This window comes from Mirounga angustirostris, unplaced genomic scaffold (assembly GCF_029215605.1).
Source record: "Mirounga angustirostris isolate CCGP_5_RB_7025 unplaced genomic scaffold, mMirAng1.0.hap1 SCAF_3, whole genome shotgun sequence".
Lineage (NCBI taxonomy): Eukaryota > Metazoa > Chordata > Mammalia > Carnivora > Phocidae > Mirounga > Mirounga angustirostris.
Window position 1 is genome coordinate 130,736,795 of NW_026991711.1, and position 247,391 is coordinate 130,984,185.

General features: G+C 36.7%; 1 protein-coding gene across 3 annotated transcripts; it reads right to left on the reverse strand.

Annotated features, from left to right (window-relative positions):
• Positions 1–30,928: 30,928 nt before the first annotated feature.
• SCN9A (sodium voltage-gated channel alpha subunit 9) lies at positions 30,929–208,407 on the reverse strand. 3 transcript variants are annotated; one of them, XM_064586642.1, is made up of 27 exons: positions 208,110–208,407; positions 133,445–133,752; positions 129,994–130,112; positions 129,355–129,444; positions 128,661–128,789; positions 127,106–127,197; positions 125,902–126,111; positions 120,084–120,147; positions 118,290–118,431; positions 116,011–116,217; positions 114,148–114,435; positions 111,783–112,154; positions 108,924–109,053; positions 107,563–107,801; positions 99,001–99,174; positions 97,784–98,140; positions 92,419–92,895; positions 68,331–68,451; positions 60,988–61,142; positions 56,774–56,947; positions 52,566–52,688; positions 48,384–48,665; positions 47,674–47,727; positions 46,627–46,764; positions 40,346–40,450; positions 38,326–38,596; positions 30,929–35,440 (listed from the first exon to the last, which is right to left on the reverse strand). In XM_064586642.1, exons 2-27 carry the CDS (start codon positions 133,700–133,702, stop codon positions 34,248–34,250), a joined length of 5,964 nt encoding a protein of 1,987 aa, XP_064442712.1. In that variant the 5' UTR covers positions 133,703–133,752; positions 208,110–208,407; the 3' UTR covers positions 30,929–34,247. The 3 variants fall into 3 exon arrangements, with proteins under 3 accessions (XP_064442712.1, XP_064442711.1, XP_054362130.2); XM_064586641.1 differs by lacking the exons at positions 129,994–130,112; positions 133,445–133,752; positions 208,110–208,407 and having other exon boundaries at positions 111,816–112,154; positions 129,355–129,463; XM_054506155.2 differs by lacking the exons at positions 129,994–130,112; positions 133,445–133,752; positions 208,110–208,407 and having other exon boundaries at positions 129,355–129,463.
• Between the last annotated feature and the right edge of the window lie 38,984 nt (positions 208,408–247,391).

Here is a 247,391-nt window from a genome sequence, read left to right on the forward strand (position 1 = left end):
TATTCATATTTTAGACCCTTGTCAGAAACTGTAACACCAAACTCTGCTTTTGGACTCATCAAAATTTAGAGAAGTAGAGCTCAAAGAGGATACTTTGATGGCACGCAGCTCAGTCTTAGCAGTTTTTCTAGACCTCATTATTGCATAAGCAGAGAGCTTTATCCTGGAACCATACTGTTGTTTTGTTTTGTTTTGTTTTTAATCAAGTACAGAAACTAGCAGCATACAATGTTCAAATTCTAGAGCGGTCCACTGCAGGTTTCATTTGATTATAATCCCAACATTTTCACTAATGTAGAACCATGAGCGGCTGTGGTTGAACCACTGCAGCGTCTGTTAATAGTCTGACCAAATAGTTTCAGTTTAAAACCAAAGATCATCTAAATATGTATCTTTTGGACAGAAGAAAAAAATTCAGTGAAAATTGGCTTCCAACTCAAGTTTAGAAAGGATTCTAAACAAGATTATGTAAGTCAAACTAAAAATGCATGCAAATCACTACCTAATTTGTATGAAACTTAGCACATTCATTGCTAAATTAGAAAGTAGTTGGACAATTCTTTGCTCTCTGGGGAGTGTGAAAACCTCTAGGCCCACGGCCAATAGACTGAATGCCTAGTTAACTTCAGGCTGCCTGGATACTCACTGTTGTTACTGAAACCTTATCACATGGCTCAGATCTAGCTCTGGCAGGTGAGATCTAGGGAAAAGGGAAGATCACGTGGCCCAGTTTGTCCATCTCAAAGGGCTTCTCTACCTTTGCCAAAACAGAGTGCATCCTTGTCTCTGGGAGGAAAAGAAAATTGTTTTAAGAATTGCTTATTAAAGGAAAAAAATTAAACTCTTTACAGATTTTTTTTAAGGTTTTTACCCATTTATTTGAGAGAGAGAGAGAGAGAGCACAAGTGGGGTGAGGGGCAGAGGGAGAAGCAGACTCCCTGCCAAGCAGGGATCCTGACGCGGGACTCGATCCCAGGACCCCGGGATCATGACCTGAGCCGAAGGCAGACGCTTCACCAACTGAGCCACCCAGGCATGCCAAACTTTTTACAGATTTTTAAGAATACGTGTGTGTGCCTGTGTGTATACATACACACACACACAAACATATATATATATGTTTTTGTTTAAAGTCTAGTTAACATACAGGGTAATATTATTTCCAGGTATACAATATCATGATTTAACAATTCCATATATCAGCCCGTGCTCATCACCACAAGTTCACTCCTTACTCCCCACCACCTATTGGCCCCAGCCCCTCGGCCCTCTCCCCTCTGGTAATCAGCAGTTTGTTCTCTAACCTTAAGGGTCTGTTTCTTAGTCTGCCTCACTTTTTTTCTTTTTCCCTTTGCTAATTTGTTTTGTTTCTTAAATTCCACATTTAAAGCAATTTTGTGCTTGGAGATTAAACACTTAGCTTTTGCATAAAATATCCAAGTTGATGCCAAGAGAACACAAGAGATCTTTAGATTTTTATCCAGACAAAGCCAAAAGTAGATTGGTTACGGGGCTACATTGCAGGACTCTGATATTCCCCCCACACCCTCTTGGCTACACAGGCCATGAAACCTCTGCTACTTTGTATCTCCTCTGCACAGGCCAGCTCTGCCTATTTGGGTGAAGGCAGCTACAGCTGGTCTCAGGGTGGTCACAGAACATTGGGGCCACCTTAAAGAGTCTCTCTCTGTGTTCTCCGCGTCTGAAGCATTGTGCTACAGGGGCCGGCAGGGTATTAAATCTCCATGGGACGAACACTGACCAGGGGCAGACAGCAGAGAGGAAGGAACCAGCAAGTCGATTGTGTGTCTTTTCCTTCCTCTTAAGGACAGTCCCAAAGCATGGTGTTGTGACAGGGCCTGTGCAGAGGCTTCCCACATGGCTAAGTGACCAGTTGTGTGTCTTGGTGAAGTAGACCAGCTCCAAAATGCACCACCTGCAGATTGCACCACCTGAACTGACTTCCCGCTTCTTGCTTCTTTCCCTCTGTTTGCTCCTCTGTGATGGCCTCAGGCTGTTTGCTAGTCAGCCTTGGCTAGGACTAGAACAGAATCCCTTAATGACTGCTTGATGAAATAATTATGAACCACTAAATGTCAACCATGTAACAACATTTCCAAACCCCAGCTTAATACTTCTTTTCAGGTTTTATTGTCATTAAGAAAACAGTAGCTAAACACAAGAGAAAAATGAGGAAGGCTTAAATGAGAAGTGGTAAGAGTGGTTTTCATTGGTAAGTTTACTAGAGGTACCTAGTTTGTTTGTTTCTTTCTTTCTTTCTATGGCATATTCTTACTTTTAATTTTTACCTAAAGTGCAGGTGTTTATGCATTTAAAGGATTACTAAAAGAATATGTAAAATAATTTTATATTTTATCTTAAAATGTCATAGCTATTGTTATTTTTTTCTAATCTACTTTGAAGTATTATTCTATGAAGTATTTTGTTTCCCTTACTATATCTCAAGTACCAAGATGGAATTTAGTAGGTGCTCAAAAACTGTTTGAATGAATAAGGGAATGTATTGAAGGAAGCTTATGAAATACGTATTTCATTTCCAAAAGATCGTTTTGCCTCTCCACATCTCTACCATAGGACATCCGCCCTCCTCCATTTTTACCACCTGATTCAAGTCCCCATCGTCTCTTGCCTAAACTATTGCAAAAGCTTCCTAATTATAATCCCTGCTGGTTTCCTTGCCCTTGCCCTGTTTAGTCCAGGAAGCATCCAATTAAAGGGACCTTTAAAAAGTGAAAATCAAAGTATGTCATTCCACTGCTTAATGCATCTAGAAGACAACCCAAAGCCCTTATCAAGTCACACAAAGCCCTCCATGATGTGGCCCCAGCCTGTCACTGGTCTTGTTTCCTACACCATCCTTCTCCTCCAAGAATTGCGCTCATTCCCACCTTAGCAGATTTGCCCATACTGTTCCCTTTGTCAGGAATGCTCTGCCTCTGGATCTTTATCTAACCTATTGTCTAGTCATCTCAGCCTTACATTATATACCACCTCCTCAGTGAGGTGTTTCCCTAGTGAACCAATCCACTGTTGCCCCTCTGCTGCCCCCTTCCCCATAGTCATTGCCTCTCACAGCACCCCAACTTCCTTTCATTCTAGATCTTGCCACTCCCAGAAATTAGCTTGTTCATTTATTTGTTTAGCTTTTTTTTTTCTCGTGCCTCTTCCTCACTCAGCACACACGCACTAAAACGTAGGCTCCAAGTGGACTTACGCACACTTGTTCAGCACCTGGTTCACACCAGACACAGAGGATTTATCTCCACTGTTAATTTTGGCACTAGAATTCTATATATAGCTTTTAAAGTTCTTTCATGTTAGAAATGTTATTGTGAAACCGCAAGCAGCTTTAACTTGAATCCAGTAAAGGAATAACGAACAAATGAAATACTTCTTTGATGACAGTGGCCCACAAAGATGTGAATTATATCCAGCTACTTATTTTGAAAAATTGGATGAGGGGATACGAAGATCGTTAGGGAAAACTACTTGTTCACTCCTTTAAACTCTCATATTTTGTTACTACTTTTATTCTTTTTTAACAAGCATGTTATAATCTTTCTGGAATTTTAAAATACATTCGTGTCTCCACATTTTTGTGGTTGATGTTTTCCTAGGTCTAATAGGGTAACTCTTTGTGTTAAGGTGATCTTAGTTTTGCTTTTCTTGCAGGAAAATACTGGAAGTAATTTCCCTGCAGAATTTAAGACTGAGATTACCCAAAGCAATTTCATCTAGTTAATTGTTCCACTGTGACCTAAGAGATCTTTCTTTCCCATTGCTGTTATCAGAAACTTGACATCATCAGATAGTGAAACAAGAGGTGCTGACAACTGAGGCCTCAGCCTAATCTTGGCATCTTTGCATGAAACAGACTCACTACCAGCTGAAGGCTGACCAAGAAGTCAGCAAGACTGCGGCAAAAATCCCTTCCTGCAGTTAAGAACTCAGATCAGCAGTCCCTAAGAGCTTTGGAAGCAACATCAAGATTTTAGTTTCTTCTACACTTATTTTCTCACCCTGCAACACACACATTTTTATGTACTCCCAAAAGTAATATGAAACAGAAGTATGTGTGTGTGTGTGTAGTTCATTGCTCTGGGGATATGGAATAAGAACGTTTTTCTTAAAAGAAAGGACTTTAATTGTAAAAGACATCCCCACAGAAATTCTTTACTTTATAACATGCCTCCTTTATTTTCCCGGGGGAGAAAGAGCTCTATGGAGGGTTAGTAAAGTTGCTAGCTTCCACATTGGTTTAATGTCTGCAGATAGAATTAAGGACAGTGTAATGTGCCCATCCTCCAATATTACCACTTTCTGGCCAGATTTAAATTGGATTTGAGGCCTTCAGTGCCTACCAATGGCAATATCCATGCTAACAGTGATTGGGGGGCACGTTAAACGTTTCACCAGTGGTTTTGTCTGGAGTCTCTGATGCTATCTTTGTAGAGGGAAACTAAGTACATGATATTGGATATTATCTGTGGGCAACGGACAAAATATTTAAATGTAGTGATTGCCGAGAAGGTGTAACATTCAGATGTCTTAACTGCTCTGTATTTTTACTTCTCTTTTAGTTGTACACTGACTATGACAAGCTTCATTTTGCAGTGGACCACATCTCTTAAATTTCCTTTTATTCCATGACTAGTTGGTAGAAAGGAAAGTGCAGATATGAATCCATCTCTGTACCTAAGCCTTGAAGCTCCATTAAAATGAAAACTTCTTTGTCTTACTTTGTAGCCCCTTTGATCCAATGAGTAAAATAATTTCATACATGTTAAATCATTTCCCAGCAAGAGTGTAACAGGTATAACTATCATTTTTAGAAACTGAGCTCTAAATCATTAATAATGGATTCAAAGATTTCTCATCAGTTTAGTGAGGCCTTTCTCTAACTGAAATACCATATTTGCTATGGAAATGGCACTGATTCATTGTCTTCTTGTTTCTTGTGTTTATCAAAAATATTGAGCAACTACTTATTGGTGCTTGATTCGGTTCTGTGTACTAAGAAATTAAAATGTTGGGGCGCCTGGGTGGCTCAGTCGGTTAAGCGACTGCCTTCGGCTCAGGTCATGATCCTGGAGTCCCGGGATCGAGTCCCGCATCGGGCTCCCTGCTCGGCAGGGAGCCTGCTTCTGCCTCTGACCCTCCCCCTCTCATGTGCTCTCTCTCTCTCAAATAAATAAATAAATCTTAAAAAAAAAAAAAAGAAAGAAAGAAAGAAAGAAAAGAAAAGTAACTGCCTCCCGGGTGACTGGGTGGCTCAGTTGGTTAGGCGACTGCCTTCGGCTCAGGTCGTGATCCCGGAGTCCCGGGATCGAGTCCCGCATCGGGCTCCCTGCTCGGCGGGGAGCCTGCTTCTCCCTCTGACCCTCCCCCCTCTCGTGTGCTCTCTCTCATTCTGTCTCTCTCAAATAAATAAATAAATAAATAAAAGAAATTAAAATGTTGATTTTTCTCGTCCCTTCTTAATGTTCTACCTAGGTATACTATATTCACTAGTAGGATAAAATATCTTGCTCAGTTCTGAACAGCATGTGCAACCAGAATTATTCTTTAAAACATGTTCGTACTGAGACTAGTTCTCATCACTAAAAAGGAATCTTATTTTCTCAATAATTTTCTTCCGTTCCCAAGAAGACATGAGAGGCCTACTGCTGCGAGCAGAATAATTAGAATCTTCTTACAGAGTGAGCTTTGTACTTACTCTTCTTTAAGATAATATAAGCAGTTAAAAGTAACACAAACATGAGAAACACATACTGTCGGTAAATTATTCTTTTTTGAAAGTACATACAGTCAACTTGTAGTTTATTCTCGGGCTTAGGGTATTATTCTTTTCCCAAAGTAAAATTAGTTGGTAAATGTTTTGTAGATTTATAAGTATATCCAGGTACTGAATAAAAAAGAAGCATTTCTAAGACCTTTGTGTTCTTTTGGAGATGCCTGCTGAATAACGAGGCACCTATTACCTTCTGCCTGTGTTCTTGAATATAATTCTGTACAATCTAGATACCACTTGGGCACTAGGGATCCACGTTAGGTACAGCCTTGCTAAATTTGGTTAATTGATCCCTCTTCCCCTTCACTGTGAAGCAATGAACTGTCACCCACAAAGCCCCCACCCAATGTGAACCAGGTAGAATCATTAGCAACATGACCTTAAAGGAATATCCAAGTAGATAGTGGATCTGTCTGGATCCTGAGAGCATCTTCATCTGGCAACCTGCCTGCTCTCTGCATTTAAGATTGACCTGATTGTGCTTCCTGCCCAAAAGCTCATTCTCTCACACTACGGGGCCAAGTCTGCCTCAAGGTTAAAGCCTCAGTATAGTATTCCAATTTAAACAGCCCCTTTGCCCTATGCTCATTCTACCTGCTATATGCCTAAACGGATTGTAGAATTCATTCACCATAATGAACCTTGATCTACGAAACCTCACCGTTACATTCATTGAACTATAATGTATACCAGTTTTTCCAGTTATATTTTATTTGGAAACTGCTTTCCATTATTCTTCTTTTGGTAAGAATGCCAGGATTTACTTTGGGCAAATTACCTCTCCTCATTTTTGTGCAGTTAAGGTATTTTACTTTCTGCTAGTCAAGAGGAACAGCAAATGACTCAGGTTGGGCCAGCTGGATTTTCTCTCTCCCCAGGCTTAGAACTTTCAGCAGAGGGAACACAAGGATAGAAAAAGTGCTCAGAGCCTGTTCATTTTGGGAGTGGCACTCTGATAAGTCTACTACTTTGGATCTTCAGAGCCTGTTTCATTGTTCTTATCTTTTTTTCCCCAAGGCCTCTTCTTCAACCTTTTCATGAATCTTGAACTATAAACTATCCTCACAATACATTGTTTTCTCCTTAAGTCAGCCAGAGTTGATTTTGTTGCTTGTCACCCAAGAATTCTAGCTGAAATATTTTGCTTTCTTGAGTGTCAGTCTGAACTGTATCTATATTCCTTATGGATTTAATCAACATAGTTATTTTTGAATGTGCACTTTGGGGTAAATTTTGACAGTTTTAGAAATGGTTTCAGTGAGGGACCTGTTACCAGCTTGCATTTCAGGCTTAGTTAAAAAGAAGATTAAGTTAATATACCATTTCCCTGGTTGTGCATTAAATACTTCTTTGGGTGCCTAGAAAGAGTATATTTCTATGTCAAATTAAGAGGGAGATATAAAATAATAAAAGATCCATATTTCCATATGAAAGGAAGTTTCAATTTATACTCTAATAAGATTATATTAACCTGTTTATAAACCTATTATATTTAACCACAGAAAGTTAAACAAAAATGTAGGTCTTAAGTAAAAAACAAACAAAAACCCCCAAAAAACAAAACTCGCCATACAAAAGAGGTCACAAGGCAATCATGTGGTTCATTGCCAAACGAGGGAAGGGTTAACAAGGGCCACAGCGTCAGAGGAAGGTGAGATACGTAGTGTTGGAGTGATCTAAGGAAGTTTCACAGAGGCTTGCTGGAGGTTGGATGAACAGGGTCAAGAAGGATGGGGTGTCCAGTAGAGTAGTGTTGTTAATTTAAGGATGTCCCCCAACTCTGCAAAGCATGCCAAACCACAAAAGAGAACAGCTGTGGAGGATACATTACAATAACATTCTCGAACTGGCCTCTGGCACATGGACACCTCACTCCTACATCCTCCGATTCAACTCTCATGTTAGCTTTCTTTCTCTTGCTCACATTGTCTGACTTGGCAACTCATTGGATCAAATCTCAGAGCTCCTGATCATCCCACTTTACTTGCAGGTTGCAAATTGCCTCTTTCCGCCAGTATTGATTTTGGAGTGTCCTCTTGGTAATGCCCTTCTTCCAAATGGCTCCTCTGCTGACATAAAACTGCCCTTTCGAGCAGCACCTCCTGGGTACATGACAAGCTTCTCTTCTTTAAAGTTCCCAAAGGCTGTAGTCCTATAACTGGGAGAGCCTGGATAGACTGAGGGAAAGAGTGATAAAGTACAGGCAAGACAGCAAGAGGCCAAGGGCAGATGCAGAAGAGTGTATGAGATATTCGGGGGAGCAGCACTGACTAACTGGGATGACAGGATTCAATGGGGGACTAGTGAAGGATTAAAATTGCTAAAGCAGGGTGGAGTTGATGAGTGATCAGAATGGATTTTGTACTACAGGTGATAGCACATGATTGGGTTTTTTTTTTTTTTTTAAGATTTTATTTATTTATTTGACAGAGAGAGAGAGAGAGCAGAAGCATGTGGAGCGGCAGCCAGAGGGAGAAGGAGAAGCAGACTCCCCGCTGAGCAGGGAGCCTGACGAGGGCCTCGATCCCAGGACCCCGGGATCATGACCTGAGCTGAAGGCAGATGCTTAGCTGACTGAGCCACCCAGGCGCCCCCACATGATTGTTTTTAAGCAGCACCATCTATATGATGCTATAGGAACATCGACTGGATTTTAGAAAGATTAATTTGGGAAGGTTATGGTCAATAGATTGAAAACAGGAGACTCTTGCAAGAGCCTAGAGGTGGAGAGATGAAATTATTGGCTAGATGGTGACACCATCTTTCACTTATATGGAAATAAGTGACTGAGGAGAGAGGCATATTAATGTTCCTAAGACGCAACATGGTTTTAATTATGCTGGGCTTATGCAGAATAAATTACCATTGATTGTTCTATAGATTTCAGAGCAAGCCAAGATAATAATAAAAAATGATTCTTACCATTTTATCCAGATTGGTTGTCAAAAGTAGTTTGATTCTTTGAAATTCTTCTACTTGAGATGTGCAGGCATAGAATATGCAGTACTGTTACCAATATAGGAAACCCCAGCCCCTGTCCTCCTACAAAGATTGATAATCGGGCAGCTGCCCATGAACAGAAACAGCTCCAGGGCAGTTCAGGAGTCCACATAAGAAATTTTAGCAACACAGTGAACAAAAATCCTGAGAAGAGAATACAAGAAGGGTAGAAAGAACAGCTGCATTTTGCCTGCATCATCCCAAGCCCCAAGCTGGCACTGAGCAGAGCGAAGAGGGAACTCCCCAGATAGAAAGAGTTTCTCTCCCAAGGAAAGGGACAGTGAGGTGAGTCACTGGCTTCCCTAGTCTTTTGTGGCAACAAATAAAGGGTCTGATTCGGTTTCACTGAAGGCCAGCAAAGCTGAGACTTACAGAAATGGCTAGAGATAGGGGCGCCTGGGTGGCTCAGTTGGTTAAGCGACTGCCTTCGGCTCAGGTCATGATCCTGGAGTCCCAGGATCGAGTCCCGCATCGGGCTCCCTGCTTGGCAGGGAGTCTGCTTCTCCCTCGGACCCTCCCCCCTCTCATGTGCTCTCTTTCTCATTCTCTCTGTCTCAAATAAATAAATAAAATCTTTAAAAAGAAAAAAAGAAATGGCTAGAGATAAAGGGTAAAGGACGCCAATGTCAGGCACATAGTGAGAGCAACTTCGGTTCCCAGTGACATGCCTTGCAGAAGACCCCTGTAGCTTTCACCACTGAAGAAACCAATGGATAGCACAGCTGCCTTGGGCGCCCTGCAGATTTCACCAGTTTTTACCCCTTCGTATTAGCATCCACAGGTGCCAGTTACTGGAGTCTTTTCCTGTTGCCTCCTCCCTGTCCCTGTTAGAGCCCAGGATCCTCGCCAGCATCCATTCCAGGCCTCTGTGGCTGTGAGTGCAAGATGCCAGGCTACATTCCCCGGACTGAGCCCCACCACTCTGGCTGAGCTGGGGGCTAGCCTCTCCAGCTATGCCCCTGCACACTGCGGGCCTGGTGCCCATTCACGGGCTTCCACTGCTGTGTTTGTGACCATGATCAGACACTGTGCATGGAAGCACACACTGACAGGCAAGGCCCCCATAGCTGTACGTGCACACAGATTCAGCCCTATCTCCTATCACTGGCCTCTGCCGCTAGGCTTACCTGTAGCTAGCCGATGCAGCTACGCATCTACATGTTCCCAGCCCAACTCCTGAGACCAGCCTCCACTGAAATGCATGCATCTGTGGTCAGCCGCTATAGTCATAGGAGTGCACATTGACAGCCAGTGTCCCCACAGCTGCCAGTAAGCCCAAACGTGACCCTGGCCCTTGCCGCTGACCCTGGCCTCTGCACCATGAGTGTGTCTGCCATCGGCCCTACTACTAACCAGGCACTGGCAGCTGACTCCTGCAGCTGAGGAGGTACACACCCCCTGCTCCAGCCACCACCACTGCCCACCATAGTCCCTAGCTGCTGGATCTATAGGTGCTCCTGAGGACTCCATCAACCCTTGCATCCACTGTGGATGCCCCACAGTGCTCACCATGGCAATAAAAGGCACAGCACAGGAAATATAGTCAATGGTATTGTAATAGCATCATATGGTAACAGATGATAGCTACACCCGTGGTGAGCGTAGCATAACATATAGAGTTGTTAAATCACTGTGTCATAGACCTGAAATTAAGTGTGTTGACTATACTCAAATAAAAAAATTAAAAATTGAAAAAATAAACTCCCAACAAAAAAGCTTAGAATCCCTGGTGAATGCTACCAAATCCTTAAGGAAGACTTAATTCACACTGATTCCTCTCAAACTCTTTCAAAAATTGAAGAGGGAGGAATACTCCCAAACTCATTTTACAAGGCCAACATACCCCCTAATACCAAAGCCAGATAAGGGTACTATAAGAATGGAAAACTACACGTCATTTACCCTAATAAATATAGATATACAAATTCTCAACAAAATACTAGCAAATTGAGGTCAGCAGAACATTAAAAGGATCATTCGCCATGATCAAGCCAGACTTATCCCTACAATGAAAGAATGGCTCAACATCCAATACATGTGAATATATCACATTAACAGAATTAAAGGCAAAAATCATATAATCATCTCTGTAGATGCAGAAAAAGCATTTGAAAAATTCAACAGTTGACAAAAGCTCAACAAACTGGGTATAGAAAGGACATCCCACAACAGAATAAAGGCCATACATGACAAATCCATAGGTACCACCATACTTAATTGTGAAAGGTTTAAATATTTTCCTCTAATCTCAAGAATGAGACATGCGTGCCCATTTTTCATCACTCCTATTCAACACAGTAAAAGAAGTCCTAGCTAGAGCAATTAGGAAAAAAAAAAAAAGACATCTAAATCAGAAAGGAAGAAGTAAACTTGTTCTATTTGCTAATGACATGATTTTGTATGTAGAAAATTCTAAAGACTCCAGCAAAAATCTGTTAGAACTTACAAATTCAGTAAAGTTATAGGACACAAAATCAACATACAAAAATCAGCTGTATTTCTATACATTAACAATAAACTATTTGAAAAAGAAATAAAGAAAACCAACCCCATTTACAATAGCATCAAAAATGATAAAACATTTAGGAATAAATTTAACCAAGGAAGTTAAATATCTATACATCAAAAACTATAAGACATTGATAAAAGAAATTGAAGACACAAATAAATGGAACGATATCCCATGTTTATGGATTGGAAGAGTTAATATTGTTAAAATGTCCTTACTTCCCAAAGCCATCTATAGATTTGATACAATCCCTATAAAAATTTCAATAGCATTTTTCACAAAAATAGAAAAAGCAATCCTAAATTCCTACAGAACCACAAAGGACAAATCTGGAGGCCTCACTATATTACAAAACTATTGTCATCAAAACAACATGGATTTCATATAAAAATGGACACATAGACTGGTGAAACAGAATCGAGAGCCCAGAATGCATAAATGGTCAACCTATACTTGACAATGGAGCCAAGAATATTCAAAGGGGAAAGGACAGTCTCCTCAGTAAATGATACTGAGAAAACTTGATATTCACATGCAAATGAATAAAATTGGATCTCTATCTTATACCACTCACATAATGCAAAATAAGGACTTCAACATAACAAACCATTAAAAAACTTTAAAAGCCCATAAAACTCTTAACAGAAAACATAGGTGGTAAGCTCCTTGACATAGATCTTGGCAATGATTTTTTTGCATATGGCACCAAAAGCACAAGCAACAAACGTGTAAGTCAGCAAGAAGGAGTACATCAAACTAAAAAAGTTTCTGCCAGCAAAAGAAACAATCAACAAAATTCAAAGACAACCTATGGAATGGGAGAGAATGTATAAGAAATACATAATTCAATAGCAAAAATACACAATCTGATTAAAAAAATGGGCTTGAACAGACATTTTTCCAAAGAAGAAATATAATGGCCAAACAAGTACATGAAAAGGTGCTTGACATCACTAATCATCAAGGAAACACAAATCAAAACCACAAGATACCACCTCACATCTATTAAAATGGCTACTACCAAAAAGAGAAAAAGTAGCAAATTCTGACAAGGTTATGGAGACAAGGGAACCCTCATGCACTGTTGATGGGAATGCAAACTGGTGCAGCCACTATGGAAAAGTGCATGGAGGTTCGTCAAAAAGTTAAAAATAGAACTACCATATGATCCAGCCATCCCACTTCTGAGTATAGATCCACAGGAAATAAAATCACTGTCCCTAAGAGATCTGCACTACCATGTTCATTGCAGCATTATTCACAATAGCCAAAACATGGAAACAGCCTAAGTACCCATCAACGAATGAATAGATAAAAAAAATGTAGCATATGTGTGTGTGTGTATACATACATACATGCATACATACATAATACACACACAATGGAGTATTAGTCAGCCATAAAAGAAGGAAATCCTGCCATTTGCAACGATATGAACGGATCTTGAGCTTTGAGGGTATTATGCTAAGTGAAATAAGTCAGAGAAAGACAGATGCTATGTGATCTCACTTATATTTGAAATCTGAAAGCATGGAACTTATAGAAACAGAGTTTGGAATGATGGTGGCTGAGGGGTAGGGGTAATGGGGAGATGTTGGTCAGAGAGTAGAAACTTTCAGTTAAAAGACGAGTAAGTTCTGGGAATCCAATGTACAGAATGGCAACTCTAGTTAATGGTACTGTATTTTATAGTTAGAAGTTGTTTTGAGAGTAGAGTTTTAATGTTCTCACCATAACAACAACAAAATGGTAATTATGTAAGATGAAGGATGTGTTTACTAACCTTATGTGGTAAACACCTCACAATATCTACATGTATCAAATCATCACTTTGGATGCCTACATTTGTACATTTTTATATGTCAATTAATATACCAGGGGAAAAATCAGTTCTCTAATATTGCAGTAACTCGTATTCCAAAGTTTACTTGCTGAAGGTTTTTTCCAGACAGGAATATTTTCTCCAATTTTAATATAGCTTTAAGCATTTTACTGTTAGCATTGGCCTCTGTAGAGGGCAGTATGCTATCATTTTTTAATAATTAAGAACACATAGTCTTCAAGAATCTTCAAGAACATGATCTGACTCAGGTCGGATGCTCTTTATCTAATCACTTTGTAGTTTTGATTAAAGGTTTTCCAGATTCGTTGACTAAGGCAAGGAAGACACATAAGTCTCTAAAGTGAAAATTAGATATTATTCCTGTTGCTGCCGTATTCAGAAGATAGTGCTATATCACTTTCTATGTGTCACTTCAATTGCTCCAAGCAAAGGACACTTGGCAAGCAAGCCTTGCCCAATAGGGGAAGCCTGTGTTTGCTCCCCTCCACCCCCCAAACTGGCATCACCGTCCTCTACTTCCCACTCACTGGTGCGGATACAAACAGGGCCAGGGCCAGTGCTTTGCTGAACTTCATCATTTAAAGGTTTTTGTTATTTATAAAATTCAACACCCAAAAACTAAATAATCCAGTTAAAAAATAGAAGACATGAGTAGACATTTTCCCAAAGAAGACATACAGATCGCTAACAGACACATGAAAAGATGCTCAACATCACTCAGCATCGGGGAAATACAAAACAGAACTACAATGAGATATCATCTCACACCTGTCAGAATGGCTAAAATTAACAAGACAGGAAACAACAGGTGTTGGCGAGGATGCAGAGAAGGGGGAACCCTCATGCACTGTTGGTGGGGATGCAAGCTGGTGCAGCCGCTCTGGAAAACAGTATGGAGGTTCCTCAAGAAGTTAAAAATAGAACTACCCTATGACAGCAATTGCACTACTGGGAATTTACCCCAAAGATACAAAAATACTGATTTGAAGGGCTACATGCACCCCAATGTTTATAGTAGCATTATCTACAATAGCCAAACTAGGGAGAGAGCTTAAATGCCCATCAGCTGATGAGTGGATAAAGAACAACATGGCTGGAGCTACAGTGTATTATGCTAAGTGAAATAAGTCAGTCAGAGAAAAATACCATACGATTTCACTCATATGTGGCATTTAGGAAACAAAACAGATGAACATAGCAGGGGTGGGGGGAAGAGCGAGGCAAACCATAAAACAGACTCTTAATGATAGAGAACAAACTGAGGGTTGCTGGAGGGTATGTGGGTGGGAGGATGGGGTAGATGGGTGATGGGGATTAAGGAGGGCACTTGTGGGGGCACCCGGGTGGCTCAGTCATTAAGCGTCTGCCTTCGGCTCAGGTCGTGATCCCAGGGTCCTGGGATCGAGCCCCACATCGGGCTCCCTGCTAGGCAGGAAGCCTGCTTCTCCCTCTCCCCCTGCTTGTGTTCCCTCTCTCACTGTGTCTCTCTCTGTCAAATAAATAAATAAAATCTTTAAAAAAAAAAAAAAAAGGAGGGCACTTGTGATGAGCAATTGGGTGTTGTACGTAAGTGATCTAAATTCTACACCTGAAACTAACATTACACTGTATGTTAACTGGAATTTAAAGAAAAACTTGAAACTACCAAAATTTTTTTAAAAAATTTAAAAATTTAAAAATAAAATAAATTGGACACTATCTCTTTTCCTAATGATAAAAGTAATTCATACTTAGCTTTAAAAAAAAATCCAGACAAAAGACGAAATTCTTAAAAGCACAAGAAATTAAGAAGACACACCCAAATACTATCACCTAGAGACATTAGTGTATGATATATATGATTCTACATATTTTTTTATGACTTTGTATACATATGAACTAATAAGAGTTTCAGGGAGTTGAAAAATGGTTAAAATAAGTAGAAATATTTTCAAACATACTCCCTCTTTTTGGGAAATATTTTCAAGTTCATATATATACTCCCATTCTATTTGTGATTACAGGAATAATACATGAACAGATATGTGAGATTGCTTATGATGGAACTTTGAATCTTATGAGGGCCTGCTCCCAGGACCAGAGGAGTAACATGGACTGGCTGATGATTTTTATCTTTGCTACCACTAAGAAGAAACACACAAAATTCAGCTTCATTCCCCTGTCCACTGCAGTCAAGTAAATTAAATTGGATAGCCTCTATATGTGGCCCTGGGGAGTGGGGACATTTATCAGCCTCCCTGATGAGACAGAGAGGCATGAAGAAAGACAGAGACAGAGACACAGAGAGAAAGAAAGACCAAGAGAGAAAATGAGAGAAAGCTTTGTAAGATGAACCAAACATAGCACTGAGCTGACAGCTGACAATTTTAAGAAACAAATGCTCTTAGGTTACTGTATAATATTATGACCCTATGCAGACCACATGGAAACACAAAAATCAACTTTACCTATGTAAAAATAAAAATGACTAGGAGGAAATGTATCAAAATGCAATGATTGTTTATCTCAAAGGAATATGACTTTATTTTGTTTTTCTTCTTTTTGGGTTTCTGTGTTTTTCAAATTTCTACAAAGAACACATGTTACTTTTGCAATCTGAGGACTTAATACTAGATTTTAAGGAAATTATAAATGTTTCTGTAGTGCATTGTGTTCTCCCAAATACAGCAGGCAGTGCAGACCCCTTTGAAAGGACCAGTGTGATATGTCTGGCCTGGTGAAATGTGTGTGAGAAGCCTACCTGAGCTGGCCAGATTGCAGAGGACTGGTCTGTGATCAGTAAGTGGTAATTGGGCACTGAGATTTGGTTCAAGGTTGCTTTCACTTTCTTTAGTTTATACCAAACCAGCAAAAAGAGGTGCAAAGATTAAAAACCAGATACACCAATGACAATGAGTGGGTGGATGCAGCCCGCCAGAGCCCTCATTCCTTTCTGAGGAGCACCCAAAGTGAGCTATCTTCAAGCACAATGAGCAAGCTGTAAGGGCATGGGAATCCGGAGCTGAGGGCTGGTTGCCTTTTATTTCTTTGGAGGCCAAGTCACAATTTAAGACTTACCTACTACCATTTAGGGTATGCCTTGCTGTCCACAAATGCATATTCTAGATCCATTTCTTACCATCAAATCCTGCAAGAGGCCTTTTACAGTGAAATCTATGCAACTTATACGAAGGTGTCCCTGACCTGGCTTCCCTTACTGCTCTCGCTTGCTTACTGTTACCCATTTAGTTCTCTTGACCCTTCAGGCCATCTAAGTGGGATCATGGTACCAGGCCTCTTTTAAGTGCAGCTCTCAGGACTGTGTATGCACTGAGTAAAGAGGAAGCTAAACCCCAGAGAGCCGAGTACTCGGGGCTGTCCTATTAACTTGAAGTGAGGAGAACTGAGACGCATGGGATTTATAACAGAACTGTGCTAATCATTAGCACACTCTCCTCCACCCCAAAGCTCCTTTCTGCTAGACCACTTAAGATGAACTTGAATGGTGACTATTCTTACTGCAAATGAGGGGCGTGAAGGACGACAAAGAAAAGAAAGGGACAAAGAAGAATTTGTTATGAATGTTAATTGAGGAATAAATTAGATGAACAGATCACTCAGAATCTGGTGTAATGATGCCCTACTGTTAGCTGCTCTATTGTTGTCAATAATAGTAAAGACTGGGAGTTTTCTCTGCTTTGTTCATGGCTTTCCCCCCTCCCCCCAGTACCTATAACAGTACTTAACACAGGAATCAGTCAATTCATATCTATTGAATATCTACTGAATTTATTCCACAAAACAATCATTGGTTATCATTTCTTTTCCTTTTACATTTCATATTAGAGAATGTAAGACTTTGTTAGTAAGTTGGCGAAAATATTGCGTCCACTGGCGATTCAAAAGTGGCTCAATGATCATCGTGATATTGGAGCATTTAATATCCTATTCCTTCATTCTTTTTTAGCTTCTTGACTACAGTTTGAGGTAATTTTCTGTCCTTTCATTTCAATAAAACTATTTGAAATATCTCAACACTTAAATATTGGAAGAGACTGTTTTTCACTCTCATATGTACAGCATAAAACAGTAGCAGACGTTTTATATTTCTTATAGAGAAGTTGCAGAGAAAGAAGTATGATATTTCTTCCTAGAGTTAGTTAGCTAACTGCTTGCATAGGCTTTATCCCAAGAGACATATTAGTAGACTCAACATGTCTTGGTATGAATAATGTCCTTTATTGTGGCCCAGAACATTCTAACAAAAATAAATCACAATTTCCATAAATAAATATAAAGAGTAAATACATAACTTCTATTTAAGTATGTCTCTGTCTCCCCATTCCAAGCAAAACAACAGCTAAAATGACAATAAGGCTCAAACTGGATTTCCAAAATCCTAACCTAGCTGTATATATTAATATTCAGTTGTATTGAACCAGTAAATTATATTTGCTAAGTCTCAGAAAGATGTTGAAATACAGTTTAAAATGGTCTCCTATTTTACTGTATTTTGTGAACTAAAGAATATGGATAAATTATGTTAAATTTCCCAAAGGAATGTTAAATAGACTGAGGACAGGGAGAGTAAAACATTTCCATTGGAAATTTATGTCCAAACATAAAGTAGTTTCATGGTCATTTTTTTTTTTTTTGCATTCAAGTACACATCTTTTCTAGTCATTTAAAATTAACTTCACTTTTCAATACGTCTTCAAGATTCCTTCTAAGCTAAGCCCATAAACCCCCAAAGATCTCAGACTTATTGGATCTAGATCTACTATTGGTAGTCTTCCTTTCTGCAGGACATTCCGTCTCTAGGAGCCAAACTTTGTTCGTGGGTCAGTGCAGCTACCCATAATTTCTCATCCTGGTTTTAGCATAAATTTTGTAAAAATTTCTTCCAAATTAGGGTGAAAAGTTGGGTACAGAGCATAAGATATCACGTTCACATGAAGTCTCAGGAGTAGGATCAGGACTCTAAGTTTCCAGGGGAAGAAGTACCAAGAGGGAAGGTGAAGAAACCAGAGAGAGAACCAGAGAGAAAGAGACAAATACAGCACCGTCTGCTTTGATAGGCAGCATTGGAGGGAGACCCTGGGGGCAATTTAAACAAGAAAGTAAGTACAATTCACAAGGAAGAAATTCATGAAGTTTGTGAAACTTTTTTGAATAAAAAGTCACCTTATTTTTTTTCTGACTTACACCTAGACTAGTTTAACTATTTGTGGAGCCTGGAACCTAACTACATTTTGGAGTCTGGAAACTCTTTACTTCATTGACCAGAAGATGGAGCCATTATATAAAGAATTTTAAAAACTTGCAGGCCAAAATGGAACCACAATTTCTTTTACTATATTATTATTTTAAACATTTTATAGAATCTGAGTAATCTCAGTGTCATTTTGCTTTTACCAGTGGAAAGGAGGTAATGTTTTAACCTCACATATGCAGTGAAATAGCATATTATTAGGTGATTGGCACTTAAAGAAGCACATACATGGAAGACTCATAGCTTCTATCTTCAATAGCTATAAAAATATATACCGTAGAACTATAAGCACATTGGTTACCTTGGACCAAGGCAGATTTCAACAAGCAGGTAACATGTGAGCTGCTACTCTAACATTCTCATTTGGGATTCTCATACAGCTGATAATCTGGGAAAATATATTTAAACTAGGAGCTGCACTAATATTTTTTTTATCTATAATATTTAAACTAGGAGCTGCACTTATATTTTTTTATCCATAAACCATCTATAAGCACCACTGTCATTATATCCACTCATAATAATTCTTCTCTATAGTATTTTAAACTTTTCTAAGCATTTTCCAAAAAATTTTTAAAGATTTTATTTATTTGAGAGAGTGGGGGAAGGGCAGAGGGAGAGGGAGAAGCAGGCTCCTCACTGAGCAGGGAGTCTACGACGACGCAGGGCTGGATCCTGGAACTCTGGGATCATGACCTGAACCAAAGGCAGATGCTTAACCAACTGAGCCACCCAGGCGCCCCTCTAAGTTTTGTTTTTTTTTTAAAGATTTTATTTATTTATTTGACAGAGAGAGCGAGAGCGAGAACAGGAACACAAGCGGGGGAGTGGGAGAGGGAGAAGCAGGCTTCCTGCCGAGCAGGGAGCCCGATGTGGGACTCGATCCCAGGACCCTGGGATCATGACCTGAGCCGAAGGCAGACGCTTAATGACTGAGCCACCCAGGCGCCCCTGAATAGTATTTTTTTGAGAAAGATTTTATTTATTTATTTGAGAGAGAGAGAGATAGCGAGAGCAGGAACACAAGCAGGGGGAGTGGGAGAGGGAGAAGCAGGCTTCCCACGGAGCAGGGAGCCCGATGTGGGTCTCGATCCCAGGACCCTGGGATCATGACCTGAGCCGAAGGCAGACGCTTAACGACTGAGCCACCCAGGCGCCCTCCCCTCTAAGTTTTTAATATACTGCTCATTCTTAACCAGAACAGAAGACAAAACCAAGAAGTTAAACGTCATAGTCAACTAAGAAAGTAATCCAGCAAATAGAAGAGGCTGGGACCCAAAGACGAGCTTCCCATCTCACCGCTTCAGCACGGTCTATTTCTGGATCTTTCAACTGGCATTCAAACTTCTACTGTTCAACACACGCTTGAAACAAACTAGGAAATTGAGGGAATGAGTACCTTTTCGATAGGTCAGTTTCAGGAGAGGCGCTGAGAGTTGTGTGTAAAAAATATAGTGAGGGAGACAGGCCATAAGAGACTCTTAATCACAGGAAACAAACTGAGGGTTGCTGGAGGGGAGGAGGGAGGGGGGATGGGGTAACTGGGTGATGGACATTAAGGAGGGCACATGATGTGATGAGCACTGGGTATTATATAAGACTGATGAATCACTGACCTCCACCGCTGAGACTAATAATACATTATATGTTAATTGAATTTAAATAAAAAATTATAAAAAAATTAAAAAAATATAGTGCCTATGTATTAAGATCCAGGGCAACTTCTACTGGTTTTCAAACTTAGCTGTGCAATGGAATTACCTGGGGACTTTCTAAAATCTCAATACCCAGGCTCAACACAGACCAATTAAAGCAGAATATTGAGGTGGGATCCAGGCATTGGGTTTCAGTCCAAGGGTGAGTCCAATAAGCAGTAAAGTTTGAGAACAGGGTTCTTGACCACTGCTCTTCCCGCTGTAATGTTCATACAAATTATTTGGCGTCTGGAGCCTCCCTACTTCAAGTGTGGTCACTGGACAAAAAGCCTCAGCATCCTCTGGGAAGTTGTTAGAAATGCACATTTGGAGCCCCAGCCTGGACCTACTGGATCGGAGACTGGCAGTGCAGCCCAGCACCTGGAGTGATTCTGAGAACCACAGGTCCATCTTGGGACCCATGTCCTCTTTTTGTCCTTGGCTGGTGGTGATTCCATCTTCACCGCCTCACTGACAGTTTTGTCCTGGAAACTGACCCATTTTTGGTTTTTCTACCAGATTTGCTAAATAAGTAGGCACATTCTGTTTGATACTGACTCACTTTTTCTTTCAATGCCTGCTCCCCTTGATGTCTAGAATGTTAATGTTTAGAGGGCCGGGTGGGGGGGGGTCAAAAAAAAAAAACTAGCAAAGAAAGTAAGAAAGAGGAGAGAGAGGGTTCCAAGATTTTGGTGGTGCACAGAACTCTGATTAATCTACTTTTAGGAGTCCCAATCCACCTAATTTAATCTCCACATATAATTGATGCTAGCAATAAAATTGGATCATCTGAAAAACATCCAGGATATTCAGAAAATAGCCATGATCTTAAGAAGTAGCTTGACATTTAAGCAAAGTCTGTTTTGTTTGTTGCTGGGTTTTGTTTGTTTGTTTTTGTGTGTGTGGCTTTTTTGGCTACCAGTCCCTGAAACAAATGAAAGATGTGGTCCCCGGAGTCAGACTGATCTGGATTTGAACTCTGGGTTCAGCCCTTTCAGGATGGGCATCGTTGGGCAAGTTATCTAAGCTTATTTCCTCATCTCTGACATAGAACTAACAAATCAGTTTCATGGGCTCTAAGATAGAAGAGACAGAATAGAAAATGTTCCATACTATTCTTGGCACGTGGACGATAACAGCAGTATGCTGGAGACTGCTTGGAACGGTGGAGAGGACCAGAGGTGCCCATCTCCTCCCAAGTCCAGTTTCAGTAAATTCAGGTTATTTGCTTGGAATTGGCTGTGGCGGGAGTATTGACACCATGGAAATCGACAAAGGGTACATAGAAACAAGAGCTTTTTTCTCCAGGAGAGACAGTTAATTATTAAACATTTACCAGCACCTGATCTGCTTTCCTTTTGTGGTTGTTTATTTCCCGATGGGCTGATTTTGGAGGTAATTTGCTTTTCTCTTATGAAGCAAACAAAAATAGCCAAACATAGCCCAAACAGGTGATATGAAAGGAAAGGTTCCAGAAAACCCTTCCCTGCCATCCCTCTCCCAACATACATTCCCAAGATTTCCCTGTTAAATTCACAGACCGTGGAAAAGGTAAGACAAAACTATGAGCAGACACTGACCTCTCTGTGGTATTAGTCCATCAGGGCTTTTCCTCTTCAAGCCGAACTAATGGAGTTCAGGACTCCGAAATAATCTATTTAACTAATACTGAGCATCTGTTGGATGTCAGGCCTTCTAGGAATGGAGATAGCTAAAATGAATAAGGTCTTTACCTCCTGTAATTATATTTATCAGTTGAGAGGAGATGAGTAAACAAATAGATAAAATCATAATAATTTTAGATATTAGTAAATAATAAGATGAAAAAAATAGTTTAGCGTGGTAGAGAATGGCTAGGGCAGTGGGGTTGCTCTGAGTAGCCTTATTAGGGAAGGCCCATGTGAGGAGGAGACACCGGAGCTGAGATCTGAGAAGACACAGCTGTGTTCGGAACAAGAGGAGCATTCCAGGCAGAGAAGGGCAAGAGCAAAGGCCTGGGGTAAGAGGAGACTTAGTGGACCAAAAAACAGAAAGAAAGTCAGCGGAACTACAGCTTGTGAGTTTTAGAAAAGGGTGTGTGATGTGGGGCAGTTAAGAGGCCAGATCACGTAAGGCCCTTTGGAGTGCTAAGAAGTCTGCCTTTCCCGCTAAAGAATTGCGAGAGGAATCCAGAAGCCAGAAAGAAGAGCTCGATGGAAATTAGAGTTTCAATGGATCACTTTGCTCTGTGGAGAACAGATTGTAGGGAATCAAAAGTGGATCCAAAAGACTAGTTCAGTAGCTACTGTAAAGGCCTAGGCAAAAGATGAAGGTGGTTAGGACTAGGGTGAAGGTGGTAGAGATGTAGAGAACTGGGCCAATTTGAGATACAGTGTCCAGGTTAAGCCAACAGTACTTGCTCATTGCTGGATTTCTTCATCCGTCAGCTAATCTCTAGCCTGAGTAGGTTGTAAAGAGACATGACTTGTCTAGGAAATGAAAAAAAGAAAAACCTTCAGACTTGTTGTGAGTTGGAGAAAAGAGAGCTGTCCATATCGCATTCTTGATTTCAAGCCATTCCTCCAAAGAGAAATGATTAAGGCATTTACAGTACATCCAGCTTCTCAGAGAGCTTCGTGTTGTTAGCGAAATGCAGTTACAGGGTCGCAGGAAAATGAGGCTGCAATTAGATCACCAAATAATTACTCTCATGAAAAGAATTACAACATTTTCTAAATTTACAAACTTAAGGGAGGAATGGGTGGTGCAGTCGGTGAACCGTCCGCTCTCGGTTTCGGCTCAGGTCGTGATCTCAGGGTCCTGAGAGGGAGCCCTGGCCTGGGACTCCCTCCTCCTGCTCCCTGCTCCGAGCTCAGCCCTCACTAGGGAGTCTGCTTGAGATTCTCTCTGCCTCTCTCTCTCTCTACCTCTCCTGCTGCTCATATGCTCCCTTTCTCTCAAATAAATAAATGAATTAAAATTTCAAATTTACAAACTTAAGTCTCAGTCTTAATGAGTCTCCTTGAACACATTACTTTTTTTTTATTTCCCTACCTTTTTTTTTTTTTTAAAGCTATTTCCAGGTTTGCTCTGGGAGGCTTTAAAAATGGAGAGAAAATGATTTTGGAAGCTCAAGTTTCCTTAGAATGACCTTAGGTTTTATACTTGCCAGACAAAGTTCCAGGAGATTCCTAGACAGGAAATCACTTTGCGTCCATTTAGTGTTCAGCAATTAGATAATTAGATATCCTGAAAAAAAAATCCTAATATAAAATGTCTGTTGGGTGAAATTTCATAAATATCTTTTTGAATGCAAAGCAAAGCTTGCAAGAAATTAGAGGAAGCTCGCAAGAACCCAAAGCAAAGAAACAGCAGGAAACCAGTAAGATAACTGCAGCTGAGGCCCTGGAGGTGGTGGCTGATCTCAGTAACGCAGTCTTGTTGTTACTTCTTACTTTACTGAGGTATAATAAATATACAGTACAGGGAAAAAGTTATACAGCTCGAATGTATGTACTTGTACTTCTATGTAAACACCGCCTAGGGTAAGATACAAAACATTTCTGGTACCCCAGCATTCTCCCTTATGCCTCTCTAAGTCAATAACCCCCCAAAAGTTTCTACTCCTCTGACTTCTATTATCGGAAATAAGACTTGCCTCTGAGTAAGATTCACAAATTAATTCATTTGCTATGTAATCCTTGGTGTCTAGCTTCTTTAGTTGGTGAGATTTTCCATGATCTTGCAAGTATCAGTAAGTCGTCCTTTCTTGCTGTGCATAGTATTTTGTTGCAGACCTATACTCCAATATTTATCCTTTCTAATTTTGATGCATTTTTACATTGCTTCCTGTTTGTTCCAGGCAATTATGAATATAGTATCTCTGAACAATCATATAAATGTCTTTGAATGGTTATAAATGCTCATTTCTCTGTATATATGCCTAGTATAAGATTTTTGATCATAGAATACGTTTAGCATTGATAGATACTGACAAACATATTTTTATTTTTTTTTAATTTTTTTTTAAGATTTATTTATTTATTTATTTGAGAGAGAGAATGAGATAGAGCGAGCATGAGAGGGGGGAGGGTCAGAGGGAGAAGCAGACTCCCTGCTGAGCAGGGAGCCCGATGCGGGACTCGATCCCAGGACTCCAGGATCATGACCTGAGCCAAAGGCAGTCGCTTAACCAACTGAGCCACCCAGGCGCCCCTGACAAACATATTTTTAAAGTAACTGTACAAATTTATGTTCTTGCTAGAAAGGTATGAGAATTTCTTTTGCTCCATATATTTGACAATACTTGCTCTTGTCAGTCTTTTTAAAAATGTAGCCATTCCTGGGGCGCCTGGGGTGCCTTTGGCTCGGGTCATGGTCCCGGGGTCCTGGGATCGAGCCCCGCATTGGGCTCCCTACTCAACGGGAGGCCTACTTCTCTCTCTCCCACTCCCCCTGCTTGTGTTCCCTCTCTCGCTGTGTCTCTCTCTGTCAAATAAATGAAATCTTAAGAAAAAAAAAAAAGTAGCCATTCCGATGGTGGTCTAGTGATATTTCATTGCTGTTTTAATTTTCATTTCTCTAATGAATAGCTTAAAAAAAACAAAACATAAGACTGATATTCCAGTATATTGATAAGGTAGCATTTCGGTTTGCCACTTTATTATTACCTATATGCCATGGTTTTTTTTCCCCTCTATCTCTCCCTTACTGCTTTCTTTTGTGTTAAATACACATTTTCTAGTGTTCTATTTTAATTCCCTTGTCATTTCTTATATTTTTGTGGTTGTCCTGATGATTACAATTAATATTTTAACCTATAACAATCTAGTTTGGGTTAATACCAATTTAATTTCAATAGTATACAAAACATTTGCTCCTAACTATCTCCTTCCCTCCTCCATTCTTTGTGCTATTAAGTCATACAAATTACATCCTGACACTTCGTATGCCATCAACACAGACCTAAAATTACGGCTTTACACAGTTATTGTTTACATCCCATAGGAGAAAAGGAGGAATTACAAATAAAAAATACATTCATGCTGTCTTTTATATATAACTTCCTGATTTGGTGACCTTTCTTGGTGCTCTTTTTTCCTGTAAATTTGAGTTACTGGCTAGTGTCCTGTCATTTCAGCCTAAGCGCTCTCTTTAGTACTTCTTGTGGGGCAGATGTGCTCACAACATATTCTTTCAGTTTTTGTTCACCTGAGAATGTCTTAATCTCTCCACTTCTGAAGGTTAGTTTTTCTGGGTAAAGAATTCCTAGTTCAGTGTTTCTTTAAGTACCTTGAATATGTCATCTCACTGCCTCTGCCCTCCATGGTTTCTAACAAGAAATCACCTGCTAATCTTAGGGTCAGATTTCCCCTTCCCCCTTGGTTTGTCCTTGGTGGTGGTGGTGGTGGTGGTGGTGGGTGCTTGTCTGTTTAGTGGCTTACCTGGGCTAAATCAGTAAAGTCTGTCTTCTTTCTCATGTGTGGACACTGAAGTCTCTTCTCAATTAACTAGTGCTCAGCCAATGATTGGACGGAAATTTCTTTAGATGCCTCGGATCATTACATCTCCCAGCCTTTGCTGAGGCCCTTTGTTTTCTTGTTGAGACATGCTTTACGACTCAGGCCGGCAGTTTGCCACTCTACCTTAGCTGTCATTTCCTGCTTCTATAGAGCATCAAGGTCAGCCAGAGGTGAGAACTCAGCACACGTGCACGGCCCTGGCATGCACGTGGCCCTGTACCTGCGGGCGGCTTGTGGGTTCGCAGAAATATGTTGGGGTTTTACAAAGTCCATGATGGAGGTGTCTTTCCCTGGCCTTTCCTTTTAAATTTTTCGGTAATCTTGTTTACCACATTATCACTGCCCCAGGCAGCTGCAATGTTAGATAATTGCGAACAACCCCAGGGAAAAGGCTGTTTGCATTCGGTAACTTTGAGTCAGGCAAAATAAAGGGTGCATTTTTCAGGCAGTTGCCAGACAATTCTCTGGACACAGGGCTTTGGGGGAGCTCCAAACCTGTTCTGCCTCCTCCACTGGCTTTTAGGCTTCAGGTTTTCACTGAGATTATGAGACAACTGGTTTTTGAAACAATTATAAAGCTTGCTGTACTTACTGAGATTCAGCCATTTTTCTTGAATAAAAGCTCCTTTGGTTAAATTCAAGAGATATGAAAAAGTTGGTTTTGACAATTTTGCCAGTCCTCTTCCTTTATGGAGAAGGAGATTTTGAGAAGCCCCTACTTTGTCATTTCCACTGATGTCCTGAAATCCCAATTTAAAAATGGGCAGAAAATGCAAACACACACACTTCACAAGAAAGGATATTCAGTTTGATTCCTTAAGTTTTGATTTTTTTAATACCTACCTTGCTGTGTGCTGGAAAGGTGAATTTCATGGGAGGTGGGTAATGATCATATTAAGGCTTAACATATTTCTCACTGCCTGATGTACTGTGACTTTTGCATCTACAATTCCACCAAAAACACTGTCCTCAACAAGTGACGTCTTTAGTGTTTAGTTGTGTGACAACTCTGAAGCAGTTTGTAAAGCTGATCGCTTTCTCTTTCTTCATATTCTGTTCACTCTCCTTAAAACTCTGTTTTGAGCTTCTACTTGTGTCTATTCTTCCTGGTTGACTTGGCGTGTCTTTGGATTCACCCACCCCTGGGAAGCAATGACTCCTGGATATGTGTCTCTAATCCTGACTGAACTTCATTTAACTTCATATTTTTATATTCTTTATTATTCAGAGCTTATATTCAATTGCCTTTAGGACTTTTACTTTGACTCACAGTACCTCAAACTCCAACACATTCAAAACTGTTACTCCGATCTTAATACTCAGCTCCGGGCTGCCCCGGCTATATAAAGCTCCTCTCACGTTCACAGGCTGCAATTCGGAAAAATAGCGTAGTGCTATGATCGTTGACTCTCCCACCACCCAGGAGATGCTCAATATCATTTTATCGAATTTATGACTGAATCCTAGATTGAGAGGTACTTCAGAAAATGCATAATAAATTGCTGCCCTTTAAAGTTCCTACCATGTACTTATGTACTTGAAGACCACTGAGTGCCAGTCTCTCATAGATGAACTTGAGGCTCAGAAAATATAGCGCATGGTTCAAGTTCACAGTCACGTTGTTAGTAAGTGACAGGTTTAAATTCATGATATGACTGCTGCTGTGTATATATTCATATATTTACATTTTTTGACAATTCTTAAAGGCATAAGATGGTATTGCAGTGCTAACAACAGAGCTTAGATCTCTTTAAGTGCTTTCAATGTCATGTCTAATTTGCTTTATTGATCTTACAAAGAGGAAGAGATTAGTTTTGTTGGTTTTAGCTCCCAAGGTGACAGAAACAGGGGAGGAAAAAAGAGTTCTCTTACTCTGGGAAGAAATAACTGGACAGGAAGAAATGACAATAGGGAAAAGATGCCAAAGGCTGTCATTTTAAGCTGCCAGAATGACTCCTCAGCTTTTGTACAGTTCCAAGGGCTCCGTTTTTCTGTACCAGCACTGGCTTCTTCAGAGCAAGCTATCCTTGCCCCTTCTTGCTCTAGGCATAAGAGTTAAGTTGAAGTTTTAACTTTATTTCAAAGAAACAAATTAAGAGATGCTTGTCTAAAACCGTTCACTTCTTGACTGCAGTCGTTCTTCAGATTTCTGATCTAGGCTGTGGCCTGTGGTACAAAGCTAAAGGAGATTGCATCTCTTGTTCTCCCTGGCTCCCTCCCAGATCCCTTTCTGCCCATAACTCGGCTCTAAGTGGTATTCTGGCTGAGGTTCGTAGGAGGCAGACCCATTTATCTCTAAAATAAATGGACAATATGTGACTCTTTAGAGATAAACATAACTTTTCTTTTAGTTGCAAGTGCCAAGGCCAAATCAGGTAACTCTAAACCAGTCATCAATCTTTGTTCTGAATTTAGGGTCTAAATGAGATGGTTAGGGTAAGGTGAATGTAAGAGGAAATAAATAAGGCAGGAAAATGAAGCATGAACGAATGCTTTTCCCACGTCTGTTTCTTCCCAGTCCTCTCTTATCAGAGCTGATTCAATTGAGGGCATCAACTAGAACCAATACATCAAAATGCACTAAGTTGTTCAGGAGATTGCAAGAGAATTCTATCTTTACTATTTTCTTAAAGGGAGTCGGAATAAGAGTTTGATCTTTAGAAGTTTGGTAGTTGAGAACTTCACTGATTTTTTTTTAAAGATTTTATTTATTTATTTGACAGAGAGCACAAGCAGGGGGAGCAGAAGGCGGAGGGAGAGGGAGAAGCAGGCTCCCCGCTGAGCAGGGAGCCCAATTTGGGACTCGATCCCAGGACCCTGGGATCATGACCTGAGCCGAAGGCAGACGCTTAACAACTGAGCCACCCAGGTGCCCCTTCACTGATTTTTTTTAAGAAAAAATATTTTCATGTTCACATATTCTGTTACTCTTCCCTTCGAGAAGTGGTTTCATGCCCCTCCTTTGAGCATGTGCTTGACTTGCATCTCATGAATAGAATGTGGTGAAAATGATGGATTGTGACTTCTGAGGGTAGGTCACAAAAGGCAGTGAAGTTTCTTCCTTGCTCTCTGGGGAAAGCCAGAACACTCAAGCAAACCCTGTGGAAAGATACAGGTGGAGGGGAAAGTGAGGCCTCCTTAAACAGCCGGTGAGGATCTGAGGCCTGCTAATGGCCATGTGAGTGAGCTATCTTGATAACAGATCTTTTAGCCTTCCTCAAGCCTCCAGAAGACTGCAGCCCCAGGTGACAACTTCACTCTCCAGACAAACTACTCCCAAAGTCCTGGACCACAGAAATCGTGAGATAATAAATGTTATTTTAAGTTACTAAAATATATATAGGTTTTCTTTGGTAGTGCTCGTTTCAACTTTGCTAGGGGTCTAATGTCATTAAAATCAACTCTTATTTAAAATTCCCAATGATTATGAAACTTCAGTGTGTTCTGACTGCCCTGAAATATTCCCACTGGAGCCACCTGCTTGTTTGTATGGTATGTAGCCTTTTCAGATGGACTTCTTTCACTTTGTAATATGATTTGTCTTCGCTTTTCATTATTCTGATCGGCTCCTAAAAACATTCTAAGCTGTTGCTAGTAGAAGTTAACTAAATGGAAGATGTTTTGTCCTCTATGAAATAAAACCAAAAACAGGACATACCAGCAAATATTACATCTGGAGCGAGAATAATTTTTGCTCAGTTCAGCTAGATTTTAAAATTGTTAAGAAGACCTAAATCTTTTCTATATACCTCTGTCCATTGTTTTATCTATTCCTTTGTTGCATTTCAATTGTTTTTGAAAAATTTGAAAATGAGATTCAAGCTAAAACACATGACAAAACATTAAACATCCCTCCTAAATCGCTTAAAATTGGCTTTTTTCTTAGATCAATTGTTAATGTACCTATCTAGTTACACTGCTCGGAATAATAGGGAGTAAAGTATAGCATGTTTGCTCTACTGCTTGTTTAGAGCTATCAATTATTCATGTTACTTTTCCTCTGTGCATCAAATGCTATTGCAGGAAAGGTCTGGCCAGTATGCAATCCTCCCCTCCCTTGAGAGAGATTACCATGTACTCTGCAGCTTATTTTGCTTGGGTTATGGCACAGTGTTATCTATAGCAAGGAAGAAGTTAATTCTTTTGTTGTAGGAACTTCCTGTGATTGCCAATCAGTTATGTTAAGATGCATAATGATGCTGTGCGGGGACTATAATTTTATGTTGCAGTGATTATCACAACTGCCAGTACAGAGGTCCCTAAGAAGATTTTCTATCTTTCTACATGCCATTATAATAGCACATAAGCTTGAAATAATGGCCGAGTGCAGCAGCAATTATTCTTAGTGTATCTTATTTAAAAATCAAAAGCAGGACTGGATGCTCACAGCTAAAGCAAAATAGAGGTTTGGATTGACTACTTAGCTAAATATGGGAATGACCTCCTCCAAATTTTTCTTGCAGTAAGCTAAACCTTTGTAAATATGCATGTTTCCTCATTTAGCATGTTGTTTGAATTCACAAATCTCAAAAACAGCTCAATTTTGAAATATTTTTGTGTATATATCATATCGCTCAACGTTTTTTACATGCCAGTAAGATGTGTAAGACTCTTTAGGGTACCATATTTACACAAAGTCATGTCAAATAGAGGAAATATTGTCATCATTTAGTGTTTATGAAGAATGCATTGTGCTCCGATGAGCACAGGGGTAGCCTGGGCTCTTATATGTTTAGTGGCAAATTTGTTGCCACACTACTACTACTACTAATGTAAATGATTGATTTTGTCTTGTCAGACATTGCTCTGATTGCTACACATGGATTTTCTCATTCTCTTTTATGACCATAAATAGTGAAGTAGTACAATTACCCTCATTTTATAGATGAGAACGCTGAGTCACACATAAGTTAAATAATGTATTCAGGAAGCTCAGAGAGTCATAGCTTAACTGGGATCCAAACACAGTTTTGGGTCTGGAACCCAAGCCCTTGGCCATGATGTGTGTTAAACTCTCAATGACACAATTACGCTATTATATGAAAAAGATACCTGCTGTCACTGTGTGGCTAAATGTTAGCGTATCTTCACTTCTTGTCTCAGTTTTTTCCTTCTGCACAAACTCTGTTGTGAATGTCAATGAATTGCTTTAGAACTCTATACTCTTTGTCCCCATCGTTCTTATCCTGGAAGACTTCTTATGGAGGACATTTGAAACTATCTTTCCATTTAAAGAAAAAAGCTACTAGTAGCTTCAATGTAAGCCTGCACTGAACTTACCTCCTTAAAGATTATTCTCACAGAAACAGAAAATACATGCAAACATGACTTTATTTTGTTAATGATTTTTATTTTTACATTCTATGTGTAAGGCTCAAGTATAACTACAATATAATTTATGACAAACTCAACATTTTGAGCATCCACAGATGTATGAAAATTGTACAGAATTCTATGTAAACAGCATTATTATATGCATGGCTATTCATTTATTTTTATGAAGCAATTCTTGATTATTTTTCTCAAGAATATTACATCATAACCACAGATACTTAAAAAAATGTGTAGTCTCTATACATAGGTCCTAAACCCAGGCCGATTACTTGGCCATTCTAATTTAGCTGGCCCTCCCTTCATTACTTCCAGTAACATTTCTCCAAAATTGCTATTTAAAACTGCTTTATTTACATGTGCATTTTATCTTAAATCTTTTTAATAAAGCTATCAAAAATCTTTAAAATCATGCTGAACATTTTGGGTTGAGGTTTTCAACAAGCAGCATTTAGAAAGAACCCACAAGTCACTTATATCTTTTGCAAACTATGTTACAGTCAAAAAAGCAAAATGAGATTCTCCCACTTTTCTCCAAATTGCATGTATGCATTTGTGTTCAAATCTTTGCTTCCATTTGTGTTTCCTTCCATTTTATTCTAACTTAAATTTTACAGTGTAACTGCCATTCTACCTCATCAGGTGAAATGAATCCAGTGATTATATAACTGAAAGATTAGCATGACAGTGCCTTCTGGAGGCATTTCATTATCAGTACTGAACAGTAACCTACATGAAAAGCAAAGGCTAATTTTACTTCAAGCTTACACAGTACAAAATAAGCTCTCAATTCCATATATTGTTTTTAATTGATAAAAAGTCACAACTAGACATTCCTGGGAAAACATATATATACAAAACCTAACTATGTTATTTTAAAAAAAAAGTATTGTTCAGCATGAAATTGGTTTGGCATGAAATAAAAGAGCAAATTTGTAAATTTTTTTTTTTGAAATGCTAAGAAGAAACTGTTGAGGAACCAGTTGCCAGTATTTTTTATTTTACATAAAAATAAGGCAATGTAAAAACATTAATAGTAAATCACACATAAACCTGTCCACCATACGTCTTTTCATAATATATAAATACGCAAAATGCAGTTATAGTTATATGGGTTTAAAATAATAACGATAGACTGAATTTAAATCTAAGGTGATATTAATTTCTTAATTTAATGTATTAAAAATATTACAAATGTAATATATTTAGACGGTTCCCTAATTGTCAAAACCTATTTTCAACAGGCTTAGCAGGCATGCAGTGCAATGCTCTACATAGTCTAGGGAAACACTGCATGGTATCTTTCATATTAAATAAAACAGGGGCTCAAATAACCTAAGATGAATGATTGACTGTAGGTGCAAAGAATCTTTGGCCCTAGATTTAGTTTCATATGTACCTTAGGACAAATGTCTAGAAGTGATAATCTCCCTCACAGATGTTGTAAAATATGTCACAATTTAAAAACTTTCAAGATACGAAGTTCTGTGGAAATGTCTCTGTTTTTTTTCTGTTGATCTCATATCTGTGTTTCTTAGTCTGTCCCTCTTTCTGTCTGTCATTTTCTACCCATACTCTTCATTTCTGTAGGTTTTCTTAAAATCTCCTTTATTTTTAGCTAGCCTGAACAACAAAAAATATGTTGTATTTATTATAGAAATATAATTTATGTTCTTTTTTAATTTAGAAAAGCAAATGAATGATATATATACTTGCTTTGAAAACTCCTACAAAATCTTCTAAATAAAATTACTTTCTACTTATGTAACTCAATTTTTGCCTATGCATAAGTAACTTGATAGAAGAAAGAGCTCATATTCCTGAAATAAACTCATGAAAAAAATGCATCATGGCCATTTCTTTTCAAGCCATCATCAACGAGGATTTTTTAAAACTAGATTTATAATCCTTGGTAGGCAGACAGCAGCTAAAACAAAATGAAATGTGCTTGGTGAACTATAAGCTCAGGGTACTTATTGATTGATATCAAATATACCTCATAGTCCTAGAATTGTAAGTCAAAGTAACATTGTCCTCATTTTTATAGATGAAAGAGAAGGGTCCAAAAGGATTAATAGCACAAATTAGGGAAGTAAGTTAGTGGCAAGAAAGCAGGGTGGCAAGAATCCCTGTTGAATGATCTTTCACTCATGCTCAACACAAGTCTGTGTTGAAAGACCGTCATGTATCGTGACTTGAAAGTTTGCCATACACATTTCGGATGGCATGCAGGTGATGCAGTCCAGACTTTGCCCAAGCCACTATCTGCTCATACATGAACCACATTATCAAATAGATATCTGCACATCAGGAAGCACTTCACTGAAGAAAAATATTAACTTTGCTTTGTGCTAAAGAATGACTAGACAGTACTGCCCGAGAAAGCAGAAATTTGTGACCAAACAGATGAAGAGTAGGGTTATCATTGGTGTTTTAGGGCAGCACAGCCAAGTGTTAGATTGTATAAATAAAAGTGAATAAAGCTTTCTTCCATTCCTTCTTTTCTTAAGCATCTTCAGTTTTTTTCTTCTTTTGAGGAATGTGATATGTACTTAAAATAATTTCTCATGTTGTATGGTTATCATATGAACAAAGAAGGATATTTTAAAAGGCAGGCTATGAAGCACGATACTCTAAAGGTAAATCTTATCCTGGTTGGTCTATGAGTCAAGATGAATGAAAAATATTTGTTGAAGTGAATAGCCTACATACGTTTTTATTCGCATGGCATTGTCTAGGCACATAAAAATCTGTTCTGATGCAGTATAGAATAAATGTAAGCACCTCAAAATATAGAACGTCCTCTGTACATGGAGAAGAGTCTTGCTCCCTAAAAACAGATGTGTTAACTAAACATTCGTTACTAATGGCCATTCCTTCTATCAGGACATTTCATTGCAAAGCCAAGGTAAACTACTTTTATAGATATCCAAATGATAGATGCGTGTGTGTTTGTATTTGCATGGGAAACAGGAATGTTCAGAATCCCGTGAAAAGATGACAAGGCAAATGTGAACACTTTCTACATGGTCATCTGATTTATGAAAAGCAAATAAAATTAAACAGCTTTGTTTGCTGTAATCGACTCCTTATAGAGACTCTCAAAATTCGTACAGAATCATTTACCAATGCAAATGTAGCCATCTGCTAATGCTGCCCACCTATTTAAGGGAATCAGAGCTAGTCACTGCACTGACTTTGAGAATATTTTGATAAAAAGTTTTGGCATAGACTTCCTTAAAAGAGTCTTATTAACACAAATATATCACCTTCAGAGGCTGTAAACAATATATCAAAAACAAAGCTCTATTTTTTGCTTTCCTTGCTATCTTTCCCTTTGTCTTCCTTTTCTGTTTTGTCTGTTTCATATTTCTCTTTGTCTGGCTTTGTTACACTGTCATATGAAGGTGGAGAGACAGTGGACGGGGTTGCATCTGTTTTTTCTGGACTCGAGTTCTCATTAATGTTATCAAACACCATATCTTCTTTATTGGGCGAACCATCATCTCGGTCTCCATCTTTTATGTATATGCTGGATATATTTTTGACATTTTGCCGTAAGCGGTAACGTCTGTAAGCACGCTGAATGACAGTAGCAGACACATCCTCTTGTTTTCGTTTTAGTGTAGTTGTTATGGGTTCATAGGACACTTTAGAAGGATTTGCTGACATGAACCTTTCCTCCATCTGTGAACGTAGAGAGTCCATCTCTCCACTTTCACCCAAAACACGCTTTGTAAAAGCAAATAAGATGTCAAGACAATGGATCCGGTCCCCACTGACCATGGGCAGGTCCATGGCGATGAGCTGGACTTTGTTTGGTTTGGCTATGAGGAGAGGAGGATCCAGGGCAGCTGCAAAATCAGAGAGCTTGGCGAACTCTATAAACTGGGTGGCATCGGGATCAAACTTCTCCCAAACCTCGTAGAACATCTCAAAGTCATCCTCACTTAGGGGTTCAGTACTTTCTTCAGTAGCAACACTGAAGTTCTCCAGGATGACAGCAATGTACATGTTCACCACAACCAGAAATGATATGATGATGTAACTGACAAAATAGAATATCCCAACAGATGGGTTCCCGCAGTCTCCTTCAACTGAACTTCCAGGATGAACTTTTTTTGGATCACAGTCAGGTGGTGCACTGTTGAGAATAGGTGCTAGCAATCCGTCCCAGCCAGCAGAGGTGGTAATTTGGAACAGGCAGATCATGCTGTTGCCAAAGGTCTCAAAGTTGAACATGTCATTAATTCCAGCTTCCTTTTTAACATAGGCAAAGTTGGACATTCCAAAGATGGCGTAGATGAACATGACCAGGAAGAGCAGGAGGCCGATGTTAAACAAGGCAGGAAGGGACATCATCAGGGCAAAGAGCAGAGTGCGGATCCCCTTGGCCCCTTTGATCAGACGCAAGATTCGACCAATCCTGGCGAGCCGGATCACTCGGAACAGGGTAGGGGACACAAAGTATTTTTCTATCAGCTCAGCCAGAAACATACCTGGGGAGGGGGAGGGGATGGAAATAGTTAAATATCCATGCTACAGAAAATCACGACTTTTAAGTAATTTTATCTGCCATCTTCTCTCTTACCATTTCAGGACTGTCATTTTATATTGAAAGCAATTTCCTAACAATCAAAAGATTGAGCAATCCCAAAGGAAAATGACTGATACTGCCATTGTGACATTTTCTCTCCCTTTATTAAGTTTGTGGACATTTTTTTTTTCATCCATAATAATTTTTGATTATATGGGTGATACCTACTCATGTAGAAAATTCAAGCAATACAGTGAAGCACTTAAAAGGAAATCTAAATCACCTGAAATACCATCAATTATAATAACTGTTACTATTTTGTTGAGTATCACTTTAGACATTTTTCTGTGCAAGCATACACACACATTGTCACATGAATGTAATTATGTTACATAGGCATTTTTTATAATCTGAGTCACTTTATCATGTCATGGAAATATTTCCATTCAAATGGCAACAAAGTAATTTCTCATAGTTCCATAATGTTCTGTCCAAATAACCACATATTGAAGAATTTTATGTTGTTTTCAATATTTTTGGCTGAGGTAAATATTCAAGTAGGTATATTTTTTTCTAGTTATGTGAGCATCATTTGATAATATGTTAATAAATGATCAGTGTATTTAAGATTTTCTTATATATCACCAAACCTATCTCCAGAAAGTCTGTATACCTCTTCACAATGATGTATGAAAGTGCTCATCCTCCACATGCTCAACCAGTATTGTGGTTCTTTAAATTTTTATCAGAAAATCTTTATGATGTTTCAAAACACCTCATTATAAATTTTTTGTTGGAAAAAAAAAATCCACATTTTTTTCTTGTTTATTGGACGTTTTGTGTGCTTGTTGTCTATTTTCAACTTTCTCTTTTTGGCCGTGTCAAATCCTTTGCCCATTTTTCTAATGAGATATTTACTATTTTCTTATTGATTTAGGAAGACTATTTTTCTACTGAAAGTGCTAATCCTTTGTTGGTCTTACATGCTACATACAATTTTTCCCTGTTTTGTCTTTCAATCTTTTTGACTGGGGAGAGGTGGTGGTGAGGTTTTCTCCATAGAATATTTTGATTTTTATATAATCTGTTATTTTTTTCTTCATAGACTCAAATTTGTGTCATAAATAGGAAGGACTATTCAGGTTCATTGTTATAAATTTATTTCTTCTTGAATCTATTTTTAACACTTTAATTTTTGATTCACGTAATCTTTCTACTGAGCAAATTAGTAATTCTCTATATAGTGAAGTTAAATTTTGAATTATCTATATGAATCCATTGAGAACACTGTTTTACTTCATCAATGTTATAATAGTCTAAGTATCTAGCAATGTCACTCCTCATTACTTTAATTTTTCTTCCAGATAAATTTTAGAATCATTTAGACTTATATTGCCAATATATTATTTCCACCAGGCAAAAAGACATTGATATTCTCACTGGGATAACACTGCATTTACAAATTAATTTATTTCAAACAGGGTCATGATTACAGTGATAGCCTTCTTATCCAAGTATAAGAAAAGCCTTTCAATTATATAAGACTTCTTTTATGTCTGTTAGCTTTCCTCATAGAAGTCTTACGCATTAAGAAATGCATAAGTTGTTACTGGATATTTTACTTTATTTTTATTGCAAATGCAAATGAGATTTTTCTTTAGGTATACTTTCTAAATTTTTTGTCCACATATAAAACACTTATGAATATCGATACACGTGATTTAAAGTTTGTAACTTCTTAATTCTAATTGAATCCATTTTTTTTGGTTGATTCTCTTTCATTTTTAAAGAATGTCATAATATGATCTGACAATGAAGATCATTTGCTCCATGTATCCCTCTGTTTTCTTATTTAATTGCATCAGCCAACACTGTTAAAAATAGAGGTGATTGAGGAACACTCTTTTTTTCTTCCTAACTTGAAGGGAATGCTTCCACTATTTTGCTTGTTATTACTCTGAGATTCCTATCTAAATTTTAATTTGTTTTCTGATATCTTAATACTTTCTTAATACTCTTCTTTCAAAAATTGATTTTGAATGCCTCTTCTAAGTGACATGGTACTCTATATTGAGGTGTTAGGTTATGTGACCTTTAACCTTTCTGGGTCTGCCTGTTTCATCATCTGTAAGTTGAATGTGTATTAAATAATCTCCACAATCTCTTTCTGTCTAAAATTTGTAATTCTAAAAATAAATGCAACCCTAAAATATGGGGCAAGGCATGTGCAGATAGTGAGAAAACAAGAGGACAGAGAAACAGCTATGCTAATGAAAGGGGAAGAAGTATAAAATCATGTACTGTGATTCATGGCCATGACTGGGGTTGGTTGAGAAATGATTCTATTTTATAGACTTGCCAAGTATGAGGCCATAAGAAATGAAAATGGCATTTCTTGAGACCTTACCTTCACTTCGAATTCAGAAAGAATGTTTACAAAGAGTCAGGGTATTCTGGCTATTAATGATCATTAATCAAGGGACAGTTCTCATGATGTGCTAAAACTAGAGGTGATTTCAGATTCTCCTTTGGTCTTTCTACCCCCATACAGGTCTTTCTACTACTTACCTACATATAGACACAGTTGCTACTTCTTTGAAGGGTAATCTTGGAAATCAAATATCAGGGAGTATTACATGCTGCTAACAAATAGAAAAGTTGTGGCTTCGAGACCTGGAGCATGAACCCAGGAATTCTGACACAGAGGTGTTTGTTTTATTTAGTTTTGCCTTTAAGGCTCCTTCATTCTTTCCTTTTACTTATGTACTCAAAAGTAAATTTACATTCAAGAATTCAGAAGCTTCTCTGAGCATAAGTGAAGTTTAGTTTGATTCAAAATGGTCTTACCTACAATGGAGAGAATCACAACCACAAAGTCAAAAATGTTCCATCCTACAGTGAAGTAGTAGTGTCTGAGGGAGATCAGTTTCAGCACACATTCTCCAGTGAAAAGGATAATAAAAACCACATTTATCCAGTATAAAACATCAGTCATGTATTTACTTTGTCCCTCTTTTTCTACCATCATGGTTACCATGTTGAGGCAGATAAGAACCATGATGGTGATATCAAAAACTTGGTTTGTTACGAGGTCAAATATACATCCTTGGAATTTGTTCTGTAACGAAACAAGAATAATATGGAATGTAGAGTAGGTTTTGCAAGTATCCATTCATCATTACATTAATAAAAAATATTTTAAAAAGGTATGTCTTTAAAAGTTGCATAAATTATCCTTGGTCATAGGTTCTTAATTTTTAGAAGATATATTATTAATGAGTTAAATCTAACTCAGAGCGAATGAAACCTTTTTGTTGTTGTTGTTGACTTCTGGTATATACCAGACCAGCCAGGTTTCTGTTGGTCGTGTATACTAACATTTGCTTTTAAACTCATCCACCCTATTATGTTATATATGAATTGCCATGGTCACAGGTAATTTTTTACTAAGAAAACCTCAGCTCCACTACCTGGAGTATTTAAAGTTAATAAAATAACATGTCTCTAAATTTCTACTTTGTCATATTATTTTAGCTAATGTGTTACATGGTCTTGCACTGATATGACTGTTATGGTATGAGGCCTATAATTTCCTATCTCTTTCATGTACAGAACATATTTCCATACATACCCACACTTATATATCACCTTTCCTTTTAATCTCACTGCTAGCATTATGCTTTCCGGGAAACACGAGCTTTTTCAAAATCCTTTTTATAGTTACATTAGAAAGTTTTAAGGCATTTTACCAAGATCAAGTGGGGCAAGCAAAAAATTAAATACCAGGGCTGTGATTCAGTAGGTCTGGTTGAGACCTGGCAATGAGTCCATTTGAAAAGTGCCGGGTGATCCTCATGTAGGCAGCTGGGTACTAACTGACTTTGTCTTCAGCTATGACTCTTTGGCAAGGTATGTTATGTTGAATATAAATTGAAATGCATATAATGCATTTACACTTTTGTGACCCCCCCCCCCCCCCCCCGCCAGTTGTTAGAGGAATACAAACTATCCTTTGACGGCTAAGACTCACTATTTCCATCTAAGCCCGCTCTGGTCTTTGACCTCACAGTAGAAAAAAAGTTTAGATTCATGATCAGTCCAACTGCTTCTCTTGCTATTTGTCACAATATCAAAAATCTGCAAGTTAGTTTTACCCTAATGATAGATAGCAATCACTACATCATAAAATCGTCATTTAGATAAATACATTTCAGTCAAAATTAAATTTTATTTGTATCCTCTACAGACCATTGTACTCGTAGTAAGTTGTATAGCTAATATAAAAGTAAAACCATATATAATTACTTTTCATTTTTATAGAAAAATTAAAAATAAGAATATTAAGAACTGCGGTAATGTTCAAAACACATATATTTAGTTTTATAAGGACTTTTGTTCAAATATTAGCATTTATGTTTAAGAACTACTTGTACATTAAAGATGAATTAAAAATAATTTGAAAATTTATATGCTAGAGATATATATGTATACATATATATGTATACCTTGAACAACACAGATTTGAACTGCATGGGTCCACTAATACATGAACTTTTTTTTAGATAAATATGGTACTGTAAATGTATTTAGTCTTCTTAATGATTCTCTTAATAACATTTTCTTTTCTCTAGCTTACCTTATGTAAGAATGTATGTATGTACATACATATGTATATAATACATATATATAAACTATGTGTTCATCAACTGTTCAGTTTACCAGTAAGATTTCTGGTCAACAGTAGGCTCTTAGTAGTTAAGAATTGGGGAAATCAAAAGTTGATACACATATCTTCAACTGTGTGGAGGGTTGGTGCCCCTAACCCCTGTGTTGTTTAAGGATGAACTGTTTTGTTTTTTTTTTTTACCCCTGGCCGAGGTATTGGCTTTTGTGGTTTCTTAGATCCCAGCTTTTTCATTGCATTATAGTATTTCTTCTGTTCTTCTGTCATAAAGATGTCTTGACCTCCAAGGTAAAGAAACAAAAAATAAACCTAGTTAAAACCGAAATCATTATCTAGATCTTTTCTCAGATCATTAAGACAGGTTAAAAATGTTTTATATAGAAATAAAATGCATTTTATTATGTGCCACATAGCTATAAATAAAATGTCTTAAATAATTACTTAGATATAGGCCCATGACTCTCCATAAGTAATGTAATGTGCATATATAAAATATATATATTGCATATCATAATTATTGGCTCAATTTTCTTTTGGTGAGGTAACCTGTGTTATTTTAAACTATGTGCTGATATTTCATTTTATCTGCTACTTGTCTCATCTGGCATTTTATTGCTAGATAACTAATATATTAGGAAGGGTTATAAGAAATAAGAATACTGAATATCTTTTTTGATGATTTGTCTAATATTTGGGACTCTAATGAAAAGTAGGGGCCAAAACAATAACAAAAATAGTTTTATATTTGTTTGTATTCATTTACAAATGCCATATTCCTTTAGCACAGAAAAGGAATAAACAGTAGTGCCCTCTTTTTTTTTTTTTTTTTTAAAGATTTTATTTATTCATTTGACACAGACACAGCAAGAACAGGAACACAAGCAGGGCGAGTGGGAGAGGGAGAAGCAGGCTCCCCGCTGAGCAGGGAGCCCGATGCGGGGCTCGATCCCAGGATCCTGGGATCATGACCTGAGCTGAAGGCAGACGCTTAACGACTGAGCCACCCAGGCGCCCCCAGTAGTGCCCTCTTATCCATGGTATCCCTTTCCGTGGTTTCTGTTACCCATGGTCAACTGTGGTCTGGAAGCAGGTGATCCTCCTTCTGGCATACTGTCAGAAGGTCAATAGTAGCCCAAGCTACATCACAATGCCTAGGTTATTCACCTCACTTCATCTCATTATGTAGGCCTTTTATCTCACATCATTATAAGAAGGATGAGTACCGCACAATAAGATATTTTGAGGGAGGCCATATTCACGTAACTTGTATTACAGTATATTTTCTATTTTATTATTAGTTATTGTTGTTAATCTCTTACTGTGCCTAATTTATAAATTAAACTTTACCATAGGTATGTATGTAGAAGCCAAAACATGTGTTTTGTTTGTTTGTTTTTTTATTTTATTGTGTTTGTTTGTTTTTTAAGGTTTGGTATATCTGTGGTTTAAGGCATCCACTGGGGGTGTTGGAACATCCCCTGCAGATAAGGGGTTGGGGAGACTTTGTACAACGAACATGTAACATATATATCTGTGCGTGTGTTTCAAGAAACTGGTGAGCTACTTTTTTCATTCCAATAAAGGAATTTCAATAAACATTATAAGTGTCAATATTGTACATAATAGCTTCCTAAGTATTGAGGAAATTACCAAGGATCCAGGATCCTTGACCTGAAGGACTTCTTAATTGTTGAAACCCTAAGTTTCAACAGTAAAAATAACTAACATCTAAATGAAGTTTTTTGGTCTTTTCAACACTGTAAGTGTCCAAATCTCACAAAGAATGCCTATGTGTTCTTTTAGGATATGCTAATTTTATTAAAATTATCTGTAATTTTTACATATTCATGTATTTTCTACATTGATCTATAATATCAATTTTTTAGTTATGGGATAAATTAGTATGATCCACGTAATTAGGAATTTATCTTGGGGAATTTACAGTTCTCAAATCCTTACTTAACTTGTAGGGTCCTGGAGTTAAAGATAATCTGGTTATGGTTTCCCTTTAGTTTTCTTGGATTAGGCAATATTCAGTTTCCTATTATATTGCATTTTTAAAAAATTTATCAAATACCTAATGGTAACCAGATTCCCCTTTCTTTCTTAATATGTTTTAATTTACCTTTATTCTGGTTGATATACAGTCTTTGGTGTTTATCTTTCATACTGATGTTAGGCATCAGGGAGAGCCTTCAGGCCAATGTTAAGAGAACTACTCATTGGCAAGGGCTGAGTACCATAACACGTCAGGAACTTACCAGAAGAAGCTAGGAAAACACTGGGAAGAGAACTATGAATTCGAGGTAAAAATCAAAGTAGCAAATTTTAACTTCTCTTAATGACACCCTGGTTGCCAAAATAATAAAAGGTGGGATGAAACTAGGAGGAGATTACAAGATGCTCCAATGGGGAGCTTGTGTTGTTTAATTTGGTTTTACTGTAGCTTTAGAGACCTTATACAAAATGCATCCCTTTAAAAGCTAGATGGAAGATACTGTATAGACCAGGCTGGTCTTTTTCAATATTACACACTATGTCAAAGCTGTGTTACATAGTACTTAAGAATTTAGTTCTAGTGTCAGATCATCTTTGTTCAAATCCTCTGTTGTCCTTGGGCAAGTTTCTTAATGTCTTTAAGAAGACCGTTTAAGTCATGTTATCGTTACAAGAGTAGCTACACCTCGATGGTTTGTTGGGAGGATCAATTGAGATAATGCATTCAAAACACTCAACAGAATGCCAGATACACAAGCCCTCAATAATTGTTAGTTGCTGTTACTGTCGTTGTTATTAGCCTTCCTAATAAGGTTATAGTTACCGAAAGGGGTTGCTTTACTTAGAATTTACCCATATGTACCCAGGTCTATACTAGGTCTTTCTGTAAATAGACTACATACTTTTTCCTTTTATAACTTGAGCCTATTAATAATTTGTGTTCTAATTTTCCAAAGTATGTTTTCTGATGAATTAAACCCTAAATCTCATGAAATTATTAAATGAAAACATTACTTGTAAAAGTGATGGGTATTTGGAAAAACTAGTAAAGTGGGGTTGATTATTAGAAGAGGTATGGGTAGTTGGTAGAGCCATGAGCTGAGACCAATGTGCCGAAGTTAAAAAGCCTTAAGAGGCAAGAATACACTATGAAAAGAATATGGGCTTTGAAGTCAAACAGACCTTTGGGTTCTGACTGCCAATGGACCTGTTACTTGATTTGAAACAAGCTACTTATCCTGACTAGGCCAGTGTATACACTTTTGTGTAAAGATGCCACTTCCATTAGTCTGGGCTATGGATTAGATGAATTCATAGACACACAGTATCTAGCTGAGAGGCTCCAATGCAGTAGGTTAATTGAAGTGTTAGTCCTGTCTCTTAGTAGGGTGAAAAGAAACCTGAAGCCATTCAGAAAAGGTTAGAAAATAAAAGGTATGCTTAAATTGCAAATGAAATACTGGAAGGAAGGTAGGGCATAGTGGTAGTTGTCAGTGCTTCTAAATTAGTAACTTTTGCCTGAGAGTAATGGCAATGGTGTCAGCCCAGCCTCCAGTGGCAATTCTTGTTGCAAGGATAATACTTAAAAGCAAGGAGGTTAAAGCAATGAGGACTGTGGCTGTCCTGTTCATGGTCACATGGCTTTATCTAGATACATGTCTAATTCATCCTATTCAGGGAATACTGGGGAATCATATGTATGTGCTTATATATCATATATACACATCTATAATGACTAAAATTGAAAAAAATAATTAAATTGAAAATAAGAGTATACTTTGTAAAATTATTTTCAAGATTCTCAATTTTTAAGGATTCTCTGTCTAAAGGCATGAATGTATGATAATGTTAGCTAAGTATAACTCTCAGATATTAAATGTAAGAATAGAAGATGGAATTTTAAAAGATCTTTGAAAGAAAAAACCCTGTATTGGAAAATGTAAGCATAAATAACATTCAACATTTACTAAATTTTCTTCCAATTTTGAATATCAATCATGTACAATAATGATATTTCATTGCACATACATCCGTCTTTTCTGAGATGCTAAGTCAATATCTAAAATCACTCTTTGAAGTCTACCCCTTATCTTTGAAAAATATCTTTTCCTGTGGATGATGCTACAGCCACAGTACGTCAGTCAACTTTGACAGGAAAATGAGACTTCTTAGATGCTTTATCTCTTACAAATCACAGACAATACTGTAGACTCTACCTCCTACAATCTCTTCTTTGAACATATTGCATATTCTCCATTGCTGCAGATGACTAATTTGAAGACTTAAGTGTGGTCGAGGTGGCAGGTAATGCAGAGTCTGACCTAGTCTTTGGTCTCTCTCCAATCATTCTATACATCATTACTGGATTCATTTTTTATTTTTATTTTTTAATAATTTTAATAATTTTTAAATAATTTTAATAATTTTTTATTATTATGTTCAGTTAGCCAGCATATAGAACATCATTAGTTTTTGATGTAATGTTCAACAATTCATTAGTTGCCTATAACACCATCTTTTAAATCAGAACTGAGTTTTCATGGTCTCTGGAAGACAAGACTCCAGTTGGATCTGTGATGAAGCTACTTTCTAGCTGTCAAATGACATGCAAGTAACACAACCTCTCTGAGGGGAAGTGAGGATACAACGTCTTTTAGATTTGTTGTAAAACCTAAGATTACACATGTGGAGTACAGAATTAGACACATCATTAAATCTGAATAAGTGCCAATGTCTTGATTATATGTACTCCGTTGCTCAAAATACTTCAGTGACACATCAGCTCCTACTGAAAAAGAAAGATCTGCTCTCAAGCAAGACCTCATTCATCTTTTACTATTTCTCTTCTTAAAACTCCATTGTTACCAGAGGGGAGGTGGGTGGGGAGACTGGTTAAATAGGGCATGGGGATTAAGGAGGGTACCTGTGATGAGCAGTGGGTATTGGACGGAAGTGTTGAATCACTATGTTGTACCCGTCATACTGATATTACACTGTAAACGAATTGGAACTTAAATAAAAACTTAAAAAGAAAAACTCCATCTCAAAACTCCACTCAAACTGGATGAAGGCTATTCCTCCTGGATTATTGTCTCGTTTGTCAGCACTATGCATGTGCTCACACATTTCTCTACCCTTCCCTGTGGATTATTCATCTTTTTGCCTCTCAGTTGCTACAGGTCTTATTCATCTTCCAGGGCCTACCAATTGTCACGTAAATCATACAACTTTCTATAGCTCTTTTTTCTATTTGTAACTATTTTTTCCTCTGACTGCCCACTTATTTTTTTGTTGTCATTGCTTTGTTAACTTTCCTTATTAAACTTATCACTATTTCATATTGTAGTATTGGGGGATATAGAATAGTAGAGGACCTAAAAAATATATGAGGTATATGGGATTAACTGCTGACTCTATCAAAACTATCACTTACTTACTAGATGCATGATCTTGGGTAAATCACTTAACCTCTCTGTGGCTGCCCACACTTTTAAGACAAAGTCTATAATAATATTATATTTTATGGTGGATGTTTTAGGTTGAATTGTGTCCCCCGCCCCCAAAATATATTTTAAAGTCCTTACTCCTGGTACCTCAGAGTTACCTTATTTGGAAATATTGTCATTGTAGATGTAATTAAAGTAAGGTGAGGTCATACCAGAGTAGGATGGGCCCTTAATCCAATATGACCAGTGCCCTTATAAGAAAAGGAAAGAGACACAGAGAGGGAGCATGCCATGTGACCACGGAGGCAGAGACTAAAGATATGCTCCGTAAGCCACAAGCTCCGTGAGCTACAAAACACTGCAAGATGCAAGGAAGGATCCTCCCCTGCCAACACTTTGATTTTGGACTTGTAGCCTCCATAACTGAGAAAGAATAAATTTCTGTTGTTGGAAGCCACCAGTTTGTGGTAGTTGGTTCCAGGAGCCCTAAGAAATTAACACAGTTGACGTGAAGGGTAATGAAACTAATCTCAGGAGAGTATCTCATTTGCAACATTTAACAAATCTTAATTTCCATTACAGGTATCATTTCTTCTGCTGTAATATAAACTCCCTGAGCTCAGGAACCATGTCTGGTGTTGTTGTCCATCAAGGGCCAGCCCAATACATATCCCACAGAACAGTGGCTCAGATAATGAATGAAATGTGTCTTGAATAAATAACTAATTAGTGCACTAATTTTAATGATAAATTTTTAGTCTTTTATAGGGAACATTAAAAAAACTGAATACTTGTCATATTGCTTAAAAATAGTCAGGACTTAGGGGATTATTATTTTCTATGCAGAGATGAGTGATATTAAGCATATCTGTACTGGATCCTGGTCAATTATTTGAAAAATAAATGAAGTTCTAATGAAGCTAATTACTAACTGATATCAAACTAAATTTCCACATTATATTTTTGGAAAAATAATTGTTCATATTTTTCAGTGCAGTATAAAAACCTTAAAATACTTATCTTCTTTTTCTGTTGGTTGAAATTATCTATGATGACACCAATGAATAAGTTCAAAGTGAAGAACGACCCAAAGATGATAAAGATGACAAAATAAATATACATGTAGAGGCTGTATTCATATATGGGCTGCTTGTCTACCTATAAAATTAACAAAAGTTAGCAGTATGTCGACAATAACATTAATCGTTTTCTTTTTCACATGGTTTGACAAGTTAATCCAGATAGTTCTATCCTAGGTGAACTTGGCTTTTCAGAAGCCATAACATTTTAAGGATCGGCATAAACATTCTTAAAAATTTATTCAACATTAAGTAAATATTTATTACATGCTTACTATGTATATGAATATAATCTTCAGATGACTACAAAGGACTTAACCATACATAGTACTTGTTCTCAGATTGGCAGGACAATTTAGTAACTAAGTGACCTAATGTATGTTTTCTATTTCCAGAAAAAAACTGTAAAAGAGGAGATAACCATATTTATAGAAATTTTGCTGATTTTTGTTTCTTCATTTGATGACAGAAATGTCTTCACTGGATTTAACTTTCTTAGCATGGAACTCATTTCACATAAACTCTTCCACAGCATTTTAAGTATAAAAACAATAAAAACTTGAATAAAATTTTTTAAACCCATGAATAGCATTTGTTATTGAATTTTTATTTTGATAAACATATTCACTGAGCACTTGTCATTGCTAGGCTGTACAAAGTGCTCTACTTACATTTTCTTTTTGGATCCTCAGAACAATGCCATGAAGTGGGCATTGAATTTTTTTGTTTTTTTCAGTCAATAAACAGGCTGAGAGAGGCAAAGTAATTTGTTCAAAGTCAGTTGCAGAGCTCATATGAGAGAGCCAGAATTTGAGCAAGCTCAGTCACCAAATGCTGCACACATAATTGCTAGTCTATTATTAGGTGGAAGTGCTTCATTTTGTGTGTACATACCAAAGGCTCCTTGGAGCTACTATTTGAAAATGGCCAAACTAAACTAAGGAGCTTTAAAAATTGTAAGTTTAGTGTAATAATGACCAATACTTACATTAACAGAATCAACAGCTGCATACATAATATCCATCCATCCCTTAAATGTTGCCTATAACAATAAAATCTGAATGTGAGGCTCATACTCTAAAATAGCCATACGTGAGTTTAGTCCATTTATTGTTACATTTAGTGACATCAAATCACTATGTTTTACTGTATTTCAAAGTATCAATTTAATATAAAGATGCTATGTCAAGAACAAAAAGGACATGGTCCCAAGTCACATCTAAATCTTAGTCCTGGTTAATTATTTACAGGTTGTTACAATTCCAGCAAAGTTTGCACATGAACTTTTATTTTTCCAGAGGTAGAGGAGAATTTTATGAACGAGGCAGGAAACATTTTTTTTTCTCCATTTTTTTAAGGACCCTCTATGATAGTGGGAAGTTCTTCTCATTCCCATGCAGTGTAAAACTGGCAGTCCCAAAACTATTTATTTTTGCAGCAACATTCAGATGGTGTAAATGGTGAGGAGCCACATGACACCGAAAGTCTATTATGAATTAGTGATTCTCAAATGCAACAGAACCTTTGCTTCTTAACTCATGTTTTATAGGCACATGTTCTAAGAAAGACCAAGTCTCCTTTTTAAAGTCACAAAGTACCTTATCTTTAATTTCTAGGTAATAGATTATTTAAAGAATGACTTCTACCCTCATCTAGTGTCTACCAAAACATCAAGCATTCATGACAGGGCTCACTTACAACTTGAAGCAGAGACAGGTAACCAAGTCCAACATTATCAAAGTTCACCTTCAGGTTCTTCCATCGTACATTTTGACTAACATTCATCAGTGCGGAACAATCAGAACGATTTTGAACTAGATTTGTTGGAAAGCGTGACCCGTCTGTGGTGTTAACACACTCATAGAACTTCCCAGCAAACAAATTTACTCCCATGATGCTAAATATTAGCCAGAATATAAGACACACCAGTAGCACATTCATGATGGAAGGAATTGCACCTATGAGTGCATTCACGACCACCTAGTATTCAAAAGAAAGAGAGGGATGATTAGGAGTAGTAAAAGTGTTAAATGGTCGACATTAACGAAACACAATACAGAATTAAAGAAATTAGAAAAGCCACCGTTACATGTTTAAGACATCAAATCATCAACCAACATGTATTAACTGAATGTCTATGCTCAGTAGTTATGCCAAGCAAGACAGAATGAGACAGGAGCCCTGTGAACAACAAGTTTACTAAAATACATGATGAACACACATTGAAACTATTAGCCACAGTGCAAAACAAAGTAACTAAAATGATACCACAACTTACATAAATGAAAAAATAAAAATAATAAACCAAAAACCTGATGTATGTAAGGTGAAGTCCTAAATCTGCATACTCTAGGGAAAAAAAAAAGAAATTTCTAAGTATGAATGATAACAAATAAAATGTACATTTAAAGGTTCATAGTCCTAGAATGACCAGTGCTAAAATTCTCCCATATACAGAAACTATTGATGTATATAAGCTGGAGTTGAGGTTAGGAGTCTTTTATTGTATGAGCCCTTTCTATTTAGTTGGTTCTGCTAATAATGTGATACGTGAATTCAGTTAAGACCTTGGGACCTCTGTTTCTTCATCTGCTAAATGAGAGACACCTTTTCAAATTTATTATTCTAAGTCTAAATATACTTTATATATAAGTCCTTGGCTAAATATAGAAAATGCTTGCCTCGGTTAAAATAAAAATGAGGTAGTTATCTTTAATACTTCCTTTATTTCTGCTTATTGGCATTTCCACTGCTATTAATGACCAGTGCCTCTTGCCACTCCAATTTTCCTGCATGCAGACTATCATAGCATTTATCACTCTCCAGATTTTCCTAATTACCCCACCTTTCAAAACCTACCTGTCTTTTTATACTTCAGCTCTAGTCTGAATTTGAGTCCAAATGTGTTAAAGACTAATTTGTTGAGTAAGAGCACTGTGTTCCCTCTTTTTTCCAGATGGTGAAACATTAAGCATCTCTGACTACTTTTCAGATTGTCTACAGCAGGAGGTGGAAAACACTTGCTTAAATATTTGTAGGCTTTGAGGGTTAGATGGTCTCTGTTGCAACTATTCAATTCTGCCACTGTGGCAATAAATCATATATAAATGGATATGGCTGAGAAGCAGTAAAATTTCCTTTACAAAACAGACAAGCAGCCTGTGGGCTTTAGTTTGTTGACCTCTGGTCTAGAACAGTAGTTATTACCCTAGGGTCTATGGGCCTGTCGAGGTTCTATGCGAGCATGAAATTGTATGAAAAACATCACAGGTGTACTTTTTTAATGAAGAGATGATTCGCATTTTTATGAGATTCCGATAGTGTACATGACACTGAAAGGATTGGGAAGAACAGGAGTAGAGAAGAAAGTTCAAAGTGGCCAACTCCTGTTCAAGTCTATGCTTTCATCCTCACTTCCTACTGGCCTCCCCATTGTGCTTGTCAGTTAGGCACATTGATCTTCTAGTCATTGCTCAAACATGCCTTGCACACTCAATCCTGTGCTTCTCCCCCAGGTAGCGTCTCTGCCTGGAATGCCTACATGCCTGGGATTTGGACCCACTCTCTCAGTCATGGCTCCAATGTCAACTCCTTGTGAGGCCTTCCTAGACTTCCCCTGGCAGCCACTCCAACCGCCCCCATGTTTCTGCAGTGCTGCATGCTTACTACTTTATAGCTGATGTCCTAGAATAACTACTGTTCCCCTGTCTGTCTCTCCATGATTTTTGTCCCTATTCAATGTTGGGGGACTGGGTCTCTTCACCATTGTACTCTTTTTATAGCATAATAACTGACACATAGTTGGTGTTTAAAATGTTTGCTGGAAGAATGTGAGCAACGGTGCATCTCTGAGGGAGATAGGTACATATCGGTCTGATAAGAAGCCATTTGGGAAAGTCAATAAGCTTAAGAGCCTCAAGATTCAAAGGAAGCTAACTACAAAAATGCCTCAAATCATTGTTTCATTTATTCTTCAGAATCATCCTGCAGTGTGAAGAAGGAACATACCCTTTTTGCGTGGTTAATAAATGCTAAAGAGACATATATGGTCCTCCAAATACATTAAACCATTCTCCTGCATCAGCTCTATTATAGATAAAGAACAAAGAGAAAAGAGGATAAAATAATGCGCTGGCTTAATTGCTGAGGGAAGTAATTTTGTAAGGGAAAGCATATTCTTCATTCATGAAAATGCAGTATACTGATACTGTCTGAGTCCAGAAATCAGTCATAAGTTCTAGATAGATTGTAACATTCTACCAGTGCTCAAAAAATGAAGTTAATGCCAATGGATTCCAATCCCACCTTTCTGTATAATAACATAAATTTAAATTTTTCAATTCTTACATGATAGAAAGGGTTGACTTATACCTATGATTTTTTTGTGTAATTATGAGATCTCATATACATGGGTACACTGGATGCATTAAACAGTCATAGTTTAGCAGAGATAACACTGAAGATCTGCTAGACTAAAAGGTCTCGGATATTCACCTGAGGTATCAGATTTCCAAGGCCCATCCCAGAGTTTATAATCCAGTATGTCTGGAGCAGGACCTGGGCATTTGCATTTCTAATAAGTTCTCAGATGACGCTGATGGCTGGTCTGTGGATCGCACTTAGAGAAGCAGTGAGATAGACTAATCTACATGTTTAGTTATTCAGGGACTACAGGTAGAGAGGCAGTCATATAAATAAGTAAAAAACAGTATAATGATTTTGTATGCCTGAACATAGAGGGAGGATGCCCACCTACGCCCCATGGTGAAGAGACAAAGCAAATTTAAATTGAGGCTTACTGGCTGGGTAGGTATCTGTCTGCTATATTGATGAGTCAGGGTTGGGACAGGGTAGGGAGAAGCATTCCCAGCCAAGAGAACAACAGAAGCATGAGAAAGCAAGTATAAAGCTGATGAAAAGGAAATTTGAGGAAAGCAGCAATAAATGAGGATATGGGCTAATTGGAGAGAGTAAGGTCATTGTCCTCCATGTATTTTATGAAGTTGCTGGTTTAATACAGCTCTTAAAGCTAAGTTGCTACTAGTCATTATTTATCTCACCTTGTTTGTCTCTACAAAATGATCTCTTTTCAGGCACCATGCAGCCTAGTACAAATTATGTAATTTCTCAGAGCTTTAGTTTTGTCAAATGTAATTTGGAGATAATTCTACTTTCATTGAAACATTTATTTTAAGGATGAAATTAAGTGTGGCTGATGCCGCTTCAATTCCATTTTTTTCTTATGATTCCTACCCAGGTTAGCTCTTAAAAAAAATTTTTTTTAAAGATTTTATTTATTTATTTATTTATTTATTTATTTATTTATTTATTTATTTATTTATTTATTTATTTGACAGAGAGAGCACACAAGCAGGGGGAGCAGCAGGCAAAGGGAGAAGCAGGCTCCCCACTGAGCAGGGAGGCTGATGCGGGGCTCGATCCCAGGACCCTAGGACCATGACCCGAACTGAAGGCAGACACTCAACTGACTGAGCCACCCAGGCACCCTATAAAATCTGAGCATTGGATACAGGCAAGTCCTTGATAACTTGTATATGGGAGATGTTATCAGAATGAATAGTGTTTCCTAGGATAGAGATTTTCATTTAAAAAAAAAGTCACTTATTTGGATTACTGCCTAACAAAATTATGTGAAGGAGGCATTACTGTATTTGATTTACTCTTTGTTAAACAATATGCACTGAATACTATGTATATACATATGCACACACACACATATAAACAGTCCATCTATATGTATATATGTAGATATATGTACATATTAATATAAACAGCCCATAATTTCTACATACTTATTTTTTTTATATTTTATACTCCATTTAGAAAATAAGGATATTAGAAAGTTTAGCATTTTCTTACCCTCATTCCTTCAAATCTAGATAAAGCTCTTAGAGGTCTTAAAGCTCTAAGTGTCCGAAGGGATTTAATGGGGCCAAGGTCTGAGTAGCCAAGAGTGTTTGCAACTAAAGTAACCAAAGAAACCTACAAAAAATAAAATTTTCATTAATCATTTCAATAAAATAATAAAGCACAAAGAGGAAAAGTCAATTTCAAAGATCACTAAGAGCAGATCAACAAGAATAATATTTTATATATCAAGTTGTCTCATCACTGCCTAAAAATAGATAAGATGAATGAATGCTTTTATAAGGAAATAGCTATAAAGGAAGGCTAATGAAAATAAAAAGAAATAGTAGAAGGAAAGTAGGTTATTTCTTATATCTGAATAAAGCTTTTCACACTTTTTGTCATCAATGATTATGTACTTGCTTATTAATTCTGAACTTATGCTTGATATATTTAATTAGATATGCTATACATTTAATGCTTATGAACAACATGTTATACACTTATGCTATACATTTAATTAGAGCAACTATCAAAATTTCAATTATAATAAAACCTAGGTCATAACAAAGTGTGTGATTCTGAAGCTAAGTCATGAGAGTGTGGCATTGACTCAACCAAATCTAAGTCTAGTATAGACCTTATTCAAAAGCATTTTGAAGACTCATGATTTTGAGATGGAGCTAATTCCCCACAAATTGTTCTGCCTTGCAATTTCTCAGTACTGGTACCAAAGATTTACCTAGGAATAGTGGGAGAAAATCTCAATTGTATGGAAGAGAGCACAGGAGTATGTGATCTCACTGGCTTTACAATCAACACAGACATATGGAACTTTATCATGTTAGACCTGCCACAATGACCATAACCAGCGTCCAACAGAAATTTGTGTTCTTGTCATAAACTATCTTAGAAGAAAGAACATGGACAGAAATAAAATCAATACACATTTTCGTAATCAGAGTAATGAGCTCCTCAATGACCTTACATCTGGATCTGCAAATGCATTCAGTCTCTGAGTAAGTTCCATTTAAAATATTCATTTGTTTTCACACTGTGAGTAGCAGGAAGCAATGTCTAAGAACAATGTCCGGAATGCAGCTCTTCATTATGAATTAACTACTGACTAAAAGATTAAAATTTTCCAGGGAAGACTAGGAAAACCTGAGAGTCAACCTCCTTATATTTAACTATTGATAGAGTAGAAAAATTCATTGCTCACAAGCTCACTGCTCCTGCTATCAGAGACAAGTAAACTGATTTATGAATCAAGATGTGTTGAAGTGTGTGTTCTTTCTCATGCAGTTGCTTCCAAATATCTTAATGTAACATTGTTTCTTTTTAAGTCTTTATGCTACATATCCAGCAGAACTAATCCTCCCTCATATCATTCTGAAATTCACCCAAGTCATTCAGGTCCATTATTTTCTTAAATTAAGTACACTTAAGAAAATATGCTCTTTAATAAGAATAGCAAGTATTCCTTTTACTCAGGAAAAAAAAAGTTTTTAAATGTCTATTATAATGGGAATAGCCCCTACAGAAATGGCAGACCTAATTTCCAAACCACTGTTAGGTGTCATGATATTGAATATAATAGATACATATTACTGAGAAAACTAGAGATTACTCTGTAACTGAGAAGATATACACACATCTATTTATCTATGCATACATATGTATATATACAATATATGCCAATACTGATGACTAATGCTCAGGCAAATAAATTTCAATTAAAGAACCCTGTGGAAATCCAACAATCCATCCTGTGAATATCAAATCAGATCAGTGGTTCTGAAACCTCAGTATGCACCAGAATTATCTGGAAGGCTTATAACAATAGTGTTCTGGGTCCCAACACTTGAGATTCTGATTGAGTAGATCTTGGGTAGGTCCTGAGAACTGGATTACTAACAAGTTCCCACCAACGCTGTTGGTTCAATGAGAACCAACTTTGAGAACAATTCCTCTAGATAATTGGCTCAATTTTTGAGAAATAAAATTTCAGTTCCTCCTCCAAATCTGCATCACTAAATTTGCATCTCTACCAGCAAGAATATTGTGTACAGCTTCACTCTCCATGTTGCATTTTAAAAATATTATATATAGAATATTATATATAATAGGTAATGTATATTTTTTATTTACATGTATATTTACTTACTTTTTCTCAAAATATTAAATAACATTTCAAATTGAAGCTATATACCTGAGTTCTGTATATTACATACTCTTAAGATTCACCAGCTCAGATTTTCAAATACAACACAAAATAATTTCTGCTATGAAATGGCTTTATCTCTTTCTTAACCTAAAATAAATTCAATTCTACGTATAAACTTTTATTTCACAGACTGAGTGATGAAAATAACTATGTTTGTGATAATATTTTTAAAGGTTTTTGAATATCTTAAATATTTTATAATAACTTTTAAAAGACCCTATCATATTTAATGGTTAAGAGAAAAGAAAAGAAATAACCAACATTCCTTCTATCATTTCTTCTTATTTAGGTTAGCCTTTCTTTAAATCTATTATGTTACAAAAGCATCTATCTTACCATTTATTTTTCTAGCCAGTAACTAGGTAACATATATATAAAAGTAAATTAAAGAACAAACAATATGGAATCACTAATATAAGGTCTCAAAAATTAGAGATCTCACAGAGAAGGCCTAAGAGAAGATATGAGATGTAATGTATAGCTATACCTCAAAAAATTGTTTTTGTACATCACTGATATAGAAAACAAAAGTGTTATTGTTTGCAATATTTTATACATTGAGCTGTTAAAAAAGAGTTTACTGAGCTTTGGATAATAGTTGAGAAATTGAACTTTTGAGTAGATATGATGAGTTTTGGTTTAATTTTGCAGTCAGATTTGGCTATTTATAATGCTTATTTGTAATTTTGATATCTATTAATGATGCTATATTTATCTTTTCTGAAAAGTTTGATGATGCAAACTCTTGGTTAAATGTTAGAGCACTTGTTAACACTATAAAAATTTGCATGTTGCCCTCTAATTCCACATCAGATGGGAAAAAAATCTCTAAGAAGTGTAAATGATTATAAGTTGTCCCTTCCCTAGCCACAAAGACTAGATTTTGGAAAATCTAGGAGAATTAGTAGAAGGTAGAAAAAAATAAATCATTCTGAGAAAAATTAGATTGGGAAATTGAGGTCATGAAGTAATTTAAGAAAGCCTTTTAAAATAATATAAAACATAATAATGTAATTATTATATGTGATATATTATTAAATTATATCATTAGACATAAAATAAAATTGAATACACTAAATAAGAATAAATTGATAAAATTGGCCATTGCACCATTTCTATTTGAGATGCCTTAATCTCACAGCTATTTTAGGATTTCTTTCCCATTTCAACAAGATTCCTAAAAAATAGTTTTGCTTTGTTAAAAATAATGCATAAGCTGAGGCATTCTTATATATTTTCCATCATCCAAGTATTGAATAGTTCTCTGAATTTATTACTTGAAATTGCCAATGCTTATTTTTCTGCTTCACTGGCACTCTAGAGATGAAGGGTAAGTTGGATGTTTCAGGCGGAGATAAGAGTTGTGACTAATTTTGGTTTTCCCTCTCATTGTGACAGAGATAAATATTTTGAAATTCCATACCTCCCCAACTCTTTAACTTAGCTTTAGCACTACCATTTTACATAACTTTCAGCTAACATATCAGACAACTTGATATATCCCTTATCCTCTTTTATTTTCTCATTTTATATTGTAAAAAAAAAATCAGTATTTTATCTTTTTAATCTGTGCCTCTGCCCTTTTCCATTCCCACCCCCCACCACCAAGTTTTCATTTTTTCTTCTTCCCAACAGGGATGATATTCAAATCATGTATATATATGTGTGTGTGTGTGTGTGTGTGTGTGTGTGTGTGTGTGATATATGTCTATGTGTATATATATATATAATCACATTTTCTGATTGCAGAAAACATATGCACAAGTAAATTATAAATGTTAGAATGGTACAGGAAAGAATTCACACTCATTGCAGAATTTCTCTTTTAATATTCCTTACAGATATATTTCTATTGGCTATATTAATATTTCAATAATACCTATAAGACTATAGTCTGAAAGTATAAGAAGCTAACCAAGATTAAAATATGATAACAAACAACATTAGTGAAAGTTCCTCAGAACGCTTATTTGTAAGAATAAATCCAACCTACATCAACAATTAAGAAATCCAGCCAACACCAGGCATTGGTGAAATATGTTTTATAACCATATGCTACCCATTTTAGAAGCATTTCCAGAATGAAGACATAAGTGAATATCTTGTCAGCATAATCCAGGATAATCTTAATGGTCTTTTTCTTTTCAATATATATATCTTCAAAAGCCTGTGAAAATAGTATTCAAATTTCAATTCACGTCCACCTTAAAGCTTACGATTCATAACAAAGCAGGAAATAAAATTCTGATGGATGATTTTATACTGAAAGATATATACCATTATGGGCTAGCTGACTTTCTTCTGGTTTACAGCTCCTATGTAACACTTAGTTCTAGACTTCTTACCAGTATGTGCCACTGGTCGCCAGAGGTTAAGAGAAATGGTGCAAAGAATAAATTAATTTATAATCCTCTAAAAGAACCACGATCTCTGATAACTGCAGCGATTTCTACTTCATCTGATTTCCCTTTATCTCTCTTCAAATTGGATGAATCCTGATAATTTAAGACACGATTCCCAGATCGTCCGATCATATATATCTTTCTCACCCTGTACTCTCCTTCACTCTCACCAGTAGGATTTGGAGATCTCCTTCAGTTCTTATATGCTTGTGCATTCCCAGTGCCTAGAACTGTTCTAAAAACACAGCAGGAGGTAAGGGAGTTTGCTGAATGAATGAATGCAGTAGCTTATAGGACTGTGGAACACAGAGGATGGTTTCTTTCTTTGAATTCTGCACAATATTTATCATTCATTGAGAGCTTTAGCTCTACAAATTACTGTTACATTCAGTTCATGAATGTGGCACCTTTTAACACTCTTCTAGAACTTTTAGACGGACGATGATTCTGTGGTCATAGCCACTAGTCCCTTGGGAAATAATTAGAATGGACTTAATGAACTGAGCTCACCGAAGACATTGAAAATGATTCCTGACCTAAACAGGTCTAGAGTATTAGGATTTGCTTTTTCAAGATTAAACAATATTCACTTCGTTGAAGAACATGAAAGCAAAAGAAGCTGTATCCTTAGTGGTAAACATTATACTACCTATCCATAGCCACGGGCTTGTCCATTCTTCTTCTTATTCCAAGTTCCTATATCAATACTTTAAAAATGATCCTTGGAACTTATTGCAAACTGTTGGTATCAATATTGAAGATGACAGAGAAGTTGGGACACAGAGAATGAGCAGACTTACTAAGATGATAAAAAAAGGTTCTAGCAGCTGGCAGAGGTTCTGAATGTCAGTGGCACTGAAATGCAACAGGAAACTTCCAGCTCTTGGGATGTTCTAGCCTCCCTTCTCCAAGTTGTTGAGGAGTGAGGCAAGCTACACAGACAGACACTATGGCAACTCTTCAATACTTGAAATGCAAAGATAAGGAAGGGGCTTGATCACACAGAACAAAAGGGTTGTCCCTGGAACTGGGGTGCAGAGCAAGACCAGTAGTAAGTCTTGATGCTGAGAGCCAAATACCCTGCCTGAGTGCACCTTGTTCTGACTAGTCCCAGAGCTGGAAACAGGATTCAGCCTGCAGGGCTCCTAGCTAACTTCCAGGACTAGCTTCATGGATGTAGAAGCAAGGAGGCAAGGACATCATTATGTGAGCTCTACCCAATGTGGGGTGTAGGTTTTACTGTTACTCATTTCACTCATTTGTTTCTACATGGTGGGTACTCTCCTTTTTGAGAAGCCAGAAATCAGTGAAAAGATATGGTTGGCTTTGACTTTAGAGCTCAGTTAAGTTATGGGTCTGTCACTTACTAGCTTTGGGACATTAAACAACTTTTTAAACTCTCTGCCCAACTTCCTCATTGGTAAAATAAGCAAAACAATAGTTTTTTTCATAAGATTGTTCAAAGATTAAGTGAAAAAACTTATATAAAGATCTTGAAACATAATAAATATGTAACTAACTCGGCTGTTACCTTTTTTTGTTTTATGGACAGGGATTTTAAAAATCTAGCTTAATTAGCAAACTCTCTGAGTAAAAACAGCAGTTTCTTAAAATACCTTTCCCTTTTCTTCCTCATATGATTCAATTGAATTTCAGGTTTTTTTTTTTTTTTTTTAAGATTTTATTTATTTATCTATTTGAAAGAACATGAGCACACAGACACCTGAGCAGGGAGAGGAGCCAAGGGAGAGGGAGAGAAAGAATCTCAAGCAGACTCCACGCTGAGTGCAGAGCCCAACATGGGGCTTGATCTCACAACCCTGAGATCACGACCTGAGCCAAAATCAAGAGTCCCACACTTAATCAACTGAGCCACTCAGGCACCCAGAATTTTAGTTTTGAGAGTACCTCTTCCCCAAAAATGTCATCTTCCTTTTTCAACATTTTGAACAAGGGATTGTTCTAAACTTCTCTTTAATTTTTTTTTTTACTCTCCTTTCTAAAAGTCTCAGTCACATGTGTGACTCAGCAAAATAGTTACTAGGAATACAAGATAACGTAGACATTGTTGAGATTCCTACTCGCATTCCACCCGATAAGAAGAGTACCATTTTTCTTATTCGTCTGTTTTAGGAGAGGCCATCCACTGTAGGCCCTGAGCATCCCTTCATATCATTGTTGGGTATGCCAAGAATACAAGGCCCTGACTTGCTCTTTACTCAGGTTATTTCTCACGGTTGCCTTTGCAACAAGCAACCTTGAGGGATGAGACATTGTCTCTGTCTGGGACAAAAAAGCAAGGTTGATTACTGCTTGCTATAAAAGGACAGGGTTCCCTGGGGCGCCTGGGTGGCTCAGTCGCTTAAGTGTCCAACTCTTGATTTCAGCTCAGGTTATGATCTCCGAGTTGTGAGATGGAGCCCCATATTGGGCTCCACGCTGGGCATGGAGTCTGCTTAACATTCTCTCTCTCTCCCTTTCTGCCCCTCCCCTCCTTTAAAAAAAATGGACAGGGTTCCCTAAATTTAGCGCTCTTCAGCTATGAAGCTAATCCACAGTGTGTGGGCCATTCATTTATCCCCATGCCATGCCCTCATGAGACTTGGAGACAAGGGGGACCAACACAAACATGTTGAAGTTCATGTTGCTTCCAATGTCATGACTAATAAAATCCTTTGTCTCTGACTTAGAGGTCGCATGTATTCTATCAGCATCCATGAAATAGCAACAGGTTAACTTCTTATAAAAATCCAATTCCAGATCCATGAAGACTATCTATGAAACAATTTACAAAGTTCTTAAGTATTCTGTTTTTAGTATAAAGGAATTTCCAGTGGTATCTCTAGCTGGAACTGAGCTTCTAAGGGTTCATCTCTGTTCGTGTCAGCAGGAAAGAAAAATAAGAGAAGGCTTAGGGAGTTTGTAACTCTCCCAGGTCCCTTTCAACTCTCATAGAAAGTGCTTGGTATATATGCAAGAATGGGAAACGTGTCCCATTCTCACCCTAAAATTACAGTTAGTTTTGCAAGATGCTTCATAAGCTGACACTGCCTATCTTTGTCACAGTACCTGTGGCCACCACTCTCCTCCCTGTATTTGCTCTTCCTCCAGCGTCACTTTCTACAACTTGGAAACTTTTAATTTCCTGAATACCTCATGATGTTTTATGCTTCCTTATCACTGTACACTTGTTCCTCAGCCCACCCTGTCTGGCTGGAAAATACTATTTATTTGTCAGAGAGAGACACAGCGAGAGAGGGAACACAAGCAGGGGGAGTGGGAGAGGGAGAAGCGGGCTCCCCGCAGAGCAGGGAGCCCGATGCGGGACTCGATCCCAGGACCCTGGGATCATGACCCGAGCTGAAGGCAGTCGCTTAACCAACTGAGCCACCCAGGCGCCCTTGGAAAATACTATTAATCTTTCTAGATCTTGTAAAACATCAACTACTTTTCTGAAATTTCAAGCAGCAATTGTTCATCTCTTGCTATAGAGCTTTATCAAGTATATTCTTCACTTACAAACATATTTCAGTTCTGTAATCCCTTGTGCCTCTCTCCCCAGTGCTCTCTGAACTCCTTGAGAAAAGTACCTGGATCTTATCCACCTTTGCAATCAAGGAAGCAAAGAATAATGCCTGGCATGTAGTAGTGCTTACTAAATATTTACTGAACTAAACTAAAATTTTGTCCTAGTACTAATCATAGGAATTCACTTTTAGGTAAAACAACTTTCATGTTTTTATCCTTCAACTCATTTATTAAAAATACTGACTCGGGTGATTGCTTTAGGTGTCATATAACTTACCAGAGCACCACTGCTGAGCAGGATCATGAGAACAATAAAGCTTTCAAACCAACTGTGTTCAACTATTCTGTAGCAGGTTTTCCTGATGTTCCACCAGATTTTTCCTTTTCCTGACTCTATGTCAAGTTGGCAGCATGGGAACCTCCGCACACAACCTGACAAGAGAGATATACATATAAAATATTGATATTCAGAATAAATAAAATACTTATGCAAAGCTTTCCCTATGATGTCCCTCAACTGAATAATTTCTAACACTTAAACTGCAGCTTGTCAATTATTTCTAACTTAAAATGCATTCTGTGCTTCCTTGATTTCTCATCAATCTCTTCCTAAGTGTTAAAACCACTTATTTTTTTCATTTTTGCAGTCCTAATGCTGTGCTGATACATGATGAACACGGAATGAATGAATATTAAACTAAAATCTGAGGACAAAATGCTTTTCAAGATCTTCTTTGCTGATAAATTAATTTTCCTTGATGTGGATCTCATCTACAGTTTTCTGATGCTTCCACTGTATTAAAAAAAAAAAAACTCTTCACAAAGCTTCAATTCTAGATAATATTAAGAAAATTGGTAGAAGTTTCTAAAATTGTGTTCAAAAGAATTTGATCTTGATTAGAAGATGCAGGTAAAACTGTTTCGAGTACTCTATGTTAAAAACAACTCTACCTTGGGAACTCTAGGTGTAAAACATGCTGCTATGGTAAGCTGAGGAACATTTTATTTACATTTTAGGTTTATTCATTCATTTCTCCATTAAACATTTATTATCTGTTATATACTTAACTGTGTATATAGTTTCCTCTCCTCGGGGGATTTATTTTTGGTTTCGGTTAGGTAGATAGAGATAGAAATAAATGACTATAACTGGATACGTCAACTAAAATCACATATATAAAGGGGTTATTTTGGAGCATGGAAAAAGTCTACCTCACCTGGCTTGTTTGCTGAGGAGAGACTGGAAGAGGCTTTGTGGAAGAACTGGAGCCTGAATTGAGTCAAAGTCTTAGCCAAAAAGAGTATGGGTGGAATTCTAGGCCAAGAAGGAGCAAAAGGTACTGTGCATAGGAATTATAAGCAGTTCAGAATTGTGATGAAAGCAAAGTGTACAGAGGCATGGGGGAGAAATGAGGTTAGAGAAATTGGTCAGATTATGGAAAGCATTTTCCTCCACATGAAGGAGTTTGGTCTATATCCTATAGATGTTGAGGAGTAAGTGAAGGGTTGTTAGCAGAGAATGATATAGGCAGATGCAGCTTAAGTTGATGTCTCCAACAGCTGAATGGAGGAAAGTTGGAAGAGAAGAAAAAAGAGGGTGGAGGTGTAGGAAGATTCAGAGCCAGAAAACCATTTAGGATTCTGGTTCAGTAGCCTTAACAAGAGGGATAGGTCATGGCAACTCTAGTTAGGAACTATAACCAGGGCTTGATGATTTTCTAGAGTAAACTTAACAAGTAATGCAGGAAATGTTGATAAAATATATAAAACAGTAAAAATGTCGTATTTGTAGCCATGACACTGGGAATAGCAGAAAATTTTGAGGAAGTATTCTTTCATTATTCAAATTCTATTATCTGAGATTTGCAGACATCATTAATGAATGACTGAAGTTCTGACATATAGTTTCTTTGTCTCACTTTAACCTTACTGATCAACAGAAATGAAATTACCAACCACCCTTCAGGCTAAAAGCATACATGTTCATCAACTGCAATCATTGATTATCTATAAATGCAAAATTTTGGTAAAATTTAACAAAAGCATTGTGTGAGAATCAATGAGTTATATGGAATGTGCAATAATGAATATTGCTTATATTATTATTTGCAAATCATGTGCTACACACCCTTTATATCAGTAAAATTTATAGTAAACTGATGTACATATGCATACTCTCTTTTTCTTGGAGAACTGGTTGTTAAACATTCACCTGTACACCACAAGGACAGGTGGAATAAGAGAAAAACTTTGAAGGAGATGGAGACAGAGTAGAAGTAGGAGAGATGTACAAGGAGCTACAATAAAAAAAGTCAGGGAGTAAAAAGTTTCATAAAGGGCTAGTGAACAGAACCATGACCAAAAAAGACCCAGAAAGATAATGACTGAAATTTCAAAAATTAAATTTCAAAAATTAAAGTTGATTTTAAAAAAAACAACCACAATTACTGTGAAGAAGAGGAAGAACTGAAAAAAGAGAAACTACAATTAATTGATCTCTTAAAAATTTTCCTTTCAGAACGACTGTGTACTCTTCATGGGAATGTAAACTGGTGCAGCCTCTGCAGAAAACAATATGGAGGTTCCTCAAAAAGTTAAAAATAAATACCATATGATCCAGTAATTCCACTAGTGGGTACTTACCCAAAGAAAATGAAAACACTAATTTGAAAAGTTACATGCACCCCTATGTTTATTGCAGCATTATTTACAATAGCCAAGTTCATTGATAGACGATTGGATAAAGAAGATATGGTGTATATATACCATGGGTTCTTACTCTACCATAAAAAAGAATGAGATCTTGCCATTTGTGACAATATGGATAGATCTAGAGGGTATTCTGCTAAGTGAAATAGAGAAAAACAAATGCCATATGATTTCACTTACATGTGTAATCTAAAAAACAAAACAAATGAATAAATAAACATAGAAAAAGCAGAAACAGACCCATAAACAGAGAACAAACTGATGGTTGCCAATGGTGGAGAATGAGGGGATGGGCAAAGCAGGTGAAGGGAAGTGGGAGGTACAGGCTTCCACTTATGAATTAGTCACAAAGCATAGGGAATACAGTCAATGATATTACACACAAGAGCACTGTATGGTGGCAGATGGTAGCTACACTTGTGGTGAGCATAGCATTACATATAGATTAGTTGAATCACTATGTTGTATACCTGAAACTAATACAGTGTTTTGTGTCGACTACACTTCAATAAAAAAGAAATTACTGAAAAAAAAAAGTTTTTCCTTCCAATTAGAAGGAAGGTAAAAAGCGGGGAGAGCACTTTTTAGATACTTGTTTCAGAGGTTTGCAAGACAGGCATTTTAAAAAATAATTTCCTTTTTTATAAAACAATATATTTAATTAAAAAATATTGAGTTTAACAAGTAATAACTTCAGAGAATCATAAAGTGTATGCCCTGAAACACAGAACCAGATTTCTTTTGAACTATACTGTTTAGGCAGTATCTTATTATGGTTCCTTTCATGATGAATAGAAAATACACATATGCCTTCATTTAACCAATGTTAAATTATAGTTAACATGACCTCAGATCTGAATGAATTCACCTTCACAGTATTTAAAACAATTACCTTACATCTCAAATGTATTTAATAAAGTTAGAATATTTTATAAAATGATGTGGGAAAATAGTAAAAAGGTAGGACCAAAAATGGACTCCCAGATTATCTCTTCCTGGGCAAAAGAAAACATCAGAAGGAGTGAAAAAATTTAAGATGGAATTATTTTTTTATATCAACTTAATGCTTCAGACTTAAGAATTTATCTCAATATAAAAACAAATGTCTTGTACAGAACAGAATCTATCTGCCTCAAGTATAATTACCAGAGGAGAAAGTTTCCCTTTAAGATTTTACTATCCGAGATTTATTTGTGTCAGTCTTAAAACTGAAGAGAAATATTACTCATAAGATTGAGGTAAGAAAAGGGACCCTACATTCTAATTAGAAAAGTAAACCTTTTATCTGCGATGAAGGTTGATAAATATTGCTCTCGGGATTTATCACATCTCAGAGAGTTTCTCACTCTTATTTTGAAGCAAGAGTGTTTGAGAAAAACTTTGTCTGGCTTTTATGCAAAGGCATATCCTAAGAGATTTCCAACCTAGCTGGCTAGCAATGTTATCACATCTTCTTTTTTAAAAGGACTATTAATTAAATGTAAACATAACAGAGAACCTCTCAAGCATTTTAATGGGTCCCTATGGGTAAAAGTTATTTCTTTTGGGTGGTTTCATTAATTTGTTCTCGTGAAGCATTTCATAAAGTCGATACTGTGTTTCATCATGTTAAACCAGTGTTCCCAGCCCCCACCGCACAAAAAAACTAACCAACATCAACCTCTTCCAAGACAGACTACCTATTAATAAAAATATAATAGCATAATCAGTATAATTAACATAAAAATTGATAAGGAAAAATGAGTCTTTTTATAACTTCTTAAAAAATTTCTACATCTCTTTAAAACAAGTGTTTTGTCCACATTTTCTTTAAAAAAAAAGACAAAAGTAGGCACAAGTGAGTTGTTATTGTTCTTAAAGTTACAATTAGTTATTAGTTATTTTATAGGAAATTGAATTCAGAACATTTTGTGGGGAAGTTGAGTTGGTTCCTTCTACCAAATTAACAGAAAATACATTATTTTATGGAAAAGAGAGTATCCTTCTCATAACTTAATCATGATTTTGTAATTTACTAATTGTATAATCCAAAAGGAGTATAATGTAAAACCAAGCAGAATCAGAGTTCTGTCACGTCAAGTTGTCATGACACACAGAAGTAAGGCTAGTGAAGAACAGTGGCAGATCTAGAGAAGGAGCCCGCTATCTTGAATTACAAAGCTAATGGAACAGAACTAAGGAAAGGCCTGGCATAAGAGGGAGGAGGAAAGGATGCAAGAGAAATATGATGAAAATTACTAAAGTGATAGTTATGAAGTTGAAAAGGATTAATGGATGTGAGACAATGAACAACAAATCATTTTGGTGTTTGTTCTTCAGTGAAAACACAGCTCCTCTGATGTAACTCTCACACTCCCTATGATTATTCTGCTGCCTTTCAGGTAACAAAAATCTCTGGAGGCCAAATGCTGCTCTAAACTGGCATTGGTTCTAGCTCAGCTCTTGTAGACCTATCACAAACTGGTAAGAGTCATTTCTATGTAAGTGAATGAGTTCTCAATTTCCCATCCTGACAACCCCAATCATTTTGAAGTCATTATGAGGAAGACATCTCCCAGTGTGAGACCCCAAATTTGGAATCATTGTTGACTCTTTTTTCACATTTTCACATTGGAACCGACATCCAATCTATCAGCAAATTCTTTTAGCTTTCATTTCAAAAGCTACTCAGAATCTCTTACTTTCACCTGGATTAATGCAGAACATCCAAGAATTCACCCAGCATCTGTCCTTGCTATCCACCCATTTACTCTTAAGATGGCATGTTATGAGACTTTTAAAGGAGGTCTTTATAATGTCCTTAAAAGTGCTTATGTTCTGGCCTTTACTACATCTCTGACCTCACTTTCTACCACTCTTCCCATCATTCTCAATCTCCATACTGGAAATATTGTGCTGCCTAAAATACTCTTCCTTCATACATTTGCATGGCCCACTTCAATTTTCTTCAGGTCTCTGATCAAATGCTACCTTTTTGGAGAGGCCTTCCTGACCACTCTATTTATGTGATAGTAGGTTCCTACCCTTCAACTATTATATTCCTCTTTTCTTTTCACTTCTCCATAGCATGTATCACTTATCTGACCTACTAAATATTTACATATGTATTTGAGCAAGGGGCAGTGTTTTTTTCATTGCTCTATCTCTCTCCGGTGCTCAGGCCTAGGCCTAAAATACAGAAGATCTTTAATGATTATTTATTAATTGGATGAAAGAATGATTAAGTGGATAAATGGTGAGAGGCTCAGCAAATTGGCTGTCCTGTTTGATTTATCAGGCTGAGCCTCTTAGCCCAGCAGGTCCAGTGAGTATAAATATTCGCATCAGTGCTTTGTAGGACTAACATAAACTTTTTATGTAGTTTAAGCTCAATAAGACAGCACTTGCAGAATGAAATAGCTTAGCATTAATGCTTTCTGTAGAAGGTTTAAGTTTTCCTAAAGCCGTTTTCTAATTTGAAGTCATAATCTGCTTGATAAACTTCCTAGTTATCCTGGAATTTTAAGTTAGGGTTATTCATAAAATGCATAGAGGAAGTCTTGGTAGCATCTGTACAAATTTAATGGTGTTAATCAATTTATTGAGAGATAGGCAACACCTGATGAAATTCTTAAATGCCTTTAATATGAACACTTCTATAGGAAACTCTGTGTTTTGCTCAGGTACTAATTACAGCAAACACAAAATTTCTATCCATTGTTATACTTGTTTGTTTCTCACATAAAATGGAATTTAGCTTTGTATTTAAAGAAAATTCATGCGCCCATTGTAGTTTGGTGATATCTTTATTTGACAGGCATTTTGCTTATGGCATGAGTGCTAGAGGAGGCTGGTTGAGAAAAATTATAGAGGGTGAACGCAAGTCAATGATTTCTACAAAAAATACTGATGCTGAGAATAATAGTAAGTCATTAGCATTAACACTATGCTATCATAGCTTCTCTATAGAATTGTTAACAAAATATTTTTTTAATAAAAAAAGGAAAAGAAGGATGTTAAGAACTGTGGTAATTAATTTATGTTATCCTGTTTAATCTCCTTGCTATCCCTATAATTCAGATGGGGCTGTTATACCTATTTTATAGATGAGGTATCTGAGACACAAGATTTTCAAAATGTGCTCAAGGTCTCAGAGAGCTAGAAGTAGAGCAATTAGAACTCATGTTTATCAGGCTTCAAAATTTGTGATCTATGTTATTATATTATACTGCAACTCTAGTATAGGTTTGTGTTTTTACTTGAATGACACCATATTCGATTAGAAAATGCTGTATACTTCCATAGTTCAAGTTCAAAGTTACTACTTGGAATAAAATCGCTGAAACATTCCAGAAGTAGTAAGTTCAGTAAGTCAGGAAGTGAAAAGTAATCAAAGGAGGTACTGTTAGAAAAGAACATACTGAGGTGCAAAGGGTTTTACATGCTATGTTAAGGACTTCAGGTTTTATCCTATAGAACAATGGTTCTCAGCTTCTAGTGTGCATCAGAATCCCTGGGAGGAGGCAGACCCTGTCCAGAGTTTCTGATCAACCTGTGATTTCTGTAATCAATGTGGGGCTAGAAAGGAAGAGGTCAGGGCTGACTCAAAAGTCTTTAGCTTGAGAGGCAGGATAGATCATGATGTCACTAAATGAGATAAAGACCACAAGAAGCTGTGGATTTTAGGGGGGAGAACTCACTAAAGTTTGTTTTAAACTTATTATACTTGACATGTTTTAAGGCAACCAGTGGAGATGACCAACGGGGAATTATAGGCATATCTGGAATTCAAATGTGAGGTCAGGGGTAAAGATAATGACTTAAGAGTCAAATAACAGAGAAATAGATGTCCGAGCTCTAGATATGGATATAAGATAAAACCCCAAATACCAATAAATGGATGGCTAACGAACATCTTGATTTTTCTCTTACCATCTGTAAAACAGGCCACTGGCTCATCTGAATTTACAGGTTCAGCCTCCGCTTCTTCTCCTTCTCCTGGCAGAGGGTTATCAACTGTGCTGCACTCAGAGGAACTCGACCGATTCAATCTCTAAAAAGAAATTCACCGCCCCACCAGACAGTTCATTTAGGGGTCATTCAAATCTTATATTCAAGCCATATTCAATAATCAAAGTCATGCAAAGTGTTATGAAAAAAGATTAACAGTATGATGGCCATAAAACGTATAAACACATATTGAGGTCAGGTAACCTTACAATACATCTATGCTTGATCTTTCTATCTACACATCCTGTGAAAAATAAATTTTATTATTTTTAGTATGCTAACAAGTAAGTATTTAGACAGAATTAGCATAAGGTATTTTTTGTAAACTATAATATTTGCACAGTATTGGCCACATTTTTATTGTTTTATGTTTAATATAAATTTGTGTACACCAATAATTAATATATTCAGATAACCAAGACCCTAGTAGAAATAATACAAGTGCCAAACTGCCAATGCCTGATACTTGAAAGATCATATCTGACAGTTGGCAGAAAAGCTTGTTGATACTTAAAATTAAAAAAAAAAAAAGAAAGAAATTAGTGTCAAATGAAATCCAAACTTATTTGTTCTATTATCTCTTGGATTTAAGAATATGTACCAGGATGGTATAGATAGAAGGCTTTTGATCAAGACAAAAAAAGTCAGATATTATATTGGAATCAAAATGCCGAAGACCATAGTAATCATTTCATCCAACACCACCCATTTTAGTATAAAATTTCAGGATATAGTTGAAAAGATCATAAAGTATTATTTATACTGTCAAAAAACAGTGGCTACCAAAGTGAGTACCACATGCAAACTCTGAAACAAAGATTCAATGAAATTAAACATGGCAGACTCACACATGACAGGAATGAATTCATTGTCATTATGATCATATAGTTGATCATAACACAAGCTTTTCCCGCCCAGAAATTTATGATCAAACATGATGTTTACAAACATACACATACACAGAAATTTTTAGAAAAAATACATACAGCAATTGTAGCAAAACTCTGTCAATTTTTCCTAATATTGCTTTATAAGGGGTAGAGCAGCACATCAATGGAAGAGTTCATTTTTCATTCTCATTTGCTAAACGACACGTGAATATTGAAACTAGTAGTTATTACAGCACATGCTTCCCTTATTAAGATTACAGCTTTACTATTTTTTTAGAATAGTTCCACAAATACAAGTGCTAAAAGTAAGGAAATACTCATTTCCATTAAATTGATTCCTTAATCTATTAATTTGCATTAATATCATAGGCCTAATCTGAAATATTAATTTTTAGAGATTTACTGGGAAGCTAAAAGTGTTCTTTACGGGTACCACATTCTCAGTGCTATTATCATCACACATTATTCGACAGCAGTTAAAAAAAGGCATTGATACATTATTGTACGTAAGGAACGATGTAAGCAAAGTTCTTTATAATGAGAGTAAAGAATTATGAATACTCTAATACTCATAATTTATTGACATTGGGGCATTATTCCCACCAGGTCAAAGAGTTTTATAATAGTATCAGTTATGAACAGTATCCCTATGAAATGTCATTTGATTGAATTCATCTAAAATGACTTGAAAATAAAGGAAATAGAAATTAATTATAAGTGAATATATTTAAGGTTTTAAAATATACATTACTCCAAGAAACAATGGGGAAATGTATAATTACTAATAGGCCCTACTATGCCAATTACCACAAAAACTAATTTTGAGTATGTTATCTTTTAAAAGACTACAGTTATTTGATGCCCTCAGTTCTTGACTTCTCAGCTGCATGTGGACTGTCACCAGGGAACTGAAAGACAACGTACTATGATTCTGTGGCGATGAGACCAAGACCTTCAAATGTGAAAAATGGGTTATTGCCCTGGATTTTGAGGCAAAGCAGTGGGAGAAACAGCTGAGAGAAAGAATGCAAAGCACTTTCCTGCTAGTAGTCAAAATACTGACAACTAGCAAATAGTTCTCATGGTTTCCTCTAAGGTGGCAACAATTTTTAAACAAAATGATTCTAATTTGCAGAATGCCTACTCAGTCTAAATTAATGAAAACATCTTCAACCTCAGTATTTGGTTTTCTCACTGAGCACTAACAAAGAAGATATGCCAAGTTAATTTGTAAGCAAATACAATTAAGATGATTATATAAAGTATATTTTGTCATTTCTGAAACCTTTTATTTTCATAGCTTTTATGGCAATTTTTTGTCAATTAAATTCAGAGTTTGGCTCAAATTTTATATCATAAATGACAGTTATTCAAGATAATTCCTCATGAGGACAGACATTATCAAAATATTTAATATGAACTATAGTTTGTATCATAAGCCAAACTGCTATGGCTTTTTAGAAATTCAAGTTAAAATGTTTTTAGGAATTCTGTGTTTTCCTGGGGATGCATGAAGTATTCACAAAGTAGCTATTTTAGGACTGTATGTAATATTAAACATTTATGTGCATGCCCTAGTGATGTAGACAGTTCAGTTCTAATCTAGTCATCCTTTAAATTTAATATTTACTAAAGTGGAAGTTTCTTTAACAGGGTCCAAAAGGATGCTTTTAAATAGAAAGGCTAACATCTGTAATAAAAACTTTCTCTTAAAGGGAAATGCATTTTATTCTCATAGCAGGTGTTGCTATATTTAACTATTGAATTTTCTTATTTTCTTGCTTAGTACCCAGAGAAGATCATGTCAATCATTAGAATCATTTTACAAAATAAATTATATGATTATTTTCATATCTATAAACTCAATCATTTGTAATTTAGTTTCCTTTCTTGTAACATTGAAAATTGAAGAATTATTATAGTACACTAAGACCAGTGAAATAAATAGTTTAGTGTAAAAAATTTCCCTTTCAATATTACAAATATGCTATTTTGTAATTTTTGCATGATTTTATTTTTAATGAAAAGTGAAATATACTTTTTTTCTATTACATGGCAGCAAAGATATATTTTTTTTTACCTTTGACAGCCTAATTTTTTTTTAACCTTATATAGGCTGTAAACATAGGATCATAGACCTAAACTCATTAGCATTAGGAATAAGAATATACCATAGACAGCATTCCTGCTTTTTTATTGAATAATATGATATTGCCTGTAGGTGCTTTCTAAAATTTTGTCTTTGTTTCTTTTAGGCAAAATCTATACACTTGATTCAAAAATTTTAAATGTATAAATAATATATGGTAAAAAACAAAAGTCCTTCCCACTCACTCCCTAATTCTATCACCTTGAGGTACCTACTATATACACAGTATGTATGTATATGTATACACACACACACACATACATATATATATATATCTTTCCATATTCTTTAATGTGTATCCATAAAACACTGAAGTAGTTTTGAAACATTCTAATCTTGATTATAAATGATAGCTAAGAAGCCCCTTTCAACTACTGAATATACGATCAGGTTAAGATGGTGGAGTAGTAGGACCTTATGTTTGCCTTGTCCCTTGAACACAGCTAGATAAATAGCAAATCATTCTGAACACCCAGGAAATTGATATGAGGACTGAGAGAACAAACTGCACAACTAGAGGGAGAGAGGAGACCACAACGTGGAAGGTAGGAGGTATGGAGATGTGATTTGAGGAGAGAAGGATCACAAGTGCTGCAGAGGGGAGGGAGCCTTGATCACAGAGAGTGGACAGAAAAACAGAGGGAGAGAGAGAGCAGTGCACAGGGGACTGCACAAGAAAAACACTTCCCCAAAACCAGTGACTGGGAAAACAAGAAGGGTTGATTGTCGTGAGATTTTACAACCAGTGGAGCTCAAAAACCAGAGTTTTAGAAGTCTGCACTGTGGTCAGTGTGGAGTCTGGTGGGCACAGCAGTGCTCCTGTGGAGAAGAAGGACAGGAACCTGGGAGCACATGGCATGATTGGAGGATCCCCTGGGATGCACTGGAAGAGACAGTTTCCCCTTCTTAGTGTGCATCTGGGAAAGGTAGCATGACCTCCAGGGGAAAAAAGAGCCGGTGGATGTCATTGTGCTCCCATTCCTTAGCATAGGGGCAGAGACCCCTGCTGAGGGGAGCTAACCTGGAGGCTGGGTTTTTGCTGTGCTTTACACTAAACTCCAGTCTCCTGTGTGTTAGTGTGACCGCCCGTCTGAGACAAACTGGCACCAGCCCCAGCATAGTGAGACCCTTCCCCCAGAGGACCAGCTCAGGTCTGTGCTACACCAGGTCCCTTAAGTTTGGAGTTTTGAAACTCAGCCAACGTGTCTTAGATAAAACACAGGTGCACTGCATTGCTGGGAGGAAAGGCAGCATGGATACAAACAAGGTGAAGCCAGGGATCTGAGGGAAGCCTAGGACACATAAGGGGAGATTGTTCACTCTTCTGTGAGGGCTTCCTGGACAGCGGTGGGCAGGAATGCCCTGTGCAGGATGAGCCATTTTTCGCCCCTGCCCATCAGCATGCACTGACTTTAGAGAGCATAACAACACCAACAGTGGAGGCCTGAACCACTTACATCAACCCCTGCCCCCCCTGTGCTCTGCAGGTGCCTCTTTACTAGGGTTAAGTGTGCCTGAGAACCAGAGCAGTGGGCCCCTCTCCCAGAAGACCAGCACAAATCCCTGCATGCACCAAGTCTACTGACCATAAAGTGCTGCAGAGCTTTGGCTCTATTGGAAAGAGGATCTGGCCTCTTTTAACAAGCAGACGAGAGCACACCAATTTAAAACTCACCACACACTGGACAAGATCCAAACACACCCCACTGCAGGCAGGAAGTAACTCTGCAGAAGATTGACCTAAGGGAAAGAACAGCCAAAACAGAGCAGCAGAGTGCACACAGCATACAACAGAAACACTTCCTAAAGTGCCAGACCCTGGACAGTATATGATCTCTTTTTCATAAAGCCATTACTCTTAGGAGCAGGAAACATAAGAAGCTTTACTAATACACAGAAGAAGACAGACACAGATTTTAAAACAACAATCATAAGGATACTAGCTGGGCTTGAGAAAAGCATAGAAGACATCAGGGAGTCCCTTCGTGCAGAGATAAAAGACCTAAAAACTAGTCAGGCCAAAATTTTAAAAAATGCTATAACGGAGATGCAAACTAACTGGATGTAAGGATGACAAGGATGGAAGAGGCAGAGGAACAAATAAGTGATACAGAAAATAAAATTATTGAAAATAATGCAGCTTAAAATAAGAGGGAAAGACAAATATTGGATCACAAATGTAGACTTAGGGAACTCAGTGACTCCATAAAGTATAATAACATTCACATCATAGGAGTCCCAGATAAAGAAGATGGGGAAAAAGGGAGAAGGTATATTTGAGCAAATTGTAGCTGAAAACTTCCCTAATCTGGGGAAGGAAACAGACGTCAAATGCGGAAGGCACAGAGAACTCCCATCAAAATCAACAAAAGCAGGCCAACAGCAAGACATATCAGTAAAATTTGCAAAATACAGAGATAAGGAAAAAATCCTAAAGCAGCAATGGAAATGAAATCCCTAACTTTTAAGGGAAGACAAATAAGGTTAGCAGCAGACCTAACCACAGAAACTTGACAGGCCAGAAGAGAGTATCATGATAGATTCAATGTGCTGAATGGGAAAAATATGTAGCCAAGAATACTTTATCCAGCAAGGCTATCATTCAGAACAGAAGGAGAGATAAAGAGTTTCCCAGGCAAACAAAAACTAAAGGAGTTTGTGATCACTAAACCAGCCCTAAAAGAAATATTAAAGGGGACTCTTTGAGTGGGAAAGACCAAAATTGACAAAGACTAGAAAGGAATAGAGAAAATCTCAAGAAACAACAACCTAACAGATAATACAATGGTACTAAATTCACATATACCTATAATGATTCTGAGTATAAATGGACTAAATGATTGAATCAAAAGTCACAGGGTATCAGAATGGATAAAACAAAACAAAACAAAACAAAACAAGACCCATCTATATACTGCCTATAAAAGGCCCATTTTAGACCTAAAGACACCTGCAGATTGAAAGTGAGGGGATGGAGAACCACTTATTATGCTAATGAATGTCAAAAGAATGTCAAGTAGCCATACATATATCAGACAAACTAGATTTTAAACCAAAGACTGTAACAAGAGATGAAGAAGGGGACTATATCATAATAAAGGGGTCTATCCAACAAGAGGATCTAACAATTGTAAATATTTATGCCCCCAACTTGGGAGCACCCAAATATATAAAACAATAACAAACATAAAGAAACTCATTGATAGCAATACAATAATAGTAGGGGACTTTAATACCCCACTCGCAGCAATGGATCATCTAAGCAGAAATCAACAAGGAAACATTAGCTTTGAATGACACACTGGACCAGATGGACTTAAGAGATATATTCAGAATATTTCATCCTAAAGCAGAATACACATTCTTTTCGAGTGCACATGGAACATTCTCCAGAACAGATCACACACTAGGTCACAAATCAGGCCTCAATAAGTATGAAAAGACTGAGATCATACCATGCATATTTTCAGACCACAGTGCTATGAAACTTGAAGTCAACCACAAGAAAAAATTTGGAAAGACCACAAATACATGGAGGTTAAAGAACATCTTATTAAAGAATGAATGGGTTAACCAGGAAATTAAAGAAGAAATTTAAAAATACATGGAAGCAAATGAAAATGACAACATGACATTCCAAAATCTTTGGGATGCAGCCAAGGCAGTCATAAGAGGAAAGTATATAGCAATACAGGCCTAACTCAAAAAGCAAGAAAAGTCTCATATGCACAACCTAAACTTATCCTAAAGGAGCTAGAAAAGGAATAGCAAATAAAACCTAAAGCCAGCAGAAGGGAAATAATAAAGATTAGAGCAGAAATAAGTGAAATAGAAACAAACAAACAAACAAAACCCCAGAAGAACAGATCAGTGAAACTGGGAGCTGGTTCTTTGAAAGAATTAATAAAATTGATGAACCCCTAGCCAGACTATCAAAAAGAAAAGAGAAAGGACGCAAATAAATAAAACCACAAATGAGAGAGGAGAGATTACAACCAACAACACAGAAATACATACAATTAATTATAAGAGAACATTATGAAAAATTGTATGTCAACAAATTGGGCAATCTGGAAGAAATGGATGAATTCCTAGAAAAATAAACTGTGAAAACTGAAACAGAAAGAAATAGAAAATTTGAACAGTCTGATAACCACCAAAGAAATCACATCAATAATCAAAAATCTCCCAACAAAAGTTCAGGGCCAGATGGCTTCCCAGGGGAATTCTACCAAACATTTAAAGAAGAGTTAATACCTATTCTTCTCAAACTGTTCCAAAAAGTAGAAATGGAAGGAAACCATCTGAACTCATTCTACAAGGCCAGCATTACTTTGATTCCAAAACCAGACAAAGAGCCCACTAAAAAGGAGAATTACAGGCCAATATCCCTGATGAATATGAATGCAAAAATTCTCAACAAGATACTAGCAAATTGAATCCAACATTACATTAAAAGAATCATTCACACAATCAGGTAGGATTTATTCCTGGGCTGCAAGGATGATTCAATATTTGCAAATCAATCAATGTGATACACTACATTAATAAAATAGGATAAAAGCCATATAATCTTCTCAACAGAGGCAGAAAAAGCATTTGATAAAAATACTCAACAGAGTAGGGATAGAGGGAACATACCTCAATATCATAAAGGCCATATATGAAAGACCCACAGGTAATATCATCCTTAATGGGGAAAAACAGAGCTATAGTCAAGAAGAAGACAGGGATGTCCACTCTCACCATTGTTATTTAACATAGTTCTGGAAGTCCTAGCCCTAGCAATCAGACAACAAAAAGAAGTAACAGGCATCCAAACTGGCAAGGAAGAAGTCAAACTTTCACTATTCGTAGATGACATGATACTCTGTACAAAACCCAAAAGACTCCACCAAAAAGTTTCTAGAACTGATATACAAATTCAGTAAAGTTGCAGGATACAAAATCAATGTACAGAAAGCTGTTATATTTCTCTACTCCAATAATGGAGCAGCAAAAAGAGAAATCAAAGAATCGATCCCATTTACAATTGCACAAAAACCATACGCTATCTCAGAATAAACCTAACCAAAGAGGTAAAAGATCTGTACCCTGAAAACTATAGAACACTGATGAAAAAAATTGAAGATGACACAACCAAATGGAAAACATTCCATGCTCATGGATTGGAAGAACAAACATTAAAATGTCTATACTATCCAAAGCAATCTACACATTTAATGCAATCCCCATCAAAATACCACCAGCATTTTTCACAGAGCTAGAGCAAACAATCCTAAAATTTGTATGGAACCATAAAAGATCCCAAATAGTCAAAGCAATCTTGAAAAAGAAAAGCAAAGCTGGAGGCATCACAATTCTGGACTTCAAGATATATTTCAAGACAGTATGGTACTGGCACAGAAACAGACATATAGGTCAATGGAAGAGAAGAGAAAACCTTGAAATGGACCCACAACTATATGGTCAACTAATCTTTGACAAAGCAGGAAAGGATATCCAACAGAAAAAAGTCTCTTCAACAAATGGTTTTGGAAAAACTGGACAGCAATATGCAGAAGAATGAAACTGGACCACTTTCTTAAACCATATACAAAAATAAATTCAAAATGGATGAAAGACCTAAATGTGAGACAGGAAACCATCAAAATCATTGAGGAGAACACAGGCAGCAACCTCTTTGACTTTAGCCATAGCAACTTCTTACTAGACACTTCTCTAGAGACAAGGGAAACAAAAGCAAAAATGAACTATTGGGACTTTATCTGATAAAGGGTTAGTATCCAAAATCTATAAAGAATAGACGTTTTTCCAAAGAAGGTGTCTAGATGGCTAACAGACACACAGAAAGAAGCTCATCACTCACCATCAGGACAATACAAATCAAAACTACAATGAGATATCACCTCAACCTGTTAGAATGGCTAAAATTAACAACACAGAAAACAGCAGATGTTGGCAAGCATTTGGTGAAGGGGGAACCCTCCTATGATGTCGGTGGGAATGCAAACTGGTGCAGCTACCCTGGAAAACAGTATGGAGGTTCCTCAGAAACTTAAAAATCAAACTACTGTATGACCCAGCAATTGTACTACTGTGTATTTACCCAAAGGGTAAAAAAATACTGATTCAAAGGGACTCATGCAACCTGATGTTTATAACAGCATTATCAACAATAGCCAAATTATGGAAAGAGCCCGAATATCCACTGACTGATGAATGGATAAAGAAGATGTGTATATATACAATGGAATATTACTCAGCCATAAAAAGAATGAAATCTTGCCATTTGCAATGACGTGGTTGGAGCTAGTATATTATGCTAAGCATTATAAGTCAAAGAAAGACAAATACCATATGATTTCACTCATATGTTGAATTTAAGAAACAAAATAGATGAACATAGCAGTGAGTTAAAAAAAGAAGAGAGGGAGGCAAACCATAAGAGAACTATAGAGAACAAACAGGGTTGCTAGAGGGGAGGTGGGCATGGGCTAAATGGATGATGGGGATTAAGGAGGGCACTTGTGATAAGCACTGGGTTTTATATGTAAGTGATGAATCACTAAATTCAACTGCTGAAACTAATATTACACTATATGTTAACTAACTAGAATTTAAATAAAAACTTGTAACATTAAAAAATATGATCAAATTAAACGTTTTTTTTTTTTTACTCTTCATGGTTCTTTTGATTGCCTAGAAGGTGTGTTTTCTACAACAATGAATATGAGTAGAGACTGTTAAATATAGGTGTCATATGAGAAACTGTGCTAAGCTGGTAACTTACAAATTTATTACTGACATATCCTGAAATAGGCATTTACATCATAAGGCTAGTTCATTCTAGTATGGATGGCAGTTAATGCTAGTTGGTCATTTCTTATTTCAAGAAGTATGAAGTACGATTGTCTAATAATTTGGTAATCTGGCACTCAAAAGCCAAAAAAAATCAAACCTATAGTAGCACTGTAGAAAACACCTTATTCAAAGAGGGTGTTTGGTGTTGAAAACATTCCAAAGATGTTATATTTAAAGTATATACTGTAATAGTGCTTGCTACATACAACAAAACATATCCTTTGAGGAGCAGAGCCTAGAATAGTTATTTCACCTGAGCATCAAAACAAAGAAACACAGAGGACAGCAAGACTTTGAGAGAAGCAAATCAAAGGGAAGGGATGGGCATATATGGACAGAAAAATTACGGGAGACATTACTGATAAACTAAGCTCTACTGTATATCGTTAAGCTTAAGAATTTTTTTATTAGTTTCAAATCAATATCACCCATCTTTTAATTTTACAGTCTAATTTTACAAGTGATATTCATAATGAGGGTTCTAAATCATTAAAGGAGTAAAATGGTAAAGTTCATAATAAAGGATCAAAGGACCTTTAGAGAATTCCACAAATAGCTACTATGCTTTGTGTAAAAGGCCAATGTTTTCCAAGTTACCCTTCTGTAATGGGATAACTTCAACTTTAAATATTTTTTTCTGATCTGGAACCAAAATATGCTTTCCTCTCCCTTGCAATTGTTAGGGTCCTTTTTGCCTTCTGGAGAAATGAAAATATTATCTTCCTACAGCTTTTTTAAAATTGGAGACTACCTACGGTATTACAATTTGTGTTTTTCCTCTTAAGAGTATTGATACTTAGTTTCTTTACATGATTTAGCATTCTGGGCCCCTCAAGTCCTTCTAATCCTTTTCTGATCTCTCTGAAGTTCTGGTCTCAAGATTCTTTTTAAATGGTAATGCCAGTTAAAAACTACTAAAGATAACCTGGAAAATTCAATAGTATTTTCCTTTTGTTATCTAGATTTTCATTTTACTTCCATTTAAATTATGAGAAAACTTTAGTGTAATTACCAGTTACAATAAACTCTTGACTCATATAATTATGGGCAACTAAAGTTCCAGCACTTTTTCAAAGAAAAGGCAAGAAGAAGGAAGTTTCCCTTTCCTAGTGTTCTTTATGACTGCTAGAGAAACTGTGTGGGCTTTTAGAGAACAGCTGCTTGTTCAGCAGGAAATCCACTGAACACTTCCATCGAAGGGTCTACACGGGATATAGCATTAGATGATGCAGAAATAATGAGGTCAAATCTCAGGCACCACCACGGAAATTCAAAATAAAGCAAATGATTTCACTGAACGTTCTTAGTTTTCCCAGAAACTTCTATGTAGGGCACTTCCTATCCAATAACATGACAAGTTATATGCCTAAAAGGTTAAGATCTTGCATATAAAAGCAAACAAACAGATTTTGGCCACATAACAAGATTGGACTGGTTACAGATTTCTCAGCCAGATCCTACAGTGTCCTCTTGGACCTCCACAAGGCTAGTGGAACTCACCAATAAGGCCTTGCTATGTGATCAACCAGCGGTATTGAAGGTCTCTGTGCACTAACACAGAACTACCTGCTGAGAATAGATACTTAAGTAGGTGGAATACAGTGGGTCATATCAGAAAGAATATTTTACAGAGGACAATAGGGGAAGGGAGGGAAACCTGAATGCGAAGAAATCAGAGAGGGAGACAAACCATGAGAGACTCTTGGCTCTGGGGGGGAAACAAACTGAGGGTTGCAGATAGGGAGGTGGGTGGGGGAATGGGGTAGCTGGGTGGTGGGCATTAAGAAGGGGTTGGGATGTGATGAACACTGGGTGTTATATGCAACTAATGAATCATTGAACATTATATCAAAAATTAATGATGTACTATATGTTGGCTAACTGAATTTAAATTTAAAAAAAGAGAACATCTTAAAAACTTAAAAACAAACATTTAAACAGTTCTACTACTGAAGCCTGCTAGAAAATTCCAATCCTTACTTACCCACATAGGCAAACAGGACAGCAAAATGTGAGGTAAAAGCGTAGACTCTAAGTCTCAAGCTCATTCATTATTTATAATTAAAAAAATAATAACAAACAAAAAATAAACTACTTGTACATTTATGTTATCCCCTAGAACCACTCCTAATGAGGAAGGGCAAGGAAAGACAAATTCCAATGAATGGAACAATTACCAGTTTTTTTAAACACATGGCTTTCTAATATTGAAAATACAATGTAAAATAAAATTTGGCACAGATAAAATATATCTTTCCTAACCTTTATGTAGGCAGCTTCTGCCAAAGAAAAAGATTATATTTCAAGTCATTCTTCACAAATGAAATATCCAGAGCTTTTTGGTTTCAGGAGAATGACCATTTGTTAACATGCACCTCATGATTTCTAACAGTTTGGTAAAAAATTTATATAGTAATAATAATTCAGGAATTAAACACACACACATACACACACACATTTCTGGAAACTGTTTTCTCAAAAATTGTGTGTATACATGTACACACACACAAAAATGTATACATGTATACATACTATCGTGTATGTATGCATCTTTATGTAGATTCTAAGGGGAGGAAATTTACTCTGTTCTGAAACAAAATTTTTTTACAAGAGAATATTGCCTCTGAGTCACCACCATCTGAAATAGAAAAGTATGTCTCTTACTTAGGAGCACTTTTAAAATTAACTTCAAGTAAACTAGAACAATATTAGTTTGTTTGCTTTTTTTTTAATTGGAAACTGTTCACATCATTATCACTAGAGCAGATCATTTTCAAGATAAAGTTTTGCTTTCAACATCGCATAATGGAAAACAACAATACAGACATCCCAACAATGACAGAGCAATTCAAAATATGAACTAGATTATAAGAAAAAAGGCAAGATTCTTATTAACATGGATTTTCTCTTCACAGGAAATTATTCATTAGAGTTCATCCATTCAACAAGCTATACTAAAATTAAGACAAAATATATCTGAGTGGCATATTTTCTTTTATACTTGTTAGAAATACTAGATAAGGCAATCCATATTAGTTTCCAATTTTATAAAAAGTGTTTTATGTCTTATTGAAAGGTTTAGTGTTCACTTCATAATATGTTCCATTTAAACCTCTTACCTTCTTGATGCTATATGCCTCCTTATGAGATATAACCATAATAAGAAACATTCTCATCAGTGGATAATATTGCTTTTGGAATCAGATTAAGCATTTCAAGCACTTATAACTCATTCATTCATAGACTGAGCCTATAAATTTTAATTATTTCATTTTATATATGGTCAAATAAAATCAAATGTTAGTTACTGAATTGATTAAAGAAATAAAGCCCTAGTTACCACTGTGCTTAAAACCATTGAAAAATATGTTCAAAGTTTAGCCTAGAAGCTGGGTACTTTGACTCTGCGTACCCAGAACACAGCTTATTTGTATGAATCTCAATTTCTGTAAATACACGTCTAGTACTTTTATGTTCTGAGATTTTATGTTTATGGCTAAAATATTTTCCCACAAAAATCATTTCTTAATAGAGTTTTAATTTACTAAATTTAAATGTGACAATTTTTTCCAGCTTTACTGAGATATAATTGACATACAACATTGTGTAAGTTTAAGGTATACAAAGTGATGATTTGACACATGTATATATTGTGTGTTTATATATATATGTGTGTATTTATATATACATATACATATATATATTTACCACATCCTTCCCACACATAATTACCATTTATTGTTGTTGTTCTGATGAAAACATTAAAGTTCTACTCTTAAAACAATAAATGTGACAATTTAATGTGACATACAATAGATTGGATTGGATTAGATTAGGAAAGGAAGTTGCTAGAGGTTTTTAAATTAAATATTGCTTCAATGACTTCTGTTACATTCTATATCTTACTTTTATAATCCATCCAATAAAAATCTATAGATCATGCACTTGAAATCACCTAAGGACATGAGAGATATATATCAAGGAAGTCATCAAGAGAATCACAAAAAATGATGGAATTGCCCCTGTGACATGCTATGATGCCAATTCATCTATAGAGCAATTGTGTATGTTTCTGCTTTCTTGCAATGGGTCAGGCAGAAACATTTTGTAGCTGAACAGCATGCATGACACTGAAAAAAATATCATATATGTATGATTTTTTTTAGATAACCTGTATAAAAGTGGCCACATATGTCTCTGTCTGGTTAAAAGCACAGAGCTGCATCCTTGATTGATCCAGTTTGGTTTTACCCCTGTGAGAAGTAAGAAGGTTAGGTACTGAAGTTTAGAAATGTAGAATGATGAAACAGTTTAGTCAACTGATTTAAAATGTTTAAAGTCACACACCTGTAAGCAAAAATTAGTTATATGTTCGAAAATACATGCTATATGGTTAATGCAAAGCAGTATCTTTGAAACACAATAGTAAGACTGAATATCATTCAACACAAATTTTAAAACAATCAACTCAACAGTTATATAATTCTTTTATTTAGGGAATGAATTTAAATACTATAATGTGCTAAGGCAATCTTTTGCATTCTGTTTGCTCTTTATAACAACCATTTAAAAATAAGTGATTCTCAATACTAGAGTGGGTGAGAGTAGGAGTGTGTGGTTTTTAAAAAGTATATTCTAAAATTAGAATTTCTTGATTTACTTTTAATTATCATATTTATTTAATTTTGACATTTCAAACAGCACTGAAGAAAAAATGTTTCCAAATTCAAAATATAAAGAATAAGAAACACTGATTCAAATGTCAGACCAAAATTTCATTGTTTTTAGACACATAAACAAATCTAGTAAAGATGAAAGAGTTTTCAAATAGTTTGAAACCAATCTGCAAAAAAGAAATGGTTAAGTAAAATTCTATAGTCTCTAGAACCCTCAGTTTGTAGGAGGGGTGGAGGGATGGGCTAGCCTGGTGATGAGTATTAAAGAGGGCAGGTACTGAATGGAGCACTGGGTGTTATACGCAAACAATGAAGCATGGAACACTACATCAAAAACTAATGATGTAATGTATGGTGATGAACATAACATAATTAAAAAAAAAGAGGAAAAAAATTCTATAGTCTTTTTTGTTTTGTTTTGTTTTGTGTTTTTAAGAATCTATGCATAAAAACAGGATCAAACCCAGCTTACCTGTATAATTAAGGTTAGTATAATTATAATTATACAATTGTATAATTGTAACTAATCCCTAAATCTTGCCAAACCAAATGCAATTCTGGAAGAGTTTATTGTATTTTCTGAAAGCAATGATAAAAAGAAATCTAAACTGCCTTCTCGGTGAAGGTAATAACTGCCTGTTTGAGGAAAAAACTTCATAAAAAATCTAAAGAGAGACCAAATAACAGCATAATTAAAACCACCATACACTAAAAAGACACAAAATATTTAACCTTGATGACTACAAATATTTAAACAATTTTTATCAAATCAATAAAAGGAATGCATTTTATAACAAGTAAACACATTTAACTTTCTCCAAAGATAATGGCTTTTAAAATTAGAAAGACTGAATACTGAATAGATGAATGGGTGGATGGATTAATGAATCAGTGAATCAGGTAAGCAATATGAATGTCTGTTCCTCTGCCTGGGATTCCCTTCTCCACTATATCCACTCAATGAAATGATCTCCATCCTACAGCGTCTGTCTCAAGCACCACCTCCTCTCACATGCCCTCAACCTGATAGAGTCTCTTACTCAATGCATCCTCAATGGACTGGTTTATTATTCTGTTATGGAATGTGCTTTGTTCTAGTTATATTATTGAGGTAGACTATTACTTAATACATCAGCATTAAAGAGGATTAGAAGCCAAATATGAACCAGCAAATGTACAATACCAGAAATTTTGATCCTTAATTGCAACATTATGGTGCATAACAGAAAATAATTATATTCTTACTCACATCTTGCCTTTCTATGGTATGTAATATGGTAGTTAAACCTTGGGGTTCAAATTTTAAGAAGACCCCAGAAACATCAGTGAATAATTAGCATCATTTCTTAATCTTTCAGTGTTTTAGTTATCTGTAAATATAGATAAATAATATCCATTTTCCTGGTTGTCATAGGAGGAGAGTTATATAATGTAAAGGAAAGTGGCAAATGTGTACAATTTTTCTTTGGTCTCTTTGGTGCTTTCTTCTTTTGGGTCCTCTTCTCAAGTGTTGAGCTGCTTACTTGTCCTCTTACTTTGTGTGGTCCTTGTAGTGTAGTTGGTGCTGTGGTGCACTGCGCCAATCCCCCTTTCAGGCAAGCCTCGCCTTCCTCCAGCTACCAGCAGTGTTGGGGGCTGAAGGCTCACAGCTGAGTCCCAGCATGGGAATTGTCATGTGGAAGAGAGCTGTCTCACCCAAGGTTACATCTCCTCCCCTAGAAGGTTGGAGAGGGAACCTGCATCTGATGACTCATTGGTGGGAGCGTACAAAGACCTGACCTCTGTGCTTCAATGAGGACTACTCCAAAGGGTCATCCTACTACCTATAGGAGATGCCCATAGGGTCAGCAGAGGCATCTGCTGAAATTACAGAGCATGTCAATTTCTCCCTGTGCCCAATCATCTTGTTTCCCTCACTTCTTACAGGTGTTCGGTGTTGCTCCTGAGAATACTCCCCAGTAAATCTCTTACACACAGATTTCTCTCTCACAGCTGGTTTCCCAGGGAACCTGACCTCAGGCTGACTCCCTGTATATCCAATGGTTAATACAAGTGAACACATAAAATCCCAACCTGTCTACAACTCTGACTTCTCCTCTTTACTTGGTACCTATGTTTCCAAATATATACTGTTTGGCATCACTTGGCTATCCAGCAAATAACTCATAAATAAGATACCCAAATTAAACTTTGAATCTACTCTACTTTCTAAATTTTCTCCTCCTCCTCATTTTTTAATAGCATTGATATTTATCCAATCTAAGATAAAACCTATTGTCATGAGTCAATCTGTATCTCCCAAAACGGTATGTTGAAGTCCTAACTGGTACACTTGAATATGACCTTATTTGGAAATAAGGTCTTTGCAGATGTGGTCATTAGGGTGGGCCCTAATCCAATATAAGTAGTTGTCTTATAAGAAGAGAAGATAGACACACAGGGAGAACACCATGTGATGATAAGGAACGCCACAGATTAACAAACCACCATCAGAAGCTAGGAAAAAGCAAGGCAGGATGCTCCCTAGAGGCTTCAGAGAAAGTATGGACCTGCCGAGACTTCCATTTGAGACTTTTAGAACTGTCAGAGAATAAATTTCTGTGTATAAAGCCACCAAGTCTGTGATACTTTATTATGGCAACCATGGGAAACTGATCCACCCTTTGCTACAACTCAGGACTCCTATATCCAGACCCTGAGCCACTACATATTAACTTGGAAGTAACTTAGAGTATATCACCACCTGCCACCATCAATCCCTAGCTTGAGCCCTTATCAACTGTCCTTTGGATAAGTGCAATAGTTTCCCATCTTCTCATCTTTCTTCTGGGCTGGGCTTTATTACACCCCCAAAGAAATTTTCTTTAAAAGTACAAGTTTGCTTTTAACAAGGTATAACAAAACAAGACCCTAATTTTCTTTTTTCTGTTAGATAAAAGAAACATAGTTCACTCTCTTGTCATGGTACATCAAGCTGTTTGCTAACTGGCTCCAGTCTACCTGGGTCACCTACTACTTCCCACCAGGCCATCCTCATATGTATTTAATTGGCCTCTTTACATCCGAATGTTTCCACATACACTGGGCTTTTTACCTCTATCAGAAAGGTCTCTCACCTACTCTGAAGAAAGAATTTATCTTTTCACCATAAAACCTCCATTTCCTCTGTGAAGTATTCCAATTTATTTTTTAAGATTAGTTATACTCTCCTCTATCCTGTCTGCATATTTTGTCTTAAAACCAAACTCTGTTTTAATTCTTTTTCATATGTTTAATTATAATTTCTGGTTTCTCTATGTGTTTCTCCTCAAAGGCAGGAACCTTGCTTTACTCTTTACCACTTAAGACAGTGCCAAAGACAAAGACCTATACCCTACATTTACTGAAGAAATGAGTGCACTAATGATGTGTCTTCCTAATGTCTAGCAGGGATATGTTAAAAGGAAGATGCCCAGTAAATGTGAGTTGAACAAATGAATAGCAATGTTTTATAAAAAATGTTCTCTAATGTATTCTTTTGCAATCCCCCCCACAATGATCAAAGTTAATGAGGGGTTTATTTGAAATTTGGTTCCTCATGGAACATGAAATTTTGCATTAATGTGTTTGCAGTGTTTTAAATGATGTTCTCTTGAAGGAGGGTAGTTTGATTATGTAAAATTTGAATATTTCATTGACCTCCTTTCTCCGAGGACCTCAGCTAGTTCCATCACAACTTTGATATGTTTTAAAACACTAAAGAATTATTAAGTAAAGCTAAGTATCTGTCTTTGGCTTGAAGAGGAATGACTGGGGCATCTCTCTAGGAGGAAATGTTTACACAGAATGTTTCCTCTCTGCTGAGTATACAATATGAGCAAATTCACTTAAGCAGCCTTGGTGAGTAGATACATTTGTCAAAAGAGCAGTAAAAAGTACTTGGGGATTGGATTCACAGTCAATAAAGGAGCTTCTCTGAAAGCTCTGAGTCTGTACTACTTTAAAATCACATCAGGCTGTTTTGTTTTTAAATATTTGGAGAAATAAATTTGGATTAATGTTTTCCTCTGAAATTTGCATACACTTCCAAAGTCCATTTTACAATTCTATAAGCTGCTTCTTTTTTTCATCTTTAGAGCAGAGAAGGAAGTAATCTGTAGTGATAGAAAATAAAGAGAGTGACTCTAAGAAAGAGCTCTCCATTAAAAAAAAATAGTTTTTTAGTTTTACATTTTGAGACTTAGCACAATTTAGGAAAAAAACCACTACAATTAGGAATTTAGTTAAGCCAGATGCCAGTCACATTAAATCATTGCAGGGGGGTGGAATAATCTTTTTTTTCCCTCAGCAATTCTTAGCACAGTGCCTGGAGCATAGTTGAGCTCAATAAATATTTATTGAATGAATGGGTGCATTTCATGCTTCATTTAAGGCTCATAATAAGTAAGTACTTCATTGCTAATGGTAAAAATCTGTGCAGTGTGTTGCTAATGTTTGCTGCATGCTTAGAGGACCACAGTGCGTCTCAGGAGGAGGCTGATTTTGAGAGAGGTCATTAGTTCAGTGTCTGCATTCTGAGAAGAAGGGACAAGTCTTATTCTCATGGGTCCATGGAAGATAACAGTATGCCCTTCTCAATTCTGAGACAAACTATCTTGAGAAAAATGCTGATGTTCTACTGCCAATTATTTCCTCAGAACTGTTTAAGATATTTTACTAACACTTTAAACTCATCTCTTTGGTCATCTTCTGGTAAGGCGTTTTATTATAAAATATTTTTACTTCATTCTGGAGTGTATATCAGGACAAGGACACTTGCCTATATGAGATCTGATATTAGAAGAAGATGAAAAAGTCTCCAACAAATATAATGGGAAAACAGAATGCTAGGCCACAAAAGAGAAGTTTTTTTGTTTGTTTTTTGGTTTTCTGTTTTTTGTTTTGTTTTGTTTTTTGATGCGGGGGGAGGGAGAGGAGTCAAAGGTTAAAGATGTTGTTTCCCTAGGTTCAAAATGCAGATTCTTCAACAGACAAAGGGGGAAATATCCTCAGCCCCAGAATAAAGAAAATGCCATCTCAGAAACCTGGGTCCAAACATGCTAGGGATGAATTTAGGTTTATTTCTCATGCCAACTCAATCCATCACAGTGGCCACTGGGAACACCACTGATAAGGACTCTAAAGTTGCTTCCAGACTTAGGCAGAGAGTTCAAAGGATACAACCCAGATCTGGTGTTTGGAACAAGTTTCCTGTGTCTTTTACACACTAAAATTGTGAACCATTGATCTACATCATGCTACCTCTCTTGAATTTAACCTGTAGCAAGTAACAACTTAATAGTGTTTATGTGACCACTCAGTTCCATACTGATAACTGTTAATCAGGCACTTACTTTCCAAAAGACACCTATCTGATTATTTACCTACATCATTTACTACTCTTCATTACAATTCTCTTTTGCCTATACAGAAACTAAAAAGCAACAACAAAAAAAGAGTGGTTTTGTAAATTGCTCAAGACCATAGAGTTAGTAAATACCAAAGCTAGAATTCAAGGCAAACGTTCTATTTACAGAGGCTGTATTCTTAAACATATCCCAAGGTGGTGCTTAAGACTTAAATAACCCATATGTATTGAATCAGGCATTACTTTCTATTGGGTAATCAAGATTTGCCCTTTGGGCAAGGTTCATCAAGAATATGGCAATCACTCTTTCAAAGATACCCTAGGCATGAAAAAATTAGAAAGTTGAAAAGGAGGAAATAAGTAGTTCAAAAATTTGGGAACTCAAGTGGGAGCTGAAGATTAGGGGAATAGAGCAGGGAGGTTAGCATGGAAGGGTAATAGAAGTACTTTTGATAAAGAAAATCTGCACTTTTTTAGTGGTTCAAATGGAAAAACAAAACCAAAACCAAGTCATAATGAGAAACATTTAAATCTCAAGCAGCTGAAGAGAAAGACTATACATAGGATTTCTCAGTTGGAGACAGCTTAATATTACCTCTAAGTTACCCAACAAATTTCCCGTAGATCTTGAACGTTAGTTATTTCTCAAGTCCAGTATAGTAAAGTGGGTTTGAATGTACCCACACTGTGAGATATGTCATGGGAAATTTTTTTATGAAGAAGGGCAAACATTCCAAGTCCACAATTTTAAATCCATAATTTTAGATGATAATAATGATGATGAATTCAATAATAAACACAATAGATGGCATTGTTTTAAGGCTTACCAACTCAAATATGGTGCTAAATGACTTGAAGAAATTAGCTTATATATTCTTTATTACAACCTATGAGGCAGCCCCAAGCTCCTATGTATTATACCAAATAAACCACAGAAATGAAATAGTAAAAGTGTACATTTTTTCTCATGTAGCTATGACTATAAATATAAAAAAGACAATCAAGAATATTAGAATGTTGCCATCAAATGATCCTTAGATAACACAGTTTTAGGAGACTAAATTTCATGCTTTTTAAGAAGGGTTTATGGGATAGGTGGCAGAGTAACTTTATGGGTGGTTATAGCAGCATTATCAACAATAGCCAAATTATGGAAGGAGCCCAAATTCCACTGACAGATGAATGGATAAAGAAGATGTGGTATATATATACAATGGAATATTACTCAGCCATCAAAACAATGAAATCTTGCCATTTGCAATGACGTAGATGGAGCTAGAGTGTATTATACTAAGTGAAATAAGTCAGTCAGAGAAAGATAAATACCATATGTGTAATTTAAGAAACAAAGATAAATACCAATATGTGTAATTTAAGAAACAAAACAGATGAACAAAGGGGGGGGTGGATAAAAGAGAGAGAGGGAAACAAACCATAAGAGACTCTTAACAATAGAGAACAAATTAAGGGTTGATGGAGGGAGATGGATGCGTGATGGGGATTAAGGAGAGCACTACCCCTGAAACCACTTTTACCATATATGTTAACTAACTATAGTGTAAACACAAACTTGAAATCAAAACAAAAAAATAGTCTATTTCAGTAATCAAACAGTCTATAAACTAAATCACTAATTATAAAAAAAGACAGCTGGCCACTATGACATCACAGACCTCCTCTGGATGCCACAAGGTATGTAAATTTTTCAGAAGCATGGCTCAGTACCCCAGAGGAGAACTACTGGATATTAACCCAATAGGGATGTGTGTTTTATCCCTGAAATGGACAAAGACAGGGCAAAGAAGATAGAAATAGGACTGATCCATGAATCACAAAACTGGGACTCTTGTCATGGCTCTGCCTTTGAGCTAGGTTTATAACTGTGGATAAAGTCACTTTCTCTTATTGGGCTGGCTTTTACAAAATGAGGTGCTAAATGGGCAGATCTATAAGATTCCCATCAAAATGCTATAATTAACATAGGAAGAATAAGACTTTTGCCAGCCACAGGAGATCCATTTAAGGTTAGCCACCAGTTTTGAGCAAAGGAAAAATGACCATGTAAGAAATGATTCTTCCAAATATTAAGATTTAAAGAAGTGTTTGATAAACTCTGCCAGCTATCAAACTGCCTTAACACCTGGAATCCCAAACTTATTCAGAAAGTCTACCATGCAATTGTGGTTTTTCAGTGATCTTCAAAGATCTCTGATCTTCATGAGCAGAAAAATGAGTAATTGCACTAGTTTCCCTTTCCACGTGAGACTAGGCTCAGATTACTTCCTGAAAAGGGTGTTGTGGAATCTGATATTCTACCTTCAAGTTGAAACAATCATACTTTTAAATTCTGGAGATAGTACTATTTCTGTGTAAAGGTTTTAAAAATAAAAATAAAAAATGTTATTCCTTCCTTTGTCATCTTGGAAAGAATTTCTTTGACTACTTAGAAACACACAGTCTTAATTTATATAATCATGTATTCACTCAGTAAGTATTGAGCATTTACTATGCACCCAGCACTGGTCATATGGCTAGGACACACACACACACACACACACACGTATGTATGTATCTTTATTCCAAAATCCACTAGAAATTCATGGAGGGTTTTTCTTAGAATAGGGTTAAGCAGATAGAAGGCATGTGATAAATGCCTGTCAAATACTCTCAAATGTGACCTAAAGAAAGGAATAATATTTTTAACTGATATCTTGAAATTTTAAAGATATACCATAAAAATGCTTGTCTGAAAACTCACTTATGGTTATTATATTCCACATCAATAAAAACACAGTTCAATTAATAAAAACAGTAAAAAAAACACCCTGTTACTTTAAATATATACAATTAGGTGTGGAGAAAGAGGATATAAAAAAGTTTTGATAAAAGGTTCCCGTTCTCAGTGAGTTTAGAGCACCATTTGATGCATACGATGATTTCTCTGAAAAAATAATAAAATATAAGGCTAAACGATAAATCCAGGAGAAGTCATAAAATTGGACAGGATTCAAAATGAGGAGTGCTCCTATCTCTCTGTGGAGAAATTAGGAAGGATGCAATAGCTACCACTTTTGAGCACTCCGAGTACTGTTCTAAGCATTTTGCCTGTGTTAATTCATGTAACCCTTATTACCCAACTATGATGTAAGGCCTAATAATTTTACACATGAAGAAGGTCTTAAAGGGGGGCGCCTGAGTGGCTGGGTTGGTTAAGCGTCTGCCTTCGGCTTAGGTCATGATCCCAGGGTCCTGGGATCGAGTCCCACATCAGGCTCCCTGCTCAGTGGGAAGCCTGCTTCTCCCTCTCCCACTCCCCCTGCTTGTGTTCCTGCTCTCGCTGTGTCTCTCTCTGTCAAATAAATAAATAAAATCTTTTAAAAAAATGTCTTAAAGGATGTGTATAGGATTTTGACTGGGGAAGGAAATCCCAAGCAGAGTGATACACGATGCGAGTGTTTGTGGTCCAGAAGGAAACCAGGCAAGCACTGGATGACACAGCTGGTCAGCTGGTTGTGGCCATGATGTGAAGACTTTATCAACAGTCTGTAATTCCGGAGACTTGGGGGACCAAGCATACTTCAAAGGAGTGACATGATTAGGATTGAATCGGAGTAAAATTAATCAAACAAGTGACCTGGAGTAGATGGAAACTAGAAGCAGAGACACCAGTTGGGACTTTACTTGGTATGGTTTAGGCTAGAAGTAGTGAATGCAAAGGCAAACAAAGGTGATGAGAAGGAGTGGTGGATTCAACAGACAGGAAACTGTATATGACTTTACAACTGATAACAAAAGGGGATGAGGGAAGGGAAGATTTAAAGGTACCTGGCACTTTCAAATCTAGCTAAGTATGATTGCATCAATTGTTAAGAACCAGTAAGTAAAACCTTACCAAATGAACCTTCAGCAAGCTGCTGTGTAAACTCACAAACACAAGAAACTACCCATCAGTCTGCAATATCAGAAAGAACACAGCAAAATTTGAACTTTAGATTCATTTCACACTAGTTAATAATAGGAAACAATGTGTATGAAACAATCTTACCCCTTTGCTGTATTCACTATCTGAATCACTGCTAAGTTCCTCAGTATTCATATTTTCCAAATCAGATTCCCCAGGTGCAATGGGCACTGTCACAGTGAGGCTGGGATTATGAATAAATGATTGACAATCACTTTCTTCCATCAAGTATTTGTCCACGCTGCCTCCAAAACCACTGATTTTGTCTTTTTCTTTGTGGAAATTGCGATCTTTTTTCATTTCAGCAAGTGTGCGGTTAGAGATACAGTTTTCCTTCTTACTATTTTGATCTTCTTCTCTTCCTGTGTCTTTGGAAATCTTTGGCTTTTTGGAAAATGCTTTGAGAATAAATTCATGTAAGGTTTGTTTCATATAATTTATTCCCTTCGTAATTCTACCCACTGCAGTCTGAAGGTTGTTTGCCTCCTTGTCTTCTTCAATTGCTGTAAGATTGTCTGAGCTAAATGAGCTCAATAATAAAGCCAGAAATAGGTTGAGGACCTACATCAGGATGGGGATGGGGTGTGGAGAAATAGGGAGACAGGAAATAAAAAAGAAAATAAGCACATTTTTCTGAAATACAGGCCAAAATCCAAACCAGCATTAAAGATCCCTGTACTTCTTCACACAGAGGGAAGAACATGTGATGGGATAGAGACGAGGCTAGACTCTCATCACTATCCTATCATATATGTATCCTAGCTCCTGGAAACTCTGGGGAACAGAGGTCAGCCATACCCACGAAGGACTTAGCACAAGGAGCAAAGAGAATGCTCCCTCCCCATTATCATTATGCCATTCTTAAGTTCATTTCTGCAGCAGGAGTCCCTTGGCCAAATTCCCTTTTATAGGCATAAAAAGCCCTCCTAATGTTTACCTGTAATTAATATTTGTCACCTGTGAGAAAAAAGTAGAACAAGAAAATTGTGAGGAGTGTCTATTGTGCTGAAGTAACCTACACCAAGCTCTGTGTTTGCTTTTCCCAGAAGATACATGTCAGTTTGCTGCAACAAACGGAACATATACTTGCAAAGCTCCTGTAATAAAATATTCTGTCCAAGAATTGTGCCAGTTTGCAACTTAATGAGGCTTTTAAAGCATGGAAAAGGACCTGCCCACTGAACCCAATTCAAATGAGATAATGGCATTATGACTGTTTGGCCTTGTGCCAATCATTTGGCCCTGGAAGAAATAATCAAAGAGGGCAGGACAACTCCTAAAATCCTGTTTGTGTGCAAAACCATTTCTGTTTTTCCTCCCTGAGGTGAGGAACCAGGTGGACTCAATATTGTAAAAACAAAAAACCAAAAAAACTCACAGAGGATTGAAAGTATTTAAATTTTATTTAAATTATATTTCAATATTGTTTTAGATAGGAAACAAAAAGGTAATTGAAATACCCTTTCATGTAAGTCTCTTCATGGACAAAAACATCTACCTCGTTAAAATAATCAAAATTAGGCCAAACTGAGGAGAAGGGACTCATGCCTGAATTTGGGTCCCACCTAAAACAATTTTTCAGAGATGTAAGTAGAAGAGCATAGTTCAAAAATGTCTATGTTAATATGTTTGATTTAAGAGAAGAGTCTGAGGGGGAGCAAAAAGAGAAAATCACAGAAAACAATTGCGATAAATCTTATGAAGGAATTCTGAAATAGTTTACTTTCATTTTGGCCTTTATGGTCAATGAGAAAATGTATTTATGTTTGTTTGTGTGTATGTTTTAACAGGAATGTTGATGAGAAGCCAAGGGCTCATTCTACAGCTTTAGTCTCCCTAATCAATGCAAGTACTAATAGTCTTCCTTTTTTCCTTTCAAATTTGTAATTAACTTTATTTTTCTACATTTACTGAGATATAATTGTTATATGACATTGTGTAAGTTTAAAGTGTACAACATGTTGATTTTACATATTTATACAAAATGATTACCACCACAGTGTTAAGGAACACCTCCATCATGTCAAAGAATTACCATTTTTGTGTGTGTGTGGTGAGAACATTTAAGATCTATTCTCTTAGCAACTTTCAAGTATATAATACAGTATTATTAACTATAATTACCATGCTGTAAATTAGATCCCTAGAACTTATTTATCTTATAGCTGGAATTTTGAACTTTGACCACTATTTCCCCCACCCCCCAGCCCCTGGTAATCACCATTCTAGTCTCTGTTTCTATGAGTTTGGCTTTTATAAGATTCCACATATTTCAATAATGTCCTCCTGTTCTGTCACATCTTCATTAAGGATAATAATGGTAACTTTCATTCCATCAAAAATCATAACAGTATTCTACTATTTTATCAAAATCTACTGGTACCACAATTGAAAATCAAGTCCATTCTGTATCACACATCCATTTTCAGATTAAGCAGAGAAAAAAATATTAATAAAATGTATGTCTGATTCAACATCATTCTGATTAATGTTCTTTCTTATTGTTTTTAACTATTGTAACTAATTGGTAGTAAAATTAACTAAGGAATAAGTGAGAAAAAAATGAAAGACCTGTTTAGCTGTAAGTCTAATATGCAGAGGAGGACTGTATCAGAAACTTAATTTTTTGTTTTTCTTTTCAGATTCTAATTTTACATCATTGGTAATTCCTTAACCAAGAGTTGTTTATCTATTTTGTGAATTACACTTCCCTTGTCTTTCATTATCACTAGTAAATAATGAATAAATATCATCATGAGTCAGTGATTACCAGTTCTATATGGATGAAACATTCACTGAGATATCCCATCTATTTTTTTTTAAGATTTTATTTATTTATTTGAGAGAGAGAGAATGAGAGACAGAGAGCACAAGAGGAAAGAGGGCAGAGGGAGAAGCAGACCCCCCGCTGAGCAGGGAGCCCGTTGTGGGACTCGATCCCGGGACTCCAGGATCATGACCTGAGCCGAAGGCAGTCGCTTAACCAACTGAGCCACCCAGGCGCCCTATCCCATCTATTTTTAACTATAAATTCATATTACTTTTCAAAGTAAACCATTACTGTTACACCTGTTTTCATGCTTAAATATTATTTTGCAGGGGCGCCTGGGTGGCTCAGTCGTTAAGTGTCTGCCTTCAGCTCAGGTCATGATCCCAGGGTCCTGGGATTGAGCCCGGCGCCAGGCTCCCTGCTCTGCAGGAGGCCTGCTTCTCCCTCTCCCACTCCCTCTGCTTGTGTTCCCCCTCGCTGTCTCTCTCTCTGTCAAATAAATAAATAAAATATTTTTTAAAAAAATATTATTTTGCATATTATTCAAAGACCCACTTAAAAATCCTTCTTTGAGTCACTATTTAGAACTCTCTTTTCTTCCAGTGTGTCAAGAGCATCTATTTTTGCCTCACTGCTAGCACCTACCACTTCTTCCTTATCTGATAATTTTGTGCACCATTTTCCCATGTCCATAGATAGTAATTACCTTGAAGACAGGGACTAACTCATAGGTATATATTTTTAATCACCCTGCAATACCCAAATACATTTCCTTTCACAGAGAAGGTAATAAAAATATTGAATGAATAATTCGAGAGTGCCCAAGGAATCCCCCTCACTTCATCCATGCCTGAGTGAATACTAAATATTTAAATTAGTTGTGACTAATGGCTTTGATATGGTATGTTTTGACATCCTATCTTATAAAGAGCTACATTTCAATATTTTTATGTCAAAATTTTATAAGAAGAAGTATACAAACAAATCACATTATAGGAGCTTATGAATACAAATGTTAAATTCAGAAGAAGAACCAGATAAAGCATATGCATTTTACTTCATATTGGAAGGGATTTATAAGCCTTATAAAACTAGTAAATTTATTACTACAACTAGAGGATGATCAGTAATTACAGAATTCTAACTCATGGTGTCTACATTTTGTGCTGTAATGATCTAGAATTTGGATTGCATAATTTACTCTATATGTCTAGCCATTTAATGGCACAAAACAGTACCATTTAGTATATGACTTGGTGAATGTAGGTTTCTGTCTTAGGCTCTGAATTACTTTTGACATGGGGGCTGCAAGGACAAAAATAATTAGCAACTTATTTTCAAGCCAGTTGACAGTCAAAGTATTAACCATATAGTTGTTACTATACCCCACCTCCTGGGACTCCTAATGAGGAATCTAATGACAAGGTGACAAACTAAACCAAGTCAACATGGTGGCTTTGAAAACTGAAGTGAGTGAGTCATGAAAGAACATCTTATCCCAATTTTCTCCTGTTCGTTAGCTTGAAAGTTTTTACCAATGGGTAGGTAAAAACAAACAAACAAACAAACAAACAAACAAACAAACAAAGGAGTACAAGCCAAGCAAACACTAATGGAGAAATAGAAGATCAATTGTGAAAGAGATGCTATAGAGCAGTGGTGGGCAAATCTTTTTCTGTAAAGGGCGAGATAAAAAATATTTTGGCTTTGTGGGACATAGAATCTCTATGGCAACTACTCAACTCTGCCATTGCAGAGTAAAACAGACATAGACAATATGTAAATGAATTAGCATGTCTGTGTTCTAATAAAATTTTGCTTACAGAGCCTGAAATTTAAATTTCATATAATTTCCATGTGTCATGAAATATTAATTTTCCTTTTATTTTTTTAACCATTGGAAAAAAACCAAAAACAAACATTCCAAGCTTGCAAGGCCATACAAAAACAGGCAGTATGCTGGATTTGGCACATGACTCATAGTTTCCTGATCCTTGCTATGGTTGCTAGTTTTATTATATATGACTATAGTGCAATGGGACCAGTCCTTTCAATTGCTTTGTTCCATTATAATTTCATTTTTGTTATTGTTAATTTAATCATATTCTATTTACTAGTATAACTTGGTATTTGAATGGAGTTTTAAGAGATAGGAAAACCACAGATTTAATTCATATGACATAATTTTCAAAATGAGAGAATAAAGTAGAAAACTTTCCATTAAAATAAATATTGTGAAGGGCCACCTGGGTGGCTCAGTTGGTTAAGTGTCTGACTCTTGGTTTTGGCTCAGGTCATGATCTCATGGGTTGTGAGATGGAGCCCTGCATTGGACTCTGTGCTCAGCAGGGAGTCCGCTTGAAGATTCTCTCCCTCTGCCCCTCCCTCCATGCACACATACACTCTCTCTCTCAAATAAATAAATAAATCTTTGAAAAAAATAAAATAAGTAAAATAATATAACCATTGTGAAAAATATAAATATGGGTTATCTGTCAGGGAAATTGAGACAATATTTCATTTTCTTTTCTGTACTTTCCCATATTAAAATGACCAATATTCTATCACAATTAATAGTTTTATGTGTAATTAATCCTAAAATTATAAAATAACTGATCTTATCATCATATAACAATTTTCGATGAAAAATTTTATATGTGTGAACCTCTGATTACATACCACTAGGTTTCCAATGACCATGACCATCATGTACACAATAAGGCACATGGCTTGACCAGCGACCTCCATACAGTCCCACATGGTTTCTATCCACTCTCCACACAGCACGCGGAACACAATCAGGAAGGAGTGGAAGAAGTCATTCATGTGCCAGCGTGGGAGTGTACAGTCTTCATTGATCTTGCAGACACATTCTTTGTAGTTCTTGCCAAAGAGCTGCATGCCGACCACGGCAAAAATGAAGACGATGATGGCCAACACCAAGGTGAGGTTACCCAGAGCACCCACTGAGTTGCCAATGATCTTTATCAGCATATTCAGTGTGGGCCAAGACTTTGCCAGTTTGAAAACTCGAAGCTGTAAGGAAACACAAAGGTTAATATTAATTATTATGAAAAGTGTTCAATGTTTCCAATCTTGAGTTTTGTCCCAAATTTTAAATTCTAAAATATTATCATTACCTAGCTAAAATTGATTATTTATATTTTTTTCCTGTCAGCTATTTTCAGTATTCCTGTTATTTTGTTATACTTGCCACAATATAATTACCATACATATTTTTGAAGGCTATTCAGGATTACTATAAAAGCCTCTTATTATGGTTTCAGATATTATTCCCTTTAGAATTGATAATTTATCCTTAATTCTCTTTTCTGATACTTAAAATTTTTTTAATTTGAATATAGTCTGATACTTTTATCTACTTTTTCATGCTGACATAGGATAAAGCCCAACATGTTAGAGAAAAGTGCTTTAAGTCCTTACATTTCTATATTTTTGATATCAGACAACAATCATTTTGGGGACAATAATTTGATCTTTAGTTATCAAACCCACAAAGTAATGAACATATTGTAGGAATTGAAATTCTGTAAACCATAAGCTTCTTACTGTGAAATAAATTATTGCCTACTGGCAAAGAAATATTTTCTTTACCCACTTCTATTATACTAGTATATGCAACTGAATATGTCTTCGAGATCCTAAAATTAATTCAATTACGACTGACCATGTCTTCAAGATGCTAAAATAAGAATATCCCTGTGATTTTTGAACTCTTTAAGAACTTTTGTGACGGAATGAAATTGATTATACTAGATACAAGACCTAATCTTGTCTTTTTGATTCAATCTTCCAAAAGACTTAAATAATAATGCAAAGCCTTAGGAACACCCTTTTATACACGGAATATAATGGTAAGTTTGGTCTATATTTACCAGTCTGAATGATCGCAGAACTGACAGTCCTTCCACATCTGCTAGAAAAAGCTCCACTAAACTTAAAGTCACAATAAGGCTGTCAAAAATGTTCCATCCTATTTGGAAATACTCATATGGATCCATGGCAATTAGTTTTAAGACCATTTCAGCTGCAAAGATCCCAGTGAAGACCTAAAGGAGAAATACAATGTTTTTTTTTCTGGTATTACTAGAAGTATAGAATCAAAGTAATGATGATTATGACTATTTGTTTTGCATCACTGTGCTTCAGGCAATGTGCCAGATCCTCTACAAATGTATGTTATTATCTCATTTAATCCCATAAATCTGGTGACTATTTCTATAGCTATAATACAAGCATTACAGGGATAAAAAGCTCTAAGTTTCCTGTCTACTCTCTTCATCTTTAGACAGCATTTTAGAAGAGCATATTAAAATCCCACATAAATAGGGGTGCCTGGGTGGTGCAGTTGGTTAAGTGTATGACTCTTGGGTTTGGCTTGGGTGGTGATCTCACGGTTGTGAGATCAAGCTCCGAGTCGGGATCCGTGCTCAGTGTGGAGTCTGCTTGAGATTCTCCCTCTCCCTCTGCCCCTCTCTTTCTCTCTCTCAAATAAATAAATCTTAAAAAAAAAATTCCACATAAATAAAACCATGACAATTAACACAGTCACTTTTTTCAAAAAAAATTATGTGGGTCAATAAGTTATTCTGGAAGAAAATGAAAAGGAAATATAGACTGATACTGAAATTTTGAGCCAGTCTTTTTGTCTAGTCTGACTACTCTTAGGGTAATAGAGAATATGTTGACTCACTCTTTAAAGATTTATCAGTAGAAGAGGGAAAAGTATTTAATTGACACAGTGGGAGCTAAAGTAAGACTTCTAAAACTTTGACACTAAAGTGCATCACAAAACATCACTAATTCATGACATCGGTATTAAAGGACTGACTTAAAAAGACAACAGTGAAGGACTTGTTTATGAATCATTCAGGTTTGATTTGACTCAAAGAAGCTGACCAAAGAAGGCTCAAAGGGAAATGGTGAAGTCTATAAGTGCTGAGTCAATTTAAAAATAATGGAGCATCAAGAAGACAAGCAGGAAGTACCCACACTTAGGGTTGTGGCAGGAGATAAGAAACACGATAAATTCTTTTGGGCTTCACAGTGATGCAGTCAACTCAGCAAGAAGTCATTGATTTTCATGATCTGTACTTCCACCAACAATTAGAAACTAGATAGTCCTGTCTTTTTTTTCAATTTAAATTTTGTTCGTAGCATACAGTGCAATATTGGTTTATAGAGTAGAATTCAGATTCATCACTTACATACAACACCCAGTGCTCATCACAAGTGCCCTCTTTAATACCCATCACCTGTCTAGTCCTGTCTTTTTCAAAGAGAAATCGAAGGCAAGAAGAATGCTACCTCAGAAAGCACATGGGGTACATACATCTTAACTGAAAATACATGGGAAAGAAGAATGACTCAGAAACAAACTCTTTGGCTCCAAAGATCAATTGTTTTGGGATCTAGGCAAAAGTAAAATTATCTTATACAGACATTCACAAAGACATCCAGAGTTATTGAAAATTTATGGAGAGTCATAAACTAGGATTCTTTGGCCATGAAATAGAACTTCTGCCTGCTTCACACAGATTCTCAGAAACTAACACTTGTCATTTGCCCTAAGGCATTAATTAAGCCAAAATGTGACCAGCACTGCACATTTAAGAGATCACTCTGGCACCCATTTTCCTAATAGGATCCTCTGTCTTCTTGAAGCCTACAGATCCCTTGAGTGTCCTTGTGTCTTCTGTGTCCATTCCTCCCATTTTGGTTTCTTGGTATCCTTATTCTTAAGGCTTCTTTCTGCTAATTGATTTAAAGCATGATGATGATAATAATAACAGTAACAATAGGTTTAATTTGTTAATGACTTATAATATGCCAGACTAATAAGTAGAAAGTATTTAATCCTCTCAACAATATGATAAATGAAGTGCTATTATTATATTATAAATAATGAATTATTTTTCTTATTTTACAAACGAGGTATAATTATTTTATGAATGAGAAAATTAAAGATTATAGAGATTAACACATTTGCCAAAGGTCATATAACCAATAAGAGGCAGAATCAGAATTCAAATCCAAGACTTTGGGACTTCAAAGGCCCAGACACTTCACTTTTATGTCAAAACAAACCATCCATAATTTTTCTGAAAATATGTGGAGAACTCATAAGGAAGTGGCAATGTAATTATAAAATGGGTAAGAAAGTATCAAATTTTCAGAGTGTTGCTTTAAAGAGACATGCCAGGGAAAGATGGCAGAGGAGTAGGGGACCCTATTTCAACTGGTCCCCAGAATTGAGCTGGATATCTACCAGACCACTCTGAGCACCCAAGAAACCAGCCTGAGATGTAAGAAGATCTGGATCTCTACAAACAGAATATCGCAGGCGGCTGGTTTAGAGGTATGAAGCGGAGAGCTCTGATTCTGCGGGCAGATATTGGAGGATAAACGGCGGCGGGAGGGTGCCTGGACGTGGGAATCCTACACCACCGGTGAGTGACAGCCTCGCGCACTGTGGACGGGCACAGACTTGCAGACCGGTAGCGGCAGGGAAAGGACTTTAGGGCAGTCCCCGGGGTGGAAACACGGACGGCAGGGTCGCGCCGGCGAACTGCAGCCTCCAGGGGTGGAAACCCGGAGCGGCGGGGTTGCACGGGTGAACTGGGAGCAGCTGGCGGTTTTAGAAGCACAAAGGGCAGAGACGTGCTCCGACCTGGAGGCAGGACTGGGAGCACTGCGGAGGGGCGCACAACCCAGGACGCTGCAGTTTATAGCAGCACGGACAGAAACGGAGACGGTGTGGCCTGGAGAGCTCACTGAAGAACAGACTGAGGTCTCTCTGATCTGAGGCAGAGGGTTGGAAATGGTCTCTTCTGCTCTGACTCACGGAAGAGAGGCGGAAAGCCGCCAGGGAAAGCCGCCAGAGAACAAAAGCCCCCAAAACTGATTCCTGCTGAGCCCATCCCCTGCCACAGGGGGGCAGGGCAACACCGCCCAAATAGGGTTGCCTGAGTAACAGCGCAGCAGGCCCCTCCCCCAGAAGACAGGCTGGGAAAACAAGAGGCCAGCAACTCTAAGGTCCCTAGAAAACAGGTGCATCTTGCTTGGGTTCTGGTCAATAATTTGGACTCTATACATTCCCTCAAACACCCATCAACAGAATGACTAGGAGGAAGAACCCACAAAATAGAAAAGACTCAGAGATTATGACTTATGCTGCAGATTTACAAATGGATGCAGATATAACCAAGATGTCGGAGATGGAATTCAGGCTAGCAATTGTGAAGACAATGGCTAGAATGGAGAAATCAATTAATGGCAACATAGAGTCTCTAAGGGCAGAAATGAAAGGTGAATTGGCAGAACTTAAAAATGCTATTAATGAGATCCAATCCAATCTAGATAATCTAACAGCTAGGGTAAGTGAGGCAGAAGAACGAATAAGCGACCTGGAAGACAATATAATAGATAAAAAGGGAAAAGAGGAGGCCAGGGAAAAACAACTCAGAATCCATGAAAATAGAATCAGAGAAATAAGTGACACCATGAAGCGTTCCAATGTCAGAAACATTGGAATCCCTGAGGGAGTGGAGAGAGAGAGAGGACTAGAAGATGTATTTGAGCAAATCGTAGCTGAGAACTTCCCTAATCTGGGGAATGAAACAAACATTCGAGTCCTAGAGGCAGAGAGGACCCCTCCCAAGATCAAGGAAAACAGGCCAACACCCCGGCATGTAATAGTAAAACTTGCAAATCTTAGTACCAAGGAAATCATCTTAAGGGCAGTTAGGGGGAAGAGATTCCTTATGTACAGAGGGAGGAACATCAGAATAACATCAGACGTATCCACAGAGACCTGGCAAGCCAGAAAGGCCTGGCAAGACATATTCAGGGTACTAAATGAGAAGAACATGCAGCCAAGAATACTTTATCCGGCAAGGCTGTCATTTAGAATGGATGGAGAGATGCAGAGCTCTCACGACCAGCAGAAACTGAAAGAATATGTGACCACTAAGCCGGCCCTGCAAGAAATATTAAGGGGGGTTCTATAAAAGGAGAAAGACCCCAAGAGTGATCTACAACAGAAACTTACAGGGACAATCTATAAAAACAACGTCTTCACAGGCAATATGGTGACAATTAATTCATATCTTTCAATAATCACTCTCAACATGAATGGCCTAAACACTCCCATAAAACAGCACAGGGTTGCAGACTGGATAAAAAGACAGGACCCATCCATATGTTGCCTACAAGAAACTCATTTTGAACCTAAAGATACATCCAGAGTGAAAGTGAAGGGATGGAGATCCATCTTCCATGCCAGTGGACCTCAAAAGAAAGCTGGGGTAGCAATTCTTGTATCAGACAAATTAGATTTTAAACTAAAGTCTGTAATTAGAAACACAGAAGGACACTATATCATTCTTAAAGGGTCTATCCAACAAGAAGATCTAACAATTGTAAATATCTATGCCCCCAACATGGGAGCAGCCATCGACATAAGCCAACTGTTAACCAAAATAAAGAGCCATATTGATTACAATACGCTAATTGTAGGAGACCTCAGTACTCCACTCTCAGCAACGGACAGATCATCTAAGCAGAAAATCAAAAAGGAAACAAGAGCTTTGAATGATACATTGGACCAGATGGACCTCATAGATATTTACAGAACATTCCACCCTAAAACAACAGAATACTCATTCTTCTCAAGCGCACATGGAACTTTCTCCAGAATAGACCACATACTGGGTCACAGATCAGGTCTCAACCCATACCAAAAGACTGAGATTATTCCCTGCATATTCTCAGACCACAATGCTTTAAAACTGGAACTCAATCACAAGAAGAAATTTGGCAGAAATTCAAACACTTGGAAGCTAAAGACCACTCTGCTCAAGAATGTTTGGGTCAACCAGGAAATCAAAGAAGGACTTAAACAATTCATGGAAATCAATGAGAACAAAAACACATCGGTCCAAAACCTATGGTATACTGCACAGGCAGTCCTAAGGGGGAAATACATAGCCATCCAAGCCTCACTCAAAAAAATAGAAAAATCCCAAATTCACCAACTAACTCTACACCTTAAAGAACTAGAGAAAAAGCAACAAATGATGCCTAAGCCATGCATTAGAAGAGAAATAATTAAAATTAGAGCAGAAATCAATGAATTAGAAACCAGAAACATAGTAGATCAGATCAACGAAACTAGAAGTTGGTTCTTTGAAAGAATTAATAAGATCAATAAACCACTGGCCAGACTTATCCAAAAGAAAAGAGAAAGGACCCAAATTAATAAAATTATGAATGAAAGGGGAGAGATCACGACTAACACCAAGGAAATAGAAACAATTATTAGAAATTATTATCAACAACTATATGCCAATAAACTGAGCAATCTGGATGAAATGGAGGCCTTCCTGGAAACGTATAAGCTGCCAAGAGTGAAACAGGAAGAAATTGACAACCTGAATAGGCCAATAACCAGTAACGAGATTGAAGCAGTGATCAAAAACCTCCCCAAAAACAAGAGTCCAGGGCCTGATGGATTCCCTGGGGAATTCTACCAAACATTCAAAGAAGAAATAATACCTATTCTACTGAAGCTGTTTCAAAAAATAGAAACAGAAGGAAAACTTCCAAACTCATTCTATGAGGCCAGCATTACCTTAATCCCCAAACCAGGCAAAGACCCCATCAAAAAGGAGAATTTCAGACCGATATCCCTGATGAATATGGATTCCAAAATCCTCAACAAAATCCTAGCTAATAGGATCCAACAATACATTAAAAGGATCATCCACCACGACCAAGTGGGATTTATCCCTGGGATGCAAGGGTGGTTCAACATTCACAAATCAATCAATGTGATAGAACACATTAATAATAGGAGGGAGAAGAACTATATGGTCCTCTCAATTGATGCAGAAAAAGCATTTGACAAAATACAACATCCTTTCCTGATTAAAACTCTCCAGAGTATAGGGATAGAGGGAACATTCCTCAAGTTCATAAAATCCATCTATGAAAAACCCACAGCGAATATCATCCTCAATGGGGAAAAGCTGAGAGCCTTTCACTTAAGATCAGGAAAACGTCAAGGATGCCCACTCTCACCACTATTGTTCAACATAGTACTAGAAGTCCTAGCAACAGCAATCAGACAACAAAAAGAAATAAAAGGTATTCAAATTGGCAAAGAAGAAGTCAAACTCTCTCTTTTCACAGAAGACATGATACTTTATGTGGAAAACCCAAAAGACTCCACCCCCAAATTACTAGAACTCATCCAGCAATTCAGTAATGTGGCAGGATACAAAATCAATGCACAGAAATCAGTTGCTTTCTTATACACTAACAACACAACTGTAGAAACAGAAATTAGAGAAACGATTCCATTTACAATAGCACCAAAACCCATAAGATACCTCGGAATAAACCTAACCAAAGAGGTAAAGGATCTACACTCTAGGAATTACAAAACACTCATGAAAGAAATTAAAGAAGACACAAAAAGATGGAAAAAAAATATTCCATGCTCATGTATCGGAAGAATAAACATTGTTAAAATGTCTATGCTACCCAGAGCAATCTATACCTTCAATGCCATCCCGATCAAAATTCCAATGACATTTTTCAAAGTTCTGGAACAAACAGTCCTAAAATTTGTATGGAATCAGAAAAGACCCCGAATCGCCAAGAACATATTGAAAAAGAAAAACAAAGCTGGGGGCATCACGTTGCCTGATTTCAAGCTGTATTACAAAGCTGTGATCACCAAGACAGCATGGTACTGGCACAAAAACAGACATATAGACCAATGGAACAGAATAGAGAACCCAGATATGGACCCTCAACTCTATGTCAAATAATCTTTGACAAAGCAGGAAAAAACACGCAATGGAAAAAAGACAGTCTCTTCAATAAATGGTGCTGGGAAAATTGGACAGCCACATGCAGAAGAATGAAACTCGACCATTCTCTAACACCATTCACAAAGATAAACTCAAAGTGGATGAGAGACCTCAATGTGAGACAGGAATCCATCAAAATCCTAGAGGAGAACATAGGCAGTAACCTCTTTGACATCAGCACAGCAACTTCTTTCAAGATACATCTCCAAAAGCTAGTGAAACAAAAGCAAAAATGAACTTTTGGGACTTCATCAAGATAAAAAGCTGCACAGCAAAGGAAACAGTCAACAAAACAAAGAGGCAACCCACAGAATGGGAGAAGATATTTGCAAAGGACACTACAGATAAAGGGCTGGTATCCAAAATCTATAAAGAACTTCTCAAACTCAACACCCAAAAAACAAATAATCAAGTCAAAAAGTGGACAGAAGAGATGAACAGACACTTCTCTGAAGAAGACAGACAAATGGCTAACAGACACATGAAAAAATGTTCATCATCATTAGCCATCAGGGAAATCCAAATCAAAACCAGTTAGAATGGCAAAGATGGACAGGGAAAGAAACAACAAATGTTGGAGAGGTTGTGGAGAAAGGGGAACCCCCTTACACTGTTGGTGGGAATGCAAGTTGGCACAGCCACTTTGGAAACCAGTGTGGAGGTTCCTCAAAAATTTAAAAATAGAGCTACCCTATGACTCAGCAATTGCACTCCTGGGTATTTATCCCAAAGACACAGATATGCACCCCAATGTTCATAGCAACAATGTCCGCAATAGCCAAACTGTGGAAAGAGCCAAGATGCCTTTCAACAGATGAATGGATAAAGAAGATGTGGTCCATATATACAATGGAATATTACTCAGCCATCAGAAAGGATGAATACCCAACTTCTACAACAACATGGATGCGACTGGAGGAGATTATGCTAAGTGAAATAAGTCAAGCAGAGAAAGTCAATTATCATATGGTTTCACTTATTTGTGGAACATAAGGAATAGCATGGAGGACATTAGGAGAAGGAAGGGGAAAATGGGGGGGGGGATTGGAGGGAGAGATGAACCATGAGAGACTATGGACTCTGAGAAACCAACATGGTTTTAGAGGGGAGGGGGGAGGGGGGATTGGTTAGCCCAGTGATGGGTATTAAGGAGGGCACGGACTGCATGGAGCACTGGGTGTTATACGAAAACAATGGATCGTGAATCACCACATCAAAAACCAATGATGTATTGTATGGTGACTAACATAACATAATAAAATTAAAAAATAAATAAATAGAGACATGCCAGCAGGAAAAAAAAAAAAAATCCCACATACTATCAACTCCCAAGATGGTGACCCTCTTTGGAAATAGTAATGTTATAGACCTCTATACTTCTGCAAAGTTATTTTAAAATAGTATCACCAGAATCTTGACTCTGTACAATGATTCATATTCTGAATTCTGGATATGGATAATTATGTAGCTACATACCCATCTGACTTAAAGAAAAGAGATGACAATCATGACAACCAAAGAGAAGATCTATGGGTACATAATACACATTGAGAAACTCACCAAATTTCCCACAGTGAGTACATTTTTGAATTCTTCAGTCATTGGGTGATGCTCCATAGCCATAAACATTGTGTTTAAAACTATGCAAATGGTAATAGCAAGATCTACAAAAGGATCCATTACAATAAAATAGACAAGCTTTTTGAATTTTATCCAATATGGAGAACAATTCCAGATCAAGAATGTGTGTGCAAATCTGTACCACCAAGGTGGACATTTTTGTCTGGACTCTTCAAGTTCTGGGGAAAAAAAACAACAGAGAACATAAAGCCAATCATTTGTTTATTTTATTACTAACCAGGTACGGTACAAATCAGCAGTACACGTTAACACTGAAACAAGTTTTCTGTTTAGACTTTGCAAATTTAACAGTACTTCTTCTATGAAAGCATAGCATATTACATAAAAATCTTATATCACAATGTTCATTTACTAGAGCAAGCATAAGTTAGGGGAAGGCAGTGAAATTAATGACTCAAAGCAGATATGGGCAACTCCCAGAGAAACATACACCTAACATGTGATGGGAAACAGGAGAATCTATGTAGAAATATATATTTTCCACCAATATATATCCTTTCATAGGTGAAAACAATCTGAGAACCAAGAGACTAGAAATAATTTACAGAGTGACTCATTCAATAGATATGTCATATCATGAGCCCTTTTATTTCTCACTATTAGGAGGTGGAGGGAAGCTTTGTCTGAGGCCATCATGGAATGTGTGGGTATGAGGTAGCAACCCAAGGACAAGGTGGGACCTGGGGCATATTGTAGGGGGAGAGGGTGAGGGCCAGTACATTTTAAAAGTTGCCACCCTTAACTCTTCTCAATGCATCCCAGGGTCTAACCACTATTGTTCCTATTATGTTCTCTAAATTGCTTTCTCTAATGTCTTTTCATCATATTCTGAACAGATGTTACATCACATATTACCATTTTATAATTTCATTGAATGTGCTCAGAGGCAGCAATTTATAGACATCTGGAAGTATGTATTATTTTTTTGCATATTAGAATGATGATAAATTCAGAGAGACTAGTTTAAGTTTCTAAGACTATATAGTGAGAATCACCCAGCCCTGGGTTAACCTAGATTTCTTCATTAATTACCATTAAGCTGTTTATCTTTGAAAAGTCCTATCACCTAATGTCTTTAATCACAAAAAAAACTTTATCAATTTTTTTGAGCACATAAAGACCATTCCATTAGTGTCCATTGATTATCTTTACTAACGTTTATAACCATTTTTTATTCTTTGAATTCTTCCTAAGAATTTTATATACCTATTTAAGGCTGACCAGGATTTATCTAAATTCTGTTTAAAAATCTGTATGGGTAAGAGGGTATTATTACATACCTTCTACAGTGTTTGTTAATATGCTTACTCTACTCATTGCTCTTTGTCTCAGATTGGGATCATTCAACATATCCTCAGAAAGAAGGTAAGAACTGGAACGTCTTTTCTTATGTATTTGATTGGCTGTACCCTGAAAGAAAAAAGATGATTAATTAAAGTTCTAAGAATAGAATTCTAATAAATTATATGTGTAGAATAAAATCTTGCTTACGTAGCTGTAGTGATTAAATAAAAGTAGAGACTAGGTTGCTGGGTTGGAATCATAGCTCTGCTACTTACTGGATGTGTATCATTAGAGAGTTACTTAACTCCTGTCTCAGGTTCATCACTGGTAAAATGGGGATAATCATAGTACTTGCCTCATATTCTTGCTTTGAGGATGAAAAGAATTAATGCTTAGGAAAATAACAAAACAAGTTGCTTTTATTGTTACAATCACTTTCATCATCTATCTTTCTGGGTCTTGAATTTATTCAGATAGTTTTACCATGTAAGAGTCCTACATGAAAACAGCTAGACGTGTGTTGCAGTGATGTGTGTTAAAGGGGCAGAATCTCGGTATTCTCTGATAAATTTCTGTAATTATTCTTTGTTGAGGTAACAGCGTTAATGGCGGCGACTGTAATGTTTGCCTCATGAATTGCTCTGAGTATATGATGATAAATGACTCAGTTTGAAAAGGACAATGGAGACTGATGGGAACTGTAAAATGGAGAATGTAAGCTCCATCTAAAAGAGGTGACCACTTTCTGCTCTAAAGGATTCCTGCCATGCAGGACTATGAGCTCAGTCTTACCAGGTACACTCATTTTTATATGAAAACATCTTGTTTTTAAATCTTGGCAACTAATTCAAAGTTAAAACACTATGCTGGTTCAGTGCAGGCCAATAATACACACACACACACACACATACACCACTCACACACATATACACACAAACAACTATACAACTCTATATGTATCACCTATCTATCTGCTTAGGTGTGGTATGTGTGGTATGTGTGTATGTATAAATATACACACACACCACTTTACAAACATATAAATATAGTTCTAGAGTTTTAAAGTTGTATAGTTGTTTAGATACAGTTATATATGTGTGTATATCACAACATGGACACATGGGCATAAATCTATGCTTGTGTGTCTGTCAGTATGTGTACGTGCAGACATACAAGCACACGTATCTGAAGGTGGCTATTTGTAGAGACTTATTAGATCCAATCTCTAATTTATTGACTTTCCAGAAAAGGCAATTTTTCTCCAAGTCAAACAAGAGTAACAAATTCTTTTTCATGTAGACATGTTTTAGTTGTCCAGGTTATATTATTTGTCATGCAGTTTTTTCATCTAAACTGAACATTTTGCCACATTATTATGTTTGTTGCATTTCTGTTGAATCCTAGAGTATCTACTAACTCCTCTAGTTTTGTAGTTTGTTTCAGGATTTATGGTAATACTGATTTTCCTATGGTAAAAGTAAAGTCTTAAATAAAAACATTTCATTTAAAGATATGAAATAATATCCAAATTTGATACAAATTCTATATTTCACAGGTAACACATCACTGAAAAGAAAAACACAGCAAAGATCTGATTCCATAGAAATTTAACATGCTCACTTGATAAGGAAAAATATCTTGGCAGAAGGGCTGAAGCTGTATCATGCAAGCACAGAGGTCACACGTTACCTAAAAGCACATGCATTCACTCCAACTGAAATGTTTGTGGCCATGACTTTGACGGAACTTTATTCTCACTAAAAATACTATGTTGTCTGAAAATATGAATATATGAACAAGTAACATGAGTTCAAAGTTTGTTAGGTTAGTCAAACCCCCTGCTGATATTTGGTCATGCAATATAATATGGTGAGTGGTCTAAAGAGGTAACCTAGAAACTCCAGAAACCAGAAAGTTCTCTTTCAAGCCTAATCAGACTCTTTTTCTAACCACTCAATTACTCCTAAACTCTTGAAATTGTTGCTTTGGACTGGTTGTTTTGTTTTTGCTTTTATGTGTATATGTTTGTATTAATGTATGTAGTTTGGATATTTTATTTTTATTCATAGACACCAGACAAAAGAGGGTTTTTGTTTTTTTTTTGAAATGAAAAGAGTAATTTTCATTTATGTATGGGGGGAAAAGCACAACTATTCTAAATTATTTCCAAGTTCAGAAGCCTAACACACACTGGAGAGAGCAAAGGTGTGGTGGGTTAAGGGTACAAGCTCTGAAACAGAGGGCCTCTGTTTGAACTTCAGGACTACTGTTAATTAGCTGAGTGAACTTGAACAAGCTGCTTTAGTTCTCCGAGCCTTGGTTTCCCTCTTTGTAAAACAGGGATAATAATATATCACCTTATAGGGCCATTGTAAATACTAAACACACGTTTGCTATTATTATTATTAATTTTAAAACTCAAGATTCCTTGCACAAGGAATAAACAGTATCTTGACAAAGATAGCAGGAGGTGGCAACTAATCCAAACTTCCTTACAGAAATGGGACCTATTATCAATGAATAAGATCAGCATTAGCAATGCATTTCCTGTGCTGACATATATGTATATATCTTTTATACATTGTTTTCTAAAGGGATGGTTTACAATATTCAAGTATAATTTCATTAGTTAAGTTCCTTTTTTAAAAAATGGAGTTTTAAATATCTTTGCATTAGACGTCTATAGCATATGGGATGAGAATTCCACGAATGAGTTAAAGGTGTATTTCTACAGTAGAGGTATTGCAAGACACAGAGCCATTCACAGGACCAGAGAAGGCCCCTCTAGCAGGGAGACTGACTGATGCAAGAATTAAGGGTGGAGCCATGCCTGAGCTATTTTAAAACGTCCTTACGCTGTCATCAGAAGTTGCCTTATCTATTATCACCTCTGGCAGAAGCTGTCCATTGGGGAGCATGAGGGCTGAGGGTCCATCAACCAGGGAGACCACACCATTGCAGTCCACGGCACTGTGCATCTTCCCATTCACCGGCAGCACTGGGGGAGACCTACTGGCTTGGCTGATGTTACTGCTGCGCCGCTCCCGAGGTCTGTGGGGCACAAACAGCGAGTCCCTCCTGCTTTCGCTGTCTCCAAAAATGCTATGCTCATCGTCGGCAAATTCAGTCTCCGATCCAACATCTTTCCCTCGACCTTTGAAACTAAAAAGGCTTGTTCTGCTGCTGCGCCTTCCAGAAAACAAAGAGCCTCGAATGCTGAGCGGTGACTGCAGAAAAAAGATGACATTTATCTGCTGAAGCACCTAAGAGTAGAAGCACACAGAACTACCACAGACCCCACTGAGCTGAGGCCAGGTGGCCCTGTGCTGGTTTAAAAGAAGCGTATTTAAAAACAAAGGAATTTGGCAGCAAGACAAACTCTTCCAAATCAGGGATGAAAAGACTGGATGAACCCATCCTTTCAGGACCGGGTAAATTATTTATTGCCACACAGGTCTTTCCTACTCTGTCTGGCCTAGAGTGACATCTCCATTCTCTCCATTGTTTCTATCCCATTCATCTTGCTACAAAGAACATATCATTTTTTAAAAACTTTTGGTATTAATACCTGTTATTTAGCTTTTCATATATCAATCCCCAAGTTCCATAAGTAATTGAAACTTTCTTGAGGCCAAAGGCCACGCTGTATGTTTCTTTGCCTTCCATTGCTTGCAACTCCACTTTACATATTGGAAGCTCAGTCAAGGTATGCTGAGAAAGACCTTTTAATGTCAGTGAGTTTACAAAGTCATAAAACACAGAGAACTTGAAATAGAGATTGCCCAACACCAAAGAGGGGGGAAAGTCGCATCTATTTGACTCATGGCCAGGATAAACTGTGTCCATAAACCAAACTGAATGTTTATTCTTTGGAAGTACCTAATTCAATACATGTTAGTGCTTCCTATGTAAAGGACAAAGTGGCAGGCACTCTGAATAATGGAAAGTGAGTATAACCAAGTCTCTGCCTTAAAACAGGCTTGGATTGCTCTTGTCCTATTTCCTTTTATTGATATCACATGTATTCAAGTTCAGTCTCCCCAGCTAAATTATAACATCTTTGAGGGCAGGGACTCTATCCTTTATTTCTATGTCCATCTGGCAGTGTCTTACACACTTAAGTAGTAGAAATTTTCAATGTAGACATAAATGAGAAGGATAGTAATTTCTGAATGGGGCACCAAAGAGCAGATTGGAGAAGGGAGAGGGCAGAGGCAAATGTGCGGGGCGAGCGGCATAGGAGCTAATGAAGGAAGAACGGGTGCAACTACACCAGGTGGAAAACAAAGAAGAAAATCATCCCACTTAGAGAACACCACACGTACTAAGTAATAAAGTACAGGGCATGTAGGTAAGAGTGAACGATCATGGTGGACTGAGGGTATGTGAAGGTAGAGAAAGGGGGGAAATGAGGTTGAAGCCAGTCCACAACGTGGATAAGATGTGGGTCTTGTTCTGTAGTCAATGATTAACACAGTCAGGTTTTTTTTGGGTTTTGTCTTGTTTCTTAAAGTTGAACCAAAGGACAGCTTTGTTCTAGAAAAATGATTTGGGAAGGTTGTGTGATAGAACACAGGGAAATGTTTAGGAGAATAGAAGCAACTGTTTTTCTTAGAGGTCTGTAGGCAGGGAAACCTGAGATACGGAGGTTTCCGTGGAAAGAGAGGGAAAAAAGCAAGAGAAATTTTACACAAGCAGAAATAACAGACTGTGCGACTAGATGTTAGTAGCTGAAGCAGTTGGGGGTGGGGACTGTCAAGGTGTCTCCAAACTTTTCCAGCTTGGGTGACTGATATTTAGGCGGTACCATTACTTACAGTGGTGAGGAAAAGTGGAGAAACTAATCTAAGATTAGTTTTTAACCAATGAGGCATTATGAAATACAGACTAGATAAAAATGTAAAAGCTAATATATAGTGTAAATAATTTTTTCATTTCTACAACTGTTCTCATGAATACTTTGTTTTTAAAATTTGTTTATCAGAGAAGATCATATAACAATGCTGGAAGTATAAGTTCCTTCAAAAATGGTCAAACTTCAATGGAAAACTATGGACATCTATGTTCTTTCCATAAATGTCCAATGATCAACATGTTTTTACCCAAAAACATACTGATAAAGTCATTCACTCTACTCTCCTGAGATCCCATCTTCAAAATAAAACATTTTGCTCTATAATCCTACCCCTGGCGTTATGCATTCGATAGGTGCAGGGGTACCTGGTTAGGGGTAGACAGTCTCTTTTCACGTGCTCGTCTATGACCTTCAACACCAAGGTGGAAACTTTGTCTCCTGATACTCTCCTCTGACTCTGATTTGGACAACTTCTCATTGTCTCCCTTTTCTTCCCCACTGGAAAGCTTCTTTTGATTCCTTTTCTTTCTTCTGTTTCTTCTTTCTTTAGCACTTTTAGAGCTCAGTTTGGATGTTTCAGAGGAACTCTCAGAGAAGCCCATCATTCTGCTTCTCCCAGTACTTGTGTATTCAGCTGCTGCAACTGCAATTGCCTGTTGGACCAAGAGGCCACACATAGTGTAAGTCATTTCCAAGGTCTGGGAAACCCTATGATGGGGCACCTCTCTGACATGAATGTAATTACATTATGCACATATCATGTCCCTTGTACATGAAGTGATGCCGCTTTCTTTGCACTATGACCAGAGAGCTTACAGAGCACTCTTGCTTTGTAATAAAGCCCTATTTTACTTCGGAATTAAGCTATTACACACTATTACTATATATATAATAAAACAACTTAAAATAGTATATATGAAGGTTTTACTAGGTAATTTTGGAACATAAAACTCACATAAACCATACAATAAGAAAATGTGTACAACTCATTCAGGTAGTTAATTCAATATTATCAATAGAGTCAGATACTCAGTTTAATGAAGACTGAATTATCTGAAAATGAAAATGAATTATTACAAAATACATCTCACGAAAATGAGGGACTTCTAAGGGTTTCCTATTAAATTCCTGGGATGACCTAGTGTTAACCCTTTATTAAAAAATTATGTTTTTACTATTAAAACAATCCTTGTAAAAATTTGGAAAATAAGGACATTGTGAATTAAAATTAAAAATCACTCATAGTCTTACATCCTGGAAATAATTGGTGTTAATATTTCTTCCAATTTTTATATGTAATTTTTAAATGGTTTGCATATTATACTAAATTTTGTATCTTACTACTAATACATTATTATATTAACACATTTCACTGTTATAATATTCTTAAAACACGTAATTTTATGGCTGAATAATACTCTGAGACATAAAAATATAATTCTATTAACCATTTTTTAATTTTTAAAAATTTAAATGCTTTCTGCTTTTCAATATTTTCAGATACTGCACTGAACATCTTTCTGCATTAAAGTTCTCTGCATGACAGATTACTACCTTCCCCCTAATAAGTTAGATACTTTGAAGATATTTAACTAGGATGAACCATCAAATAAATTTTAAACTTTTGCAGAATATTTAAATTTGTGTTCTCTTAGTACAAACTTTCTCTAACTTCTCTACTGAAGTGCCCCTCTGGAGAGGAGAATAAGGAAGAATCCTCAAGAGTTTGTGTCTTAGCCCAAAGTGACCACAACCATAAGTATAGGTTTTCTTAACAGCTCATGTTTTTTATCTTGAAAGTTCCTGCCACGTTAACAAAAATCGATGCACATTTTGCTTTCTACCCCATAGGGTATCTGTTAACTTAAACATTTAAATAATTTTCCCTAAATTCTGTACACAATTGTTACTCTGGTGAAACATACCATACCTGTTTTGGGACTTTGCATAATGCTATGCATACTGAGTCATCATGGATAACAGGTTTAGGAGGAATGGCTTAGAACATTCTCTGTGCTGGAATGAGCTGGTTATGGGGAAGGGTACAGTGGGACACATGTCGATTCTAACTCAAACTAAAATTGGTTCCTTTGACCACACCAGAATGAAAATTCTGTTTATATTTAAAAATCCAATAAGGAAAATCTCCCTGGGGAAGGCCACAGAGCCTCTGCTACTCCCCTTTGGACTTCGACTTCTAGGAAGAATTTTAAACCAAATAATAATACCTCAGCTTCTTCTTGCTCTTTTTTAAGATGATCTAACATCTGCTGAAATTCTAACTCCTTTTGCTTCGCTTCTTCAATGTTTGCCTGGTTCTGTTCTTCATAGGCCATGGCAACCACGGCAAGAATCAAGTTTATTAGATAAAAGGAGCCCAGAAAAATCACCACAACAAAGAAGATCATGTAGGTTTTCCCAGCAGCACGCAATGTCTAGGGAAAAATGGAAATCATTATTTTAGGAACACAAAGATCTTTGGAAAATTATTTCAACTTGAATGGCCTATTAGGCATGAAGAAGGTGGGGAGGTTTGGTATAATCCCATGTTATCAAAAATATAAAGGAATAAAATTATATCTCTAAGGAAAACAATCAGTATTAAAATACACACTTTTTCAGTACAAAGGATGTAGCCATCTATTAAACTTATATTAAAATTAGGTATGGTTCTTCACTATTTTTAAGACTAATAATCCTGAATTTTTTTTTTATCCACAGTCTGAAAATTACTCAAAAACTAGCTGCTCTGCTCATTTTCATATTAGAGGACCAGATAATATCTATAGTCCCTTTTGCTGATAAAATTCTATCTTTACCAGGAAGTATTAATGATGATGTGTTATGTTCACACAAAGTAGACAGCTTTACTGAATGATCTTATCTGCTCATCTACTCTTATATTTACTTTTCATTAACATGTATCAAAAATTTCTGAATGCAGTATATGGTAAAAAAATTCAAATGGTATAAAAAGCTATTACATGAAAAATCTCTCTCTCCTATCTCTGATGCCTCCTCATTTCCCTTTTCTATCAGTTATTGTTGTTACAATTTCTTCTCTCTGATAAAGTTTTAGTAGTGGTTAATGGGTATACTCATTTTCATTTTCATAGGAGTTCTATGTTGCATTCTGCAGTGGTTCCCAGCAACATGTTAGAAAGTCTGCCTCCCATATCTCAGCCAGATAGCGTCTCTCTTTTGATCTCCATCATTCTAACCAGTAAGAAATTAGAGGTCACTCTAGTTTGAATTTGCATGTCTTTAATTTTGAATAAAACTGAGCATCTTTTTATACACTTAAAGTTCTCTGTATTCCTTTTTTCCTCTGAAGTATATACTTACAGAATTTCTATATTCATTTATAATATTATCAGAAATGAAGCAAACATAAAACAGGCCACAAGAAGAATCTGGCAATTCAGAGAAAAGTGATTCATTTTTATATATAATACAGAATAACCATTTTCATCTCCTTCCTCTTGGGGTTGGGTGCTGAGAATATGTGAGTGAAAAGATGCAGCCCACAGGCCCAAAAGGATCACATCTACGCTGGAGGAGATGGCTATGTGAATTAACAATTACAGCACAAATGATGGATAAACTGAGGAATATTCAAAGGGCATGGAGATCTAGGGGAAGGAGGAAATGAGTTGGGACAGGAATATTTAGAGAAGTGAACTGAGTCTTCAATTCTTGTATTAGTTTTCTAGGGCTGCCATAACAAAATACTACAGACCGGGCAGCTTACACAACAGAAATGTTATTTGCTCGCAGGTCTAGAGGATGGAATATCCAAGTGTTGGTGTGCTGGATTTCTCCTGAGGTTTCTCTTCTTGGCTGGCAGATGGCTGCCTTCTCAGAGTCCTCATGCGGTCTTTTCTCTGTGTGTGGGCACATTTCTGGTGTCTCTCAGGTCCTCATCTCCTATTCTTATAAGGACACTAGTCAGATTGGATTAGGACCCACCCAAATGCCTCATTTCAATTTAGTTACCTCTTTAAATCCCTAACTCCAAAAATAGTCATTCTAAGGCACAGGGAGTTAGGACTTTACCATATGGAAGGGAGGGGATACAATTTAATTCATAACAACTGTACATGGGAATTCAAAAACTAAAGCATGATGAACCTAGGAGAGCCTGGTGTTTCGGGCACTCCAAGCAGGGCAGCATGTGCAGAAACCAGCGTGGACAGGAGAGCTACAAGAGCCATGATGGTGTATTTCCTGCTATTTACTTAGGACCCCATGGGATGCTATATTCAGAAAGAGGGAAAGGGAACTGGAGATCAGATAAGCCAGGAAAGGATAAGACAATAATTTACGATTTTAAGAATTATCCACTCGAATAGTGCTGGAAGTAAAACATGTCTAATTTCAGTGATAAGATAATAGGGTTTTGTCCTTTCTAAATCGAATAAAACATCTCACGTAAAGTCCGGCAAGGAACATTCACCAGCTTTTTATGCCATTCAAAAATGCAATGAATGTTTCTCTTGGCACTCACCTGCTGGTAAAGGTTTTCCCAGTAATCCTGGGTCATTAGCCGAAACAAGGCCAAGAAGGCCCAACTGAAAGTGTCAAAGCTTGTGTAGCCATAATCAGGGTTTCTGCCAGCTTTCACACACCTGTACCCTTCTGGACACTGACTACATATGAAACAGAACGTCACAAGTTAGAATGCTTCTAGGATGCAGGTTAAAGAGTGCTACAGAATAGTTAGACATCCCAGGTTCCTGTTCTAGGGAGACAATATTGAATAATGATTAAGAACACATTATTTGGGGGGCGCCTGGGTGGCTCAGTCGTTAAGCGTCTGCCTTCGGCTCAGGTCATGATCCCAGGGTCCTGGGATTGAGCCCCACATTGGGCTCCCTGCTCGGTGGGAAGCCTGCTTCTCCCTCTCCCACTCCCCCTGCTTGTGTTCCCTCTCTCACTCTCTTTCTCTGTCAAATAAATAAATAAAATCTTTTAATAAAAAAAAAAAGAACACATTATTTGGAAGCAGGAAGAACTGGGTTTGAAGCCCATCCCTATGATTTACTAGTTGGTGACTTTGCCAAATTACTGAACTTCTCCAAGGCACAGTTCACTCCTTCTGTGAGAAAAGGATAACACCTACCTCAAAAAGCGAAGACTGTTGTTAAGTTTAAAAAAGATAATAGATGCAAATTACCTAGCCTAGCTCCTGTAGATATAAAGCATTTAATAAATGGCACCTGCTATTAGCATCATCATTAAAACTTAGAAACTTCCACCAGATGCCAAATAATAGTTCTTGCACCATAAATATTGATAAATAGGCCTCCACCAAAACTGGGTTCCCCCAAATTATTCTTGGAGCGAATCAGAATAAAAAATAGCCTAAATAGAGCAATTGTGTAAGTTCATAAAGATTTGTAACTTTATGATATTTTTCTAAAATTGGTGGATTGATATCCATGATGCTATTGAACAGTATTTGAGCTGTCTCTGGGAGCAGCAACCTTATTTGTTTAATGTTCCAAGTATACACAGAGTCTGGTGAAGAAATATCTGGTCAGGAGTGCCTGGGTGGCTCAGTCATTGAGCGTCTGTCTTCAGCTCAGGTCATGATCCCAGGGTCCTGGAATCGAGCCCCGCATCGGGCTCCCTGCTCAGAGGGAAGCCTGCTTCTCCCTCTCCCACTCCCCCTGCTTGTGTTCCCTCTCTTGCTGTGTCTCTCTACGTCAAATAAATAAAATCTTAGAAAAAAGAAAAAGAAAAATAAATATCTGGTCAGGGGAGAGCAAGAACAAAGGCTCTGCAGCAGAAATGAATTTGGTGTATAGGAGAAACTGCAAGATGACTATTTTGCATAGAGAGGAGATTCTTAAAATATCTTTACCCAAGTCCATGGGTTCCTTTTGTTTAGAGTGGCCAAAATGTCACTGCATTCAGTCATTTATGAGTCATTCTTGATTGGAAAAAGAGTAGAATTTGGGAACAGGACGTTGATTCTGTCACTCTTCCTTCCAGAAAGATGAAAGACTTGAAACTATCCAGCCAACTTTTGGTGGGGTTTTCCGGAAGTAACTTTCTACTTTCTTAAGATTTATATGACTTGTGTCTTGTTTCACTTCAAGCACTACCTCCAAGTTTTGCTTTCAGAAGTATGCATTAACCATAAATGTTTTAAAGTTTGGGCTCACTGTGGGACATAATAATGCCATGAAATATATGAAAGCAATATAAAATCAAAGGTTCTGATTTAAAAAAAAAACTGATTGGATACACTTTTCCCCTTTTTGTAGCCTTTTGACTAAAAACAAATACTACTTACCCTGAATCTGTGCTCACACCACAAAGGAGAGCATCCTTAGATCCCTCCAAGTAATAAAAATATTCTGTTTAGGAAGAAATTCAACATATAACATTAGACAGTGACATAGAAGATAGGTTAATTAGTATAGACATATTCACACACCTTCAGGCCCAGTCTCAGGCAATGTGCATTCATTTATTTATTATATTCTCATATATTCTCCCTCAAATACTTATTGATAACCTCTTATGGGCCAGGCACTGAATATAATAATAAAAGCATGATAAACAAGATCATTAATTTTGTGGATCTTTCTTTATCTGTAGGTAAGGGTGGAAATTAGGCATAGGGAAGGACAAGTAAATAAGTAAGTAAATAAATAAATATACAAGGTATTTTCAGATAGTGATAAATGTCCTGAAGAAAATAAGATAATGTGATAAAATGTGGTCAGGGAAGGCCTTTCTAAAGATATGACATTTGAACTGGGGCCTAAATGCTACAAAGAAGCCAGCCATCCAAAGACCCTGGTGAAGAGATACTTTTGGCAGGGTGAAGAGCAGGAAGGAGCAAGGGCCTTGAGGCAAAAGTGAAGTTAGTGTATGGGAGAAACAGCAAGATAGGCAGCCTGGCTACAGTGTAGTTTGTGGAGAGAACTATGGTGGCAGAGGTAAGCAGGTGTCAGATGATGTCAGCCTTTGTATGTTATGAAAGGAAGTTCGGACTTTAAGTATGGTTACAAGTAATAGACGTGGGAGGTAGAAATGGGAGATAATCACTATTTGAAAATGTCACTCTGGTTGTTTTGTGGACTGTGGACTATAAGAGAGCAAGTGTGAAAGCAGGAATATGACTTAAGTGACTATAGTGAAAGGTGACATGGCTAAAACTCAGAGAGTAGCTGTGCACATGGAGAGAAGGGGATGAAAAGAGTAGCTGTGCACATGGAGAGAAGGGCATGAAAAGAGTGGAGAGGACTTGCTGCCAGATCGGAGTGGAGGTAGAGGGGACATAAGAATATGATCATCAAGTAGGTAGTTTTCAAAGCCATGAGACTTGAGTTAACCCAAAGAGAAAGTGTAGCTCAGAAAGGGAAGGGGAGAAAAGAGAAAGCAGGGAGTCCCTAACTGAGCCCCAAAGTATTCTAGAAGAGGTGGAGCCAGCAAGGCCATACTATAAATGGACACATCTGTCTTCTGAAATTCTCTTGTTTATTCAACAATCAGTATTTATCTAGGACTTACAAAGTTTCAGATATTGAGGATATGGCAGTGAACAAAATGCACATTTCCTCATCATGGTCCCCTCTGTGTCCATTTTCAGGCATAAGGGATCCCATAATCTCTTCCTCCATACACTATCAAGGCTTACTGTCAAGACAAGGAGCTGATCTAACCACGCACAGTAAATGTGTAAAGAACTAACAAATATCCATGCTTTTTAATAAGGGCCCATCTTCCCATTTGGCTCAAATCAAAGAAATAAAGATGTAATGATTAGAAGGCCTTTGGAGTGATAGTGGAAGAAAGACTTTCAAGTCAGATATACTTGGATTTGAATGTTGCTTCTACCGCTTCCCATGTAGGTGAATGATCTCACCACGTTAATTGTTAGTCACTGCCATACATCTGTAAAACGTGCTTAGGACGCCCACTTTGTAGAGATGCTGAAGAGCATAAAGGGGACAGTGCGTGTAAGGCACTTACTGCAGGGATCCACACGCTCGACACGGTTGCTCAGAGAGCAGCAGCTGTCATTACTAAACTACTAAACAATTCCAGAGAAGATGAACTGACTGACTTATACACCATTTTGTCTTACACAGAAGATACAAATCTTAGAAGACACAAATAAAACAATAAAGCCTCCTAGGTGGAGGTGAAAGTTTAGGTGAGAATGCACATGAACAACTTTTTGGAAAAATTCCTGTGCCTGAGGTAGGGCAGGCATGACGGAATGAGAATGGAGGAGGTTAAGATGCAAATTTTTTGTACATAAGCTTCCAACATATTTTTGTAGTGGAAGGATTACTTTAGAATTATCCTTTAAAGTAACTGGCTCACATTTACCAACCACTGAGGAGCTGCTTTATAAGAATGGGCTCTAGAGCGGCCCATACTAGCGCATGGCAGGGTGAACTCAAGTCAGTACAGGAATGATGAAAGGTAAAGCAATGGCAGTAGCTCACTCTGGTCTTATAGAACATTTTAAAATAATCCCTAAACAAGCAGACATTAATTTATTCGAATAATTAGTCTCAAGAGTATTAAGGTTAATATGTAAAGGGAAAACGTAATGCAAAGAGAAAAACATATGTCCATGCATCATATGACCTCACTGATAGGAGGAATTCTTAATCTCAGGAAACAAACTGAGGGTTGCTGGAGTGGTGGGAGGTAGGAGGGATGGGGTGGCTGGGTGATAGACAACAGGAACGGTATGTGCTATGACGAGCGCTGTGAATTGTGTAAGACTGTTGAATCACAGACTTGTACCTCTGAAACAAATAATACATTATATGTTAAAAAAAGAAGATAGCGGAAGGGAAAAATGAAGGGGGAGAAATCACAGGGGAGACGAACCATGAGAGACTATGGACTCTGAAAAACAAACTGAGGGTTCTAGAGGGGAGGGGGGTGGGGGGATGGGTTAGCCTGGTGATGGATATTAAAGAGGGCACATACTGAATGGAGCACTGGGTGTTATATGCAAACAGTGAATCGTGGAACACTACATCAAAAACTAATGATGTAATGTATGGTGATTAACATAACATAATTAAACAAACAAACAAACAAAAACATATGTCCAAAGTAAAACTTACACATGAATGTCCATCATAGCATTATTCCCCAAAGCGGAAACTACTCAGATGTCCATCAATTAATGAATGAATAAACAAAATGTAGTATGTACATACAATGGGATAGTATTTAACAACTAAAAATAAATGAATGACTACCGCATGGAGGAACCTGAAAACAAGCTAAGTGAAAGAAGCCAGACACAAAGACCACATATTGTATGATTTCATTTATATAAAATGTTCAGAATAGGTAAATCCATAGAGACAGAAAGTAGATAAGTGGTTGTCGGGGGCTGGGGAGTAGAAGGAATGGAGAGTGACTGCCAATGAGTACAGGATTTCTTTTGAGGGAGATGAAATTATTCTAAAATTAGTGATATTTGCACAATGTGACTATATTGTGAATGTACTATAAAACACTGAATTGTATAATTTAAAAGGGAGGATCTTATAGTATGTGAATTATCTCACTAAAGCTGTTAAATAGATGTAATTCAGTATAATAACAAAGGTTGTGGATAGTAATAGATAAGCCCAACCTCACAGTAATAGACATATGGGGATAAAAGGAAATAGAAAATTGTAAAATCCACACAACAAAAATCTAGAACTGACACTCAATCGAGTGCAGATTCTGAGGAAATTTTTTATTAATTTCAAGGCCAGTGGTACCGAATGGTAAGCCATAACTGGTGACCTAAACATCCTATGATTAATCTTATCCAACCTGGTTCAGAAAGACAGCTTTTAGCAACTATATATGACTTAGGCTTCTGGAGTCAAGGGTTTATTCCTCAACCAAGAGGCAATAATAAGTCAACTCTGAGAACACTAGGGCAGGGATCAGGTAGAGGCAGGATGCCTGCAAGTGACACACTGCATTCTGGGAGACTGTATTCTGTGGAGTCCCCACAAGGAAAGCACTATAGATAGACAGGAAAAGCCCTGGGAGTACTATGACCAATACTGTGGTTTTTCCAGGAACTTTTCTTATTAAATGTCAAACACCTAGAAAATAGGAGTAAGAGACTATTTTTCTTTATCCCAACAGAACCACACCATATTAATGTACAATAGCTACTGGAAATTTAGCTACCAATTGTGCATATGAACCTTTCCTTCACCTGCAGTAGCAAGAAGGAAGTTTGCTGAGCATCAGAGTAGACAATGCTTGGCGTCAGTGGAAATCTATAAATTGTATGTTTTGAAACAGGAGGTTAGACAGTGGGCTCATTTATTTGATAATACATTTAAAAAACACCTCCAAAAAAGGCTTTGCCATAGGCACCAGAAAACACTTTCAGAACATATTCAGGATCTCTCTGTAGGCTGCCTTTACCATTGTAATTCTTTCATCTCTTCAAGAATTCCAATTCGTTTACTTCACCATTTTCTCATAATCTATCAACCAACTCCTGGGTTCACTTCTTTCCTTGTCCAGTTTAGAATCCAAGAGACACTCGTTTTCATCATCCTTTTACAATTTCCATAACTTCCAAGTATTTCTCTCAGTCTATCAGATTAACCTGGCCCAACCTTAACCCTACATGTAATCAAAATAAAAAAACTGGTAGTGATCCTAGTAAAAAAAGTTAAGTTTGAGTAAGTATTGTAAACCGATTATTAATTGTAAATGTGAACAATTGTCCATAAGATATATTACTTTTATAGTATATAAATTAAGGAATAAAATTCTTTGTAAATTGAAAATAAAATTTAAGATTATATCAATAAAAATCAGAAACTTAAAAAATAAGTAAAAATAAAATGGAAGGGAAAATATGCTAAATTCCTCATCAAACACTGGTAGTAAAGAAATTTTACATTAAATATTTTACTTGAAAACTTTCAGTTTTCTCATTTTAGGCGGTTTTCTTTATTTACAGTCTTTTACTGTATTAGTTTTAGGTTTGTTTTCTTTATTTACAGTCTTTTACTGTATTAGCTAGGTTGTATTTGCTTTTATCTTCCCCAGTGAGTGGGAGAGTATACATTTAGTAAAGTAAGAAAATGATGTATATTCTTCATAATCCAAGGAGAATCCTGACCTTTACTCCATGACCTTATTCTGTCAAAGGCATATACACTTGGAAGGTTTCCTGATGTCCCCACCCCCACTCTGGATCTAAGTATCTATTAGGGTTTATGGGTTCATGTGGGCAGCATCATACAGACACACTGCAGGTGTTAGAAAGCACAATCTTGTTTGATCTCATTTTCACCCAAATTCATCAACAGCTCTGGCAAGAGAAACTGTGTTAGGGGACAACTGTTCAGAAAACATGCAGTTCAGGCTTTCTGTAAGATATTCTAAAATATACTTGTGAAGAATTAAGAAAACTTCGAGTCTGTGTGTACAGATCGACTCATATGTTTCCTACAGAACTAGTTCTGATGAATTAAACTTTGATATAATGCCACTGGCTAGACTGAGGGAAGCCCTTAGAAAGAGCTGTGAAACTCATCATTGATTATAGGGATAGTGCTGATAAGCTGAGTAAACCCACTCTGCTTTATATAAATCTTCAGAAATACTATCAAGCAGACATTTTAATATGTGATAATTAATATGATTGTTATACTAGGATTTATACAACTATATATGTTATAGATATAATACAAATGTAAAAATATACTTATATTATCATATAATAAATAAATTACCCTATAAACCTAAGTATGAATTATACAATAAAACTACAGTATATAAAACACATAATATGTCTTATGATGAAATGTAATGGTTAATATTAATTCATAGCCAAATGTATTTCTCTAGAGCAAATTTATACATTTTTATCTTACAGAAATTGGGTATTATGGAACTATATCATGTGTCTAATACCAGAACTGCTAGAAAGCTTAGAACCAGGGAGACTTATGAAAATATATAACAGGATCCAAATGCACACTGCGGCAACTTTCTATACACTCGAGCAATTTTGAAATAATTAAAAGGAAAGCAACATTTCATTGCTAAAAGAGAACAATCTTATTTCAACCTATTAACAACTTCAGGGACATTCTTACTTTTATAGTCTTCTTCTTCAAGGGTATCTATTATGCTTTGTAATGTTTCATTATTTTCCAGCGGATCCCGCAGACATTTATGCTTCAGGTTGCCCATAAAGAGCTGCAGCCCAATCAGGGCAAACACACTCAGGCAGAATACAGTTAGGATCATGACATCAGAGAGCTTCTTCACAGACTGGATCAGAGCTCCCACAATGGTCTTCAGTCCTGAACACAGGGGGCAAAAAAAAGTGTTCCTAATGAAATAAAGCCTCTGAATGAGAAATAAAAACAAAACACAAGCTTGCCTAGAAACGCATGCATTATATTAAATCAATGACCTTAAATAACCTAGTTTGAAAAAAGCCTACTAGCTCAAAAGGGTTGATTTGCTGTTTTTTATATATTTTTTGTTTCTATATAGTATAGCAAACGAAAAAAATTTTAAACTGTTTCCAAAGAGTAACCAAATTGTCAAAATGAATAATTTGGTTCCTCAAACCATACCCATATTTGCTTGTAAAAATAATTTTTAAAAGTGCTAATTTAGTAAATGCTTGTCAAACAAACCATCTCTCTATAAAGACATTAAAACAAAGAGGCTGAATTGCAGCACAGAGTGACAACTTAACTGATTTTCAGTTAAGAAATGGTTTGTTGTGGAAAGCTAAAAAACACAGTATGACATGCAATACCCCCATGCTGATATTTTTTTATCTCTTTTCCTAACTGTATGAAAAGCAATAAAAACAAATTGAAATTTTCATTCCTGGCTAAACAAAATGGAAAATGATCTGTTACACAGGAGGGAAAATTTCAAGTTGAGATGTGAGCCAAATGGCCATCTTTATCCTCTAAGACCCATGCAGTTGATTAAACTCAAAGGCTGACTTTTAATAGTGATTGTGAAAAACATAAAAAATCAAATTTAATTAAAATGGCATAAGAGAAAGTCGTTCTTGTCTTTCCTCCAAACGGTCAAAGTCAGCCCTGGTGTTTAACCCCACTCTCACCTGGAATGACTGAAATTGTTTTCAGTGCTCGGAGAACTCTGAATGTTCTCAGCGCTGAGACATTGCCCAGGTCCACAAACTCTGTCACATATCTGTAATAGGGAGTTCACACACAACACAGTGACAACACACACACAAACAAACGAAGAACAACTCCCAAACAGTCGGAGTTATGAGTGGCCTAATGCTTCACACCAATCACTCCTTACCTGGAATTACAGAAATAGTTTTCAAAGCTCTCAACACTCTGAAAGTTCGAAGAGCTGAAACATTGCCTAGGTTTACAAATTCTGTTAAATACCTGTAGAATTAAACCAGAGTTATTCAGAATTTAGATAGAGTCTGTGATACTTACCTGTGCCTTTACTCAAGGTATTGCCTATATTTGGAAAATTCTTATTTAAATGGACAATTTTGCAAGCCCTCTTTTTTTTTTTCACCTATCACAACTAATTTAATTTGATTAGATTTGATTTGACCCCTTTTACATGAGCAAAATGCAAATATATTATTAAAATGGTTCCATACACTTATATGCCTAAATAAACAATCAAATGCTTCAATTATTATACCTCAACATTATGGTAATACAGATACTTAATATCCTATAAAATGTCAGCAGCAAACCTTGAAAACTCTATGCTAATTAAAAGAAGCCAGACACAAAAGGTCACATACTGTGATTCCATTTGTATGAAATGTGTAGAATAGGCAAATGCATAGATTCAAAACATTGATGAATAGTTTCCAAGGATTAAGGGGAGAAGGAAATAGAAGTGACTTCTTTTGGGGATGATGGAAATATTCTGGAATTACAGATTAGTGATGGTTGCACAGCTTTTTGAACGTATACTAAAAAAAACCACTGAATTTTAACTTTAAAAGGGTTAATTTTATGGTATATAAATTATATCTCAATTAAAATAATGAGACCCCTGAGAGGAGGCAGCCTTCTTTGACACAATGTTGTCTTATCAGCAGGTGGCAGGTACAGCTGCAGCAGTCACGTGACCATGAAAGAAGCGAGTCTGATGGACAAGGAGGTGGGCAGGGTGGTGAGGGAATGGGAAACTAGAAATCCTAAGACTCTACTCTATTGTCTAAATTCCTCCAATGAACATGCATTACTTTTAAAATTCAAGATGATAGAGGGAAAATATTGTATCTAGGTTTGAGATTTCAAGAAAACAAGGGAATATTTCTGGCAAATGTATTTGGGAAAAGAACAGCAGTGTGAATTAATTTAAATTATATTTTAATGTAATATTTTTCCCTTAAAAATAAACTGTGGCTGCAGATGTAATACACATACAATTCACTGATGTTAGGATTGGTATTCAGTGTTAGATCTTATAAAAAGATTTACTTCCATATTTTAATATTCTTATTAGCTCTTGAATAGTATAGGTTATAATTAAAGGCCTGAGCTTTTTCTGTGATTCTTACAGGTTTTATTAGTTTTTAAATAAGACATGGAAAAAGGTGTGAACCTTACTTAGACTGCATAGACTGCATAGACTACCCATCCAAGTGCTGAGCATGGAGGAGAAGATCAATCTTAATGATGCCATACACTTTTGAATGAGAAATGCTCTTTCTCAAAAATTAATATTTGCCTATCAATGACTAGCTTTCACAGAGTATCCTTTAAATGCAACCTTTACATGCAGGAAAAGTCAGACCCCAAAGGCTTGTTCTTACTGGAATACTGTGCTGTCTGTCATTCTCACGAGTTTGCCATTTCAAAAAACTGAATGTACTTACGCAAAAACAATGACGACAAAATCGAGCCAGTTCCATGGGTCACGAAGGAAAGTGAATTCTCCTACACAGAAGCCTCTTGCAAGGATTTTGACAAGTGACTCAAAAGTATATATTCCAGTAAAAGTATACCTAGACACAATAATTCGATGGGATATTAAATATGAGGAGAATACAGCACCATGTAAATCTTTATTTTTTCTGATCAACCAAAGAAAGGCATCTATTGGAGTGTGGCTGTTGGCTTATGGATCCATTCTATTAGAATAAACTACAGTAAAGATATTTCCAGAAAATCTTAAAATGTCCATATTAGAAATTCTTACAGAAAGTAAAAAAAAAAAAAAAAAGAAAAGAAATTCTTACAGAAAGTAGAGGTATTCAAAATGACTACGAACATAGGTATTAGATCTGCCTGGAAAAGTCCTACATTACTCCTATCAGAAAGACACATGTCTAAGAACAAGGCAGGACACCTGATACTTTCTTTCTTCTAGAAAAGACTGTAGCATCTGATTATTCTATTCTACCGGTAGCAGGTTAATACCACAGAGGAAGAAAAAATAACTGAAAGAAAAGCAACCACATAACATGGGAAGATAAACGCAATTCTTAGAGCTGCAGTAACTTTGTGGCAGGAAAGAAGAGGAATAAAATAACACAGAGAGGATATTAAAATGTATTTATACCCACTTACTCTACATTCTTGGTCCAATCTGGAGGGTTACTCATGGTCATAAATATGCAGTTCGTCAGAATAGTGCACATGATAAGCATGCTGAATAAGGTAGCTTAGAATCAAGGAATATGATAAGAGAACACAGAGGGAGCTTTGAATACTGGATAATGACACTTATTAAAATGCTAACAACTTTTTCCTAGAAAATAATTCTTTATGAGTTTATAACTCTTCTTTTAATCTCTTTGAACAAGGGAGTCATATATAAAGTAATTTATCCTAAAATGCTAATATTGCCGTTCTCCCAATTTTCTGAGTCTTACACCAAATTATATTGAAATTGGTAAACTAAAACCAGTCTTTTCAGGTACAAAAGGACTAAAATCTATATTTGAATAAATAGCAAAAGCCATATTTTATTTATTAAGATTTTATTTATTTATTTGAGAGAGAGAGAGAGAGAGCATGAGCAGGGGGAGGGGCAGAGGGAGAAGCAGACTCCCCGCTGAGCAGGGAGCCCGATGCAGGGCTCGATCCTAGGGTCCTGGGATCATGACCTGAGTTGAAGGCAGACACTGAACTGACTGAACCACCCAGGTGTCCCGCAAAAACTACACTTTAAAGAACCAATGCTAGTAATCATTTTAAAAAGGATATGAGTGTACTAAAATCTTAATAGATATTCTTCTTAGAGGACTGAAAGGAGACAGCATGTACAAAGCAGGGGTGGCATTGAAACGGAAGATTGCTTTCCCTTTGTTCAATACTATGAAAGTCTGTGGGAGAAAAAGAAAACAGCATGAAATTGAGAATCCAAAATTTCACCCTAGCACGTTTATACCAGCAGTTTACCGCATGTGCATGTGGTAGGGTCATATTAAAGAAACACTGCCATCAGACTCAAGCAACGTGATACCACTGCCATTAATGAGCTGTTTAGGTCTCACTGACCAATGAACTAAATCCATTGCTTCTTAGTAAATTAAGAAGTGAGCCATTTTTGAGCATGGATTGCCTGGAGCTCCCAAAATATAGCATCTTCTCTTTTTCATATCCCTTTAACACCCAAATCAGTAACAGTTAAGTGTGGCCACTGGAATTAGTTTAGAATACAATTTCCTTCTATCATTTCACTGCATTTTAAGCAAACTAAATAGAAACTAGCTATCTCTGACTTTTGCCCTAACACCTTGAGAATTTTAATACTTGTTGGCTATTATCATGATTAATAGCAAGTGTTCCAAATATGAGTCCTTTCAAAAACACATTTTCATAAATTTAAGGAATATTAGAGTTAGAAGAATCCTATTACCCAGTTCAATTCTCCTATTCTAGATATAATTCTAATAACAGCTAAAATAAATGAATACAAAGTAAAGGACTTGCTTGCTCCTACCCACCGTAATTTTTAAAAATAATACAAATGAACCAAATATTCTTGAAAGGTGTTATGTAACCATTGCACAAGAAGGGACAGTCTCCATGGCTTTGGTATTTAGTTAAAAATTTAAAAACCCAAACAAATAAACAGCAACAACAAGAAAACATTAACGCAATCTAGGAAGATCAAGTTCAAATCTTTGTCTTAGTTTTCTATAGTTTCTAGGCAAATTACCTGTGCTATTGAGAAGACATTGACTTGGTCTTTTGCTGTTGTTTAATGTGAATTTTATATAAGTTTATGAATGGGCTTCTGGGAATAAATATTTTTCACCAAATTGGGGACCTAAATTCGAGTATGTTGCTTTTTAACTGTATGTGGCAGTGTTCTCAAGAAAACAAATCAGAATCTACTATTTTCAGATGTTCTTTTACAGTCCTGGTCACTTTCACTATACTGGTTATGCCTAAACATAATTTAACATAAAGTTCACTTTTACACTGAAAATTAGTTTTAAAATTAATATCTAGTCATTGAGTACAACCACTGTCTTTTTAAATCTTAACACACTGTGCTTTTTAAAATTCATTCATCTATTATTTTCTGCAATTGTGTAGCGAGCAACTATGTAATAAGTAAAATGAGAAGGTACTTTTTATTTTGCCTGTCTCATTATTTACTCATCATTATTTCTTCCACTTCTGTAAAGTTGTTAGCATAGTGGTTGCTATACTATAGAAACTAAATTATACTAAGAGATGTTGCCCAGAATATCCCAGTAGGGGAACCAACTTGAATTTTAAAAATCTACAACTTCTAGGGTATAACATTTTGCACATTTCTTAATTTCCCCAAGCCCTCTTTCATCTTAAAATAGGATATTACTCCCTTTCTCACAGTATAATAAATGTGTGCTAATTTATATAAAAAGTCCAGTGCCTGACACAGAGATCCTTAATACATATTAGCATTCTTCCTTTCTGTGTCAGAATACTGACTGATTAATTAGAATGCTGTGTAATATTTCAAGGTCTTCACAGGTATTCTATTTTTTATTGTGCTGCCAGCCTGTTGAGATGCTGGTTTTAATGTGAAGCAAAATATTAGGTATTGCTATTCATGGCAACTACCACTGAGGTAGATGTGTTTCTACTGTCAAAATATAACTTATATTTTATATCTCTCAAGATATTTAAAATATGTTCTATTTTATCTTACTTGCTAGATGTCTTATGAAGAAATATTCCTTTTTAGGGATGCCTGGGTGGCTCAGTTGGTTGGGCGTCTGCCTTCCACTAGTCATGATTTCAGAGTCCTGGGATCAAGTCCCAAATCTGGCTCTCTGCTCAGCGGGGAGCCTGCTTCTCCCTATCCCACTCCCCCTGCTTGTGCCCTCTCTCTCTCTGTCAAATAAATAAATAAAATCTTTTTTAAAAAAAGAAAAAGAAATATTCCCTTTTATTTATATTTTAAACAAATCAAAATGTTTTTATTATTATTATATTTTAAGATTTTATGTATTTGAGAGAGAGAGAGCACAAACAGGGAGGAGGGGCAAAGGGAGAGGCAGAGAGAGAAGCAGACTCCCCACTGAGCAGGGAGCCCAGCGCGGGGGTGGATCCCAGGACACTGGGATCATGACCTGAGCTGAAAGCGGATGCTTAACGGAATGAGCCACCCAAGCACCCAAAATCTGTTTTTAAATGGACTTTATTCTGCCTTTCTGGACCTTTCTAAGTCTACAGGCACTATATTGGCAAAGCAATGTTGGAGAAGTTATGGAACTTTTGATCTAATCCTTTACAGACTCCTCTTAGTCAACTTCAACTTCAACCTGGTTGTGTCTGCTACCATGTGAGAAATGCTGTACTCATTTTCTCAAGGGAATAAACTTTACAGCAGTTGTTTCCAACTTTCTCCAATTTTCCTAATGTAATAAACACCTTCTCAGCTCTGCTACTCTCAGCATTTGACTTTCAGAGGACAATTTCCATTCCTCTGCTCTGGAAAATATTGACACCAGTTAACATGGATTTCCTCTGATATGCCTGCATTTACTTCATGACTGCATTACTTCAACATATCAGGACTCAAAATCCAACTGTTTGCCCCTCAAGTCTCTCCACTTTTCTAACACAAACTGACCCATAGCTTGTCTTATCTGTTAACATCTACAACTAGCTACATTATTGCAACCCTCTGTATTTTTCTCCCGAGAATAATTTTTTCTTTACTTTCAAGGTGCTATTTATACCCTATGTTAAAAAGGTTTTCAATTTATTTGGTGCCTCAAGTGACCATCTTTCTGGTGGAAAAAAATTCAAATTTCTCAGCATGAATGCATTACTAGTTGAGTGATCTTATATATTCCCATGGATTCAGCTGTCACCTGAATGCAAATGCATTCTGGACATAGGCCAGGTCTTAGTTCTCAAATTGACAGTAATTTTATTCCTACAGGTATAAATCTATGTCATGTCCAAAAAGGCAGAACATTATATTGAATATTTTGAAAGATTAAGGATATCAAAATAATATGTCAGTGACAGAACCAGTTTTGATGAAAAATTAAAAGTACCTATTCTGAATCTCCTATATATGCATTTAACTGAACATTTTTGTCATGATGTGGTTTTTCACTAACTTCCACTTAATCTCAATATAAAATATCTCTCTGAACAAAAGAAGCAAGCAGAGCCTGCCCTACTGCAGTCACAATAAACTCACTTTTTTGTCTGCATAGTAGGGGTCCAGGTCCTCCAGGGGCTCTGACACCATGCCTGGGGGGATGTCCCCATAGATGAAGGGCAGCTGTTTGCCAGCTTCCAAGTCGCTGCTTGGCCTCGGGCCTTCTTCATCATCATCTTTCTTTTCTTCTTTGGGTTCCTTTGTTTTTCCTTCAGCAATACGTTGTTCGATGAGGGCAAGAGACTGTTTTGTAAAATAGACAAAACTCTGAGGTCCTGGGGGAGGCAACGTTGCCATCTTTTCATCCTGTATATTTTATTTCCCCTTCAGCTCCTTACATAAGAGGCCTAAGTGGAAAAAAAGAAATAAAGTGTTAAATGTTTGCTAGCCAGAAATAGCACATTAAAAATAATAATAAACAGGGCGCCTGGGTGGCTCAGTTGGTTGAGCGACTGCCTTCGGCTCAGGTCATGATCCTGGAGCCCCAGGATCAAGTCCCATATCGGGCTCCTTGCTCAGCAGGGGGTCTGCTTCTCCCTCTGACCCTCCCCCCTCTCATGTGCTCTCTCTCTCTCTCTCTCATTCTCTCTAAAAAATAATTAATACTACTACTACTACTACTACTACTACTAATAATAATAATAAACAGATTTGGGGGCACCTGGGTGGCTCAGCTAGGACTCTTGATCTCAGCTCAGGTCATGATCTCAGGGTCATGAGATGCACTTGCCTCTGGCTCCTCATTCAGCAAGGGAGTCTGCTTGAGAGTCTCTCCCTCTCCCCCTTTCCTTCAGCAACCCCCCCACTGCCCTGCCGCTGCACCGCACCCCCAGTCATGTGGTCCTGTGCACGCGTGCTCTCTCTCTCAAATAAATGAATAAATCTTTAAACATATTTTTGGTTTCAACTATAAGAAGCAATGTGTTCACAGAATTAGGATGTTGAATTAGCATTTATTGACTACTATGCGCAAGATTTATTTCCCACACTCTCTACCATCTTTATTTAAAAATTTGAACTTAACACTTCCCAGCTTTTAAAGTGAAAAAGTGACAACTTAATGAAAAAAAAAATCTATTCCCTTTACTTTTCATTTGTATTCACTTTTAGTCCAATTCAGTTAACCTTTCTCATTTAAAATTCTTTACAACAGTGCTTCTGATAGTACCACTCTCCAGGTTCTCTTGCCTCTCTGATCACCTGATCCTCTTCTGTCTTAACTTCAAAATATGCTCACAAACTTCTGCTTCTCTCTCTTGGAGAAAGTCATTTCTTTGAAATGAGGTGATGGAAAGATTGTTTTATTCTATTTTGCATATTTAAATTTTCTTACAATTACATATTCCTTTAGAAATCAGAAAAAATATATTCTCATTTTGAATTCAAAACAATTTGGGAAAATAATTTAGGAAGAACAAAGAAAAGAAATTTGGAACATATCCGTGATAGTTTCAATTTAAAAATTTAAAAAAAACCCAATAGGATATGCATTCAAACTCTACTTCCCTAAATAACTTATATATCTATACAAAACCTATAGAAAAAAAAAAAAAACAAAATAAAAAAGTCAAGTTCCATATATTATTATCTTGGAATGTTATAAATAAAAAAGCATAAAAATAATAGTTCTTATTTTATTTTATTGTATTTTTTTAAATTTTATTTTATTATGTTAATCACCATACATTACATCATTAGTTTTTGATGTAGTGTTCCATGATTCATTGTTTGCGTATAACACCCAGTGCTCCATTCAATATGTGCCCTCTTTAATACCCATCACCAGGCTAACCCGTCCCCCCACCCCCTCCCCTCTAGAACCCTCAGTTTATTTCTCAGAGTCCATAATCTCTCATGGTTCATTTCCCCCTACTTTCCCCCCCCTTCATTTTCCCCTCCCTGCTATCTTCCTCTTCTTCTTTTTTTTTTAACATATAATGTATTATCTGTTTCAGAGGTATAGGTCTGTGATTCATCAGTCTTACACAATTCACAGAGCTTACCATAGAACATACCCTCCCCAATGTCTATCACACAGCCACCCCATCCCTCCCACCCCCACCACTCCAGCAACCCTGTTTGTTTCCTGAGATTAAGAATATCAGTGAGATCATGATACTTGTCTTTCTCTGATTGACTTATTTCGCTCAACATAATACCCTCTAGTTCCATCCACGTCATTGCAAATGGCAAGATTTTGGTTTTTTTTTTTTTTTGATGGCTGCATAATATCCCATTGTATATATATACCACTTCTTCTTTATCAGTTCATCTGTTGATGGACATCTTGGCTCTTTCCATAGTTTGGCTATAGTGGACATTGCTGCTATAAACATTGGGGTGCACGTACCCCTTTGGATCCCTACATTTGTGTCTTTGGGGTAAATACCTAGTAGTGCAATTGCTGGGTCATAGGGTAGCTCTATTTTCAACTTTTTGAGGAACCTCCATACTGTTTTCCAGAGTGGCTGCACAAGCTTGCATTCCCACCAGCAGTGTAGGAGGGTTCCCCTTTCTCTGCATCCCCGCTGACATCTGTCGTTTCCTGACTTGTTAATTTTAGCCATTCTGACTGGTGTGAGGTGGTATCTCACTGAAGTTTTGATTTGGATTTCCCTGATGCCGAGGGATGTTGAGCACTTTTGCATATGTCTGTTGGCCATTTGGATGTCCTCTATGGAAAAATGTCTGTTCATGTCTTCTGCCCATTTCTTGATTGGATTATTTGTTCTTTGGGTGTTGAGTTTGATAAGTTCTTTATAGATTTTGGATACTAGCCCTTTATCTGATATGTCATTTGCAAGTATCTTCTCCCATTCTGTCAGTTGTCTTTTGGTTTTGTTGACTGTTTCCTTTGCTGTGCAAAAGCTTTTTATCTTGATGAAGTCCCAATAGTTCATTTTTGCCCTTACTTCCCTTGCCTTTGGCAATGTTACTATGAAGCAGTTGCTGCAGCTGAGATCGAAGAGGTTGCTGCTTGTGTTCTCCTCTAGGATTTTGATGGAGTCCTGTCTCACATTGAGGTCTTTCAACCATTTGGAGTCTATTTTTGTGTGTGGTGTAAGGAAATGGTCCAGTTTCATTCTTCTGCATGTGGCTGTCCAATTTTCCCAACACCATTTGTTGAAGGGACTGTCTTTTTTCCATTGGACATTCTTTCCTGCTTTGTCGAAGATTAGCTGACCATAGAGTTGAGGGTCCATTTCTGGGCTCTCTATTCTGTTCCATTGATCTATGTGTCTGTTTTTGTGCCAGTACCATACTGTCTTGATGGTTACAGCTTTGTAATAGAGCTTGAAGTCCAGAATTGTGATGCCGCCAGCTTTGCTTTTCTTTTTCAACATTCCTCTGGCTATTTGGGGTCTTTTCTGGTTCCATACAAATTTTAGAATTATTTGTTCCATTTCTTTGAAAAAAAGTGGATAGTATTTTGATAGGGATTGCATTAAATGTGTAGATTGCTCTAGGTAGCATTGACATCGTCACAATATTTGTTCTTCCAATCCATGAGCATGGAACGTTTTTCCATTTCTTTGTGCCTTCCTCAATTTCTTTCATGAGTATTTTATAGTTTTCTGAGTACAGATTCTTTGCCTCTTTGGTCAGATTTATTCCTAGGTATCTTACGGTTTTGGGTGCAATTGTAAATGGGATCGACTCCTTAATTCTCTTTCTTCTGTCTTGTTGTTGGTGTATAGAAATGCAACTAATTTCTGTGCATTGATTTTCTATCCTGCCACTTTACTGAATTCCTGTATGAGTTCTAGCAGTTTTGGGGTGGAGTCTTTGGGGTTTTCCACATAAAGTATCATATCATCTGCAAAGAGTGAAGAGTTTGACTTCTTCTTTGCTGATTCGGATGCCTTTTATTTCTTTTTGTTGTCTGATTATTGTGGCTAGGACTTCTAGTAATATGTTGAATAGCAGTGGTGATAGTGGACATCCCTGCTGCGTTCCTGACCTTAAGGGGAAAGCTCGCAGTTTTTCCCCATTGAGAATGATATCCGCTGTGGGTTTTTCATAGATGGCTTTTATGATATTGAGGTATGTACCCTCTATCCCTACACTCTGAAGAGTTTTGCTCAAGAAAGAATGCTGTTCTTTGTCAAATGCTTTTTCTGCATCTATTGAGAGGATCATATGGTTCTTGTTCTTTCTTTTATTAATGTATTGTATCACATTGATTGATTTGCAGATGTTCAACCAACCTTGCAGCCCAGGAATAAATCCCACTTGGTCGTGGTGAATAATCCTTTTAATGTACTGTTGGATCCTATTGGCTAGTATTTTGGTGAGAATTTTTGCATCCATGTTCATCAGGGATATTGGTCTGTAATTCTCCTTTTTGATGGGGTCTTTGTCTGGTTTGGGGATCAAGGTAATGCTGGCCTCATAAAATGAGTTTGGAAGTTTTCCTTCCATTTCTATTTTTTGGAACAGTTTCAGAAGAATAGGTATTTTTTTTTAAAGATTTTATTTATTTATTTGAGAGAGAGAGAATGAGAGAGAGCACATGAGAGGGGGGAGGGTCAGAGGGAGAAGCAGACTCACTGCTGAGCAGGGAGCCCAATGCGGGACTCAATCCAGGGACTCCAGGATCATGACCTGAGCAGAAGGCAGTTGCTTAACCAACTGAGCCACCCAGGTGCCCAGAAGAATAGGTATTAATTCTTCTTTAAATGTTTGGAAGAATTCCCCTGGGAAGCCATCTGGCCCTGGGCTCTTGTTTGTTGGGAGATTTTTGATGACTGCTTCAATTTCCTTAGTGGTTATAGGTCTGTTCAGGTTTTCTATTTCTTCCTGGTTCAGTTTTGGTAGTTGATACATCTCTAGGAATGCATCCATCTCTTCCAGGTTATCTAATTTGCTGGCATAGAGTTGCTCATAATATGTTCTTATAATTGTTTGTATTTCTTTGGTATTGGTTGTGATCTCTCCTCTTTCATTGATGATTTTATTTATTTGGGTCCTTTCTCTTTTCTTTTTGATAAGTCTGGCCAGGGGTTTATCAATCTTATTAATTCTTTCAAAGAGCTAGCTCCTGGTTTTGTTGAACTGTTCAACTGTTCTTTTGGTTTCTATTTCATTGATTTCTGCTCTGATCTTTATGATTTCTCTTCTCCTGCTGGGTTTAGGCTTTATTTGCTGTTCTTTCTCCAGCTCCTTTAGGTGTAGGGTTAGGTTGTGTACTTGAGACCTTTCTTGTTTCTTGAGAAAGGATTGTATTGCTATATACTTTCCTCTTAGGACTGCCTTTGCTGCATCCCAAAGATTTTGAACAGTTGTGTTTTCCTTTTCATTGGTTTCCATGAATTTTTGTAATTCTTCAATTGCCTGGTTGACCCATTCATTCTTTAGTAGGATGCTCTTTAGCCTCCACGTATATGAGTTCTTTCTGACTTTCCTCTTGTGATTGAGGTCTAGTTTCAAAGCACTGTGGTCCGAAAATATGCAGGGAATGATCCCAATCTTTTGGTACCAGTTGAGACCTGATTTGTGACCCAGGATGTGATCTATTCTGGAGAATGTTCCATGGGCATTAGAGAAGAATGTGTATTCTGTTGCTTTGGGATGGAATGTTCTGACTATATCTGTGAAGTCCATTTGGTCCAGTGTGTCATTTAAAGTCTTTATTTCCTTGTTGATCTTTTGCTTAGATGATCTGTCCATTTCAGTGAGGGGGGTGTTAAAGTCCCTCACTATTATTATATTGTTGTCGATGTGTTTCTTTGATTTTGTTATTAATTGGCTTATATAATTGGCTGCTCCCATGTTAGGGGCATAGATATTTACAATTGTTAGATCTTCTTGTTGGATAGACCCTTTAAGTAGGATATAGTGTCCTTCCTCATCTCTTATTACAGTCTTTGGTTTAAAATCTGATTTGTCTGATATAAGGATTGCCACTCCAGCTTTCTTTTGGTGTCCATTAGCATGGTAAATGGCTTTCCACCCCCTCACTTTCAATCTGGAGGTGTCTTTGGGTCTAAAATGAATCTCTTAAAGACAGCATATCGATGGGTCTTGTTTTTTAATCCAATCTGATAGCCTGTGTTTTGATTGGGGCATTTAGCCCATTTACATTCAGGGTAACTATTGAAAGATAGGAGTTTAGTGCCATTGTATTGCCTCTAAGGTGACTATTACTGTATATTGTCTGTGTTCCTTTCTGGTCTATGTTACTTTTAGGCTCTCTCTTTGCTTAGAGGACTCCTTTCAATATTTCTTGTAGGGCTGGTTTCGTGTTTGCAAATTTCTTTAGTTTTTGTTTGTCCTAGAAGCTTTTTAGCTCTCCTTCAATTTTCAATGACAGCCTAGCTGGATATAGTATTCTTGGCTGCCTATTTTTCTCATTTACTGCTCTGAATATATCATGCCACTCTTTTCTGGCCTGCCAGGTCTCTGTGGATAGGTCTGTTGCCAATCTAATGTTTCTACCACTATAGGTTACATATCTCTTCTCCCGAGCTGCTTTCAGGATTTTCTCTTTGTCTCTGAGACTCCTAAATTTTACTATTAGATGTAGGGGTGTTGACTTTTATTGATTTTGAGGGGGGTTCTCTGTGCCTCCTGGATTTTGATGCCTGTTTCCTTCCCCAAATTAGGGAAGTTCTCTGCTATAATTTGCTCCAATATACCTTCTGTCCCCCTCTCTCTTTCTTCTTCTTCTGGGATCCCAATTATTCTAATATTGTTTTGTCTTATGGTATCACTTATCTCTCAAATTCTGCCCTCATGATCCAGTAGTTGTTTATCTCTCTTTTTCTCAGCTTCTTTATTTTCCATCATTTGGTCTTTTGTATCACTATTTCACTCTCCTGCCTCATTTATTGTAGAAGTTAGAGCCTCCATTTTTTATTGCACCTCATTAATAGCCTTTTTGATTTTGACTTGGTTAGATTTTAGTTCTTTTATTTCTCCAGAAAGGGTTTCTTTAGTATCTTCCATGCTTTTTTCAAGCCCAGCTAGTATCTTTATAATTGTCATTCTTAACTCTAGTTCTGATATCTTACTAATGTCCATATTGATTAGGTCCCTGGCAGTCAGTATTTCCTCTTGTCTTTTTTTTGAGGTGATTTTTCCCATCTTGTCATTTTGTCCAGAGGAGAATAGGTGAATGAGAGAACAAAATGCTAACAGGGTAACAATGACCCCAGAAAAATATACACTAAACAAATCAGAAGAGACCTGAAACTGGGGCAAAAGAAAGGGAAAAAAAGTAAAAAGAAAAAAAAAAGAAAAAGATAAAAAAAATATGATCAAATATGATCAGGCTGGTGAATAGATCAGTGCCATACACTAGATTTTGGGCATATTTTGGTCTTAGAAGAAAGTGCCTCCCAAAATTTTAAAGAAGAAAAACTTATATGTGTACAAAAATAAGGGTAAATACGATGAAGGGATGGAATATGACTATAAAGATGAAAATTATAGAAGATTTTATAAAAAGAATTGATAAGAATTTGGTTGAAAAAAGAAGGAAGAGGAATTAAAAAAACAAAAAGGGGCAGAAAATGTGATTAAGCAGGAGACTAGAACAAAGCCATACACTAGAGATATATTTTGGTCTGTTAGAAGAAACTGTATCCCAAAATTTTAAAGAGAGATCAACTTACATATATACCAAAAATAAAGTTAACTACTGTGAAGGGATAGAATATGACTCTAAAAATGAAAAATAAAAAAGATTTTTAAAAAAGGGATTGATGAGATGTTGGTTGAAAAGGGAAAAAGTCAAAAAAAAAAAAAAAAAAAGAAAAAATTATTAAAAAAATTAACTTTGAAAGACTAAAGAATCAGGGGGAAAAAAGCCATGAATTCTATGTGCTGTATTCCCCTAGCGCTGGAGTTCTGCCATACTCACTGATCGGTAAACTTGATCTTGGCTGGCTGTTCCTGTGGATCTTCTGGGGGAGGGGCCTGTTGCCATGGTTCTCAGATGTCTTTGCCAGAGGCGGGATTGCCCCACCCTTGCCGGGGGCCGGGCTAAGTAATCTGCTTGGGTTTGCTCTCAGGAGCTTTTGTTCCCTGCAAGATTTCCATACAGCTTTGGAGGATGAGAGTGAAAATGGCGGCCTCCCAATCTCTGCCCCAGAGGAGCCGAGAACTCGGGGCCCCACTCCTCAGTGAGCCCCCAGAGAAAAACAGTCAATCACTCCCGTCTTCCCGGTCTCCGGCTGCACTCTGTGCTCACCTGACCTGTGACCGAGCATTTCTATCTCTGGCACATGACCCGGTTTGGAGTCTCCACACTTGATCTTAACCAAAAGGCAGAGAAGTGATCTCCAAACCCAGCAGATCCCTGCGGTGTGCTCCAGCGCTGCTCCTCCCAGGGGAGGGAGGGGAGTCTCCCCCCATCTGCCGCTTCTTGGGTCCCTGCTGGAAGAGCAGTGGCCCGACTGTGCAGTGGATCATGGTTTATGGCAACCCCGAGCTGAGAGCCCAGTCCTCGGCTCCATCTTTGCAGCTGGCTTCCCTGCTCCAATACCTGGGAGCTCTGCCGCATTCAGTGACCCCCAGTCTTTCTGTGACCCCGAGGGTCCTGAGAGCACACTGTCCCAGCGAGGGTCCCATCCCCCCGCTTAGCCACTGGAGCGATGTCCCTCAGCGGAGCAAACTTCTAAAAGTTCTGATTTTGTGTTCCGCGGCTCTATCACTTGCCGGGAGCGGCTGATGGAGGCCCCCTCCCTCGCTGTCTATCCTCCCGAATATCGCCTAGGATTCACTTCTCCTCATGTCCTACCTTCCAGAAAGTGGTCGCTTTTCTGTTCAGAGAGTTGCTGCTCTTCTTTTCTTCGATCTCCTGTTGAGTTCGTAGGTGTTCAGAATGGTTTGATCCCTATCCAGCTGAATTCCTGGGACCAGATGAAATTTAGGTCTCCTACTCCTCTGCCATCTTGCTCCTCCTCCTAACAGTTCTTATTTTAAAAATAACAAACTCATTATTTCAATGAGTCAGGGTGACTTTGTAACTTCTCTGTTAAAAAATAAAAATGAGTCTTTTTTTTTCTTTTTACATTAAGATTGCCTCAGAGTCAGGACATCCCAACATCTATTATGTCGACCCATTGTAAATGGCTTGAAAAGCTGTATAAGTAATATCACCAAACACAGGAGAGTGAACTAAGAGAAGCCATGGTCTGCTCTTTTATTTTCCAATGCTAAATATAAAAATTAAGCAAATCATAGTAGTAACAACAGAGATTACACAGATTCAGAAAAAGAGGGGGAGAAGCTAAAACTATTCTTTTCCAGGTTTCTCCTATTTCCATATCAAATAAAATAAACTTCAATTATGTGTAGAACAAAGTGTATGACTTTTACCCTCAGTTATTTGGGCACAGTATAAGAACACTCCTTACCAGAAATCTATGTATTTTAAAAAGACTTTAGTAGCCTTTTAGAAACTGTACCACCTCAATCTGAGAAATAAGGCAGTGAGTGAAGTTTCCCCTTGGGTTTAGGAGATTCCTCAACACTTTTGGAAACCATACAGGGGAGGGAAGATTACTTTCCACAAAAGACTTTCAGTGTACACATACCTGGTATTTTGGAGAAAAGATGGCAGAAGAACTGGTATTTTTGTACATCCTACATTCAAAAGGAGGTGTCATCTCTTTCAGGAATTATTTGACAAATTCAGGTAAGTAGATGTCATGAACTCTGATGTCCAATCCCCAGTTCCACTATCCCCATTCCCTTTTCCCTTCTTTGTCTTCCCCTCACTCTCTATTTATGCACACCCTCAACATATAGGTTCTGATTCACTAAAGTACATACAAACAGCAGGGCTGGTGGGTGATTCATGTCACTGGTACCATGCTTGGGAGGTATTTTCCAGGTTAGGCTGGTGAAGCAATACGGTAAGCATCTGTTTACAATCACTGTCTTGGAATGTAAGCTTAAGAGACTCAGATCAGATTCTATCAACATTCTCTACGTTGGAGGGTATAGGGGAAGTCACAGCCTCCTATCTGGATTATAGGAATAAATAATGTGTATAAACTTTCGAGGAGAATTCTACAATATCTATCAAAAACCTTAAATATGTTAATTCATTTTTATTGCCAAATAACCTCCCTTCTAGGATTTATCCAAAAGCAATAATCTCAGATGTCCTCAAACATTTATGAAGATGTTCACTGCAATGTTTCCATAATATTGAAAAATTATAATTAACCTAAAAGCCTAATAGGATTTCAAAATAAAAAATGAACATATAATGAAAAATGGAGTGGCATTTAAAGAATGCTTTTGAAGACTATTTAATGAATTATAAAAATCTTATAATGGATAACTAATGTGTGTGTTATACACACACATTCCTGTATATTTATCTCAATTTTTAAAATGTACAGAAAGTCTGAAATTAAATGCACAATATATTCAATGAAGGTTATTCACAGCTGAGGGATCATGGGTTATTTTTATTACTTTCTTTGTAGCTTTATTTTTCAAATTTTTATAAGGAAAATTCATGCATTTTTATCCAAAAAAATTACTTTGAAAAGATGCATTGAAATTTATTTGACTTGAATTTAATAAATTTAATAAAATCAATCAATATTTATTCTTTTGTTTAATTTAAAATTTTGAAAGATATTATATTTCCACTAATTAATATTACTATGACTGCATTTTCTTTTGAATATTGCACATAAAGATATTTTTATGTTCTCATGACTATTTTGCCCAGCTACCATTAACCTCAATATTAGATGATACTTACACACCTACTGAAAACAAAAAATGAAGGTAGTATCCTTGTATCTGGGATTTCTCACAGTTAAAATAGATATAAAAATATTTATTCTGAACTCCCTTCTTATCTATTATCTATGCCTATATGCATGTACTATCTATCTATCTATCTATCTATCTATCTATCTACCATCTATCATCTATTTTTTCCTCATACATTTTTCCAGTCAAGGCACTTTCAACTTCTTTTTTTTTTTTTTAAAGATTTATTTATTTATTTGAGAGAGCGATAATGAGACAGAGTACATGAGAGGGGGGAGGGTCAGAGGGAGAAGCAGGCTCCTCGCTGAGCAGGGAGCCCGATGCGGGACTTGATCCCAGGACTCCAGGATCATGACCTAAGCCGAAGGCAGTTGCTTAACCAACTGAGCCACCCAGGCGCCCAGCACTTTCAACTTTTAATTTATGACTTCTAATGGTCTTATCCCATGTGTTTATTACCCCCGGCTTCCAAATTCCCATTGCAATGAAAATAAAGGCAGACAGTAGGGAAAAGTTTCATTATGCCATTGAAAACCAGAGAAGACACTGAAGAATCTTCATAAATCTGAAGAAGGGAGAACAGATAGGATTATCCTAGTGAGGAGATTAGCAGAAGCCACAACCTACACAGTCATCTGAGAAAGTTAAAACATAGAAAAATATATTTCTGTTCAGCAGAGAAGTCATAAGAGTTGGCCCATGGGTTAACAAGGTCAGAAAACAAGTTGACAAAGTATATCTACCCAACAATATTACAGGTCACGTTTCCACATTTCCTCCTCTATATCCAAGTGTGAAGCAGTGTGATTTATCCCCAGGCTAAACCAAAACATTAATCTCTGAATTAATTGACATAAGACCCCTAGGGTGTCAAGGGGAAGATGGACTTTTTTTTTTTTTTAATTTACTACCTTTTTCTCAGGTGTTTTTGAATTTTAATTTCTATTTTCATTTTAAATATATTAGTTTTTCACTGAATAATTCCTCAAATTATTTTGGGAAGTAATTAGGGAATAAATTATAAAGCAGCCTATCAAAAACTGCTGTGAATACTGGCCCATGCGATATGAAATAATATGCCATAAAAGAGTTCTGTGGCTAAATTTCAAAAATACTGGAATAGAAAATAAACTTAAACAAATTTCTCTGCCACTAGACTATTAGAGACTTTATACATTTAAGAGTTTGATAGAATTGATATATGGCAGATTCTGAATCTGCTAGATCACAGGATTCTTGTTGTTGCTGTTTTACTTTGATAATGTTAGAAATGATAAATTAGGGGAGCCTGGGTGGCTCAGTTGGTTAAGCGACTGCCTTCGGCTTAGGTCATGATCCTGGAGTCCCGGGATCGAGTCCCGCATCGGGCTCCTTGCTCAGCGAGGAGTCTGCTTCTCCCTCTGACCCTCCCCACCTCATGCTTTCTCTCTCTCTCAAATAAATAAATAAAATCTTAAAAAAAAAAAAGAAATGATAAATTATGAAATATTTCAAACACACAGAAAAGTATAGAAAATGATAGATTTAACAAACTTTGGGGCGCCTGGGTGGCTCAGTTGGTTAAGTGACTGCATTCAGCTCAGGTCATGATCCTGGAGTCCCGGGATGGAGTCCCACATCGGGCTCCCTGCTCGGCGGGGGGTCTGCTTCTCCCTCTGATCCTCTTCCCTCTCGTGCTCTCTGTCTCTCATTCTCTCTCTCTCAAATAAATAAATAAAATCTTTAAAAAAAAAACACAAACTTTAACAGTTTCCCATATTTGCTTTGGACCTTTAACTTTTTGTTTTTTGAAGAAATAAAAATATTCAGTTACAGTTGAAGTCCCCATCACCATTCTCAATTCAATTATCTCCACTTCCTCACTCATTTCCTAAGGATAACCTCAACCTGGTACAGAACCCTTTGTATTTCACATGTTTATTTCTCATGTGTTCTTCAGAAGACAGTGTGGAAACACTGTTTTGAATAACAAAATGGAACAATGGTTTGATGCTAAAATGGTAAAATTGAACCTATTTAATGTTTACTAATTACCCTTACGCCTTGTGGCTTTGCTATATTTTCTTATTACCCCTGGTATTTTGGTATATTATTTAGGATTTTCCATGAAGATAGACTCTTCTTGCCTTTTCCTTGCCCATATCCTAAAATGTAGCCAATCAGACACATACACACCATCCACATACACAAAGCTTGCAGGCATTCCTCTCTGTCAAGGGAGGATTTGTTTGGGAAACAGACATACATAAAGGCAGAAGCAACCCTAAACAACAGCAACATAGTCTTTCATTCATAAATATTAATAGATAATTAAGGATGAATTGGTAATCAAGGACTACCAAACATATAACTGAAGGACAGAGATGACCAGACCAAACTCCTAACTCTAAAAGAAAAGATTTAGCAAACATAGGGGAATATTAAGAGGTTAAAATTAGTATTCTCAGAGAAATTTGAGAAGATAATCTCTTACTGAAAAGAATAAGCTATCAAAAACAATAAAAAATTCTTGGTAATTGGAGGCACGACCATCAGAATAAAAATTTCAATAGAATATTTGCTGAAAAGAAGTAGAAGTCAGAATTTTAGTTACCTTTCAAAGGTACTTTACCAGGAAGGAGCACAAGTGAGAATTCTCAGGTGTGTGAGAATTGATATGTGTGATGGTCTCACAAGTATATATATGTGAAAAAAATTCATAGCGTTCTGTACTTTAGATTTGTGCCAATATAGTAGAGCAAAAGAGCAAAGGAAAACTCAAAACAAAATTCAGGAGATGTGGAATAATTTAGGGAGTCCCGGCATCAGTCTCTAAAGAGGGAGCAGCAAATGAAGAGAGAAAATAATACAAAAAATGATATAGGAAATGTAATCAAGAGTCATCACGCTGAAAAGTATGGAAGAGGTTCAATTAAAAAGATCATTCTAGTGAAAATTTAGAACTCCAATAATAAAGAACAAGGTTTTGAAAAAAAATCTCTATATTAGACCCATAATCTATATAATAAACTGGAGACAATTTGAAATTTATTTTGTTAATATCTCTCTTTCAAAGGCCTAATGTGTCACACTGCAAACTCCCACAGGTAAGAAACGTCTTCTACTTTCTCTCTTAGATGAATATGGAACATTTTTTTAGGTGCCTCCTATGGCTGGCTTGCTGAAAGTGTGATTTTCCATATTACCAAATATCACTGAATCTGACACCAATTCTTCCATAATTAGGTTTAGAAACTGGCATTACATTATACTAATATCAAGAACCCATAGTATGGAATTAACAAGTATTATTCCCTACTATTTTCTTAAGGACTATGTTTTAAAAGCTCTTTTCACTTATGTTAGGTAATAGTGAGAAGGCAGCTAAGTGTCACTTGTCCCTATTGCTGCCAAAAATGCATGTCAAAATAAAGGTATACTCCATTGTGGTTCTTGACCACAGTGTATAGAAGAATCATCCATGTAAATTAAAAAAAAAAATACAGCTGCCAGGGCTCACCCAAGTAATGCTGAAACAAACTTTTAGGGAGAGGGCCTACGCTTGTCTACTTTTAAAAAGCATAAATTATTGATGTGAATCTCCTTTTAAGAACCATTTTTTTAAAGATTTTATTTATTTATTTATTTGACAGAGAGAGAGGGAACACAAGCAGGGGGAGTGGCAGAGGGAGAAGCAGGATCACTGAGCAGGGAGCCTGATGCGGGGCTCGATCCCAGGACCCTGGGATCATGACCTGAGCCAAAGGCAGACGCTTAACGACTGAGCCACCCAGGTGCCCTTTAAGAACCACTTTAAAGCAACAAATGCACTAAAGTGAAAACATCTGATGAATACATACAACTTAGTGACCAGGTTTTGTTACTTAACAAGAGAAAAACAAATCCAATTAAAGGTGTACAAAACTTTTTGGATTTTGTTTTATTTTGAAGAGAGAAATGTAAAATATCAAAGTTCAAAATCTCCATTTTAAAATTGAAAGGATAAACATAAATTCCACTCAAGAAAAGCACCACACACACATATATGTATATATATTACATTGTGTATACACACACACACACACAATGCAATATTACTCAGCCATCAAAAAGAATGAAATCTTGCCATTTGCAAGGACAACGTGGATGGAGCTAGAGGGTATTATGCTAAGCAAAATAAGTCATTCAGAGAAAGACAAATACCATATGATTTCACTCACATGTGAAAACAGATGGACATAGGGAAAGGGAAGGAAAAATAAAATAAGATAAAAACAGAGAGGGAGGCAAACCATAAGAGACTCTTAACTATAGGAAACAAACTGAGGGTTGCTGGAGGGGAGGTGGTTGGGGAGATGGGGTAATTGGGTGATGGGCATTAAGGAGGGCACATGATGTAATGAGCACTGGGTATTATATAAGACTGAGGAATCACTAAACTCTACCCCTGAAACTAATAATACACTATATATTAACTAAGTTGAATTTAAATTAAAAAAAATAAAAAAAAAAAAGAAAAGCACCACATATTTTGAACTCTGAATCTGTTATGCTCAGTTAAAGAAAGAAAAGTTGGAATGAAGAGAGACAAAAGGAAGAATGAGAAATGACACTGAAGGATGGAAGGAAGAATGAGAAACGACATTGAATGATGGAAGGAAGGATGGAAGGAAGATCTTTTCAAATAAGAAAAGAGAGCATAATAGGAAAGAAAGGGATGTGAGATTAACAAAAATATCCTCAGTCCCTTAGTATATACTTCCAGCTCTAAAATCCAAGACAATGAAAAAAAGCAAAGCAAATTCTTCACCATGTTAATTTTTGGTTTTAATTCTCAATATTTTAAATATCACTCATGTTGCTCACATTACTTTATCCCTATTAGGCTTGGAAACTCCGTTTTTGTTTCCTTCATTCTCTCCACTTTCATTTGAGCCATTCGGTATTCCTTGCTGGAATGGCCCTATACTCACTCATCCTTCAAACTGGTCAGCTCTTCTGTGACCTCAGATAATCGGCTGCTACCAATAAGCGAGGAGAAGGAGGATGTATTCCTGATGTAAAATCACCAAGAGCTACATCTAGTTTTTCAAGTATTTATTTTAAAAAGCCGATCTTCCATGGTGACTAGAGTCAATAATACTGTATTAAATATTTGAAAGTTGTTAGAAAGTAAATCTTCAAAGCCCTCATCAGAAGAAAAAAAAGAAAAAAATTTATAATTAGGTATGATGTCAGATGGTAACTACTTATTGTAGTGATCATTTTGCAATGTATACAAATATCAATTCATTATGTTATACACCTGGAAGTTATGTAATATTATATGTCAAATATACTTCAATTTTTGGGGGGGAATAAATGGCAGTATTGCAAAAAAAGATAAAGATATTAAAAGAAACATGTTTATTTAATCAACTTAAAAACTATAGGTATGTATTACTTTATGAACACTATTTAGGAGTGTATACACTTAAAAAAAACCCATGAGTTTCTAGTTTCTTTCTAAATTTGAGTTTCTGCAAGACATTGGAAATATGGCTCAATTTCCAAAATGTAAAATAGATAAAATCCTTTAGGAATAGTTAACATATACCACAAAGTATACTTGTATTCAATAAAGAAAAATCCAAACTGGTTCCAGTAGCTCACAGATAAGTAATCATCTTGACGTTGAACATCACAATCCCTGTTCTACCTTTTATAGCTATTGACCCTGCCCAGATGACTTAACTTCTCTGAGCTTCAGTTTCCTAGTTTGAAAAATGGTGTTAATAATCACTGCCTCAAAGAGTATTTGGATTAGGATGGTTAAGTCTGTGTAAAGTACTTAGTAGAGAGTTTTCCACATAGTTACCATGAAAAAAAAATGGTGCTGTTAATAGTACTAACTTGTTCTTCCATTTGAATTCCTTACTTTGAACAATTTCATCATGCATCTATAATTAAGATCTATTAATTTCATTAATCTTGAGGATATTTCAATTTATAGGAATTACTAGCCTTTTAAACATGAAGCATATTTCACACATGGGTATAAAAGAAGCAGAGTTTTGGTTTAGAGTAGTGATTCAAGTGCAAGTTCTAGAGCTAGAAAGACTGGAGTTTGAATCCTGGGTTTGCCATTTACTAGCTATGGATGTGACCTTGGTTATTGAAGTTATCCACTCTGAGCCTAAAATCATTGAAGCATTTAGAATAGAACCAGTTACTTTGCAAAATATAATGTTAGACACTGCAAGTAGCCCTAGAATAAATATTGATTGCTCAGAGGTTTAGATTGCTGCTGGAATTTAAGGAAAGCCCATTAATTCATCTTTGTTGCCTTGAACTTTATATGAAAACTTGGAAAATATATTTTTTAATTAGACAAAGTTATGTGGCTCATGAGGTATATCAATAATTTTTCTTTTTTCTTTTTTTTTAATTGAATTGTTATTTCTGAACAAGTTCAGAAGGAAATGAATTCTTCCACTTGGTTCACCTTCTGAGAAGCATTAAATATCATTAATGGAATCTGTGAAAAGAGTACAAGAATGATCCCTTCCTTCAAGCAAGAAATATCACAGGTAGTCTCTCTAGAGTTTTAGGGACTCTGGATGCCTGCTATGACTCAGAATAGACTATTATTCTGAAAACTGTCTTCTATTATCAGGAACAGCCTCCAGGAAGCTGCTTTGGGGGATTCCTTTAGTCCTCAGAGTCCTATGAAGCCTTTTCACATGGGATAACCCCTGAGAGTGAGACTGGGCGGCGGGCGGCGGGGGGGGAGGGGGGGGCTCACCTACATACTTGGAAATCAAATTGGGAATCTCCCAGAAATCACTTAGTGAACACCAAAACCAATTCTTACCTAAAGGACTGAAAGGAGAAAATGTGGGCTGTGCCCTTTATCTTACACTGGCAAAGGTCCCAGGGGCTTCTATTACCTTCTTGGCCCCATGGCAGGTACCTAATACTAGAACACTAAATTGTAGTTCCCAACTGATTTATTAATGTCAGAGTGCCAACTCTATTGTGGTTCAGATAGGATATGTGTGTATTATGTCCATATAACTTTGTAATATGAATTATGCTTCGGTAAGGATTATTATTAGCATACTTTGTCTTACATATGAAATCTACATTTAAAGAATGGAATTAATTATTCTCTTAAAAATATTTCCCATAGGGGCAGCTGGTGGCTTAGTCGGTTAAGTGTCTGCCTTCGGCTCAGGTCATAATCTCAGGGTCCTGGGCTCGAGCCCTGCACCGGCCTCCCTGGTTGGTGGACAGTCTGCTTCTCCCTCTCCCTCTACCCCTCCCCCAATTCATGCTTGCTCTCTCTCTCAAATAAACAAATAAAAATCTTTTAAAAAATTAAAAATATTTCCCATAGAATTCTTTTAGCAGTAAATTTTATTTGACAATTTTCAACATTTCTTGTAGAAAGCAAGTAATATTTGAATTTCTTATTTAACTGTGACTAGAGGGATTAAGATAGGATATTTCCATATATCAAGAAGAATAGTTCTTTATAGATTTTGGATACTAGCCCTTTATCTGATATGTCATTTGCAAATATCTTCTCCCATTCTGTCGGTTGTCTTTTGGTTTTGTTGACTGTTTCCTTTGCTGTGCAAAAGCTTTTTATCTTGATGAAGTCCCAATAGTTCATTTTTGCCCTTGCTTCCCTTGCCTTTGGCGATGTTTCTAGGAAGAAGTTGCTTCGGCTGAGGTCAAAGAGGTTGCTGCCTGTGTTCTCCTTTAGGATTTTGATGGACTCCTGTCTCACATTGAGGTCTTTCAACCGTTTGGAGTCTATGTTTGTGTGTGGTGTAAGGAAATGGTCCAGTTTCATTCTTCTGCATGTGGCTGTCCAATTTTCCCAACACCATTTGTTGAAGAGACTGTCTTTGTTCCATTGGACATTCTTTCCTGCTTTGTCGAAGATGAGTTGACCATAGAGTTGAGGGTCCATTTCTGAGGCTCTCTATTCTGTTCCATTGATCTATGTGTCTGTTTTTGTGCTATAGCAGCAATGTCCACAATAGCCAAACTGTGGAAAGAGCCAAGATGTCCATCGACAGATGAATGGATAAAGAAGATATGGTATATATATACAATGGAATATTATGCAGCCATCAAAAGGAATGAGATCTTGCCATTTGCAACCACGTGGATGGAACTGGAGGGTATTATGTTGAGTGAAATAAGTCAAACAGAGAAAGACATGTATCATATGATCTCACTGATATGAGGAATTCTTAATCGCAGGAAACAAACTGAGTGTTGTTGGAGTGGGGGGTGGGGTGGGAGGAATGGGGTGACTGGGTGATGGACACTGGGGAGGGTGTGTGCTCTGGTAAGCGCTGTGAATTGTGCAAGACTGTTGAATCTCAGATCTGTACCTCTGAAACAAATAATGCAATATATGTTAAGAAAAAAAAAAAGAAGAAGAAGAAGAAGAAGGTAGCGGGAGGGGATGAATGAAGCAGGGGAAATCGGAGGGGTAGACGAACCATGAGAGACGATAGACTCTGAAAAACAAACTGAGGGTTCTAGAGGGGAGGGGGGTGGGAGGATGGGTTGGCCTGGTGGTGGGTATTGAGGAGGGCACGTTCTGCATGGAGCACTGGGTGTTGTGCACAAACAATGAATCATGGAACACTTCATCTAAAACTAATGATGTAATGTATGGGGATTAACATAAGAATAAAATTAAAAAAAAATAAATAATAATTTTAAAAAAAGGAGAATAATCACACATTCATGATTCTATAATAATATCAGACACTGTTTTATATTGTCACTGAGTCTCTTACCTATAGATAAGTTAAATTCTATACATATATAAAATTAAAATTGGTTCAATAAACCATTTTGAAGATCTGCCAAAATCTGAATCAAATTAGGTCAAATCTAAATTATTTAAGACAGTGGACCAATGTAAAAATAAGCAAAATAGAATGTTTTATTGATGTTGACTGTTGTCAAATGAAAAACTGCTTTGAAAATGTCACTTCTCTAGAACGGATAGTGATATTTTCCCACAGGTATAATCTTGGCCAGAGTACCATTAATTTTTAAAATATTCTCAAAGCACCATAGAATCTATGAATGAGCATTTTCAAAAGCACTGTAAAATGAATCATAGCTAACATCAGCAATGATAACTCATGTTGATAATATGTTCCCCCTTTTTTTTAAAGGTTTTATTTATTTATGGAGAGAGTGAGAGAGACAGTGTTCACGTGAGTGGGGGGGAAGGGGAGAGGGCCCAAGGAAGAGAGAGAGAGAGAGAATCCCAGGAAGACTCTGGGCTGAGTGTGGAGCCTGATTTGGGGCTCCATCTCATGACCCTGAGATCATGAGCTGAGCCGAAATCAAGAGTGGGATGCTTAACCAACTAAGCCATCCAGGTGCCCCAATAATATGTTCCCTTGTTATGATGAGAATGGTACCTTCTTTATATAGTCTTTCTCCCCAAAACTCATAGTTTTGATCTAATGATGAAAAAAAATCAGAAAAATCCCAATTCAGGGACATTCTACAAAATACCTTGACCAATGTTCCTTCAAATTGTCAAGGTCATCAAAAACAAGGCAAGCCTGAGAAACTGCCTCAGCCTAATGATGCCTAAGGAGATAATGATGGTTAAATGTAATGTGCTATCCTGGACATAACTTTGGAGGAGAAAAAAAGACAGTGGGGAAAAACTGAGGAAATCTGAATCAAGTAAGGACATTAGTTAATAATACTAATGTATCATTATGGTTTCATTACTCGTGACAAATGTACCATACTAATGTAAAGCGTTAATAACGGGAACTGGGTAGGGACTCCATGAGAACTTTCCATACTGTTTGCATATTTTTCCATAAATCTATTTCAAGATAAAAAGCATATGTAAAAAAAGAAATCACAGATGTAGAATTATACTAATATGCAAAGTTAACAATGTTCCAGCAAATTTGAATTGATTAAATAAACATATTGCCATTATCTATAATGTACCTTATGAACAAATGAAAAAAGCCTAATTAAAAAATGGGTTATAAGTAATATATAAAAATAATATTTTACACAGTATCAAATAACATCACTTTGATCAATAAAAGATCCATTAGAAATGCTGATCAACTTTTTAAAGTTATTATGCTTGGGAGGAGAATTTTCTATAAATGTACTCTCTTAGATAAGGAATGAGCTTACAACCTATAAACATAGAAATAGCCTAGAGTCACAATGTCTGAGTCCTAATTATACTTGAGAGTCATTATGATTAAGTAGGCCAAAAAATATATCTGTGAGGGATTGTGTGCATTCCCTTTTGGAAAAATGGTGATTTAACTTACCTGGTAGTGTTAAGTACACTATTTTTTAAGTTGTTAAATTAAGACTTTATTATATATCGATCTTAACGATTCTGTTAAGATACAAAAGGCTCTCTTTTGATTTCTGTGTTACTTTAGGAACTGTGGGGTAACACTGAGATGAAATAAACCCATTTGATTCAGAAATTCTCCTTTTACTGATAATGCACTTGAACACTTGGTAATGTGACCAAAACAAAGCAACAGCCAACTCCACTCGGGCTGTCAGGGGTACATGTAACCATTTCTTATAACCACAAAAGCCTCTTTGGCCACCACGACATTTTAAAAACTTCACCTATTTGTTCAGTGACATCCCCTTCACAATGTTTCCATTCCTAAAATCTAAAATCCCATGATAAAAAAGAAAGACATCATCAGGAAAGTTGGAAGAGGCAATGTTTACTTTCAGTATAAACTGTTACGATCTACGCTCTCTTCCATGAGAACTGAAAAACTTCCAGATGAGTCTTCCCAGCCTCAGTGCAGGAGAGGGATCATCAAGATCATAGAAATCCTCTATGTCAACAACAAGGAAGATAAAGCTGACATATCTGAAGACAAGCAGAAGTGCGCTTTAGTCATCCAGTTGCTCTGCTATTTACAGAAGAAAATGAATACTGCTAGAAATCTGGAGAATAGAGGGGAAAGATAGTAATTAAACCAGGTTTGAGTCCACTCCTATCTATCTGCTCCCTGAATTGTAATTAAAACAATCATTCAACAGTTTTTCATTTTACTGATATTTGAATACTTGACAGCATCACTGGAGGAAAGCAGAGACAAATACCCCTTGGCTGTAAGGAATACACTTGACAATCTGATTCTATCCTTGGCAGGATGACCCTAGCATTTATGTTGCAAACCACGATTTTTTTGTCAAGAATAAATGCTACATTACATTGGACACCGAGACAACAGGCATAAACTGGGACTATTCTGGGCAAGCCTAGATGATACACTCATCTTATTTTGAGAGGTCTTAGGAGAACCTACCAAATAGGACCTAAGACCCTGATTTTGTTTGTAATACTTCTTTTCATGGGAGCATATGTAACTAATTGTCTTGATCATAATTGTTTATCAAGGTATGCAACAGTTACTGTCTGCTTTCCTGAAAGACAGATTTTATGGCTCACAGAAGTACTAAAATAAACATAAGCAGAACTTAAATCTTAACTTCTTAGGATTTGGGGTGCCTAAGTGGCTCAGTAGGTTAAGCGTCTGACTCTTGATTTTGGCTCAGGTCATGATCTCAGGGTCCTGGGATCAAGCCCCATGTTGGGCTCTGCACTCAGTGAAGAGTTTGCCGGAGATTCTCTCTCCCTCTCCCTCTGTCCCTCCCTCCATGTGCTCTTTCTCTCTCTCTCTCCCTCTCTCTCAAATAAATAAATAAATCTTAAAAAAAATTCTTAGGATTTAATCATAGTGACATGACTACTGTTTGGAAATCCTGTACCTTGATTAAATGGCATCCTAGTGAGCTGCAGAGCCTGGGACCTCAAATAACTGAAGATTCCCAACTGCAGGCTGAAGGCTGGAAGCACCATAAGTCTTATCCAAATACTGCTTGGCATTGCATTTAATCCACAATAAAAGAGCTGTGAAACTCCTTGACTATTTTTCTTAATTTGCTGTCTTGAAATTTGTCTTACTTTGGTCAAAATAAATACATAATTTTTAGCTCTGATTCTGGCAAACCCTCCAACACTTTATGAATATCAGTTTACCATTTGAGAAAACTGTATAAATTTTCAAATTGTTGACTGTTCTACCTCTAATGTTTTACCTTAGCCTTTGCCCAGTCTAGGTGCAGTAAAACCAATGACTATAATCCATTTTACTCAGGGATTTAGGTAATGGCCATATTATTTGCTCTGTTACCTGAAATTTAAAAATGAACCAAATTTTTTACATTTAAGTAGGCAGTAAAGAGACTAGAATTAAGATAGCCTTTATGAATCTACATACAATCCTTTATTTCCTCAATAAAATATCTCCATTTGCTTTTAACTTTATATAGTTTCTAACAATGTCATCAGAAGTAAATAGGCAAATATAGTACAACCTTATCAATTAAGTGCCTATCCTCATGATGGATTTATCCTGTCCATTTCACTAGAAAGCTAGTTTGAACCAGGGTAACTCTCCCCAAGCCCCCAGACCCTGCTAATTCATAGTTATCCCTCACAGAATTACAGAGCTTTCGCTGACAAGGTGGGCTAGGTACATTTATTTGTGTCACCATTTAACTACAGCCCTTAAATAGATAGCTTTACTTAACTGTTAGAATTAGATGTTCCTGGGAACTTCTAAAATTATGAAATCCTAGAGGGCAGAGTTGTGCTTGGAAAAAAGTAGACTTGTCACTTATTTTCTGACAATATGATAATATAATCTGATGGTAATATATTACATATATTATTCTGATGATGACAATCCAGAATACTAAAGGGAGTAAAAATATTCTAGAGTGAGGGAGCTCTATGTTTTCATCCCAGTGCTCACATGGTTTGTTTAGTTTGGAGCATTCATTGGACTGTACATTTAGGATATATGTATATTTATATAAGTATATTGTACTTCATGAAAAGTTTAAAAAGATGAATATGAAATTAAAAAAATATTTTCCAAAAAAGGCAAACTGAGAGAATTCATCACTGCACTAAATATACACTAACGAAACTTTTTAGGCAGAAGGAAAAGATCTTAAGAGCAGAAGGGAAGCGCAGAACAAAATGAACATCAGAATAGGTGTGTCTGTGTATATAAAAAAATTGACTCGACAAAAGAGAACAAAGGACTACACAAATCATTAATGATATCTTATGGATTTTAAAACTATGTAGAATAAAATGCATAAATGAATTGCAGCTTGTATGCTTTCTTAAATTCATCAATTTGTATATACAAACTAAATTTCCTTCAATCTTATTTGATTTTCAATTATTTCAGTCTACCACATTTGAGTGGTTTTACTAAGAATTGTTCTCAGATTTTTTTAAAAAAAATAGATGGAATTTTTCTTTTTGTGCAGAAAACACTGTCCATGAAGACCCTTAGAGTATAACTGTTGTAAAATATTACTTTTAGTCTTACTTTGAAAGACCCTTCACTAACTGAAAATTAGAGAATAAATTTTAAATGACTAGTCATCAGTTGAATTATTTGCAATATTATTATGTGTATTAAAATTTATTTTTAAATACCATCATAATAACTGCTAACAGAATTAATGGAATATGCTTGGAAACTTTTCTTTATTAAGTTACAAAAGACTAAAGCAAGAAGACCTAAATATTATCACTTTAATTGTTCTAATTACCAAATCAAAATGAAGGTAATCCTAATTTTAAGATCATCCCTCAGTAGGATGTACAAATAATGATTGCTACATGTGTGAAATCATGTGATGCTAATATTCCTTTAATATGTTCATTCCACTTTATTAACTCTTCAACAAATATTTTAAAAATGATTATTAAGTGCCAGACACAATGCCAGGTGCTGGGGACACAACTTGGCAGCCTTGGTTCTTGTCCTCTGGGACCTTTGGTCCATTGGGAAATATGGGCAAGTAAACAATTGCAATCCCTCTATCACACAAAAGTAATGAGAATATACAGGAAAGGCACCAGACTTTGGCTTCGGAAGGAAGAGTTAGGTCAGAGAGGGAAGATGAGTAGAAGTCAGCTGATCTGTACTATGACTCACATCCCTGATAAATCCTCTCCCTTGACACTCTTCATTCATAAAATTGTTTATTAAGTGCTTCTTGTGGTCCAGAGCCGTCTTTGTCATTTTCTAGGTTTGTCCCCACCTTGTTGTCTTCATTATTCTCAGCTTTTCTAAACAATAAAAAATTATCTTTGACTTTGTACTTCTATGGAATTTGAAATGTATAACTTTATAAACTTTTTAGATTCTATTCCTAGATTTATCTAAACTAGTCTAATCTAAATTTTAAAAAGTTTGCACAAAGCTTGAAAAGAGTACATCATGATTTAGCTATATTGTAGATAATATCAACCAAAGTTGCTGCATTCTACAGATTTTTTTAACCTCAGGTTTGGAGTTAAACTCCCCAGATCATAGCCAATTATCGTCATTGGCCATACAAAGCCTATCTCTATTATTATTTTTTTCCTTCCTCAGCCCCATATCCCATTCCCTGCCACTCTAGCTCTTTCCCATTCTCATCCTTAGGCAACATCCTAACATGTTTACTGTACATGTTTGTATTATGTTTTCATAAAAATTGAATATTATCTTGGATGCTATATCTTAAATTTACATAAATTTCATGTCATATGACTCTTTTTATTTGTTTATTTTTATAACTAAGCACTATGGTTTTAAAGATCCATCCAGGTTACTATAAATAATTCTAATCTGTATTTCTAACTACTGCATAGTGTTCCAATGTATATTATCAAACATGTTACCTATTTGCTCTTAGAACACCTGGGTGCCACCTAGGCCTCTCACAACCTCTCACAACCCAGAGCCAGATCCAGGTTTCATGGGTCCGTAGCTTACACAATTTTTTTACCAGGGGGAATTGAGAACAAAATGCATATTACAAATAAAAATTAGATACAAAAATGAATATTAAAAATGAGTTCAGAAATTAAATGGATTTCCATTTTTAAAAAACTAACCAATATCACAAACACCACAAGTTCCAAAATTTAATTAACTTCGTAGAACACTTAATCCTGTTCCTCCATTTATGGCTTCATTCTCTCTGATCATCTCTTCATAAGGCAATGGTTCTGTAATAGAGGGAATAGAGGGAATCTTATCTTTCCTTTGGCATAACTAGTTGAAATATAGGTGTGTGTGTTTATTACTGATAGTTGAGCAAATTTCTTTGAGCTGTACAACTCATTATTGGCAATAGCATATAAATTTTTAAAATTACTGTCACATTTGGGAAAGCTTCCTATTAAGTTCCTTTTATAGATGAGCTGTAAGGTAACAGAACATTTTGAAAGTCCTTGTTCAATGGCTAATCTTAAATACTCTGAATTGACAACACTCTAACCACTTTGTCATCAATGTCCTCAATATAGTGATGTATGATGAGTTTTATGTTATCTTATGTATTAGGTATTTACTCTTCTTCTTTCACTGGATTACCAAACAATCCAAGAATCTATTTAATACCTTCTATAAGAAATACCTCTCTTCCTCTTAGTGAAATACTGTTTCTCACTTTTGCTTCTGATATAATAAAATTTTGTTACATTTTGTTACTCAATGTTAATATAATTTGTTGATTTCCTTGCTTTTTATAATTTTTATATTCCACTAATCTTGTATCTGAATTTTCTCTCAGTATTTTATTATCAAAAGTTAAAAATGACAAAGAAAGTGCTTTTCATATGTATAACATACATAAATATTATATATGTTCAGTAATTTGCAATTTTAAACTTCAAATACTCTTATATACTTTCCAAATTGTAGTTAAACTGTCATTTTTGAGCTTTATCATGTTCAGGGTTAGAGTCTTGTACCTCATTTGTATTTGGTTTTCTCTACAAAATCTTTGAAGGTATATTTTATAATTTCATTGTCCCTAATATGTGCAGCTTAGAAAGCTTTATAATAGGCAGAATACATGAAAGAAAATTCCAAGTTCAGCATTTGTGTTTAATATATGCCATCTATAAAATGCAAGAAGAAAAAAAATGCAACTGTTGAAAAATACCAAAGTAATCACAGTTTCAGGTACTGGGAAGACAGTTTTTCTTCTCCAGCAAGATTAAAGGAAAACCTGTACATGGCACCTGTTCTATATACTTAGTGTTTTTCTAAGAATGTATGTATGATAAATGTACATGGAAGTGACTGCAAACCACATAATTGCATCCCATTGAAATCCCATTAATGCATCTCCAACTAACTCCACTTTGCTGCAAACCAGATATGCCCATGACTACTCTAACACTACTTAATAAGAGGGAAATTATGGTAATAGTTAAGATACCTTACTTTTATAAATCTTACCAAAATAGATAACCATGTAAACACATTGCTAAGGCTCCTCATTCCTCAATAAACTCATTTGTCACCAGCACAAAATAACAATGTCATGAACAACTTTGTACGTGTCCCTTTATGAAGTTGTGTAAGAATTATTGGGAAATTGGGGCGCCTGGGTGGCTCAGATGGTTAAGCGTCTGCCTTCGGCTCAGGTCATGATCCCAGGGTCCTGGGATCGAGTCCCACATCGGGCTCCCGGCTCAGCGGGGAGCCTGCTTCTCCCTCTGATCCTCTCCCCTCTCATGCTGTTTCTCTCTCGCTCGCTCTCTAAAAAATAAAAAATAAAATCTTTTAAAAAAAAAGAATTATTGGGAAATTGTTACCTGGGAGCATAACGGCTAGGTCCTAGGGTACATATATATTTAATTGAATTAAGCAGTGCCACATTCTTCTCCAGAATGACTTGACTTTTCTACTCTCCCACTAGAGTACTCGATGAAGTTTCTGTATCTCTACATCTTTAGCAATACTTGGCATTATTCACTTGTACATTTATAATATTGTCTTTCCAAGGAGAGTTTGTCTCAAAATTTTCCCAACTTTTACCAGACTAAGAGGTGAAAAACTACCTTTTTCTAGACCAGAGTTAGGATTGCTCTGGTCTAGTGATTTTGAGCACTCTGTTTGCCTATTAGCTCTCTGGTTTTCTTATGTAAATTCTTTGTTCTTATCCTTTTTCCAATTTTTCTATTGTGATTTTTGTCTTTTATTGGTTGATTAGTAGGTATTCCTTGTATATATTAGATTTTAATATGGCTGAATCCTGTCTCTTACTATGGAAATCTAAGGTGAACTATCTTTCTTTTCCATTCCGGTTAGTGGGGTAAGGCCACATCTCCTAAGCAGATCCAAATGGATTCACTTGCCCTTTACTTTGACCCTGAAATGAGTGAAGCAAGATGAAGGAAGGGCTGGTTGGAATTCCTTTGTGCTGGAGCCTTTGTGTTGCTATGGTACAATCTAGTTGTGGCAGAATGGTCTAGCCGTCCTTGACACATGGGTCTGCTGAACAGCCTCCAGTCCTCCCTTTGGTCTGCTCATTTTCCCATTCAGCTCATCCAGCTTCTCAAAGCCTTCTGATAATTCTGTGAGGACCCTGTACCTTCCAATAAGTATCTCTTTGAATTGAGACAGCCAATGTTTGTTCTTCTCACTTTCAGCCAATATTCTTGTTTAATATGGGGAAATTACTTTTGACTCACTGTGTAGAAACTAGGTTATGACAAAAACAAGGTAATTTTAGACAGGGCAGTTTTGCTAAGTGATTAAAGTATTCCTTCTGAATTATCTGAAAAATAATTATCTGAGCTCAGAAGTAGCAATTTGAAAGAAAAATAATGTAGTCTATAAATGTAGAGCCCATTTCATGTGTCTGCTTAGTTTATAAAATATATGATTATTTTGCTTATAATCTCTATTTAAAGTGTTTCTGCAAAATCACTAGTCCAAAACTTCTATTCTTCAATCTAAATTCAGTCTTTCACACTCACTTTAAATATACTGCTCTTTTATCTCTTCCACTATTATTCTCAGCATTTAAAAATGTAATCATGGACATGTAGATGCAACAAGCTCAAGACCATTCTCTAAACTGACAGGATCATAATTCTTCAGTGAGCAGTACAAGGGTTGTCAACTGGCTAGAATAAAACAATTCTGATAATTTAAAGTCTTCAAAATTAAATTTTCTTTTGAAATTACATTTTTAATTCATTTCATTATAAAATATTTGTAGTTTCTCATCCTTCAGAAAGTTGGGGACATACAGGAATATTGTTATGAGAAATAGAAATGCTAATAATAAAATAATTAAAATAATGATCATAAGAATGCTATATTATTTGATCTTTTCCTAAACTAGTGGTTCCCAATAGGGCACTTCTTCCCTACCCACCTCCCCTTGGGTTGGCTTGCTAGACTTAGCAAATAAAAAATCACAGTTAATTTAAATTATTGTTAGTTGCCTGTGCACATTTTGGGATAAGTAAAAAATATGCATGTAACATATTTATTCCAAAAATGTATTCATTGTTTATCTGAAATAAATTATCAGTATCTAAGTTACACACATCTTTTCTGAATATTTCCTTAATGATCTGGCTTTCATGAACAGCTCCTTGTTTTGCAGAATTTGCTTATAAAATTTCTTGCAATTAAAGTTTATGTTCTATTTGCCTTGAAATATATCTTCCATAGCAATCACATCAACTTATTTCATTCTTTGAACATTCATTAATGAGAAAAAATGTTCAACATTAGCTTAATGAGGTGGAATACTGAACACATATTGACATAAAGTCAACAACTCTAAGACATGTGAGTTTTTTAAAGCACATAAGTACTATCTTTCATGACATAACTTGCTTTTGTATTCTTGAGGATCAGGTTGTATCTCTCAGACTATGAATTTTTAAAATGTTATTCACTGACAGAACATTGCTATAATTTTATTCTCTTCTTGACTACACATGATGATTCTACTTACTCCCATTCTGTAAGATTATTTAGCAACATCCATATAGAAGAATCAAATTCTTGAAGGGATGAAGTCCATTTCAAAATATAGTCATGACATGGGGTGCCTGGGTGGCTCAGTTGTTAAATGTCTGCCTTCGGCTCAGGTCCTGATCCCAGGGTCCTGGGATCAAGCCCTGCATTGGGCTTCCTGCTCAGTGGGAAGCCTGCTTCTCCCTCTCCTACTCTACCTACTGTGTTCCCTCTCTCACTGTGTCTCTCTCTGTCAAATAAATAAATAAAATCTTTTAAAAAAATATATAGTCATGACAATAGCCATTAAGTTATTCTCTTCAAGATGGATTTTTCCCCCCACTTATACCTAGGTAATATTATCTCTTTTAAAAACGGCCTAGGCATTTAAGGGATAACATTTTCACTAATTTTCTCTTTCATACATTCAACAAGTTCTTTTAAGCAACGGAGTACTCAATAACATTCTGTTCTCTTTTTCAAGCTGCATAATCCTACTGCTAAAGAGATAATGAAGACTCTGAATAAGAAATACATAGACTTCACTCAATGGATTATTTCTTAGTCTATTTATTTGATAGAGAGAGAGCGAGAGAGAGGAAGCACAAGTGGGGGGGAGGGGCAGAGGCAGAGGGAGAAGCAGACTCCCTGCTGAGCAGGGAGCCTGACGTAGGGCTTGATCCCAGGACCCTGGGATCATGACCTGAGCCAAAGGCAGATGCTTAAGCCACTGAGCCACCCAGGCTCCCCTCAGTGGGTTATTTTAAAAGTCAGCAAGAATTTGTGGGGACTTTTCAGAATTAAAGTGTTATATCAGTGCTTCAAATAAGCCAAGGATTCTCTCAACTTCATTTGTTAGAGTCACTAACTTTTAGAATACAAGAGAACTGAAGACTACTAAATGCAAAAAAATAATATATATATAAAAATTCTTTAATTGTTCAGTTTGAACAGAATAAATGCTGAAATAAGAAAATAATTTCATGACAATTACTGCCACTATAAAGGACACCAGGTGCTGTTCATCTTGTACAATATGGCAAAATGGCCAACACCACCCAGAGATTCATTTATGCCTTGTTTCAACTTCCAATAAATTGCGCCTTTAGGCAAATATCCACCAAATTTATATTTTTATTATCTCTACCAAAAGTATAATTTTTTAAAAATTTTATTTTATTATGTTATGTTAATCACCATACATTACATCATTAGTTTTTGATGTAGTGTTCCACGATTCACTGTTTGCATATAACACCCAGTGCTCCATTCAATACGTGCCCTCTTTAATACCCATCACCAGGCTAACCCATCCCCCCACCCCCTTCCCCTCTAGAACCCTCAGTTTGTTTCTCAGAGTCCATATTATGATTAACTCCTAAGTCAGTAAGAGGGAAGAGTACTCACTGTGAACACTTGGTGAGAAGAGTCTAGGGAGGATACTAAGCACCCTACAGGAATGTCTCCCAGGACAAAGGATTATATAGCCCAAAATGTCCATCCTGCTGAGTTGAGAAACTTAGGCTTAGAAATCACAATTTCATTTGGTGGCCTCTTTGATTTAGTACTGGCTTTGGTTCTTACAAAGTTTCTTTTTAATATCTAATTTGGCTCTAATTGCTTTTTATATTATCTAATTGCCATTTACATTGTAAACTCTCCTGAGGGGTGTTTTAGACTGCCATTAAATCCACAAAGGTAGTCACTTTTTTTTTAAAGATTTATTTATTTATTTGAAAGAGACAGAGAGAGTGAGAGAGAGAACACAAGGGGGGTGAGGGGCAGAGGGAGAAGCAGATTCCCCACTGAGCAGGGAGCCTGACGCAGGGCTTGATCCTGAGACTCAGGGATCATGACCTGAGCTGAAGGCAGATGCTTAACTGACTGAGCCACCAGGGGCCCCTAGTCCCTGTTTTCAATTAGAATCCTTCCACTGTCATTGGCTTTTTGGTCCAGGCTTTGGTACTCACATCAGAGTACTCTCTGTAAAGAATACCTGCACTGAGCGCTAGACCTTGGACATCGACACTAATTCATTTGGGAAATGGTGTCTGGTTGTTTCCATTATTTTATAAGGAACCATGACCTTGAAAAAATAAAGTGGAGAGAAAGCGATTGGAGAAGAAGGTATATGCAATGACTATGAATTGATTTAAGCAGGAAGATGAACAGATCTGTATTTTATAAAACTCCCGTTTTGCACAGTGCAGAGGGTGGCTTTACAGCAAAGAGATCAGCTAGCATGTGAATGAAACTGGTATGCCTGAGGGTATGGTATGCTGTGGTGTAGAGGTGTGGTCATATCTGAGAGATCACGAAAAGACAGAATTGACAGTTGAATGTAAGACTCCAGGAGTGAGATGAGAAGCAAGGACTACTTTCAGCTGAGTTGGTCAACCAAGTAAATGCTCCCATAATTCCATATGGTAGGAAAACTAGGAGGATAAGCCTTGAACAAGGAAGGAAAATGATGGGTAAGTACTTAGCCAGGCTGTTCTAGAACTCATTACATGAGCCTGGCTTGGAAATAGTAACTTTGGAGTCACCAGAATATAAAGGACTATGTGAGGGGTGCCTGGGTGGCTCAGTCCTGGGATCGAGCCCCGCATCGGGCTCCCTGCTCTGCGGAAAGCCTGCTTCTCCCTCTCCCACTCCCCCTGCTTGTGTTCCCTCTCTCGCTGTGTCTCTCTCTGTCAAATAAATAAATAAAATCTTAAAAAAAAAAAGAAAAAAGAAATATGTGACATTGACCAGGAAGACTCCTACTCTCCAATAATTAATAGTCTTTAAGCAAGACTTGTATACAAATAACCATAATACAGGGCATGAGACAATTACTTAAATAGAAGTATTTAAAATGTATTTTGGGAACACAAGGAAATAGAAGTGAGTTTGAACTGGTAATAAGAAAGACAAGTCAGAATTCTACAGAAGAACATGGTTGAACCTTTGTAAAGGTTAGACTGTATAAGCCAGGTACCTTCTTTTTAACCCTACCTCCAAAACTTAGAGCCTGCCTCTTTGGTCAACTTACTTAACTGGGCGTCTCAGTTTACTCATCTGTAAAATGAGTATGAAAAGGATGTTGGACAATTAAATGAGTTAATGAATATGAATTTTTTTGAAGCATACCTGAAACAGTAAGATCACAGTAAATGCCTATGATTACTGTTGTTATTGTCATTATTAATCAGGCAGAGGGAACAAAATGAACCAAGGCATCGATGCATGCATCAGAACACACAGAGCAAGTTAGAGCAATGATGAGAGGCCCGTGGAGTGCTTGGTAGCACTCTACCAAGGTATGAACTGGCACTTGCATGCAGAGTAGTAGTGAGAGGCATTCCCCTTCTATGGCAGACTTTTTGGTAATCAAGGGAGCACTGAACATCCATACAAGTCCTAGGAGATGAGGTTGATGTTGAACAAGTGTGGGAGTCACGCCACTTAAAAGCTGCATGTTTACCAATCAGTTGTAACTACTCTGCATGAAAGGGGCATGCCCACTCATTAAGGGTGGCCCAAGGTAAGACAATCTCATCAGGCATTTAGAGTTCTACCTGTTCAGATGGGCCCTACCAATCCGGGATCATTTTTCATCTTCTGTTCAGTTTTCCTTATATTTAACTGATACTAGAGGTTACTGTTAAAGCCCATCTAATGTACAGATGTACAACAGCCCTATACCTACAGCACTTCTTGTCCCCTCCTCTCTAGGCAACTTTCATTTATTTTTTAAACCTTTATTTTGAACAAGTGATTCACAATGCTCGTGTGTCTTACTATGCAGATGTTACCTTGATCACTTAGTTTAGTTGAATTTTTTCAATCTTCTCCACTATCAAGTTACTCACTTTACCTTTGTTGCTGTTAAAGGAAGATAGCTTAGACTATGGAAATCCTGTTTGTCCTCAAACATTTGTGTACTAATTTTAGTATCCATCAGTGGATCTTGTGTGCAATATTTATTACTGTGGTGTTTGCTGACTGGTGATTCTATCTCAGGAGTCTCTGTTAACGTGAGTAACAGGACTTACTGATAGCATTCACACATTTTTATGTGTTTCCAAGGAAACAGAGCCAGAAAGTTAACTGAACGTTGAATTATCATGGAGAATGAGAAAGGGTAAAGTTAACCTTTTACCCACGGACACTGGAAGCTTCTTAGGCTACAGAGCTGGTTGTGAAGTGCAAACAGATGTAAAGGAGGAGAAAGGGAAAAAATGGAAAATAAGAAGTTTCTAAACTGGGTGTCAGGGTATAGCTGAGGATTGTTCAATATATTTTGCTGGAAAAAAAATCATTTCTGCCTCTAGTTCTTCTCTTTAGAACTCATATCAATTCTTGGAGTCGAGCAGGGTTGGATGTGTACCTTTGGCCCTTTTTTTTTCCCTGTCTCTCCTCTCAGAACACTGTGGTTACTCCTCCCTCCTCCAGCTAACGTGTTTACTTCAGAATCTGTTCTTTTCAATGGAAGCACTCATCACACTTTGAATTATTTGCTTCATGTCTATCTTCTTGGCCATGTGGTCAACTCTGAGTGGGCAGTGACCAAATTTATTTTGTCTCCAGCACATAGCATAGTGCCTAGAACATAAATATTAACATATATTAATACTATTAAACAAATGAAATAGAATGGTTAAGTTCTATAGTATTACGTGTGTGCTATTCTAGATACATTAAGTGTTACATGGGCTTCCAGGAGCCAGTTGTGGAAATACTACATATTCCTTACAGGAAGATGTATTCTGAATTCCTAATGAAACCCTTATAAATGAACACCTTATAAGTGAACTTCTACAATGCAACTCAATAGCATGCTTCTGACAAGAATTTTCCTTTCTATGAATAAAGTTTAAAATAGAAAAAGTGTCCCTCTGTAAACTATCTTATTTGATCTGATTAACAGACTTTTTAAAATATGAATATTCTAATGTTCTTCTTAATTTTAAAAAAGCAAAGTGAAAAAAAATAGCATCACTTAGTTAATAAAGACGATCATAATGTAGCAGAAAAAGTACTAGTATGAACCTTAAAAATACCTATATTCATATCCTGGCTCTTACTTTGGTCATCCATGAGACCCTGAGCAGATCACCCAGCTTACCCTAGTACCAGTTACCTTACTTGAAAAATGTAAAAGTTAAATGATAATCTTTAATTTCTTTTCTGGTCTAAAAAGTATATTTAAATAGCTATGACTTTTCTGAATTTGTGATACTACCAGAATTTGTTTAGCACATTTTGAATAAAAAGCACAGTGTCAGTAGATGATTATTTAATAAATCCTTCAATAGTATTTGATAATGAGAATGCCTTTTTTTAAATTTTTATTTTTTAAAGATTTTATTTATTTGAGAGAGAGAGCACATGAGAGGGGGGAGGGTCAGAGGGAGAAGCAGACTCCCTGCCGAGCAGGGAGCCCGATGCGGGACTCGATCCAGGGACTCCAGGATCATGACCTGAGCCGAAGGCAGTCGCTTAACCAACTGAGCCACCCAGGCGCCCCAATGAGAATGCCTTTTGAAACAATAAAAAATAAAGTAAACTTAGCCCATTATGTGGAACAAAAGAGGAAATATGTGTGTTCTAATATTCATTCATTCTTGCCTTTCTCTGAGAATCCTGAGTAATCTGCCCAATGCAAAAGCTGCGGTACCCAGTTATCCTAACAGGTAGGGGTGAGATAAGTACTGATGAAAGAAATATGAGAAGTGTTGCATGAAGCTTCCTCACAGATCCCTGAAAAAGGAGAATTTGAGTCCTTCCTCCTCTCTGTTGCCTTGAATTTGAATATTGGCCCTCCAACAATCAATCATCGTGGACTGCAACATGACCAGACTGGAAGTCAGGAGTAACAGAACAGAAAGACAGAAGGATCTGTGTACTCATGATGTTATACACACACACTACCAGTTCTGGAAGTCTACCTTGGGTTTCTGTTAAGTGAAAGAATAAAATCTGGGAGTTTAAGCTGCTGTGTTCAGGTCTCTAATATTATCAGCTGCATCTAACTCCAAATGACACTAAAACAATATTCAGTAGCTATCAAATTAAGTGATACTAATTTGATACATATTAAATTAAACTGATTAACTCGGAATATATAATTATACTTAGTAGCATCAAATACAACACTGAAACACATTTTGTATGCTTCTGTTCTTTTACATTTATCCAACTTTATTTGCTTTTTCACAATTATTCTTAATTTTAAAAAATTATTTTATCAGTGCTTGATATGTTACCATATAGATTGGTTCTCTCAAAAAGCACAGATTTGATGAATTTCAGAGGGCTAGAGAAACAATTCCATAACTGTACAGCTTTAATACCATAATTAATATTATTTTTCCAAAGAGAAATATAAAGCATGGAGCAACTGTGTCTTAGGTAACATTCAAAAGAAGGTCAAGGCACAGCAAAATTTCAGTTTTACTTAGAAGAGAATTCCATGGAATATACACACAAATACAGATATAATATTTTAATAAGACTCCAATTACAGTGTATAAAGACCTTGGTCTAAATGATCTGTATATAAATGACTATATTGCAGCAATTCTTCCTAATTGAAGTTTTCCAAGACCAAAAATACTAAAATCTATTTTATAGCCTATAAATAAAAAGAAAACTTGAATACTTTAAGAAGACTACATTAATTACTATCCACCAAGGCTCAACAATTATTAATCACCTTGATTTAATATGCAAATCTCAGATGGCAATTAGCAGACTCATCGTTCTGAAAGAACAGGGCCAGCAAAGCCAACATTAAAATTTAACCATTAATCAACTTTTAGGATGGAGCAAATATTTTAAAATGCACCTCACTCTAATGGAGCAAAATACTATTTAGTTCCTTAAACATTTCTGCTTTTCCAGGACTAAATTTAGGATAATTAAAAAAACCTATTTCATATATATTCTATATCATATATATCCTGTTTTGTGTTGGTTTCATTTGGGGGTTTACTGTTTCGGGGCATGGCATTTTTAAGGCTGGGACAATTAAAATTCTATACTGGGGACAGAAGATACTTGTTAAGTTTTCATTTGTAAACCACTCCATATGAACAAAGTGCAATGCTGGTTAAAATTCTACAGAAGTTCTTTTCACAATTTTTGACCAAGTCCCACAGTGCAAACTATATTTTACTTATATCTGAAACAAAGTTTCACAAAAAATATTTATTCTTATTACCAGTAATACTCATGTTCTCTCTTCTAGTCCACCCCCATTAGTGTGCATGCATTCATTAAATCTGCATGCTACAATTCACTAAAATCCCGTTTAAAAATACTACTCTAGAGTGACTAAAGTTTAGAGAAAATCAATCAGACCTCTCAATTTGAAAGTAAGGAAATGGAAGCATCACCTCGAGGTTACTTTGTTCAAGATGATAGAGCTGTGTATGGACGAGCCAGGCCTAGGACTGAGGTCTGTCTATACCCAGTCCTGTGGGAAAAGAGCTAATACTAGGTGAGGAGTGTCTGTGTTTTTAAAAGTTCAAATTGCAGAAGTATATAGCTTAGAATATGTACTGGTCAAAGAGTCTTAGCAACTGAATCACTGAAGTTTTTTATTTTATTTTACTTATTTTTTATTTGGGGGGCACTTTTTAAGTTTTTATTCCAGTTACTTAACAGACAGGGTGTATTAGTTTCAGGTATATAATATAGCAATTCAACAATTCCTGAATCATTGAAGTTTTTAATTGATGATTCATTTGGCTTTTTTCAGCAGGCTTGAGTTTAGAAATTCAATCAGTAAGTAGTTTATTTGGTAAACTGTCCTTGTAATTAAAAAAAAACAATCCCCAGAAACTTAATTGAAGAATGCCTACCCATCAGTAACACCTAGAAGCCACATTTTGTTGGTTTGTTTATGTCACATTTCTGGCATCCTGCACTTTGAAAATCAAATTTAAAATGACAGGCAGGTTGCTTTTAACTTTCTTAAAGCACATTGTGCTTTAAGGCATGAACAAGTAATTGCAAACTCTCTGATATTGAATGTATCACAGAAAAGGCTCATTTTGTAGATGGCAATCTTTTATTGATAGCAACATAAGTTGGGAATTTCCAAATTTGTAATTTAGAGCTTATAGTAATTAAAATTAATAAAAATGCAAAAACAGGTGAGGAGAAGGGGACATTAAAGAAATGCTGTGAAGGAAATGCATTTTCTTAGAATTTTGTTGATATATAACAAATCTCTAGGTCCTTGCATTTTTATAGGCCCCTGCCCCTAAGTGTAATGAATTTATGAAGGTGGAGGAGAAGCTTCTTAAATCTATTACCATTTATCCCTACAAGTCTCTATATTTAAATAAAAAGGAAATACATTAATATCAACAAAACTGAGTCTCTTGCATCTAAGTGTCTGCTCAATATGTATTCATTAATTGCAAACTCACCATAGCAAAGAAAAAAATTAATATTATTATAAAAATCACCTTAAGAAAAATCAGCTTTTTATTTAAGTAACTTTTATATTATAAAATGGTAACAAAACAAACGAGAACCTTAGTTCTCTATATTTTTACAATATTTCTTTTTGAAATTAGTCTACTGTCTAGAGGGGCAGCATATTATAATTTTAAAACTCTGCTGTGTTGTTACAAAAGCATGTTGGCTTTACCATTGCTCTGTGAAAAGCAGGTGATTTATCCTCTCAGATACCTAGGCACTATACATTTCATTTCACTGGTAAGGAACCTACCTGGCTAATCTGTTGGCAAGAGGGCACGAGATAAATTAAGGCATATCAAAAAACTGGTTAGTTTTATTCTAGAGCATCACAACTAAGAAAAAAGAAAAGGAAGGAAGGGGAGAAAGAAAGAAAGAGAAAAAGAGGAAGGAAGGAAGCAAGGAAAGAAGGAAGGAAGGAAGGAAGGAAGGAAGGAAGGAAGGAAGAAGAGCGAGAAAGGAAAAAAAAAGCAATTGGATAATCTGTCTCCTAATGAAAGTGAGTGAAAACAAAATCCCCAAATAATACAAACTGGGAAGAATGTAATTTTAGAAATTTTACAATTTATATTGACTGCATTTGACACGGCGTTTGTTCCAAACTATGCAATTGTCACATAGATATAGATTATTTAAAAGCAAGCTACATGGGCATTTTCACCAACCATTGTTTCTACATCAACTCCACTACTACTTCTCCCTCAGTTTTACTTCTTCTCTTTCACCCAGTTCTTCTGATTCTTGGTTTCTAATTTTTATTTTATCAGGTTTCTAATATTTTAGAATCAGGCCTCTAATCACATCATAAAGTTTATTTCTTGACACACAAATGTATGCCAAGAATGTGGCATCATATACTTCCTCTGTATTTTATTCTTAAATCTATATTTCTTTGTATTTTTCACAGACATTAATATGCCAACACATTTTCTAAAGAAGTAATTTCTTTGGTGAACTTTCTTAATTGATAGTACCTTTTTAGTAAAAAAAAAAAAAAAAAAAAAAACCTGAAAATATATTTCACATTCATGGCTAACATAGACATATGTATGTAAAGATACATTTAATTATAATGGTTTTACAATTTTCACAACCCTTTCACATATAGCAATGTTCTGGTATGTAAAATGCAAATATTCTTTTCTCTTTTTTTTTTAATACAAATGGTTACATCAAGGTTTATAGAGTTCAGTATTTGCCAAGTCATGTTTAAGGAAATATTGGAGCTATAACCAGAAGTCAGGTTTTGAGCTTTGAGTTCAGTGCCTTCTACCACTTCATACTACTTAAGATAGGTCATTTTGATAGTGGATGATGAAGAATTAGCAACAATAAGCCTAATATTTACTTTTTTAATAAAAGGGCAGCAGTTTAGCTAATATGCCTAAACACATACATGAATCTTTTTGTTTAAAATCTCTTATAAAGAGACACTGACAGGAGTTCATGGGAATGAACTAGGTCTATTTGTGAATAAATTCTTAGTTCACAGTTGCTGTGGGAAAAAATGAAGGATCCAGTTACAAAGTCTGAAAGGTTTCCTATAATTAGTGGCTATTATATTACTTTTGTTTATGACATAATACAGAGGGAAGGAAAAATGGGAGAGGAATTGCTGGTTCATTTCTTCATTGTTTTCCTAATTGCTTTTTTACTAACAGCTTACATTTCAAGGAAGCCAAGCTATAATCATTTCATCAATAACATTAATCTGTCATTTCATTCAGGAAATATGAGGCAAATTTTGGTCTTAACTTTAAGAATACTAGGAGATCCTCATCTCTCTTATATTGTCTTGTAAGCATACTTGCAGAACAGTGTGGTCAATACATAGGAAATGTCTCAGACTTATATTTGTGTGTGTGGCATAAATAAATATTTACCAAAGTAATAATTAATTAAGTGATGACTGTATATACTTTCTAAAAATCTTTCATGAAGATACTGTTTTTGACATTTGAGAAATTATGTCTTTCAAATAGAAAAAAAAAGAAAAGCAAATTAAACATCATAAGCTCACATGTTTAGAATATATAATATTATTTTAAAATAATATAGAATTATTGGATTATTTCAAGTTTGTGCAGGAAACACAAGTGATTTAGATCAGTGGTAGAACCAATCTCTTCAATAAATCCCATATAGAGATGTTTATGTTGTTTGGTCACTTTCTGATATAACAAGCCAATAATGACCCCTACAACTTGCCAACAGTCAATTCCTGTGCTTGGTATCCCTGCCTTTCCTTAAGATGGTAACAATTATAGGATAATGTTTTCAATTTAAGAGAATGTCCCAGACTCATTTTTACTAGCAAAATGATACTAACAACAACAACGACAATAATAACAATAAATTGAGGGACGCCTGGGTGGCTCAGTGGGTTAAGTGCCTGCATTTGGCTCAGGTCATGATCCCAGGGTCGTGGGATCGAGTCCCGTATCAGGCTCCTTGCTCAGCAGGGAGTCTACTTCTTCTGCCTGCTATTTCTCATGCTTGTGCTCTCTCTTTCTTTCTGATAAATAAATAAATAAATAAATAAATAAACAAACAAATAAATAAATAAAACCTTATAATAATAATAAATTGAGCATCTTCAAATACATGAATTTATACTATTGTTAAATTTTAAAGAATCTACATGTCAACTGTTGAACATTATATATATTAAAAATATATATAAAATTGGGCGCCTGGGTAGCTCAGTGAGTTAAGCATCTGCCTTTAGCTCAGATCATGATCTCAAGGATCCTGGAATCGAGACCCACGTTGGGCTCCCTGCTCAGCAGGGGACTCTGCTTCTCCCTCTTGCTCTGTCCTTCGCCTGCTCATGCACACTCACTCTCTCTGTCTCATTCTCTCTGAAATAAATAAATAAAATCTTAATATATATATATATATAATTGAAAATTTAAAGACACTGATTTTAAAAAAAACTCTTCTAGCATCCTTCTTATGTGTGCACATTCCACTTGGAGACCACAGATTATGCCTTCCACATGTCCAAATCCCAACCTATTTGACAAGTTCAGCTCATGTCTCACATCCACCAGCCAAACTTCCTTGGAGTACTCTGACAAACATGTCCTCATCTTTTCTTACCTTCATATTACAAAAATACATTTTTCACATAGCATACATCTAGTTTTAAAACTAGCATTCTTTCAATATCAACATTAATTGTAACATCTTCTGTTTAACATCTTTCTAGGTGTTGTGAAATTAACTATATAGTTTAGTGCAGGAGAAAATTCTTATTCAAATGAAATAATTATAAGACTAATTTTTTGGTGGTAAAAAAGAGAGCACACAAAGTTTTTGTCATAGCCTCTGCTAGTTTTACAGGAGAAAATTACATATTTGGGATAACCCATTTAGAATTCTAACTGATGTTTTATTTTGAAAAGAAAACAAGAAGTCTTTACATATGTAAAAACTAAGCTTTTAAGAAATATTATATATGCCAAAATTTTTTTTAGAGAACTGCGAATGTTTGTGTTTCAAAGACGAAGTCTCGATGCAAAATATTTGCCAAATACCTTTGCTGGAAAAGAAAAATAAATAAATAAAAATCTTGCTTTTTTTTTTTTTCCAAGAACTATTCTATACATTTTAAAATCAGGCAAGAGGAAGCCTTTGGTGTGAGGAATACAGGAACCATGAGTCAGGCAAGCCTGAGTTGAAATTCCAGCTCTAACATATTCCGGTTGCGTGCAATGGACAAGTGCCTTTACATTTCTAAGCCTCAGATTCCTCCTCTAAGAAGTGGAGAGGACAATAGAGTCCATCCTTATGTTACTGTGTGCATTACAATAGATAATGCATATAACACCATCTATGTTATATAAATACTTTATAACACAAAGTGCTGAGAGGGGTGTTGAACACAAGAAGCACTCAATAAATATGAAATCTCAAAATGCTAAGGTCAATTCTATGCTTCTGTGAGATAAAGGCTAGAGTCAAGGGGGATTGGCTGAGCGTAGGTCTTTCCTTGGAGAAATACTAAGTGTTCCTAAAGGAATCCTATTCATTGCATTAGCTTCAGTAGCATCATATTCCAATCAAGCAAACTAAACTGGCACGGATAACTGCTTAATTGAAAAATTATTAACCATATTACATCACTTAGAATAAATGAAGCCTCGTTAAAACCTTATTTTGATATATTTTTAACTTCATAAAGCTTTTTAGTATCTACTATTTCATTTGAACCTGACAACATTTCACTGCTGAAAAAGATACCATTAACCATCACCTAGGAGTTAACATAAATGTGAAACATGAGAAACCACAAAGTAAAGCCTTTTGGTGAGAAGGCATCTTATGAAACTAAGGATTTGTAATTTTTACATTAGCTTTGAAAGGGGTCTTCCTAGTCATCCTTCAGGAGAATCGTTCAACCTTGCAAGAATACTGGTCTTGGCCGACAGAAACTAGAGAATAAATTTTAAGAAGATGTATCTGAGCTGTATAAACAATCATGATACCAGCAAACAAAATTTTCTGCTGCTATGATATTTTTTTTCTCCACAGCATGTAACATCTGATTTATTTCAACATTCCTTTTAGTGATCCCTTTCATGTGTGTTTTATCAAAAGCCACCTAAAATTCTTTGTGCAGACAGGAAAAAAAATAATCAAGCTAACAAACCCAGAGATGGAAATTTCCATCACTGATGTCATAGATGTGACTTTAGATGAGAAAACCCAAAATATGTGGGAGGAGAAGGTCACTAAACATAAAATTCTCTGCTTCTGATGTGAAGCAGGAGTGCAAGTCAGAAAGCAGTTGAGTCATGTCCTTTGTTATCTTGGGAAGCAGCTTTTTCTCAAGGCACCAAAACGGAGCTTTGACCATGTTTCAGACCTCATAAAATTGATAAATTAGATTTGAGCTCCTTGTATTGCAAATACACACCCAGTTACTCTAGGAGTTAAAATCTCACAGCTGTCATGGAAAACGGGAACCCAGTGGCCTAAATAGGGACTTCTGCTATCATCTGTATGGGAGAATATCAAGCAAATCGCTGCTCTTTGATACATATCTTGATTTAATGGTACCCAATGTTCTTTCATAGAATTTCTATTCTTAGGCTATTCTTTAGGACATTTTGTGACCAAATTGGTACTGACTTTTGATGTGCATGGGCTAGAAAATTAGCCAGTGATAAGGAAGCTCATACAAAGCTGTAAAGGTCATCAGGAAAGAATAGAATATCTGAGGGTAGGTGGAGTTGTGCTATAGAAGAAAATGAATATATCTATATCTATATCTATAGAGACAGAGAGAGAGGGAGGGAGAGAGCAGTTACTTTCTGTTCAATGCTGTGTTAGAAATGTAATCTCTTCAGCGACACTAAGAATGTTTTTATCCTCATTTCAATTCATGGAGAATTAGAGATTTCATTCAATACTACTAGAAAAGGATAGAAGCAGGCTTTAACTCAGTTCTAGCTCTGTTGAATGTGTTCACCATGTTGAGGTCAGCAGGCTCTGGAAAAAGTGGGGGAAAAATAGGGAAAGGGGGATTACTGACTGACAAAGATGTAAGTTACAAGCAAACACAACAGAAATATTTCAAATCAATAGAGGAATAAAAAAAAGGTATATTTGCCAGAAGTTCCTGTTGCAGATGAAGGTATCCATCGCTTCCCTTCTTTCTGATCTCTGCCAATTCTACGTTGCCATGATATCCTTGGTTGTGTAGTTCCCAACTATCCCACCTCCCCAAATAAAACTACAGTGCCTCGTCTATGTCTTTCTATTTTCACCACAAGAGGACATCTTTTTACAACAGAAGTTATTAGCTACTAGGGGGGAAAAAAAAGACTGCTTAAACATAGGCATTGTAAATTACACTCTGCAGTTCTTCTCACTGAAAAAGAACTAGACCTAGCATTCTCCCTGAATCTCGGGAATATTCTGCACTTAAAACGACCACCATGGAACATGCAATAAAGTTCTATGGCATTAGAGCTGCTAACTGGGATTTATGGGCTGCAGAGCTCTTGTCATCTGCCCTGAAACCACCAAGATGGAGACTTCTGTCCTGAAATATGAATAAGGAGTGTCTCATCCTCCTGCCCTCTGATCCTCTCGATGAACCTGTGCTGCTGTGGGAGGTAATTTGTCTCACTACTTGCAAACAGACAAGGGAAGATGGTTCAGTGATGCCCTAACACTTGGCCCCTCTTTCCCGCCTTAGTCCATATCTCCCAAAGGCCATGGGCTTGGACAAGAGATAGAAAAATGGAGCAGATCATCATGAAAATCTTCACATGATTTCGCTCCAACCTTAATTCCAAAACTTGATACCAAAGACCATGAACCGTTTCTCTTTCTTTCCCAAACGAATCTAACATGACTTGGCATTTCTCAAAGATCATTTCAGTCTTGCCTAGGGAAACTGAACACAAACAGAACTCAGCCTTCATTCATCTCAAAAAAGTAAGAGAATTTACTAAGATTCTTAATGTTTTTAAAACAACTCCATATTATATGACAGAAAACGTATCAGGCATTTTAAGGTACACCATGCTTGAGCCATGTCAATGGCACAGACTCAGGCCTCCAGGGGCATTTCTCCTAATGAATGAGAGGTGCTCTGCCCAACTGTCTGTGAAAAGATATGGTTCAGTGGCTGCCTTGACAGCATAACCAGCACATTAGTGACCTGAGGGACTTCAGAGATACCTGCTATTGTTTGACACCAAAAGGAATTGGAAACTTACTAAACATAGAGCAGGTGCAGAGAAACCGATCATTGTTCTCTCTCTACAGCATGGGTTCAGGTGGGAATCGAGCTCACTGTAAAGGGCAGATAATATATATAAAAGTAGATAATAAAGTATATGACTTCTAATAATAGGTGGAAAAGCCAGGAGAGGAAAGACTCAGAAAGATAACAAAAACATAGGAAAACGGACATCTGTACAATAGTTCTGAGACAGTCATTCAAATCATTTGAGCCTCAGGCTGGACAGAACTCAGTTTGCTTCAAAAGCTGGCTATTTCGAATAAAAATAGAATGGGGAACTGCGACCGGGACTGAGTCACCTGCGTGTCTACCACATTTCCCACATGAGTCTGATGACACCTGACTCGTCTACTTTTTAAAATGTTTTTGTGTATGATGGTGACCCTGATTTAACAAGAATGGCATTTAGAGAACACAAGAAGTATCAGCACTGTGAGTTTGTCTGAAATCTTTAGGCACTGTGATGCCACTCTCTCTTTCCATCTCCCTTGCCCACGGCCCTCTCCCTCTTCCTTTTCTTCTCCAGGATCTGATATTTTTAGAGTATTCTTTTGTTTCTACTTACACTTATAACTCCTGAATCAAAACGTGAAATATTTTCATCATATCGAGTAACTATTTAAGAACACAGAGGAAAATAATTTCACAACATTGTCCAAAGTCCAGGAGGTTCATGAATCATTCCTCTTAGAAAGCCTTTCACACTCAGGGGACATTTTTTTCAAGCAAGCAGTCACACTGGGAGATTAGTGTTCCTAGTGGGTGATGTACCTCCTGTACAAGTTGTGTTTGTTTTTCCGAGCTTAGTAAAGTGCTATTTAAGTGGACGCCCGATTGAGGTGAAAAGCCTTGAGTTCAATGCTATTTAGAATGCCTCTCAACTAAGTGTTTCATAATTAACTAATTAATGCTCAAAACACACCTGCAGCACTGTTAGTACTATTCCATCATTCTTCCTAAATTATAAACACATTAAGCCTTTATGTGAAGTAATCAATAAATGACAACACTGAAAATAAATCCAGGAATCAGTATCTAAAGTACCTGGAATTGACTGGTGGTAGACTATCCTCCCCTAACCCCATCCTTCACATGCATATTAAATTCATGTCCCAGAATGTAGTCTAGTACATTCTGATCTTGAGCTTTTATAATGGGGTCATAAGGAGACAGAAAAGGATAAACATTTAAGAAAAATATAGGATAGGTGTACCAGATAAAAAACATGGCACCCAGCTGAATTTGAATTTCAGATAAACCCAGGACCTGGCAACTTTTCTTGAGCATGTTCCAGAAGGACGGAGCCTTTTTCCTACAAGATGGTGGGGGACTCAAATGAGGTGCACACTGAGGGACAACAAGTGGGAGAGATACTGCCCATTTCACAGCTGACAGCCTGCAACTTTCAGACAGGATACCAAGCAGCAGTCAACTCATGAGCCAGCGAAGATAGCTAACGTACCACCTTTGTACACGTGCAATTGTCTGTTGATTATTATATAGATGGTTTTCTACAAACCAAGAATGAAAAGGCTTTCCACTGTAAAAATATTTTTAAAAAACTTATTTTCCAGCCAGGTATGTCATTTAGGTTCAGTATACATATCTAGCTTTTGATATACTCTTATAGTACCCTGTTCATTTAAATGATACTACTAATCAGTAGCCAGGGCTAGAAATGGCTACATTTACTACCTGGGGACTCAGAATATCTTAATGTCTAATCAACAAGTCCTATTGATTCTTCTTTCTAAATCATCCCTAACTCATTCCCTTTTATATCCTACAGCTTTTCTCTTTTTTTCTTTGCCTCTTACCTGCATTATCACAATAGTCTCCTAATTTCTAGGTTTACAGTTTTTTCCTCTTATCTATAGGCTACATATTCATCAGAGTGGCAAACAGAAACTGACCACATCACTTCTCTATTTAAGTCATCAATGGTTCCCCCAGGGTTTATGAGATTAGCCCACAAGAGCCTTTCCTAAATGGTCCCAGCCTCATTCCCTGCAGTTCACCCCCACCCACCTATCCAAGACTGGCTTCTTCAAAAGCCTAAGGACCACTTCCCTAAGTCTCCATAGTAGCTACTCTAATCATGATTTGACATCTTATTCATCTTTCTACTCTCAATATTTAGCCTAATGGGGCACATAGTAGGTAGTCAACAAACATTGATTCAATGGCTATACACTCTTTTCTCTTTTCCTTACTTCAGAAGGAAGGGAACAGAAAAGGTGAGGAAAAGCTCAAAACTGAAATCCTCAATGAAAGAAAAACAGTCACAAAGTTTATGTGTTTTCCACTTCCGTCTTGCATTTATTACTTTCTATGCAACTAATTTTATTTATTTCAATTTCTATATTGAACCAGATGTACTTCTAGACTGAGCACTTTCTCCTCATCTTGCAATTTAGGAATATTAAACAATCTAAGTGGCCAGAGGAAATTAAAATATTGTCAATTCTGCAAATTAGAATATCTCCACTACATTTTAAATAAGGGCACAACTTTACCAAACACTCTAAGTAGATATTGGCAGTAACGTTCTATAGGAACCTAGCAAAACTATATCTATAAAAATGTTTCAAATTAACATGATAGGTCTGCTATACTTTCAGTTGAAAGCCTTTCTACTCTTGGTTCATAGACTTGACTCTAATTTAGTGTGTAATAGCTAAACCATCGCTAGGCACCAAAAACATTTATAGAATGAGTAGTTTTGACTAGGACATCTCTATATTCTATATTCCTTTCAGTATGAAAATTGTATTCCATTTTTCCTGCATGTGTAATTTATAGGTAATTTGAGTATGTTACATACTCACAGAGATTATCAAACAGGCTAGTAAGGATGTCCCTTTGGGCACTTCATATTCATTCTTGTCTGGGTTTTGACTGTGATACCTCTCTTGTTGTATAATATCCCCACCACTTGGTCTCATGAAACCAGACATCCCTATATGTGCCTCAGCAGCAGAAAACCCAATGAAATCAGAGCTGCCTGCCTTCATCTCTGCTGACTTTGAAGGTTTAGAAATTTAATAGGGAGAAATTTTGATTTGGGTGGTAGGAATTAGCATGTATAGAGGTGTGCTCAGGAATTCACTAATGAAAATTTTTAAATGATAATTACTTTTGATCACTTCTTTAACTGTGCTTCCTATTATCTTGGTCTATCAAATTAAACTCTCCGGGACTCAGTGTAAAATACGGAGGTAGACCATAATTTTTGAAGACTCCTTCAACCTAGGATTCCATGATTGCAAACACATTCTCTGTCAGTCATTTTGCAATTGCTTGCTAATAGTCACCAAGGAAAAAGTGAATGCATGCATTACCTCAAGTGGGTTAGTAGCGAGTATATTAATATATGATGGCCATCATATTATTAATCAAATACAGTTATAACAAAGAATGAGAAACAGGAATTTCTGGAACTTTAAATATAGTCAAGGTTAATCCTATTTGATGTGACATTTCTTTATGACTAAATTGTCTTTAAACATTATTTTAACAAAAAAAAAAGAAAGCTTTTTTTGAAAGCTCAGGGAAATATTCATGAACACACATACAGAAATATACTTTTTCTAATTAGATATTTAAGACATATATATCAAATGAAAAAACATAACTTGGGAACACAGAATCTTTAAAAAATAACCTGAAATATGAAATTCCTAAAACATAAAGAACAATAATATAAAACAAAAACAGTAAAGAGGGATGAACAAGTCAGAAATCTTTCCTTTGTAATGTGTTATCAACCACACAAATACTTCATAGTTCACAGAAAATCACGAACTACATAAATCTCAACATGAAAAAATGTCCTCCTGCAACTGAACTGAGGAATTCAGAGATGATACATGTCAACGGTAAAGATGTGTTCCTTTTTCAAGCAGAGAGATGGGTCACATGATGATGTTCTATTGCAATATCTTCATGGCTCCCTTGCCAAAAGACTGATGTATATTTAATCACTTTATCTAATGGATGTGATTTCTCAAGTCACAGTTACCCATTAGGAAAGCTCTTGCTCTGGTTCAGCTCAGCAATCTGATTACATTTCCTGACTTTGTGGTTTCAGAGAAGCAGAGCTAGTGGAGAATTCCCTGGCTGATCCATCTGTCTTTGCTATGGACAAACGAATACAATATGATCGTCCAAGTCATTACGGTTGGGGGTTGGGTAGAAAAATCATGTAGATTCACAGAGTCCAAACCTTTAGAGCCAGGTGCCCATATGGTTAACTTTAATTACCAAAGAACAGACCTAGTATTTTATTTTTTTTTAAATGCCTTATCCTTCTTGATTGAAATAGGAATAAATTCCATTCTAGAGATTTAAATAATTACTATGAAGCACATCATTAGTGTATCTGATGCCACCTAAGAATATGTTTTTTGCAAAATAACACAGTAACACTTGAGAAGCCTTTTTTTTTTTTAATTCCAGTATAGTATGATATGGTGGGTTTTTTGTTTTGTTTTGTTTTGTTTTACTGTTTTAAGACATAGTAAAAAAATATGAGGGCTAAGCGATGTTAGAAATACTGTTTTCCACTGTCCACCTTCTTCAAGCTGTTCTTAAGAAACACATACAATGTAATGAACACTGGGTATTATATGCAAATGATAAATCACTAAATTCTATCCCTGAAACTAATAATACAGTATATGTTAATTAAATTGAATTTAAATAAAGAATTTTTAAAAAAAGAAAGCAATGTTGAAACTATACTTCGTGTGGCTAAAAAAGAAAACTTATACATGTAAGAAGGAAAAAAAAAACTGCTAACTCAGAAGATTGGTAAGTTTTCCTATCATAATTTAATGGAGTATCATTCTTACACAGCCCTACTTAAGACAGCTTAATAGAAAATGTAAAACAGATAAATCCATACTGATTTAATGATGTACTTTTAAAGACTGCTCTACTCAACAAATATTTACATGGTTGGTAAATGCATTCCTTTATTGAGACAAGAAATAGATCATATAAAATATGATCTAAATAAGAAGTAAAGTTCAAAAAGTGAAATACCACAGCAAATTAATGATAGTGACAAATTAAAAACATAAACCTAGCATTAAGAGCAGAGTGCAGCACAATTGAAACTAAGAAACCAAATGATGCATTAGCAAGGACCTTATATCCCATTGTGAAATATTGCAGCATTTAGGAAAGCAATCCTCAATTACAAAATATTAGCCATTAACTAAAATACATGCATCACATTTATTTTTAAATCATCTTCATTAGAATTTTAACAAATTCTTTAAAAGTACTGTTTCAAATTTAATTTTTCTCCTTGGCTATTACAACACCGTAAAATATTCTCCTATATCCTGACCAAGATACCATTGCTCTACAATTGTAAGGAGATATCAAGACTTTCATGTTAATTAAGCTTTAAAAAAGGGAAGAAATTCCAAACAGAACCTATTTTAGGAATCCCAGTGTTCCGCCTGAAAGGGGTCTCCAGGTTTCTGCACTTCTGCATTCTGTTGCCCCCATCAGTTGAAAACTGGATGTCATTTCTCTGCAAGTGCGATTAGCCATATTAGTAGGTTTCAATTTAGGAGCATTAGGAGTTGTTAGAACAATAAATTGTTTTCTCTATACCAGGATTCGAAAATTTTAAGGACGTATCTTTCCATTTTATCTGTTTTCTTATTGAAGCACCACAAGATTTCTTTTGAAAAAAAAAAACAACAACAAAAAACACAGCTGTGCTGTAGAAAATGCTTAAAAACACTTAGTTGGGTAGTACCAAGGAAGTTTTGTTCAATTATAGAATGTTCACTCAGTGCACAAGAGATTCTGTTTTAACAATGGGAAATTTGATGGCTTTCCTCTGCTTAAAAAAAAAATCCCCTAGCTCTCCACTACCTACGCGATAATCTGCCCTGTGTCTGGTCTGGCATAGAGAGCTTTTCCTAATCTGAGGCTGACAGCCTCTTTACCTCCCCTCTTTGCAGTCTACATTCCAGCTACATCACTCTACATTTCATTTGCCCAAAAGGCAGCCAGGTTATTTTACAATCCTTGCCTTCTCATGATGCTCCCTCTCTCCAGTTTCAACTATTCTGATCACCTAATTACTTCTCTTTTAATATTCAGTTCCACATCTCTTCTCTGAAGACATCTGACTTCATCTCCTATCTTCCTTCCATCAGATATAAATTAGCTCTTCATCAGCTTCTCCTCTCATCTCTCCTATCTGCTTTGGGTTTCCAACTGCCCCTGAAAGCAGGAATTTGGTTTGGTTTGGTTTGGTTGTTGTCATTTTTTTTTTTTTTATCATAGCTGCAGTAATGCTTCATTTCTTTCATCAGTCTCCATTCCTGTCTTCTTCAACTAGACTCTAAGCTCCCTAGATACGAAACTTATCCTAGGCATCTATTATTTTGTACTTTTTTTACAGTGTTTATAAATCTTTAATTATTTTATTTTATTTTTAATTTAAATCCTAGTTTTGTTAACACATAGTGTATTATTAGTTTCAGGAGTAGAATTCAGTGATTCATCACTTACATACAACACTCAGTGCTCATCACAACAAGTGCCCTCCTTAATCCCCATCACCCATCTAGCCCATCCCCCACTCATCTCCTTCCATCAACCCTCAGTTTGTTCTCCATTATTAAGAGTCTCTTATGGTTTGTTTCCCTCTCTCTTTTTTCCCTCTCCCATATATTCATCTGTTTTGTTTCTTAAATTCCACATATGAGTGAAATCATATGGTATTTTCTTTCTCTGACATATTTCCTTTAGCATAATACACTCTAGCTCCATTCACGTCCTTGCAAATGGTAAGATTTTCATTGGTTTTGATGGCTGAATAATACTCCATTTTGTGTATATATATATATATACACACACACACACACTCACACACACACACACACCCCACAGCTTCTTTACCCATTTCTCAGTTAAAGGACATCTGGGCTCTTTCCATAGTTTGGCTATTGTTAAGAATGCTGTTATAAACATTGGGGTGCATGTGCCCCTTTGAATCAGTATTTTTGTATCCTTTGGGTAAATACCTAGTAGTGCAATTGCTGGATCATAGGCTAGTTCTAGCTTTAACTTTTTGAGGAACCTACATATGGTTTTCTAGAGTGATTGCACCAGTTTGCATTTAGGCATCTTTTATTACCAATTATATCATGATATCTAGACATCATGGAAACTTGTTAAATGCTTGATGAATGACAACGTCTACTCCAAATTCTTGAAGAAGCATCTTGTCCTTAAGGTAACACACATATCACACAGATTTTTAAGGAAACTTTAATTATTACTTAACTAAATTACTTAAGATTTTTTAATATTTTGAAAGTGTTTTCAACTACTTATAATAATTAATGACTATCACTGACTTTATACCAGAAACATTCTTTAAAAATTCATGGCATCTCAATTTTTCTTTTTCTCCACATTTGAAAAATGAAAACATATCAGAAACAAAACAATTCCTATCCTTATATGTAGCTTAACATGTGCAAGAAATATACAAGTTTTGCTGTTATAGTTTGTTTCTCACTTTAATGACACTAACATAAAAACTACTATCTGTTTGGGTTTAATCAAAGCAGCTTTCTTTCAACCTTCAATAATAATGTTTAAATTTTGATCAGATGAATGAGACGGGAGAGCAATATGGTGGACACGACCTAATTAAACTTTAAAATTCTATAATTTTGAAGTACACTAGTCTTAGCAGAGGTTAAAAAGCCATTAGAAGTGTTTTTCCATTTCACCAGTGCTTAAGCCCCCCAAAATTGCAAATACTTTATTTGAAGTGTATGTTTGATTAAGGACAAATCACCAAATGTCTGGATTTCTAACAAAGTGATAACTTAATTGTTTTAGAAATTCAGGCACAGATACAATAGTAGATTATTGGTTAATTCTTTTTTTTTAAGATTTTATTTATTTATTTGAGAGACAGAGAGTGTGAAAGAGATCACAAGCAGGGGGTGGGGGTAGAGGGAGAAACAGACTCCCCGCTGAGCAGGGAGCACAATGTGGGACTCGATCTCAGGACCCTGGGATCATGAAGTGAGCCTAAGGACCTCCCCCTCCCCCTCCCAGGACCCCCATTACACCTGGCCCCCCAACCCCCTTCAAGACAGGCAGGCAAAAAGGCACTCTGGGGGCGCTGAGTAGGTGGAACGTGGGACATACTCTGGGGCCAGTGTGTTTTGGGGGGACAGAGGTCAGATCTGGGGTCTCAGGGAAAGGGTGGAATGTCTGGGAAGCTGAGGGCAGCTGCAGGAGTGGTTTTATTGTATAAATGCCCTTTATATGTTAATGACATTGGCCACGTTGTTTATGTTACACACTCCCCCCAAGCCCGTAATTTTTTAAAGTTTATTTATTTATTTTTTTTAGTAATCTCTACACCCAGCGTGGGGCTCGAACTCACGACTCCAAGATCAAGAGTCGCACACTCTCCCGACTGAGCCAGCCTGGTGCCCCCAAGCCCACCATTTTTTGAGGGTAAGATTTGTGTATGGATTGACAGAAGTCGCAATTTTATGCAGACTTCTCTTCCATGGCTTTCTCTTTGGCAGTCATGATATGATTAAAATGTCCTTCCCTACCCGCAAGGTTTTCTTCTGGACATTTTGTGATTTTACTGCAATTACTAAACATCAGGGTAGAGGAAGGGAGCCTCTCACTCAGCTTTCTTCTACCCCATTGGCCAGTCGTCCCAGCAGTACTTGGTGCGTGAGCGATTCTCTGGGCAGGGGGGTTTCTTCTGGAAGGACAGAGGACGCTGGGGTCACTGGGGAGGCTCTGGGGCTGGGCATGGGGGTCCTGGGAGCTCACGGTGAAGGCGTGGTCGCGCACGGTCTGGACCACGTCTCAGAAGAGGATCTTGGAAGTGAGGGTGTGGCCGTGATCGATGATGGGCTCCCCTCCTGGCCCCCCCAGCAGTCCAGCTCCACACAGCGGCATCCCTGGGCAAAAGCCCTGCGGACCGACAGGTGGGCGGGGGAGGGGTCATGCGGGAGCCCTGGAACAGAGCAATGGCCAGGCCACTCTGCGGGACGATTAACCGACTGAGCCACCCAGGCACCAATTGTTGGTTAATTCTAACTTAAATTTTGCCATTAAATAATGTAGTTTATTTAAAATTTGTAGGTCAAGTTACATAGAAAACATTTTATTATCAACTCCAAGACAAAATCCTCTCCAGAAAGTTGTGCATATAGTTAATTTGGTGTTATTAATATGGTTAAATATAAATATAGAAAATTTTCATTGTTAGAAAATTTAGAAAATATTGAAAGGCAGAGAGACCAAAATAAAATTAACCTGTTCAGAGAAAATCACTGCTGTTATTTTGAGGTATTTACTTTGAGGTATTTACTTTGTCTTTTTATCTACATACATTTGGCCAAAATGTTTTCAAGAAAGCTATAAACATTTATGTTCTCTCTAGCAATATACAAGCGTATATTTTTTCCAAACCTAAACAATATTAAGTATAGCAATTTAAAAGTGCTTCCCAATTTGATAGAGAAAATATTTTTTTTTAATGTACATTCCATGGAACATTTCTGTTTCTTCTTTGATAAATCTGTTTATTTTCTTGGTCCTTTTTCTATGGGGGTATTCATTATTTTCTTCTTTTCATAAAGGGTCTCTTTATGCTAAGAATATTGATCCCTTTTCACAAAAGTTTCTATTTATTTTTTGCCAGTTTGTCATTTTTTAATTTTTGATTTTTGGTAAACCTGGTTTTTAAAAATAAATAAAAGTATATAATTACTACTTAAAAGAACTATACAGTTATTTATAATTAAAATATTCTCCCTTTTGTGCATATATATTTTTTCATAGTGTGAAAGCAGAGTTTTATTTCAAGATCTATTTCTGGGAAGCACAGGACTGAGATATTCACATAATCCCTGGAGTCTTATCTGAGGCTGAGAGAAGTTACTCATTTTACCTCAAATGGAACCATCTAAACTTTTCCTCTTCTCTTTTCTCAGTGTTTGGGTAACACACCTCCTCATATTTTCTGTACTATATTTTCTGAATTTGTTATTTTGAGTAGCAAAATGTCTTCAATTCATATGACTCTAATCTAAATATAATATTGCAAATAACAATATTATATATTTTTATACTCATTACAGTTTGCAAAACACTTTTACATGCATCATTCATTCATTCAAATTCATTCCAGACATATTTTTGAGGACCTATCATTTGATTATAATCCTAAGCTTCAGAGCAGTTAGTAACTCCAAGAACAGAACACTTTTAAGTTGAAAAGTTGGGCCAAACTGCCAGTTTATGACTCTCATTTTTTCCCTAAATAGCATTCTTATATTTATTGTTGAAGAATAAATATAGCCAGGAGACTCAAAAGTATGTATAAAGAAAAGTAATTCTCCCTCTCTCCCTTGTTTCCCAGCTACCCAGATTCTTACCCTGGAGGGAACCACTGGTACCAATCCCTTGTGTATCCATCTATGTGTTTTTATAAACACATATACATCCATTAATTTTCCTTTCCACACAAATCATGTCCTGTATCTACACTGCTTTACATTTTGCATTTGACACTTAAAAAATATAAGCTGGAAATATTTCCATATTAGTATGTATAGAACCATCAACTCTTTTTACAACAGCTTCATAAATTCTTATTTGCATAGATATGTCAAAATTATTTGGCCATTCCTCCTTGCAGAACATTTAGGCTGTTTCTCAAAGCCACAATGATTATCTTCTCATACATAGCCTTACAATATGAAATTATATTTGTGAGATAAATACCTGATAGTAAAATCTCTGGGTCATAATTGTATCTGAATTTTTAATTTGGAGAAGATCATATTGCCAAGTTAATTTTCATAGAGGTTCTACCAACTTATGCTCCCCATAAATAATAGGTCAGGGATTGTCTGCACATACCCTCAACATGGTGTTTTATAAAATTTTTTTCATCTTTGCTATTTTAAGAAGTGGGAAATGATAATTTCCTATTGTTTCAGTTTGCATTCTTTCTTATGAGTAAGGTTGGGGATTTTTCATACCCTTAAAATGTGCTTCCTTTCTGTGAACTCTCTGTACATAGCCTTAGTCCATTTTTATAATGGGCTATTATTCTGTTCTTATTAATTTAGGAACTCTGAATATAATAATAAAATTAGCTCTTTTCTGTAGTATAAGATGTAAATATTTTTATCACTTTGCTGTTTTTTATTTTTTTTTATTTTTTGGTTTATGGTAGATTTTGCCCTTTGGAGCATTTACTATTTTATTAAAGTGAATTCAACAATCCTTTCTCTAATGACTATTGTTTTTACATTACCTTAGGAAAAAAATCTGTACTTTAAGATTTTGAAAAAATTCTACATGTTTTCTTCTAATTTTTTAAAAAGATTTTATTTATTCCTTTTAGAGAGGGAGAGTGGGGCAGAGGGAGACTGGAGAGAATCTCAAGCAGACTCCCTACTGAGCGCAGAGGCTGATGCAGAGCTCAATCTCATCACTTTGAGATCATGACCTGAGCTGAAACCAAGGGTCAGACAGTAACCTAACTGAGCCACCTAGGTGCCCCTTCCACATGTTTTCTTCTAGTAACATTTCCTTTTCTTTCTTTAAGATTTTATTTATTTATTTGACAGAGAGAGACACAGCGAGAGAGGGAACACAAGCAGAGGGAGTGGAAGAGGGAGAAGCAGGCTTCCCGCAGAGCAGGGAGCCCGAAGCGGGGCTCGATCCCAGGACCCTGGGATCCTGACCTGAGCCGAAGGCAGATGCACAATGACTGAGCCACCCAGGCACCCCTTCTTTGTGATTTATATTTTATATTTTAAATATTTGATTCATCTGATATGTATCTTGGGTTAAGCTATGAAGTAGTGATCTGAATTTATCTTTATCTCCATGGCTATCCAGTTGCCCCAATGGTACTTATTAACTAATACTTCCTCCCACCTATTTGAGATGCCATTTATAATTCTCACATATAATTATATCTATTTCTGGACATTATATTTTCTTCCACTGCACTATGTATTTTATCAATAACATAGCATTTTAATTATTCTAGTTTTATGATTTTAATGGGGTTAGCCTTATCAGATATTGGGGTTTAATGGGGTTAGTCTTATCAGATATTGCTCTTTCTTGTGTATATTGTCCTAGATAACTAGACTCGCATTATCTAATTTCAAAAATCTTATTTTTGTTTTCATCGGGATGCAGTAAATTAATAAACTTAAAAAGAATTTTCTATATATGCTGTAACTCCTTTTCTTAATACCTTCTCTTTAGATCATAAATACAAAGTATACCATCATAATAAGAAAAATGGGCTAAGCTGGCTACCCACTTTAGAGCCTCTAATGTTAAGTACATCATTTCTAAATTAAATATAATAATGAATAAGTAGCCAATCATTTTTATTAATGCTTATCATTGCATCCTTCATGTTTAGCACCATGGTAATCATATTAATAAATTCTTTAAATAATTATTGTTTCTTATTAGGGGACAACAATGACTAGTCTAATCACTTCAAAAGAGCAGTTCAATATTCCATGTCCTAAAATCACTCAAAGAGTTTTTCTGAAATTTTATAGTATTTGAACAATTGATATGCAAAAAAAAAAAGCAAAACAAAAAACGACTTAAGGTGTGTATGTGATTTTATATTATGAGTTGCAGATAGATAATTAGGGATTTATTTCGAGACTCTTTGATGAAAAAATTATTAAAATGCTGTGATCCGGGTCTTTCTAACACACTACAATGATTATTTATATTATACCTTAAGACAGAAGTTGTCTCTATTTGTGGGCTTAAAAAATATAGTTTTCTCAGGTTTATAAGAAATTAATGTTTATAACTCAAGAAGTGTATTACTTTGGGGGAAATTATGTTTATTGTCAATGATTGCTGGCATATCTGAAATTGTTAATAGAAAAATTCATATTGTTCCATCTACACATGTTGTATGAAGAAAAAAAGGAAAATGTTTATTAACCCATATTAAATCTTCTCTGTTAGTCAGAATTAACTCTTTTCTAAGAGCCCAAACTATCCACAAACTTAATTAACCTTGGAGATCACTAAAGTATGGCTGCAGAAGAGGTTATACACGTTTTTATAAAGTGTTATATAGAGAGTGCATTTCCACTCTTTGATTATGCATGTATCCACCTCACCCAAAACATCAACATGGTTTAGGAGAAAGGGCATAGTAGCTTTGGTGCCAGGCAGATTTAAGTTTGAATCCCATGATTATAACACCTAAGGAGCTCTGTGGCATTATGCAAATTCCTCATAAATGAGGCAGGGAAATTATCCACCTTACAAGGTTATTAGGAAGAACAGAAACAGTTTCTGAGCCTACCACAGTGCCTAGTCTAAATAAATATTAGCAATATTATCATCTTTTCCCATATATACTGCAATTTTTATTTTATTATTTTTTTAAAGATTTTATTTATTTATTTGTGAGAGAGAGAGAAAGCACAAGGAGGGGGAGTGGCAGGCAGAGGGAGAAGAAGTCTTCCCACTGAGCAGGGAGCCCAATGCGGGGCTCCATCCCAGGACCCTGGGATCATGACCTGAGCAGAAGGCAGACACTTAACAACTGAGCCATCCAGGCGCCCTGTCCCCCTAAGATTTTAATGAGGTTTTACTTTTATCCACTAATTCATGGTTTATCATTTAAAAATTGCAGTATAGGGATGCCTGGGTGGCTCAGGTGGTTAAGCGTCTGCCTTCAGCTCAGGTCATGATCCCAGGGTCCTACGATCAAGCCCCGCATCGCATCGGGCTCCCCACTCTGCGGGAAGCCTGCTTCTCCCTCTCCCACTCCCCCTGCTTGTGTTCCTTCTCTCGCTGTGTCTCTCTCTGTCAAATAAATAAATAAAATCTTAAAAAAATAAAAATAAATAAATAAAATCTTAAGGGGAGAATATTTGCTGCTTATGTTGTATTTCATTTTCCTAACATGTTTGTGGCTTTGATCTAAAATCTAGATCTGCAGTAAAATAGGAAGACAGCATAATAGAGTTGTTAATTTTGTGGCTCCAGAGTGACAGAAACCGGGGTTCAAATCTCATCTCTTTTACTTACTAACTTGTGACTGTGAGTAAGTTAATTAACCTCTGTAAATCTTGGTTTCTGCATCATAAATTAACAGGGCTGAAAACGATTATCCTATAAGGATATCCCTATCCTATGGGAAAAAAATGAGACATGGCATTTTAATCATTAAACACATTTCCTGGTACACTTTACATGTGTAATATATTCTAACCATTATTATTAGTGATTTTTGTCAACTTTCTCACAAATGGATTTTGCTTATAGAAAGAATATGATAATCTTTCTATACCAGGAATCTCCCTAAATTGCTAGCATATTCTCCCAATCATGCAAGGACTTTAATCCTAGCATACAAGAAAAAAAAATGAAATAAGGCGGCTACCTTAAAGGTAAGGTAAATATTCAGAGTAAGGAAAGGTAAGGTAAATATTCAGAGTAAGGAAAGGTGACTTCAGAATAGATAAAGTTTTGTATTACATATACAGGACCTTTTCTTCTTAAAAATATTTATTTCAACTTCGGATTTTAAACAAAAGAAAACTATGATCATTGCAAAACCAGAAGACACTGCTTTCTACCAACAGATGGAAATATATATCACACACAGCCATTTAGTTGCTACAAATGTAAGGCTCATAAGTCCATGCAGTGCATGCAGAATGTCTGCACTGTTCTTTTTTTTTTTTTTTTTTAGATTTATTTATTTATTTATTTGACAGAGAGAGACACAGCGAGAGAGGGAACACAAGCAGGGGGAGCGGGAGGGGGAGAAGCAGGCTTCCCACCGAGCAGGGAGCCCGATGCGGGACTCGATCCCAGGACCCTGGGATCATGACCTGAGCCGAAGGCAGACGCCCAACGACCGAGCCACCCAGGTGCCCCTGTGTGCACTGTTCTTAAGTGACGAAAATTATTAAATCTATCAGGATTGTTAAATGCAAACATACTGGGAGGGTTGTAATATTTGAAACCAAAGTAGAAATAATAAAATAGTTAAAAGTGTAAGAAAATAAGGAATATGGCAAATTCATAAAAGATTAATCATCTGACAGTAAAAATGATTCTTTAGGACTGAGCAGCATCATGTGATGGTTCAAAGTGCTGAGCCTAGGTAACATCCAGCAAGATACAAAGAAACATTATTTTAAAAAACAAAAAACATTCTAGAATGGGTCAGAGGATTTTCTTCATCAGAAACTTAATTGACAAAGCAGGAGAAAGCTAGGTATACATTTAAGAAGGTAAAATCCAAGCATAGGGATGCTGCAGATGAAATATTCCTGGCAGCCCAGGAATGGTTCAATAGCAAAAGGCCCTTTAATTCAATATCAGAACAAGTGAGTTAAGTAGCATGCAGGCCAAGGGATTCTTTGGAATATCTGTGGACATCATTGAGAAAAGTTGTCATCTACTTATAAGATTTTTGGTGTAGACATTCCTTTAGAGTATATATCAGCAGGGGAATGCGGTACTATAGAATAATTAACATAAATTGACAAACAAGCCTTTTGCAAACTAACGTGTTCACCAACAGAGGAACTTCCATGTTTCATACTTCTCTACTCCCTCTTGGAACCAGAGGCTAAGATTATGGTGAGGCATTTGGTAGCCCTGAACTTAATCTGGGAATATGATGAAATCCATGTAATAATGTTTAAAATGTATTCTCTTTTGAGGTTGTTGTTATTGTTTGAAAGATAGAAGATGAAGGGTATGGCTAATTTTTTAAAGGGGTTAATTAAATGTATGATAGCATTTCTTTTTTTTTTTTTTTTTTTTTTTTTAATTTTATTTATTTATTTGAGAGAGAGAATGAGATAGAGAGAGCATGAGAGGGAGGAGGGTCAGAGGGAGAAGCAGACTCCCCGCCGAGCAGGGAGCCCGATGCGGGACTTGATCCTGGGACTCCAGGATCATGACCTGAGCCGAAGGCAGTCGCTTAACCAACTGAGCCACCCAGGCGCCCCTATGATAGCATTTCTTACTTTTCACCATTTTGAGACACGATTTTCAGAATTCCATAATAGATATATACAGACTTAGAACAGCAGATAAAATTCCACATTAGAGAGCAGCCACAGAGTGACAAGTAAATTGGAAGAAAATTTATATTCCAGTAGGTATCTGTCCAGGAGACTTGGATTCTGAGATAAGGTGAGTAATGAGGCAAAGAGTCTAAAACAATTCAAAGGCAAAGGTACTTAATTTTTATTTGTAGGCTTTACTTCTTTTATTATTCTAATCAGTTCACTGAACTGTTTATAAGCAAAAAGATGTTCATATGTCATATTTTCATGACAATGTAAAGCATACTCAGTGACCTTGAGTTGCCATAAATAGCCACAATTTTTCACTTGCTGGTAGCTACCCAAGGGGAAAAGGTATTGCCTATGGGATTTAACCTCCACAAGGACTATCTAATGGAACAAAAATATTTGTGGTACAAACTCTAACCTTCAAACTTCAGTTCTCAGTAGCAAGCTCTTCTAAAAACACTTCTAGCAAAATTGATTGAGAAATCAGTATCTTCATAAGAATTAAGGAATAGAGGAAATATTTTTAAACTTATTAAAATGAATCTAAGATTCTAAAGAGAAGTCATTGATTTACTAAATACTTAAGAAAACAAGACAGTCTTTCATTCATTTGCCCATTTGTTTACTCACTCAAGTATTATTTAGTACTCTGTGTAAAACATTGTGCTGGGGTTGGAGGAGATCTAACTGTAGCAAAACAGAATTCTTGCTCTACTTAATCAAATCATCTAATACTGAGGATTGTAATATAAACAGTTCTTGAATTTATTAACTAGTTAGCAAGAATCAGAATTCCTAGACTATATAGGAAGGGACCAAACCCAAATAGTTTTCAAATATAGGATTTGTCAAAAGGATGAATAAACCCAATCAGCAGAAGAATATGATAATCTTTCTATACCAGGAATCTCCCTAAGTTGCTAGCATATTCTTCCAATCATTCAAGGACTTTAATCCTAGCATACAAAAAAAAACATGAAATAAGGCGGCTACCTTAAAGGTAAGGTAGGGCGCCTGGGTGGCTCAGTCGTTAAGCGTCTGCCTTCGGCTCAGGTCATGATCCCAGGGTCCTGGGATCGAGCCCCGCATCGGGCTCCCTGCTCCGCGGGAAGCCTGCTTCTCCCTCTCCCACTCCCCCTGCTTGTGTTCCTGCTCTCGCTATCTCTCTCTCTGTCAAATAAATAAATAAAATCTTTAAAAAAAAAAAAAAAGGTAAGGTAAATATTCAGAGTAAGGAAAGGTAAGGTAAATATTCAGAGTAAGGAATATTTACCTTACTCTGAGTAAGGAATATTTGAGCTAAAAAACTAGACCCCTGGGGTGCCTGGGTGGCTCAGTCGGCTCAGGTCGCGATCCCAGGGTCCTGGGATCGAGCCCCACTTCGAGCCCCACATCGGGCTCCCTGCTCCGCGGGAAGCCTGCTTCTCCCTCTCCCACTCCCCCTGCTTGTGTTCCTGCTCTCGCTATCTCTCTCTCTGTCAAATAAATAAATAAAATCTTTAAAAAAAAAAAAAAAGGTAAGGTAAATATTCAGAGTAAGGAAAGGTAAGGTAAATATTCAGAGTAAGGAATATTTACCTTACTCTGAGTAAGGAATATTTGAGCTAAAAAACTAGACCCCTGGGGTGCCTGGGTGGCTCAGTCGGCTCAGGTCGCGATCCCAGGGTCCTGGGATCGAGCCCCACTTCGAGCCCCACATCGGGCTCCCTGCTCCGCGGGAAGCCTGCTTCTCCCTCTCCCACTCCCCCTGCTTGTGTTCCCTCTCTCGCTGTGTCTCTCTCTGTCAAATAAATAAATAAAATCTTTAAAAAAAAAAAAAAAAACTAGACCCTAAGAGGGGTGCTTGCGTGGCACAATGTAGGTTAAGCCTCTAACTTTTGGTTTCAGCTCAGGACATGATCTTAGGTCTTGATCTCAGGGTTGTGAGATGGAGCCCCATGTCAGCTCCACGCTCAGTGCAGAGTCCACTTGGGACTCTCTCTGCCCCCTCCTCTGTGTGTGTGCACTCTCACGTGCACGCGCTCTCTCTCTCAAGTAAATGAGTAAATCTTAAAAAAAAAAAAAAAAAAAAGGAAAAAGAAAGACCTCTGCAAAAGAAAGGCTAATGGAAGTTGGAGACCCTTAGGCTCTATAATGTCTATGGGGATTGAAAAAAAAAAAATGGATCCAATGGATCACAGACCTAAATGAAAGAGCTAAAACTATAAAACTATAATAAGAAAGCATAAGAGAAAATATTCAAAACGTTGGATTTGGCAATGTTTTCTTGGATATGACACCAAATGCAAAGGCAACAAAAGAACCAAAACAGATAAACTAGATTTCATCAAAATTGAAAACTTGTGTGCCAAAGGATACTGTCAGAGAATGAAAAGGCAACCCAGAGAATGGATAAAATATTTGCAAATCATATATCTGATAAGAAATTAATATCTACAATATATTAAGGATTCCCAAAACTTAACAACAAAAACAAACAAATAACTATTAAAGAACTTCAATAGATATTTCTTCAAGGAAGATGTACAAATGGACAATAAGCACATGAAAGGATATTCAACTTCACTAATCATTACAGAAAAGTAAATAAAAATCACAATGAGATACCACTTGACACCCAGTAGAATGGTTATTATTTAAAAAAAGAAAAAAATAAATGTTAGCGAGAGTGTGGGGAAATTGAAACCCTTATGCATTGCTGGTGGGAATGCAAAATAGTGCAGCTGATGTGGAAAATGGTACGGCAGTTCTTCAAAAAATTAAACAGAATTATCATATGATCCAGAAATTCCACTTGTGGGTAAATATCCAAGAAATTTAAAGCAGGGATGCAATCAGATATTTGTCCACCAATGTTCACAACAATATCATTATTCATAATAACCAAAATGTAAAAGCAACCCAAATGTCCATCAACTGAGGAATGGATAAACAAAATATGATCTATACATACAGTGAAATACCAGGCAGCTTTAAAGAGGAAGGAAATTCTGACATATGCTACAACATCTATGAACCTTAAAAATATTATGCTAGGTGAAATAAGCCAGACACAAAAGGACAAATATTATATGATTCCACTTATATGAGATACCTAGAATAATCAAATTCATGGGTAAGGAGAGTAGAATAGTGATTACCAGGGACAGGGGTAGGGGTAGCAAGGTAATGTGTTCTTGTTTAATGGGTATAGAGTTTCAGTGTGGAATGGTGAAAAAGTTCTGGAGATGGATGTTGGTGATGGTTGCCGACAATGTGAATGTACTTAATGCCCCTGAATTACACACTTCATAACAGTTAAAGTGGCAAATTTTATGTTATAAATACTGCACCACAATTATTATTATTTTTTTTAATTTCACAAGAATTTGCTGAAAACTGTAAGGAAGAGAGAGTCAGTAGAATACCAAAGTTATAGCAGTTAGCAGGGGAGTCAAGCTTGACAGGATACACACGTGCTTCCCTAGTATCTGTTTTGCTAGGCAATACTCCTTTCTATCTATGCAGTACCACTATTTCGTAAGAAATTGTACAACAGATACAAAAAAATCAATCAAAATATGCAAAATATTACTGCACTCTCACCATGTTTTAGTTTCCTGAATTTAAACATTTAAAAGATCATCTCATTTGTAACCTCTGTCATGTTAGCCCTTTTGTCCTCAAATGGTAATAAGGGCTTCTAAGAATCTAATTTATTGCAGATGGGAAGGGAATATAAGACATTTACATATAAATCACAAAGAAATGGCAGGAAGATTAATTTTATATGGAAATTAGGAGTTTCCCAAATATTTATTTGGATTGTGTGGTACCTATATTCAGAACGGGATCCAGTTTAAAAAAAAAAAAAAGGCACAATTCATCTCCCCCTGAAGTTTGTCCCATGCTGGTCACTGAAGCATTTGCTCATTATACAGACCTCTAGGCAGACTTAGTAACCTTTCCCAAATTAAGAAAATTCCCATATCTTCTATTACTTTCTACCTTGCTCTCTGCACTTTAGCCACACTGACTTCCTTGCTTTTCCATAAACACATCAAATACACCTTCAGGCTGCTGCAATTGCCTCTTCTTGTGACTGGAATGATTTCCCTCTTGCTTCCCTGGCTCCCTCACGTCCCTACCTCAAATATCACCTCTAAAAGGCTTTTCTAGCCACCCTTATTAAATAATGCCTCCTTCCCTCAATTCTCTGTGTCCTGCTGTATGTTTCTCCACAGCATACAGATAGTGGGTTCTGTTTATTTACTCATTATCTATCTCAAAACTAGCATGAAACCTCCATGTTCTGTTCACCGCTATATCTATGCTCTCTGCAATAGTACCCGAGTAGCTACTCAGTAAATACCTGCTGAAGAAAGAGAGTGAATAAAGGAAGAAGGGAGGAAAGGAGGTATTGCTGTTCATTTGCAGAAACATAAATGCTGAGAACAGTGATGCTGTTTTAGAGCTGACCTGGAACCACTCAGCCTCCCTTTACCGCTACCCTTGGGATCTCTGCCAGGCTCTCCCTCCCCACAAACCTCAACGGCACTGATAGCAATTTGGATGCCAACTCCTAACCGACACATTTCGGATGCCAACCAGATACAGCTTAATGACTGATCACCAGCTCAAGACAAATCGGTTAGAAATTTTAGTTTTAACTTTTTTTTTTTTTTTTTTTTTTTTTTTTTACTGTTGGACTACAGTCCACTTCTTAAGCAAATCCTCCAATAGATAACTCTCACTTTTAGGAAAAGATCAGGGTGTCAGTCTTTGTAGTATATCAAATTGAGTACATGTTAAAACATTTGGCTCTTTTATGCAAAGAAAGCTAAATATTGTCATCTAGAATTGATGAACCCAAACTGTGGCAAAAAATAAGCAGAAGTGCTATTCCTTTCCTGAGTAAGAAATAAGAAATATGACTCATTCATCATGACCTAGTAATGATAAAAAGCTAGGTTTGAGAAGTCTAAATTACTAAACTCAACTTATTTCTCCCACATACTTAGTAAGTTTCAGTGAAAAGGAGCTATTTGTAATGAGTTGAGCATATATTGGTGTAATAAATATGATTCATTTCTTCAGCAAATCTGTATCGAGAATGACTGCATCTAAGGCACCATGCAGGGATGCTAATATGAACAAGCTATGGTCTCTACACTTAAAATCTTAACAGTCTAGTGGACAAGCTGCCAGTCAACAACCACTAGAACTCAGATATATCACAGAACTCAAGCTTCTAATTGTCATGTTTATATACCCCACTAAAATGCAGTATCTAAGTAGACAGTAGATATTTAAAGATCATTTGCATTAGAAAATTATATACAATGCAAAATAAATTTTCCAAAAATGTTTTAAAACCCTTAAGAGTAAACACCTTGAATCATTAATGTTAAACTTTAATTGACATAAATCATTGTCTCTTTGTGACAATAAGTACTATGATTTAGATTACATTTGAGTGTATCAATTTGGGGTACTAAAAATATTTGTACTCCTCTAATTAAAAATGTCTATATTCTCAATTTCTGGGACATAAGAACTTTAGATGAACACTCTCTTCTTCTTTCCTAACCCTGCATAAGGTCACTTTGCTTTCTCTACTGCTCCATCCCCTAAGACCCAGGATCTCATACATGGCTTCATTCCCTCTTTCTTCTCCATTTCATCACTCATATTTGAGGCTGAATGGACTTTGCCTAGACATTTCACACTCTTATCCCTTTTAATGGGACTCATCCTTTTCTTTCAAATTCTTGTCTAGGTTGGGAAAGTTCCTTTGATTTCCTCAAAATAAAACAAGCAAAACATTCTAATCATGGCCAAGTCAGAGTAATACAATAACATCCCTAGACCAGGAAAGCAAAGTCCCTCAACCTTTAAAACAACCTCAAAAGCACTTTAAATGTCTTGGTATGTTTCATAACATCATAATGTCTTCAAACTTCCACCTAAATCTCAACTTTGGTTTAACACAAATAGACCACCCAAGAATCAGTATTCAAGATGAACATTTAAACAATCTTCAATCTGTCTTATTCACTAGGGTTGTAATTACATAGTCTGCTTTAACTGCAAATGGAGATTATTTCAGCTCCTTTATGGATTGAAAAGATTTCAATCCTTGGTAATGTAATCACTAGGTATATTTGGGTGGGATACGTACAACAGCATTCATAGGATAAATACAATTTTATTGCCTCTGAAAAGAATGTGCACGTTACTCAGGTTAGTGATCACTGCAAGTCTTTAGGAAGGTTAGCAAACTTCTGAGCCTTAGTGTTCTCAACTCAAAAAGTGGTTGTAAAGATTTAAAAGAAGCATCTGAAGATCCCTTAATGAACTGCTTGGCAAAATTGAGCTCCATACTTGAGGCTGTTAAATTAATGTTATTATCAGAAATCTTAACAATATGTAAATGGTGCTGCTATCCATATTTTTCTTTATGACAGTGTACCTGTTCATATATTCATTTTCTGTCTTCATAATGTTGCCATGACCCACCTCTTGCAATGCATAGTCTATTATCTTTGTAACTGGGGAAGAATTGTGGATTGCTAAAGAAAACAATAAATAAAACAACTCAATTATTACCCTTAGTTCAATGATTTCCTTTACAAGATTTGGTTTTTGTTAATGATCACCAATGAAATAAAGTAAGTGAATGGCCATATTGGCAAATATTTCCTTCAGGCTCAAACATCTTATTTGCTGATTTAAAAATTGAGAGTTACATTCCTGATGATTGAAGTACTAGAGTAAGTTTGATTTCACACATAAGTGAGAAATTTCATATGTTATTTAAAAAAATTCCAATCAAAGTAGATAGTTTTAAGATGCATCATTAGGATATCTGGCAGGTCACCTCTACTGAACTGCTCTCTATTAATGAAAAATTCTGATGGATCAGGTTCAAAATCAGAAAGAAAACCTAACTGGATAGTTAACAAATTCTTGAGTTTTAGATACTTCTTTCATGTTTTTCTACTTATAAGTTTTTAGATACTTCACATAAACTATTTGTAATAGCTTATTACTGACAACTTTACCAACAGAGAATTCAAAATGGAATGGTCTTATTAGAGATGTATAACTAGAACTGTCTTTAAAAACAGGATTAAAAGTAAATGTAACAACAGTGCACTTTAAATGCTGTACCATTTGTATTCAAAATAGAATACATTTTGATTATAATATACTAAGTTACCAAATGTCTACCTACCATTATTGAACACCTCCTTATCATGTGTGAGACCCTGAAATGGATTTTTTGTATAGAACCCCTTAGAAGAAGACACTTCCAATCCTACAAATAATGAAGTTGCATTTGAGAAAAAGTATTTGGCTAAGACCACATATATAGCAAGAGAAATATCTAGAAAAACACATTTCAACTACACTAACATGAATACAAATTTATTCCTCTATATTTTTAACCCTTTATAAAAATATTTTATAAATATTCTGAAATATAGTAAGGATGTAATATGAATTTTTAAGAATGTCTCTGCATAACAATCCTATAAATATTCATTCCTGAAAGTCTGTCGGATGATCTCATGAGATTGTAAGAACCTTGTTCCCACTTGACCCTTGAGGATGCCATTTCTCTTCTCCTTACATGAATTACCATGAGCCAAGTTTGTCCTGGGTAACAAGAATATGTGTTACGTTAAGGGGGACAAATCATCACTTAAACTTTGTTATATTTTATTCCATGAAAGGATCATCTATAAAAATTAGTCCCATAATACTCATCTATGTGCAATGTTAATTTTGTTATGTTATTATATCATTATCCAGAGAAAGCAAAGGAAGGCATAATTTACCATTAAATCTTCAATGTATCTTATTCAAAATGTACATATAGTTAATAAGCTATCCTTACCCTAAATCCTGGATGGTCCATTGTCCATTGGACTTGAAAGAATAATCACTTATTCTTTAGGTTAAATCAATAAATAAGAGGATACTTTTTTATCAATAACATTTTTCTCATTTTCCCATTTTACTTTTCTGTATGGATTTTAATATCTACCATTTACTTCTTTTTTTTGAATTTCTAATTATAGACTCTCAGGAAGATGAAAATAATTACTTAGATTCTAAGATACACAGTTATGAGCAACTAGTACAGTTGACAGATACTACATCTAGTGAAATCACCCTTATTTTTTGAAAATAATCAGATGAGGGGCGCCTGGGTGGCTCAGTCGTTAGGCGTCTGCCTTTGGCTCGGGTCATGATCTCAGAGTCCTGGGATCGAGCCCTGCATGGGGCTCCCTGCTCAGTGGGAAGCCTGCTTCTCCCGCTCCCCCTGCTTGTGTTCCCTCTCTCCCTGTGTCTCTCTCTGTCAAACAAAACAAAACAAAACCTTTAAAAAAAAAAAAAGAAAATAATCAGATGACACAGGATGTCTAGTTTGGTATATAACACACAGAAAATTTCATTAGAAATCTCTACAGAAATGTTTTGTGCTTATTTTTTTAATGCATCCATCTAATCTTATTAATCCTTCTTTAGGAGCTCCATTTTCCAATTATTTGTATTAATAATTTGACCAAACAGTGGAGAAAAATTTGTATTACGGGCATATATATCAAATGTTCAGAAGATGATATGTAGAGAAGAGAAAAAGGGAAAGAAAAAGGCATACATTGCAGAGCAGAGATGGTAGGTTAATGACATGGTAAATGTACTTACTCCCTCTAAATTTCCAAGTGAAGAATCAGGTGCAATTAGTTTTATTGTATTTTGATAATTGATTCAGAAAGCTTTGTAAAAAATCCAAGGAGACATTTTAAAGAAATTTATAATCAATAATAAAAGTCTCTCAAACACATGACAAAAGGAAATCATGAAATGAATAGCAATGAAATTGCAATCAAATAAATTGTATATTTTAATAATAATATATGGCATTTTGGGCTCCCTGTTACATCAGTTTAAAAATCCAAAGGTAATCCATTTCCTGTATAAAAGAAGAAATAACAGCATGTTTTCCCTTAAAATACAGTTGTTATTCTAAAGAAAAAAGAAGAAAGAACTCTTCTCAGTGTGGCTAAAAAGATATCAAATAATCCAACTGTATATATATGTCAACTCAAATTTGTCTGTGGCAGATTATGTTTATTGGCACTGTTCAAGGCATTCCCACCTCCTGTCCCTCTTTATCATGGTCTGGCCTTTTCCCTCACCACCCAGAAGAGTTTTGTTCCTCCAAAGTTTACTCTACCTTTGGCTGCCAAGAGCTGATGGCTTTCCCTGTTGCCTAAAGCCATTTCCTTCCAGCTATACATGGGGGTGGGGGGTGGGGGAGAGCCAGTTAAACCTTCAATGGAGAAATTCCATTTTGCAGGATGGCAAGATACTGAAACTGTTCTCTCACATTCTACAAAAGTAGTCTACCCACATTCTGTGAATGCTCTTCCATAAATCCTCAAATGCAAATTAGTTTTATACAATTTTATAATAATCATTTTATTAATGCACTGCCATCTTACGTGCTATTCTAACTTACATCATTCTGAAGAAGAAAGCTATACTACCTCTGTGTAAGAATAATAAGCTAATTTGTGACATGTAAAACAGGGGGCCATCTCCAATTAGCACACAGGGGCACTCCCACCCATTACAACCACAATGTGCCACCTTAGCAGCAAATTTAACAAAATTCATGAAATAGTTTAGTCCTTTCAGAAGAAATATGATTGCAAATTCTTTACAAGAAAAAAAGCTGGTCAGTCGCTAGATAAAAAATATGAAAGCTGCTTGCCTAAATGAAAGCTAGATTTTCAACCACATGTTAATACCAAAAATATTTAATATCTTTAAATACAGATGCAAAAAAAATAATAATGGGTGGATTATTGCCATATGAAGTGTGTATATTGTATAAATTCTAGTATAAATTGACACAATCATTAACCAGCATGAATTCTGAAGCCCCCTTTCCTCCACACCTAATAATAGGTGATGGATCTTCACGGATTAGCCCACAGTGTCTCTCTGAACCTTCCCAAGTGGACACTTTGGATTTGTCAGATAATTTGCCCCTTGAACCTGGAGTAAACACCAACTTGGATCATGTCAGTACCGGATCTATGGCCTCAGCCTCATTTGAACATACTTCCATCAACTGAGCTCATTCAAGTATCCATATTTATTACAAAACAATATTGTAAATGTAGTGATTACTGATAGACCCTCAAATTGTTGGAAAAAGATACAGATTTAAACCTAATAAGGTCACCATTGCATGTTAGAAGTCACTCATACAAAAGTCATATTGGCTTATGCACTCCAGTTTTCCTTCCAAATATATCTTAATCCAGTTGTGGTCACTGCTTTCCTAAGACTATGTTATAATCTACTTACCTTTGAACACATTATAGCCTACGCTGCCGAAAGATGGGAATACATCTCAGGATATTTTACTCCCTCAAAATCATAGTACAGGTTCGTAAATGTACCAGATGCTCAACAAATTAAAAAGAAATTGAATCATAAAATGCAGAAATAGACTGGGTTGATGTGCTCTATGCTGAAATAAGTCATGTCTTTGTACTTTATTATTTACATAAATATTTAGGAACCCCCCACTACTTCATGCCAGACACTGTTCTGGACACTGGGCCAACAATAAAGACTTGGTCTCTGTTCCTTTAGAGCTTTCAATATTCAAATCCACAAAATATCTGCATGCTATAATAAGCACCATGAAGGAAACAAACAAGTACCAAGACAGAGACTAACAGATGACAACCCACTTTTGACAGGTAATCAAGAATGATCACTTGAGGAAAAGACCTTTGAGCTGAGATTTAAAGTTTGAGAAGGAGCTAGCCATTCAAAGAACGAAAGGAATAGTCCACGCACTGGGAACAGTATTTAAAAAGCCTTAGGGGGTGAAATTATTCCATGTGTTACAGGTACTAAAAGACCAGTGTGACTGGAGCATATAAATGAGGGGGATGGATTCAGTGAGCTTATAAAGAAGGGCCAGATCACAGAGAGCTGTATGCTAACAGAAGGAATTTGTTGTTGATAGATTTCTATGTGTCTGCATTTATTCTTTTTTTTCTACGCAGTTAGTTAATGAATGTTTTTAAGGAGAGGCACAATGGTATTGCTGTGTATGGAGAGTGAATCGTAGGGGAGGAAACTATGGAAGTAGAGAGACTAATACGAAGCCTGGAGCAGAAATCCAGGTAAATTATGATGGTGGTTTGAACTAATTTATTGGCATAGTAGACATAGAGAACAAAGCTAAAGAGATATATCTGAGAAGTATAAATGAATAGAGATATATTTGGAAGAGAAAACTGAGAGATCTAAATCTGGACTAGTTATGGATGAAATGCTGTCTTGAGGAAGAGAGAGAGCAATAACATTTGGATGGTGAAGCCATTTATTCAGATGTTAAAGACTGGGGGAAAAGATCTAAGACAGTTTTAGAGAAAATCATAATCATACCATTATGACATTTAGAATGATCCATTTACATTAATAAACTTTAAGCTCCTCAGCAAGGTCAGGCCTTGGATTAGAAAAATACCAAATAAATCCTCCCAGCATATCACATTCTTTCATGTATCTACTAGGAATAGAAATTAGATAAATGTTAGTTTATATTATTAATGCAAAATGCAAGAGTCTATTTTTTTTTCTTGCCACAAAGAAAGTGGTTTGGTCATATTGAATACAGTGAATAGGACCCCACTGATTCCACCTCTGAATTTCTTACATTTTCTTTGCTGCCAAAACCCACCTCAGCAACAGGTAGCAAAAACAGAAGCACTACCACTGGAGGGTTCCCATGATTATTTCCTGGTCCTATGGGACACAATGAGGTATAAGGATGCTCTTGGCAGAGAGCCAGACCTGACTCATCTTTCTTCTGTAGACTCATCAAGGTACCCAGTTAGCCCTACCCTAAACCATAGGAATCATGGCATATTGTATATTGAACCTCTGTAAAAATATGTCACTGGTCCCATGATTGCATAATGGTTCACTTCCAAAAGGGAACCTCCAATAGACAGGTAATTTATTTTATTTTATTTTTATTTTTTAAAGATTTTATTTATTTATTTGACAGAGAGAGACACAGCTAGAGAGGGAACACAAGGAGGGGGAGTGGGAGAGGGAGAAGCAGGCCCCCCGCCGAGCAGGGAGCCCGATGCGGGGCTCGATCCCAGCACCCCGAGATCATGACCTGAGCCGAAGGCAGACGCTTAACGACTGAGCCACCCAGGCGCCCCTAGACAGGTAATTTAAACATATACAAAATGCAAAAACGTATCTTAAGCAAAACTATTACCAGTTGCCTAAAGGCACACTCTCCATTACACCAAAAGTTATATTTTGTCTAGCATTCTGTGAATAAGCTATTCTAACAATCATGATAACTCCATACATAAGGATCAGATAAGACTAGCTTTGAATAATAAAAAAAAAAATTAAATCCTATTTACCATAGTTCCTGAGAAAGTGAATTCTAGTTTAATTATTTTTAAAAATGGAAAAAGAATTTGAAGACGTTTCAATAAAATGGACTATTCAATCATTGCATTTGGTTTGCAGATTATATATAGTTAGGTTTTACTGATGTTAAAGCAAAAATCATGGAAATATATTTTAAATTCTCGAAAGAAAGGAAGGAAGGAAGGAAGAAAAAAGAAAGAAAGAAAAACAATGTCTTCCTCCTGCCCACTGGGAAGGAGGAAAAATAGAAAAGAACATTAATTGTGTTTCTGAAAAGAAATGAGCCTCCCAACACTGACACACAGAAACTGAAAATCCACCATTCTTTGAAAAGCCTGTGTTAATTTGGTCTTTATCTTATTGAAGTTAGCTTTTTAAAAACTCCCCTAAGCTTCTCAGATAAAAAAAAAAAAACTGTTCTTAGCTTCAGAGGAGATAAACATTACTAGGAAGGCTGCAACTATAATTTAAAAAGAAACACTAAAATAATGAGTAAAATGTTTGTTATAATCACAGAAGTTGACATTAAAGTTTCTTAGTTTGGTAATCTTGTTTTGATCTTTTGTCTTTAATACAAGTAACGAAAATATCTATTTTTTCCCTGCAAGTAAATGACAGTTTCAGTTGAGACCGATAAAAAGTTAAAATGATTCTAAATCTCTTCTGAATTGCACTATAAAATGCTTATTTGTTGGGGGGACTGTGTTTGAGAAATGGGGCTAAGCAGTTGTCTATTCCTCATGTTTGTGAGCTGCGAAGGGGTGCGGCGCTGTTTCGCTGTCCCTGCATACAGGTAGAATCCGCTATGCTGGTTCTGCACGCTCACCTTTGCAGATGGGAAATACAACACAGGCTTTTTTTCTCGCAAAGAATACGACCTGCCCCTGGAACTGAAACCCATCCAACAATTTTGCCAGCATAGACAGTAAGAAAAAGCGGACGCAAACCATCAGGTATAAGTGCCTTTCCTTTCCACATTTTCGGAACCTGCCAGCAAACGCACACAGTCAAAACCCGCACTGGAAACAGGCGCCTTTCCAGCTCCTCTTTCTCTCATTGCTTGGACCTCTCCGTTCAGCTTCTCTCCTCTCTACTTTCGGGTGGCCTAACACCAAGTGGCCAAAACCGCGAGATGGGAAAATGGATACAGGTGGGTGTGGCGGCTGAGGCGAGCACTGGCGAGAGACGGAGGGCTTCCCGGTCCGCCACGCCAGAGGAGCAACGGAAAAGCCACTTACTTGCAACCCTGCCCGCCGACGATGCCCATCCAGCGCGCCTGCACAGTCCGGCCTGTGCGGAGGGCGCGGGCTTCAGAGCCCCTTCCTCGCTCCTGGTCTCTCCCCACCGGCGTTCTCTCTGTAGCTCCGTCGCCCTCTTTCTTTTGGCTCCTGTTGCTCCGCCGGCGCCTGCCACCCCCAGCCGCTGCCCGCAGGCTAGCCCAGCGCCAGCCCAGGCGAGAGGGCGGAATTGGAAACCAGACCCCCGCCGCCGGAGCGCTGGCCAGGGCCAGCACCGAGACTGAGCCCCTCCTTCCGGGGCGCGCCCAGACCGGCGGCAGCCCCGCCCCCGCCCCCGCGGCAGCCGCGCCGCCGGCTCCCCCGCCACTCCTCCCTCCCCGCCCTTTCCCCAGCCGGCGTCGCCCGCTCTCCACGCCCGCGGCTCGCATCCGGCTGGACTCGCTAGGAGCGCCGGGGCGGCCGGGCTGCCTCTTCTCCGAGGTGCGCTGGGAGAAGGCAGGGGTGGGGGCCGCGACCTCGCATCCACGGCTCCCCCATCGGGCGGGGCGCGCGCGCGCGCCTGTGTGTGTGTGTGTGTGTGTGTGTGTGTGTGTGTGTCGGTCCAGCAGCCTCAAGAGCCCTTCCCTTACCTCACCCCCCCCCCCCCCGCCCACACACACACCTTCCTCCCTTCCTGCTCAGCACAATCGGCTAAGGTTTCCGAGAAGTCGCCGAGTGTGGTTTGGTGGGAAGCCGGGGGAGAGCTCCAGGCCGAGGAGGTGAGGACCAATGGCAAAGGCCTGACCAGTGTCTCCTGTGCCCCGGGCTCTTGAGGATTTAGGACTGGGAATCGGTTCCTTCTCAGAGGCTTTGCCCATGGAGACTGGAGAGGTGCCGCGCAAGACCTATCTCTAGGCTGCGATTTTTCTTTTCTCTTTTTATAGCAGATCGATCGGGTTGCCGAATCTTCGAAGGCCGGCAATGAAAGCGTTTCCTTTCGAAGGTGGAGCGAGGAGTCAGAGGATGTTGTGGGTGGAGAGGGAGATGTGGGGTAGAGGCTGCTCTCCCAGACCTGGACCGGCTCATCTGGATACATCATCAGTCATATAGGTTCCGAGTTCAGAGCTGGGTAGGAACGACCGTGAAAATGAATCTTCATAAAAATTTTTGTGTGGTGTGTGTGTCTGTGTATGCATGTATGTTTTCTACAGCAGTCTGCTGGGAGGGACAGTAATAAAAACAGAATTGAATTATTTTTCTCAAGAAGAAACAGGAAATTTCCACCATTATGTTGGGGTGGGGTGGATTTCTGGATTCAGGCCTTAAAAGAGGGCAAATCACATTGTATCACATTGTATAGTGCACAGTATAGTATAAATATAAGTGGTGGGCATTTGCATCTATGGTTTATTTGCTTCCACACCTTCTACGTGGAAATGATACTCAGTGGTAAATACACAGGATTTTAAGTCCCAGGGTTTACCTATCCCTGCTGCTACTGAGGTTTGCCCTGGGCGTTGACCTTACATTCTTGACTTGTAAGATGTGCCGCTGAAGGAAGGAAGCTTTCTGTTTCACAGGCTCTCCACTGAAGGGTGAACTTGGACACCTGGAGATAATTCTCAATGCCACATCATAGCCAAGTCATCTTCTCTTCCTTGATTGGTCTCAGAGGTAGAAATAAGAGTTCAACTATACTAGGAGTGACAGCCTTTTTTTTTTAATTAGGTTTAATCAATTCTGCTCTCTCTCTCTCTCTCTTTTTTTTTTTCTTGGCCACATTCAAGTCCCTCCTCAACTAAATTGTCCAATGAATAATCATAGAGAAGTAAAGTGAGTTCAATCAACCTTCTGTCTTAAAGCTCTCTGACATCTGATCTCATATCTATCAGGGAATAATCCATATGATGTTCAGAATAATTCAAAACCACAGGATTTCAAATCATGTTATTTTTTTCCTTAAGAGGATAAATTAGAACACAAACACTTTAGCTGAGTAAGACAACTGAAAAAATGATCAATGCCTCTAAAATGATGAAATTTATTAATATAATTAACACAGATTTGATCAACAAATTCCAAAATACTCAAAGCTTTAGAGAAGCAAATGTATGATATTTTAAAAAGTAGTCTATGATATTTTAAAAAGTATGATATTTTAAGTATGATATTTTAAAAAATAGTCTAAAATAAAAAAAAATAGTGAGTCTAGTGGATTTGTTATTCCTAGAGATGGTGCAAAATGAAGATAAAAATAGATTCAAGATGAATTGATAAATAATGGTACCATATGGAATGAATTATTATAAGACATAGAGTCACTTTTGGTAGTTGCCATATAACACTACCCAGAAAAAGTCACTTGGGATAGTGATGGCATATTGGACTAGGTGATCCATTGGTTTAATGAAGTGTAGCAGTTTTTAATAGTGGACAAAAAAGTACTTCCCACCAGTGTGGTAGGAGATTTGGTGTCCCTCTCCTTCTGCCACTAAAAAAATAATGAATAATATACACTATGCTTTGTCGATTTGTATATATATACAGTTGATCTTTGATCAGCACAGGTTTGAACTACATAAGTGTATTTATGTATGATTTTTTTCAATATATATATTGGAAAATATTTTTGAGATTTGCAACAATTTGAAAAAATTCCCAGATGAACCACATAGCCTAACAATGTTGAATGTTAATATTTGCAATGCTCTATTATGAATATGACTATAATACTGTATGCCATAAAAATTTTATAATGATTCATTCGTTAGCATATAGACTAGGCTACCATGAAGCAGTCATATCAGTTATACTAGGCTACCATAAGGCAATCACATTGCTGCTTCTTTGTTATTAATGTGTGAATCATTATACCTATAAATAAAAATGAATTTCTTTTTCACATTATCTTCTTTGTTTTTGATGTCTAGTGTTAGTAATACATATTCTACTGTAAGAGTTCACCCACAAGTACATATCATACTGGATATACCTATATTCTTGTTACAGGTTGTCCAAAACAAAACTTCCTTGGTCTGTCTGAAGGATCCTTGGAAGGATTTGCCTATGAGCTCATTGGCAAATGTTGGTGTATATTATTAATTATCTTCCCAATTCTCTTTTATCTCTCAACCATTTACCCCATATATATTGTATGTGTCATTTTTAGTCTCCCAAACGTTTTGTAATCTGTTGCTTTTAGTCTATGCTGTCTGTATTTTTATTGCCTTTTTGGCAGCTCTGAGATTTTTGTCTCTGTTTAAATCCAGGAAAGAACTCTCTGGAACTCTCATTAAGTATTATACTAAACATACCTGTGAGTTCATCAAACATTAAGTGATGGTGTCCTGTGCTATTGAGAAGGTTAAAGGATAGGCTTGAACTATGGGAGGCAGAAAAGATATCTGGTTGAACCAGACAACAACCAATAAATTCCTAAGGCTCTTCACAAATGATGTTCTATAATTCGGGCACAAAAAGTAGAGCTATTTATGTGTTGAAATTAACCAATAGTATATTTCAAAACAAGAATAGGAATAAAAATTTATTTTACTTTGTGACACCATGGAAATCCATACTTCTATTTTGTCCACAATTACCTCTCCAATTGTTAAAACTTCTATAAAGTTCCTGGAGGAGAGAGAAATAGACAGTAATATGAAGACAGTAAATTAAACAGTACAGTACCAGAAGAGTTTTTTTTTTTCACTAAATAGGATTATAAATCTATATTTATCTTCTAATATCTGCCACATGGCAATATTCTAACTTGAGTAAAAACAATTATGCTGTTGTGAAAATGAAAGAATAAAGCTACGATTTTTTGTGTATACATAGCTAAAAAGCAGGTTTCAAAAGTCAGGTTTCAAAGTAGAATTACAAAGAAAGAGAACTATAATTAAAACAGTGCAATACGCAATGAAGATTATCAGTCATAGGTTGGAATAATAAGAAAGATGGACAAATTATGCAGAATGAAACAACAAAAGAAAAGTGGTTTCCAAAATGTATCAGCATTAGAGTATTTGCTCTTCTAAATTGACATGGTGTGAGTTTTTATGCCAGTAAACTCATGTGAAGAAAAATAAACGTGTTTTTTCTTGTATGTGGTAGATGCTTTGTAGTATATTGATTGGTCAATTATTCATGAATTCCCACTAAATCAAACAGCCCACCAATGAGTCCTATACCAGAACAATGCTTTTGTTGATCAGATGCTTTCTATGGAATGCCTTTTCATCAAAACTGCTGTTCTCAAAGTTCTCTTCTTGCAGAAGCCTTAAACTAGACTAGATTACCCAATATACGAAACATTTGTGCTTAGACATTGGGCAACATGATACACAAGACTGTGATCACTGAGAGAAAAGACATAAACAAGGTGCGTCCTATGATGGTCCCAACTTACTACATGAAATTAGTTTCCAGACTGTAGCACAGGAAGGGGAAAATACAAAAAGAGCCCCACAATCTCCCTGAATTGAGAAGATGGAAACTGAAGTTTAAGAGGCTGAAGCAGCTAGAATTTGTAAGACAGAGTACTATAGAGAAGAAACCTATACAGAAATCTGCAGAGGAGTGCCCTCACGTTTTTGGTGGATACTGACATGTGGTGGTGTGAGAACCAAATTATCTAAGGCCAGGGAAAGAACTAATGGAAAACTGTAGGTAACAAAATCCTAGACTTCACATGGGCTAGAAATAATTTGTGTTTCCCCCAGCTAAAGTAGAAAAACCTCATCACACATAAGATACTGGAGGGTCCTTAGAAGGGTATTGTCTTAGTAATGGGGCTATATTATTTTTAGATTAAAGTTGCTTTGGATTGACACTAACAAAGCTTAAAAGCAGACTTAAAAGGACCCAACTGATTTCAACGTGCTTAAATTCTAGCCAGAATAAAGTCCAATACTTTCTAAAGGACTTAACGATGTAAAATTAACACTGACTAGCATCAGATTTAAAAACTTACCAGGCATGCGGGCGCCTGGGTGGCTCAGTCATTAAGTGTCTGCCTTTGGCTCAGGTCATGATCCCGGGGTCCCGGGATCTGAGCCCCGCATCGGGCTCCCTGCTCCACGGGAAGCCTGCTTCTCCCTCTCCCACTCTCCCTGCTTGTGTTCCCTCTCTCACTGTCTCTCTCTGTCAAATAAATAAATAAAATCTTAAAAAAAAAAAAAAAAACTTACCAGGCATGCAAAGAAGAAGGAAAATATGAGCCATAGTCAACAGAAAATTCAATCAACAGGAACAGATCCAGAAATGGCAAAGATGATAGAATTAACAGTGGAGGACGTTAGGTTCCATATTTTAAGTGTACTCTGTATGCTCAAGACTGTAGAGAAAAATCTGAACATTATGAGGAGAAAAATAGAAGATATAAAAACAACAAATTGGAACCTCTAAATATGAAAAATATGGTATCAGAAATGAAAATTCACTTTATATGAATGTAATTCTCAGAAGAACAAAGAATATATGTGTATATGCAAAATAGAAAATTCATGACCTCTGTAATCCCAAACTTCATGTGCAGCCTTTTTTAACAGTTTGACTACTCTCATTCCAGACTTTAATTTGCCCATACAAATAAATATGTCATTATTATTTGAAACAGTAAAGTATTAATGCAATAATTGCTTTGCAGTTATAATAATTTATAGGAATCTGTGATCATCCTTAGCTTTGGATAGCATTTTAATGTATTTACCTAACATATTACATTTATTAAGTTCACCCTCAAGGATCAGAAATTTTCTTCCATTAAAGATATATGAAACAGATCCTGAAGATAGTTCCAAAAGAGAAATTTAAAAATATTTCAGCAATAGTGCTAGTGAAATCAAGATGTAACTTCCCAAGCTGCTACTTTAAATGGGATATCAGCTATTTAAATGTATTAATTTCAGTATATTTACTGAATTGAAACTTCTATTATGTGACATAAAATGTAGTTTGGAAATACAGGCATCCTTTTTGTTGTTATTTTGATTGCTGTCAGAAGTAGAGTGTTGACTAATTTGACTGTATAGTTTAGGTTGTAGTAATAACTGAGTTTTGTCAGTAGTAGATGTTAAAGCAAAGATGGGAGTGGAACATTTGAGAAAGAAGAAACTGTTAAAAAAAAAAAAAAGACAGTAGATCTAAAATGTAGTCATCTGTGCTAAGTCCCTGGTCAGCAAATCAAGACTTAATACCTAACTTAATTGCAGTTTCAACCTCTCCCAGAAATATAATCTTTAACTAGTCAATCTGGAATTTCCTGTTTTGCACTAGTGAGATAATCCAGCCAATAGACCCAAAGAAAGACAAAATAATCATCTCTTTCCTTGTCCTGCCCCTTCTAAAGGTCTCCCGTTTTGTTTAGCTCCTTTCTGTTTGGTAGGTGGAATCAGTCTGATTCATGAATTGTTGAATAAGGCCAATTTGATCTTTAAATGTACTCAGTTGAATTTTGTTTTGTTTTAACAAAACAATGGAATAAATATTCTCAGGCTATGGATCAAAAGTTTAGAGAGCTAAAGAGTGGGAAGGCTTGGGGAGGTCTGCAAGTTTTCAGTGTTCAAAGGGTCTTGCCTGTATTTGTAAGACCTTATTTGCTACTTATAGAGCCCCACCTTCTAAGTACTAAATTTATTTTTTTAAAAGATTCCCAAACTGAAACATTTTATTATGTAAATAATGATCAGTTAAGGTTTAATGTTGAAATCCCAGATTTTCAAATGATCTGATTACCATTCTTGTGGGGGTTTTTGACATTTAATTTTTTTAACCTTGTGTTTTAAGCACTAATAAATAGACTCAAATTTTTATAGCTTTGAGGAAAGACACATCCACACACCAAAAATTAAGAAGAAAAAAGAAAAAAAAAGAAATCAGGTTTCTTAAAACAGAATATATTTTAGAGTGATGAATAAGATATGATAAATTATAAATTTGAGGTCTTTTGTAGCAATGTCTAAATTTGTTAACTATTCCAAAAAAATACTGATATTCTTAGAATGCATTATTATATGAACTGTAGTAAAGACAGGATGAGTGGTAAATACACTGTACTTTTTTTTATTCTTATGTTAATCCCCAGTTTTAGATGTAGTGTTCCATGATTCATTGTTTGTGCATAACACCCAATGCTCCATGCAGAATGTGCCCTCCTCAATACCCACCACCAGGCTAACCCATCCTCCAACCCCCCTCCCCTCTAGAACCCTCAGTTTGTTTTTCAGAGTCCATCATCTCTCATGGTTCGTCTACCCCTCCGATTTCCCCCGTTTCATTCTTCCCCTCCTGCTACCTTCTTCTTCTTCTTTTTTTTTTTTCTTAACATATATTGCATTATTTGTTTCAGAGGTACAGATCTGACATTCAACAGTCTTGCACAATTCACAGCGCTTCCCAGAGCACATACCCTCCCCAGTGTCTATCACCCAGTCACCCCATCCCTCCCACCTCACCCCCCATTCCAGCAGCCCTCAGTTTGTTTCCTGCGATTAAGAATTCCTCATATCAGTGAGATCATATGATACATGTCTTTCTCTGTTTGACTTATTTTGCTCAACATAATACCCTCCAGTTCCATACACGTCGTTGCAAATAGCAAGATCTCATTCCTTTTGATGGCTGCATAATATTCCATTGTGTATATATACCACATCTTCTGTATCCATTCATCTGTCGATGGACAACTTGGCTCTTTCCACAGTTTGGCCCTTGTGGACATTGCTGCTATAAACATTGGGGTGCACGTACCCCTTCGGATCCCTACATTTGTATCTTTGGGGTAAATACCCAGTAGTGCAATTGCTGGATCATATGGTAGCTCTATTTTCAAGTTTTTGAGGAACCTCCATACTGTTTTCCAGAGTGGCTGCACCAGCTTGCATTCCCACCAACAGTGTAGGAGGGTTCCCCTTTCTCCGCATACCTACCAACATCTGTCGTTTCCTGACTTGTTAATTTTAGCCATTCTGACTGGTGTGAGGTGGTATCTCATTGAGGTTTTAATTTGGATTTCCCTGATGCCGAGCTATGTTGAGCACTTTTTTATGTGTCTGTTGGCCATTTGGATGTCTTCTTTGGAAAAATGTCTGTTCATGTCTTCTGCCCATTTCTTGATTGGATTCTTTGTTCTTTGGGTGTTGAGTTTGATGAGTTCTTTATAGATTTTGGATACTAGCCCTTTATCTGATATGTCATTTGCAAATATCTTCTCCCATTCTGTCGGTTGTCTTTTGGTTTTCTTGACTGTTTCCTTTGCTTTGCAAAAGCTTTTTATCTTGATGAAGTCCCAATAGTTCATTTTTGCCCTTGCTTCCCTTGCCTTTGGCGATGTTTCTAGGAAGAAGTTGCTGCGGCTGAGGTCAAAGAGGTTGCTGCCTGTGTTCTCCTTTAGGATTTTGATGGACTCCTGTCTCACATTGAGGTCTTTCAACCATTTGGAGTCTATTTTTGTGTGTGGTGTAAGGAAATGGTCCAGTTTCATTCTTCTGCATATGGCTATCCAATTTTCCCAACACCATTTGTTGAAGAGACTGTCTTTTTTCCATTGGACATTCTTTCCTGCTTTGTAAAGATGAGTTAACCACAGAGTTGAGGGTCCATTTCTGGGCTCTCTATTCTGTTCCATTGATCTATATGTCTGTTTTTGTGCCAGTACCATGCTGTCTTGATGATGACAGCTTTGTAATAGAGCTGGAAGTCCGGAATTGTGATGCTGCCAGCTTTGCTTTTCTTTTTCATCATTCCTCTGGCTATGCGGGGTCTTTTCTGGTTCCATACAAATTTTAGGATTATTTGTTCCATTTCTTTGAAAAAAGTGGATGGTATTTTGATGGGTATTGCATTGAATGTGTAGATTGCTCTAGGTAGCATTGACATCTTCACAATATTTGTTCTTCCAATCCATGAGCATGGACCGTTTTTCCATTTCTTTGTGTCTTCCTCAATTTCTTTCATGAGTATTTTATAGTTTTCTGAGTACAGATCCTTTGTCTCTTTGGTTAGATTTATTCCTAGGTATCTTATGGTTTTGGGTGCAATTATAAATGGGATCGACTCCTTAATTTCTCTTTCTTCTGTCTTGTTGTTGGTGTATAGGAATGTCACTGATTCCTGAGCATTGATTTTATATCCTGCCACTTTACTGAATTCCTGTATGAGTTCTAGCAGTTTTGGGGTGGAGTCTTTGGGGTTTTCCACATAAAGTATCATATCATCTGCAAAGAGTGGGAGTTTGACTTCTTCTTTGCCGATTTGGATGTCTTTTATTTCTTTTTGTTGTCTGATTGCTGTGGCTAGGACTTCCAATACTATGTTGAATAGCAGTGGTGATAGTGGACATCCCTGCCGAGTTGCTGACCTTAGGGGGAAAGCTCTCAGTTTTTCCCCATTGAGAATGATATTCGCTGTAGGTTTTTCATAGATGGCTTTTATGATATTGAGGTATGTACCCTCTATGCCTATACTCTGAAGAGTTTTGATCAAGAAAGGATGCTGTACTTTGTCGAAAGCTTTTTCTGAATCTATTGAGAGTATCATATGATTCTTGTTCTTTCTTTTGTTAATGTATTGTATCACATTGATTGATTTGCGGATGTTGAACCAACCTGCAGCCCAGGGATAAATCCCACTTGGTCGTGGTGAATAATCCTTTTAATGTACTGTTGGATCCTATTGGCTAGTATTTTGTTGAGAATTTTTGCATCCATGTTCATCAGGGATATTGGTCTGTAATTCTCCTTTTTGATGGGGTCTTTGTCTGGTTTGGGGATCAAGGTAATGCTGGCCTCATAAAATGAGTTTGGAAGTTTTCCTTCCATTTCTATTTTTTGGAACAGTTTCAGAAGAATAGATATTAATTCTTCTTGAAATGTTTGGTAGAATTCCCCTGGGAAGCCATCTGGCCCTGGGCTTTTGTTTTTTGGGAGATTTTTGATGACTGCTTCAATTTCCTTAGTGGTTATAGGTCTGTTCAGGTTTTCTATTTCTTCCTGGTTCAGTTTTGGTAGTTGATACATCTCTAGGAATGCATCCATTTCTTCCAGGTTATCTAATTGGCTGGCATAGAGTTGCTCATAATATGTTCTTATAATTGTTTGTATTTCTTTGGTGTTGGTTGTGATCTCTCCTCTTTCATTCATGATTTTGTTGATTTGGGTCCTTTCTCTATTCTTTTTGATAAGTTTGGCCAGGGGCTTATCAATCTTGTTAATTCTTTCAAAGAACCAGCTCCTAGTTTCGTTGATCTGTTCTACTGTTCTTTTGGTTTCTATTTCATTGATTTCTGCTCTGATCTTTATTATTTCTCTTCTCCTGCTGGGTTTAGGCTTGATTTGCTGTTCTTTCTCCAGCTCCTTTAGGTGGAGGGTTAGGTTGTGTACTTGAGACCTTTCTTGTTTCTTGAGAAAGGCTTGTATTGTTACATACTTTCCTCTTAGGACTTTTGCTGCATCCCAAAGATTTTGAATAGTTGTGTTGTCATTTTCATTGGTTTCCATGTATTTTTTTAATTCTTCTTTAATTTCCTGGTTGACCCATTCATTCTTCAGTAGGATGCTCTTTAGCCTCCATGTATTTGAGTTCTTTCTGACTTTCCTCTTGTGATTGAGTTCTAGTTTCAAAGCATTGTGGTCTGAAAATAGGCAGGGAATGATCCCAATCTTTTGGTACCAGTTGAGACCTGATTTATGACCTAGGATGTAATCTATTCTGGAGAATGTTCCATGGGCACTAGAGAAGAATGTGTATTCCGTTGTTTTGGGATGGAATGTTCTGAATATGTCTGTGAAGTCCATTTGGTCCAGTGTGTCATTTAAAGTCTTTATTTCCTTGTTGATCTTTTGCTTAGATGATCTGTCCATTTCAGTGAGGGGGGTGTTAAAGTCCCCCGCTATTATTGTATTGTTGTCGATGTGTTTCTTTGCTTTTGTTATTAATTGCCTTATATAATTGGCTGCTCCCATGTTAGGGGCATAGATATTTACAATTGTTAGATCTTCTTGTTGGATAGATCCTTTAAGTAGGATATAGTGTCCTTCCTCATCTCTTATTACAGTCTTTGGTTTAAAATCGGATTTGTCTGATATAAGGATTGCCACCCCAGCTTTCTTTTGGTGTCCATTAGCATGGTAAATGGTTTTCTACCCCCTCACTTTCAATCTGGGGGTGTCTTTGGGTCTAAAATGAGTCTCTTGCAGACAGCATATCGATGGGTCTTGTTTTTTAATCCAGTCTGATAGCCTGTGTCTTTTGATTGGGGCATTTAGCCCATTTACATTCAGGGTAACAATTGAAAGATAGGAATTTAGTGGCATTGTATTGCCTGTAAGGTGACTGTTACTGTATATTGTCTGTGTTCCTTTCTGGTCTATGTTGCTTTTAGGGTCTCTCTTTGCTTAGAGGACCCCTTTCAAGATTTCTTGTAGGGCTGGTTTTGTGTTTGCAAATTCCTTTAGTTTTTGTTTGTCCTGGAAGCTTTTTATCTCTCCTTCTATTTTCAATGACAGCCTAGCTGGATATAGTATTCTTGGCTGCATATTTTTCTCATTTAGTGCTCTGAATATATCCTGCCAGTCCTTTCTGGCTTGCCAGGTCTCTGTGGATAGGTCTGTTGCCAATCTAATGTTTCTACCATTGTAGGTTACATATCTCTTCTCCCGAGCTGCTTTCTGGATTTTCTCTTTGTCTATGAGACTCGTAAGTTTTACTATTAGATGTCGGGGTGTTGACCTATTTTTATTGATTTTGAGAGGGGTTCTCTGTGCTTCCTGGATTTTGATGCCTGTTTCCTTCCCCAAATTAGGGAAGTTCTCTGCTATAATTTGCTCCATTATACCTTCTGCCCCTCTCTCTCTTTCTTCTTCTTCTGGGATCCCAATTATTCTAACATTGTTTTGTCTTATGGTATCGCTTATCTCTTGAATTCTGCCCTCGTGATCCAGTAGTTGTTTATCTCTTTTTCTCAGCTTCTTTATTTTCCATCATTTGGTCTTCTATATTACTGATTCTCTCTTCTGCCTCATTTATCCTAGCAGTTAGTGCTCCCATTTTTGATTGCACCTCATTAATAGCCTTTTTGATTTCCACTTGGTTAGATTTTAGTTCTTTTACTTCTCCAGAAAGGGTTTCTCTAATAACTTCCATGTTTTTTTCAAGCCCAGCTATTATCTTTAAAGTGATGATTCTGAACTCTAGATCTGACATCATACTAATGTCCGTTTTGAGTAGGTTTCTGGCTGTTGGTATACCTCTTGTTCTTTTTGTTGAGGTGATTTTGTCCATCTTGTCATTTTGTGCAGAGGAGAATAATGAGAGAACAAAATGCTAGCAGAGTAACAACGTCCCCAGAAAATATACTGTAAACAAATCAGAAAAGACCTGAAGCAGTGGAAAAAGAAACAGAGAAAAAAAAAAAAAAGAAAAAGATAAAGATAAAAAGAAACAAAAACAAACAAAACAAAACAACAACAACAACAACAAAAACCAGAATGTGATCAAATATGATCAGGCTGGTATATAAATCAGTGCCACACACTAGATTTGGTGTGTATTTTGGTCTGTTAGAAGAAAGTGCCTCCCAAAATTTTAAAGAAAAAAAACTTATATATGTACAAAAATAAGGGTTGATATGATGAAGGGATGGAATATGACTGTAAAGATGGAAATTATAAAAAATTTTATAAAAGGAATTGATAAGAAGTTGTTTGAAAAAAAAAAAGAAGAGGATTTAAAAAAAGGGAAAAAAAAGGGAGAGAATGTGATCAGGCAGGGGAGTAGAAAAAAACCATATACTAGAGATTTAGGGTATATTTTAATCTGTTAGAAGAAACTATCTCAAAATTTTAAAGAGAGAACAATTTATATATATATATATGCCAAAAATATGGGTAACTACTATGAAGGGATAGAATATGACTCTAAAAATGAAAAATAAAAATGTTTTTTTTTTTTTAAAAAAAGGGATTGATAAGATGTTGTTTGAAAAAGGGAAAAAGAAAAATTCAAAAAGAAATAATAAGACAAAAAGACAGTTAAAAAAAAAATAACTTTAAAAGACTAAAGAATCATGGTAAAAAAGCTGTGAATTCTATGTGCATTATTCCCCTAGCGCTGGAGTTCTGCTGTTCTCATTGATCGGTAAACTTGGTCTTGGCTGGCTGTTCTCGCTGATCTTCTGGGGAGGGGCCTGTTGCCGTGGTTTCCAAATGTCTTTGCTGGAGGCGGAAGTGCCCCGTCTTTGCCCGGTCCAGGCTAAGTAATCTGCTCGGGTTTGCTCTCCGGGGCTTTTGTTCCCTGCGAGCTTTCCGTACAGCTTTGGAGGCGGAGAGTGAAAATGGCGGCCTCCCAATCTCCGCCCCGGAGGAGCCGAGAACTCGGGGCCCCGCTCCTCAGTGAGCCCCCAGAGAAAAGCCGTCAGTCACTCCATCTCCCCGGTCTCCGGCTGCACTCTGTGCTCACCTGGCCTGTGACCGCGTGTTTCTATCTCTGGCACCCGACCCCGTGTGGAGTCTCCAAACCCAGCAGATCCCTGCGGTGCACTCCCGCGCGGCTCCCCCTGGGGGAGGAAGGTGAGTCTCCCTGGATCTGCCGCTTGTTAGGTCCCTGCTGGAGGAGCAGGGGCCCGACTGGGCCGCGGATCACGGTCTATGGCCACCCCGAGCTGAGAGCCCGCGCCTGGGCTCCGCCTCTGCAGCCGGCTTCCCTGCTCCGTTACCTGGGAGCTCTGCCGCACTCAGGCACCCCCGGTCTTTCTGTGACCCCGAGGGTCCTGAGACCACACTGTCCCGCGAGGGTTCCACCCCCCGCTTAGCCACTGGAGCGATGTCCCTCAGCAGAGCAAACTCTGAAAAGTTCCGATTTTGTGCTCTGCGGCTCTATCACTTCCAGAAGCGGCCGACGGAGGCCCCTCCCCCGCCGTCTATCCTCCCGAATATCGCCTCAGATTCACTTCCCCGCACGTCCTACCTTCCAGAAAGTGGTCGCTTTTCTGATGAGAGTTGTTGCTCTTCTTTTCTTCGATATCCTGTTGAGTTTGTAGGTGTTCAGAATGGTTTGATCCCTATCCAGCTGAATTCCTGAGAGGAGACGAAATCCAGGTCTCCTACTCCTCCGCCATCTTGCTCAGCCCCCCTACACTGTATGTTTTTTTCAAATGGTCAGTATAATTTTATAAAAATTTCAGAAAAGTAATTACTTTTAACTCTTGAAATTATTTTGATCCTTGCCAGTGAGATTAATGATAACACTTGCTGAAGTTTTAATATGTCCCAGACATTATTTTTAAAGATTTTATTTATTTATTTGACAGAGAGATAGAACCAGAGAGCACAAGCGGAGGGAATGGCAGAGGTAGAGGGAGAAGCAGGCTCTGCACTGAGCAGGGAGCCTGATGCGGGGCTCGATCTCAGACCTCTGGGATCATGACCTGAGCCGAAGGCAGATGCTTACCCATCTGAGCCACCCAGGTGCCCTAACCAGACATTATTTTTAAAACTTTACTTTTTTAACCCAATTAATCCATACAACAATGCTTTGAGGTAGGTAATATTACTATCCCCTTTTTTGCAGGTGAAAAAGCTAACATTTGAGAGATTAAACAACTTGCCAAAGGCCACAGAGCTAGTATGTGGCAGAGCCAAGGGGTCACCCTAAGCAATCAGGCTCTGTAGCCCATGTGCTTAAGCAATGAGCTATATTACCTCCATAGGAAGTGGCTATCGTATGTCTCACAATATATGCATTCAGAAAATACTGGCCAGGCTACATTACAATTATGAGTTAAAAATTAAATTTGGTAAATGTAGGTGAACAATACAAACATAAGGTAAGTAAACCACTCAGTAGTTCATTTATTCGCAATTAAACCTTTTGACTGAAATCAAGCATGTAGAGAAGTTAAACCACTTCAAAGTATAGTAGAAAGAGGACAGAAGCCATTTTTTAATTTACCAATTACTACTGTGTCTTTCCATGGGCATGTCTCCTAATGTCTGTGTGTTTTAGTTTTCTCCTGCATAAATGGGAAGGTTTGTACTAAATAACTTTTAAGTTCCTTTCTTCTCTAACCTTTTAGATTTCTTTTATATGAGTATGTGTAATTTTCTAAGTCAAATTTAAATTGAATATTCTTTTATTGAAACATATGACCTCCAGAAAAATTGTTATTTGTGAGCAACATGTATTCATAGTTTTTCTATGACTCCCACTTCTGGAAGGTGTTGCTAAAATAGCTAATTAATGTATTTTGATACAAATTAAGAGAAGTAATCAAATGAGATTTAGGGGCGCCTGGGTGGCTCAGTTGGTTAAGCGACTGCCTTCGGCTCAGGTCATGATCCTGGAGTCCCTGGATCGAGTCCCGCATCGGGCTCCCTGCTCGGCAAGGAGCCTGCTTCTCCCTCTAACCCTCCCCCCTCTCATGTACTCTCTCTCTCATTCTCGCTCTCTCAAATAAATAAATAAATCTTAAAAAAAAAAAAAAAAAAAAAAAAAATCAAATGAGATTTAATTGAATAGAAGCCATAGGCTCAAATATGAAGTTATCTTTATAGTACTGGATTATGACTTTCCTTCAGAGGTACCTCAATACAAATTCTAGCACACTGCATACAGTGAATACTCTATATATACTATTAATTTGCATACATAAAGTTCAAAATCGCTTTCCTCCTCCCTCATTCATTTTTGATAAATGCTACATCTACTGCCACCTGGTGTTCATAATGTCAAATATTTTAGAAAGGACTTTCTAAAATATTTTTCACATTTTTCTTTTTTTAAAAATTTTTTTAAAGATTATTTATTTATTTATTTATTTGACAGAGAGTGAGAGAGCACAAGCAGGGGAAGCAGCAGGCAAAGGGAGAGGGAGAGGGAGAAGCAGGCTCCCTGCTGAACAGAGAGCCCGATGCGGGGCTCGATCCCAGGACCCTGGGATCATAACCTGAGACGAAGGCAGCCATTCAACCAACTGAGCCACCCAGGCACCCCCTTTCACATTTTTCTTTCTTCCTTCCTTTCTTTCTTTCTTTCTTTCTTTCTTTCTTTCTTTCTTTCTTCTTTCTTTCTAGAGCAGTTTTAGATTTACAACAAAATGGAGAGGGAAATATAGAGATTTCTCATATACCCCAGCCCCCACACATGTATAGCCTCCTCCATTATCAGCATCACTCACCAGAATGGTACCTTTTTTTTTTTACCCAGGAATGAATCTACATTGTCACATTACAATCACCAGAAATCCATAGTTTACCTTAGAATTCACTCTTGGTATTGTACATTCTATGAATTTGGACAAATGTATAATGACATTTATCCACCATTATAATATTTGCTTCACCAATACCACACTATCTTGATTACTGTAGCTTTATAGTAAATTTTGAAGTCAGGTACTGTCAGTCCTCCAACTTTGTTCTCCTTCAATATTGTGTTGGCTGTTCCAGGCCTTTGGCCTTTCCACATAAACTTTAGAATCTGTTGGTTAATATCCATAGAATAACTAGATATGATTTTGATGGGATTGCAACGAATCTATGGATCAAGTTGGGAAGAACTGACATTTTGACAATAGAGTCTTTTATCCATGAACAGAGAATCTCTCTCTATTGATTTAGTTCTTTGATTTTATTCACCTGCATTGTAGTTTTCCTCATATGGATCGTTATAATTTTCTTTACATGAGAAGCAAAGGGAAAAGTATGTTTTGTTGATGTTCAGATTTAAGAGCCATCTCTAGATGAGCAGAAGGGAACCACTTCTGAGTATTTGTAAGAGTGTAGATGAGCAGAAGGGAACCACTTCTGAGTATTTGTAAGAGTGATATGCAAAGAAGTCATTTCAGTTAGTAAATATTACATGTTTAATTTTGATTTATTTTCTTTTTCTGAGATATATATATATATATATTTTTAAAGATTTTATTTATTTATTCATGAGAGACAGAGAGAGAGAGAGAGAGAGAGGCAGAGGGAGAAGCAGGCTCCCAAGGAGCAGGGAGCCCGATGTGGGACTCGATCCCAGGACCCTGGGATCATGACCTGAGCTGAAGGCAGACGCCCAACCATCTGAGCCACCCAGGCGCCCTGAGATATATATTTTTTTAATGTTGAGATACATTTTTAACAGTTTGTAATTGTTTTATGCAAACTTCTCTTTCTCTACTTGTGATTTTGTCACAAATATTCATTTAACTTATTTTTAATTTTTTTAATATTTTTAAAGATTTGACTTATTTATTTGACAGAGAGAAAGAGAGAGTATGAGCAGCAGGGGGGAGGGGGAGCAGAGGGAGAGGGAGAAGCAGGCTCCTCAGTGAACAGGAAGCCTGACATGGGGCTTCATCCCAGGACCCTGGGATCATGACCTGAGCAAAAGGCAGACACTTAACCACTGAACCATCCAGGCGCCCCTCATTTAACTTATTTTTAAGGGACTACACCTGATACAGAAAAGCCTTCCTCAAATCATATAACCTTGTGTTACATTGATTTACAACAAAGTAAAACAAAAAGCTCTCAGAAATATATATAAATTTGAAACAAAAGAGGGACAGTATAAATAGGTATAGAAGTTAGGATATTTAAATTTTTTGAAAATTTAAATGTAATTAACATTTTATAAAGCATAATTTATTTTTATTTTTTTTAAAGATTTCATTTATTTAATTGACAGAGAGAGACACAGCGAGAGAGGGAACACAAGCAGGGGGAGTGTGAGAGGGAGAAGCAGGCTTCCCACAGAGCAGGAGCCCGAGGACCCTGAGATCATGACCTGAACCGAAGGCAGACGCTTAATGACTGAGCCACCCAGGTGCCCTGCGTAATTTATTTTTAAAGTCTATCTCAAATAAAACCTTTTCTATATTATGAACAAGATATTTTTACTTCTTCCATTACAATAAAATAGGTTGGAGGAAATTCAAGATATGGTGGTTAGAGGGATCAGGTAGAACCACTGGGTAGACAGGAAACCCAGGGGTGAAACAGGGAAATGCCCGTAGAATAAAAGTGCTGTTTAAATGGCCTTGAGTGAAGAAGGTAGGTGATAGTATCCATGGGGCACACATGCTCTTCAGAAGAGTTGTACATACAGCTCTTCAGGAAGATCTATTTAATTCCAGGGCCTTGGTTGTCTTCTAAGGTCTGAACTCATCTTAAAAGTAGATTACTCCTGAGTGTGGCAAGGCTTTGAATAATCCCTAATAGAGTTCTAAACAGATATCAAACTTGAACATTGCCCCTAATTTCTCCTCTCAAATTTCCTACTTTCGCTGGTCTATACTCTTGAAGGAGAAGAGAAAAGAAAAAGTAATGGCAGGTAAAGGCAGATGTGGGGAGACATCTGATGATGATCTTTGTCCTTTATGATGAAATGCAAAAATATTAATAATCAGGGGCACCTGGGTGGCTCAGTCGGTTAAGCATCTGACTGGCTCAGGTCATGATCTCAGGTCCTGAGATTGAGCCATGGGTCGAGCCCCACATCAAGTCCTTCGTTGGACCTTGCTCAGTGGGAAGTCTGGTTCTCCTTCTCCCTCTGCCCCTGCCCCTGTTTATGCTCTCTCTCCCTGTCTCTCTCTCTCAAATAAATAAATAAAATTTTAAAACAAAAACGATTAATAACCGAAGTGCTATTTCATAACTTTGTGTCTTTGCTTTGGGGTCGGCTCTGAACGGCTTTTGTCCACAAATGATCAAAGAAATCCTAGTACATGTTGACAAAGGAAAAGGTCAATGGCAAATGCTGAAGATTTGTTGGTCTCTAGAAAAGCAGACACTTTTTGTTTTATCTAAGCAAAGGACCAAGGAAAGAAGAATAGAGCAAATGTTTTCCTTTTATTTCCTGAGATTTCTTTCCTTCTTTCTTCTTTCTTTCTTTTTTTTCTTTCCTTCCTTTTTTTCTTCCTTCCCTCTTTCATAATTCTTCCTCATTTTATTTATTTTGGGGGGGGGATTTACACCAAAGTCTCTCAAAGTTATTTATTTCCATCACAATTCCCACTCTCCTCGCTTGAGTGGCATGAACTTTTATCTGAGTTATAGCAAGTCTCCATACCTGCTCTGTCACCCTTCAGCATTACCAACTCTAACCAATTCTCTGTGCTCCCTTTTTAATGGGTGGCCTTCGGGATCACGGTCAAACACCCAAATGTATGCATTGTTATCTCTAGTGGCAAGGCTCTGCCTTAGTTCATCTAATTGATGAACTAAGTATCGGTTAAATTCTACTTCTCCATGCTCCCATTATCTCCCGAACTTCCCCTTATTAAAACATTTACCACATTTTATGGTAATTTTTTGTGGGGTGCCAGCAAAAGTATCTCCCCAAAAAGTAATGCTTGAGCTGGACCTAGGAGGTTGTTCACGACTTAGGTGGGTGAGGTTGGTTGGAGGAAGAGCACCTTCCAGGCAGATGGAATATCATGTGCAAAGACAGAAGCCTTGGCGCACTGCAGGTACCTTCAGTTTCTGTATAGATGAAGTTCGCGTCTTGAATATGCCCTGCTACATTGCCTGGCATTAATTTGGAAGGGAGACATTCTAAATGTGTTGAAAATATGAATTATCACCATTTTATTTGATTTTTAGAAGCATGATTCTTATTAAAAAATATGTATTTCTTCGACAACACTGGGAAGGATGATTGAAAAATAATACAGGGGAGAAAAAATAAGCAACTAAATAAACTAATTAAGTAAATGGAACAGTATGGTCAGAACTGAGAGGTTTGTTTTATTTTAAGTAGAATTGGGAGGAAGTATTTACTGGATTCAGGTAGGAGAGTAGATAGAAGTATTTAGGATAAATCAAAAGGTTTTGACATGGATGACAATGATGATTTTATTAACAATTCTACCCCTCAAAAAATAGTATTGTAAGAAAAATAGATTTAATGATGGACGATAATGAGTAAAGTTGTATACATATTGAGTTTGAGATGCTGTGACACATCCAAGTGGAAGTGTTTAGTAAGAAAGTCTGATACATGGACATCAACGTGGTGCTGTCATCAAAAAATTCCAAATATGATATTTAAAACCTATATTATATATTTTTAAAATTACATTTTAAAACTGAAGGAGTACACACAACATAATCTAAGAATAATGTAGTACCTTTAACAGGAAAAAACAAAAACCTGTATCAAGCTTTATACATACATATATAGATAATTTTATATATATTGCTAATTTTCTAAATTAGAAAGTTACAACTTAATGTTACTTGCCAATCACATTGCATGTAATTATTTTCTTGACTTACACTTGTCATTTTAGGGATCCATATTTGCTAGCACAACGGAGCAGAGAACACAGATTTTGGTGTATCACAGTTAGTAACTTGTAGCAGATGGTGTGGTGTGTTATCCATCCCCCTTGAGGAACAATGGATTCATTCCTTAAGTTAGAGGGAGTTTTCCTCTGATCCTCTATCTCAGAAGAAAGTCTGTATTGCAAGGAAGATTGAGAAAAGTGGAGTCAATTGCTCTATGTTATACTGTTCTGGGGAAACTGTAGAAATCTGAAGCAGTATTTCTGACTTGGTCTTGAAAGTTGGAGAATAAAAGGGTTAGAGGCCAGGGAATTAATGAGCTAATTGTTAGAGCTGTGAGAGCTATGGAGACTGGAGAGCCCTCCGAGCCAGCGAGATGGCTGCTTGCAATGAGGCTGTCGGCTGGGGCGCCCTGACCCTCGACAGGGAGAAGTCCGAAGTTGAGGACAGGTGAAAACTCCTCATGGAACTGTACCAACTATGGGCTGCACTGACAGCCTCTTGTCTAGAGATAGACTCTGTAGTATGATAAAAACACAGAGTGCACCCCAAATCAAATGATGCACAAAAGATCTGGACTTAATAAGTACAGATAGCTTGAACTCTAGATGCTTGTCAGAGAATTTATTACATTCTTTGCTTCAATACCATTGTTGAAAGAAAGCAGATATTGTCTGAAGATTCAACCATGCAAATGTACTTCTGATGTAGGGACCCCCCCCAAAAATATATATAATATAAAATTATATATAATTTATATAAATTATATATAATATAAATTATATATTTATATTTTATAAATTATATAAATTATATATAAAATATAATATTATATATAAAAATTATATATATATATATCTGAGCCAGGCCATCAGTGAACTGTAAACTGGTACCCAATTGATGCAAATTGTTTTCCTGACCTCTTAGGCCATTAACCCACATTAAGGGATGTTATCATAAGCATCAGCCTCATGGGACCTGGAGAAGGAAGAGGATGGCGACAGAAGGCTGGAACGATGGCCACTGGCTAATTGTAGCTTTTAATGATCTACCCTACAGGTTTTGGAAGTCTTCCATATTATACATATTTGGAAAATGATCTGTATCTCCAAGCTGGCTTGGCAAGGACATTGTTGTTCTCAGGAATTAAAAACATAATGACTACATTTTGACTGATTTATTTATTTCCTTTAACATTCTTCTATCAATCAGTTTGCTTTCTATCATTTTCCCTTGTGATTTAACTTTGTGGATCACTAGTAATGAGCTGTAGGATAATGCAACCTTGTTTCTTTCCTACATTTAAGTTCAAAATTCCTCTATATAAACAAAGCTAAACAAATGTATTTGTGTCAGTATTAAAGAACATCTTTCCCTTTTTTTTTAATTTTTTTTAAAGATTTTATTTATTTATTTGACAGAGAGATAGCGAAAGCAGGAACACAAGCAGGGGAAGTGGGAGAGGGAGAAGCAGGCTTCCCGCCGAGCAGGGAGCCCGATGTGGGACTCGATCCCAGAACCCTGGGATCATGACCTGAGCCGAAGGCAGATGCTTAATGACTGAGCCACCCAGGTGCCCCATCTTTCCCTTTTTAAAAAGGAGATGGAACTGCCCTATGAAAGGATGAAGCTTACGTGGTGTCTAAAAGCCTGGGCTTTTGAGCAAGTAAAGCTTGTTAATGTGTTGAACATTCTAGGTTCTAGTTCTCTCATCTTGAGAACAGTCACACATGCTTTGTATGAGTCTGAGATTACATAAGACTGTATCTGTAAAAATACCTTAACACTGGGTTTGGCCCCTAAAACACATGAGTAAGGCTCAATGATAAACAACAAATAGAGTGATAGGTAGCTAAGGTTTTTGAGTGTTCATGACATCCCAGGCATTGGCACACAATCACATTAAATTCTCATTATGAACCAGGGATTAGACATATTTACTATTCCTATTGAGCAGATAAAGATACTGGAGCTTATCTTAATAAATAATTTTATACACAAATAATAAATGATGCTATACCAACTCTTCTGAGTGGAAACAAAAAGCAACAACTGAAGAAGGGAGGAAGAAAAGGAGGGACAAAAGAGGGGGAAGACAGAGAGACAGGGACAGAGACAGAGACAGAGAAAAGAGTAGTTTCCTTTAGATGGTTGGAACGAGAAATACTCCTTTTCATTTCAGGGATTTTGACCATGGCAGTTTCCTCTGATTATAAGGTCATCCCCATTCTCTGTCAAACTCTTTTCATCAGTTATATCTCAGTCTTATGCCAATCTTCAACTCCCAAGACTGGGTCACATTCTCCCCACCGTATGCTTTGAACTTTTCTTTCATCATGCTTGACACAATTGTAATTGTCTATTTTTCAGCCAAGGCTGCTAAACCAAAGTTCCGTGGAAAGGGGAATATATCTACTTTGTTTATTACTATATCTTCATGCTAAAGGATGCCTGGTAAAGAGAAAAAGCTCAATTATTAAGTGAATGAATGAAATAATAAAGAAGAAGAAGACAAGTGAATGTGGGGCAGATGGTGATGATATATTCCACCAAACAGCATATGCAGCATATGCAGATATGGAAGTGAGAAATACAATAGAGCATTAAGAATTAAAATCTGAGGGTGCCTGGGTGGCTCAGTCATTAAGCATCTGCCTTCGGCTCAGGTCATGATCCTGGAATCCTGGGATCGGGTCCCACGTTGGGCTCCCTGCTCAGCGGGGAGTCTGCTTCTCCCTCTCCCACTCCCCCTGCTTGTGTTCCCTCTCTCGCTGTCTCTCTGTCAAACAAATAAATAAAATCTTTAAAAATAAAAAAAATAAAATAAAAGAATTAAAATCTGTTGGATGACTTTTATTTTTTTTATTATTATGTTATTATGTTAAGTTAACCACCATACATTACATCATTAGTTTTTGGTGTTCCATGTTTCATTATTTGCATATAACACCCAGTGCTCCATGCAGAACGTGCCCATCAACAGGCTAACCCATTCTCCCAAACCCCTCCTCTCTAGAACTCTTAGTTTGTTTTTCAGAGTCCATCATCTCTCATGGTTCATCTCCCCCTCCGATTTCCCCCCCTTCATTCTTCCCCTCCTGCTATCTTCTTCTTTTTTTTAAACATATAATGTATTATTTGTTTCAGAGGTACAGATCTGTGATTCAACAGTCTTGCACAATTCACAGCATTCACCATAGCACATACCCTCTCCAATGTCCATCACCCAGCCACCCCATCCCTTCCACCCCCCACCACTCCAGCAACCCTCAGTTTGTTTCCTGAGATTAAGAATTCCTCATATCAGTGAGGTCATATGATACATGTCTTTCTCTGATTGACTTATTTCGCTCAGCATAACACTCTCCAGTTCTATCCATGTTGTTGCAAATGGCAAGATTTCATTCCTTTTGATGGCTGCATAATATTCCATTGTATATATATGCCACTCTTCTTTATCCATTCATCTGTCAATGGACATCTTGGCTCTTTCCGCAGTTTGGCTATTGTGGACATTGCTGCTATAAACATTGGGGTGCACGTACCCCTTCGAATCACTACATTTGTGTCTTTGGGGTAAATACCCAGTAGTGCAATTGCTGGATCATATGGTAGCTCTATTTTCAAGTTTTTGAGGAACCTCCATACTGTTTTCCAGAGTGGCTGCACCAGCTTGCATTCCCACCAACAGTGTAGGAGGGTTGTTGGATGACTTTTATATGTGTGGCAGGGAGTGAATGAAAATGAAATCAAAGAGATAAGCAAAAAATAAGTCATGGAGGGACCTGAAGACATGCAAAGGAGCTTAGACTTGATCTTGTCAGTGATTGGGTAACTAGTTAGCTGTTAACTTACAAGCGATTTGATTCATGAATTTCTCCCTGCACAGGGTGATAAAGAATTCATAGTCTAGGGGTGCCTGGGTGGCTCAGTCAGTTAAGTGTCTGACTCTTGATTTCAGCTCAGGATGTGATCTCAGGGTCCTGAGGCCAAGCCCCGAGTCAGGCTCCATGCTCAGTGTGGATCTGCTTGAGATTCTTGAGGATTCTCTCTCCCTTTCTCTCTGCTCACACTTTCTCTCTCTCTCTCTCAAATAGATAGATAGATGATAGATAGATAGATACATACATACATACATACATACATACATAAAATATTAATAAGAAAAGAATTCATAGGCTAATTCAAACAAGCACAGGGGAACCCATGACATGGATACTTGCCTACTTAAATTTATTTCTGATTTCTTTATATCTTTCCTTCCCTTATTTTCTTTTAGCTTCATTTCCTCCTTTTCTTAATCTTAAAGCCAAACCATAGCTTCCAAACCATTCCCCTAAATGATGTGGCCCCTGCCTGTCTCCTCCCCTTCATCATGTGCACTCTCCCATTCACTCACCATATTCAAGCTCATGAGTCTTCTTTCAGATCTTAGAATCCACTAAGTCTGTCGTGAGCTCTATTCTTTTCCTAGGACTGCCGTAACAAAGTACGGCAAACTGGTCACCTTAAAACAATGGAAATGTATTCTCTCACAGTTCGGGAGGCCAGAAGCCTAAAATCAAGGCATTGAGCAGGGTTGATTCTTCTGGAGGCTCTTGAGGGAGAATCCTGTTGCTCCATGTCTTTCTCTTGGCTTCTGGTGGTTGCTGACAACCGCTGCTGTTCCTTGGCCTATAAATGTGTCACCAAGTCTGGCTTCATGTGGCATTTTCCCTGCTTGTGTATCTGTGTCTCTGTGTGGTATCCAAATTTCCCTCTTCTTATAAAGGCACTTCCTCTTATAAGCCCATCCTAATCCATCATGTCCTCATTTCAACTTGATTGTATCTACAAAGACCCTATTTCTAATAAAACCCTATTTGACTTTCACAGATACTGGGATTTGAACATATCCTTTTGCAGGGTACAATCCAACCCACAACACCAGCCTAGAATCTTCCTTAGCCCTTCAGATCCTGGCATGGCTGTCTTCTGGTACTCCCTCAAGTACCAGCCCAAATGTCACCTTCCCAAGTCAAAAGAGATGCCACACTGAAATGTCCCCTTTCCCTAATGCCACACTTAATGCCTCACATCTATTTCTCAATCAGTTTCTATTATACCATCCAGCCTGATTTTCTTCATGCAGTTTTCACTATCTGACAGTATTTTGTACAAATATATATTTTTCGGTCTATGTCTTTCTGTAGAATGTAATCTCTGCAAAGAGCAGGGACCCCATCTCTCTTGATTACTACTATAACCCTAGCACCTGGAAGAGTGTCTGGAATAGAGTGAGCTCTTAAAATCTTGCTTAATGAAATTCATTCTATATTCAGTCAGTTATTTATGGCCATGATAATAATGTATAACACACAGTCAAAAAATCTTATTGGCATACAACTATCAGTATTCATTGCCACAGTCAGGAGTTTACTGGGGGTTGGGTAGGTGGCTCTGCTTTCTGAGTTGGTCTTACTCACATGTCTGGAGCTTGGCTGAATGTTAGTAATCTAGACTGATTGGGACTGGCCTCAGCTGGGGCACTTGGGACAGCTCAGCTCTCCTGGACAGATCTGTCATCATCCAGCACCTAGCTAATCTAGACATATTTTCACAAAGAAGACAGCAAGTGGAAACATGCAAGATCTCTTGCAGCTTAGGCTCAGATCTAGTATGGAGAACATTTTGCCACATTCTAATGGACAAAGCAAGTCACATGGCCAAGCTCAGATTCAAGGGTGGAGAAATGAACTTATATCACTCTATAGTGAGATAAACTATAATATCACAAAGTAAAGGGCATGGATAGAGGGAAGAGCAAAGAATTGGGACCATAAATACAATCTACCACAAGAGTACTTTTGAATGTTACCTTCACTCCATTCTAGAACAAGATAGGGTACAAATAAATATCTATAGAAATAGAAGCGTTTTTTTTTTTTCTGTTTTAAGACACCAAATAGATTGACACTTCCCTTGTTTTTACTCAGAAGTACTAAAGTGTAGTAGAGTCTGATTGCATAGACTTGATTCTTATCTCTACCGTATACTACCCTACATCATCCATAAAATGGGGACAATAACAATACCCATCCAAAGGATTTTTTGTAAGGAAGTAATACAAATAAAACGCTAAACATAGTGCTTGGCTTACAGTAAGCATTCAATAAACGATAACCACTATTATTAGCTATTCATTACCATTGAGGGCAGGAGTAGAATACATAAAGTCTTCATTACTTTCAGGACTAAAGTGTTCAGTATGGATTTATTTAAAACACTTTTTTCTTAAAATTTGCATGTAACTAATTTGGTTTATAAAAGTTTCCCCCAAGAATCAGTGGACCCTGGCATATCTATCATTTATACTGTAGATTAAATTAAAGAAAGCCATAATCAGAATTAAGAGTAAGACTAGTGGGGCGCCTGGTTAGCACAGTTAGTTAAGCTGCTGACCCTTGGTTTTGGCTCAGGTCGTGATCTCAGGGTTGTGAGATCAAGCCCTGAGTAGGACTCCATGCTCAGCAAAATGTCTGCTTGAGATTGTGTCACCGTCTCCCTGCCCCTCCTGCTTGTGCTCTCTCTCTGAAATAAATAAATCTTTTTAAAAAAGAGTAAACTAGTATGTGCTCTAATAAAGTGAGATATCCTATGATTTATTAAAATTATATATAAATTATTAATCTATAATAATCTTCTGATTTGTACTATTTCATGAAATCATTAATTCTACTAGAGTCCAACTTGGGACCTATCTTGTGATTTAAAAAGCATTAGTTCAAAGGCACTCCTTCATTTGGACATATTTGATGGCTCAACCAAAGAATATTGACTACTTCTGAAGAGAAAGTGTTCTGAAATGATAACGTAAGTCTGTGGGAATGTGTGAGAAGTCACTAGTCAGAGCATTGTATTCCAATACCTTGGCTGAAGTTGTTCTTTTCCATTATGGGATTACATTACATAAATAAGTAGAAAGGGCAGAAAGGAAGGAAGGAGGGAGGGAGAAATGGGGAGAGCAGGAGGAATTGAGGGAAGCTAAAAGGAAAGAAGACAGGAAGGAAGGAAGGAAGGAAGGAAGGAAGGAAGGAAGGAAGGAAGGAAGGAAGGAAGGAAGGAGAGAGGGAAGGAAGGAGGAAGAAAGGAAGCAAGGAAGAAAATTGTGCTATTTTTTATATCTGGAAATGTAATTGTCCCTTTTATTTATTTGTTTGTTTATTATTCATAATTGTCTTTGTTATGTTTGGACAATTCCTCTTCCATGTGAATTTTAGGATCATCAGCTTGCCTGGTTCCAACAACAGCAACAATATTAAAAAGAACATTATTTGGAATTAATTTCAGGAGAATTTATATCTTTTTGATTTTGAGGCTTTTCATCAGCACACCTATCCATTTATTACTTTTTTAAAAAAATAACTTATTAGCTCTTAAATTTTTCTCCAAGATGATCTTGTTCATTTTTAAAAGTGACTATTTTAATTTTGTAAAAGTTCCTGTGCTCCTGGAAAAATTGTATATTCTTTATTTGTGGGGTGCAGGTTAAACCAAACTCAATAGTGTCCTTCATATATTCTAAATCTTACTAATATTTCTTTGCATAATGTTTATCAAAAAAATATATGAAAATATTTTTCTATGAATATATTAAAATATTTCTTTATATGAATATATAACTTCTCATTACAATTCCATTGTTTTTTGTATCACCTATTTTAATGCTACCTTATTAGGTTATGTTTTTTCCTTTAATCGCTAGGTAGTGTCCTTCTTCACCTCTTTTTTTTTTAATATTTTATTTATTTATTTATTTATTTATTTATTTATTTATTTATTTATTTGAGAGAGAGTGTGTGTGTGAGCAGGCAGAGGGGCAGAGAGGCAGAGAGGCAGGGAGAGGGAGAGAATCTCAAGCAGACTCCCCACTGAATGTGGAGCCTAACATGGATCTCACTACCCTGAGATCATGACCTGAACTGAAACCTAGAGTGGACGCCTAACAGACTAAGCCACTTAGTCACCTCCCTTCTTCACCTCTTTTAATGCTTTTTATTATATATTTTATATTGTGTGAAGTTAATATTGCTTCACCCCATTTTTTAAATTACATTTATGTTTCTTTTTCTCTTCTTTCAATCTTACTCTATGATTTCCTTTTTTGTGTATATCTCTTGAGGAATATATATCGGGTACTTGTTTCTTTTATTTATATAGTCTTAAAGCTGCATTTTTTTAAGAACAAATTTTATGGAGTTATTTTTGTTCTTGTGTGTATTTTTGTGATTTTTATTATTTATTTTAAAAAAGATTGTTTTTTTAAAGATTTTATTTATTTATTTGACAGAGAGAGACACAGTGAGAGAGGAACACAAGCAGGGGGAGTGGGAGAGGGAGAAGCAGGCTTCCCGCTGAGCAGGGAGCCTGATTTGGGACTCGATCCCAGGATCCTGGGATCATGACCTGGGCCAAAGGCAGACTCTTAACAACTGAGCCACCCAGGCGCCCCAAAAGAGATTTGTTTTTGTTTTGTTATTTAATTTTTGCCTTTTGAGTTAAATACAAAACATATTAATTTGTCACATAGACTCATAGAAGTACGTATACAGATTTACAATACATTTTGAATTAGAAATTTTCTAAACAGTTTTAGATTTACAGAAAATGTAAGGTAGTACAGAGTTCCCCTATATCTCACACCTAATTTCCCTGATTATTAACATCTTAATTTAATATAGTACATTTGTTACAATTAAAATGAACTAATATTGATAATTATTATTATTATTTTTTTAAAGATTTTATTTATTTATTTGAGAGAGAGAGAATGAGAGAGAGAGCGCATGAGAGCGGGGAGGGTCAGAGGGAGAAGCAGACTCCCTGCCGAACAGGGAGCGCGATGCGGCACTTGATCCAGGGACTCCAGGATCATGACCTGAGCCGAAGGCAGTCACTTAACCAACTGAGCCACCCAGGCGCCCTGATAGATAATTATTAACTAAATCCATAGTTTATTCAGATTTCCTTAGTTTTTACCTAATGTTCTGTTTCTGTTCCAAAATTCCATACAGGGTAGCACACAACATTTCCTTGTCCTGTCTCGTTAGGCTCCTCTTGACTGTGACAGTTTTTCAGGCTTTCCTTGTTTTGGATGACCTTGACAATTTTGAAGAGTACTAATCAGGGATTCTGCAGAATGCTACTCTTTTGGAATTTGTCTGATCTCTTCCCCATGATTAGACTGGGGTTATAGAATTTTTGGAAGAAAATCGCAGAGATAAAGTACTTTTTTGTAACATCAAATCAGGGCTATATACTATCGGCATGATTAATGACTGTTGATCATGACCATTATCTGGCTGAAGTAGTGCTTGTCTTGTTCTCCACTGTGGAGTCATCCTTTCTTCCCCTTCCCATACTGTATTCTGATAGCTGTATCTATTTTATTTACTGTAATTACTTATGTATTTGAATTTATTTCTGGCATCTTATTTTTTTCCTGGTTATTTTACTCTTGAATTTCTTCTTTTTATTCTCTTATTGCCTTCTACTTATTGATATGTTTTATTTCCTTTAATTTCTTATGATAGTTATTCTTAAATGTTGATAGCATTTTCTTACCCATGTATACATTTTTCTAAGAAAATATTTTATTCATTATATTTAACTTCTTGCCAGAAAAATAGGCTACCTGCAGATTACCATAATTAAAGCCTTAAAGTCTCTTTTCCCAGAATTTTCTTTGCATACATGTATGTCTATATAATTTAGCATAACAAATTTTACATTTTTCAAATCAAGTTTATTGATACATAATTTATATCCAATTCTCTATCTTATATGTACAGTTCAATGAGTTTTGCTAAATGTATCGTTAGTTGTGTAACCACAACTGCAAGATACTGAATTGAATATTTCCATTGCCCAAAAGCTTCTCTTTGGTCCCTTCACCCCATATCCAGGCCCAGGCAACCACTGATGTGCTTTCTATCACTGTAGTTTTGCCTTTTCCAGAATTCGTTTTAAATGGAATCATAGAATATGTAATTTTTTATATCTTCTTTCTTTCACTTAGCACAATCATTTTGATTATCAGTAGTTCATCTCTCTTTTTTTCTTTTTCTGAATAATATTCCTTGTATGGATATATCACAGTTTATCCATTCACTAATCAATGGAGATTTAGATTGTTCTAGTTTGAGATTATCATGAAGATACCTGCTATGAACACCCAATAAGATTTTATACGGACATTTGTATTCATTTCACTTTGATACATACCCAGGAGTGGTTTTTCCGGGTAACAAATCTGTGTTTTAAGAAGTAGTCAAACTATTTCCCAAAGTGCTTATATCATTTTGCATTCTTACCTGTAATATATGACAGCACCAGCACCTGCCATTGTCATTCTTTAAAACTTTATCCATTCTAGTGGGTACACACTGGTGTCTCCTTGTGGTTTTTATTTGCATTTTCCAATGTCCAACTATGTTGGGCTTATTTGTTACTTGTATCTCTTCTATGTGTCACTTACATCTTCCTTTTGTGAAGATGTGTATCCAAATTTTTTGCCATTTTTTAAATCTCGTTGTTTGTTTTCTTCATATTGATATGTAAGATTTCTTTATATATTATGAATAAAATTTCCTTGTCAAGTATATGTATTAAAGTATTTTTCCCAGACTATAATGGACTTATATTTTCTTTGCAGTGTTTTCAATTAGCAAATGGTTTTAAATTTTATGCAGTCCTACTAATACATTTTTATCTGTAATAGTATTGTTTTTATTCTTGTTTAAGAAATCCTTCATTTACCAAATATTAGAATGATTTTCTCCTACCTTTTCCTATAGAATTTTAACAGATTTAGCCCTTATGTGTAGATCTAAGATTTATTTCAAGGTAATTTTTATTTAAATGGTGGGAAGTATAGCCAATAATTAATTAATTAAATTTTTTAAAAGATTTTATCTATTTATTTGACAGAGAGAGACACAGCTAGAGAGGGAACACAAGCAGGGGGAGTGGGAGAGGGAGAAGCAGGCTCCCCGTCGAGCAGGGAGCCTGATGCGGGGCTCGATCCCAGGACCCTGGGATCATGACCTGAGCCGAAGGCAGACGCTTAACGACTGAGCCACCCAGGCGCCCCTAATTATTTTTATGTGAATGTGATATCTTATTGCTTTAGCACAGTTGTTGAAAACATTTTCTTTCTCCATTTTGTTATCCTGGTAACTTTGTTGAAAATTAATTGATTGGATAGTTGTAGATTTATTTCTGGGCTTTATTCTGTTCCAAAGATATATGTATATGCTATACTTACCTTAATACACTATCTTGATATAGTAGCTTTTCAAATCAGAGGAGGCAACTCATCAAATTTTGTATTCTTTTTCAAAGTTGTTTTGGTTTTTCTATGATCTTTGCATTTGCATATAAATTTGATAATTGACTTGATGATTTCTACTGTGATGTTGATTGGGATTGTGTTGACTCTACAGATTGAGGAAAAATTGACATCTTAACAATACTAAATTTTCCAACTCATTAACAGAGTGTTTTTTCCATTCTCAGAAATGTTTTACAATATTCAGAGTATAGATTTTGCACATAGTTTGTTAAACTTATTCTTAAATACTTTACATTTTTATGATCTTGTATATAGTACAAGTATTGACTATTTAACATCAATATCTCAGTAATTAATTCATATTATAAACATTCTTTAATTTTGTTTAATGACCTTTCATCTTTCTAAATTCTTTGTATGTAATAGCTTTTAAAATTTTTATTAAAAAATCTGTGGGACTGGGCACAGTGTTCTTTGGATCAGTGTTTGCATGGTATATTTTATCCCATCTTTGACCTTGATCTATTTGTGTCTTCCCATTTAAAGAAGGTTTGGTATTTTTTAAATCTTATTTGACATCTTTGTCATTTAAGTAGAGTGTTGAGACTATTTATAATTTGCCTAATTACTGATATAGTTGAGCTGAAATTTACCATCTTGCTATCTTACTATTTGTTTTCTAATTGTCTTATCTTTCTTTTTTGTTTTTTGTTTTTAAGTTTTCTTCCTTTTTAAAAATTATTTTAGTTCTTTTTTTAAGATTTATGTATTTGTTTTTGAGAGAGAGAGTGTGCGAGCAGGGGGAGGGGTAGAGAGAGGAGGGGAGCAGACTCCCCGCTGAGTGTGGAGCATGAGACATGGGGTTGGATCACAGGACCCCAAGATCATGACCTGAGCCAAAACCAAGAGTCAGATGCTCAACTGACTGAGCCACCCAGGCGCCCCTATTTTAATGCTTTTTAAGATGTCATTATCTCCCCTATATTAGCTTATTAACCTTCTCTTTGTGAGATATAATGTGCATTTATGTGCATATATCTGTGTGAGATATATATATATATATAAATATTTTTAATTGCAATATAGTTAAATACAATCTTATATTAATTCCAGGTGTATCGTGTAATGATTTGACATTTATATCCATTACAAAATGCTCACCATGATAAATGTGGTTACCCTCTGTCACTATACAAAGTTGCCACAGTATTGTTAACTATTTCCCTATGCTACACTTTACATACCTGTGACTTATTTATTTTATAACTAGAAGTTTGTACCTCTTGATCCCCATTACCTATTTTGCTCATCCCTCCAGCCCTTTCCGCTCTGGCAACCACCAGTCTGTTCTCTGTATTTATGAGTCTCTTTCTGTTTTGTTTTGCTTTGTTTGTTTGCTTTGGTTTTTTAGCTTCCACATATAAGTGAAATCATGTTATTTGTCTATGTCTGCTTATTTCACTTAGCATAATACCCTCTAGGTCTATCCATGTTGTCACAAATGACAAGATTTCATTTTTTATGGCCAAATAATATTCCCCATTGCATATCTTGTTCATGGGAATATAAATTAGTGCAGCCATGATGGAAAAAAGCATGGAGGTTCCTCAAAAAATTAAAAATAGAACTACCCTATGATCCAGTAATTGTACTTCTCCGTATTTGCCCAAAGAAAATAAACAAACAAACAAACAAAACTAATTTGAAAAGATATTTGCATCCCTATATTTATTGCAGCATTATTTACAGTAGCCAAAATATGCAGGCAACCTATGTGTCCATTGATAAATGTTTTATATTTTTAATGGTTATTCTACAATTTAGAATGTGCTTTTTTAGTATATCACAGTCTAACTTCAAATATTACACCATTTCATGAACACTGTACGAAACCTTATTTCAATAGACTTCCATTTCTTCAATATTTCCCTTCGTGTTGTAGTCTTATGAATTTTTCATATAATATGTAAACACATTATAAACAATATACATGCTAGCTATTATCTTTGCATTATACAGTTAAATTTTGTAAAAGATATTAAAATGAGAAAACATGTATTTTATATTTATCCACGTTTACCATTTCCAGTGTTCATTATTCCATGGCTTAAATCCACATTTCAATTTGGTATCATTTGCCTTCTACTCAAAGAACTTCCTTTGACTTTTCTTGTAGTGCAACTTCTACTCAAAGAACTTCCTTTGACTTTTCTTGTACTGCAACACTACTGTTGATATATTTTCTATCCTAATTTTGGAAAGATTACTCACATGTAAAATTGGTAGACATTGGTCCACAGGTCACTGAGGCTCTCGTTTTTGTTTTTTGTGGTTTTTTTTCTCTGTTAAATTTGCAGTTTTTCATTCCTACGTATTCAAGTTCACAGATCTCTTCTGCAGTTTCTTATCTATAGTTAAACCCATCCGGTTTTTTTCTTCATTTTGGATGATTTTATTTTAATCTCTAGAACTCTACTTCCATTTGAATTTCTTTTATATTTCCAATTTTTCTCCTTATCAACTCATTTGTTCCTTTACATTCTTGTCCATAGTTATACTATTTGGAATAGCTATTTTAACATTATAGTCTGCTTATTTCATATTTTATATTATAACAATCTTTTTCTTATTTCTGCTTAAGAGTCATATTTGCCTGCCTCTTTCCTTGTCTGACAATGTTGACTGGATGCTGAAAATTGTGAATTTTACATTACTGAGTGCTGCATTTTCTTATATTCCTTAAAAAATGGCACATGTTTAAGTTACTTTCAGATTAGCTTAGAAATCTGAGGCTTGTATTAAAGTGTATTTAAATCAGGTCTGAAGGAGGCTTTAATACAGGGCAGGGATCCTGGAACTTCGTCGTCTCAGGACCCCTGCTGTCAGATTTCACAGTCCTGGGCTGCCTATTGCCCACTGTCTAAAAATATTTCGCTCATAGATTTTGTCAAGTTTTCTTGTGGTTTACAGTGAGATGACAATTCCCACAGCAGTTAATCTTTCATAAATGGAAGCATAAGATCTTGACTTTAAGTCATCTTAAGTAAATCCCTCTTTCCCAATGTTTGCACCTCACACTAATGACAGCTTAAAATTTTATTTTTTCTCTTCCATATCAACATATTTAATTTTCATGCATTAAACCAACAAAGATAAGCAGGAATAACTAAGATATGGAGAACATAGCTATAACAGAGCAATGATGTAAATAAAGCTTCCTATAGACAATCAGGAACATAGAATCTCCAGAAGACCTAAATAAATAGCTCTACTTTATAATCTCAGAGAGAAGTTATTCAGATACAGTTAATATTTTATAGGACTTATTGATAACATCATAGCCACTGAGCTGAAACAATATAAAATGAAACACAACATACAGAAATCATTGTAATGCTGTCTTACAAATGCCCATAAACGCTTACGATCATAATAATTCACCATACAGTTAGGAGAGTGTACCACATTTCAATCTTCTTGTTAAAGAAGATTTGTGTAAGTCGAGAGGCTTATATCTGTCATCTATAACTTGGCCATGGGGGCCATCCACCCGCTCCCCACCCACAACAGCAGCAATTCACTTTAGCCAATTGTGTTGATAATTCTGGCTGAGGTGGAATGCCCCCAAACTGCTATATTGTAGGTTTAACACGTAGTCTGTGACGGGGGGTGGGGGGGAGGATGTGCCACCATTTTTTTTTTTCATCTAAAATAATAAAACGGTGATGTGGTCATATTGGAGATTAATGGTGGCTGTTCCAGGAAGGTGTTTGGAGTCTCCTGACATTTCTTGTCACTGGTGGCAAGAAAATGGACGAGAGTGGATTCATGCTTTATCAGCTGTTCCTTGGGTAGCACATCAGCACTTGATGCTGCCTCACAGGCACTTAACCTAATTATAAGGTGGCCTCCTGATAAACTGCCTCTGCCTCTTACCTACTCTGCAGTGGAAGAACGGCTCTGTACTTTCATACTTGTGGCTTTAGAATATTTTATATTTCTCTTTAGCATTACGATTCTGGTTATCGCTACAATTTACGTGGGTTTTCAGTAGAAATAAATGCAAGTCAATGCAAGCTAATGCACATGCAGTCGATGCCTTGCAAAGCTTTTAATCACACTTTCTTCCTGTACAGATCAATTGCTAATGAAGGTATCCAATTACTTTCCTCAGAGTGTGTTTGGGAATAGCATCGAGTGAAGAGATCTTGATATGGTCACCTGTTTATAACTATGCATTATTCATGAGACCTTTCCCATGTGCCTCAAATGCTGTAGCAGCAGAGATGCCCAACAACCCGCGGCTGGTTTGGTTTGGGTCACACTGCAGTAGAGAATCTTTGTGTCCAACGGAAGAATACAGTGTCTTCTGCAAAAAGCAATGTGAGGACATAGCAATATATTTAATAATATAAGGTCCAGGAGAAAAGCAGACATTTAGAGATAATTCTTAGTAACTTTCTGTGATCTGAAAGAAAATATATCAACATGTCTACTTTAATCAAACTGATTACACCATTGCCGAGTCTCACTTGACCTAAATGTGTCCGTGCTTCACCTTGATCTAAGAAATTTCATTTAGTTGAGAGAACAGATACTTTTCTTCACCAGAACTATTAAGCATGATTGATGGAGCAATTAAACAGAAATACGTATTTAGCCAACAAAGATAGCTCTTTCACAAGCTGAAACAGCATGACGCACCCAATGATCAAAAAGGCACTCCTACTTCACTGTGCACTATTTTATGAATTTATAATAGTTTCCTTCCAATTCAGTTGTTGTTTAAGATCTTGGAGAGATTTGTACTGAGCACAAGTGAAAGTCAATGCAGAGTTGAAAACTACTGGTCACGATACCCATACAACTAACAAAGGCCAGTTATAATGGGATGTCATATTAGAGTGCTCTTTTCTCGACTGCACTGCAGCCTAACTATTTTTCTAGGTCTAAATGCTAGAGAATGTGATCTTGCTATAATGATGTGGATTTTTTTTTTTTTTTTTTTTTAAAGATTTGGACCTTTGCCTAGAAATGTAAGGAAGAAGTTTGGGACATCACTTCAGTGTGACACATAGGTTCTTTTTTTTTTTCATAAAGGAAACAAAATGTGATCTAATTGCTACTACTTTATGCTTATCTGAACCAGGCACTTCTATCTTGTTGCCTATCATTCATTGATTATTGGCCTTACTTGTTTCGTTACAGATGGCCCATATCTTCACCCAGATTCCAATCGGTGGAAAGAAATTTAAAAGAATAGAATTTAGGGGCGCCTGGGTGGCTCAGTCATTAAGCGTCTGCCTTCGGCTAGTTCATGATCCCAGGGTCCTGGGATCAAGTCTGGCATCAGGCTCCCTGCTTGGCGGGAAGCCTGCTTCTCCCTCTCCCACTCCCCCTGCTTGTTTTCCCTCTCTCGCTGTGTCTCTCTCTGTCAAGTAAATAAATAAAATCTTAAAAAAAAAAAAAAAGAATAGAATTTAGTTACATGGCCAGCTTTCACTGGAAAAAGAGGTTGTAAAAGGTAGTATTTATTCCAGAAGGCTGTGTTTAGCTAATAATTAAGGATGCTATTACCATAGAAGAAGGTGAGAGTAAATTTGGAGGGACTGTCATTTTTTTACATACTTACAGTCCTCTTAACAGTGAGAAAAGAAACCTTTATCTCATCTAAAGCTTACACTTAGAAGTGGTTTATTGAACAGTTTTAATTGTGATGCCTTGAGCTGTCTGCAGTTTGGGGAGGTCACTATCTCTTTTTCGGCTGGATAGACTGGAAGCTTTGAGAGCAGTAAGATTCAAAATTCTTGGTGATGGATTTCCAAGTGCTCAGGCTGGGTTGTGGCAGCAAAAAGTGATTTTCTGAGCAGGGGATTCAAACAATTGGGACTTGAAGCAAGAGAGGAAGAACTGGGCTGCAACTAGTGAAAGTGTTTGTTCTAATAATGCACAGACCATTAGTGTGTGGTGAAAGGCTAGACCAAGTCTCGTGATCGTATCACATTAGTATCTGTGGTACCTTTACCTACTAATAATTTGAGTTGTAGCATATAATACTTTTAATTATTTTATGTCTTTTTTCAGGTCTCTTGGGCTAGATTATAACTTTTAGAGGCAAGAGAGTCTATTTTATTTTGTTTTTCTACCTAAGCACACAACCTGGTAACCTGGCTTTTGGCATATATAAGACAGGCTATGATATAAGAATTTTAACACAAAAAGAAAATGAGACTCTATTTTGCATATTTTAAGATATTATTTGATATTAATTCAGATTTTTTACCCTGTATTTCACCCTTTTCCTGAAACTAATAAAACACTGTATGTTAATTATACTTGAACATAAATAAATAAATAATAATAAAACACAAGTATAGCATGTAATAAGATTTCTTTCTCTTCCTTCCTTCCTTCTTTCTTTCCTTCCTTCCTTCCTTCCTTCTTTCTTTCCTTCCTTCCTTCCTCCCTCCCTCCTTCCTTCCTTCCTTCCTTCCTTCCTTCTCTCGCTCTCTTTTCTCTTTTTCTCTTGGCTTAATGAAGAGAAATGAGATGTAAGCTTTCTCTGGCAGAAATTATTATAGGAGATAGGATTTGAATTCTTTTGGTCTCAAAAACTACAAAAGGCCAAAAGTTTGGTTGGTATATGGATCAGGGATAAGCTCTTATTATGGAAAAAAGTCATAGTACAAGGAAATAATTTGTGGAGAGTTCAGCAAATGGGCTTATAAAAGGTGTGGGCAAGGTGTAAGGAGAAATCAAGGAATTCTGCTTCTAGGCCTGAAAGGGGCGGTACAGGCATCATAGTTACTGGAAATCTCTAGATAATAGATATCAACTGTAAGGAAGGGTCCTTCACAGAAGGTGTGGTCACAGGCAAAGAATGGAAACAAACCTAGTAATCTGGGAAGGAGAAAGCACTTTTTTCTGGTGCTTTTTATTGGCCAAACCCAACCAGAAGCCAGAGGGCAAGAGAACCCACTGAAGCAGCTGTTGTGAGTGAGTCTTTAAGAGGAGAGCAAGGAGAGAGAAGGAGAATGGTTTTGGTGGAACACAGGGTAGATATCCAGGACAGCTGATGGTTCATGGTTACAAATACATGACTTTTTTAAAAGATATATTTATTTGTTTGAGCAGGGGAGGGGCAGAGGGAGAGACAGAGAGAGAGAGAGAGAATCTTAAGCAGGCTCCACGCCTAGTGTGAGCTCCATCTCACAAACCCAAGATCATGACCTGAGCCTAAATCAAGAGTCAGACGCTTAACTGACTGAGCCACCCAGGCACCTCCGAGGAACACATTTTGAGAACCACTGTTCTAAATGAAGATTTATCCATGCAAAAATTGATCATAATTTTTGATGGCCTAATTACATTTTTATTACTATTATTCTTTGTGTTAAATAGTGATGCTTGTTAATAATGATAATTCTAAGCAGCCCGATTACTGGCAGTATAATTTTACACTACTTCTAATAGTTAGTATTTAGTACTTTCATAGTATTTTAGTTATTTTTAGTATTTAGACTAATACTATATTTATATAATTGTCCAATTAAAGTGATGCCTCATTTATGTGATATTGGAAAATGAAATATTCTACATTAATTAACTTTTCCTTTAACAGTTTTGTTGTTTTTTTTTTTTTTTGACAGAGAGAGACACAGCGAGAGAGGGAACACAAGCAGGGGGAGTGGGAGAGGGAGA

Excerpts from the sequence above, each read along its gene's own strand:
- SCN9A (XM_064586642.1), bottom strand. The coding sequence starts at position 133,702 with ATGGCAACGTTGCCTCCCCCAGGACCTCAGAGTTTTGTCTATTTTACA. Across the intron at positions 40,451-46,626 it reads TCAACCAACAGAAAAAGAAG|CTTGGAGGTCAAGACATCTT; the intron begins ATAAGTATTTTA and ends TTGTTTCTTTAC. Across the intron at positions 38,597-40,345 it reads AGCCAATACCTCGGCCAGGG|AACAAATTCCAAGGATGTAT; the intron begins GTAAAAAAAAAA and ends GTTTCGTTACAG.